This window comes from Aplidium turbinatum, chromosome 1 (assembly GCF_918807975.1).
Source record: "Aplidium turbinatum chromosome 1, kaAplTurb1.1, whole genome shotgun sequence".
Taxonomy (NCBI): domain Eukaryota; kingdom Metazoa; phylum Chordata; class Ascidiacea; order Aplousobranchia; family Polyclinidae; genus Aplidium; species Aplidium turbinatum.
The window spans coordinates 1-205,766 of NC_137472.1; the positions used below are offsets into that span (position 1 = coordinate 1).

General features: G+C 39.1%; 2 protein-coding genes across 2 annotated transcripts; both read right to left on the bottom strand.

Annotated features, from left to right (window-relative positions):
- Positions 1 to 20,615: 20,615 nt before the first annotated feature.
- On the bottom strand, positions 20,616 to 124,789 carry LOC145778122 (complement factor B-like). The gene is made up of 21 exons (XM_082589538.1): positions 124,772 to 124,789; positions 123,982 to 124,562; positions 113,942 to 114,045; positions 110,010 to 110,147; positions 109,233 to 109,454; positions 108,895 to 109,035; positions 96,673 to 96,849; positions 78,206 to 78,403; positions 42,548 to 42,754; positions 42,110 to 42,321; positions 40,223 to 40,364; positions 39,634 to 39,771; positions 39,446 to 39,516; positions 31,173 to 31,338; positions 30,856 to 31,001; positions 30,466 to 30,595; positions 30,075 to 30,202; positions 27,879 to 28,074; positions 27,225 to 27,378; positions 25,008 to 25,152; positions 20,616 to 21,368 (listed from the first exon to the last, which is right to left on the bottom strand). The coding sequence occupies exons 1-21, from the start codon at positions 124,787 to 124,789 to the stop codon at positions 21,183 to 21,185; spliced, it is 3,600 nt and encodes a 1,199-aa protein (XP_082445664.1). The 3' UTR covers positions 20,616 to 21,182.
- Positions 124,790 to 126,838: 2,049 nt separating this feature from the next.
- Positions 126,839 to 132,597, bottom strand: LOC145778184 (uncharacterized). Its single transcript, XM_082589626.1, has 2 exons — positions 127,178 to 132,597; positions 126,839 to 126,994 (listed from the first exon to the last, which is right to left on the bottom strand). Exon 1 carries the CDS (start codon positions 132,595 to 132,597, stop codon positions 128,386 to 128,388), a length of 4,212 nt encoding a protein of 1,403 aa, XP_082445752.1. The 3' UTR covers positions 126,839 to 126,994; positions 127,178 to 128,385.
- Positions 132,598 to 205,766: the final 73,169 nt, after the last annotated feature.

Consider the following 205,766-nt stretch of genomic DNA (forward strand, 5'->3'; position numbering starts at 1 on the left):
CCCTAACCCTAACCCTAACCCTAACCCTAACCCTAACCCTAACCCTAACCCTAACCCTAACCTACCCTAACCCTAACCCTAACCCTAACCCTAACCCTAACCCTAACCCTAACCCTAACCCTAACCCTAACCCTAACCCTAACCCTAACCCTAACCCTAACCCGAACCCTAACCCTAACCCTAACCCTAACCCTAACCCTAACCCTAACCCTAACCCTAACCCTAACCCTAACCCTAACCCTAACCCTAACCCTAACCCTAACCCTAACCCTAACCCTAACCCTAACCCTAACCCTAACCCTAACCCTAACCCTAACCCTAACCCTAACCCTAACCCTAACCCTAACCCTAACCCTAACCCTAACCCTAACCCTAACCCTAACCCTAACCCTAACCCTAACCCTAACCCTAACCCTAACCCTAACCCTAACCCTAACCCTAACCCTAACCCTAACCCTAACCCTAACCCTAACCCTAACCCTAACCCTAACCCTAACCCTAACCCTAACCCTAACCCTAACCCTAACCCTAACCCTAACCCTAACCCTAACCCTAACCCTAACCCTAACCCTAACCCTAACCCTAACCCTAACCCTAACCCTAACCCTAACCCTAACCCTAACCCTAACCCTAACCCTAACCCTAACCCTAACCCTAACCCTAACCCTAACCCTAACCCTAACCCTAACCCTAACCCTAACCCTAACCCTAACCCTAACCCTAACCCTAACCCTAACCCTAACCCTAACCCTAACCCTAACCCTAACCCTAACCCTAACCCTAACCCTAACCCTAACCCTAACCCTAACCCTAACCCTAACCCTAACCCTAACCCTAACCCTAACCCTAACCCTAACCCTAACCCTAACCCTAACCCTAACCCTAACCCTAACCCTAACCCTAACCCTAACCCTAACCCTAACCCTAACCCTAACCCTAACCCTAACCCTAACCCTAACCCTAACCCTAACCCTAACCCTAACCCTAACCCTAACCCTAACCCTAACCCTAACCCTAACCCTAACCCTAACCCTAACCCTAACCCTAACCCTAACCCTAACCCTAACCCTAACCCTAACCCTAACCCTAACCCTAACCCTAACCCTAACCCTAACCCTAACCCTAACCCTAACCCTAACCCTAACCCTAACCCTAACCCTAACCCTAACCCTAACCCTAACCCTAACCCTAACCCTAACCCTAACCCTAACCCTAACCCTAACCCTAACCCTAACCCTAACCCTAACCCTAACCCTAACCCTAACCCTAACCCTAACCCTAACCCTAACCCTAACCCTAACCCTAACCCTAACCCTAACCCTAACCCTAACCCTAACCCTAACCCTAACCCTAACCCTAACCCTAACCCTAACCCTAACCCTAACCCTAACCCTAACCCTAACCCTAACCCTAACCCTAACCCTAACCCTAACCCTAACCCTAACCCTAACCCTAACCCTAACCCTAACCCTAACCCTAACCCTAACCCTAACCCTAACCCTAACCCTAACCCTAACCCTAACCCTAACCCTAACCCTAACCCTAACCCTAACCCTAACCCTAACCCTAACCCTAACCCTAACCCTAACCCTAACCCTAACCCTAACCCTAACCCTAACCCTAACCCTAACCCTAACCCTAACCCTAACCCTAACCCTAACCCTAACCCTAACCCTAACCCTAACCCTAACCCTAACCCTAACCCTAACCCTAACCCTAACCCTAACCCTAACCCTAACCCTAACCCTAACCCTAACCCTAACCCTAACCCTAACCCTAACCCTAACCCTAACCCTAACCCTAACCCTAACCCTAACCCTAACCCTAACCCTAACCCTAACCCTAACCCTAACCCTAACCCTAACCCTAACCCTAACCCTAACCCTAACCCTAACCCTAACCCTAACCCTAACCCTAACCCTAACCCTAACCCTAACCCTAACCCTAACCCTAACCCTAACCCTAACCCTAACCCTAACCCTAACCCTAACCCTAACCCTAACCCTAACCCTAACCCTAACCCTAACCCTAACCCTAACCCTAACCCTAACCCTAACCCTAACCCTAACCCTAACCCTAACCCTAACCCTAACCCTAACCCTAACCCTAACCCTAACCCTAACCCTAACCCTAACCCTAACCCTAACCCTAACCCTAACCCTAACCCTAACCCTAACCCTAACCCTAACCCTAACCCTAACCCTAACCCTAACCCTAACCCTAACCCTAACCCTAACCCTAACCCTAACCCTAACCCTAACCCTAACCCTAACCCTAACCCTAACCCTAACCCTAACCCTAACCCTAACCCTAACCCTAACCCTAACCCTAACCCTAACCCTAACCCTAACCCTAACCCTAACCCTAACCCTAACCCTAACCCTAACCCTAACCCTAACCCTAACCCTAACCCTAACCCTAACCCTAACCCTAACCCTAACCCTAACCCTAACCCTAACCCTAACCCTAACCCTAACCCTAACCCTAACCCTAACCCTAACCCTAACCCTAACCCTAACCCTAACCCTAACCCTAACCCTAACCCTAACCCTAACCCTAACCCTAACCCTAACCCTAACCCTAACCCTAACCCTAACCCTAACCCTAACCCTAACCCTAACCCTAACCCTAACCCTAACCCTAACCCTAACCCTAACCCTAACCCTAACCCTAACCCTAACCCTAACCCTAACCCTAACCCTAACCCTAACCCTAACCCTAACCCTAACCCTAACCCTAACCCTAACCCTAACCCTAACCCTAACCCTAACCCTAACCCTAACCCTAACCCTAACCCTAACCCTAACCCTAACCCTAACCCTAACCCTAACCCTAACCCTAACCCTAACCCTAACCCTAACCCTAACCCTAACCCTAACCCTAACCCTAACCCTAACCCTAACCCTAACCCTAACCCTAACCCTAACCCTAACCCTAACCCTAACCCTAACCCTAACCCTAACCCTAACCCTAACCCTAACCCTAACCCTAACCCTAACCCTAACCCTAACCCTAACCCTAACCCTAACCCTAACCCTAACCCTAACCCTAACCCTAACCCTAACCCTAACCCTAACCCTAACCCTAACCCTAACCCTAACCCTAACCCTAACCCTAACCCTAACCCTAACCCTAACCCTAACCCTAACCCTAACCCTAACCCTAACCCTAACCCTAACCCTAACCCTAACCCTAACCCTAACCCTAACCCTAACCCTAACCCTAACCCTAACCCTAACCCTAACCCTAACCCTAACCCTAACCCTAACCCTAACCCTAACCCTAACCCTAACCCTAACCCTAACCCTAACCCTAACCCTAACCCTAACCCTAACCCTAACCCTAACCCTAACCCTAACCCTAACCCTAACCCTAACCCTAACCCTAACCCTAACCCTAACCCTAACCCTAACCCCTAACCCTAACCCTAACCCTAACCCTATCTGGAATTCGTCTCAAAGACGCGCGAAAAACACGAGACGTGACCATTTGGCCACGCCCTGATTATTGGTTTATAACTCAGCCGCTAAACATCGCACATTTGAAAAAATCGGCATGCACATAGTCAAATGCTTTTATTTTATATTTCAATTATTTGTTTTCAAAACAAATGTTTAGTTTGTGCATTCTGAAAATATATGTTGCAAAAAAGCTCTGAAAACGCAAGTTTTGCTGGCATTTAGTCATTTTATGCCCGATTTTGTTCGTTCAAATTTTAATTTTAATGATTTGTGAACATTCAACTACAATATTTTGAAACTAATTATTTTTTCCTGCAATAAATGCAGTATTTTTCATATTCATACTACATCAAGCGGTTTTGAGGTTATTGTGATGAATTGCTTCTCCGCAAGTGGTCATGGCTGCTTAGCATCGTAGTATCTCTCATGACAAATCAAGATGAATGAAAGCATAAAATAGTTGTAGCGATCCCAGCCAGCAAATCATTTTTTTTACATTGATTCAACGTTGGCAGATTGAATTTCTGGTTGAAATAACTCTAGTTTATGACATTCTTTTCCAACCAGCAAAATTGGTCCTTTTTACATTTATATAACGTCTGCAGACGTCAAATCATTGTTGAAAGTGGTTGATTTACTGGCTGGGTTAGAAGTATAGGTAACACGATTTCCAGTCAGCTGTTTTGTCAGGCGTTTCATTTCATAGAGTGTAGCTTTCACTTCAACCTGCCAAATGTTTTAGAATCAAAGGAAAAAAAACTTCTTTTTGATACTTTTCAATGTAGCTAAACGTTGAAACTATATAAAAGCCAACTTTTCTGCCTGGGCTGCCTGCTTTTTGCTAAAATTTCCAGATAGCAAAAGTCGTCATTTTTCAGACGTTGAATCAATCTAAAAATGATGGGATTTTCTCAATATCTCAATATGAATATGAGATATTGGCTACTTCTAAACTTCACTTATGCAGGCAGAGTCTGCAATTACTTGAATTTTTGCAAGTGTTACCTACAATAAATAATGCGATTAATTGAATACAATGCTCACACAACTCGGCCAAATCGTGAAAATGTCTAGTCAATTGGCGCTGACATAATGCTGGATGATGTATTATTGTTTATTGGATAATTTAGTAAATATGTGTAACTTTACCTGTTTGTTATTGTGAGACGAAACTGGGAAGAATGAAAATAGAAATGGATAAAATAAAAGTATTTTTATTCAATGCAAACGCGCTGCCGCGTGTCATTATCTAACTAAAATATCTCTCGCCGTTAGCCTACGTCGATTCACCGTTCTCTGACGTCACGTCCATTCGACAATAAACGATTTCTTTCATGCATTCTCAGTTGAAGTTGGCAGTTGCCCGCCTTTCCGTCTATTCAACGTTGCAAGATGTCGGATAAGTTCATATTTTCAGTTTTGTAAACGGAGATAAGATTTCATTGTGACATTGCTTTGTAAACTTATATTTCACATGAGACAACTTGACAAGTAAATACACAAGTTTTCACAATTTATGACGAGTTATAGCACATGGAAATGTAACGCTACAATTGATTTGCGAGGTACTGCATTGCGTTTTAGTTTATCAGTGACAGTGAGCCTGGTACAAGAAGCCTCGAATATATTAATTCAACTAAGCCGCATCACTTATAAACGTGGTGGAACGATCGTCCTTTTCACAAAAGCGTGATGTTCTGGTTTATCCTACACAAATGAGAAGCGTATTGCATTTCAAATCTTTACATGTCGACTTGGGAATAAATTTTTACAAGTATATTTGAGAAGCTTAGGGAACATTGACTCCTTTTCTGCTTTTGATAGTGTGTCTGACAGAAGGAAAGATTTGAAACCAAAATCATAATATGTTACAGCGCAGCTTCTACAGTAGCTAAATTTCAAATTATTCATAAAAGCGTTGTGGCCCAAACAGAGCAATCTAAAAACAGTCCACAGCGTTGAATATGTCACGAGAAAAGAGAATGCAATCAAAAGAAACAAGTCGATCACTTTCAATATTTATCTCATATTTTACATCAAATCTACTCCAAATGACAATTTTTTTATTTTAGAAGAAACAAAGCAAAAAGGGTCAATTGACCCCTTTGAAGTTCTAGGGCAGGGGTCGGCAAACTTTCTGTACTACTGGGCCAAATCTACAAACTTCCGGTAACGTGCGGGCCGCATAAATTTCAACCTATAAACAATCGCCACATTATCCTTAAAATCATGGCGCACCTGCATCTCCTATTCATGTGTCTATTGCACAATGAGACGTGTTTGTTTCCGTTTCATATTTATCATCAAATACGTATTAAAACGCATTGTTTAACCGTATCTGTCACTGGCGTAGACCTTATGGTCTGGCCCTCTGCTAATTCAGCAATTTCACGTAGAAGCAGTGACGCTAGAAACCTGAGATTTTTTGACCTTTACTTTTTTTTCTTGCCCTAATTTTTAATCCCGATTCTGTTGGTATCGGATAATTGTGAAGTTCACAATAAACCTTTTGTCACAGCCAGTTATAAAATGCAAGAAATTTCCTGATATTCAATAGCTTGATTGACAGTTTACTATTAGTGTGCGGTTTCATTTAGTGTCTGTCAGTCATAACACGACGGCGCTAAAATTCCATTCTCTACCCAGGCATCAAAATCCGTCATTTTTACATTGATTCAACGTCGATTTTGCTGTCTGGATAGAGTCTGTGGTCTTTGACGCGATATAAGTCATTCTTTGCTAGCAGACATCAATTAGGAAGGTAATTTATTATTTGCGCAAATTGCTTTGTAGTGCAAAAAGTGCATGGAATACTGTTTGCACAGAAACGGAAAAACAAAATTGATGAAATTCTGTGTTCTATGCAAGAGGACTTTCAAAATAAAATGTGAACTGGGAAATTTGACCAAGAAATGGCGAAAATAGGTCAAAAACCGAGTCTTTATTACCTTTTCTACCTAAAATACACAATCACGAATATATTTTGCGAAATAAATTGATTGAAGTGATAGATAAGGCTTTTGACCAACGGCATACTTTTTCCCGTTGTTATTTGATATAAGCCGACGGAGTAATTAGCAATAAGAGAGACGTAGACCTCATGGTCTCGGCCAGTAACTCTTGACGCCAAAAGGAAGCAGTGACAGATACAGTTAAATTTAATTATCATTTATCAATGTGAAGGATGATGTTGTTTCTGTGTCATGGCCAAGGTGTTTAAATCAACTGGCAACTTTGTTAGGGTATTTGATATTTGTAATACGCCATTCAAATGACTATCTAACAGGCGAGTGCGAAGTTTATTCTTTGCGTAATTCATTTTTGAAAAAAGCTGCTCACTAGGGTGGCTCGTTTTTGAACTTTTTTTTTAAATTCTCTCGGGGTAGTGGGGAAATGGTGCCAATGAGTGAGAAAACAATCATGACAAAATTTGAGATTTGTAAAAAATTGTCTTCAGCCTCCTCATGGGGCCCAAAAATCGAAAAATGGGGTCAAAAACGCAAATTTTTTTTTAAATATTTTTAGTTTGGGTAGATACAATATTGTTTAGATATGTCTACATAACCTATAAAAAAGAAATTGAAGTCATTTGAACTATTTCTTCAGCTTCCTCACAGCTTCTGAAAATTTTCATTTTGCTGAAAATTTGAATTTTTGTTTGTGGTTACATAACTACAAACTTCGTCAGTGACGTAAATTCAAATAAAAGACGTCACTTTTTCCTACCAAATTAACCCAATTTTATTAAAAAATGACGCAACAGCTCAGGGCAGGTCTATAAAGAGAAATACAATGACGTTTTATAGCTGGCAAAATGTCTAACGCAATTATGTATCATGTACCCACAAACAAAAATTCAAATTTTCAGCAAAATGAAAATTTTCAGAAGCTGTGAGGAAGCTGAAGGAATAGTTCAAATGACTCCAATTTTTTTTCTTAGGTTAATTAGATATATCTAAACAATATTGTATCTACCCAAACCAAAAATATTTAAAAAAAAATTGCGTTTTTGACCCCATTTTTCGATTTTTGGGCCCCATGAGGAGGCTGAAGACAATTTTTTACAAATCTCAAATTTTGTCATGAGCGTTTTCTCACTCATTGGCACCATTTCCCCACTACCCCGAGAGAATTTTAAAAAAAAGTTCAAAAACGAGCCACCCTACTGCTCACAGCAATATGTGCTTCCAAACATGCACATTACACGTTTTGCATTGTCATGCAGATGAGGATAGGTGGATTTCTGGACATATTCCTTATAAAAGTTGGCAATTGAAACTGAATCGTATTTGGCCTTCAATATGTTGGATGATTGAAGTTCAATTATTTCCATTTGCATCTCATGTGGCACAGTATTGACATCCATTGAATATGGAATGGCAAATAAATCGAATTTGTTTTTTTGATTTTTCAAATCGCAAAATCAAGATTCAAAGTTAGTTTTAGTGGAAACGATAAGTGATAGGCTATGTACTTATCAGGGTTGGAAGTTTTACAAAGGCCAAAATTGGGAAAATGAACGAAGTTGGAATTGATTAGTTGAGTTCAAGGCCTATGAGAGGGGGGTACGGAGGGTACGGCGTACCCTTGAGGGACCAAGACTGTGATTGTTGGGAAGCCCAAAATTGTGATTTTATAGTTTACGCTCAAAATTGTTTGGTTAAAACCATCCTAGACGACTAAATTCAAGCATAAAAGTTCTTATTCATTAGTCCTGGGGGGCCCGTAATGTAGAAAAATGGCCCGAAAAGGTAATTGAATGCATTGCAGGCAAATTAGGGGCCCAAAATGGTGTTTTAATGCTTTACGTACAAAACTATTTTGTTAAAAGTACCCTAAATAAAATCATAAAAGTTGGTTATCCTCTTGTCCGGAGGAAGGGAGGCATAGTGTAGCAAAAGCAGGGTTGAGAAAAACCCAGGCTTTTTTGAAAAACCCAACCCGCTAGATTTTTTTTTTAAAAGCCCGGGTATTTTTGGGCTTTTTGTGTTTTTCGTCGTCGTCATCGTGTGAGCGTCTGGGGCCGAGGGTCTATCATTTTACCACCCCAGATTCACGATGTTCCCGGACTACACTGGAAGGCTACTAGAGAGCAGCCAGTCTTTGGTTTCATCATCCATGACACGCAGACCTTCCACTCCGTTAGGTGGCTTGAAGATGGAACAGTCATTGATGATGTGGTCTGCGGTCTCTTCCTCGGCACCATTTCACAAGAGGAGGAAGAGGCCATTCGCCTTTGGTGCATGGTTGAGCGGAAAAGCCCGACGCCCGTACGGAGACGGCTGAGGCGCACCCATGCCTGTCCTGGTAGTGACAGGCCGATGGGGTGCGTGTCGGCGTCGGGGATGAACGAATAGAGTCTGGTGGCGCTTGACGTCCATTCACAATTCCATTTGTGGTCCGCCCAATTAGCCGCAGAGATGTCTTGTACATCAGCTTCGTTGATCAGAGGTTGAGCGGCTGGCAGAAATGGGTGTCTTGATTTCAGTCGACGGGGGTGTCCGCTTTCCGGAGAGCAAAGATGTTGTGCTGGAGAAGGTGGTTAGACTCAAGTGCCCGTCGACCGAGGGACAGAGTCGCTTCTTCGCGACGAAGCTCAGCAGGTTGGATGCCAGCGAGAATGGGGAGATTGTCCAATGGTGTGGGACGAAGGCATCCGGTCACTGTGCGCAGGGCGCTGTTTATGGCAGTGTCGATGTTATGGCAATGAGCACTGCGGCACCAGACAGGTGCACAGTACTCTGCTGAAGAGTAGACAAGGGCTACGGCTGCTATACGCAAAGTATCAGCCCTCGCTCCCCAGCTAGAGCCTGCCAGGCGCTTGAGTAGCGCAGCGCGAGATGTGAGTTTCTTGCGCAGTGACACCAAATGGTGGCGGTATGTGAGCGATCTGTCCAGTGTCACCCCAAGATATCTTGGTTCGGGGCAGAAGGACAGAGATTTTCCGTTGTTCTGGACGTGTAGCTCACGGTCAAAATCCCGATTGTGGAGGTGGAAAGCTGCTGCCACAGTTTTAGTTTCGCTGAGTTTCAGTCGCCAGTTCTGGAGATAAACTGAGAGAGTTTTCATGTCCTAGCTCAAAGTGTCTTCTAGATTTTCCCACGACTTTGTGGAGTGGAGAATTGCCAGGTCGTTAGCTTGCTCTTTTGGAAGGAGCGGGTCGATGATTGGTTTGACGCGGGCATAGATCAGTCTTTCGAGGATCTTGAAAGGAACACAGAGGAGGGATATCGGACGATAACTCTTTGGGTCTTCTGGTGGCTTGTGAGGCTTAGGGTTCGCAACAACTAAAGCTCTTCTCCAGATTTTTGGGATTGTGAGGTGGTGCAAGCAGGAAGAGAGGAACTAAAAGTAAGATTGTTCGAGGGCCGCAAAAAGTTTGTCCGCGGGCCGCATTTGGGCCGCGAACCGCAGTTTGCCGACCCCTGTTCTAGGGTTAAATCTCAATTTTATTGAATATTTATAGCACAAGAGTAATTGTAGCATGGTTTATAACATTCTTTAGGACAGGGTTTCCCAAACTTTTTTGGGCCACGGACCACTATTTGTGAATCTGTTTATTCGCGGACCCCCAATACAAAAGCAAAATAAATAAAACCGAATTTTGTTTATTTAAAAAACTGACAACATCAATGGGACGGATGGGATTGCATAAGTCATCAATTCTCGGAGTTATTTGTGAAAGGCAAACTCGTAAGTCAGGGTCCACAGAAAGTCTGGGCCTATTATTTTGTCTTCATGTTGGTAAGAGCTGAAAATGCTGTCTCACACATGTAGGTCGTGGCAAAAGGCAATAAAATTTTAGTTGCCTTTTGCGATAGCAATGGGTAGCTTATTCCTCCACAACACTCAACCAGAAAGATGCAATAGCTGTTCGATTGAAACTAAGCATTAAAGTTCAATCAGGTGATAATTCGGCTGAGTCTTCTTCTTCGCGTCCTGACTTGACAGATCAGTCTTTGTGACAACAAAAGAGTTTAAAATTCAGTCAAAATTATCATATGTCTCTTTTAAAAAGTACTTTTTAAAGTGTGCAGAAAGCAATTCCAATGTTGTGTAACGTCGGAGTGTAACAATCAATGTGCAAGGCCTCGAGTCGGGCTGCTTTGTATCTTGACCGAACGCGCTGTTTTAATTATAGAATTCTAGTGCGATGTGTTATTATCGGTTATGACCTGAAGTAACCTTTGATTGCGAATCTTTGTTATGTAACGTAGTTGTGGACCATTCTGTAAGATGCGAACCTCGAACATTCTGTTGTTTTCTCAATCACCAAATATCGTTTGTCATGATGTCACAAGGATGTTTACCAATGGATCTCTGATTGCAAAATCATTATTATGCAATGTATTTTCTAGAATCATTTTCCTACGTGACAATCTAGAAACTTCTGTTGTTTACGTTTTAATGCAGCTTGACAGAACAATGAGTCCGGTGATGTAACATTACGTAACCTTCTCGAGGTTACTAGACCAACAACCTTCTATAAATAGTGGAGTAATTTGTGTAATTGATTATTATGATGGGAGTTGTATTGTGATGAGTTGATTATTATGATGAGTTGGTGATGAGAGATCATTGTTGTAGTAGTAGCAGTTGTTAATAGACGCAAAGATTACACTGGTCAACAGCAAATTTTAATCGAGCTTGTGATTGATTGATTCTAGAAGCATTTTGTGTGCTGATTTCAAAAATGTCTTTATTTTTTTCCTAGCACATCATGTTTTCTAGATATTCCAATTTTAAAATTTTGAAGACATGCCACATTTACAGGCAAGTAAAGCAGTTTTTTTATTTGCAAATTAAGTGTGACGTCATAATAAAATAATGATAAGCCGTACAATTGATGAGCTGGAGCCGTACAATTTTACGGCTTTGTATATGAACATTGCATGAATCGATCAAGTAATAGAAGCTAACGATCGAACGAACGATCGTTGATGAAGTTGATGGCCCCCTGTGAACTATTTGAAGTTGATGGCCCCCTGTGCTTTTGTCATGATATTGAAGAACTTTTTCACAAATTGGGAGAAGTTCACAATCCTCATGAGTGGCGATTTTTCATCAATTCCTCGAAAAGAAGCCTGAAAGCTGTTCTTTTACATAACGGAAATGAAAAGCCATCCATTCCCATAGCACACTCGGTGCACCTAAAGGAATCTTATGAAAACATCGAAATTCTTAATGCTATTAATTACAGGGATTATGAGTGGAGATCTGAAAATAATTGGAATCTTAATGGGGATGCAAGAGAGATTTACAAAGTACTGTTGTTTCTTGTGTCTGTGGGATAGTCGCGCTACTACTGAGCACTACCAGAAAAAGGATTGGCCAACAAGAAGCTCCTACAATCCTGGAAGAGAAAGTGTCCAAAATGTCCCGCTAGTTAATCCTGACAAAATTCTTTTGCCGCCGTTACATATCAAACTCGGCTTGATGAAGAATGTTGTGAAAGCAATGGGCAAATCAAATTCAAACGGTTTTCTGTACCTCTGTAAGAAATTTCCAAAACTAAGTCATGCAAAGCTTAAAGAAGGAATATTTGTTGGTCCACAGATTCGAGAAGTTTTAAAAGATACTGACTTTGAAAAACACTCACTTCATCAGAATGTCGAACATGGCAATCCTTTAAATGGTTATGCTCTAACTTTTTGGGAAATTTCAAGGCTGCTTCCTTCAGAAAAGGTGTTGAAAGGTTGCTCTCAACTTACAATGACATGGGCTGCCGCATTTCCCTCAAGATTCATTTTCTTCATTCCCACCTGGACTTTTTCCCTGAGAACCTTGGTGCAGTGAATGATGAACAAGGTGAAAGGTTTCACCAAGATATCCAAAGCATGGAAGCACGCTATCAAGGGTTCTGGAACGAAAGGATGATGGGTGATTACTGCTGGATGCTGCATCGCGATGATCCAACGTACACCTAAACGAAAATCATATGCCCAGCGATTTTAATGCAGCAATGTCTAAGTGTCATTGCAACATTCTAAACACTATCTTTGGTATCATGCTGAGCGTTTTTCTTGTGTTTTTGTTTGTTGGTTATTTGATGTATGCAAGGTGTTGCAGCTGATCTTGTGTAGCTTGTTTGAAGCGCACATTCCGCGTCAACCATGACTGTTTGAAATATAATACAGGGAGCTTGAAAACATGACACTTCCGTATTGTGCTAGCTCAAGTATTTAGTACCTCAGACAAGGTTTAAGAGGCATTTTTTGCACTCTAGTGTCTATGCAATATGCATACATATGCAACTAAATAGTGTTGAATCTGTGAAAGCAATGCACAAATCTGAAACACTCTGCTCTCTGAAGCTAATCTAAATTTGAAAATTGTAGCGACAAAATCGGTATTTGAACGCAATTGACGTTTCTAGTCAAAAATTTTCAGACCAATAACTTTAAAACCTGATGTGCTAGAGCAAAACTAGCGCCAGATTTGAAATCAGCAGCAAATTGTGGTATAAGAAAAGTTACTCCCATTCTCGATTAAAATTTTTTTTCAAAGTTTCTTAACACTTTGCTCCTCAAAGGGAGGCCAGATTTGGCCCCCCCTCATATTTCCGTTGATTACTTGAAGCACAGTAACGCCATGCACTTAGTTTTTCTTGACTTTTCCTAAATTTTTCAGGCGGATCTGATGATACTAAATTTGATGCTAAAAGTTGTGTAGTTTTCTTGTAAATTCAAGATTTTGGTGAATTTTTGCTATTTCTGGCTAACTTCCAGCAAAGCGTGAAATGGATTACATTGCGGTAACAAGCCATAAGCTCATAATTGCTTCGTGCATCGATATGCGCGAGCAGAGAGAAACATCCTCTTGTTTTCCTTTGTTTGGTTTGACCTCAATAATACAAAGCGCGTTATTTCTTATGCTACAAAAGAAAATCCAGTGGTCACAAAGTTGTTAATTAGAAACAATAATAGCAAACGTTTTTTGCGTTATCAGCTTTACGAAGAATAGCAATCTACGATCAATGTAGGCCACAAACTATTCAAAACAGTTGTTTCAACCAGCAAATATCCATTGACGAATAAAAAGCGTTACAATAAGAAATCTTCCCTTAGGTAGTGAGTAGTGACATGAAAAACCTGGTTTCGAAATAAACGTTCTATGGAAATACTCTCATTGACAAAACTTGCAATTGAGGAAATGTATCACTGCAAATGCTTTTGGAAGAAGCTGAAGAAATGGCGTTTTTGCAAACAGTAATTGTGAGATATGCTCAAAATTATGAGATCACGTAGCAGCTTACTCGATGACTACATGTCCCTTCGCTGCTTTATGTCGCCTAGGCCTACTTGTTATGTGTTGCATTTTTGTTTCACAGTGCACTGTGTGTTGTTCCAAAGAGCGCAAAATAAAGATGATAATGCCTCGTCTTCACTACAAAATATTTTGTATTGTACACTAGGCAAAATGCTCGGCGTCACATAAGACAAACAACAAATCAGCTTTCTTGATCATTGATTCAACATCTGAATACGTTGCGCCAATGTATAAGAGACGGGCTATTGTGAAAACCCGCCATTTATAAACGATCCGATTGTTCCAAAAGTGGGATAAACTAATGAATCAAAGAATGAATAAACAATGCTGAGAAAACTAAATCCAAGTGACGAACAATACCGATGTCGTCATTTATTTTGGAAAAATGCTGCTTAACACTTTGCTCCTCAAAGGGAGGCCAGATTTGGCCCCCCCCTCATATTTCCTTTGATTATTTGAAGCACAGTAACGCCATGCACTTGGTTTTTCTTGACTTTTCCTAAAATTGCCAGGCGGATTTGATGATATTAAATTTAATGCTAAAAGTTGTGTAGTTTTCTTGTAAATTCAAGATTTTGGTGAATTTTTGCTATTTCTAGCTCACTTCCAGCAAAGCGTGAAATGGATTACATTGCGATAACAAGCCATAAGCTCATAATTGCTTCGTGCATCGATATGCGCGAGCAGAGAGAAACATCCTCTTGGTTTCCTTTGTTTGGTTTGACCTCAATAATACAAAGCGCGTTATTTCTTATGCCACAAAAGAAAAGCCAGTGATCACAAAGCTGTTAATTAGAAACAATAATAGCAAACGTTTTTTGCGTTATCAGCTCTACAAAGAAGAATAGCAATCCACGATCAATATAGTAGGCTATGTAGGCCACAAACTATTCAAAACAGTTGTTTCAAGCAGATAATATTCATTGACGAATAAAAAACGTTACAATAAGAAATCTTCTCTTGGGTAAATGCACGAAAACCTGGTTTCGAAATAAACGTTCTATGGAAATGCTCTCATTGACAAAACTTGCAATTGAGGAAATGTATCACTGCAAATGCTTTTGGGAGAGGCCGAAGAAATGGCGTTTTTGCAAGCAGTAATTGTGAGATACATTCAAAATTATGAGATAGGCTCCATTTACACGTAGCAGCTAACTCGATGGCTACAATATGTCCCTTCCCTGCTTTATGTCGCCTACTTGTTGTTTTGTCCTGCATTTTTGTTTCACAGTGCACTGTGTGTTGTTCTAAAGAGCGCAAAATGAAGATGATAATGCCTCATCTACATTACTAAATATTTTGTAATGTAGAAGAGGCATAAAGCTAGGCGTCACATCAGACAAACAACAAATCAGCTTTTTTCATCATTGATTCAACATCTGAATACGTTGCGCCAATGTATAAGAGGCCGGCTATTGTGAAGACCTGCCATTTATAAACGATCCGATTAGGCTATACCAAAAGTGGGACAAATTAGTGGATCAAAGAATGAATAAACAATGCTGAGAAAACTAAATCTAAGTGACGAACAATACCGATGTCTTCATTTATCTTTGAAAAATGCTTCCTAAACTTATCAACAAAAAATACCGTAAATAACGGCAAGGATCCCGAAAGCAGAATTTGCTCGACTTTGGCATGAATGTAGTCAGACATCTTCAGTAATAATTCCACACATACAATAACGGGCTCTCAACGGCTGTAAGATACATAATAATCAACCTGGTTCTGGGCGGTTTGTGTAACAGCTTAGGGGAAGACACTACTTGAAATGATGCACCACACAAAAGATTTTCAATGAAGACTGAGTCTAAAAACCGATGTGGATTGTGCTGCACAATGACTTCAAGTTTAGAACAGAAAAGGCACAAAAATGTCACGATAAAAATAAAGACCTTGTGGGAAATTTTCGAGAATCATAACACGATGCAAATACCATAAACGCGTAGTTTGCATGCTGCTCTAAGCTGGCCGGCAACCACAAAGGTAGACAATACAGGCAGTTTATAATTCGAACAGGGCAATAAACATTATAAATACGTAAACCGACAATTTTCTTTTACAAACGTTTTACGTCTAATGGTAAATTTTCCCCCAACAATTTTTTGTGAAGCGCTTGCAAACCACGGTTTTGTAAAATAATTCATCATTATTATTTTTTACTTCTCGGATATTGTAAAACGTCATCAGCAAAATCACAAAAAAAATTTCATTACTTCAATGTAGTAGGCCTAAGAATTTTTTATAGAATTGTAGCCACGTTGTTTCAACAAAGAAGCCATTTTTTGGCAATATAAAGTTATAAAAAATAATTTGCAATCCTGCAAATGTTTGGAAAGAATCTAGGAAGTCTTCTCACAATCTGGCACAAAATGATTATGTTTATTGTATCTCTGCAATATTTTTTACGACAAACTTTGAAGCTTCGTTATAATCATTTTTATCTTTGAATTCAAAAGTTAATTTTTTTTTGGCCAGAAACATAATCGCTGCCTTGCTGATGTTGTCGCATTTACGCGTACTTTTTGTGCTTCAAACAATGACGACCCAGTCAGCAATCCATTCCTTTTACATTGATTCAACATTTGTAAACGTTAAATTTATGTAGCTTTGCTGACTGTGGGTTATTTCACATTTCCTTTGTTTACGCATGTTCCTCAATTCGCTGTTGCATTGTTTCGACGCTGGCGGACTAAAAATGTTATTTCAAATTGATTGACACAATCTTCAATAAAAAGTTTAGCTTCGAACTTAGCTTTGTTGATGTAAATGCTGTATTGTTGGTGGATGTAATTTATGAGTCATGTTTATAAACACCCGTAAGCGAAATGACTTATGATGTAGCTTGCATGATATTTGTGATGCGACTTGACACAAATCCACTATTTCAAAAGCACCTAATTTGAACTTAAAAATTTCAGATAATTTCAACAACTTGTTCAATTGTCTTCTCTCTACTAAAAATATTCATACTACAAACTCAATTGTAGACCTAAAATACACAAACGAAGGTGTAAACAGCTATTCAAGCAGGCTAAGGTGTTACTTATGAGAAATTTGGTTCCATAAAACTAGAAGCTAGCCATGAGTTTGGGAATGCATTAGTTTAGGACGAAAATGTAAGACAACAAACGCAGTTTTGTTTTTTTTCAAATTCGTGTAACAATATTACTCTGATTGTAACTATTTTAGAATCAATGAGTAGCTTACAATAAGATTTGCTCGCAAGTCGTAAGTAAATCTTTATCAATGCAATGATTTGGCACACCGCACACACACTTCGTGCGTTCGATCGAGCTCATTGTTTTTCAGAACTTTGCATGAAATCGGATTAGCACGGTAATTAAATAGCGGCAAGATAAATCAAAATTGTCGTTTTTGGGTACCTTTGCAAAAATTGAAATATCAAGTTTAACATACAAAATTTTAAAATAATGACTTTTCAAACTTATAGACAAATGATTTTTTTTCACACCAGTGCAACTTTTGTTGAAATAGCATCAGCAGATAACACGTAACAGCTGATTGAATTTGATCCAAAAAAGGCCCCCCCTTGAGCAGTTAACTTCCAAAAAAACGTTGAAAAGCAAAGGGTTAAGCTTATCAACACCAAAAACGTAAATAACGGCAGGGATCCCGAAAGCAGAATTTGCTCGACTTTAGCATGAATTTAGTCAGACAGCCAATAAATCCACACATACAATAACGGGCTCTAATATTCATAATCAACCTGGTTCTGGGCGGTTTGTGTAACAGTTCAGGGGAAGACAGTACTTGAAATGATGCACCACACAAAAGATTTTCAATGAAGACTGAGTCTAAAAACCGGTGTGGATTGTGCTGCACAGTGACTTCAAGTTTAGGACAGAAAAGGCACAAAATATCAAGATAAAAACAAAGACCTTGTGGAAAATTTGCGGGAATCATAACACGATGCAAATACCATAAACGCGTAGTTTGCATACTGCTCTAAGCTGGCCGGCAACCACAAAAATAGACAACAAAGGCAGTTTATAACTCGATAACAGCGTAATAAACATTATAAATACGTAACCCGAGAGTTTTCTTTTACAAATGTTTTACGTCTAACAGTAAAGTCTCCGCGACAATTTTTGTAAAGCGTTTACAAACTACGGTTTTGCAAAATTATTCATTATTATTATTTTTACTTTTCGGATGTTGTAAAACGTCATCAGAAAAAATCACAAAAAAACATTTCATTACTTCAATGTAGTAGGCCTAAGAATTTTTTATACATTGTAGACACGTTTTATCAACCAAGAAGCCGTTTTTTTGGCAATATAAAGTTATACAAAATAATTTGCAATCCTGCAAATGTTTGGAAAGAATCTAGGAAGTCTTCTCACAATCTGGCACAAAATGATTATGTTTATTGTATCTCTGCAATATTTTTTACGACAAACTTTGAAGCTTCGTTATAATCATTTTTATCTTTGAAGTCAAAAGTTAATTTTTTTTGGCCAGAAACATAATCGCTGCCTTGCTGATGTTGTCGCCTTTACGCGCATTTTTTGTGTTTCAAACAATGACGACCCAGTCAGCAATCCAGTCTATTTACATTGATTCAACATTTGTAAACGCTAAATTTATGTAGCTTTGCTGACTGTGGGTTATTTCACATTTCCTTTGTTTACGCATGTTGATCAATTCGCTGTTGCATTGTTTTGACGCTGGCGGACTAAAAATGTATTTTCAAATTGATTGACACAATATAAATGCTGTATTGTTTGTGGATGTAATTTATGAGTTATGTTTATAAACACCGGTAAACGAAATGACTTATGATGTAGCCTGCATGATATTTGTGATGCGACTTGACACAAATCCACAATTTCAAAAGCACCTAATTTGAACTTAGAAATTTCAGATAATTTCAACAACTTGTTCAATTGTCTTCTCTCTACTAAAAATATTCATACTACAAACTCAATTGTAGACCTGAAATACACAAACGAAGATGTAAACAGCTATTCAAGCAGGCTAAGCTGTTACTTATGAGAAATTTGGTTCCATAAAACTAGAAGCTAGCCATGAGTTTGGGAATGCATTAGTGTAGGACAAAAATGTAAGACAACAAACGCAGTTTTGTTTTTTTTCAAATTCGTGTAACAATATTACTCTGATTGTGATGGCTATCCCTCGTTTTCGAGGATGATGGCCTTTGCAATAAAATAAAAGCTAACGGTGAGTTCATGGCTAATTAGTCCAATCTTGGCTTTAAAAGTTCGGTTACATTTGGTACATTTAAGATCCTTTGGGAGAGTTGGTTGTGGGTGTGATTGTCGTTCAAATTCGTGTAACAATATTACTCTGATTGTAACTATTTTAGAATCAGTGAGTAGCTTACAATAAGATTTGCTCGCAAGTCGTAAGTAAATCTTTATCAATGCAATGATTCGGCACACCGCACACACACTTCGTGCCTTCGATCGAGCTCATTGTTTTTCAGAACTTTGCATGAAATCGGATTAGCACGGTAATTAAATAGCGGCAAGATAAATCAAAATTGTCGTTTTTGGGTACCTTTGCAAAAATTGAAATATCAAGTTTAACATATAAAATTTAAAAATAATGATTTTTCAAACTTATAGACAAATGATTTTTTTTCACACCAGTGCAACTTCTGTTGAAATAGCACCAGCGGATAACACGTAACAGCTGATTGAATTTGATCCAAAAATGGCCGCCCCTTGAGCAGTTAACTTCCAAAAAAACGTTGAAAAGCAAAGGGTTAACCTGTGTTATTGTTGGTCGAGAGTTGAAGTATTGAATACGAGTAAAGCAAAGTTGATGCTAATATAATTTCTGATTGAAATTAGAATCGTATGAGAAGCTGTGAGTGGATCACGTTAAACTCGATCAAAAGCCGCAAGCGTTGGAATCTATTGCTGTTTACTGTTACTTTGATTAATTGCTGGAAGTGGTGAACCATTCGTTGGAGTCCTTCAAGCGTTTTCATATATATCATTTCATTAGTAGGACTATTCGATATTTAATTGACTGCTTTTCGGTTATACCCATTAAACAACGTCATTGAACCTTTCCAAGTCTTTTTCCTGGTAAGAGATAGAAAGAAATCGTGACACGGAAAAATCAACTTTGTATTAATTAAGGGTTTGTTGGTAATGTAATCACACAGAACAGGAAACATATATATATACACAACATTATCATTTATCCTTGTTTTCCATATGTTGAGTTTGTTTATGAATGCTGTTATTTTGTTTTGAGGAATATGATAATTTTTCGTAAACAACTTTTTAACTGCAACGAAGGTGCAACAAGTAAGATTTACGATATTGGATAGCAAAAGCTTTCGAAATCATTTAAGTTGTAAAGAACTGCGGCAATTATCTTTGACAGGGTACGTAGTGTACAACGTAGCCTATATGTGTAACTTTTTAATTTCTTGTCATATCGCCACGGACCACCTGTGCAGTCGTCGCGGACCACCAATGGTCCGCGGACTACAGTTTGGGTAGGGACGGTACATTACGGGACGCGCAACTCCGTTGTTCCTTCAACATTAGAAGGGTCAATTGCCAATTTGACACTTTTTTTACGCTTTACTGCTGGCTTGCTTTCAACTAAAAACCTTAAATTACTTTAAAACCAACTTCACTCTTCTTATATAACCCATAAAAAGTAAAATATTTTGTAAATTACAAAAAAACGTAACCCTTCTAGTGTTGCGGATAAGCCAAAAGCGGATGAAATTTCGCATCCCTATGATCTACAATCCCTAAGTTTGGGAAACCATGCTTTAGGATATATAAGATCTGACTCTTGTTCTAACCATTCTCTTTTGTATCAAACATGCCAATGGCTCCATGACCACGGATTTTATGCTTGGCAGCGTAGCTTGAAAAAGCATTATAACATTTTGCCATATCTCAAAAACTAGAACGAACCAACAAATATCAATGTGATATCAGTTCTGTAATTAGCCAAGTTCGAATTTATATTCTTCAAAACAAACCGGCTGCTGACCAGTGGGACCAGAGTAAAAACAATTTTGCTTGAAATACAGATTGTTTATTTTTATCGATGATTAGAAGTTTACAGCAAGAACATAGTGGTACAATGCTCAATGTACATAGCGCGAAGTTACAATCGTAAGTTTAGCAGAAATCGGGTATTTTCACTAAAGATTTACACAATAAAGAGTAAGCAATTTTTTTATGTGATGAACTAAAAACATTTCTCATACGAAAATGAGCAAAAAGAGGAATGCTACAAAGCTACAATATTACCAAAATTGCATTTATGTCTTAACAAAATTTCTTCGTGCAGTTGACTATTTCAAATGTTAAAAGTCATTGACGTAAATTTAAATGTTTACAATCTGCGGAAGAGGTGGCGAATTTATGACGTCACTTCATTGAAATTACATGCTAGCGTCAAAGAGCGAATTTATTCCTTTGTAGGTTTCTAGGCTTCTTCTGCTTCCAAAGTGGTTTTGATCCATGAAGATACGGCCATGACGTTGGTATAGTAGCCTGGTACCTGGGTTTCACGTCCATTGATCCTTAGAGACTGACCGCAACCCCAACCCCAACTGACTATCCCTATTTGGACCCAGCACGTCTTTTTTTCGTTCTCAGTGACGTAGGATATCTGCAAACAATCACTAACTTCAAGATAGAATTGTAAAACAAACAAAGTCATCAATACAAAGTGGCATCTTCAATATCCGAAAGATGTTATCTTCCTTTGATGAATTTACAGCGATAGGCATGCAGCTATGTTATATTGAGGGCAATAGATTCAATGTTTCTAAAGTATGCTTTACGTGCACAATAAAATACATAAAATCTATAGAGGTTGGTTGTTGATAATCTTATAGGATTTTTAAAAACAGGTCTGACGGTTCTAATGTTAAAGCATGTGATAGAAACAGATTGAATGTGAATTCCAACTGTGCTGTGGACAGAGTATTCTATTTTGCATTCCTTTGGTGGTAAGAAATCAGTTCAAGTTCAATTTCAGCTTTATTGTAGAAAGTGTAATACTTAAAATTTGTAGACCTTGGTGTTTTGATCGAGAAAAGGCAATTCAAAAGTTTTTCTGATGATGACTTTATGAGAAAAAAACTTTTACAGCCAATGTTAAAACTTAATTGGCAGCAAATATTTTGAGAAAATTGGTTCAAACGATTGGTGTCCTGTAGTAGGTCGCTGGGCACACGTGTTAGCAAAATCAAACAAAAGCGGCAATCAATTCCCACACACCAAGCGGTATTAAACAGCGATTATCTACGATTTCTACATTGTATAACAAAGTAGTTGTGTTTGTTTTTAGAACAATAACATATTTATCGTAATTTACTGAAATTTTTTGATAAATTTTTAGTTTTCTCTTTACGTTTTTACATGAAGCGCATCGTGACGTAAGCGAAGTAAGGATCTGGCAAGCCTGTTATTTAGGTTACGTGAGATATGAAAACTTGGAATTCGCTTGTGATCAGGAGTTAGTAGTCCAGGCCTGCTAGGCAATGAGAGGTAAACCGATTCGTTTTGGTTTTAAGATTCGGTGTGGTACCACGCCACTGGAGGTATCACGCCACTGGAGTACTTGGTTTGGTTTGATCCTTATCAAGGAAAGTCAGAGTCGGCGCGGCCTCAAGAAAATGATTTATGCCTTGGAGGAAACCTTATCAACAATTTTGCTCGTGTCCTCGCCACTTGCGGCAAAAAGTTTTTCCACTTGTGCTACGACAACTTTTTCAGTAGTGTGAAATTGGCTACGACGCTGAAGGACAAATTTGTGTAAGCAACAACTACAATTCGTGAAAACAGGACCGAAATATGTCCGCTGGTAGCTAAAGATGCTCTGAAAAAACAAGGAAGAGACAAGTTCGATTTTAGAACCAATACCGACAGCAGTGTGCTGGTTTGCAAATGGAATGACAAAATTGTGGTAAATCAACGCGGCTGGAGTGTACTCAACTTCTAAAGCCTGTCGATACTCATTCTCTGAAAAGAAGCATGTTCAAATTGAACAATATTGTTTGATCAAGCTCTATAACGAACCTATGGGAGGCGTTGACATAATGGAACAGAACATTTCGAACTATCGCATCGCAATGAGAGGTGACAAATAGTATTCGTGTTTGATTTCATAGATGCTCGATATTTTTGTCAATAATGCATAGCAACTGCAAAGAATTTGCAATAGCGGCAATTCAATGGATTTGCTTTTTTTTCAAAGATATATTGCCAGAGTATACTTGTAACAACATGGGAAGCCACCTCAACAAGGAAAGCGGAGCAGACCAAAAAAGGTTTCATCCAATGGACGTCACGATGCCTATGAGCATTGGGTGCTAGCCCAGGACAAGCAAATTCGATGCGCCTATTGGCATACAAAAGCTACTACAAGATACGAAAATAGTGATGTCGGTCTGCATGTCAAAATGCTTCAAACAATATCATATTTTGCAATGACTTGTTTCGGTGATGTGTTGCTTTGCTACTTTTCATCTTCGTATTTTGTGAACTTCCATTTCAATAAAATGCTTGATGACAAGACATGTCAGGACACTTCGCTTCAATGGTCCAGTGGCTCATGATACAACGCTTCAATGGTCCAGTGGCTCATGATAAAACACTTCAATTGTCTAGTGGCTCATGATACAACGCCCCAATGATCCAGTGGCTCATGATACAACACTTCAATTGTCTAGTGGCTCATGATACAACGCATCAATGGTCCAGTGGCTCATGATAAAACACTTCAACTGTCTAGTGGCTCATGATACAACGCCCCAATGATCCAGTGGCTCATGATACAACACTTCAATGGTCCAGTGGCTCATCGCCGTAGTCGTGTAAACAGCTGGGGTCGAAGGTCTATACTTTTACCACCCCAGATTCACGATGCTCCTGGACTACACTGGAAGATTATTAGAGAGCAGCCAGTCTTTGGTTGCATCATCCATGACACGCAGATTAGTAAACAGAGACACAACATCAAAACTCACCATGCGACTATTGGGTGGACACTTAAAATCTTTTAACTTTTCCATAAATTGATTAGTTGAATTAAGCATGTAGTTCTTAGGTATGTAGGGTTTTATAATTTTCTCTAAAAATTCAGCCAATTTGTATTCCGGAGTGCCAATCATGGAAACGACTGGTCTCGCGGGATTGCCTGGCTTGTGCACTTTTATTAATCCATATAACTTGCCAGGACAGCTTCCGGTTGGAATAAGAGATTTTACCACATCTTGATTAAATTCTTTTAAATATTTTCGAATGTAGTATTGAATTGATATCTCTTTAGAAATAACTGGGTGCACTTTTTTATTGTCGACAATTTTAATAAGTTTTGTATTGTCATTAACAATTTTATCCAGTTTTTCAAAATAATCTTCAGTGTTCAGTATTACTGTGCCTTTACCTTTGTCAAACTTGCATACCTTAATGTTCTAGTTTTTTGAGAGGTCACTCAAGGTACGGTGAAGCGCTTTGTTTCTTCGTGTAGAGCACACCCGGTTGGCATCAGACATAAAGCGTCGGACGAGAAACTTGACCTGGTCTTTTGTGTCGTCATCGATTGGTGTATCTGTTTTTGGTATGTTTGGTATGTCATAGACATACATTGGTATGTCAACCAGACATTTGTTGACAAGGGCTGGGGAGCACTTAAACCCAAACCTAACAACTAAAAGTGCAAGAGCACATCACCTCTTGTGAAACTTGCACTGACAATGTCTCGATCGACCAATTTAAAATCATCTCTCGAGAAAGGTTTGATTTTCAGACTAAGATCATGGAAGCCTTAAGAATCTAGCGTAACAATCTATCTCTCAACCGCCAGTTGTTCGTCTGTGGCTCATCGTTCCTTTTGTGTGTGTTCTAATTGTTTGTCCAATGCCTGTAGTATACACCTCACGTGATCTGTTTCACACCGCATAGTTTACTCGCAATCATTCTCGTATCATTTGTTCAGTTTGTGCTTTTAATCCAGAGTGTCGTTACAGTTACAGTGCATAGTCAAATTTATCATACAATTTTTCACTTTATGTATTGCAGATTCCTGATGAGGACACACGTACGTGTCGAAAACGTTTGAGTTTATTTTATTTTAATTATGTTATATTTTGTGTGAAATAAAGTATGCTAAACCCGCTAAAGTTAATATGTTTTATTTCTTGATGGTTCAACAAAGCAAATTCTCTACCAAGCTTTAGAACTAATGAATTAGATAACATAATAGAAACCACGTAGCAACGATTAAATTTATTTTCGTCACCTCTCTCACAAGTGGACCACCGCTATCTCCCTGGCATGAGTCAATATTTTGACCGACAATTCCACTGGTAGCGCACAGCATATTCCCAGTGTAAGGTATTCCATTACCACCCCATGGAATGTGCATATTTGTAAATGTTGCACAGCTGAAAGATTATACAGTGATTATATATCATAAATATGAAATGGAGAATGATCAAAAATCAACTTCACATCTGCCACATCTGCCAAACAGAGAAATTTAATAGTTTTATGTATGAATAAAGGTTATCGCCGTTGCCGTCGGCTCCAGCTCGTGGCTTTGAATGGTGCTGTCGCATGTGGCTTTGGAAGCCCAGTCTAAAATGGAAAAGACGTGGGCAATAGTCGCATTGTATGGAAAGTGGGGGACGTGGTAGTTTTAGATTTTATTTTCTAGTGTTTCGTTTTTCTTGGGCTTTTTGTATCCTGTTTTTTTCGAAAATTTCCCTGCCTTCATTGATTCGTTTTTCCCAGAATAATCTGTCACTAGCAAGTTGTTTCCATGAATCCAGATCAATGTTTGCATGGTTGAAAGAGACCTTCAGCTGATCGTTGTATTTCATTTTTGGTCATCCGGGGGTCTTTTCCCTGTCTCCAGTTAACCATATAGCATTGCTCGAGGAAGCCTCGTTGGGTCCATTCGCACGTAATGTCCTGTCCTGCGAAGATGGTGTTGCAATATGGTGGCTTCTAAACTGGGCAACCTAGAGCGATCAAGGATTATATCCTTGGTGAGACAATCTTCCTAACGAGTGCCTAGCATTTGCCGCAGTTTCCTCTGCTGGAAATGTTCAATACGTTTGATGTCACAGCGGTATAATGTCCAGATTTCACAGTCTTCCATAGACACAATGTGCTGCTTTTATGCAATGTTCAATACAGTTTGCACATGTTGGTGCTTTTTAAAGTACAAGGTAAGAGAAGTAGTCTACTTTACCTACAGGTCTTTCTTTGATGAGGTGGCGTTTGGTTGAGTATCCTAGTTTTATCAATTTTATCTTCCATTCCAAATCCTCATAAGAGTTGTGGTAGATGGCGGCTATCGTTCGGAGATCATCAAAAGTCCAAGCAGGCCTGGCATTGTCATCGGAAAACTGTAACTCATGAATTTTATGACCAGATGTTTTAGATTTTGCACGGAAGCGAGCAAGATTGAAGAGCTCCCCGTCCATGCGACAACCCATGTTGATGCCAGGGTAGGTTTGTGGGACCTCATTTCGCATTGCAGCCTCATACAGAGAAAAGCATGTAGGTTTGAGACCTCCTGTAACAAGGAATGGATTGAAGAGGGTGCTTTGGTAACAGATTCTGCCAAGCATACCATCATGGAGAGCACTGATCAGGGTAATAAAGTTGTCAGAGCATCCAAACCGAGCAAGAACAGACCACATAGCAGGTCGAGGAACTTTATCCAATGCCTTCTTCAGGTCTCAAAAGATAAATGAAAGTGGTTGTTGTTATTCTTGACACTTTTTTTGGAGTTGTCGAGCACAAAAGATCATATATACAGTGCCGCGAGAAGGTCTAAAGCCAGATTGAGACTCTGGGAGTACATCCTCAGCTAGCGTGATTAGACGATCAAGGAGAATGCGAGCAAAGATCTTGCTGACGATGCTGAGGAGTGAGACACCATGGTAGTTGTTGCAATCATCTCTATCTTCTTTCTTAAACACTCTAACTACATTCGCATCTCTAAAGTCGCTTGGGAGTATTTTTGTTTCCCATATCATAAGTATCAGCTGCATTTGGTGGTCCTTTACCTGAGGTCCTTCGTAACAAATAAACTCTATCGGAATGTTGTCTGGTCCCGGAACTTTGTTTTTCTTCATGTGTTTATAATAGCCTTATTGAGTTCATTCAGTGTGGGTGGTGTGGACATCCAATTGCTATACCAAGGTTATACTATCGCGCAAATGAACAAAAAAAAATCACAAAAGATTTATTAATGCAGTAGTTGTTCAGTTATAAAGTACAAGTAGTAGTTAGCTCATACACGTACGAACAATTAAGTAAACAAACTAAAATACAAAATATCATTGAAGGATTTACAGATTCAAAATATTCTTGCTACACCTAATTCAGATGGAGATGCAGCCGTTTAACACTTAAAAAAATATTTTTTATCTGTTGCCCGTTTCAATGGAGCGTGTGGTAGCCCCTTTATTTAGCTACTGGAGTTAACCAAATGTTAACTGACTGTTCATCATTTCTTATCCTGTGCAATCCTTGCTGCAAAGTGGGGCTGGGCTCCGGAGCTCTCAAATCACCAATCTGACGTTCCTCTGTATGTCCGAATCCTGTAGCCACCGCTAGGATCTTTTCCTCTTCACCTTTGCTCAGGAGGAATTCAGCTGAAGCACAAAAGTAAAGATTTCCAATGTTAGTGTTAAAAAAAGGCTTTTGCATTAAACTTTCTGTTTTATCTGTTGAAGAATGCTCCAAATGAAAATAAATTTTGAAATGAACAAACAATTTTATCAAGCAGTATAGATCAAGAATAAAACTTGTTGCGTTAAAATGTTCGCTTTGGCTCAAACATTCATCGACATATTTTGGTTACCACGGTGGGTGGTTGGATTGAGAAATTTTCAATTTAAAGATTTTTTTCATTTTAAAATAAAACAAAATGGAGCTAAATAAAAATAAAACAAAATATTTAAGAGAATTATGTCAAAATGACATGAAGGCTAGATCAAAATTAAATGAAAGAATTCTAAAATTTTGTTCGAACAGCCTTTGATGTAGCAATATTCAGCGTTCAATTTATTTGTTGTGTTTTTGTTAATTAGACGAGTAGTTACTTGTCTGTTGGAAGTAATCACTGCAAAATGTGTTGTAATATTTTACTCACTTTCGATAGCACATCGTTCTTCGAAGGTTTCAGTTCCTACCAGCTTCCCTTCATCAAGAAGATATCGCTCTACACAGTTCCCGGGAACACATGGCATACACACAGGCCTGATGTATTCTGTGTAGTTCACAAATCCAACACTAGGTGCTGGCTTAAATTGGACTCCAACCTGCTCGTATTCTTGACCAATTTTCATCTAAAGTGCAAAATACGTACATTATCAAACTTGAATACTCAGCAATGAAAAGAAAATCTGCAATACATAAAAGTAACAAGTTTATTGGAATTCAAAGAAATGAAGGAGTGTACCAGCAAATTTCACTCTGTGTGGAGCTACATGCACTTGAGAGGTTAACTGTTATTGTTTTATTCATTTATTGGAATTGTTTGGAAAATTATTATTGATTTATTTTAAATTTGATTTCATTTTGCATGTGTAGTTGTTACAGTATGTAGTTTATATTCGGAATTAGCAGCAAAAACGTTTTAACCCTTAGAAGTTTGGGCTCCTGGAGTCTTGCTCAGTTTGGGGTGGGGGGAGGTGTCGATTTTCCTTATGCTTTAGGAGTGATATCACTGTTATTTTTTAAGGCACGGTTTAAAAATTTGGGATTCATTTTGTAAAATTATTCACGCTAAGCATATCTGAAAATTAAAACTATGTGAATTTTACAACTGCTCATATACGTTGAAATGTTCACATTGTTACGGACAATCGTTTCCCAGATCAAACGTCACATAAAACCGTTAAGGTCTACTTAACCTGGCGTCTTACGTCATGGAGTATTGCTAAAAAATGAGCAGAGATTTCATCATTCGTTCCAACACCTGTAAACTATTTGATGATCATTTGTTACACTTGTAAACCATTACATAATCCGTTTTAACACTTGTGAAACCATTACATCATCCTTTTTAACACCTGTAGAATGGCTTGGCAATGCCTGTCCACTGTTGCATCACAGACCCAAGTTATATGCTTTTGAAATATCTCAATGAGTTTCGTAATTTTAGAATTATCGCTGGAAAGGTTGATCGAATATTAAAATTGTTTGCTTGTGCTCACCAACTAGACGACATTTCCGTCTTTTATCCCAGTAATCTGTATTGTGTTGACAAGTTTTAGCGCGTACGTGTTGCGCCCTCCTTTTGACAGCCTATGGCTTTTTTTTCCTTGAAATACAATTTGTGAAAGACGTTTTCAGAAGAGTATTTTTTCGGTGTCATCGCATACAGACGAAAGGATTCAGAGAAATTTATGTTACAACTTTCCCACGAAGATATTATAGTTTTCCGCTCTGACCAGAGTTGACTTATGACTTTTGGATTATTGGAGAAAATTTTGAACAATGGGATGTTAAGGATATAGGGGTTTAAAGATATAGATATAGGGTTTTAAAGATATATGATTTTAAAGATTAGGATATAGTGAAAAATTTTGAAGAAATTTGGGAAAATTTTTTACAATAGAATATGAAATATTTCAGAGGATGTGCTTAGAAATGCCTTATACCTCTCAATTTATAACCTTTATTCGCTCAAAATTTCAGTTCTTTAGAGGTGAATAAAATTTAGGAAAATTCAAAGAATCTCGTAGTCACAGCCTCAGTGGTTTTAGAGATAGAACTGTTGATACAAAAAAGTTGAATTAACAGCCCCCCCCCCAACCTTCAAGGAGTTAAGAATCATATGATCGGATTTCGGTTTAGTTGTTTGCATAGTTGCATAGTTGTGATCACAGAAAGATGCTTTTGTCGTAGAGATTTGCATGTTAACCGGTCCTCAACCCTTTGTAGTATGAGAGCTGGATTCCCTGTTATTGGATGGATGCAAGAAGCCATTGTTGTAGCATAGGAACAGGAAACCTTTGTTGTTGGATGGGCAAACAAAGTCCCTGTTAAATGGTGGCAATAGGAAGACCCTGTTATAGGATGGGAACAGAAAGTCTTTGTTGCAAGATGAGCACAAAAAATCTGGTTATAAGGTTGGCACAGGAAGCCTCTGTTGTAAGATGGGCACAAGAAACACTTGTTGTAAGATGGGCACAGGAAGCCTCTGTTGTAGGATGGGCACAAAAACGCTATGACGTGGGATAGATACGAGCAACATCTGTTGGAAACTATAGAACAAATCTAAAGGACTATAGAGTTGTACTTGACAGATGTTGATTTTGATTGATAAAAATATTATTCTTACCAAGGCAACATCCAAGTTAAATTCACTTGGTAGTCCAAAATCGTCGTGTTCAATGATCTTAGAACACGTGAAAACCTTGACTTTGGCTGACAGCAAGTCAATCCTTGCCAACGGAAGTTTGTGCATTCCTGAAAAATAAGCTGTGTTTGAGCTTTTTGTTGCATATAAAACTGTTTACAACTTTGTGAAATTATTTGTAAAAATCATTTGGAGCCATCGTATTGTTTATGAAGTACTGACTGCTGCACGTTCTGATTATTATTTTGGTATATGCACATTGTCATGAGCAATTCATTTTACGATGTACGTATTTACCTATTTCTATTACATGCAGCGACCTTATTATCTTTGTTTCAAGAATCTACCGCCCATAAGCTACAAACTTCCTTACCAAACGTTAACAAAAACTCTTCCTCCCAACCAGTTCCCCGGTTAATCCCGTCAAACAAATGAGCAGCTGTCAAAACCCATCTATTGTTGATGAGACTCCCACCGCCATAGAATGTATCTTTAGCGTATGACTGAAAAATAACTTTATTAAATAATGCCTGCACTCAGGGTAAGGCATGAATGAAAGTTTTTGTAACATCCATAGATGTCATGGCAGAGACATTAAGCATATATAGCTTCTTCATCATTGCATCACAGCATCATCATCATCATCACAGCATCATTGCGTCATTGCGTCATTGCACCATTGCGCCTTTGTTTCGCTACGTCATTGCATCATTTCATCATCACTACGTCATCACTGCATCATTGTATCTTCAACAATACATACCCTGAACACAATGTTATCCCTCAAAGAGATCGCCACTTGCCACGGCCATGATCGTGTAGTAGCCCGCGTACCTCCAATCACGCGGCCAATACGAGCTTGCTGCTTTACGCTTCCCACGTCTCCAGCTTGACCACACTCTCCGTAATCTTCAAGAATATAAATGATTTGGCATCAAGAAATAAATTTTAGTTATAATCTAATGTAAAATCTTCCTCAGAATATAATGCAATGTAGCCTAATACTCAATAACCATGAACTAAGAACAACTTAAATATCAAATAAATTAATTTTGGTAAGGAAACATAAGTCTGACTCACTTATTCTGGCATCTGTTACTCTATCCAACAGTTCTGAAATCAAGTAAAAGTTTGAGATAACGATGTAGTTTTCAAGCTTTCCTCCAGCCAACCCTAGGAGTTCCGAATATGCTTCGCCTCCAGTGACTTCGCTGGCACATTCTACGCATGAGGTGATGCTATAAAACTAGTAACAAAAAATTCAAGGAGATAGTTAATTAAATAAATTAGCATTGCCCAATTATTATCAACATTACCAGTTGGAGACCGATTCAAGGAAACAACATCAAATCAAAGAGTGTAGTTAAAAGCATTAGAAAACGTTACTGCTAACAATAATTGTTTATATATTGGAATGATTGGTTTTATCGGTGAATTGCATAGAGATAAAATGTCGGTTGAAAATGGACAAACGATGCCATTATGTTTTGGTTTGGTGGAAATGAAGATTGATGACGTTGTTTAAGTTGTTCAGGTAAATATTAAAAATTGTGTTTATTGAGAAAAGCAAAATTATATCTGCTGTTATGCAAATGAGTTCTTATTAATTTGTTTGAATGTACAAATATCTGATCAGCATTTTTGATGAATCTTCTTCCTTCATAATGTTTGAGTCTACCGTGCTGCTAGCCTATTTTGACTTTTTAACCATATCTTAATACGAGCTGTTTTCGTACGCGGAAAGTACGTCATGGACTATCTTAGCCCGGTGCTAATTAATTCCTAATAATGGAAGCTATGAAAATCACAGAGCCAAAATATTTTACAAGATAATAGCCATGTGTATTGTGCGTATAGAAATTAATTTTTTACCCAACAAATTTTTTTGAATAAATCGTTGAGATGAAAAAACATCAGAAAGTCGGTTTATATTCTAATTTCTCGAAAATAACTTTAAAATCGAAATTTTGAATTATAACATAGATTAATGCTAAACTAAACAAAAAATTACTTTTGCTCATAAATGTAAGGCATTTTTGGGCGTTTTTACATTTCAAAATAATTGCACTAACAGTAACAGAAATTATATATAACTAGCATTGCACGAAAATGTCTAGCCACTTGAGACGAAATGCTTATTGTGAAGGACAGGAAGGTAGAAAAATGACCAGTACAATTTTGTCATCCCATAAGTATTTAGAAGGGAATTAATACCAGAATAATAAAAAAAAATAACTTTAACCCTATCTGTAGCGAAACGGGGCTTTATAAGGGTGCCCCTCACAAGTAGTGAGATATTTCACAGAAGGAAATATGCTAGAAATTTGAAATTTCTCGACTTTTATTTTTTATTCTTTGCGAATTTTCTTAACATAAACTGATCATTTTTTTACCTTCCTGCCCTTAACGATAAGCATTTGCAATATAAATATTAGTGCAATTACTTGAAATGTAAAAACAACTAAAAATGACTTATATTTATGAGAAAAACTATATTTTTGTTTAGTTTAGCATTACTTTATGTTATAATTTAAAAATTTCAATTTTGAAGTTATTTTCGAGAAATTAGAATAAAAGCCAATTTTCTGACGTTTTTTCATCTCAAACGATTAAACTTCAATAAGTTTGTTGGTTAAAAATTTAATTGCTATATGCACAATACACATGGCTATTATCTTGTAAAATATTTTGATTCTGAGATTTTCATACTTCCCGTTATTACCGATTAATTAGCACTGGGCTGGGCTAGGCTAGATAGCTAGAGGCTAGAGGCTAGCCTAGATAGCCCGTGACGTGCTTTCCGCGTACGAAAACAGCTCGTATGTTTAAAACTAATTTTTTGTTATAAAAAATGAATACAAACCACCATATTCACAATTTCAACAATTAGGAATTTTTTTATTTATTTTCACAAACAACACCCGTTGTCTTGTGCGTGCGAATGTTCGTTGCAAACATGTTGGACGCAAACCACAGAGCTTTTTCCAGCTTTACCTCGTTTCGGCTTCTGGTATTGGCAGATATAGCAACTGCCAACAATCATAATATGATATGTCTGAGTGGTGTATTGAAAGGTTCGGACAAATAAAAACAGTGTAAAATGTGTACCTATGCTGATTTTCATGCAAACAATATGTAGGTAAAAGTGTACCTATGTCGCCTGTTAGCGTTGTAAAAATATAATGCAGGACTGATACCACTTTCAGATGCTAACATTATAATAATAACAGTAACACCCAAGGTATTTAGAGTTACGGCTAGCTATGTCACATTTTGTTAGCAATTTCTAAAAAGGCCGATTATGGTTTCTAGGTCTTTTCAAAAGTAAAAAAAAAACAAATGTAGTTTTGTTGAGGTAACTAAACGTTTGAGAAACATTATTACCATAGTTTATTTTTTTTATATATCACTTAAACTCTATGATACGTCATTAGTTTGATGAATTATAGAGCGCATCAATTTTTAGTGAAAAACAGAGAGAGACTGTTCACCAGGCATTTCGTAATAAGATTAATTTGCGTTCTTCTGGTGACTATTTACTAGGTTACCTCGTGATGTTAAAGATGATAACTAGCTTTTGTATTTCCGACGTTTCGTCAGTCAGCACGACTGACTTTTACAAGGTGGCTAAAACAGGTTAACACAACCTGTTCAGCAACGATGGCACAACACAAAAACATACTGATAAAATGAATAGAGTAAAGCAGCAAAAATCAGAATTAAAACACGCAACAAGATACCTAGAGGTTAAACTAAATGCAGTGAATGCCTAAAACCAGTAGGCTACTTTCCAACAGCGTAAATTTATCTATCTATTGGGTCACTGTCAAGAAACGTTGAAATTTTTAGTGGATTTACATTTACAGTAGGGGGAGTAACTGGCTTTTTTTCAAAATCTAACTTTAGCCTTGACTTTAGGATACAGCAGCAAATTTTAAGACGTCTGGAAAAAAAAAATTGAAGTTAAGGTCCAAAATTTTTGAAATTTCCCCTTAACCCTTAACATACCAAGCGGGGTCTTGTAGGGACCCCAGAGGTGAATTTTTTTATCTCCCGCCTTACCTATAGCAACAATTTTCTAATCTGTGTATGTGTCATAAATTTAAGCAAGTTCAGTATAGTGCAACAAAAATTAAAAAAAAATTTAAAACACATGCAAACAACAACATAACGTTACCTGGGGTCCTGATGGGACCCCCCTTGGTATATTAGGTTACAAATGCTGAATGTTATCCAGTTAACTTCACGCGTAAAATGTCCTTACATTTTGCCAGAGTTTGAGAATTTGATGACAAATCAACACGTGGTCAAAGAAAAGAAAATGCTAAACTGCAGCTTTTCTCGAAATTTGGGATGGATTTGTAGAAACTGCAAAAAAATCCATAAGCCATTTGAAGAAGTAACGGTAGATGAACAATTAGTCTCTTTCCAAGGGAAATGTCCATTGAGACAGTACATGAAATCAAAATCAGCAAGATAGGAAATTGAAGTGTGGGCAGCTGAAGACGTGAAAACCACTTACCTGTATAACCTTCAAGTCTATACTGGAAAACTTCCTGTGAGTGCACCAGAGAAAAATCAAGGACGTCTGGTTGTGTGTACTGTGTGACATGATGAAATCACTGTTTGCAACTGGAAGAAGTGCTACCACAGATTTTGTTTTTACATCAGTGCCAACTGCAGAATTTTTGCTCTAGAAAAATATCACCAAGACAGGAACACTGAGCAAAAAAGTCAGATATTCCTGCAGTTTTATGGAAGTTGCGAAAGGACGATACGTTGTATCGTCAAACTTTATCTTTTCAGATAAACTGTCAGTCGTAAGCTATGTGCCTAAAAAAAACAAGACGGTTTTTTTACTATCTTCTCAATATCTTGATGATTCACTGTCTAATGAAAATCACAAGAAACCCAACATTATACTTGAATATAACCGCACAAAAGGCGGAGTGGATGATGCAGACAAGTTGGTGAGCGAATGTTCTTGTGCCAGACGAATGTCAAGATGGCTTTTCCGACTTTTTACGAACGTGCTTGACATTGGAGCCCTGAACTCCTATATCACTTGGGTGTTCAAAAACAGAGACAGGAACAGTAGAAAATCTAATCAAAGATATTATTTCTTGACGGAGTTAGGCAAAGAATTGACAAAACCTAATGTCTTGCGCAGAGCATGTAATCCATCTGGTTTTCAGCTTCACATCGTTAGAGCTATTGAAGGTATGGGAGTTTCTGTAGCTCGAAACACTGAAGCTTCAAACATATTCTTAACGTCAAGGCAGCTAGTGAGACGTAAGAGAGGAAGATGTTTTCAATGTCTTTGAAACAACGATAGAAAAGTTAACATTATATGCTCCAAATGCCAACGTTTCGTTTACGAACAGCACCGAGTCACCAACACAACTGTGACAAGTGCAAAAGAATGTGAAGATGACAGTGAATGAACTGTGTGTTTATAAATATGATCCTTTGGCTAAGTAATTTGTAGAAACACATATATTATACTGTATGTGATGCTAAGACTAAAATTTTAGTTTTATAACACTTGGGGTAAAACAGGGGTTTGTTACAGTGTCATAAAAAGGGCATCTGCTTTACTTACAATTTCAGCAATCTTCCTTTGTTACATAAGCTGTATAAACTGTAATCTAAGTAAGGATAAAGAAAGTAGATTACAAGTTGGCTTGTGCTTTAGTGTGCCGGTACACTGATTGTATGTATTGTGAGAGAACGCAAAACTGGCTCAGCCAATTTGCCGTTTGTCATTTCCAAGGAAGAATGGCCTCTTTCATCCTCAAACCTGAACCCCCTAGGGCAGGGATGGCGAACCACTGACCCGCGGGTCACGAAGTGACCCATCACAGATTTTCAGTGACCCACTTGTCTTTTTTTAAATAATGAAATTTAAACAAATAGTTCAGCAAAGAATAAATGTTTCACTGAATATTTGTAATAAGGCCCCACCCTATTTTAATCTAGTACCGTACCGAATTTCCATATAGCAGTCTGACACAACTAAAGCCGTAGTAGTGCGTTATCAGTATCACGGCTGAATTACAGAAAGAATTTGCTGAACTAGGTACAGATATGGAGAAGATTGTATCTGTAACGACTGATGGAGCGCCCAGCATGATTGGGAAACATGTTGGATTTATTCAATTACTAAAACAAGAGTTAAAGCGCAGCTTTGTTAAATTTCACTGCATAATACATCAGGAAGCCCTTTGCGCCAAATCAATCAAATCTCTTCAAAAAGTTGTAAGTGTGGTAACAAAAATAGTCAACTATATTGCATCTCATGCTCTTAATAAACGCCAGTTTGCAAATTATTGAACGCGTGTGACAGTAAATTTAATGGCTTACTCTACAACAGTGTAAGGTGGTTAAGTTGTGGTAATGTTTTACAGCGATTTGTTGAATTGTTGGAAGAAGTAGCCTACAGCTTTTTTTAGCTGAAAAAAATCAAAAATATCCAGAGTTAAGCGAAAGTACGTAGTTGAATGATTTACATTTTTTCCCTGATTTCACAATGCATTACAATAAGTTATAAATACTAAATTGCAAGGCTGTGGAAATATTGTATTATCCATGTTTGGGCACATTAAAGCATTTGAGAAGAAACTCGCTATTTTTTCTGTAGACCGTGAACAAGGTCAGCTAAAATATTTTCCTCAGTTGTTGAAGTACTTTACCAGCACCAATTTAACTTATGAACAAAAGCAAACTGCACTCAACAAGTATGTTTTACTGACGAATGAGGCCAAAAATGTAATGTCAGAAAGGTTTACCCAGTTCCGAAAGCTTGATACTACATTGCAATTCATTCTTTTCCCGCATGCAATTCAATTTGAAAATCTTGAATTATCAAACTTCGAATGGCTTCGTCTTTACAACTTGGAAATTGAAATGATAGACTTTCAAAAAAGTGCAGTTTGGAAAACAAAATTTGTAGACTTAAATCATCTCCTACAAAAAATTGAAATGAAAACGGATATGGATGGTTGTGACTTTCCTGCTGTTGTAAACCATGTTGAAAATCTAATTCTTACAGAGTGGAACTCCCTGCCAAATTCGTTTGAAACTATGAAAAGATTTGCGGTAGCTCTGTTAACGTTGTTTGGTTCTTCATATTCGTGCGAATCTTTATTTTCGCACATGAATTTTATACAATCAAGCACACGGAATCGTCTCAGCTCAGATATGAGTGCTGCATGTGTGAAGCTAAAAACTACGGATTACCAACCAAGGATAATAAGACTTGCAAAGAAGATGCAGCAGCAAGCTTCGCACTAACATGTAGTTTCCCATTAACATGTAATTAAATGTATGACCCACTTTTGCTTTTTCAAGGATTAAGGTCTCTTTTATGACCCATGCACTAAAAAAGGTTCGCCATCCCTGCCCTAGGGCCTAGAATTTGGCATCTGCTTTTACCTGGAGAGCAGGGTTTCGACTAAACACCACCAAAGTTTGGAAGCGCTGAAGGCTAATCTGAAAAAAGAATGAGCCAAAATACCTCAAAGAGGTATTCATGACTCTTGCAGGTCCTTTTCGAAGCGTCTCCGACTTGTTATCGACGCAAATGGTGGACGCATTGAGTAAAACTTGTTTTTCCTAAATATTTATTTATTTGACCATAATATTATATGTTTATTACTAAATTATTATCTACCATTCGTTAAATACATTTGTTTGAAGTTGTAACGTTAATTATTGATGACCGTGTATATACTGTATACTTTAAGCAATAGAAACGATGGGGTCCTTGGAGGACCCCACCTTGGTAAACGACGTTGGTGAGCTAGGCTTGGTATGTTAAAGGTTAATCACGCACTATAGATTGAATGGTTTGCATTATGGTGTTGAAGTTTGTTTGAGTTCACAGCGCTCCGGCTGCATGCAGTGCTCAATTGGTGCCATAGTTGTGCATAAAGTTTTATCATTTTGTTTGTAGTGGTATCGAGCCAAAACAATTGCAGCAAGTTTTCCAAAATGTTAGTAACTTCAACAACCACTACAGCTCTTTTCTTTTGAAAACATCAAGAAAACAAAATCGGCCTTTTTGAAATTGCTCACAAAAAGGAGACACAGCTAACAGTAAGTCTCAAAACAATGTAACACTTCAATTTTAGCTGGAGATTGGATGCCGCTTTGAAATGGTATTTTGACAAGAATAACATAAATCTAACTTATGTCGATGTCAATGTGAAACTTTATTAGTATATTGATCTTTCCTCAGCAGACAAAATTAACAAACCTTTGAATGATTGAATTATTTATCCTCAGACTGAGAAAGCTGCTTGCAGAGCTTAATCCTGGCAGTTTCGCATATTTGTAGACTGTGTAGAGGCTTTGAATCATTGACGCAGGCCAGGTCACCAAGATTGACAGAGTGCCGGTTCCGATTGTTGAAATGTTGTTGCCGGGAAATTATTTCATTCATTAGATGTAGCTGAATTGAAAGCAACCTTTACGTGCGTTGCTCAAGCGCACTCCCCGAGAGTCGAACCAGCGCCGCTTGATCTTGAAGTTTCTGCGTTCCAGAAGTCACGCGCTAACCAACTGAGCTATCGGGGCGGACTTTTCTTGCATATTCACTTACAGAACTACAATCTACATTCAGCGCAACATGTACACTGTACAGTGTACAGGCATTGACTATGAAAGTATGACATATCAAAACCACAGCAGTAGAAGGGAGACAGACAAAATTTTGGACTTTAAAACATCACATACGGTGTGACAAAAATTGCTCTTACTGATGTAACAAAAGCAATCGTGCATGGAAATTTTATCAACAACAATGATCCTAGCTAATCATTTAAAAAACTTTCTTAAACAATACAACTAATAGGCCTGGAAATTTTACTCACTAACTTGTTTACTAGCCCCTGGAAGCCTGTTATTATATCTAACCTTGTTGGCTTGTTCATTTTATTTATATCCCACTGTTGGTGCTTGAAGTTTAATTGTATAAATAGTGATATTTCAAGAAAACCAAAAGAAAAAATATGTTTTTCATCAACAACAAAAAAAGCTGTACGAAAACACATGAATATAAATTTTGTTGAGAAAGATATTTGAATATTTACTGTATAGGCTTAGTTTGTGTGTGTTTGAGTAAAATTTAAAATTAATACAGTATTACAAATAACTGTGATGTGATGGATGAATTCCGAGTGCAAATTTGAAATCAGCGTAGTCAAATTTAGTAAACTCATCATCTCATGATTTGAAAAATGTAATAAAAAAGTTCCAAAATGTATGTCGCCTGGTGTATTCATACCAAATTATCACTACAGCTTGGACAGCGATCAACAAAAAAAACAAGAATATAAAGCAGAAACTTTTACCGTTGGTGGATTGTCACGGGCCCTTAGTCTGTCAACTTGAATCTGCGGTGGACCACCCTCGTTGTGTTGGCCTGAAATGGTAGAATCTTCAGTACAATGTTTCAAAACCACATAGCAGCTTGCAAATCAAAAGAAATCGTTGAATGGTATTCAAACTAACGTTTTGATAACTGTAAACAACAACATACCATCCGTTAATATAAATACGTGTCTTTCTTTTGAACTGCCATTTCTGTCTTGAGCATACGAGAATTCCAACTGGCTGGCTAGCACTCTTAGCACCTTTGCCGTGTGTGTTCCACTTCTTATGTCACCTTGAATGGATTCTGAGCATGGATGTGTAGGGTTAATGACACAATAGCAACAAGGTTATTGTATCTACTTATTCAGCTATTAAATAGGAAGATTATTTTACTTACCGATCCATAGAGTACAACAATCAATATAATAAATGAAACTAAGCCAGTAAACCACGTTTACACACACAAAAAGATGAGTAGTATACATATCATGCTATCATGACAGTCGTACAGACATGGTAGGAAAGAAGTCGATAAATTAACCCACAAAGAGATGTTTTACCGTAGAAATATTAAAAGCAACAAAAGTAGTTTCTAAGTCCAGATGGGAATCCACAAAACAAAGCTTTCTGCTAAGAAATTTCAAACATAAATGCGCTCAGTGTTATAAGCCAAACCAACAATTATTCAAAAATTTGGTGTTTAGGTAAATAAATAAGAAAGAGAAATGTTAGACCGAACTAGCGACCGAACTCACGTCTATCGACCCCGATGTTAATAATTTTCTCAATGAGCTCATCAACAGTAGGTTGCACGTCATGAGTGTCGACTATGATCATCGGTTCAGATGCAAACACCATCACTCCGTACTCAATGATACCCGACGCATTTGCTGACAACTGGGAGGAAAATCTTGTCAAATATATGAAACGTTTTCATTGCCATTTTTAAACAACATTTTGATTGATTTGATCTTCATCCTCGAACTGGGAAAGTTTCTTAGAGAACACAATCCTGGCAGTTTCACATACTTGTAGGGGCTTTGAACCACTGATGCAGCCCATCACCAAAATTGACAGAGTGAAGTTTCTCTTTGTTGTTTCGGAGATTTATACCATTCAATAGGTGCCGTTGAACGGAGAGCAGTCCTAAAATGCGTTGTACAAGCGCACAAACCGAGAGCCGAACCAGCGCCCCTTGATCTTGAGCAGGGAGCGCAACCACTGAGCTAACTGGGCGTAATTTTGTGTCATTTAACCCTGCTGTTTTCGTACGCGGAAAGTACGTCACGGGTTATCTTAGCCCGGTCCTAAATAATCGCTAATAACGGGAGGTATGAAAATCTCAGAACCAAAATATTTTACAAGGTAATAGCCATGTGTATTGTTAGTATAGAAATTAAATTTTTCCCAACATATTTATTGAAATAAAATGTTTGAGATGAAACAACATCAGAAAGCCTGCTTCAAAATTGATGTTCCGATCGCATATTTTTGAATTATAACATAAAGTAATGCTAAACTAAACAAGAAATTATTATTAGAACAAATGATTAGAACGAACGGATTAGAACGAATGTCCTAAAACGATATATTGGATAATTGGATCACAGAGTGGGAAAAAACTTTTCACGACAATTACCTGCTATAATGTAGGCAGTTTCATGAAAATGTCTAGCCACGTGAGACGAAATGCTAATTGTGAAAGGCAAGAAGATAGGAAAATTACCAGTGCAGGTTTACAAAATTTGAAAAAAAATAAAAACTAAAAGTCAAGAAATTTCACATTCCTAGCATATTTCCTTCTGTGAAATATATCACTACTGGAGTGGGGCGTCCTCATAAAACACCGTGTCACTGCAGATAGGGTTAAGCAAAACATGTTATCGCACTAAAATTAATCTTGTCTGGAACACCATTTTTACCATAACGAGATGTTCCCTTTCCACGTTCATCGTGAACTTATTCAACTAGTTGTTTATTATGAAGAAAAAAATACATCAGTTCACAGCATAGAATCATTTCTAAGCATTTATAGGACACTAATCAAAGTACAAGTAAGTTTAGTTTGGAAATATTCAAACTATCATTTTCGGACGCTTGTTCAAACATTAGCAGCAACACAAAACCCTATTGTTTTGTTGACTATATGTTGCAAAATATGTTTTCAAACACAACAAAATATTTCTGAAACTGCTTGCAACATTACATCAAAATGAATTCACACTGACTGAACGCGCATGATGGGGTTCGAATTTTATACACCGGAAGGAAGCCATTTCAGAAAAAAAAACACATTTTGGATGAAATCTTTTTATTCTGCAATTGTGGTTATATTGTAGGTGAGTGCAGAAGCTACCTAACATTGTAATAAAGTGATTTAGGGATTAATGATTTCTGTCAGGCTGCAATCGTTATTATAGTGTAAATAATGCATCTATGTTTCTTCACACGTCATAATTGCGCCTTCCAGACAAAGCGAATAGAGGAAAGCGAAATTAAAAGTGCCGTGAATAGCTGCAATCACAAAAACGACAATTGTCGTCTTACGCACAACAAGAGCGACTGTCCCGGACGACAATTGTCGTCATACGCACTTAACAGATTAATGAGAATAACGCTAAATGAACATTTTTTCTGCTCACCCTCTGAATAAGTTTAACGGCAAAGGTGAGAGAATTGTTAAGAGCTATGTCGCTGACGCTGTTGGAAAGATCAAAAAGGAAGTAGATTTCGTGATTGGCATCTGCTCCTGATCCGATGAACCGTCCAACCTTAGGGAGGGAGTTCTTGATGTTGTTGCTACTTTCCGCCAGTTTAGTTATCACAGATGTGTCGCTGTCTCTATAACGGGGATCTAAACACAGAACACTTTTATCGTGTCAACTTGACAATTTCCCTTTTTAAATAACATGAAGTAAGTTACATTAATCAAAGGTAAAGTACAAAGCGGACAAGTTAATCAAACGGCTAGTGCTGATTTGTTTGCACATGACAAAAGATATCTCAATATAACTACATGGGAAAATTGTTTAACTTTCTATAGTAAGCACTTATTTTGCAACTAACATTGATAATCTTACCAACACACTGTGGGGCACCGCCTCCACTCCATTGTCCAAAGTATAAGCATTCTTGTTGGGCCTCCCCAACCATGACCAAGTGACGGTCACATTGGAATCGGACAGTGTCGTTTACCATGAACCTTCTATAGCTTAACCTTCGTGGAATTGTCTGTCCACCAATTGGGACACCTGGAAAGTTGCATCTTGGCTCTTCATCTTGTCTTCCTGTCAAATGATCGAAAAATTAAGTTCAATATTATAGAAATCAAGTATGTTCAAGTGACAAGTAATAAAAAATCATGTTTCAGTTGCCATTCGTTCTGTTGAAAGTTTCAAACTAGCCTACTGTAAGTTCAGTGTCAAAAGGATGCTATGTAAATGTGGTTTTTAATGTTATTTAAGTTACTCATTTGCTCAACTAGGCATGAACGCTGCCCATCACAGTTTCCAATTGTACACAACTAGACATGAAAGCTGCCCATCACAGTTTCCAATTGTGCTCAACTAGGCATGAAAGCTGACCATCACAGTTTCCAATTGTGCTCAACTTGGCATGAAAGCTGCCCATCACGGTTACCAATTGTGCTCAACTAGACATGTAAGCTGCCCATCACAGTTTCCACATTGTGCTCAACTAGGCATGTAAGCTGCCCATCACAGTTTCCAATTGTGCTCAACTTGGCATGAAAGCTGCCCATCACGGTTACCAATTGTGCTCAACTAGACATGTAAGCTGCCCATCACAGTTTCCAAATGTGCACAACTAGGCATGAAAGCTGCCCATCACAGTTTCCAATAGTGCTCAACTAGGCATGAAAGCTTCCCATCACAGTTTCCAATTGTACACAACTAGACATGAAAGCTGACCATAACGGTTAGCAATTGTGCTCAAATACGCAAGAAAGCTGCCCATCACAGTTTCAAATTGTGATCAACTAGGCATGAAAGCTGCCAATTACAGTTTCCAATTGTGCTCAACTAGGCATGAAAGCTGCCCATCACAGTTTTCAATTGTGCTCAACTAGGCATGAAAGCTGCCCATCACACTTTTCAATTGTGCTCAACTAGGCATGAAAGCTGCCAATCACAGTTTCCCATTGTACACAACTAGACATGAAAGCTGCCCATCACAGTTTCCAATTGTACACAACTTGACATGAAAGCTGCCCATCACAGTTTCCCATTGTACACAACTAGACATGAAAGCTGCCCATCACGGTTAGCAATTGTGATCAACTACGCATGAAAGCTGCCCATCAAAGTTTCAAATTGTGATCAACTAGGCATGAAAGCTGACCATCACGGTTTCCAATTGTACACAACTTGACATGATAGCTCCCATCACAGTTTCAAATTGTGATCAACTAGGCATGAAAGCTTCCCATCACAGTTTCCAATTGTGCTCAACTAGGCATGAAAACTGCCCATCACGGTTTCCAATTGTGCACAACTAGGCATGAAAGCTGCCTATCACAGTTTCCAATTGTGCCCAACTAGGCATGAAAGCTGCCCATCACAGTTTCCAATTGTGCTCCACTAGGCATGAAAGCTGCCCATCACAGTTTCCAATTGTTCCCAACTACGCATGAAATCTGCCTATCACAGTTTCCAATAGTGCTCAACTAGTCATGAAAACTACCCATCACAGTTTCTAATTGTGCTCAACTAGACATGAAGGCTGCCCATCACAGTTTCCAATTGTGCTCAACTAAGCATGAAAGCTGCCCATCACAGTTTCCAATTGTGCTCAACTAGACATGAAAGCTGCCTATCACGGTTTCCAATTGTGCTCAACAAGGCATGAAAGCTGCCCATCACAGTTTCCAATTGTGCTCAACTAGTCATGAAAGCTGCCCATCACAGTTACACATTGTGCTCAACTAGGCATGAACGCTGCCCATCACGGTTTCCAATTGTTCTCAACTAGGCATGAAAGCTGCCCATCACAGTTACCAATTGTGCTCAACTAGGCATGAAAGCTGCCCATCACGGTTTCCAATTGTGCCCAACTACGCATGAAAGCTGCCCATTAGGGTAGGTCGTTTTTAAACTTTTTTAAAAATTCTTTCGGGGTAGTGGGGAAATGGTGCCAATGAATGAGAAAACGCTCATGACAAAATTTGAGATTCCTTAAAAATTGTCTTCAGCGTCCTCATGGGGCCCAAAAATCGAAAAATAGGATCAAAAACAAAATTTTTTTCTAAAATATTTTTAGTTTGGTTAGATACAATATTGTTTAGATATATCTAATTAGCCTAAGCAAATAAATTGAAGTCATTTGAACTATTCCTTCAGCTTCCTCACAGCTTCTGAAAATTTCCATTTTGCTGAAAATTTCGCATTTTTGTGGGTGGTAACATGATACATAATTGCGTTAGACATTTTGCCAGCTATGAAACGTCATTATATTTCTCTTTATAGTCCTGCCCTGAGCTGTTGCGTCATTTTTTAATGAAGTTGGGTTAATTTGGTAGGAAAAGGTGACGTCTTTTATTTGAATTTACGTCACTGACGAAGTTTGTAAATATGTAACCACAAACAAAAATGCGAAATTTTTAGCAAAATGAAAATTTTCAAAAGCTGTGAGGAGGCTGAAGGAATAGTTCAAATGACTCCAATTTTTTTTTAGGTTATTTACAGATACATCTAAACAATATTGTATCTACCCAAACTAAAAATATTTTTGAAAAATTTTTTGTCTTTGACCCCATTTTTCGATGTTTGGGCCCCATGAGGAGGCTGAAGACAATTTTTAAGGAATCTCAAATTTTGTCATGATTGTTTTCTCATTCATTGGCACCATTTCGCCACTACTTCGAGAAAATTAAAAAAAAAAAATTAAAAAACGAGCCACCCTACTGCCCATCACGGTTTCCAATTGTGCTTAACTTGACATGAAAGCTGCCCATCACAGTTTCCAATTGTGCTCAACTTGGCATGAAAGCTGCCCATCATAGTTTCCAATGGGCTCAACTAGGCATGAAAGCTGCCCATCGCAGTTTCCAATTGTGCTCAACTAGGCATGAAAGCTGCCCATCATAGTTTCCAATGGGCTCAATTTGACATGAAAGCTGCCCATCACAGTTTCCAATTGTGCTCAACTAGGCATGAAAGCTGCCCATCATAGTTTCCAATGGGCTCAACTAGGCATGAAAGCTGCCCATCGCAGTTTCCAATTGTGCTCAACTAGGCATGAAAGCTGCCCATCATAGTTTCCAATGGGCTCAATTTGACATGAAAGCTGCCCATCACAGTTTCCAATTGTGGTCAACTGGACATGAAAGCTTCCTATCACAGTTTTCAATTGTGGTCAACTGGACATGAAAGCTGCCCATCACGGTTACCAATTGTGCTCAGCTAGGCATGAAAGCTGCCCATCACAGTTTCCAATTGTGGTCAACTGGACATGAAAGCTTAACATCACAGTTTTCAATTGTGCTCAACTTGACATGAAAGCTGCCCATCACGGTTACCAATTGTGCTCAGCTAGGCATGAAAGCTGCCTATCACAGTTTCCAATTGTGCTTAACTTGACATGAAAGCTGCCCATCACAGTTTCTAATTGTACCCAACTAGGCAAGAAATCTTCCAATTACAGTTTCCGATTGTGCTCAACTAGACATGAAAGCTTCCCATCACAGATTCAATTTGTGCAGAACCAGACATGAAAGCTGCCCATCACAGTTTCCATTTGTGCAGAACCAGACATGAAAGCTGCCCATCACAGTTTCCATTTGTGCAGAACCAGACATGAAAGCTGCCCATCACGGTTTGCAGTTGTGCTCAACTATGCATGAAAGCTGCCCATCACGGTTTCTAATTGTGTTCAACTACGCATGAAATCTTCCAATTACAGATTCCGATTGTGCTCAACTAGACATGAAAGCTTCCCATCACAGTTTCCATTTGTGCAGAACCAGACATGAAAGCTGCCCATCACAGTTTCCAATTGTGCACAACCATGAAAGCTGCCCATCACAGTTACCAATTTTGCTCAACTAGGCATGAAAGCTGCACATCACAGTTACCAATTTTGCTCAACTATGCATGAAAGCTGCCTATCACAGTTTTCAATTGTGCTCAACTATGCATGAAAGCTTCCATCACAGTTTCCAATTGTGCTCAACTGGACATGAAAGCTGCCCATCACGGTTAGCAATTGTGCTCAACTATGCATGAAAGCTGCTTATCACAGTTTCCAATTGTGCTCAACTATAGCATGAAAGCTGCCAATCACAGTTTCCAATTATGCTCAACTAGACATGAAAGCTGCCCATCACAGTTTCTAATTGTGCCCAACTAGGCATGAAGTCTTCCCAATACATTTTCCGATCGTGCTCAACTAGACATGAAAGCTTAACATCACAGTTTCTGTTTGTGCACAACCAGACATGAAAGCTGCCCATCACGGTTTTCAGTTGTGCTCAACTATGCATGAAAGCTGCCCATCACGGTTTCTAATTGTGCTCAACTAAGCATGAAAGCTGCCCATCACAGTTTCCAATTGTGCTCAACTAAGCATGAAAGCTGCCCATCACGGTTTGCAGTTGTGCTCAACTGTGAATGAAAACTGCCCATCACAGTTTCCAATTGTGGTCAACTGGACATGAAAGCTGCCCATCACAGTTTCCAATTGTGCTCAACTACGCATGAAAGCTGCAAATCACGGTTTCCAATTGAGCACAACCATGAAAGCTGCCCATCACAGTTACCAATTGTGCTTAACTAGGCATGAAAGCTGCCCATCACAGTTTCCAATAGTGCTCAACTATGCATGAAAGCTGCCCATCACAGTTTCCAATTGTACACAACTTGACATGAAAGCTGACCATCACGGTTAGCAATTGTGCTCAACTACGCATGAAAGCTGCCCATCACAGTATCCAGTTGTACACAACTTGACATGATAGCTACCCATTACGGTTTCCAATTGTACACAACTACGCATGAAAGCTGCCTATCACGGTTTCCAATTTTGCTCAACTAGGCATGATAGCTACCCATCACGGTTTCCAATTGTACACAACTACGCATGAAAGCTGCCTATCACAGTTTCCAATTATGCTCAATTAGACATGAAAGCTTCCCATCACGGTTTCCAGTTGTGCACAACTACGCATGAAAGCTGCCTATCACAGTTTCCAATTATGCTCAACTAGGCATGAAAGCTGCCCATCACAGTTTCCAATTGTGCTCAACTACGCATGAAAGCTGCCTGTCACAGTTTCCAATTGTGCACAACCATGAAAACTTCCCATCACAGATTCCAATTGTGCTCAACTACGCATGAAAGCTGCCTGTCACAGTTTCCAATTGTGCACAACCATGAAAACTTCCCATCACAGATTCCAATTGTGCTCAACTAGGCATGAAAGCTTCTTCTTCATCGTGTGTCACACGGCCGTAGCCCAGAGCATCACGCAGGCTCTTGCTCTATCGTTGAACTCTGCCAAATCCTGTGCAGAGCACCTTGCTTTTAGGTCAGGGCATTCGAGTAGATGTTGCATCGTTTGCTCCTGTCCACATTTGCAACTTGTGCTCCCCATGGAATACCCCCAGTGTCTCATCAAGGTTTTACACCTGCCAATACCAGTTCTTAAGCGGTTGAGGCATCGCCAATACTTCCACGGTTCACGTTTTCCGGGAGGAAGGCTCTCCATGGGTATGAGCTCCATATTGGCCGTGGCATGAAAGCTGCCAATCACGGTTTCCAATTGTACACAACTACGCATGAAATCTGACCATCACATTTTCTAATTGTGCCCAACTAGGCATGAAATCTTCCAATTACAGTTTCAGATTGTGCTCAACTAGGCATGAAAGCTTCCCATCACAGTTTCCATTTGTGCAGAACCAGACATGAAAGCTGCCTATCACAGTTACCAATTGTGCTCAACTAGGCATGAAAGCTGCCCATCACAGTTTCCAATTGTGCACAACCATGAAAGCTGCCCATCATAGTTACCAATTTTGTTCAACTATGCATGAAAGCTGCCCATCACAGTTTCCAATTGTGCACAACCATGAAAGCTGCCCATCATAGTTACCAATTTTGCTCAACTAGGCATGAAAGCTGCCCATCACAGTTTCCAATTGTGCACAACCATGAAAACTACCAATCACAGTTACCAATAGTGCTCAACCAGACATGAAAGCTGCCCATCACGGTTTGCAATTGTACACAACTAGGCATGAAAGCTGCCCATCACAGTTACCAATTGTGCTTAACTTGACATGAAAGCTTCCCATCACGGTTTGCAGTTGTGCTCAACTACGCATGAAAGCTGCCTATCACAGTTTCCAATTGTGCTCAATTAGGCATGAAAGCTGCCCATCACAGTTTCCAATTGTACTCAATTACGCATGAAATCTGCCCATCACAGTTTCCAATTGTGCTCAACTACGCATGAAATCTGCCCATCACAGTTTCCAATTGTGCTCAACTAGTCATGAAAGCTGCTCATCATAGTTACCAATTTTGCTCAACTAGGCAAGAAAGCTGCCAATCACAGTTACCAATAGTGCTCAACTATGCATGAAAGCTGCCCATCACAGTTTTCAATTGTACACAACTGGACATAAAAGCTGCCCATCACAGTTTCCAATGGGCTCAACTAGACATGAACGCTTCCCATCACAGTTTCCAATTGTACACAACTTGACATGAAAGCTGCCCATCACAGTCTCCAATTGTGCACAACCATGCAAGCTGCTCATCACGGTTTCCAATGGGCACAACTAGGCATGAAAGTTGCCCATCACAGTTTCCAATTGTGCTCAACTGGACATGAAAGCTTCCCATCACGGTTTCCAATTGTGCGCAACTAGGCATGAAAGCTTCCCATCACAGTTTCCAATTGTGCTCAACTACGCATGAAATCTGCCCATCACAGTTTCCAATTGTGCTCAACTAGGCATGAAAGTTTCCCATCACGGTTACCAATTGTGCTCAACTAGTCATGAAAGCTGCCCATCATAGTTACCAATTGTGCTCAACTACGCATGAAAGCTGCCCATCACAGTTTCCAATTGTGCTCAACTAGGCATGAAAGCTTCCCATCACGGTTACCAATTGTGCTCAACTAGTCATGAAAGCTGCCCATCACGGTTTGCAGTTGTGCTCAACTACGCATGAAAGCTGCCTATCACGGTTTCCATTTGTGCACAACCAGACATGAAAGCTGCCCATCACGGTTTGCAATTGTACACAACTAGGCATGAAAGCTGCCCATCACAGTTACCAATTGTGCCTAACTTGACATGAAAGCTTCCAATCACGGTTTGCAGTTGTGCTCAACTACGCATGAAAGCTGCCTATCACAGTTTCCAATTGTGCTCAATTAGGCATGAAAGCTGCCCATCACAGTTTCCACTTGTGCTCAACTACGCATGAAATCTGCCCATCACAGTTGCCAATTGTGCTCAACTAGTCATAAAAGCTACCCATCATAGTTACCAATTGTGCTCAACTATGGCATGAAAGCTGCCCATCACAGTTACCAATTTTGCTCAACTAGGCAAGAAAGCTGCCAATCACAGTTACCAATAGTGCTCAACTATGCATGAAAGCTTCCCATCACGGTTTCCAATAGTGCTCAACTAGACATGAAAGCTTCCCATCACGGTTTCCAATTGTGCTCAACTGGACATGAAAGCTGCCCATCACGGTTAGCAATTGTACACAACTTGACATGAAAGCTTCCATCAAAGTTTCCAATTGTACACAACTGGACAAGAAAGCTGCCCATCACAGTTTCCAATTGTGCTCAACTGGACATGAAAGCTTCCCATCACGATTTCCAATTGTGCACAACTAGGCATGAAAGCTGCCCATCATAGTTACCAATTTTGCTCAACTATGTATGAAAGCTGCCCATCGCAGATTCCAATTGTGCACAACCATGAAAACTACCAATCACAGTTACCAATAGTGCTCAACTATGCATGAAAACTGCCCATCACAGTTTCCAATTGTACACAACTTGACATGAAAGCTGCCCATCACAGTTTCCAATGGGCTCAACTAGACATGAAAGCTGCCCATCACAGTTTCCAATTGTACACAACTTGACATGAAAGCTGCCCATCACAGTTTCCAATGGGCTCAACTAGACATGAAAGCTGCCCATCACAGTTTCCAATTGTGCACAACCATGAAAGCTGCCCATCACAGTTTCCAATTGTGCACAACCATGAAAGCTGCTCATCACGGTTTCCAATTGTACACAACTTGGCATGAAAGCTGCCCATCACAGTTTTCAATTGTGCTCAACTGGACATGAAAGCTTCCCATCACAGTTTCCAATTGTACACAACTTGACATGAAAGCTGCCCATCACAGTTTTCAATTGTACACAACTAGACATGAAAGCTGCCCATCGCGGTTTCCATTTGGGCACAACCAGACATGAAAGCTGCCCATCACGGTTTGCAATTGTACACAACTAGGCATGAAAGCTGCCCATCACGGTTTGCAATTGTGCTCAACAAGACATGAAAGCTGCCCATCACAGTTACCAATTGTGCTCCACTAGGCATGAAAGCTGCCCATCACAGTTTCCAATTGTGCTCAGCTATGCATGAAAGCTGTCCATCACAGTTTCCGATTGTAGTCGACTAGGCATGAAATCTTCCCATTACAGTTTCCAATGGGCTCAACTAGACATGAAATTGAAATATATTCATTGAAAATGTGTGTAAAGAGTTTTGACTTCACCCTATTTCAGCATATTAATTTTAAAGTGACTTGACGGATGGACCACCCGTGGTTTCTATAGGTAAACGCCTATTAACATTCACCATCAGATGGCCGACTTTAGATTCACAAGCTTAACCCTTTGCTTTTCAACGTTTTTTTGGAAGTTAACTGCTCAAGGGGGGCCGTTTTTGGATCAAATTCAATCAGCTGTTACGTGTTATCCGCTGGTGCTATTTCAACAAAATTTGCACTGGTGTGAAAAAAAATCATTAGTTTATAAGTTTGAAAAGTCATTATTTTTAAATTTTATATGTTAAATTTGATATTTCAATTTTTGCAAAGGTACCCAAAAACGACAATTTTGATTTATCGTGCCGCTATTTAATTACCGTGCTAATCCGATTTCATGCAAAGTTCTGAATAACAAAGAGCTCGATCGAAGGCACGAAGTGTGTGTGCGGTGTGCCGAATCATTACATTGATAAACATTTACGACTTGCGAGCATATCTTATTGTAAGCTACTCACTGATTCTAATATAGTTACAATCAGAGTAATATTGTTACACAAATTTGAAAAAAAAAAAAACTGCGTTTGTTGTCTTACATTTTTGTCCTAAACTAATGGTTTCCCAAACTCATGGCTATAGCTTCTAGTTTTATGGAACCAAATTTCTCATAAGTAACAGCTTAGCCTGCTTGAATAGCTGCTGTTTACATCTTTGTTTGTGTATTTTAGGTATACAATTGAGTTTGTGGTATGAATATTTTTAGTAGAGAGAAGACAATTGAACAAGTTGTTGAAATTATCTGAAATTTCTAAGTTCAAATTAGGTGCTTTTGAAATTGTGGATTTGTGTCAAGTCGCATCACAAATATCATGCAGGCTACATCATAAGTCATTTGGCTTACGGGTGTTTATAAACATGACTCATAAATTACATCTTCAAACAATACAGCATTTACATCAACAAAGCTAAGTTCGAAGCTAAACTTTTTATTGAAGATTTTGTCAATAAATTTGAAAATACATTTTTAGTCCGCCAGCGTCGAAACAATGCAACAGCGAATTGAGGAACATACGTAAACAAAGGAAATGTGAAATAACTCACAGTCAGCAAAGCTAGATAAATTTAACATTTACAAATGTTGAATCAATGTAAAAGGACTGGATTGCTGACTGGGTCGTATTTGTTTGAAACACAAAAAAATACGCGTAAAGGCGACAACATCAGCAAGGCAGCGATTATGTTTCTGGCCAAAAAAAAATTAATTTTTGACTTCAAAGATAAAAATGATTATAACGAAGCTTCAAAGTTTGTCGTAAAAAATATTGCAGAGATACAATAAACATAATCATTTTGTGCCAGATTGTGAGAAGACTTCCTAGATTCTTTCCAAACATTTGCATGATTGCAAATTATTTTCAATAACTTTATATTGGCAAAAAATGGCTTCTGTGTTGAAACAACGTGGCTACAATTCTATAAAAAAATCTTAGGCCTACTACATTGAAGTAATGAAATTTTTTTTTGTGATTTTGCTGATGACGTTTTACAATATCCGAGAAGTAAAAAATAATAATGATAAAATATTTTACAAAACCGTGGTTTGCAAGCGCTTCACAAAAAATTGTTTGGGGAAAATTTACCATTAGACGTTTAAACGTTTGTAAAAGAAAATTGTCGGTTTACGTATTTATAATGTTTATTGCGCTGTTCGAATTATAAACTACCTGTATTGTCTACCTTTGTGGTTGCCGGCCAGCTTAGAGCAGCATGCAAACTACGCGTTTATGGTATTTGCATCGTGTTATGATTTTCGAAAATTTCCCACAAGGTCTTTATTTTTATCGTGATATTTTTGTGCCTTTTCTGTCCTAAACTTGAAGTCATTGTGAAGCACAATCCACATCGGTTTTTAGACTCAGTCTTCATTGAAAATCTTTTGTGTGGTGCATCATTTCAAGTAGTTTCTTCCCCTAAGCTGTTACACAAACCGCCCAGAACCAGGTTGATTATTATTACAGCCGTTGAGAGCCCGTTATTGTATGTGTGGAATTATTACTGTAGATGTCTGACGAAATTCATGCCAAAGTCGAGCAAATTCTGCTTTCCGGATCCTTGCCGTTATTTACGGTATTTTTTGTTGATAAGTTTAGGCAGCATTTTTCAAAGATAAATGAAGACATCGGTATTGTTCGTCACTTAGATTTAGTTTTCTCAGCATTGTTTATTCATTCTTTGATCCACTAGTTTGTCTCACTTTTGGTATAATCGGATCGTTTATAAATGGCGGGTCTTCACAATAACGGCCTCTTATACGTTAGTGCAACGTATTCAGATGTTGAATCAATGATGAAAAAAGCTAATTTGTTGTTTGTCTGATGTGACGCCTAGCTTTATGCCTCTTCTACATTACAAAATATTTAGTAATGTAGATGAGGCATTATCATCTTTATTCTGCGCTCTTTGGAACAACACACAGTGCGCTGTGAAACAAAAATGCAGGACATAACAATGAGTAGGCAACATAAAGCCGGGAAGGGACATGTGGCCATCGAGTTAGCTGCTACGTGTAAATGGAGCCTATGTCATAATTTTGAGTGTATCTCACAATTATTGTTTGCAAAAACGCTATTTCTTCGGCTTCTCCCAAAAGCATTTGCAGTGATACATTTCCTCAATTGCAAGTTTTGTCAATGAGAGCATTTCCATAGAAGGTTATTTCGAAACCAGGTTTTCGTGCATTTACCCAAGAGAAGATTTCTTATTGTAACGTTTTTTTATTTGTCAAGGAATATTATCTGCTTGAACCAACTGTTTTGAATAGTTTGTGGCCTACATAGCCTACTATTTTGGACGTGGATTGCTATTCTTCTTTGTAGAGCTGATAACGCAAAAAACGTTTGCTATTATTGTTTCTAATTAACAGGTTTGTGATCACTGGCTTTTCTTTTGTGGCGTAAGAAATAACGCGCTTTGTATTATTGAGGTCAAACCAAACAAAGGAAAACAAGAGGATGTTTCTCTCTGCTCGCGCATATCGATGCACGAGGCAATTATGAGCTTATGACTTGTTATCGCAATGTAATCCATTTCACGCTTTGCTGGAAGTGAGCTAGAAATAGCAAAAATTCACCAAAATCTTGAATTTACAAGAAAACTACACAAGTTTTAGCATCAAATTTAATATCATCAGATCCGCCTGGCAATTTTAGGAAAAGTCAAGAAAAACCAAGTGCATGGCGTTACTGTGCTTCAAATAATCAAATGAAATATGAAGGGGGGCCAAATCTGGCCTCCCTTTGAGACGCAAAGTGTTAAACTTTATATGACTGGGTTGACAGTTGGCCCATGGGCAAAGTCACTTCCTATTAATTTATGCGCTCATGCATACAAAGACTGCAAGCAATATAACAAACAGTTACAAATTGAAGTGAGTAAAGTCACGTTTAGACTCAAATGTTGGCATTAACTGACGAGAAGCAATTCGGGCACCAATGAAGCCGTCTCGATATTTCGGTCCACAAACTGCTTTAGATGCGTGGGTAACCAGCTTGCACGAGCCTTTCAACAGCCTGCGTGTGACATGGAAGTTTGGGAAAAAATACAGTGGGAGTCACATCTATTATGATGAATTGCAGGAGCTCGGCATCCGTCATTGTTTTAATTACAGGAGGCTCCGTGATAGGAAGATCTGTCCAGTTAATCAATTCGAAGTATTTCACTGTATCAAAATTAAGCTTTGCGGGAACTTTAAATTTTTGTATTTTTCCGCTGGGTTTTGCAGCTCCAGCTTTCATCACTCCACGCAGGCCTAGTTCTCGAATATGTGGTCGATGGTAAGTTATCATAGCCAAAATTATATTATCCGGACGAGCAAAGTATTAGTTGCGGTGCATAACTGGGTGGATAATTTTCTTGTGCTTCTGACTAAGATATCGTGATGTGGTTATCATTTGGTGAATGTGTCATGCTCCATCTTTGCAAGATGAATGCGATTTTATTGTAAACCACATTGGAGCATAAACACGGATAATAAACATAACCAATGCTTGCAGTTTCTCATACGGATTGTTATCGCTGACATATAATCTAAGGGTTCTATTAATTAGCTGTAGTCAGCCATTGTGAGTGTGAGTGATTCAAGCATCCTGGGTTTCGCATCGCCAGATCAATGCTACATTCACCAGTGCAGTCAAACTGGTATACGCTGAATGGTGAAGATTGGTGAAGGGAAGCACCAAGTAATAACAAAACTAGGCCATCGCCCAGTAGGGTTACCCGTACTAGTCTAAGTGAACTGCCTTTTAATCTGTAAGAAGCGCATATAACTTTTATTAAACTTTGTGGAACCTGAAGTGCTAGCAAATTCCAATAATTGTATTATAAAGCTTCTTTTATATCTAGTATTCTTTAGAAGAATCAAATACTGCATCAGCTAATTGTTGGGATACATAACCAAGTATTTTAGCAATGGTGATAAAACGGTCAATTGTAGCCTATTTGTTTAAACACAAGTCGCTTATTATGACATCATCAAGCGCATAAGTGAGTCATAGAGTATTTATACTTTTGACCAATTTTGCGGGAGAGTTTCTCCAACCCGATATTAGGGAAATTAAAACCTTGCGGGGGGCGATCAAAAAAATTGTCAAAACCCAAAAAAAATTTGCATGTATGTTATTATGGGTATTTCGCACCTTTTTGACATACTAGCTTAGAAAAATAAAAATTTTGGATTTTTCGATCCACCCTACTGTCCATCATGGTTTCCACATAGTGCCCAACTAGACATGAAAGCTGCCCATCACAGTTTCCAGTTGTTCTCAACTAGACATGAAAACTGCCCATCACAGTTTCCACATTGTGCTCAACTAGACATGGAAACTGCCAATCATAATTTCCAAATTGTGCCCAACTAGGCATGAAAACTGCTCATCACAGTTTCCGCTTGTGCTCAACTAGGCATGAAAGCTGCCCATCACAGTTACCAATTGTGCTCAACTAGGCATGAAAGCTTCCCATCACAGTTTCCAATTGTGCTCAACTAGACATGTAAGCTGCCCATCACAGTTTCCAGTTGTGCTCAACTAGGCATGAAAGCTTCCCATCACAGTTTCCAATTGTGCTCAACTAGACATGTAAGCTGCCCATCACAGTTTCCAGTTGTGCTCAACTAGGCATGAAAACTGCTCATCACAGTTTCCAATTGTGCTCAACTAGGCATGAAAACTGCCCATCACAGTTTCCAATTGTGCTCAACTAGGCATGAAAACTGCTCATCACAGTTTCCAATTGTGCTCAACTAGGCATGAAAGCTGCCCATCACAGTTTCCAATTGTGCTCAACTAGGCATGAAAACTGCTCATCACAGTTTCCAATTGTGCTCAACTAGGCATGAAAACTGCTCATCACGGTTTGCAATTGTACACAACTAGGCATGAAAGCTGCCTATCACAGTTTCCAATTGTGCTCAACTAGGCATGAAAACTGCTCATCATAGTTTCCAATTGTGCTCAACTAGGCATGAAAGCTGTCCATCACGGTTTCCAATTGTGCTCAACTAGGCATGAAAACTGCTCATCACAGTTTCCAATTGTGCTCAACTAGGCATGAAAACTGCTCATCACGGTTTGCAATTGTACACAACTAGGCATGAAAGCTGCTCATCACAGTTTCCAATTGTACACAACTAGGCATGAAAGCTGCCCATCACAGTTTCTAATTGTACACAACTAGGCATGAAAGCTGCCTATCACAGTTTCCAATTGTGCTCAGCTATGCATGAAAGCTGCTCATCACAGTTTCCAATTGTGCTCAACTAGACATGAAAACTGCTCATCACGGTTTGCAATTGTACACAACTAGGCATGAAAGCTGCTCATCACAGTTTCCAATTGTGCTCAACTAGGCATGAAAGCTGCCCATCACAGTTTCCAATTGTGCTCAATAGGGTGGATCGATTTAGGTAGGTGAAAAACTTTTTTTTTCATTTTGCTTAACTTGGGGTTGGAATACTTGCCATTGGGTGTAGGCTATAGAACACTGTGTAAAAAGTTTATTTCAATCGAAAAAAATTTTGATCTGCCACCAGCTACTTGAAAATTTACTATTTTATTCTTCATTATAGTGGATCAATTTAGGGGGGTGTAAAACTTTTTCCTCATTTTGCTTAGCTTGGGTGGCCAAAACTTACCATTGGGTATATAGAACACTGTGCTAAAAGTATATTTCGATCGAACAAACTTTTTGATTTGCAACCAGGCCATTACTTATCGACTAAAAACGCAAAAATACATGCAAATGTATTTTAATTTGATGTTAGCATAGAGATCTATTGCAATGCAATGGAAATTATAATATGCATCAAGCTTCCTCGCTTTAGATGAAATAGTCATGTTTCGATTCGAACTTGGGCATTTCTTGTCGTGATTCAATGCGTGAGCGTATAAACCCATCTCGCGAATTAACTCGGCTCACCGCCGCTGAAGCTTCCGTCACCAACTTGATGCACCTTTCCACCACCTTCGTGTGACACAGAAATCGAGGAAATAAAAGTTCTGGATTGTCCTTAGATGCAATCATGTCTCGTAGTTTTTGGTCTCTCATATTTCTTGTCACAGAAGGCTCGGTGAGATCGAATGCCTGCCAGTCAACCATACCGTATCATTCGTTGACGTCAAACTTTAAGGGCGGAATGCAGAATCGTCGCATTGTTCTCTGTTCGCGATGTTTTGATCGAGCTTTCTGAATTCACTTAAGCCTCTCATCTGTGATCATGGCCAACTTAATGCCTTCTGAGTGTGCGAAGTATCCATTTCTCTGGAGAACAGTGTCGTGTATTTGCATGAGACATGTATTTGCACATCTGGTTGGACTAACAACTGGACCACATGAATTTTCAAGTCCTCTTGGAAAAGCTCTTGGTTCGTGTATGGAGCATCTTCCCAAAAAGTTCGAGAAGATTCTTCTTCTTGCGTTTGAGACCGCCGCAGATCACGTTGTTACATCCAGGTACGGCAGCCAATGGATTGTGTGTTCATCGAGCGTTGTGAGGTCCACACTGCATATATCTGTCCTGGGGTCGATATACAGGACATTGGTAGATAATGTGATATGCAGTCTGAGATTCTGAGGCACATGCACAAGGTGGTGAGTCGGTGAGGCCCCATTGAAGCATGTTGCTGTTGAAACGGCCCACCCCAGTCAGCAAGCGATTGAGCTTCACCCAATCATCCATTCCTTCAGAGGTAGTTCTGCTCTGGGTGGAGTGTTGGTATTGGGAGGGACTGTGAATTGGGTTGGTCTCGCAACTTCTCTCCATTCACTGTTCCACACTTCGCGCAGATATCTGCAACATGTCGGCAAAAGGGGCGTCGAGATTTCAAGCGCTGGGGCTTTTGAGGGTGCGAATTTAGGACAATCTGGTTGAGGAGGTGGTCATCCCTTGACAAAGCTTGTGAAACTAGATTGCGTCCGTGATTTTCCCTACGCAGTCCACCTGAGGCGATGCTGGATAGCACCGGCAAAAAGTCGGTTGGAGTTGGAAGCAGGCAACCAGTGATTATTCTCATGGTGGTGTTGAGGGCAATGTCAATTTTTCTAGTGCGTGCACTGCGGTACGAAGTGGGGGAAGCATAAGTGCTGTAAACAAGTGCAAGAGCACTTGTACAGAGTACAGATGTACTAGAACCCCAGAATGTTTCAGCTAAGCATCTCAGCAAGTTGTTGCGTGCTGATAGCTTGGCATGGAGGGCTTCAGTATGGTGTTTGTAGATTAATTGTCAGTCAAGATTCACTCCTAGGTGGGTGGGGCATGGGCTGTGTGGGAATGGGTTTCCGTTGAAACTGACAACTGGCTCGTAGATTCAATGTTGCAAAGGTGAAAAGGTGTGACAGTGATCTTTACCAGGCTCAGTTTCAGCATCCAAAGCTTCAGGCAGTCTGCGATTTGGGCCATGTCATCTGTAAGTGCTTCCTCTACCACATGCCAGTAATTGTCAGAATGGAGTAGTGCCAGATCATCAGCATAGCCGTACTGGCGTGACGTAGTCTCTGCCATGTCTCTGATGTACATGTTAAATATAGTAGAGATGATAAGCATGATCCTTGCAGAACACCGTTTTGCGGTTGAGCCGGCTGCACTTCCCATCACTCGTCTTCAGCAAAAAGGTCCGATTTGCCAGAATGTTGGGGAGAAATCGCACTACCTTTTTGTCTAGGATCATGCGGAGGAGCGTTAGAGTTAGCCCTTGGTGCCACACAGTATCATAGGCAGTAGTGAGGTCTACCAAGATTACTTCTGCTTTGTTGCCCTTCTCGAAACTTTTCTTTATAATATCCTCGATCTGCTAGATGAGTCGTACAGCGTCCGTGCTGAAATCCAGCTTGTTCTTTTGGTAGCTGGGAATCAACAACTGGCTCGAGTCTAGTTAGCAGGAACCGTACCAGGATCTTATATGGGACGCAGAGTAGTGATACGATAGCTCTTAGGATCATCAGCTGGCTTGATTGGTTTAACACTAGAATGGCCTAAAAAAAAGTATACCTCCAACAGCCGCTGGTGTCGAAATCGACACTTTTCACAAATTTTTTTTTTTTTTTAAATTAGCTGTAAGAGTTCGTTTTATTTTGCAGTGATAAAACTATCTGAAGCACTTATTACTTTTGTCACCTATTTGCGCTGTTCATTTGTTGGTTTTAGACGAAAATTATGACGTAGGCTACAAGGTTTTGATCAGTTCAAAGCTTGAATGTATCTGTATCTTGACTCTGTACGATGATCTAAAAATTCAACAGAGCGAAGACATAATTATCATAAAATTAGCACAAAGTTTTCTTATTTAAGAGAAAAACATCAAACAAACCAACAAATACTTTACGCAGTGCAGCCTTTGCACTCTGTAACTTTCCAGTCACCATTATCGCACTTCCCACTTTTTGACAGTGGCGCAAATGGTAACTGTAGTGTTTTTGCAATAATATCCAGCACATTTTCTGCATTTTCTAGATGGTTGTCCCTGCTCTTCTTCTCTCTGCAGTGTCGGCTTTCGTTTCAGCACATAAGCAGTTCTCAAGCTCTCAATCTAGAGTATAAAATCACGTCGGTTGATGTTGCTGCTGGAACGTTTTCTAAAAATAATCCATGAGTTCAAAGCTGCAATATCTAGCATATTTGACCAAACTGCAAAAGGCCATCTTTTGCTTGCTGCATGTGTGGTGTATTTTCTTGCCATTTGGTCAAACACATCAACTGATACTTTGTTCTCGCTATAAAAATGGATCACAGAGAGTTTTATTTTCTCTGTTGCATCGATACTGGGGCTGTCATGCATAGTGGAAAGAACACTTGCATTTTTTTGCACTGATAGTTTAAAAGCATGCAGCTGTTCGTTGAATTGTAGAAAAACTTACTGAAAAATCTTTCTCCTTCACCCTTGGTCATCTCCTTTGTCAGTCCTTTACTGTTAGCTCGAACAGTTCCAACAATGGTTATATTTCTTTCCTGTAGTAAACCAGCAAGATTCACTCTAGTAAAGAAGTTAACTGTTGTGACGTTGTACCCGCTTTGTCTGTGTAAGTTGGTGGTGATCTTGATCACTACATCCTCGGGGAGAAGCCATCCATTTCGTTGCTTTTTTTCAATAGTTCCGAGGTACGATAAGTACGGTACGGTATTGCATACGTATTTTGAATGCATCTCGGCTAATACCCAGAATTTCATGACAAACTTGTCTGGTTTGTTTGGCATGAACACGATAAAAGGACATCTGCTTTCCATTGGAAATAGCTGTTCATCGATTGGTAGGCTCCAATTCGGAATGTAATTGTTGATGCAATTAGCAACAAGTCCTTCCAGTGGCTCTCGAATATGAATAAACTTATCTATTGCAAATCGCTGCAAATCGCTCCTCTCCCGTACTTGTTACCTTGCCGTGGTGGGGAGGCTTGAGTACCTCAAGGATCCTGTGGGATATACCGACGGGGGCTCGTAGCCCCTGGCAGGTCTAACCATGTCGGACAGGTTACAGGTGAGAGGTCAGACAAAAAACAGTACAACAACAGCCGGGCAGACGGAGCCCTTCAGCCTTGGACGGCAGTTCGTCTAGGGAAAGGCAAACCCTGATTCAAAAACCTCCGCTGTCTTGCGGCTACATCCAGTCCTGGAAAAAGCTACGGGAGTCAACCCAGACAGAAAATCCGGAATGGAGTACGTGAGGCAGTCGACTGTCAAACTCTGACATCCTTCCGGCAACTCCTGCAGCCAAACCGTCGCCGAGTGTCACGCTTTGCGTTCCCTCGGACCACGCCGGAGAGGCAGAGAGGGGGGTCCTGTTGTGTTTTTAGGCAGCGCAAGACCTCCATACAGACGCCCAGGCCAGCACTCTGGAGAGGCCACTCCAGTCGCCCCCATCCCTGGGTGCGTAAAACCTACCATCATCTGAAAAGATGGAAGGATGCCTACTACTGCAAATCGCTGATAGATTTTTGTAGAAGGTATTTCTAAATTCATTAGGATGATCTAAAATCAAGCCGAGCGATAGCACACATCAAGTCGAGTGTTGGACAATTACCATGAGAAACGCTATGAGTAATTGGGAAAACTATTGATTTAGTTTTTTCATACAGAAATCTTTTGTACTTTACAAATCTTATAAAATTTGTATGAGGTGTCGATTTCGACACCTCGGCCGTTGGAGGTATATCCGCACATTGAAGATAACATAAAAAGATTTTTTAGAAAAATAATACTGATCTATAAAATTTAATCATAATTGGGAAGCTACAGAAAGTTTGAAAACGTTGCGATAACAATTAAGGCCCAAAATAGTGAACTAAATTTCTAAAAGTGTCGATTTCGACACCTCGGCCGTTCTAGTGTTAAATAGTGCCACTACAGTTGCTTTTCGCCAGGTTTTATGTATGCCCTGGAGGGTCAGGCAAGCAGAATAGAAGCTTTTCAATCAAGGCAAACATTTGGGATCACAGTGCCTTAAGAATTCTGGAGGGATATTATCGGGCCCTTGTGCTTTCCCACTTTTAACTTGTTTAATGACAGATGTAAGTTCTCTGGTGCTGAAGGAGGCTGACAAATGGCCATCAGCGCTTGGGGCGTTCCAGAGCTAGCTGCATTCCTGTTTCACTGCAAGGGGGTGTTTCTTATTTGCCACTTTACATTTGCCATTGGTATTGATAATCCATGACCTTGGATTTAAGCGAATTCAGAAAGCTCGATCAAGCCTGCACGAATAGAGAACAATGCGACGATTCTGTATTCCGCCCTTAAATTTTGGCGCCAACGAATACTACGATATGGTTGACTGCAGAGGTGGGCAGTAGCGCGCTACTTTTTTGGCCAAAATAGCGGTAGCGGCTGCAGTAGCGGCGCTATTTTTTTCCAAAGTAGCGGTAGCGGGAGAGACGCTACTTTTTTTCAGTCGCACTTCCGCTACCCGCTACTTTTTAATTTAAAATGAAAAAAATACTCGTTTTTTGGCAACGCTGGCGTGGTCAAGCAGCTATATAATCGGTTGTTGCAAAGTTTCGGTCTTTTGAAAATCTCGTTTTCTGGTGTGGAGCTACGATCCCGTGAAACGTCGGTGCAGAAGGAAACAACAAATGTGGACGCCTTTTTTCGGACTTGAGCAAGTCCTTGAGCTTCTCGAATACCGAGCTAAAACATCTGTTCATTAAATACAACACCCCCATTCCTTCCAGTGCTGCAATGGAGAGACTTTTCTCTCTTGGAAAAGATATGCTTAAGCCAAAGCGGGCAGAACTTAGTGACTCTCGTTTTGAAATGCTCGTGTTTTTGAAAGATGCGTAGGGGAAGGTCGGGTTAGTTGAGCCACTGGGTTAGTAAGACTGTTGATCCACCCCTTTCAATTCTTAAATGTGGTGAGGTAACCACATTTTATCACCACGTGATCTTAAAATTTCTCATCGCGTGGTCTCCCGTCTGGTGTGAGTTGACGATTGATATTATATGTGGTGCTGAAGTTAAAAAGTTGTGTTTTGACCTTGGAAAGTAGATTTTGAAAATAGAGGTATGTCCAATAATATTTTTTTATACTTAGTTACTGAGACAGTTTCATTTAATTTGTTTGGTAGCTTACCAACCAAGCTACGTTCTGAATAAAAAGCGGCATAGTGTGCCATGAAGTTTTGCTGTAGTTTTAAAATTTTCATAGAGGTATAATTAAGGTGTTAGTTGAGCTACTGCCTTTGGTGTTAGTTGAGCCAGTGTAAAAAGGGCGTTGTAATGCTTACGATACCTCCACAGTCCACACACCTTACATAGATTGCAGCCGTTGGATAAGTCTGTTTACGGTCCAATAAATCTCTTTGAACTACATAAAACTCAACCAAGGCACATAAACCTGGTCAAGCTTTAATGAAATGGTGTTATTTGGATGCCGTAGCAATACCTTCATTGTTTGATGTGTACATTTAGTTACGAGCGACTCTTGGAACAATTGATAACCTGTTTTTCGTATATTGATATTATTACTTTAAATAAAATCTAAGGCTTGGAAAAGAACCGTGGTTAAATGTGTGTTTTCAAAAATAATAAATGAGGCTCAACTAACCCCAGTCTGTGGCTCAACTAACACCCTGGTAAGGGTTAGTTTGACTGTCGTCGTTCGATAAGGCTTGTACTTCCTACAAATATTGTTTAATATACGCAGAAGGCAGAGCACTGCAAATGAAGAAATAAAAGCAACTCAATTAAAAAAAAATTGCAAAAAGTGGCTCAACTAACCCGACCTTCTCCTAACAATAAACTTTCCTTAGAATGTGTTTTCTATAACGACGTTAAAATGACAGTGTAAACCAGCGGTCGGCAACCTGCGGCTCTTTTATCTTTGCGCTCTGGCTCAGGTGATTCTTTTTTGTACTAGTTTGTGTCACAATTAAACCATTGTGGTGCAATAATCAAAAACCGAATAGTTGCGAAAAGGAGGCGCAACACTTTACCTTTGTAGCCAGTGTTGCCGATTGTAATACGTCATAAAAATTAAAAAAATTGCTACCATTTTGGTTGCGTTTCTGATTAGTTGTGTTTCCCAGTTAGTCATATTAAGAGTTGACAGCTGTTGGAATGGTAACTACAAATCAGTTCTACAGGGTGCGGCCGAATAACTCTAACAAAAGGCTTTCCTGTAAGCGTTAGGTTTTTGCTGTAAGCAGTCAATTAGATGGTGCGGCTCAGACAGAGGTGGGCACCCGCTACTTTTAAAGTAGCGCGCTACCCGCTACCGCTACTGGCTACTGGCTACTGGTACTGGTACTCGCTACCGCTACTGGCTACAAAGGTAAAGTGTTGCGCCTCCTTTTCGCAACTATTCGGTTTTTGATTATTGCACCACAATAGTTTAATTGTGACACAAACTAGTACACAAAAGTATCACCTGAGCCAAAATTAGTTGAGCCACTGGGTTAGTTGAGCCACTTTTTGCAAATTTTTTTTAATTGAGTTGCTTTTATTTCTTCATTCGCAGTGCTCTTCCTTCTGCGTATATTAAACAATTTTTGTAGGAAGTACAAGCCTTATCGAACGACGACAGTAAAACTAACCCTTATCAGGGTGTTAGTTGAGCCACAGACTGGGGTTAGTTGAGCCTCATTTATTATTTTTGAAAACACACATTTAACCACGGTTCCTTTCCAAGCCTTAAATTATATTTAAAGTAATAACACTGGTCTACAAATTTCAACTTTTTTTTTCAGGTTTGGGTTTTGACAACTGATTTTGGCTAATTTTGGGGCGCTGAATCCGAAAATGAACTCAGATTTTCTTTATCACATTAAGTTTTCTTTCTATCGTTGCCATTATTTTATGAAATTGACCAATTTTTACCCTTTTTAGTGCAGTAAAATGTCAAATATAATTATTTTCTGACAGCTATCAACTTTCAAACATAGAGATATTTTTACATTAAATTCGTAAATTGGTTCAGATTTCCTCTAAATTAAAAAAATTCCTGTTATGATAATCGTAATAGGACATAGTGGAGATTGGTAGCGTTGAGTTTTTCCATGCTGGCTTGAACTCCCTGTCTTGGCTTCTCAGGCGTTATCTGTGGGTCAGCTGCTATCTCTGTGCAGTGTGCAGATGGAATATCGTAGGAAGACAGCTGGTGGGAGTAGATTTGACTAAGTAATAAATTCTTGCTTAGTAAGGAAGATTTATTTAGAAGTTTCATAAAGCACATGTACATTGTACAGACCAACATCAGAGTTCAAGCTGAAAAGTGGTTTGTAGAAGGAAAAGGTATTTTCATACTTTATAAGTTTGAGTTCAAGTCGGTTAGAGTTTTTTGGTATAGAGGTGTTTCTGTGAAAAAACTTGCTCTTAGAAAACTACTAACAAAGAAAGGTTGTATTTGATCTCAAGCTATGTCTGCTTCCAGCAAAAGAAGAAAATGTTGTAATGATCCGGATATATTTTGTTACATTTGTGGATGCTTCATGTTGAAGTCTCAACAATGCAATATTACCACGTTTGTAAATAGGGCATATCCTGCTTACTTTAAAGTCAAGTTGGGGGACCAGGACAAAAGCTGGGCTCCTCATAAAGTGTGCAAGACCTGCGTTGAATGTCTGAGAAGTTGGTCGCAAGGAAAAGGTTCACAAATGAAATTTGGAATACCCATGATTTGGCGAGAGCAACGAAATCATGTTGACGATCGTTATTTTTGTCTTGTTAGTGTGAAAGGGTATAACAAAAAGAGTAAACATCGTTTGAAATATCCAAATCTGGATTCGGCATTGCGGCCAGTTCCTCACAGTGATGAAAAGCCACTGCCAGTATTTACATCACAAAGTGAAATTTTTCAACCAGCACCCGAGGATCTGTCAGACAAGCCTTCCCAGTTTAATCAGATGGAATTAAATGATTTAGTGAGAAATTTGTATTTGCCTAAGCAATCTGCGGAGTTATTGGCATCAAGGCTACAGGAAAGTAAACTTCTCAAAGCTGGTACTGTGCGCGATACGGTCTACTTGTTCACTTTTCTTTCTTCGGTCTCAGTTTTCAACGCCTTGCCAAATGAAGAAAAACAATAATTGTGCACTTTTGTTTTATTAATTCAGTTTCTTCTCTCTAGTGATAAGCAAAAAAAATAAATAACCGTCCTGTAACTCAACCAACTCAAAACTGCCCATTTTCTTCAACCTAGTCAAAAAAATGAAACGCGTAACTTACAAAAAATGTGAGATCATCTGAAGGCAAGCGCGAGACTAATTTGGTTTCTCGCGCGGGCTTGCGGTGGTCGAAGCCAAACGTCACACCAGCCCTCCCCCAGATGAACCATGTGATATTCTAAACAAAAATGGTGAATCGACAAAACATATGTGGTGTGCACAAAAAATAATGCAATATATAAGAAATCGATATTTGAGAATGATTTTTCAACAACACAGAGATCAAAGGAAGCTTCAGAGGGACGCTTTCGTGTGGATTCATATTCAAAGGTAAGGGAACAACAAACTGTGAAAAGGTCAATAATGGTTAACAATAGAACTCCTTATGAAAAACAACACAGGTAAACATTCTACTTTATGAAAGCGCAAAGAATGCTCACAAAAGTGTAAACTCAAAATTGCACAAAATGATGAACAACAATCGACTGACAATTTGGACATTGTCCATATGATTTTCTACAATCATCACACTTATATGGCTTTTCACCAGATGAACTTATGGCGCTTCAAATTAGTAACTTGTGAAAAGAACTTTTCCACATAAATCACACTTTATACGGCGTTTCACCAGTGTGACTTCTCTTGTGAATTTTCAACGTGGATTTACAATTGAAATTGTTGTCACAAAAGTTACATTGATAACATTTTTCATTGGTTGTTTGCAAATCATTTTCTTTGTATTTATTGCAACGCCTACAAATATTTACATCCGACTCTTGTTGAAACAAATATCAGATCCCTTGATGGCTTGATAACCATCTGAACCATCAAATTGCTTGACTTTGATTCATGTTAAAAGGTGGATTAAATAATTGATTTTAAGAGGATTTATTTAAAACAAACTAGTTGATTGAAGTAATATTTTCTTGGTTATAAATAGAATGAATAAAGATAGAATGTTTCGTTGTTATCGGGGTTTACCAGACAAATTGATCCACCAACTAAGAACGGCCATGCAACTTTCCTGCAGAAAGAGAAAATATTATTCAGGATAACATACAAATAGATTAAGGTTTGTATCTTGCCGGCGGTACAACCACGCGGCCAGCACGCGTTTGCACAAAAGTCTGCCAACTATCCTCTTCCAGAGAGCCTGGGATTGTTTGAGCATTGTTGCCGTCCTGCCCGTTGCTGACATTCCGTTCTGGTTCATCTGGTTCATCTGGTGGTTTATAAAAAACTTTCAGTCTGTCGACAGAAACTGATTTTTCTTTGCCGTTCATCGAAAGTATAAAATACTTTTCATTGCGCTTGAGTACTTCGTATGGTCCGCTGAATCGGGGACGTAGTGGGACCTGTTGGTGGTCGTTTCTAACTATAACATACTTGCAAGTCCAGAGGTTTTTGTCCACATATGAAGTTACTTCACTGTGAACGCGTGGAGGTGTAGGGCGGATGCTGGCGAAGTATTCTTTTAGTTTGCGAACGAATTGGTGAGTATCCACAATCTGATTCGGGGATTCCCTAAATTCTTGAGGCAACTTCAGTGTTTCACCATAAACAAGTTCTGCAGGTGAGCATTCTAATGCTTCCTTCAGAGTGGTACGTATCGTCAGTAGAACGAGAGGTAGATTTTGATGCCAGGTGTCTGGATTCTTTTGCATACGAAGGGCATCTTTCAGCCTTCTATGGACAATTTCGACGATTCCGTTGCTTTGAGGATGGAAGCTTGTTGACGTAATATGCTTTATTCCCAGGAATTTCATAGCGTCATGCCACAGTTGGCTGATAAACTGGCCGCCACGATCTGAGGTTATGGATGACGGCACCCCATAATATTGGATCCAACCATGTAGAAATGCTTCGACGGTTGATTCCGCTGTAATGTCTTTCATTGGTGTAGCTGTGTACCAACGAGTGAATCGATCGATGACCGTAAGCAAGTATCGGTGACCGTTGCTGGGTGGAAGTGGACCAACAATATCGATATGAATATTGGAAAATCTACGCGACGGTAAGGTAAATTGTTGAAGCTTTGCTTTATTATGTCTAATGATTTTTCCTTTTTGACATGCGGGGCATGTTTTAACCCAAAAGGCGATCTCTTTCTTCATGAGGTTCCATACAAATCGTTGTTGAATTAACGATCGAGTTGCGTTCACACCCGGATGTGATAAGTTATGAATCTTGTCGAAAACAAGTCTTTGAAAATCGAGAGGAATAATCGGTCTTACTTTTGGCATAGACGTATCGCAGATCAAGGCCACATCGCTGTTCTCAAGAGGAAATTCCTTCAGTTTCAGGTTGGACTTTTCTGGGTTGGTTAGCACTTCCCGAATATAGGGGTCTTGTGCTTGAGCTTTCGCAATTGCAACGTAGTCAATTCCTTCCTGTCTACACATAACATTGTTAATTTCGATACGTGACAGAGCATCTGCAGTAAAATTAGCTTCTCCTTTTATATGCTGGACATCATTCGTGAACTCCGCAATGAAACTCATTTGTCGTGCGCGCCTTGCAATTATGGGGTCAGATCTGGAGTAAAATGCAGCTACTAGTGGCTTGTGATCAGTGAATAAGGTAAACGTCTTACCTTCCACCAAGTGATAGAAGTGCTGGACGGATAAATAAGAAGCCAGAAGCTCCCTATCAAAAGTAGAGTACCTTTTTTGTGTGTCATCTAGTTTCCTGGAGAAGAAAGCAATTGGTTTCCAGGTTTCATCATGTTTTTGTTGTAGAACTCCACCTATGGCAACGTCACTTGCATCCACCTGAATACTTGTTGGCAAATTATTGTCAGGATACACTAGTAGTGCTGCATTTGCTAACAACTCTTTACTGTTTTCAAAACATTCTTTAGTTTCGTCAGACCAAGGAACAAGATCCTGGTTTTTGTTTTTGGGCTTCTTCAGCAGGTCGTATAACGGGGCTAAATATTTTGACAAATTCTCCACAAATCTGTGATAGTAGTTGATAAATCCAAGATATGAACGCAATTGCTTACATTTTTGAGGACGAGGATAATCTTTGACCACCTTTACACGCTCTTCTAAGGGAAGAATTCCGTCCGGTGTTACGATATGTCCAAGAAAGTTGAGACGTTGCAAACCGAATTCCGACTTTGATGGATTAATGGCTACTCCAAATCGGTCTAAGCGTTGGAAAAGTTCTTCAAGATGACGTTTGTGATCTACTGCAGAAGAGGAAAATATTATTAAATCGTCTATGTAAGCCATTACATTGGTTAAGCCTTGCAAAACATGATCGATGAATCGTTGAAATGTAGCACCCGAGTTTTTAAGACCAAAGGGCATGGACAAGTTTTCGAAAAGGCCGAACGGGGTTGTAACTGCAGTCATCGGAATAGATTCCTCCTCCAGCGGAATCTGATGGTATGCCTTAACCAGGTCGATCTTTGAAAATATTGTTGAGCCTTGTAACCTGTGAAACAAAGTTTGAATTTTTGGGACCGGATATTTGTCTTCTACTGTCATTTTGTTTAACTGTCTGTAATCACCACACATCCTGTAAGTAGACCCATTTTTGCTTGATTTAGGGACCATATGTAGAGGACTAGCAAAAGGTGAATCGGACCTTCGTATAATGCCGGCTTCCATCAGATCATCGATTTCCTTCTGAGCATGACGAAACTTCTCGGGAGTCAGAGGGCGTGGTCGAGCAGAACAGGGGTACCCACTAATCACTATTTTATGCTTAATTCTATGCTTCGGTGGGTCTTTGCGGTTTGGAGGTCTGGTTAGATCAGGGTACTTAGCCAAAATCTTCATAAAGTCGTTTTGTGGAACAAATGGTCGTGGAGCTTGAATGTTGCATATCATCTTTTCCACCAGATATCCGAAACACTGTTGCTCTTGATCTCTCAAGCATTTTCGATCGAAGTCCAGCGATAAGGAAAAGTGAGCCAAAAAATCCACGCCAATAATATTATGGGACACATCTGCAATCATAAAAATCCATTTAAATGGTTTAGTAGTACCGATCTCTATTGTCATGGAACGGTTCCCGTAGGTTGCGATGGGGGAACCATTGGCAGCCGCCAAAGTACGATCAGTGATTTTATGCTTCCGCTCAGTTTTACTCGGTTTCACCACTGAAATTTCAGCACCCGTGTCGATAAGAAATAGAGTTCCGGTACGTTGATCTCGAACATGAGGAAGTGGGCTTCTGTCTTGATTCTCCACATCCGCCACTATTGACGTGGATTCCATCCGTTTCCCTGGTTATATGCTCTTGGACGCCATTCGCATGGTGCTGTGCATCGGAATGCTCTATTGCCGAATCTCTGATGATAAAAACATAATTGATTAAGATTTTGCCTTTCTCGTGACTGAGGATGGTTGTGCTGGTTAAATCTAGGTGGGCGAAAATTGCTCGAGTCCGAATATCTATGATGAGGTGATTGGCATTCAGAGGTTGAAGGCTTATTAGAAGGTGAATGTTGGTTTAGAAGAGTTTCCATTTTCTCCTCCAAGTGACTAAGACGAGCTTGAAGGGTTCTTCGTTCGTTTTTAGCTATGGATTCGCTCAAAGCCGTATTTCCTGTAGAAGCGGAGGAAATATTATGAATTCCGGGTGATGGAGAGATTACAACCATTTTATCCGCGGCTTCCGCTAGCTGTTCCACGGAGGATTCAGTCATGGTGCACAACGAGAGGCGGATGCTTTCTGGCATGCGTAGTATGAACATTTCTTTTAGCATGCTAGGGGAGATATCTTTTCGCGCTAGAGTTGCCTTTAAGTGTATTAATAAGTCTGAAGGCCGTCTGTCACCCAAGTGTGTTGGATTGAATAATTCCGCCACCCTGCTACTCATTGATGGTTCAAACCTGTTTAATAAACGAGATTTAATGGAATCGTAGGTAGGCTCTTCAAACAGTAAATCCTGGATAACTAATAAAGGTTCCTCAGTTAGATGTGTTACTAATATATCTGTGCGGATATTTTCGTTTGTAATGTTCCAGAATTTTAGCCTGAGTTCCAATGCGGCAAACCAGATGGAAGGATGTTGTTTATTAAAATCTATGAAAATCTTTCTTCCTGATTGGTAATTCAAAGAGGGTGTTTGTTGTTGAGATGCTACTGGTTGAAATGGGTCAAATGTGAATGGATCAGTAGCGGGATTGTTTGATTTGAAGGGAATCTTTTGAGTCAAAGGGGGATGCGAAAATTTGTAATCTGGTAGGCCTACGAGTGGTAGGTTACCTGGTGTTGTCGATCTTGATGCTCCTTGTTTCTTGTCCATCTCGCTTCCCATTGTGGGGCTTCCCATTCCCATTGTGAGTTTTGCTCGTGACCTAGTGACCATCTGATGTGACGACGCCAGGGTTGCTGTTCCTTCCTTCCTGCCAGTATATCGTAATCGATCGCACTCCTGTTATAAACTGAACTGTCGGGGTCACCAATGTGCGCGATACGGTCTACTTGTTCACTTTTCTTTCTTCGGTCTCAGTTTTTAACGCCTTGCCAAATGAAGAAAAACAATAATTGTGCACTTTTGTTTTATTAATTCAGTTTCTTCTCTCTAGTGATAAGCAAAAAAAATAAATAACCGTCCTGTAACTCAACCAACTCAAAACTGCCCATTTTCTTCAACCTAGTCAAAAAAATGAAACGCGTAACTTACAAAAAATGTGAGATCATCTGAAGGCAAGCGCGAGACTAATTTGGTTTCTCGCGCGGGCTTGCGGTGGTCGAAGCCAAACGTCACAGTACAAGCGTGACATTTTATCGCAAACGAGAAGAAGAACTGCTTCCATATTTTGCTCCCCACAATGATTTCGTTTATTGCAACAATATAGAAGGGCTTCTTCTAGAAATGGGATTACCACAGTATGATGCAGACGAATGAAGACTTTCAATGATCATTTTTAAGCTTATAAGTTGGGGGACCAGTTCATATTTTATGAAAGCTCTTTTTTTGACTGTTTCTGAACTCGCCCTGCCCAAGTCCCTTTGAGTCAATCTTTATTTTGGCACTTTGCTATTTCTGTATGTGTCTTCAGAATTTCTATACTCCATTGGAATGTCTATGTGCATATTGTGTGAACTGTAGGCTGTAATTCAGATAATACCTTGTCACTGTCCTATCGACATGTTCGTCAGCATAATGTAGCGTTTGATGTTATTATGGTTGCTCTTTTGCATGCCTATTTATTATTCCAAGGCATGAAATTTTAATAAAAACAACGCAAATTTGTGTGAATATAATATAGAATGCTTGTTTACTAATTAAAGCTAGATTATTGCAGGTTAACAGTGTTTATTGCATCAGAATTCCTTGTTTTGACAACAGAGGGGGGGCAAAAATTGATTTTTTTCAAAAATTAGGGATATTTCATATCTCAAAAACGTGATGTGATAGAGAAAATCTGAGTTCATTTTCGGATCCAGCGCCCCAAAATTAGCTAAAATGAGTTGTCAAAACCCAAACCTGAAATTTTGTGTAGACCAGTGTAATATATCAATATACGAAAAACAGGTTATCAATTGTTCCAAGAGTCGCTCGTAACTATTAATGTACACATCAAATAATGAAGGTATTGCTACGGCATCCAAATAACGCCATTTCATTAAAGCTTGACCAGGTTTATGTGCCTTGGTTGAGTTTTATGTAGTTCAAAGAGATTTATTGGACCGTAAACAGACTTATCCAACGGCTGCAATCTATGTAAGGTGTGTGGAGGTATCGTAAGCATTACAACGCCCTTTTTACACTGGCTCAACTAACACCAAAGGCAGTAGCTCAACTAACACCTTAATTATACCTCTATGAAAATTTTAAAACTACAGCAAAACTTCATGGCACACTATGCCGCTTTTTATTCAGAACGTAGCTTGGTTGGTAAGCTACCAAACAAATTAAATGAAACTGTCTCAGTAACCAAGTATAAAAAAATATTATTGGACATAACTCTATTTTCAAAATCTACTTTCCAAGATCAAAACACAACTTTTTAACTTCAGCACCACATATAATATCAATCGTCAACTCACACCAGACGGGAGACCACGCAATGAGAAATTTTAAGATCACGTGGTGATAAAATGTGGTTACCTCACCACATTTAAGAATTGAAAGGGGTGGATCAACAGTCTTACTAACCCAGTGGCTCAAATAACCCGACCTTCCCCTACGCATCTTTCAAAAACACGAGCATTTCAAAATGAGAGTCACTAAGTTCTTCCCGCTTTGGCTTAAGCATATCTTTTCCAAGAGAGAAAAGTCTCTCCACTGCAGCACTGGAAGGAATGGGGGTGTTGTATTTAATGAACAGATGTTTTAGCTCGGTATTCGAGAAGCTCAAGGACTTGCTCAAGTCCGAAAAAAGGCGTCCACATTTGTTGTTTCCTTCTGCACCGACGTTTCACGGGATCGTAGCTCCACACCAGAAAACGAGATTTTCAAAAGACCGAAACTTTGCAACAACCGATTATATAGCTGCTTGACCACGCCAGCGTTGCCAAAAAACGAGTATTTTTTTCATTTTAAATTAAAAAGTAGCGGGTAGGGGAAGTGCGACTGAAAAAAAGTAGCGTCTCTCCCGCTACCGCTACTTTGAAAAAAAATAGCGCCGCTACTGCAGCCGCTACTCCAACTAAAAAGTAGCGCCGCTACCGCTACTTTGCCCAAACAAGTAGCGCGCTACTGCCTACCTCTGGGCTCAGAGCAGGTTTTAGTTTGACGGAAACGAGACCAAATGGCTCTTTCAATGCTAAAAGTTGCCGACCCGTGGGTAAACGAATGATAACATTTGTTTTCAAGGTTATTTTTGCGTCACTAGGGACTTGAAGAGTATTTCCTAATGTCATTTTAGACAAAAGTAGCGGAAGAAGTAGCGGTAGAGCGCGCTACTTTGGTCTGAGTAGCGATAACGGGTAGCGCGCTACTTTTATAAATTGGTAGCGGGTAGCGGTATCGCGCGCTATTTTGGTCCAAGTAGCGGTAGCGAGTAGCGCGCTACCTTAAAAGTAGCGGGTGCCCACCTCTGGTTGACTGGCAGGCTCTCAATCTCACCGAGCCTCCTGTAACAAGAAACATGGGGGACAAAGAACTGCAAGACAAGATTGCAGCTAAGAACACTCCAGAACTTTTATTCCCTCGATTTCTGTGTCACACACAGGTGGTGGAAAGGTGGCGGTGTGCCGAGTTAATTCGCGAGATGGGTTTATACGCTCACGCATTGAATCACGACAAGAAATGCCCAAGTTCGAATCGAAACATGACTATTTCATCTAAAGCGAGGAATTTTGATGCATATTATTATTTTCCATTGCATTGCAATAGATCTCTATGCTAACATCAAATTAAAATACATTTGCATGTATTTTTGCGTTTTTAGTCGATAAGTAATGGCCTGGTTGCAGATCAAAAATTTGTTCGATTGAAATACATTTTTAGTACAGTGTTCTATATACCCAATGGCAAGTTTTGGCTACCCAAGCTAAGCAAAATGAGGAAAAAGTTTTATACCCCCCTAAATTGATCCTCGTAGAAGGAAATAGTAAATTTTCAAGTAGCTGGTGGCAGATCAAGATGTCGTGAGATTACATTCTAACCGTGAGATTACATTCTAAGTCGTGAGATTACATTATAATCTGCAAGTTTTCCAACAACAAGCTAATAAAAATGTTATAAAAAATGTTTTCACTCCACCCGAAACTGGTCAACTGGGCAAGAAAGCTGCCCATCACAGTTTTCAATTGTGATCAACTTGGCATGAAAGCTGCCCATTGCAGTTTCCAATTGTGCTCAACTTGGCATGAAAGCTGCCCATTGCAGTTTCCAATTGTGCTCAACTTGGCATGAAAGCTTCTCATCACAGTTTCCAATTGTGCTCAACTAGGCATGAAAGCTGCCCATCACAGTTTCCAATTGTGCTCAACTGGACATGAAAGCTGCCCATCACGGTTTTCAATTGTGATCAACTTGGCATGAAAGCTGCCCATTAGGGTGGGTCGATTTCTCCATTCATCATATAAATTTGAACATAGGTGCCAGTTTACCTTCTAAACATTTCCTCAAAGTTTAAAATCGTTTTGTGCACAGCAACCCATTACCCCAACGACTCTCTGTTTTTATAACAGGGTTGCCAGATTGGGCGAAAAGTTGCGGTAATTTTTGTCATTTTATCTCATTTTTTGCCCAATCCAGCAATCCTGCGCAGTGAGCGAACTTCTAATAGTTGTGCGGTTTAACACGCCACACAAAAACTTTGTGAAACTGACTCTTTATCTTATTAATCCGATAATGATCCGAGTTTCAAGGAGAGTTTCTCAACAAGTAGTGCCTACAATACCATCCCAATCCCTTGTGTTGCAAGGGAAGCAGATCGAAAGATGGTTTTTGACAAAACAGTTGCTGCTATTGCCACTGCTACTTTGCAGGGTGTGGTAGGAAAAGACTTCTCCACATATATCATTATTGACCCACGGAAAGTGGGACATAGCCGAGTCAAGAGGCGTACTGGATTGAAACCAACCCAACATGTCGCCAATAATTTTATATCGCTCAATTTCGATGGGAGAAAGGATGAATAATATGTCTTTGATGACTACCACCACAGGAGAAAAATAAAAGAATACCATTACGTTTCACTGACACAACCTGGTGACATCTACATCTCTTATGTCACAACACCAAGTAGTCGTTCAATTGACATTTTATAATGTATGATCGACGAGAATATGAACATGGATGGAATTCTAATAACAGGTTGTGACGGGACAGCAGTGAACACTGGAAATAGTAATGGAGTAATCGCTAGAATAGAAGATCATATCCATTATACAGTTCAGTGGAATATATGTTGGCTTATGCTGCCCATCAATGAGTTACCATTGCAAAATCTATTTGGATTATTTGGAAAGACATCTGGTCCAGAAACATTCATTGGTGAAATTGGCGATATTCTGTGGTCAAACCATATAGCCTTGGAGATCGCATTGTTTGATAAAATCGAGAGTCCCCATTTGCCAAAATTGGACAATTCAAAGATCTAAGCACAGACCAGATGTACCGTTTGGAAATCTGCCACGCAATCAGTTCTGGGGAATGCTCTGAAACACTCTTACACAGAGATCCTGGAAAATATAATCATTCACAGGAGCAAATCGAATGTGCCGCTATTATGTTAGTCAAACCCATCCATTAGAGATTAGACTCTGTTAAGACATTGACACGATTCATTACAACTGTATATGGGCCTGTATGGATTGCACTAAGATGGCCACAGATATCAGCAATGCTCCAGCAGTACTTTTCCTAATGATACAACTCAGTCGTCGACTAGAGCCAGTAGAAGTGCAGTCTGTCATCGACAAATCGATCAAGCAAAATTGTTATTCAGCTCACCCCGAAAACTTGCTAGATGCTATGTTTCATGACAATAAACCTGCCATTCGTGAAGTAGCTGTTAGGCGAATTCTGAAAGTACGAAAGCTTTCATCTACAATAATATGAAGATTCCATCGCCCTGCTGATCAACTCAATCTTAATGCAATGGATTATACTGATGTGAACGATTGGACACAGATTAACGTTACTGAACCACCATTATTATCATCTAAGTCTAAGGACTAAGAGTGAGGATGAACTTTGGGATGCAATAAAGTCAGTCCCAACCCACAGACTCAAGCCGTTGAAAGAATGATTCGTGTAGTCGCTAAGGTCAGCTTCAAAACTCTCGGAAAGGAGAAAAGAAACTCTATGATTTACTCTATCTTAGATGCAAGGAAGCAGCGGCCTATATTTGAATCAAAGAAAGACTGTGTTGTTTATTTTAACATTCAGGTCAGGCCCGGATTTGGGGGGCAGAGGGTGCAGGTGCCCCGGGCCCCCTCTTGACTTTTGAAGGGCCTCCCGACGTGGAAAAATGTGATTTTGAGTTATTATTATTTTTTTCTTTCTACCTTTGAAGTCTCTGCAAAATGCTGTGCAGTGCTGGATTATGGCTACTGTAGACGTAGAGGTGGCTTTACGCGCCGAAGGCGCGAAAACATGTTTTGTGCGGGGGCCCCCTGATCTAAAAATGCCCCTGGCCCCTCATTAGCTAAATCTGGCCCTGATCTAGGTGTGGTTTTAACTCATTACATTTCAATTGTGTTTCGCTTTCACTGTAGCCTACCTATTGAATATAATTTACCGTGAAGTAGAAATTGTATTTTTCCATATTACCTGGGGTAAGTGGTTAGGAGCACACCATCACATTGAAATTTTAACACTTTATTTAGTATGGCAAGCCTCGCCTAAATACCGATTTATGCGACAATCCGACAATTTTATGTGAAAATCGACCCACCCTACTGCCCATTGCAGTTTCCAATTGTGCTCAACTTGGCATGAAAGCTGCCCATCACAGTTTCCAATTGTGCTCAACTAGGCATGAAAGCTGCCCATCACAGTTTCCAATTGTGCTCAACTTGACATGAAAGCTGCCCATCACGGTTTCCAATTGTGCTCAACTAGGCATGAAATCCGCTCATCACAGTTTTCGATTGTGCTCAACTGGACATGAAAACTGCCCTTCACAGTTTCCACTTGAATTATGATCAACTGGGCACGAAAGCTGCCCATCACGGTTTCCAATTGTGCTCAACTAGGCATGAAATCCGCTCATCACAGTTTTCGATTGTGCTCAACTAGGCATGAAAGCTGCCCATCACGACAATACAGATTTATACCGCTAGGACACCAGATGTCCATTTTTATGGCTAAGTAGCCTACAGGAAATTTTATTTTTGATGTAGAAATTTTCTGCCGTGGTGCGTTTAGTTTGAGAAACTTTCATCCCTTGAATATTTACACTTACGTTTTCGATCACAAACTGTATCCACACCACTCCACTTCCCGTTATTTAAGCAGGTTCTATTCCTGGCTCCGATGTGATTGTACCCTGGACGGCATTCAAACCGCAGCTTATCACCAACGTAGTAAGGTGGAGGGCGGAACTCTGATATGTAACCATCTTGATCGCTAATGGCGCTTTGCGGGTCCACGCACTGAACACCTGAAAAAATACAAAAATTTTTTCGTCCATCATCTGTAAATTGATAGTTCTGTTACACTGGTCAACACAACTTTTCTTGCATGGAGTTTTTCAAGGGATTTAGGGTAATTTGGGGGCGCTGAATCCGAATCTGATGTTAGTTTTTGCTCATCACATCACGTTTTGGAGATATGACAACTTTTTTAAATTGAAAGTTTTACCGATTTAAGTTATAAAATTTATATTGCTTTTAAGCACCCGCAGCCGAAATGGAATAATGTTTGCAATTGGAGGCAGCTGTTCCCTTAAGAATGCTTTTCCAAAACTATTTTTGTGATTGCACCCTTTTCGAACATTTTTGACTAATCTATATAGTATACAAACACTAAATAAATGAAATATAATTGAAAAAGTACAATTTGAAGCACTGTGCTCATCACAGGTAAGGCACCACCGAAAAGTTGATTTTTTCTTAATTATTTGTCTTTCTCACATAATTGACTTTGCAGATTTAAACTAAACACATGCAAGAAAAGGTAATGCTGTCACCTAAAAACCATTTTCATAGTGATGTAAAAACCCAAAGCATATCTTGGTACAATCAAACGCAGCCACGTTAACCCTTTGAAGGTTGGGGGGGGGCTGTCAATTCAACTTTTTTGTATCAACAGTTGTATCTCTAAAACCACTGAGGCTGCGACTATAAGATTTCTTGACTTTTCCTAACTTTCATTCACCTCTATTGAGCTGAAATTTTGAGCGAATAAAGATTATAAATTGAGAAATATAAGGCATTTCTCAGCACATCCTTTGAAATATTTCATACTCTATGTTCAAAATTTTTCTACCAGCTGGATAGAAGTAATTAATTTGGCCTCGTTAATCAAATGATTCGTTAATCAAATGATTTAAATTGAGATTAAGTAAAAAAAATTTAATCACAACATTGTAATACATGTTCTTCATTACTCTACCAAAAAATACCAAATAATCCAAACGTCATAAGTCACCTCAACACCTCAACCAATATGAGAAGTTCTATAATTCACATAGTTTTAATTTGCGGATATGCTCAGCGTGAATAGTTTTACAAAGTAAATCCCAAATTTTAAAACCGTGCCCTAAAAAATAACAGAGATATCACTCCTAAAGCATAAAAAGAATCGACAGCTCCCCCCAAACTGAGTAAGACTCCAAGAGCCCAACCTTCTAAGGGTTAAGACATCAAAATTGTTCTTTTTGTAGCTGATCTCTTATGAACTGAATCAGGGACATCTCTCATCAAACCCCAGCAGTAATCTGCCATCATGTTGCAGTTCCATCGACCTTGGTAAAGTTCTTCCATCACTTTGATGATGGAAACGCTCGCCCTGCTCCTCACTTAACGTCGCAAAGGTTCTCTGGAAACTCGCTCAGGTGGCTGTGCAAGTAGTGAACTTTAATGCTCATCCTACTCCCAAGTTCGTGCAGGCTGATGAGAAGCTCCTGCACCATTTCTCTGTAATTGTCAGCTTTCTTATTCCCAAGGAAGTTATGAACCACATTAGCAAATGCATTCCAAGCTCGAGTCTAGATGGTGGCCATGGTAGTCACGAAGTGATGGTTGTTCCAGACAATGGTTCACCTAATCAAACGTCATATAAAAACCGTTCAAGTCTACTGAATATTACGTCATGGAAGTTGCTGGAAAATGTGCCAAAATTGCACCATCGTTCATAGACTTGTGTCAAACCTGTTTGGACCTGTTTGGGCCTGTTTCAGTTTGAAACCTGTTTAAACATGAATACATTGGATTACTAGCTTTGGACACCTGTTTTGAATTGCGTGACAATGGTTTTCACTATTGCGTCACAGTACCGCATACGTGAATTTGAGATATTGATATCTATTCTGGTCATTCGTAAAATTGTTTGTTGGAAGTCGGTCGCACATTTAACTGTTGTGCCTATTGCTTGCTAGCTGGACAAAAGTTCCGTCTTTTATCCAATTAATCTGTTCTATAGTGACAGTTTTTAGAGGTGTACGCGTTGCACCCCCTCGTTTTCGGTCGCCGCGGGCTAATTTTTACAGAAATACACTTTTTGAAAAGAAGTTCAAGTGTGTGTTTCTTCGGTCATTATATGCAGACGAACGGATCCGGGAACTTTATGTTACAATTTTCCCACGAAGAGATTATGGTTTACCGCTGTGACCATAAAAAATAAAAGACGATTTTTGTTAGCTGGTAGGCCAAGAAGCACTTGAAGGCACAAAAAATAAAAGACGATTTTTGTTAGCTGGTAGGCCAAGAAGCACTTGAAGGCACAAAAAATAAAAGACGATTTTTGTTAGCTGGTAGGCCAAGAAGCAATTGAAGGCATAAAAAATAAAAGACGTGTTTGTTGTCAGCTAGTGCAGAAGAACTACTTAGAAGTACAAGAAATAATAAAAGAAGATTTTGTTGGTTGGTAGTCTACAGAAGCAAAGAAAATTGGAGACATTTCTTCTCGGTCGGTAGGCTACTGAAGAACTTTAAGCTAAAAAGTAAAGATATTTCTTCTCAGTTTGGTACTGAAGAAAAATAACTTTGACATTCATTGGCAAAAAAAAAGATTAAAGACAATCCATCTGTGCTTGAAGATTCAAGCGGACGAATCCAAGCAAGTTTTGTGGACTTTTGGACTTCATATACTCGTACAGCTACGGTATCGTGCATTTAAATTCTTTTTTGTATTTTTGCGGTCTTTGCAGTTAAGTTTTTTATAACTTAATTTTGTGTGTTTTTGTAACTTAATTTTTTAATTGTTAAATTTAGCCCTAACATTTAATATGTCTACACTCGGTGGCGACAGGGACTCGACCACCGTCGACTCGACTGAGTTTAAGCCTGATGATGTTCTTTGCGGTCGGGCAGACCATTCTGGGGAGGGACCCAGTAACGATGAGGCTAAGTCAGTTCGAGAGGCCCGGCATCTTAGACGGGATATTTTGACTCAAATTGGGGAACTTTCTGTAGCCCTAGGTTCTTTGAGTGATAAGCAGGAACTGTTAATTTTTAGATCTAACTTATCTACTTTAGAAGAGGAATTACGGCATTTCCATGCTCTTTTGAGTAAAATTTTTAACTCTGCAATCTTGGCAGAACTTCGTGATAGGGTAGACCCCGAATTTAACTTGTTAAAAAATAACTTCGAACAAAAAGAAAGTGAGTTCTCAGATAGGTTGGATGCTGACATACATCCTGAGGATAGTGCCTCAAATGTAAGCACTAGGATGTCTGAGAGCTCGTCTCGGATAGTGGCACAAATTAACTTACAGCTGAGACGAAAGGAGCTCCAGATCCGAGCTGAGGCCGAAGCGAGAGCTGCTGAGGCCGCCGCGAGAGCTGAGGCCATACGAGCTGAGGCCGCCGCGAAAGCTGAGGCGGAAGTGAGAGCTGTTGAGGCCGCCACGAGAGCTGAGGCCATACGAGCTGAGGCCAAAGCGAGAGCTGCTGAGTTCGCACTCAAAGACGCTCAGTTGAGGGCTGAACAACGTAAAGAGGTAATTTTAGCTGAATGTCGATCAGAGTTGGGCTCCCGGCGTAGTTCTAAGAAGGGCTCTTCTAGGCATTTCAGAAGTGAACATCAATCGCAGTTTAATTTACCTAACCTTTTCCAAACGCCTGTTCAATCTGTAAGTGGACCAGTACAATCCACATCTTTTCAAGCTGTTTCAGGAGGTCTCGGGGCCGCGGCTAAGGGTCTTCCGAAAGCTGTAGAGCCAAGGTCTGCGAATTACAACCGAACTCCTCCCCCAGAGCGTATAGGTCATGGGGCCGCCATTAGCAGTAATGCTTTGCCCCCTTCACAGTTTTCTGCGCCGCTAGTTTTTGATCGCCCAGCTACACGTAATTTGGGTGGTTGTGAGAAGCGTATCGCGTCTCCTGATTTTAACGTTTGTGAGGATCGTGATCGGGCTGTGCATGTGACTGAGACCACTCAGCCCCTTAAGGGATATAGCTTGTCTTCTCCCGCTAAATCGAGTTCTCAACAACAGGATTGCTTTTTTGAATACCAAAATAGTAGGACGTTCTTCGATAAGGCGGCCTTGATTGGTTACGATGGTAATAATATGCCATTTGTCTTCTTTAAAAATCGTGTTACGGCCTTGATGGCAGCTTCTCCCTTTAAGGGTACTCGTTTGACTTTGTTGCAAGCAGCTTGTGTTAGAACAGCTGCACAAACGATTGCTAATTTGGTTTCGGACACCCCTGGCTTGTCAGAGGAAGACAGGATAGAAATGTCGTTAGCTCGCTTGTCCCAGCGTTTTGGGGTTCGTGGAGGTCTTTTCGCCGAACAGGAAATTAGAAAGTATCGCTATGGTAGCAAATTGAATTCAATCTCTTCCAGTGATTTGAAAGAGTTTAAAGATGAATTGTCGCAGTGTTTGCTTTACGCACAAGCTTATGGTCAGCGTGATAAATTAGAAGGACGTTTTGTCTTGGATTTGGCTAAGCGACTCCCGTTTGACGCTAAGCAGCGTTATCTTGACTTTTTAGGTGATCAGTATGGTAGCACTGAGGAACCTACTTTTCAGAGTTTGTTTGATTTTGAAGTACGGGAGGAAACGCGCAAGTCCACTGATTTTAGCATTATGCTAATGGGCGATTCTGGTGAGTCGCAGCATTTTAAAAAGTTTGGCAAAGGAAAATTGCCTTCATGTCCGGTTAGGCAGACGTCTGTAAAACCCCATGATAATGTCATGTCAGGAAGTTCGCAGTACTCGACTGCTGTAGGCGCACCGCACGGTGGTGAGGCTAGACGTAAAGACCTGCCGGCATGTATTTGTTGTTCGTCACGTGGTCAAGTTGAATATCATTTTTTGTCTAATTGTAAAGAATTTTTGCGCTTGACATCTAAAGATCGGAGAGATGTCATTGTGAAAGCTGGCAAATGCCTGAATTGTTTGCGCCAGCATATGGTTAGGGACTGTAATCATGCAAATAACTGTCGTCAGTGTGGGCCTAACAACGATAGGAAACACTATTTTCTTCTGCATGATTTTTATGTGACGTCACGTGATTCTCTGGATTCGGTCGGTAAAGATGATGCTGGTGCCAGAGTTCCTGTCCGTAATGTTAAGATTGGAAATGTTAAAGCAGCCTTTAACCGCGTTACTGCTGCTCGTGTTTTGAATCCAATGACTGGCAAATCGAAGTTGGTGTATTGTCAGCATGATCCTGGTTCGCAGTTGACCTTTGTTTCGAGTGACTTGGTGTGCGAACTTGGCCTTAAACTGTATGATAAAGCGTCGTTCAAAATGAATACTCTGGCTGGTCAAAAACCTACTTGTGCTGATCTTGTTAAACTCAACATCCAGTCGTTAGAGACTGATGAACTGTTTTGTGATATAACCTCGGTGGTTAACCCAGCTTGGGCTGACGATGTTAAAACTTTACCCCATAAACAAGATTTAAGTGGTTTCCGTCATTTTCATGACGTGAATATGTTTCATTTGAATGATTGTAGTACTGTAGATGTACTGATTGGCAATGATAACGCTTATTTGATGTGGACAAAAGAAGAACGTGTTGGTGAAAATCGTAGTGAACCGCATGCTTTACTCACTCCTCTCGGTTGGTTGGCTTGTGGTGGTAAGTCACCCTTAGTTGAAAGCGTTGCTAAAGTGTGCAGAGTGCAGACGTCTTCAGAGTCGGATGTCATCTCTGGCTTTCAGCGTAAAATTGAGTCTTGTGATATGGAAATAGCAGACCTGAATAAAGTCATTCAGGATTTGACTTTGCAAAATGAAAAATGTGATTTGTCTCGCAATGATATTTTGGCTAGAGAACGTGTCGAACCGAATATTGAGTTGAAAGATGGTCGATTTGAGATACCTGTTCCGTTGAAGGAAGATATTGATCTACCTTACAATTTTGTGTTGGCGTCAGATAGAGTTGCTGCTTTAAGAAAGAAAGCTTTAAAACAACCTGAACTTCGTGATTTCCTTACTGACACCATGAAAGATCTTAAATCTAATGGCTATATTGAGCGTGCTGGTGAAGCAGGAAATGTCAAGGGATTTGAATGGTATTTACCATACTTTGTGACGTCACAATTAAAAAAGCGCATTGTTTACAATGGAAAGTCTGAATTTCGAGGAACTTGTGTTAATGATGTAATGTTTTCTGGTCCTGACTTGTTAAACCCTCTGGTAGATGTCTTGGCTAGATTTCGGCTTGGTAGATTTGGTCTCATGGCTGATGTGACTAAATGCTTCTTTCAAATGAAGTTACCTGAGTCGCAAAGGGATTTGTTTCGTATATTGTGGTTCGAAGATGATGACCTTGAAAATGGTAGGATGGTACCATTTCGTTTTTGTGTACACCCTTGGGGAATAAAGAGTAGCCCGTAGATCGCTTGCTTGGCTATAAAAAAAAATGATCGAGCAGAATCCCAGCAGTGCTGGTGAATTGACTCTCTGCAATATTGCAAATAATATGTACATGGATGATTTTATATTTTCGGCTGATAGCTTAGAGGAAGCTCAGCAAATCACTCATGAGTCAATTGCTTTGTTTGATAGCCGTGGGTTTAAACTTGGTAAGTGGAGTGCTAACAAGGAGTCTATGATTGTCTTGTCAAATTTGGATAATGAGATGCTTTCACCTTTGATTCGTGACATTGACTTTCAGACTGAAAATATGACTTTGCCATCAGCGAAGACATTGGGTTGTGTGTGGCAAACCGAGTCTGACGAGATGCGTATCGCATGTTCCTTAAAGCCCTTAGCTAAACACACGCGCCGAAGTATGCTCAGTCAGCTTGGACAAAATTTTGATCCGCTAGGCTTTGGAGCGCCATTTTTTCTAAAAGCACGCCTTATACTTCAGCAATTGGCGACAGACAAGTTTGATTGGGACACCGAGGTCCCTGATAGCTTTGTTAAAGAGTGGGAGTCGTGGCTTCGCTCTTTGGACCTGCTTAAGGATTTTTCGTTACCGAGATGGTATTTTGCAAACTCTGGTGTGTGCAGTCCGGATGATATTGTTTCATATCAATTGCATGGGTTTAGTGATGCTTCGAATCAAGCTTTGCTTTCTCTTCTGTTGTTTACTTACGTAGACTGGTTAACGGAGTTCCGAGTGTGTCTTTCGTTCTGGGTAAATCTACCATTGTTGTAAAAAATCAGTTTTCTTGGCCGATAGCTAGGAAAGAGCTTGTTGCCGCTTTGAATACAGCCAGACTCGTGAAGCAGGCCTACGAGGCATTGAAGATGCCAGACTGCCTTAAGTATTTTTGGTGTGATTCTCGTACTGTGTTGCAGTGGGTTAAAAACCCTGATTTACGTTTGAATAAGTTTATTACGCGTCGAGTTGAGCATATTTTATTGTTGTCTGGAGCCCAGGATTGGCGTTTTTGCCCTACCGATATGAACCCAGCTGATGTTGGCACAAGGCCAAATCTTATTACAAAGAAAGAATTTCGAGAGTTGTGGTTAAATGGTTCTAGTCTTCTCTACCAGTGTGAGGAAATTCCATCTGTAGAAAATGCCACTCCAGTACCTGTCTATAGCCTATATCTTCGTGACGAAGAGGAGTCGCTTGACGTTGGACAGGGTGGTCTTCACAGATTGATCGAGGCCGCACCTTCTTTGTATGTTATGAAAAAGAGAATCGCTTATTTGGTTGCTTTTGTTGAATTTTTGTGCTGTAAAACGAGAAAGCGTAGCTTTGTGAAGCCAAAACTGGACGCCTCTTATCTTAATAGAGCCCTAGACTTGACTGTGAAGTTTGTTCAGAAAAGCGTGTATGGCGATGTGGTACATTTAATGACCAAACGATCGCCGGATGCCCTTGAGGAAGTGATAAAGCGGGGTAGTGTTGGCGCTTCGCAACGTTAGAAGGAACGCTTGAAAGAATTGCGTTCACTTAAAAAGTACAGACCTTGTGTAGATGATGCTGGTGTAATCCGCATTGAAGGGCGCTTAAGTAATTCTCCCGAGATCTCTCTTGAAGCAAAGCATCCGATTGTTTTGCCTTCGAAACACCCCTTCACTAGGCTTGTTGTACTGTCGCATCATAATCGAAATGCGCACTGTGGAGTACAGCACACTTTGTTGTCTACGCGACAGAAGTTTTGGATCGCTAATGGTAATGCTTCCGTGAAGAGGTATCTTAATGATTGTGGTGTATGTGCGATTGAGAAAGCACGGCCTATAAGGCAGCTCATGTCTGATTTACCTTTGTCTCGCACAACTGCGCATAGGAAACCCTTTTTTGATTGCGGCTTAGACTATCTTGGACCTTTAACCTTTGTTGAAGGTAGAAGTCACAAAAAAGCTTGGGGACTCTTGTTCACATGTATGGCATCTCGAGCTATTCGTGTTGAGCTGGTTACGTCATTGTCACTGAGTGATTTTTTACTTGCCTTTACGAGGTTTACAGATTTACGTGGGCAGGTTAATGCTATCTATTCCGATAATGGAAGTACCTTTCAGGCAGCATCTAAGAAGTTACCCGAGTTGATAGAATCAGCTGAATTTCACAACGCTCTCAGACAGAGAGAGATAAACTGGGAATTTATACCTCCGTATGCTCCGGCGCAAGGTGGCGCCTGGGAGGCAATGGTAAAACAATTTAAAACTGCATTTTTTCACATTTTGGACTCTTCAATACGTAAGCCCAATTTTATTGAACTGCTAACGTACACAGGCAGTGCCGTTCGGATCGTGAACGAACGCCCTTTGGTACCTTTGAGTGACGACCCTAGGGATTTTACTGTAATCACCCCTGCCTCACTTTTGACCCCATACTTAGACCCATACTGTGCTGTTGGGCAACCACATGATCGTGACCAACTAAGAAGGGATTATCGGTTCAATTTGTCACTTTCTCAGCAGTTTTGGAGTAAATGGATCGATTTTTACTTGCCAGGTCTTCAGGGCCGGCAAAAATGGCTAAAAATGGCCGAGAATTTGGAGCCTGGTCAACTTGTAGTGGTAGGTTCTCTCCAAGACATTGGTAAACGTGGGAAGTATCAACTTGGGAGGGTGCATGAGGTAGTTCCACAAATTAGGAAAGGGAAGCCTGTGGTTCGTAGAGCTAAAGTTGCCGTCTGCAACTATGATGAGAGTACGGGGAAAGTGAAAGTAGACTACGTGTTGAGGGATATTTCGTGCCTCGCCCCCGTAAAGAACACCTAAGTGTTATGGTTTAAGCCTGGTTCTGTCTGCGGTGGTCGACTTTTGTCTGAGCCCGGAACCGGAACAGTCGGTTATTAGCGCAACCATTGTATATAGCGTCATTTTAGTGTGTACCTATGGTACCAATTTCATGTATCGTCGTGTATTATTCGTATTGCTGTTCATTCTTTGCATGCCCTTTGTAGTTACGTATTAACTTAAACGTGAGTGATCCAAACAATTTGTGTATCATGTGTTTTTATTCATTGGCTCACAATTGCCGTCAATTCTTTTTTAGTTATGCCATGTCAGACTGTCATAACTAGGGGCCGCAATGTTCCAGACAATGGTTCACCTAATCAAACGTCATATAAAAACCGTTTAAGTCTACTGAATATTACGTCTTGGAAGTTGCTGGAAAATGTGCCAAAATTGCACCATCGTTCATAGACTTGTGTCAAACCTGTTTGGACCTGTTTGGGCCTGTTTCAGTTTGAAACCTGTTTAAACATGAATACATTGGATTACTAGCTTTGGACACCTGTTTTGAATTGCGTGACAATGGTTTTCACTATTGCGTCACAGTACCGCATACGTGAATTTGAGATATTGATATCTATTCTGGTCATTCGTAAAATTGTTTGTTGGAAGTCGGTCGCACATTTAACTGTTGTGCCTATTGCTTGCTAGCTGGACAAAAGTTCCGTCTTTATCCAATTAATCTGTTCTGTAGTGACAGTTTTTAGAGGTGTACGCGTTGCACCCCCTCGTTTTCGGTAGCCGCGGGCTAATTTTTACAGAAATACACTTTTTGAAAAGAAGTTCCAGTGTGTGTTTCTTCGGTCATTATATGCAGACGAACGGATCCGGGAACTTTATGTTACAATTTTCCCACGAAGAGATTATGGTTTACCGCTGTGACCAATGGTCCTTGAGCAACGTTCTAATCTGAGGCACATCAAATATCCCTGCTTTTTTTTCTCATAACTAAGGCCAGGACATTTTGAGCATATGTAGCCAAAACAGTCCCCAGAACGATCAAGTGCTTTGACAAACTGCTTCATTAGTCCAAGTTTGATGTGTAATGGTGGTAGAGTGATCTTTTCCCGATCAACCAGCGGGTTGTTTATGATTTTATCTCCAGGTGTCAGCGCATTTCCTGGTGGCAATTCTCTTCTTACCCAATGTCCTTTCGCTGGCTCTACTATCCCAATATCATAAAAAGCAAGGATACTCTGTGTGACCTCCTTGCTTTTCCAATAGAAATATCACCATTTCAAGATCCACGCAGATCAACCACTGGTGATTGCAGTATTTCAATCTTTCTAGCACAGCCTTGATGTTTGCATAGTTCTCCTTCATGAAAACAGAGTGTCCTATAGGTAGGGATCCATACTTGCTCTCATTATGGAGCAAGTCACATTTTAGGCTTCTTTTCGAGCTATCAATAAAAAGTCTCCAGTCACTTGAATGATATGCAGGTAAACCCATGGAAAGAAGAAGCCCCTCAACATCTGCGCAGTGAACAAGTTGACCGTCCAAGTGGAAGTACTTTCTCAATTTGGTCTCTCTGTCCCGATAAAATGAAACGCTTGTACCGGTTTTGAGAAGATGTTTCTTCTGTAGCCTGGAAGCCAGCAGTTCAACAGATTGCTTTGGCAACTTTAAATCTCGGATAAGATTGTTTAATTCGGGCTGGTTAAATAGAGAAACTCGATCAGCATCCCATGCCTCATGTGCTTTATCTTCTTCTTCTCCATAAGAACTGGACGAAGGCGTGGAAGAAGTCAACTCATCCTCATCAGAGTCCAGGGGATCGGTGAAAATGGGTACGGGCATTTCGTCACTGTTGGGAACCGGTCGTATAGCAGATGGTATGCTGGAGTATTGCAAGTGATGCTTGTTTTTTCTATGAAATCCCTTGACGTCTACAAGGCAGAAGTTGCAGTCATCTACGTGGTTTTGCGGTTCTCTCCAAACCATTGGCACACCAAATTTGAGTTTAGCATTTGTTCCTTGAGACCAGGACCTCAGTGTATCGACACAAGTTGTGCAGACTTGATGAGGCGCCCAATTATTGTCCTGGTCACTAAGTGGTAGTCCGAAATAAGCAAGGCATACTCTTTTGATAAAAGTATTGATGTTACGTCTATGAGTTTCTAAAGTGAAGCCACATATATAACAGAAAATGTCAGGGTCATTCCAACACTTCCTTCGCTTGGAAGTCATAGACATGTTAACTAATGCAGCAGAAAGATGAACCAGGAAACAGTCTTCACAAACACTATTCTGCAATATGCTGAACCTGTAACACATTAACAAACAATCCTGATAGGAAACCTGTAGGAAACTAATGGTCTTACAGTCAAACGTATATTTAAAAATGGCAACATTTCCCCTACTACAGTAAAAGTTCGTCAACTTGAATTTCTTTAACACTTTCATGCCTGGGCTAGGGCATCTCATGCCTTACGAATTTTTAAACGCTGAAAACCATACGATAAAACTATTCTAAATAGCTGAAATTTCATGACTTTGTCACAAAGTTCATACGCATATTGGAGATGCTACTCAAAAATTTGTATCTCAAATACTTTTTAAAATACAACGTGGTTTATGACACCTTGTCAGAAACAACTTAGCAGTTTGCTCTTTTTAGGAGCAGAAATTTTCTCCTGTTGTTTCTTTATTCACTGGTGATACGCGCCGGCGCATAGCACGTGCCCAACTTGCAAAATTGAATCTTTTATAGAAACATCACCCTATTTGCATTGATTCAACGCCAGTAGACGTCAAATTATTATGAGCATCTACTTTCGTCTCTCGCCTTGCGTTAGCTTGTGCAGCTGTAACCGAAATGATCGCGCCGCTTTTACAAGACATACACAACATCAACAGACGTCGAACGTATGTAAGTAATCTACTCTACCGTAATATAATCTACCATATAATTTGTTTGCTCAAATATCAAGCAGCAAAAGGTCAACTCTGGTTTGCCGTTCTTGCCCTGACCTAATTCTCATCGTAGAGAAATAAGCACAGCTTGATATGTTCTATCGTGTTATTGCGAGTGCTAACAGCTTATAGATACTTTGCTTATGTCGATACAACGTTCAGCGGTGTTGCGATACAACCTAAGAAAATCATGAGTTTGTTTCAAATTGCATTCCTCTTGAATGAATGCTTTTTTGTTACGCAAAACTTTCGCAGGAAATATCGGCCGCTTTACAGCGGTTCACCATCGTCAGACGTTGAAACAGTACAAACATTTGATCTGTGAAAGTAATGCCTATCAGCGAAAATGGAAACACATAATGTCATCCAGGCACTGTTTATTGAAAATGAAGACATGCAGCTCGTCATTGCATTGAGAAAAACTGACTAATCAAAATTTTTCGAAGACAAGAAATTCCAGTCACAAAAAAAATATGACTTGTGCGAAATATTGTACAAAACAGACCGTATTGCAAGTGTAGTAAATTAGCATCGTCAAGTATAATGGTAATGAAATTGAACCGCACAGCTTTATAAGTAATATTTCGATCAATTAATAGATAGAAAAATACCCCGCTTTTGAATAAAACGGTGATGACCAAATCATCATCATCATCGGCCATGCCTGAATAAGGCGTCGGCTACCGTGAGTCTCCACAACGATCGATTGTCCATACTTTTAATTAGATTTTCAAAATTTTGGTTTGTCCACGTTGAAAGATTTTTGAAGATTTCCAAACGTGAACGCCCTGGTGTCTCTGACCAGGAAATTGCCCCATCATTGCTGAGTGTTCAATTCCGCGTTTGCGGTAGACATGCCCAATAAATGTCATTTGCCTTTTTTTGATAGTTGTGATGAGGACGCCAGGGGTGCACCCAGAGCGTCTCCACACTTCTTCGTTAGTGATTTTATCCATCCAGTTAATTCCCATCATTCTACGAATGAACCAAATTTCAGCACTGTTGATCTTCTTTACTATCTTCGGGCATACAGTCCAGGATTCACAGCCATATAGCAGAAATGACCAAATACTGTGATTAAAATATCTAATCTCATAATCAACGATAACATGATAAGAACAAATCTTATGATAGCCCGCTATTTCATTATGAAAACCACTGGTAATACCAAATTTGAGTTTGCTGTTAATCCATGGTTTCGTCCCAAAAATGTTAACATTGCATGGCGGAGTGACCCACGTGGAATAGGTACATCATCCGATCGTCTAGACATGTGTGGTTTGACTAATGACATGGCTAGCTGCCACCCCTCTACAAAACTTTCGTCTCCCTTGGCTTGTGAAAAGGACAACTCGCGGTTCAAGTAACTAATGGTCATCGCATTGACCCGCGCAACGTCTAAAATGTAAGAAAATGCAGACACAGTCCATTTTGCTGATTTCGGCTTGACGCTATAATATGCCATCTTCTGGTCGACGACATCAGTCCCACCCTTGGTAAAATCGTAGAGCTTGATTATTGCAGGTTTTTCCTTTCCGTCATCTTTGGTTACTCCAAGGATTGGCTGCATAGTTGATAAGACCAGAACATTGCGTTTACCGGTAGATTTTGGTTTGACTGCGTACGACGTAACGGTAATGTGGTTTCTCGACTCCTCCCAGTAAATTTTGGTACTGAAGGCTTCCCAATCAGTGAGAGATTTTAACTCGCTAACCCCTTTTCTATTGCTTTGCAATTTTCCAACTAAAGTTATGTTTTTGTTCCAAAGCCATTCTGCCTAATCAAGTGAAGTGTAAAAGCGATCAAGGGATATGTTTCGTCCTTGAAGCGAAGAAACTCTGTCCAAATTGTGTACCAACGTTTCCACATATTCCATAGTGAAAGTCAGATAGTGTGGTCCTGGTACACCTACTGGCTTACCCGCATAAGCTATGGCGGTATAGGTGAATGACATACGCGCACTATTTATGCTTCTAAGCAACAAATCATATTTAGCAGGCTTATTTTTTGCCTGAAGCTTATTACCTGAAGGACACACCAACGCGGGATGGAAACAAAGTCTCATCCAGTGAAAGGAAGTCTTCTGGTATTAAAATCTTTTCACAATTTCCAGTAAAATATTGGAAAAGTTCTCTGATTGCTGTAAATCGGTCACTTTGCCAGCGATTGGCCCTAGTGCTTTTATCATCAAAACGAATATTTGCAGACAGAAATTTGAATCGGTTCAACGACATTGTCGCACTAAATATAGGAAGTCCATATAAATGGGAAAAGCAATCTTAATTCGGTGAAATGTTCGCTTGAGTAGTCCTCTAATGTACCACAATCCAATGAATGCTTCTAGTTCCATGGCATCAGTTTGCTGAAAATCTGAAGCATGCCAAGATGTTCGTTGAGCCTCCGATATTCGCGATAGCCTCTCTCGTATACATGTGCTGGTGCTTGAAACAATGATGTAGTAAATCATCTCTGCTGTAAATAAGAAACGCCATGCATCATACGACGTCGTTGCATATTGATAATCGCGCTTTACTCCTGGTAAACTGTGCACCACATTAGCAGAGTTTTGTCTTCCTCTTATTGATGGTTGCTTGGTACTCCAAACAACTTTCAATCTACTTCTTTAGTCAACAACCACCAACATTCGCTCCTCTTCCTGGTCAGGCAATGTATGGTAATTTACCTCATCCAAGGCGCTATCTAATGATTTGACATCATGGCTCCTACGACGTTGGGACTGCCTATGTCTGACGGTCACGACCTCATCTTCGTTACTCTTGTCAGATGTTAGCGGACCACCTTCACCATCAGATAAAAGCAAATCAACATCACTATCCGAAAAATTTGCATCTCTTTCATCTTCGGTTGCTAATAAATTTGCCGTTTGCCTTGCATCATAATACACATTCGAAACCATAATTTTGAATTGTGGTATAAGGTACACACGGGCCACTTGCTGAAACAAAATGACTTCATTTTGCAAAAAAAAATAAATCCAATATAGGGTGTGAGAAGATTTTTTTCTTCAACTGTTTGTGTTTTGAGCAATTAAGAAGTTAAATTTAATAATACAATAATTGGAGGAAAGAGCAGACATTCGTTACAATTATTATTCAGACGCTATGCTATCCCTTGCTGGCAGAGTCAGCCATTTGCATTGATTCAACGTTGGCAGATGTTGAATCGTTGTTGAGTGACTGATTTTGATAGCCGAGGTGACTCAACTACTTTATCGCATTTTTCGCTTGATTTTGCCATTGTAAAAACATAGCTTCATTCTTACTTTTGACTGACGATGAAAACAGCAGTTATCGAAACGTTTGAATAATATGTTCGCTAATGTGTTAGCTTTGATATACATAGTCCGAATTTCCTCTAAATCCTACGGTTATGCTCCGAAGTTTATTACTTTACTTCTGGCCTTTTCAATATCAAATTAATTGGGCCATAAAACATATTTTTTTCATATAGCCTAATGATGTAACCTGACTTGTAATATCGCCATGGTATTATGTGCATTTCTACATTACTCCTGTACGCAACGTTGGTCTTTAGCATACTAACATATCGTAGATATCGTTTTATTTGGACAGTTGCTCATAGTACTCCCAGAGCTAAATATACTGCAAACGTGTTGCAGATAATCCATACCGCACCTTTAGAGTAATTCATCAGTACGATTTTACATAATTCAAGAGTTTGCCGCAATAATCAGGAATGCTTTGTGTCTTATTCAAAGTATTCTTCATCTCATAAATAACAAAGTGCCATGAGACATCAAAATGACGTAGAATAGCTGTAAAGTTTATAAGTTTTGCTCAAGAAATTAAAATGAGCCAGGATACTTTGTTTTCTGTCCGATATAAACTCATCTATATTTGTCTAAATAGGTTGAATGACAGTAAATTGGCATAATTTGACTGTTACAATCGATTACACAAATATGTGAAACGTATAATGATTTTTAGCAATGATGGGACCGCTTGAAGTACCTCTCATTCTTCATTGTAGGGACGCTATGAACTCATCACGAAAATCAATGACCTAGAATTCATTACACCGTGGTGCTGACAAAACACGTTATGTATGTAGCATGACAGGTGTTATATTATATTGTATCGACGCTCTACGAGATAAATACAAGTGAATATACTTGCAAGAATCTAGGGTACGATAAGGCGTTGTGAAATCAATAATCGAGCAATTTTGTTATGATTATGGGAATACAACATGCATCAAAAAGAATCAAATCAAAAATAATTAAATTTGGGCTTCAGCATCTTCTAAGAAACAAGCGTATTTACGACTTCGGCAATGTCGTCGAACAAGGGTAGAGCACATAAAAAGAAAAAATCGTTATGTTTGATTTGTAGTTTGTGCGATAGGCTACAATCAAAGTAAGCAACATATTGTTACAATAATGATCAAGCATTTTACGTTGATTCAACGTAGAAATGCATCGACGAAACATCAGGGACAGACTTTCTGTAACGGAATAAAACTTGTTTCTCGGCAGCCGATTTGTAGCACGAATTGACTGCGATAGACACGTGTTTCGCCCATGAGGCTGGGCTCATCAGTATCGCACCGTATTCTGCCACAAATTTATTCGACCACCGCATTGTTCGAACACACACAAGATCGTCGTAATCATCGAATTGTCATAGTTTGTTTGTTGGCCGGCCAAGCGTAACTAATCAGGCGACAATACGTCTTCACAGTTCAGTTGAGTTTTGTTTTTATTTCTGACCATCACAGCGAAAAAGAGGTCTAGAAAAAGGCAAATGACACGAGAGTGGGAAAAACGAAAGGTTTGTTTCTTTATTATAAAAATCAGGCAGCTTTCAAATTTGACCCGCGTTCATAAACACGTTTATTAACAAACTTTAATAATATGTATTACAAACATGTTAATATCATTCAACGCTCAAAGGCCTTGCGATTGTTTTTCCAGCGGTAAAAGATTCTAGTTCATAACTGAAAGAAGTTATAAGCGGTTAAACTTTAAGGCACTTTGTGCCCCTGCCCAGAAAAACATCGTCTCAAAAAGCCCAGATATGAAAGAGTTAATATGAAATCCTCCATATCTCGAACTAGATGACTCGTCCCTGCAAAGCACCTATGAAATACACAGTCTCGTGAGCTGTAAGTCTCGTCTCAAAAGCTGCAGTCACGCAAGTCTCTTCGGCGCCATAAAGGCTATTACGAATCTTTGTTAATGTTTCGTGAATTTGATATAAAAATAATATGCATTTGAAGCTGCTTTAGGGCGTGATTGTGTCCGGCCTCTAAGCTCCTTTAGTTTTTCGGCGGCCAAGCATGGCCTACCAGAATTTCTTCCATGCGTCCAAATTCTCGCGCCCGGCAGCCAAAATAAAAAATCCGTTAAAAATTCGTGCTTTTAAAAATCTCTTAATTGATATCGTGTTTTTGCGTTCACTCAGGTGAAAACAACGCAAACAAGGCCCTGAAACATATTTGCAGTTGTGTGTATGAATGCACTGGTTCCCAAGTAGATGTAGATAACGTACGAATGCAAGTGAAGAAAGAAGTTTCAAATATCAATGGAGTGAAGACTCAGACAGCAATCAGTCGTTTTTGTACATTGATTCAATGTCTACAGACTGATTTGCTGACTGGGTTTCGGTAATCTGTACTTGTTCAAAATTTACGTCGGCACTGTTTTACCGACGTATTTCACACTTTGTTTGATTATTTCGACATTTACCGTACCTCGGCAATTGCCGACGCCGCCATGGCTTAACATGGCCTGCAGGCGCGGTAGTTGTTTCGGAGGTAATTTAGCGTCAACGATTACTCGGCGGCCATGGCCGCGATGACGTCCGGAAGCTTAGTGGCCTGTGTGTGGTGTCAAACTCGTGAGTGAATGAGCAACTTTTAAGTAATTCATCAATGTACAACATGTAGATTGCAAAAAACGTGATGTGATGGAGGAAATCTGAGCTCAGATTCGGATTCAGCACCTCAAAATTACCCTAAATCGGTTCTCAAAGCCGATGCAAGAAAAAAAAAATTGTTGACCAGTGTTATAGTTAGTTAACTAACAGACCCCCGTGAAATCATTTGCAGCGCCACTGCTCACATAAAGCACTATAGCTGCCACTATTTCGTCCATCGTCTGTAAATCGATTGTTCTATTGACCGAATTCAACGTTTATTAAAAAACTTACGTTCGCATATCACTGCCCGGCCGTCCCATTTCCCCCCTGCAGTGCACTTCCTAGTCGGGGTTCCGGAGCTGATGTAAAATCCGTCATTGCAGGAATAATACACGACGCGATTGAATCCCGATCCGTCATAAACGATAGTCGCGTTTCCAGATGCTGGAGCTTCCCCACAATCGACATCTGTGTAAAATCCATGCTGCATTTATCTAATGTTGTATTTGGAATCTAGGCCAAGACCACTTAAACATTTCATTTCATGTTACACAACAAAGCAAGTAAAATTCATTATTTATCGTTACGATGGTCTGCGCTTCACTAGCGTTCTTCATGAAGGCTGTCCATTCAGCGGCACCTAGTGGATGACATAAAAACACCCACCCGTTGACAATTAAAAAGTTCAATCTGTTAATTTTGGTGACTCGGCCTGTGCCAATAGTTCAAAGCCCATTCAAGTACAAGAAACTATCAGAGGCTTTCACAGTTTAGCCCTATGCGGACTAAGCTAATTTTGTGAGGTAATGGCCTGACGTGTGGACTTATTCCATCCACACTTTCATTTGCTAATAACATTTGATATAAAAACGTTACGAGGTTGCTTTTTTCTCAAAGTTAAAGCAAAATTATTGACAAACTGGTTAAAATTTTAAGTGGACACACATACTCTACCAGTTATCTGCTATTGCTTTTTTGCTAAAAGTAGTCATTTTTTTTTAATTTTTCTGATGTCTCCGTCATAATCTCCTGAAATCGTTAATATCTTCGTAAAAGGCACACGGTCCAGTCATGCATGTAATCCGAAATGGTCAGTAGTCATGTAGGTCATGCAGTAAATCTTGGAAGGCACAAAACAATACAAATGTTTGCTAACTTGCTTGTACAAGATGATAAAGTTTTTCAGATGACCTGGCAATTTTAGGAGTAGGGTGTCAAAAACTGCTGATAACTAAAAAACTATACCACATAAAAATGTCATTTTATTACTAAAACAAAGATGAATAATTTTTAGGAAAAGTCATAAAACTTCAGCTAATTTGAGCCAGTAACTTTTAAGTAATTGATGAAAGTTTTAGGTATGGACGGAACCCATCCACCCGTTAGTCCGAATAGGGTTAAGGGTAACAATTTCACCAACAAACAAACAATAGAGTACACCAAAAAATTAATTAGACCCCCCAACCCTTTCAAGTCTGAATATCATCTACTGGAATTTTAAACCAATTTTTTGTGATTTATGTCGTTGATACTGCGTGTTATGCATATTGTTAACTTCAGCTGCATAAACTGGTAAAAATGGGGGAAAATGGGGCTGGGACCATATTGTCCCAATAGACTTTTTTACTGGGACACCAGTGTCCCAACAGTCTTCAATGCACTATCGAAGGAAAATGAAACACACGAAAAACGTCAAAAGAAAAAATAAGCATGCATGTTCATGGAGTTCAGTTACGGTAAATAAGCAGTTTCTAAAAGTTTAAGTGTGGCAGGGCTTGAAACAAGATTTGCAGTATGGCAGGTTGCACTCCATACACATGATTTTCGTGATCATCCATAAGGTGACGAACAATCTTCTAGAATCTTACTAACTTCGTCAGCAGTCAAAAAGTTATCGCAATTAGCTTTTATTATTATCACAATTAATTTTTTTTTGTAAATATTCGTGAATATATTTCCAGAACTGGAGCGATGATATTTGTTATTTCAGCCTGAACAGGTTTGATCATAAGTCTATTGGGACAAAAGCGTCCCGACAAAAAAGTCTGACGAGACATATATGTCCCAAAACCAAATAAACTATTTTATTTTTCCTACCGACTAATAGTGCCAAAACTCTCAGACATGTTGCAAAATCACTGAAACTAACTTTTTCAACAATATCTGATCATGAAATAGCACTGAACTACTAAAAACAGGCAATTTTGCTGCACTTAGCACTTGGCAACAAGCATGTTTACTGTTGCTACAACTACAGCATGTGAAATGACAACGCGCGGAAAACGTGAAGTCACGTGATGTCTGGCAACTCAGCTGGTCTAAAAGGACTGAAATCGAAATAGCACAGGGATTTGTATGGCGGAAATGTACCATTAGCCTACGTTGTCTCCTCCATGGGACACATATGTCCCACAAGACTTGAAAGGGTTAAGCCAAATGTTAACTAAGGTATGTAGTTTTTCTATTGAATTCTTACAACCGTTTGACTTGGAAATCGACGTTAGCTTCTATTAACAATGTTTTTTACTTTCTATTTGTACCATGTGTCCTATAGGATACCTTCCACTTTTTTTTCTGATTATTGCTGTGCAGAACTATTTGATTATTTTTTATGTTACTAAACCTTTCCTAAAACTTCACAATTTACGTCAACACTGAATGCTCTTGACATAAACTTATTTATTTCTAAATTATGTTTAGAGCACTTTTTACAAGTTGGTTTTGGCAACGCAAACAAATAAAAATAATAGCATACTGTAGTGATCAAAATCCATGAGGCTTTGCTCATAAAATCTTGCATGTCTCGCATCAATAGGCAGCTGTTTGCCGCAGGCGCCTCCTATCTGCTAAATGTCTTCACACAATTTTTCGTCACTCATTTGTGCTTTTTCCTATGCAATTAAGCGATATGTGATTTTGCCTCTACTCTGCCTTGCCGTTTCATTCTTGTGCGTTTCTTGTTTCGATTTTTGTGTATTTAGATCAGACCTTTAATTTCAATTTATGAAGAACATCAGTCAGCTTGTTACTTGAAAAAGGCTAACATGAGTAGGCTTATGGCCAAAAACTTTTGTAAGTGTGGGCACGGCCTACTAGAACACGGCCAAATATGTTGCTATTTGGGAAAAATTTCTAAGAGTCTTACTTGTTACAATCATAGCCATGACAAACCTGTACTTTTCCCAGGTACAGAAGTATGTAAAATAGGCAATATTTGCATCTAGACATCTCTTTGGCTTGTTTTGCCGGAGATTAGTGTCATTGGAGGTAGTGTCATTAAATAGTCGCTAGGTTTTTTTTGTATAGCAGGATCTTTCGCCAAAAGCCATATTTTAGCCTACTTGCAAAATTAAACTTGGCGAAAAACAAAACGAACTAAAATTTAAATTGACACATCAAATGAACCGCTTACAGCATAGAATCAACAAAAAATCCTTGATATTTTAAATGGAACATGCAATTTCACCAAACGATGCTACCTCTAGGGTACAGTAGGAAAGTCTTATATATTACACTATTATTGTGTAAAATGTGCTCAGCGTACATACTTAATCTCCGGCTAAACAAGCCAAACATATATCTAGGTGCAAATATTGTTTATTTTACTTACTTCTGGAAATGGGAGGATGACAGGTTTGTCATAGCTATGGTTGCAACAATTCAGACTCTTAAAAATTTCCTCAAATAGCAACATATTTGGCCGTGCTCTATAGTAGGTCATGGTGTGGGTTATTTTTATGATATTATGTTAACCGTATTTCCGTATACATACTAGATTCTCAAGGGATTCCTTTAGTTGGGGGACGTAAAGTGCCCGTGGTTTTTGAATGATTATTACGCCTTTGATATGCATGCTGTCAGACATTTTACTATTTGAAAGAAAATTTATCTGACTTTCCAAAAAAATTCAAACTTGTCTTCGCATAATGAAGACCGACTGACGGATATAATCAGTGACTAAGCATTGCAGCATTGTCAAGCTATAAAGAAATATTATTTATTATTCAATTTCAATTGGATTTGTAGCAAAATCTACCATTATTGCGTTGATTGAACGTTGCCAGACGTTGATTTGCTCTATACAATTTTGCAAGTTTCTTGTGCGTAATGCGTAGGCCTAATCGTTATCGCTCAAAGTAATGAATGGAAAATGTCTTGTCATCGAGCACTTTATTGAAATGAAAGTTCACAAAATACGAAGCTGAAAAGTAGCAAAGCAACACATTACTGAAACAAGTCATTGGGAAATATGATATTGCTTGAAGCATTTGACATGCAGACCGACATCACATTTTTCGTATTTTGTAGTAGGTATTTATTGTTGAACCATAGGCATACGAAGCCGAGCAACGTGATCAAGTTTAGCATCTTCAAGTTTATTACATTTACATAAACATAAAACTACGCAACAAATTAAGTATCGAACGTTTTCGACATCACAAGATGTCCTCTTCAGGAATAACATACATACAAATTAACTACATCTGAAAAAAATACAATGGTTAACTAAATCTATAAACAGAAAAAGACAAAAAACTGCACAGTACTTCTGACTAACTCAACGATATAGGCTCCACGAGAATCAAAGGTAACTGCATCAAAAGGTGTTAAACAGGTCACATGATATGGTAAAAAGGCAAGGTGCGAAAAAACTAATTTTAAAATACAGAGAGCAAGAAAGACGAGCCGCAAGCATACAATTGTCTGTTTAAAAGTGGATTGTGACGTTTTATGTACAGGGCTTCCAAGATCTTAGTTTGATACTCAGACCTGCCTCTAGACATGATCTCGAACTGCTTGATAGAAACGTTATTTTGGCATTCTGTACATGAAAAAATGTGATCTTTAATTGCGCTTTTCTGTATAGAATTCAAATTCAGGTGTTCCCCAGCTCTAGTCGATAAATGTCTTGTTGACATACCGATGTATGTCAGGCTTGCATCACGCAAACAACTGAATTTATAAACGACATTAGAACATAAAGCAAAGGGCGTAGGCGACTTCAGCTGAAAATATCTGCCTACTTTGAACGTTCTATAAACAGGGTAAATGTCACAATCAAATTTCTTTTTGACAATTTTAGCTAGATTTTTTGAAAATCTTACCGAATCTTTTCCCAAGAATGGTATATCAAAAAAGTTGCTAAAATCGTCTTCTTCGGGTTTATCTTTCGGTTTCGTATCCAAAAAAGTTTTTAATATTTTATCAAAAAAGTATGACGGGTATCCATTTAAATGTAGCATATTTTTCAACTTTTTAGTTTCATTGTGGAACAACAAGTCCGTCGAGCAAACCAAACGGGCACGAGATAAAAGACACAAGATTAATCCAGATTTCCACTTATTTGGGCAAAAAGCATTGTAATTTAAAAGTAGGCCAGTGTTGGCGGGTTTTCTCCAGATTTGTGTGTCAAACGAGTCATGATTTATTTTTACTTCAACGTCTAAAAAGGCAATAGTGTCATCAGATTTTTCAACAGTAAATGTGATGTTTTGATGTTGAGCATTTAAAAGGTTTAAAAACTGCGAACAAGACTGATCGTTGTCAAAAATTGCAAAAATATCGTCAACATAACGTACATACATTTTAGGGTAAAAATCACGGAACACTTCAAACATTTTCGTTTCTAAGTGCGCTAAAAAGAAGTTGGCCAAAGTCGGACCAAGTGGAGAACCCATGGTGACGCCATCAATCTGCTTAAACAAGCGATTATTAAACATAAACATACCTTCAGTGGCCAGATTTAACAATTTTATGAAATCCTTTTTCTCAATGAGTGGTCGATGCGGTTGGTTGTCATTAAAAATGTGATCAGCAATAATATTGATGGTTTCTCGAAGCGGCACGTTAGTAAATAGCGATGTCACATCGAAACTCACCATAACACTATTCGGAGGACATTTAAAATCCTTCAGTTTTTCCATAAATTGTTTCGTCGAATTTAGCATGTAAGTGTTGGGAATGTACGGCTTTATGATATTGTCCAGAAATTTTGCCGCTTCGAGAAACCATCAATATTATTGCTGATCACATTTTTAATGACAACCAACCGCATCGACCACTCATTGAGAAAAAGGATTTCATAAAATTGTTAAATCTGGCCACTGAAGGTATGTTTATGTTTAATAATCGCTTGTTTAAGCAGATTGATGGCGTCACCATGGGTTCTCCACTTGGTCCGACTTTGGCCAACTTCTTTTTAGCGCACTTAGAAACGAAAATGTTTGAAGTGTTCCGTGATTTTTACCCTAAAATGTATGTACGTTATGTTGACGATATTTTTGCAATTTTTGACAACGATCAGTCTTGTTCGCAGTTTTTAAACCTTTTAAATGCTCAACATCAAAACATCACATTTACTGTTGAAAAATCTGATGACACTATTGCCTTTTTAGACGTTGAAGTAAAAATAAATCATGACTCGTTTGACACACAAATCTGGAGAAAACCCGCCAACACTGGCCTACTTTTAAATTACAATGCTTTTTGCCCAAATAAGTGGAAATCTGGATTAATCTTGTGTCTTTTATCTCGTGCCCGTTTGGTTTGCTCGACGGACTTGTTGTTCCACAATGAAACTAAAAAGTTGAAAAATATGCTACATTTAAATGGATACCCGTCATACTTTTTTGATAAAATATTAAAAACTTTTTTGGATACGAAACCGAAAGATAAACCCGAAGAAGACGATTTTAGCAACTTTTTTGATATACCATTCTTGGGAAAAGATTCGGTAAGATTTTCAAAAAATCTAGCTAAAATTGTCAAAAAGAAATTTGATTGTGACATTTACCCTGTTTATAGAACGTTCAAAGTAGGCAGATATTTTCAGCTGAAGTCGCCTACGCCCTTTGCTTTATGTTCTAATGTCGTTTATAAATTCAGTTGTTTGCGTGATGCAAGCCTGACATACATCGGTATGTCAACAAGACATTTATCGACTAGAGCTGGGGAACACCTGAATTTGAATTCTATACAGAAAAGCGCAATTAAAGATCACATTTTTTCATGTACAGAATGCCAAAATAACGTTTCTATCAAGCAGTTCGAGATCATGTCTAGAGGCAGGTCTGAGTATCAAACTAAGATCTTGGAAGCCCTGTACATAAAACGTCACAATCCACTTTTAAACAGACAATTGTATGCTTGCGGCTCGTCTTTCTTGCTCTCTGTATTTTAAAATTAGTTTTTTCGCACCTTGCCTTTTTACCATATCATGTGACCTGTTTAACACCTTTTGATGCAGTTACCTTTGATTCTCGTGGAGCCTATATTGTTGAGTTTGAGCTAGTCAGAAGTACTGTGCAGTTTTTTGTCTTTTTCTGTTTATAGATTTAGTTAACCATTGTATTTTTTTCAGATGTAGTTAATTTGTATGTATGTTATTCCTGAAGAGGACATCTTGTGATGTCGAAAACGTTCGATACTTAATTTGTTGCGTAGTTTTATGTTTATGTACTGTAAATGTAATAAACTTGAAGATGCTAAACTTGATCACGTTGCTCGGCTTCGTATGCCTATGGTTCAACAAGACAAACTCTCTACCGAAGCTCTAGGTATTTATTGCATGGCAATAGAAGCATCGAGTGTGTTTGTCCTAGGCTAACACCCAATACTCATAGCCTAGGCATCATAACATACATCGGATAAAACATTTTGTGCTCTGCCCCGCTTTCCTTGTTGAAGTGGCTTTCCATGCTGTGACAATTATACTCTGGCAAGATATCTTCGAAAAGAAAAGCAAATCAATCGAATTGTCTTTATTGCAAATTCTTTGCAGTTGCCATGCATTGTTGACAGAAATATCGAGCATGTATGAAATCAAGCACGAATAACATTTTTACCTCTCATTGCGATGAGATAGTTTGAAATGTCCTGATCCATTATGTCAACGCCCCCCATGTTCGTTATAGAGCTTGATCAAACAAAGTTGTTCAATTTGTACACACTTCTTTTCAGAGGATGAATATCGAGAGGCTTTAGAAGTTGGGTAAACTCCAGCCGCATTCGAGGATAAATTTACCACACTGTTGTCGTTCCATTTGCAAACCAGCAAGCCGTTGTCGGTATCGGTTCTAAAATCGAACTTGCCTCTTCCTTGTTTTTTCAGAGCATCTTTAGCGATCAGCGGACATTTTTCGGTCCTATTTTTACGAATTGTACCTGATGCTTACAATAATTTGTCCTTCAGCGTCGTAGCCAATTTCCCACTACTGAAAACATTGTCGCAGCACAAGTGGAAAATTTTCTGCCGTAGCTGGCGAGGACATCAGCAAAATTGTTGACAAGGTTTCCTCCAAGGCCTAAACTACTTCTTACTTACCAGATCCATACTTACTTCGCTTACGTCACGATGCGCATGTAAAAACGTAAAGAAAAAACTAAAAATTTATCAAAAAATTTCAGTAAATTACAATAAATAATATGTAATTGTTCTAAAAACAAACACAACTACTTTGTTATACAGCGTAGAAATCGTAGGGAATCGCTGTTTAAAACCGCTTGATGCGTGGGAATTGATTGCCGCCTTTGCTTCATTTTGCTTACACGTGTGCCTAGCGACCTATATATAGGACAACAATCTTTTGAACCAATTTTCTCAAAAATTGCACTGCCAATGAAATTTAAACATTTGCTGTAAAATGACTGACGACGACGACACTCAAGTAAAGATGCTGACGACACTCATCCCGCATGTTAATAGCTGAATAGCCATCCTTAACATTCATCATGTGGAACTAGTCAGTGATGAGCTTCATGAAAATGATAGTGCCATCACTAATATCGAGTCTATTCTTCAACGTGGATAGGGCAGTCACAGTCTTCATGGAAAATCTGGCAAACAAAAGGAACACTTTGTCTCTGCAAAGGCTTGGGGTACACAGCTGTGTATGTGACCTTTGCTAAACGGATGCTGTTTTTACGATCTTCATTGTAAAGTGCTTCAATATTACGCCAGCGTGCAACATACGTTTTCTCCTCTTTCATGAAAGAGAATTCTTTATTGTGCTCAGTTATCCAGTTGTTTCTAATGTTTTTAAATAAGTGGACATAGTCAAAAACAAGAAAAACATCAGAGTTGGTTGCTTTGATAAAACTTTTGCCAGGTCCACCTAATTTTGTATAAACAGAAACATTTGTTTTACAATTGTCACATACACAGGAAATCGTAGTAGCCTACCTCCAGCGTTACCAACTGCCAACAAAGCTTCCAGGATCATTTCCTTAAGTTTATCAGAATTCAGTTTTGCGACAGGATGAATCATCATCATCATCATTGTCAGCCATTGTTGTTCCACTGTAGGATGAAGGCCTTCCCCATATCTTCATAATTTTGTCTGTCTTTGCACGTTTGTGTCCAGTGTTTGTCGAATTGGTAGAGTTCGTCTTGCCATCTTGTTTTCTGTTTCCCTCTTTTGCGTTTATTGCCAAGCGGTATCCAGTCAGTAGCTCTTCTTGTCAATCTGTTGTCAGTTGTTTGCATGATATGTCCTGCCCAATTCCACTTTAAACTTTTTATTGTTTGAATGATATCTTTGATTTGTGTTTGTTGTCGTATCCATTTGGCTGGTTTCCTGTCTTACCATGTAATGCCTAAGAGTACTTTTTCATGTGATCTTTGCGCAGTGCGTAGTTTGAGTGTTAGTGCTTTCGTTAAGTTCCATGTTTCTGCTCCGTGGGATGAATAAGCAGAATATATCTAGGGCTTCCGAAATGGCATACAACTTCAATCACCAGTGCATGAGTAGCATAAACTTCTTCTTCACCAGTTGTCAAGTTGTGACCACTTACGAACCATCAGGCTGTTCTTTTGCAGACAATCGGTTTTCGAAAAGTAAATTTTAGGTATTTCTATGCCATTTTTCTCCACACATTTGAGATGTAAAAATCCAAATTCTGAATTCACTTGTTGGAAATGAAGGAACTGGATGACAGAGCGTCCTTTAGCATCAGTTTTGGATATGTAAATATCATCATCATTGCGAATAACATGATGATCTTTTGAGAATCGCTTCATGATGACATTACAAAATGATGAAAAGCTCTCTATTCTATCCAGTGTTTCTGCTCGAAATTGTTCCTTTGCTGCTCGAGCCTCAGCTGAAACTTGTGTACTTCTCGGCACTGAGAAGACCTGCTTCAAGCATGATTGAACCACTCCAGGAAAGATCGAAGGTGGTCCATTCGGTCTTTTCCCCCCTTTGCTTTTATCCAATTACAATCAAAAAGATTAGTACAAGCATAGATCTGCTTCAGCTTTAGCAAACTGGAACGTTCATTTGGCATTGCATCAATCCATCGGTTTCGTTCTGCTTCTTCAGTTGGAAAGTTTGCAACTTTGGTATAAGGCTCACCCTTGTAATTACCACGACATTCATAAACATTACATGCTTTCGGCATCTTTTTATGCAGTAATTTCAAGTACATTAAATAAACATACTTTATAACAGGTTCTCGATCTTTTTGCCCATCGACATTTATTTTATAAATAACTAACATTCCAATCGACTACTAGGCTACATTCACAAGATCTCAATATTTGCAACTGGGCTACTTGAAATTCCCCAGCAGCGTGATCTACGGCTAGGCTAACCTACAACGGCAAGCAATCAAAAAGCACACCTGTATTTTCTAACCTCCGCTCAAACCAATTGCACTGCAATGAAGCTAAACTCAAAGTACAGTAAATAATAATGGACTGTTGCAAAACCCCACTTGCATTGTCATGTCACAATTAAATTTTGGCAAGCATTGCTTTCTCTTTATCTGCAATTGTTGTGGAAATTTTCAATAGATTCAGCAACAGTTAGCCATAGTAGCCTAAAGTAGCCTAGGTCATAGTCATTTATGCGCATAGTAGTCTTAAGATTTTGGCACCCAAGTTTGAAAACCCGAGATTGCGAGATATGAGTCCTTCTATTTAAGGTGTCTATGCTTCTAACCAATTGTTCACGAAATTATTGCCCAGCTATTTGTTCCCGTATTGTAACATAGATTGTGACGCAATCGTGACGTCATCATTGCGATGCACTGTCATGCTTGAGCGACAAACTCCCATTACATTTTTCTCTATTTTCTTAACTCGTGTTTTCGCTAAACGTGGTTTGGCTTTTTATACGATGTGCGAATCTATCGGACGGACGTATTAGTGTGCAGTGATTATTCCACATCACAATTGAACCAGTCTCTTGTTGACAATATATAATCTTCACTCAACACATTGTTGTAGGCCTACTTGAGTCGAACGTTAGAAAGAAGACCGGTAGCAGTTAAAGAAGGTTGAGTAGCAGAGAAGGTTGGGTAGCAGTTTGAGAAGCTAGCGGCATAGCTCATTTCTCTTGAACCTCATTTCTCGTAACATTCTAGAATGTAATCGCTCTAATCTAAAATCGATAAAAAATCTTTTTTCGCAAAACAAGCACCCCACAGACATATTTGGACCTTGTTGAGCAGTGATATGTAGACATCATCCCAGAAATGGCGTTGGACCATATTACATAATTTTATTTTGCATCCCAGGGAAGTTCTTGGACCGCAAAAGGTTAAAAATTTATTTTTGGTGGTAAAGCATCTTGAATATTAAGAATCAACTATGACAGCGCAAAAGCAAAAGTATTAAAAGAATCACAACAAAAATAACAACGACCGGTGTCCCATAGGACCGGTGTCCCATAGGACCGGTGTCCCATAGGACCGGTGTTCCATAGGACTGGTGTCCCATTGGACCGGTGTCCCATAGGTTGCATAGGACACCTTGACAATTTTAGCGATTTTAATTCTTAGTTTAGCCAATGGCCATGGAAAAATGTCTCACCAAATATTTCAAATGCTGATGTGAAATTATGATCAGACGGATGGAAGAATTGCATACAGTAATTTTTTTTTTACTTTAGCAAACCTATCCCAGATGGCTAGTGGGCGTGTCCGAAACCTTTGCGTATTGTTTTGTATTTGGCTCTCAGTAGACAACCACTTTTTATGAGTATTGCTTTCAAAGTTGAGGCCAAACTAAGAACGAACTGTATGCATTACAGGTTATCACAGCACATTGTACTTGGGAAAGGTGTGTGGGACCTTTGAACCGAAATTAGGTTTTTATAAAGGCAAAAAAATTTATTTCTCATGCAATTTTTAAAAAAATACCCAACAATTTAGATAACAATAATAATAAACATTACCATGAATATTTATTTTGTTCTTTTATTTTTGATAAATTGCCAAGGACTTTAGTATTAAAAAAATGGTTTAAACTTAAAGATCCAATTGGGGTGAATCTTTCAATCCACCCATATGGGATCTTTAAACCACTTTGCTGAATTGAAATTTGCAATAAATGAATACTGAAGATAGTTATATTTAATCTAAAATACAATGCAAGCAATATTTTAAACATCGCTTCTTGTGGCATCAAATCAAACGAAACTGGTAGAATTGGGTGTCAGAAAGTTTTTATCATACTGTTTCAGTTAGTAATTATAAAACTGCATGTCAAAGATAAAGTGAAAGCCATACCTGGATTGACACAAGATCTGCCACAGTATCCATCGCACTGACATGTGTTCCCAGGCGAACAATCTTTATCGGTCACACAAGTGTCTGTGCAAGTCAACTTGAAATCTCTTAACCGTCTGTTGTTGCGTCGTCGACAAGCTCCTGGTATACACAATTTTGTATTATGCTTTGAAATCTGTATCTTTTCTACTGAAAAAAAAACAACTTTAAAAATAACAATAGTAAGATACTGTATTTATTACAAAATAATATCGTCTGTGGATGGTCTAGTAAATAATGAAGCATTACAACATCATTTATCATTATTAATGCTGTAAAATCTAAAATGATTGAATCACTTGTACACAAACTGGATCCATTGTTAGTCCAGACTTTTCGTCCTGTACATCGATGCCCCACGTTTGGGTCGTGTAATCGGTATCCTGGTTGACAAACATACTTGGCTGTGTCGTCGAACCGGTACGGCAGGGAGGCAGGAAGATACTGGCCTCTACCGTTTTTTCGAGTGATTTCAATGTTTGCCATGTTTTCTATAGCAGGAGGCCTATGGCAAGGGTTATCTGAGCAAAGGTTTAAAAATAAGTTTGTAAAAAGATATCACGTACAAGTACACACTTAAATACTCACAAGTACTCATGATACTCACTTCATCAAAATAAAGCAGAAGTTATACATGTTCTGGACAACTGGTTGCTTTGCACTGTAGCACACTCTCGGTATGCTGTGGTTTGATGAAGTAATTCAAAATGCCTCGTCTTAAATGTTCAGACAATCGTTCGCAAACTGACGAAGAACCCCAGAAACAAGTGTATTTTGGAAAAGTCTTAATGGCTAGTGTGGGGGTACGCTAGCATGGTTATTGAAGCACAATGCTCGCTGTTCTATAGCGAGTAGTGAGGTAGTGCCTGACGTCAGGAAGATCGCTCCTTCTCAACTGATGAAGTACTATTCATAATTTCAACACCAGAGTAATACATTTCTTGACAAATTTTGGTCTTCGTGCTTAACTATAAATCAACCTGACTTGGATCATGTACGACCCAATGAGAGTTCAGGATATTGTAAGAAAATCATAAATATATCCTCAAATTGAAAAAAACATCGGCACAAATTACCTAGGCGTATGCATGACCATCCACACTCGTGAGCACATAAACACTGACGACCCTTTCCGCAACTTTTCTTCCCATCACAACTCCTGCGACATCTCCTCCCGACGGCATCCGCTTTCGCCCGGTCTCTTTTTGGACAAGCTGAACAAACCACATAAAAATATAATAATAACGTTGCCACAAAGATTCGCATGAAATTACAGCTTTGAATGATCCCGAACAAACGGAATTCATTTCATTCGTACATTTCTGAGATGGATGATGATGTATATCCTTGTAATGGAGAATGATGTACATTCTTACAATAGAAAATGATCTACATCCCTCGAATGAAGGATGATGTGCATCCTTGGAATAGATTATGATGTACATTCCTGGGATGGAAGATGATGTACATCCTTAGAATAGGTGAGTATGCACATCCCTAGGATGGATGATAATCTGCATCCCTGTGATGGAAGATGGTGTGCATGCCTGGAATGATAGATTGCGTACATCTTTGGGATGATGGATAATGTACATCTCTGGGATGAGTGCTTATCTACATGTTCAGGATTATGGATATTGTAAATCTCTATGATCATTCTATTGTAATAGATGAGGTACATCTCTAGGATGATGGATGCGATACATCTCTGATATGATAGATAACACTGCGCATAGCCGTACGAGCCAGGGGGGCAGGGGAGCAGCCGACTTCCTGTTGGTTCAAAAAGTTGCAAATTCGGGCAAAATCTTGAAATTATTAGGGCAAAAATTGCTATATGAAAAGCTAAAAAATTGCATGAATTAAGAAAAACTATAAATTAATATCTTTTACCTATCAAACTAAGTACAGCCTCTTATTTGTACAAAAAATGTGCCGCAAAGTTTTCATTTGGCACACCCGTATTGTTGTAGTGTATTGCATGGTAATCAAACTGTAGTACGAAATGCATTTAACCAACTGCATCATGCCAATTTGGGCAGCCACCAAAATATGTCTCTAATACTTTTGTGAAACTGCCCAAATCAAAACGCAAAATTTGCTATATAGCTAATTTTATTAATTTTCACAAATGCATAGTGTTGAGTTGGGCAGCTGAAAACATTATCTGATGAAACTGATTAGTCTGTTTATGCAACTGCCCAAATTAGCGTGAGGCAGTTTCCCCAAAATAAACAAATTCATTAATTTTTCCCATTTACATAACTGTATCGTTTTGATTTGGTCTACAAAATATATGAAATTATCTGATCATAGTCTACTGAAAAGTTTGGGTGTTCATCAGGACAATTATCGTTTCTAGCACTAGTTGCAATGTTCATCTGATGAAATTGAAAGTAAAATTAACAACAAACAATATGGTTTATTGCTTCACTGACGTTTCGCGCACCATGACAATGCGCATCCTCAGAGCGATAAACATACAAAATAAAATTTTACCGGGTTATATACTGCAGTGCGATTGAAGGCAAGAAAAAATAAAACACGCAATATTTTAAAAATTTGGCCAATGATGTGTGAGCGGTTACTTTCCACGTTAAATTACGTAAAAACTTCCAACAATAAACATAAAAATTCGAAGCAGTGACGACCAACGGAAAAAAGTGCGATTGAAGGCAAGAGAATTAGAACACAATGTTTTAAAGATTGGCTAATGATGTGTGGTTACTTTCCACGTTAAATTACGTAAAAAACTTCCAACAATAAACATAAATTCGAAGCGTAGAAAGCCACTAGAAATTCGAGACGAAATTAAATTACAAGAACGTTTCCAACTGTGTTTAAGTAGGCTTGAAGTCTGCATGTCGAGACAATAATGATTTATAAGGTTTTGGTAAAAGGTTTCCGTCGTTCCGGTTGAGTACACATGATTTGCATGAGGAAGAATTATCTGCCAAGATTATAAACAAAGAACCAATAGTTATAGATTTAATCCAGGAAGCAGAAAGTAACAATTCTATTGAAAATTGTGTGTCAATTGATCCGGTAGAAATTACAACTATAACAACTGTTACAATATCAGAAGGTCCTCACCAGCCGATTTTAAGTTTGTATGACAAAAAGAAATGCACTTGGTCTATATAGGTCTAATTTTAACCAGTAGCCTACCTTATATTTTTTATACAGAATATTTAAGTGGGGTTGTTTTTTATTTGTGGTGTGTAAAACAATATTTGTTACTCCTACCTACCATGCCAAAGTGCAGAAACATCAAGCAATGCACAAGCAAGGTATCTTCAAAGATGAATTCAGTTGTTCTGTCTTGATTACTTTGGTAAGAAATTCTAGCTAGCTGGTGATCTTATTATGTTAGTTATTCACTGTTATCATGCACCGCATACATTATATTTGGGCAATTTCTATAAAAGCGTGCAGATTTGGGCAAATTTACGTTCTGCCCCCCCAAATTGTTTGGTCTCGTACGGCTATGACACTGCGTCACAAAAAAATATGGCATGTCGGTAACTGAGATACCAATATCCATTCCAGACGTAGTTTTTGGGCGCTAATTCCGAATCTGAAAGCTGAATCTGAATCCCCCCAAAGAATCCCCTCAAAGTTGTTTGGTCTCGTACGGCTATAATGTACATATCTGAAATGATGGATAATGTACAGTACATCTCTAGGATGATGGATAAGGTACACCTCTGAGATGATGAATAATGTACATGTCTAGGATGATGGATAAGGTACACCTCTGAGATGATGAATAATGTACATGTCTAGGATGATGGATAAGGTACACCTCTGAGATGAAGGATAATGTACATCTCTGAGATGATGAATGATGTACATCTCTGAGATGATGAATGATGTACATATCTGAGATGATGGATAATCTACATCTCTGAGATGATGAATGATGTACATCTTTAGGATGATGGATAATGTACATCTCTGAGATGATGAATGATATACATCTCTGAGATGATGAATGATGTATATCTCTGAGATGATGGATAATCTACATCTCTGAGATGATGAATGATGTACATCTTTAGGATGATGGATAATGTACATCTCTGAGATGATGGATAATGTACATATCTGAGATGATGGATAATGTACATATCTGAGATGATGAATGATGTACATATCTGAGATGATGGATAATGTACATATCTGAGATGGTGGATAATGTACATACCTGAGATGGTGGATATGTACATCTCTGAGATGATGCATGATGTACATATCTGAGATGATGGATAACGTACATATCTGAGATGATGGATAATGTACATATCTGAGATGATGGATAATGTACATATCTGAGATGGTGGATAATGTACATATCTGAGATGGTGGATATGTACATCTCTGAGATGATGCATGATGTACATATCTGAGATGATGGATAACGTACATATCTGAGATGATGGATAATGTACATATCTGAGATGATGGATAATGTACATATCTGAGATGATGAATGATGTACATATCTGAGATGATGGATAATGTACATCTCTGAGATGATGAATGATGTACATATCTGAGATGATGGATAATGTACATATCTGAGATGGTGGATAATGTACATATCTGAGATGGTGGATAATGTACATCTCTGAGATGATGAATGATGTACATACCTGAGATGATGGATAATGTACATATTTGGAATGATGGATAAGGTACATCTCTAAGATGATTGGCAAAGTGCACTTTTAGAATGTAGGATGATATACATTCCTGTTATGAAGCATGATGCGCCTTTCAGGGGTGTAAGATAATGTAGGCTACAATTTTTTGGTAAAAAAAAATATAAATTCAGTTTGGAGCCTTCAACGGCCAAGACGTGATTGGAAAAACAGAAACCAAACCCCACTTCCTGACGCAAACATTATCATCCGTGACCATGGTGACAAGTTGTTTTTATGCAACCCGTTTGCTAACTTGTCACAAACGGTGAATTTAGATCGCATCACTATGATCCTCCACTTACCTTCCTTTTCGTTTCCTTTAGCAAAATTCCAATCACAAAGAAAACTCAGAATAAAAAAATAAAGCAGGAAGTTTAACTTTGCCATCATTGTCTTGGAGCAACAACTATACAAAACGAAAATGTTCAAATGTTAATGATTTAGTTCATGGTATCAAGCACAATAAAAAGCCAGCAGCTGTTAAAGCAGTAAGTAAGCAACACCGACTGTCTCTGTTGATATTTTATACATTTTTCATATCGTCAGACTAATAAAATAATGGCGTAACTCATTTTTTCTTGTTTTGAGATAATCGAAAAAAACTGTCTACACGGTTGTTTTTATCATATTTATTGTACAGTTAAACGAAAATAGCATGTCGATGCAAGTACAATGAGAATGTATACTTTGATTTGTTTCATTTTGCATCCCATAATGGGCTGGCATGACTTAGGCCATTTTCTGAATGCACAGACATGACTTAGGCCATTTGATATTTTGACTTTATCAATATAAGTTTTTTAACGGTGACATAATAACAGTGATAATACGACAAGAATTAACAGGAAAATCCCTAATAGCAAATCCAATCTAACGATAGGAGTTATATTTCATGCTAGACTGCATATTTCGCCCAAAAAAAGTTCACAGTTGGCAAGACAAGCTGAATAAATTATCAGTAATGAGGCAAATTATCAAAAAAGGAGTGGCACAATGTTGGCATAACATGTTTCATAGATTGGAGATCATTGTATTTCCTCAATTTGATTGGAAGATCGCTTGAAAAAATAGGAATCCATGTAGTGTCGTCTAAGTTTGTTTGTAACCGCTGTGGAAGATCCTCCCATTGTGCAGCCTCACATAATGGGACCTTGTACAATGACTTAATTTCCACTGCTTTCATGATTTCGGCCTCTAAGATCATGAACCTTGAGTTCTTCACCTTCTTTCCAGGCCTGATACTCAACAAGCATCATCCATCGATTTTCATAAAATTACTGTGTTGCATCCTCTGTACATTGTTGGGATGCGGTCTGATCTTGGCATTCTGGATGATAATTTCGTAATCGCTCGTCGTAAAAATGTTGTTTACCAATTTTCGCTCGATAGTACTATGTGCTTGCTATCGCACTCCATTTGAGTGAGACCAGCCACGAGGTCCTTCTGAGTAATAGTGATGTCATGCTTCCATGCAAGGGCACAGTAGGCACTAGAGACATTAGAGTTTCTATTTTGACATCCACACTAGGGTGGCTCGCTTTTGAACTTTTTTTTTTAATTCTCTCGGGGTAGTGGGGAAATGGTGCCAATGAGTGAGAAAACGCTTATGACAAAATTTGAGATTTGTAAAAAATTGTCTTCAGCCTCCTCATGGGGCCCAAAAATCGATAAATGGGGTCAAAAACGCAAATTTTTTTTTAAATATTTTTAGTTTGGGTAGATACAATATTGTTTAGATATATCTAATTAACCTAAGAAAAAAAATTGGCGTTATTTGAACTATTCCTTCAGCTTCCTCACAGCTTCTGAAAATTTCCATTTTGCTGAAAATTTCGCATTTTTGTGGGTGGTTACATGATACATAATTGCGTTAGACATTTTGCCAGCTATAAAACGTCATTGTATTTCTCTTTATAGTCCTGCCCTGAGCTGTTGCGTCATTTTTTAATGAAATTGGGTTAATTTGGTAGGAAAAAGTGACGTCTTTTATTTGAATTTACGTCACTGACGAAGTTTGTAGTTGTGTAACCACAAACAAAAATGCAAAATTTTCAGCAAAATAGAAATTTTCAGAAGCTGTGAGGAAGCTGAAGGAATAGTTCAAATGACTTCAATTTTTTTTTTATAGGTTAATTAGATATATCTAAACAATATTGTATCTACCCAAACTAAAAATATTTAAAAAAAATTTGCGTTTTTGACCCCATTTTTCGATTTTTGGGCCCCATGAGGAGGCTGAAGACAATTTTTTACAAATCTCAAATTTTGTCATGAGCGTTTTCTCACTCATTGGCACCATTTCCCCACTACCCCGAGAGAATTTTTAAAAAAAGTTCAAAAACGAGCCACCCTAATCCACACCCATTACTCCAAATAACTATCTCCTCCAGACCGGGGCTTCCACAAATTACTTATTCGAAATGATTAAACTGCAAGAAAGCGAATACTTCACAGCGAAAACCACTTTCTGTTTCATTCCAAATAGAGCAATAGGCATCTTTTGATTCAAGATTGAATAGTGTAAAATTGTGTACCTGCAGCTTGGTTTTATAATACGTACTGCTTGCCTTAGTTTTAGGACACAGAAGTATAGCCTGTAAATCCATTGTCCATATGGATTTTACTGTGCTTGCGGACGCTTTTGTCTTTGTCTTCTCATCTCAAGCTTCATTCTTCAACTTGATATGGTCATCGTATTGTTCATTGGTAATAATACTGTATTTGAATGAAACACACATGTCGCACTGACCCTTACTTGGTATGAACAGAGCACCCGGCAGCCCGTTGCAACCAGTTCCCCTGAAGCTGCACGTTTCGATGTTGTTGGGCCGCAGTGGACATGGAGCTGGCCAAGAGTGTGTGCGTAGCCCTCGCGTAGTTACGACCACCGTAAATAAGGCCTAAGTTGTTTCAATTTGGACCTGGACCAAACAAAGCCCAATGGCGATGATATCACGGTAACGGGGACAGGCGTGGTAGAGTTGGAAGCCTCCAGCCCGGTTTCACATATTGGCGGCGGATCTATGATGATCGTCTCCCAGTGCCTTTTTCCCACGTCTTTTCCATCATAGACTGGGCCTCCAAAGCCACATACGACATCACCATCCAAACTCAATTTGAAGATCAACCAATGCTCGGACACGAGCTGGAGCCGACGATGAAAACGGAGAAGTTCTCATTATGAAATACTTCCCTAAAATAGGCTGTGCTCAATGGTAGTATTCCTGATGATTCAGCAAGCTCTTTAGCTTGTGGATAAGAACTTCAGCTGCATGGAGACATGGGCCCAGGAATGAAACGAGCTGCCACATATCCCTCCCCAGTTTTCAGTTATACCAACACTCTCCATCCCTCCTGGAGCAGACCTCTCAAGATGGGTCATATTGAACTCATATCATATGAGATGGGTCATAATATGACTCATGGGTCATATTGAACAGGATCAGATGTGACGTTGGCTGCACTGGAGCTAATCTGTTTAGGTGGGGGTTGCATAATACGCCGATATGTGTCTGCGGAGCGGCAGAACAAACAATGCAACACATACTCCACGAATGTCCCATCTTACGGCCCCCAAGTGAAATCATTGGTATTCGACAACTGGACCCAACTACCGTATATCATGGCTGCACGATGAGGCATTGCCAATCTAAGCTACTACAAGTCAAACGAGAGAAGAAGAAGAAGCCAGCTCTTTGTATTGCCGATGAAGTTGGGTTATGGTATAGTTCCAAGGTACAAGAATTTCTTCTTTCTGTACATTGTGACCTTTCTACAATAATGGGAATCTACAGTAGGCAAGTCATCGAGAAATTTCGCCAAAAAGTGATTTTCCTCTTTTCCCACTTTGGCACATTTAAGCTACCTACATATAAAAGTCAATTCAAACGTTTTGAAGTCTATGTTTTCCTATGTTCTCCTTCTCCCATCTGTGAAACTCAAGAATGATGGCGAAGAACTCAGCAACGAGCTTATGAAGTCACTAAGTGTGATAATAAGATGAGATTAAATTAGGTACCGTATCCAACAATGGCTTGCTACAAAAACCTGCCATGGGTGCTAGAAGACTCCGAGAAACGGCGCATTGAGAAGATCTGACCTGTATCACAGTGTGAGGTAATAAGTCGCACTACCAGAGTGATAGGAAAATGAAGCTTCTCAAAGGAACAGAGAGAAAACAAATTGATTTAAGTAGGGTGGTTACTTGAAAATAGCCAAGATTACGATACATAGAATAGAAAAAACATAATTATTTTGTGTTGAATTAATCGTCTAGACTTGTGATAAAGTGGAAGCTCTATTTCTGTACAATTGAGATCGTCGTCTTCTGACCATCTGCTCTGTTGGAGGAAAGCTTTACTTCCAGCAAACGATTAAAAAGATCTGTAAAATGGCCTAAGTCATGCGTTTGAGTTAGGCCATTTGACATTTTTACGAAAATACCACTTTCCCGTTAACTTAGGTCTTAGAAAATTATGTGGCAGATGCGCTACATTTTAGGGACCTACAAAACACTAATATCTCAATTTCGTCAAAAAGTGAGTTACGCCATTATTTTATTAGTCTGACGATATGACATATGACTGACGTAGTTTGTCCTACGCAAGATTTTTCTATGACATATGACTGACGTAGTTTGGTCTACGCAGGAGTTTTCATATGACATATGACTGACGTAGTTTGGCCTACGCAAGATTTTTCATATGACATATGACTGACGTAGTTTGGCCTACGCAGGATGTATTGCAATCAATCAACATTAAAACTAGAAACATTTATTTACTTTTGATTACTGTTTTTAAAGTTTGAACATCTAAGCTCCAAGTTCTATTAATGTTTTGATTTTAACGACTCACAACATTTTTGTATCAACTGCATTTTTGGTTAAACACTGGAAAGGCTTAAACTGAGGGTCTCAAACTCAAATTTTCAAACTCAAACGTTCAATAAACAAAATAACACAGTAAGGACGCATTAAGAACGCCAAGTCGCAAAAAATAATGGTACGAAGAAAGAGATAAAAAACATTCCAAACGATAAAACAAAAATAAACAGAACGACTCGAATGTGGAGAGAAAAGTCGTGGAACCGACTCTCAAAAAGGGAGGAAAAATAAAATCCTTGAAGAAATTACGGCACAAGATGTGAATAGGCATTGTGTTTGTGATGTAACAATATGGATTTCTAGCTCGTAAAAAAATGGCTCGACAATAGCGCTTAGAAGTCATATGAAATTTGTTGAGCATTTTCAGATTATTTAAAGCAATTCTAGAGTGAATTTTATCTTATAGCCTATCAAGTGCATAGTGAATAAGAATGAATTTTGATTGTTCTTATTTATTTAATAGTTGAAAAATGCATTGCCAACGAACCAATACGTCCTCGCGGCAGCATTCCGCCGCGGGCCGGGCGCTTGAGACTCTTGGCTTAAACATTGATTAACCTTTGATATGCCAATTGGATAATCTAAATTGAAATGTTTGAACTTTAACGGAAGTTCAAGAAAGCTTCGCTATAAGAAATTAAGTTTTGCATCAAATTGATCAAATCTGACGTTGATGCTATCTCGGTTTACAAAAAAAGTTTTGAAACGTTCATAAACTTTGAAATCATAACATCTGGTTTCACTTCATTCTGACACTAATCGTGTATTGCGAAATTTAATCACAGTATGTTCACTGTTCAGTAGTAGATGGAAGACGAGACGTTGTCAGTTGCTAGACAAAAAGAAATAGGCGTAAAGTTCATTTTACCCTTCGCTTATGGCATGCGTATAGAGTGGTGACCATCTACAAAGTATAGGCAAAGATTGTAACCTGGCTGATCCCATACCACAATGTGGAATTACGTCACTTTCCGTATTTTAATCACGTAGAAGGAAAGCAAAGCAATAACTCTGTTCTCACAAATGAGGCGGAAGTAAGTGACATTGCTCATTATTGTTGACAATACCAGGGGAAGTTTTGCTACATCCACACCGAGAAAACGACCATTTTGTTTGCATTCGTGATCATCAAAAGCTAATAAGACCTTCCGTCGTGGAATTGCGATTTGGTAAACAAGAAGTTAAGAGCTTTTATCTCCAAGTTTTATTGAGTAATCGCACGCATTCTTCATCAAATTTACCCTTTACTACTTGCGCTGGTGTATTGTATACATTATCGGTACCAATTTCGCTCCCATGTCTGTTTCCGAAATAGTCTGGGCAGCAAACGCCGTCTATCCTTGATGCTGGCTTTGTTTTAGAATACACATGGAGGCCAGCATGCTTAGATTTGCAGTTCAAAGTTTTGCTTTGGTGTATTGTGCACAACGTGCGAGTACTTACGTAAGTATAATTATTTGCGCACTTGGACAATTATCTTGGTTTGGTTTGTTTGATTGTAGGGAGTAGGCTTATCCTGTTGTTTTGTGCAGAATATCTTAACCCCTTCAATCACCTTGCAACACTTATGATACAGTTTCTAAAGTTTACAGCTAATTGGCATTTTTGTTCAGGTATGAATCATTGTATACATACATCACAATGTACCATAATAATAATTTATTTCACACCAGTTGGGTGCAATATGTATCATATGTGATTTCTGCGTAATGCAAACTTTGTAGCATTTTCACAAAGAAATAAAAACTGACTTCTTCATCAATGCTTGGCTTTCCAAAGCAAACTACTTTTTTCTCCATTACAAAAAAAAACAAAAAAACAAAAAACAAACAGATTCATGGTTTTGCTTTCCACCAAGCATCACAATGCTTTAGTTGATTCCGAAATCAAAACGCCAGAAATTATTCGCTTCTGCAATTCTATCAGAGGAGAGTAGATACAGTTGACCGAATGTGTGACAATTATTCTGTGTCAAGAGCATGTAAATGGCCTTTGTGTATAGTTTTTCAACCCATAGCAGAGGTAAACGGAGACACTATATATAACGCGGAGATGAGATGTTTATCTTGCGACACCTTTGTCTGCAAAGAACATTCGAAGCTGATGTGTAAAGTGTGACACCTGTGCACAATCTTCTGATCAAAGTTGACCTGGTTTGTTTTAGATCTATTTGTTATTTTTTTGATTTGATATTCGATACAAATAAAGCTTTTTCTATCACTTCAAATAATTTTTTGCGACGTGGTGCCTAACATACAAGGCGAGTTGTTATGATTTTGAGAAAGACGCGAGTTGGGGTTAGAAGAAAATAAATAAAATTTGGAGGGTATAGTTTGATTTGTCGCAATATGGCCAAATGATGGCTACCCTCTACACACTGAAGGTTACTTTCAAGCAGCAACAACCTGCTAATGTGCGTGTTTGTTGTTTCTACTTGTCATTTTATGTGTCTCAAAGGTCAATTCTTTCATCACCTTAGACTGGTTCTGATATCATGGCTGCTTTACTCTGACGTGTCACTGAGCAGCCAGTCATGGATTCGTCTGTGTCACCTCGTTCTTCATTATTGGACTTTCGAAATTCAATAAACTTTTAACGTAACTGATGTGACGCCGGATTGGTCAGTCATCTTTCCTTTGATTAAAATTTTAAGTTGTTAGACAGCTTACTGAATTTTCTTTAAGTGTGTGCCATGGCCATGTGTGCTAAGTTTGACATTTTGTTTCATGAGCTGTGAGTGAAAAAAAAATATTGAATCGAATTCATCAAAAATAATAATCCTGCGTTTTCGTGCTTAGTCTGGCACCACTTCGGTTTCTGCACTGCGGCGTGTCTCTTCACTGCAGTTTAAGCAAAAATCCCCTCCTTATGTTCGTGAGGACCTGAACAAAAAGAATGAAAGGAAAACATAAAAAAAACATTGTAAAAACGCAAGTTTTATAGCATGGTCACTTCCTTCAATTGCTCAGCAAAAACGCTCTATCTGGTTGCCAACATCGTGAAGTTAAAGCAATAGAACTGGATCGACCGAACCAGCATCGTCACAATCGAACCAGCATCGTCACAATCGAACCAGCATCATCACAATTTAGTGCACATCCGATACAAACTTGTTTTTCATGAAGATCAAGAAACTTTCTAGAATTGCAAGATTCGCAATAACCATAGATTGCAATTGAGGCAATTGGCGGGGACATTCTTGTTAGAACAATACGTAGTAGAAGTTGCCACATCGACAAAATATTGTAAATAAGTTATTGCCACTTTCGCCATCCGATCAAAGATATCTGTAAAGTCTAAGCCTTCCATTGTTGCCCGAAATGAAGAAATTCTATCTTCATTGTAAAGTTCAAAAGTTGACTTGGATTAGACTCGATAAATGTTTATATATTTTTTTTTCATAAAATAATTTGAAGAATTTTGTTGTGACATGAAATTATGTTGAATTGACCTCAGTCAGTGCCATACTATGAATTTTGACTATGGCTGCCAAAATTAATTTAAAGTTGGTTGCAACATTTTCAATTTGCTCAGCTGCAGAGTTTAACTTTTGCATGTATATTGCTATTTGCACTGGTAAAGAGCACCGGAAATAGTGCAGAAAACCAACTGGAAAAATGTTTACCTAGAAAATAAATGTAATTTGCTACAATCAGTGTCGTGGTCTGTCCTTGGCTTTAAATTAATATCATTAAGTTTGATTGCACCGATTTCATTTGGTAAAAGCAATGCAAGCATCTAAAATAAAATACTTTTCAGTGAAACAAACCCAAGTGTTAATAGCTTGTAAACATTGAAACAACTTTGGTACATGGTCAAGTGCTTTCGACATTCAGATGCTCTAACATGAAATAGTTTCAATTCGAAACATAACCAAAACAAAGGAAATTTAAATGAAAATAAGAACAAATTACCGAAACATTTCTAAAACTTCGCGCAACCGCATAAATCTGACTGTTGACTCTGCAATGCAAAAAAAAAGTTTTTCAATGCTTCGATAATAATCCTCAGATTGTTGACGGTTGACTCGCCGAGATAAGTGGGTAGCACCTGTCACAATTCTAGTGTGAGTGATATAAGTGAGTGGCAGCTGTCATAAGTCTAGTGTGAGTGATATAAGTGAGTGGCACCTGTCATAATTCTAGTCTGAGTGATATAAGTAAGTGGCACCTGTCATAAGTCTAGTGTGAGTGATATATCTGTAACAAATCTAGACTAAATTGAAGACCTCACATCATGCGACAGTCGAACTGACTTCTTGCGCCGAGCATTTGCAAGACTGAACAAATTGGCAATTATATTTTAAGAACCACATGACGTCAGCAATACCGGAACTTCACTGGAGCTCCTCAGCGCTCGACGAGTGGTTAACATTTCATGTAATTAATTGCATCGGGATATCAGCGTTTCAAAGCGGATACAAACTAATATTTTGCGTTTAGCTGACGTTATCGGACATGATATCCAAGCATATTTATTCTCGAAGCATCAGCAGATCGACCAAGTTTTGCACAACTTGTTTCCTCAGTTCATGCAGTTTGTTCCATCACAATTACTTGAAATGTATCGAGCCTTAATGTTTATGCAAAAACGTAAGGTAGACGACAAGTGCAAAAAGCAATGAGCGAGGGACGGTTTATACAGTTAGCAACTTTAAATCATTCTAAACCTGAAGTGAAAGCAATTGTAAACAAATGAAGAATTTGTTAGCAAATTTTAACTTGTTTGAATTAAATTAGAAGAAGATTGTAAACTAAAAGATGTCACGGTCTTGTAAAAATATTGGAGAAATACTAACTTCAATACTTGCTGATTCTGCCTCGAGGCTGGTCGTAGAAGTTTTGTATGCCTATTATAACCGTGGTAAGAAGACCAAGCTAGCGGAGTGAGGCATTTTAACTCGCCCAGGCAACATGCTAGATTACAGCAGTTCACAACCGGGGGTAGCAATTTAAGAGAGTCCGTGAAGGTTTCCGAGTTTACAGCATGATTGACAACTTACGAAATTTAAAAATTGATTGTGCTTTATTTGTGTATTGCAGTGATTGTTAAATTTCAGGGTACGACACACAATCTCCTGGAGCGTCATTTGAAATTTCAAGGACATCGCACAAAGGTTCGGTTTCCTAACTGAAAAAAAAAAATATATATATATATATATATATAAATAAGTAAATTTTTGAGGTTATGTTGGCTATGTTCAACTCAATTGTTTCTTTTGATACAGCAGATTGTTGATCAATGTTTAAATTAAAAATAAAAGCATTAGTCAGCAGTCTAATAGGATCAGCACTTACAATTTTGCCATGAATGTGATTATAACGACTTAATATTGATTGCAAATAAAAAAAGGGGAAAAATTCTTTATAACGGTCCTAAAATTCCATTAATTTTTGATAAAATTTGTAGAAAAACATTAAATCAGCGTATAGATTACTGATTTGTGATCCTGTGTACCAACATATAGCTTTGTCAGTGTCGTCAATCGTCATAAGTGCGTCGCGAGTTTTTGTAAGTGCTGACAGTGCTGCGTCTTCGGCAAACAGCAGTTCTCTGATCAGCACTGTGCGAACCTTTGTCTTGGCTCTCAGTCGGGCCAAGTTGAACAGTTTTCCATCACTGCGGGTGTGTAGGTGGACACCTTGTGTGGAGTGACCGAATGCAAACTTCAGTAACAGAGAGAAGAAAATCCCAAACAAAGTCGGCGCAAGGACACATCCTTGTTTTACACCAGACCGAATTGCGAAGGGTTCAAAAGTCTCCCCGTCGTAACTGACCACACCCTGCATGTCCTTGTGGAAGGAGTTGATGATGCTAAGCAGCTGTGGGGGACAGCCAATCTTCTGCAGTAGCTGAAACAGGCCTCTCCTGCTGACAAGGTCAAAAGCCTTCGTCAGCTGGCCTGGGCGTCTGTATGGAGGTCTTGCGCTGCCCAAAAACACAACAGGACCCCCCTCTCTGCCTCTTCGGCGTGGTCCAAGGGAACGCAAAGCGTGGCACTCGGCGACGGTTTGGCTGCAGGAGTTGCCGGAAGGATGCTAGAGTTTGACAGTCGACCGCCTCACGTATTCCACTCCGGATTTTCCGTCTGGGTTGACTCCGTAGTCTTTTCCAGGACTGGATGTAGCCGCAAGACAGCGGAGGTTTTTGAATCAGGGTTTGCCTTCCCCTAGACGAACTGCCGTCTAAGGCTGACGGGCTCCGTCTGCCCGGCTGTTGTTGTACTGTTTTTTGTCTGACCTCTCACCTGTAATCTGTCCGACATGGTTAGACCTGCCAGGGGCTACGAGCCCCCATCGGTATAGCTCACAGGATCCTTGAGGTACTCAAGCCTCCCCACCACGGCAAGGTAACAAGTACGGGAGAGAGGAGCATTAATAGTTAATATGAAAGCACCAACAAATGTTTGTGCAATTGCAGAAAACAAATAACCTTCCTCAAAGACAATATAAAAACATCCTAGGCTACAGCAATAACATGAGCTCTTTGCCTCTTACAACATAATTGTAGTTTGTAGCACTTTCAATTTTCAAACACACACACATTTTTGGACCAGACAATCAGGGTTGCCATTCTCTATACATAAAAGAGAAGCTTGCCTCCAGTTTTTGGCTGGCGGCGCACGTCTGTTAGGCCTGTAATATAGTAAGCCATGGTTCAGGCACATAGCATAGAGATGGTTTCATGCTTGTTCTTACAAGGTTAATTGCTACCAAGTAAAATGGAGCTTTGAAAAAAGTTAGCTCATTTTAAATTGACATCTATGTCACTGTGCCATCATGACGTCAGCACCAGTGATGTCATTGACATAGCATTTATTCAGAGTATTTGTTTACATTGCTCTGAGAGTGACATGCTACTGTTGAGTGACAGATAAGGCCATTGAAAGAATAATTTACACCCATTAATGAGAAGCGGGGGCCCTATAAAAAGACACGTCTTAAAAAAAGGAAGAAATTTATAACTTTCAAGAACTTTTTTTGTTCTTCTCCCTTAAAAGTACTCCGGTTTGCAAAATGCTTAGGATACCGGATATAAACAAACCTCTGTAAACCCACCCAACAAAGAATCTCTATAAACCCATATTAATGCTACTCGCATAATATAATACTAGTGTTCGATCGTATTTCGCAGAAGTCATTAATTTCAAAATATGCAGAGAATTTCATCACTCTATCCTTGTCTCTGTAACCGAAGGTTGCTTGACCATGTTGTTGTTGTTTGGATCACACAGTTAGATCTTACTGTTGTCTCGGTCCTAATTTCTGAATACTGTTTCTTTGTACAGACTCAATCTTTGATTGCTTGTTTATTACTTCATGTTTTAACTTGTAACCTGGTACGATATCATCTGTAATTTTGCTCGCAGACCTCATTTTAATACCGTGCTTTGATGCCCGAATAATAGAGGTGAACCGCCATTTTGACATAGCAGTCGTCGAGACCAATCCACATATGTTTAGTTACGTTCCAACGTTCAGAGCTAGAGGCCGACCCGCTTTCTACTATTGTGCGAAAGAAGTGTAATTTTAATTTATTTGTTATATCTGATTCTCGCATAGAATTTAATGTAACATTTCTTCATGTATGTTAATTCCTGTAAGTGCTACACTAGTTAACAGTGTTGAACCTGAGGTAGTTTACCAGGTTACTTGTTTTCATTGTAAGTTTCGTGGCTCATTCTTTTTCTGCAGCACTAATCAATTCTCTATAACAGTTAAAATAGAGATATCAGTACTGCTTGACTGGACTAAATGAAAACATTTCACCTCAAGTTGCCACAACAAGTCAATTGACGAGTTGCAGTTGCCACTAAAATTCCCTCTTTACTTACGTGAAATTATCATCTGACAAACGCCAAAGCTAGATCGTTTCCTATAACTATTAACCTTTCATGGTTTGGCAATGCCACAGCTTGCTCAAACCTCTTACATTGCAGTCACTATTTGATTCCCAAACGCAATATTTTCTTGTAGTTATCACGTCTTGTTTGCTACACATTCTCAACATGAGCGTTGTTAGCTTAGCTTGAAAATTTTCCACTTGCATTTTCTATCGAAAGCGATTTTTCTTTTGCAAAGCTAACTTCAATTCATTCATTAGCAACAAAATGCCACAAATAACAGAATGCTGATTACTGTCATCTAAATAACAATGAATCTCACCTACATGGCAACTTGCAACGTTAGCTATTGTCTTTAACATTATTAACCACACCAACTAACCCACCAAACCAAGTAAAATCAACCTCAATTTGCAACATTAGCTTATATATTTGCGTTACAAATTGTGATATTCTCCTATATCACTAGGCTCGACCGCAAAGGCAATCCGACTGTTGTCGAATATAGATGGAAATGGTTTATTAAATTGGAGCGAAATAACAATGATACTTGACGTTTTTGCCAACAGTCTCTCAAACCACAATCCCGAGTGATCAGAACAGGAGTGTGATCAAAGAAGTCGTTTTCTGAAATAACATAAAAGCACAAATCACGCATTTGCCTAAAACTACAGTACAAGGCAATAATGATTAATGTGAGTTTCTTACATTGCTACATCCATCGTGAATATGCGTCGACCTTTAGCGCTTCACGGACAGATAGTGTGAATTAAATCAGCAATAAATTCCACATAATTAAAATGTCCATACCAATTTTTGCCAAGTAAGCCGGTGAATTGCGACAACAGCAACAGTCTGAAATTCTTTACACAGGATTCCAATGCGGTTACAATTCAGCTATAACAAATGAAATTAACGCGTTACGATACGTCGAAAATACGTAGATCATGCACAATAAAGCTGTGTCATTAAGTAAGCCCTTTTACAAGTGAACACAGCGCGTACAAAACTGATAGTGATAGATATGTTCAGCTTAGATACGTCAGACTATTAACACATACAGTAGTAAAGGCTAAATTTACAAATTAGCAATCAATTTGTACGGTACTCACATGAAGCAATCTCTTTAAAGCTGCTTGCCCGAATTCTACAAATCTCGACTTACTAAATAAGTCCGAACTGGCTGACAAAACAACCCAAGTTCACAGATGAACAGAACTTTTGCCCAACGTTGGCTACAAACTGTCTGATAATATTTCAGGCACAAGTGGGCTTATTTAAGATAAATTTTTACATGTTTTGAAATTCCCAAATTATAATAAAGAAGCAACAAATCGAACACAATATTTTCGATGAATCATGGAATGTTGTTTCCGTACGCGATAAACTAAGATCCCAAGGGGCGATGATTTCAATAAATTGTTACGTCACAATAAACTTGGAGCCACCGTGTTTTGCAAGGGCATACGAAATCACCAAAATGTTTTCCAAAATAAAGTGTTTTTTCTATATTGTTTTAAGCTAAGCAACTTTCCAGTACATCAATTGCGGTTGATCAATCGCCAGGAGAAAGCTACTATGCCGTCAAAGAAGGGCATTTATCAATATATTGCCTCTCGTAAACACGTGAACTTCAAAACTTATGCAGTGAAGAGAAAATATCTTACACTCCCTCCAAAAATAGGAAAAATATACAAGCCTATTTTTAATGTGAAACAAGATATTTTCGCAATTACAAAGGGCAAAAACTCTACGGCTGTAATACTGAAGCGAGGCATAAAACACAGATACGAAACATTATGTATCTACTCATTGTTGTCTCCACACCGCATGCAGGAACGGCAATGCGTAGATACCGCGAAAATACAATCCACAATTGACTTCCGGTACATCGGGTTCCCACAGCAACGGATCAGCAAAGCGTTCATAAAATCAGCAAAGCGTCTATTATTTGCCCTCAGATCCAGGCAATTGCTTCGTAGAAGCGCATGAAAATGCAGTTCTTGCACTGCTTTGATCTATACAGTATTTGTGTCGATAGCAGGATCATCTGAGACCTCGGCTGGCTTGCAGATAAGACACAGCTTTGCAATCGGCCTTCTCAGGATGCCGGTACCGACTCGAACATCTACTTGTCGCACTACTCCGTGCTTATCTGGATATGTATGAATGATTCTTCCCATAGTCCAACGTCGTCGTGGAAAATTATCGTCAACAATTAAGACGACGTCATTCGTCTCGAAGTTGCATTTTCGGTCTGGCCATTTTTGTCTCAAAGCGATTGTCGGTAAATACTCCTTTTTCCACCTTCGCCAGAACTCATCGGCTAGGAAATGAACTCTTCGCCATTGTCGTCGCGCATAGCAGTCTTTTTCGTTTGCCTTCACGGAAAGCATTGGAGGATCACTCTCCAAATTGTGTCGTAATAAATGATTTGGTGTCAGTGGTTGTTGATCCGTCGAATTGTAGTTCACTGGAACCAGCGGTCGTGAGTTCAGGATGTTTTCCACTTCAATCATGAAGGTGTTCAGCGTGTCGTCCGTCAGTGTGCCGAACTTGGAGAGCATAAAGTCGAGAATCCGTCGAACCGAGCGGATCATTCGTTCCCAGACGCCTCCGAAGTGAGACGCCCCTGGTGGATTGAAATTCCACCTCATGGCTTTTCGTCGAAAGTATTGTTCAATGCTGGGGTCCTGTAAAGATCTCAAACAATCCTTTAATACGCGATGTGCACCGACAAAATTGGTGCCATTATCACTAAACACTTCCTTAGGATTTCCCCGTCTGGCAGCAAACCGTCGAAAGGCATTGAGAAATGTGTCAGTAGACATGTCATAGGCAATCTTTAAGTGGACTGCCCTCATAGTTAAGCAAGTGAAAATGCATCCATACCTTTTTACCATGCTCCTTCCCTGCTTAACCATGAAGGGTCCGAAGTAGTCGATTCCGACAGAACTGAAAAGAGGCTCCTCAGAGCGTAGACAAACATCAGGTAGATCAGTCATCTTCTGTTCTCCTGTTGTCACATAGCTGCTAACGATCTTCCGCACAGCGGCGGAATCCTTGAAGAAGTAAAACCGCTCATGCAAAGACGTCCAAGTGTGTGCTATTCCTGCATGACCAACATCGAGATTCTGCTTCAAAATAAACGAAATTTTAGTTTGACTTGAACACGAAAGAATGATTGGATGTTTGACATTGCAAGGACTCGCTGTATTCTCCAAGCGTCCTTCTACACTCAAGGTGTCTGTAAAGTTATCATTAACAAAGTGCGGATACGAAATCGCGCCGTAATTTTGACTGGAAGCGTCGGAAAAGTAATGCAGTCGGTCTATGCTCACCCTACCTAACTGCAATGGCTTTAAACAATGTTGCAAAGTGGAACTCTGCAATTCAAAGAGTTGAGGGAACCGCTCCCTCCATTCGTCTACATCGGGCTGGTACAATGGCCCTTGCATCAATACATTGTCTAATGGCGTTCCTCTATGTTGGGCCACACAATCAGAAACAATTTGTTCTGCGTCTGACTTATTTTGGTCGAGCACTGGGTCATGAGAGAGGTACCGTGCCGCATCCGCGCGCTCATTATCACGGACCTTTCTGTCCTTCACTGAAGTAGGGAAATTTACGTCCCTGAAGATTATCGGAAAGTTCTGTACCTGATATTGGCTTATTAGATTAACCATTGCCTGCTTTGAGTTTGCCCGCTTGATTCCGGGTCCAATCACGCTCCATCCTAAAGGAGTCTTTAATGCACAGGGATCTCTTCTCCCTCCATACCTCGAATCCAGATGTCTATGAGCATATGGAACGTCAGTGCCTATTAGTAAGGAAACCTCTTCAGTATCCAGGTGAGGGAACTGGATACCCTTCAGGTGAGGCCATGCTTCTATATCTGAATCTGTTAAAGGACGATTGTTTCTGAACGCCAAATCGTCCAGCGACACCGCTTCTCTTATATCCAGCTCATCAGTGTCATCTAGTGGCCGAATTCTAAAATCTAATTTTCGACAATCGACCGATCTCGGCATTTGACCTACAGTTGTCAATTGTATTCTGTCTGGCTGACCTCTTAAACCCAATTTCTTGACCAGTGACGTGGTGCAAAACGTGGTGTCACTTCCGGTGTCTAGAAATGCGTTAACGGTCAAGCATTTATTCTCGTAATAAACCTTGACCGGGATAACGCAGAAAAAGAAATTATCCCTTTGCTCAGGCAGCGTTTCGCACTTAGCAATGGTGGCTGGCCTGCCATTATTGCTATTTTCTATGGTTTGATCATTGTTACTGGGACTTTGTGAAAAGTCAATCTGCTGCCTCGAGCCAGTAGGTCTCATTTCCTCGTGCAGCAGAGTGTTGTGGCGACGTCCACAACCCGTTACTGTGCAAGCCGGTGGTCTATCACAAGACCTGACAACGTGTTTGTCGCTAAAACAGTTGTAACACCTTCCTTTATGTCTGATGAAGTCCCTGCGATTAGAAATTGACTTTTTCAGAAATTCATTGCATCTACCTATTGGATGCGGTCCGTTGCAAAGGTAGCATGCCATCCTCGGCCGTGAAGCAACCGTCGCTTCAACGGCAGAACAAGAGCTCTTCTGGGTATATCGGGGGCTGGCAGGGACCCTTTGATCTCGTTTCACCGACCTGCATAGTAAACCTCCAAAAGCGTTTAATACTCTCGATTCTTCTTCCACAAACCCTACAAAGTCGTTAAATGTAGCTTGCCTCCCTGACTGCAGCATAATGTTAGCAGTGCGGCGCCTCCAGCCCTTCTGCGTTTCCATCGGCAACTTGGCAGCCAGCATCACCATGGTATCCACTGTGTTAAGGTCGCCCAAGTTTTCGAGCTTCCCTAGCACCAGTGAACACTGACGTAAGAGTTGGGAATAATCGCGCATGCCCAACGCGTCTTCGCTCTTTATATCAGGCCTTCCCGTAAGCCTTGTAACGAAAGACCTAGCGACAATATGGGGCACGCCATAATTGTCGTGCAGAAGTTTCCTCGCTTCTGCGTATCCTCCACTGGAGTCGATAATCGAACAATGCTCGATCAAGTGCTTGGCTTTACCTCGGCACTGCTGCAATAGTAGAGTCATTCGCATTCCATCGGTGTGAGCTCGACTCTCCAAGTGGGTCTCGAAATGACGAATAAAGGTCCAATACTCAATTGGCTCGCCTGAAAATGTCATGTGCTCTGGCTTAGGCATGCACATGCCCTCGCCAACAGCTTTCACGATGCAAGGCAAAATTTCAGAATCCGAGGGCTGAAAGCGAACAGTTTTATCTACTTCAGTCACCGCACGGTCAGGCTGGAATTCCGGCACCTTTCCTGTACCGAGATCCACCTGACCCACATGCATGCTGGCACCCCCTCTACCAGGTAGCGCAAGACCAGGCTGGCAGTCCGGCACCCTCGGTGTGCCAGAATCCACATGGTCCTCGCATAAGCTGGCTAGAGACGTGGACCGTCTGCATTCTTCAGACTGGTCCAAAACTTCTAACTGCGCTTTTGCTGTCTCGACAGCCAATTTGGCCTCGAATCGTTCCCTATCTGCTTGTAACTGAGATTCTTGGGCCCGCAGCTGAGATTCTTGTTGAGCTCGCAGCTGAGATTCTTGAGCTCGCAGCTGAGATTCTTGATCTCGCAATCTTTGCTCTTCTTCTATGCTTTTCAACTTAAGTTCGGCAAGCTTCTTGGCTAGCGCCGCCTCCGTTCTCTGCCTTTCACTGACAGACGTGCTACAGGAAGAGCGAGAGCGGCTAGATCTCTTTGATCGGCGACTATACACCACACTAGCCGCTGGCGTTTCTCGCAAAGCTGAACGTTCGACATGCGGCTCGGGTTCGGCGCTCAGTTCTGCTCGAGCAACGCTAATGTCTAATTTCCTTTGAATCCAAGCCTGCTTCATCGCCTCTAGTTCGCAAAAGTCATCATTTGCGTATTTAAAAGTTTTTAAGTGATCTTCCATCATTGGTAGCAGCCGGTCATAAACTCGCTGAAACGATTCTTCAGCGTTTTTAAATTCTACGACACTCTTAGCTTTTGCAGCTTTCTGGCATAAAACAAACCAAGAAGCTAACCTTTTGTCTTCTCGCGTTGCTTTGTCCAGAGAGAATTCCTCGACATGAGTTTCCGGCGAACCTGACGCTGAAACCGATGGAAGGTTCTGGGTTTCCTCAGAAGATGGATTTTCCTGCTCAATTGGAGTTTCTGTTGTTTGAGACATCTTTGCTTACTGCAGAAAGTTTCAATGTAAAAGATGAGAAGTAATCAACCGCAAATATTGGCACAAGTCTACGAAGGATAATAAAGTAGCAAAGGAATGGGAAGCCTAAAAATCACCTATCCAAGGACAGTTTCTTGATAAGCAATTTGCAAAACAGTGAACAGATAGTCAGCAACGACACTAGAAATAATTGCCTACTAATAGGCAAAAGAAACACGAAAACTAGTGCGCCGACTTTAGGGCACGAGAAACTAATTTGCCTACAGAGGGCAAGGGGAAATAAACAGCAAATCTGCCGACCTACGGCAAGAGAGTGAAACTAATTATTGCCTAACACAGGCAACAAGAAATAAAGAAAACTACTTTGCCGACCCACGGCGACAAATTGAAAACTAATATTGCCTACCACAGGCAATAAGACACAAAAACAAATACTGCCGACCCACGGCAAGAAATTGAAAACTAATATTGCCTACCAAAGGCAATAGGAATAACGAAAACAAATCTGCCGACCCACGGCAAGAAAATTGAAAACTAATGTGATATTCTCCTATATCACTAGGCTCGACCGCAAAGGCAATCCGACTGTTGTCGAATATAGATGGAAATGGTTTATTAAATTGGAGCGAAATAACAATGATACTTGACGTTTTTGCCAACAGTCTCTCAAACCACAATCCCGAGTGATCAGAACAGGAGTGTGATCAAAGAAGTCGTTTTCTGAAATAACATAAAAGCACAAATCACGCATTTGCCTAAAACTACAGTACAAGGCAATAATGATTAATGTGAGTTTCTTACATTGCTACATCCATCGTGAATATGCGTCGACCTTTAGCGCTTCACGGACAGATAGTGTGAATTAAATCAGCAATAAATTCCACATAATTAAAATGTCCATACCAATTTTTGCCAAGTAAGCCGGTGAATTGCGACAACAGCAACAGTCTGAAATTCTTTACACAGGATTCCAATGCGGTTACAATTCAGCTATAACAAATGAAATTAACGCGTTACGATACGTCGAAAATACGTAGATCATGCACAATAAAGCTGTGTCATTAAGTAAGCCCTTTTACAAGTGAACACAGCGCGTACAAAACTGATAGTGATAGATATGTTCAGCTTAGATACGTCAGACTATTAACACATACAGTAGTAAAGGCTAAATTTACAAATTAGCAATCAATTTGTACGGTACTCACATGAAGCAATCTCTTTAAAGCTGCTTGCCCGAATTCTACAAATCTCGACTTACTAAATAAGTCCGAACTGGCTGACAAAACAACCCAAGTTCACAGATGAACAGAACTTTTGCCCAACGTTGGCTACAAACTGTCTGATAATATTTCAGGCACAAGTGGGCTTATTTAAGATAAATTTTTACATGTTTTGAAATTCCCAAATTATAATAAAGAAGCAACAAATCGAACACAATATTTTCGATGAATCATGGAATGTTGTTTCCGTACGCGATAAACTAAGATCCCAAGGGGCGATGATTTCAATAAATTGTTACGTCACAATAAACTTGGAGCCACCGTGTTTTGCAAGGGCATATGAAATCACCAAAATGTTTTCCAAAATAAAGTGTTTTTTCTATATTGTTTTAAGCTAAGCAACTTTCCAGTACATCAATTGCGGTTGATCAATCGCCAGGGTAAAGCTACTATGCCGTCAAAGAAGGGCATTTATCAATATATTGCCTCTCGTAAACACGTGAACTTCAAAACTTATGCAGTGAAGAGAAAATATCTTACACAAATCTATTTTACCATAAATCAGATTTATAACTTTAACTAAAAAAACTTTTGACAAGTTTCTTGATCGTAAGATGATTTACTGTTGTATCCAACCCTTGAGTACATCATGATGACGTCATTTTGACACGTTGAATACGTCATTCATGTAAGAGCGCAATGTTGTTGTTTGGATCGGTTAAACTGTGTCCGTTGAGTAACATTATTTCCACCAAATTAGTTCTAACGCCATTTTGAAGTGCAACCCAATACATCTGGCATTCTTTGTTGGTTTGAACGTGGTTTAAATGCCACAATGCCACGTGTCGTACATACAACGTTCCATGAGTCACCGCCGCTCTCCATCACTGCGAACGAAAACAAGCTACACAACTTGAAATATAAATTACGAGAAAGCCGATGAACAGCTAAAAATGAACAAATGAAGATGAACAGCTGAACCAATGGTGATGTTCGAACTCACGATTTTGTATTTTGATTCAATATAACTAGACAAGTGATAACGTAATGCAAGACGTCACCATACAATATCGCATGTCATTTATTCTGTGAGCAATAATTTAATACGAAAGTTGCAAAACGATGCTTCCAAGGTTGATTAAGTTTTGGCAGGCCTATGAATTTGTTTACAGATTTTGAAAACAAAACTCACCCAGTTAGTAACACGACTCAGACAAACTCTCCCAGTTAGTAACACGACTCAAACAAAGCTGACCTTGTGCAACAGTTTCCATAGAACTCACCCAGTTAGTAACACGACTCGGACAAAGCTGACCTTGTGCAACAGTTTCCATAGAACTAACCCAGTTAGTAACACGACTCAGACAAAGCTGACCTTGTGCAACAGTTTCCATAAAACTCACCCAGTTAGTAACACGACTCAGACAAAGCTGACCTTGTGCAACAGTTTCCATAGAACTCACCCAGTTAGTAACACGACCCAGACAAAGCTGACCTTGTGCTACAGTTTCCATAAACGCATTTATGGAATAATCAAATAGTCCTTGACCTTGTTTTAAAAAACACTTCGGTTGAAAGAACTAAACTTTTATTTTTCAGATAGCCAATAGGACCTCAACATTGCATAAATATAATTTGTGCCATGTGGCAGTCGTTGGTTGTGTTGGTCGCCCTTGCTGTTGGTAAGTTTTCATAATACTGTTGCTTAGGGAGGGCCGTCAATGCACTTTTTTTGTCAAATCACTTAGCAACTCGGCTCAGATAGGAGGCTTCAGTCACAAACAAATAATGTGAAATTTTTTTTTAGATTGGGCCGCGGGAAAACGCCGCACAAAAAGTCAATATTACCCAAATAAAATAAAAAAACATTTTTTCTTAAAAAAAAAAAATTGTTAAATAATTAAAAAAATAGAAAATACACAAAACGACGAAAACAGTCAAAAACAATCACAGAACGTAATATTTTTTTGACTCAAAACGTGAACGTTGTGAGCGAGCAGCAGTTAGCCTCAGAATAAGCTCATGTCTGCTGTCATGGCCGATGACTTCATCGCTTACTTCGGTGACAAGTTTGATTGCGCGCTCAACTGCTTGTGTGCTGCACGGAAAACTGTCAATCGATATAGGAACATCGGTCTCGACAAAAAGTTCTGTGAGCTGTTGGATACTGAACTCGCGTAGATTGGTGGCTCAATGAGTTTCCACTCGCTCCACCGGAGCAACGAGTTTGTTGTCAAATCTGTGTGCGCAAAGTTTAGTTTAGGAATTTGGAAACGACGTATCCCACCTGTGTACTCGTCCTTTACTTTCTGGATCCGTTGAACTGCGAGCTTATGGCAGTGGACTGTAATCTAAATTGCGTTTTTCTTTGTATTCGTCTGGTTGAACGATTGTAATTTACTTGATGGATGATAATGTTCATGTGTTCTTGAATTTTGTACCAGTATAGTGTTGAAAATCGTGGCAGAACACCAGTTTAAGATTTAGGCTTGCAGGTTTTGATTTTAATTTTAATTTTATGTAACCATCTATTTAGAATAGAATTTTATGCATGTTGATAATATCGGAGTTTGCTTTATTTGTTGGTTTTACGTATTTTCAAATTTTCTTTTTTACATGTGATAGCTGAAGATGCTATTACTATAGCGAAATTGATTCTTTTTAATAAATAACACTAAGAGGTTAGATTGTTGTGCAAATGCCAGCATTTGATGAATGCAAAATAGCAGTACCATCTTACGCATTGGCTTAGATTCGTCATGCAGAAGGGCCAACACTACATTCTCCGGATGAGCAGCGAAGGCCTTTGTTTGTAGGCAACTGTGGATGATATTTATTGATTGGCCTGTCAGATAGCAATTCAGCTTAACCAACCGAAAAAAGGACTGAGCAGCAAAGTGAATCTTCTTGTTTCGCTTGATAGTAAAACACATGGGAGCGTAAACTTTCACGATGTACGTCGTCTTGTCTATCAGCGCCTCTGTTGGTTTTGGCTCCGAGATATAAAGTCGGCATATCCTTGAAACGAGAGTCACCCATCGTGAATGATCTTGTTTTCCTGGATCACGGAATCGAATGCTTTATGGAGGCAGACTTCCTTTGATGACCAACACGATATCGAGCAGATACTTTTGATCGCCGCTAACTTCCATCATCTCATCGACTTCCGTCAGGTTGGATTTTGCCTTCTCGTACTCGACGACTGCAAATTCTCCCATTTTGCACTTATCATTAGCGACGACACGGCTGATAAATCCTTTGAAGGTTTGCGGTCCTGATGGTTTCCCGTCAGGAGTTCGTTGAGGTGAAACTGGCAAATCGATTATTGCACCGTACTCCCGATATGTTTCTCAATGGTAGTAATGGCCCTGTGTGCTTACTTGTATTGACAGCAGTTCCGTCGCAGCCAACGAATCGAATGCCTTTCACGTCAGTTCCTTTGACTTCAAGAGCAGCCAACATCGTTTTGGCAATATTTTTCCAAGTTGAACGCCCTTGAATCGAAACGTGGTAGATATATTCAGATCATGGGTATTTTAGCATCACGTAGTGGTCTTCGATTGATTTTTGACGATAGCCAGTTATGCCATTCAATGTAAGGATTTTATCCTTTCTGTCGTCAAAATAAACTGTTGTCAAATCTAACTGTTGTGCCGAAGGAACTGGAAGCGAAGTGATTCGTCTCTAAACGGAGCCGTTTTCGTGCACGAACGAGCTTGCTTTTGTTGACTATCATCGTCGGATTTAAATCATCTTTTTGTGTCCAGTAATGTTGCGGTTGCGAGGGCAGCTGCTGCTAGACTCGGAATTCTATACCTTTCGGCCGCACGCGCAACTTTATGCGGATCGAAAGTGCATCGCTCCTGCTCTTGTTCGAGTTCTTCTCTGCCGATCGAGCACTCTGAAAGGAAGCGCCTTCTGGGAGTTTCTTCTGTATTGTCGTCATCCGAGTCGTGAGTACATTCTTCGCGTTCTTCCTCTCGTTTTTCCGCTTCTCTCTCGAAAGCAGTTGCTCTTTCCGCTTGTCCCTCTTCTCAGATTTCACCGCCTCCCAATCCAATGAAACCAATGCCAGCTCCGCGCATTGGTCCTTAATGAAATCAACCTCGCGTGAGTGCAGCAATTTGTCGTCAACGACGTCGAAAAGAGTGTGGAGGCAAAGACTGGCCTTCAATGAAGTTTTTCATTCAGCCGTCTTTCTTGCTGTGAGGATTTTATTCTTCATTTTAACCATGGCCCATTCCTTTAGAATTTTCTTGATCACTCCCTCACGCGTAATGATCGCCACTGTGGCGAAATCGTAGATAGCTCCATTTCCTTCTTGTAATCTCCCGTGTCCTCCTTCTTCATGATTTTCTTCTTTCAGTGGGGTGAAATTTCGGAGAGCGTCACCACTGGTGGGGGTAATATCCCAGAAATAGGGTGATTTACTGATTAATTGGACCGTGTTGTGCACAGGTCCGGATTTGGGGGGGGAGAGCGTGCAGTTGCCCCGGACCCCCTTTTTGAAGGGCCCTCCGACGGGAAAAAATGTGATTTTGTGTTATTCTAATTATTTTCTCTCAGCCTTTGAAATCTCTGCAAGATGTCTCCTTTTTCTTTCAAGGTTAATTTTTAGTCACAAGGTGGCGACTGAGCTTGGCGTAAAAGCATTAGCAACGGTGTGGGTGACTTTCAAGTTACCTTGTATAGTTTTACCATAGATATCTTACATATAGATATGCAACTCAGCAATCGTGGAATTAACGTCACGCTCGACTGACTTTATGGACACAATCAACAATCAAGGTTGCCAGCTTGGCTAGCGTATCTATGGTAGGCTATTATTGTACGGTTTGAGCTTGGCGAGTGGTGGCTTTTGAGCTCCTTTGGAATATCTTGTTTGGCGTATATTTCAAGTTTTCACAGAATAGCCTACTATGAAAAATCAAGACAATAATCTTTCTTCACGTAGGTTATGCAACTTCTGTTTCATGATCGTTGGAACTATCATTTAAGCTTATTTCCAGTGACTCATTAAAGCTTGTTGTAGGCAGTTTACAAACCTGAGATAGAGGGGCGCCGGAACAATTTTAGGACGAGAGTTTTAGAATGAGATATACAGATAATGCTGGGCAACTCGTTCGTTTTCCGCTATTAGCCATAAAAGTCGAAATGTGAGACAGATGCATAATTGCAATAGCTTGAACAAGAAACGAAAGGTAAATTTCACATGCATAGCATCACAATCTGCTGCAAAGTATAAAATGTGTCCACGGGATAATTTGTGTGAGCCTACTGTAGGCTATACGCCCTATAATTTGGCTAAAAGCGAATAGCAGAAGTTGTTAGCGTATATTGCAAAATTTGCAGTAGCTTACATGACCTTAATAGGGCACCATTGCCCCCATCCAGAGAAAATTTGAGGGCAGGGGGCATCCTCTCCACTGCTGAGACAGCTTCATTAGCATCACGGATCCAACCGCCAAACCAAAACAATTTTAATGTTTGGTACACACCATAACTAGGCTACCAAACGGTACCTCTAAATACCCATTGTCAGGCATTGTTGGGCATTGTCAGACATTGTCGGGCATTGTCGGGCAATGTCGGGCATTGTCGGTTTTTTGGGGGTTGTGAAGCATTTCTAGGGGTTGTCGAGCATTTTCAAGGGTTGTCAGGCATTGTAGAGTAGCTACTTTCAGTCATTGTAGAGTAGCTACTTTCAGGCATTGTTGGGAATTTCCAAGTATTGTTGATCATTATCAGTGGTTGACGGGTTTGTTAGGCATTATAGAACATTTTCAGGCATTGTCAAACATTTTCAGGGGTTGTCGAGCATTTTCAGGGCTTGTCAGGCATTGTAGAGTAGCTACTTTCAGGCATTGTCTATAATTTAAAGGCATTGTCTATAATTTAAAGGCATTGTCTATAATTTAAAGGCATTGTCTAGGATTTCCAAGCATTGTCGATTATTATCAGTGGTTGACGGGTTTGTTAGGCATTATAGAGCATTTTCAAGCATTGTCGAACATTTTCAGGGGTTGTCCAGCATTTTCAGAGATTGTCAGGCATTGTAGAGTAGCTACTTTCAGGCATTGTTGGGAATTTCCAAGCATTGTCTAGGATTTCCAGGCATTGTCGATCATTATCAGTGGTTGACAGGATTGTTAGTAATTATAGAACATTTTCAGGCATTGTCGAACATTTTCAGGGGTAGTCGAGCATTTGCAGGGGTTGTCAGGCATTGTAGAGTAGCTACTTTCAGGCATTGTTGATAATTTCCAGGCATTGTCTAGGATTTCCAGGCATTGTCGATTATTATCAGTGGTTGACAGGTTTGTTAGTCATTATAGAACATTTTCAGGCATTGTTTTACATTTTCAGGGGTTGTCAAGCATTGTAGAGTAGCTACTTTCAGGCATTGTCGATAATTTCCACCAATTGTCTAGGATTTCCAGGCATTGTCCATCATTATCAGTGATTGACAGGCTTGTTAGGCATTGTCGAACGTTTTCAGGGATTGTCGAAAATATTCAGGGGCTGTTGAGCATTTTCAGGGGTTGTCAGGCATTGTAGAGTAGCTACTTTCAGGCATTGTTGATAATTTCCAGGCATTGTCTAGGATTTCCACGCATTGTCGATCATTATCAGTGGTTGACAGGATTGTTAGACATTATAGAACATTTTCAGGCATTGTCGAAAATTTTCAGGGGTTATCGAGCATTTTCAGGGGTTGTCAGGCATTGCAGAGTAGATACTTTCAGGCATTGTCGGTAATTTCAAGGCATTGTCTAGGATTTCCAGACATTGTCGATGCTAGACAACCCCTGAAAATGTTCGACAATGCCTGACAAACCCGTCAACCACTAATAATGATCGACAATGTTTGGAAATCCTAGACAATGCCTGGAAATTCCCAACAATGCCTGAAAGTAGCTACTCTACAATGCCTGACAACCCCTGAAAATGCTCGACAAGCCCTGAAAATGTTCCATAATGACTAACAATCCTGTCAACCACTGATAATAATCGACAATGCCTGGAAATCCAAGACAATGCCTGGAAATTCCCAACAAATGTCTGAAAGTAGCTACTCTACAATGCCTGACAACCCCTGAAAATGCTCGACAATCCCTGAAAGTGTTCGACAATCCCTGAAAATGTTCCATAATGACTACCAAACCTGTCAAACACTGATATTGATCGACAATGCTTGGAAATCCTAGATAATGCCTTTAAATTATAGACAATGTCTTTAAATTATAGACAATGCCTGAAAGTAGCTACTCTAAAATGCCTGACAACCCCTGCAAATGCTCGACAACCCCTGAAAATGTTCGACAATGCCTGAAAATGTTCCATAATGACTACCAAACCTGTCAAACACTGATATTGATCGACAATGCCTGGAAATCCCAACAATGCCTGAAAGTAGCTACTCCACAATGCCTGACAACCCCTAAAAATGCTCGACGACCCCTAAATACGTTTGATAATGCCTGAAAATGTTCGACACTGCCTCACAAGCCTGTCAACCACTGATAATGATCGACAATGCTTGGAAATCCTGCACAATGCCTAGAAATTCCAACAATGCCTGAAAGTAGTTAGCCTACTCTACAATACCTGAAACCCCTGAAAATGTTCGACAACCCCTGAAAATGCTCCACGACCCCCCAAAAAGCCAACAATGGCCGACAATGACTGACAATGCCCGACAATGCCTGACAATGGGTATTTAGATGTACCCTCTGTGACTGTGATTTGTTTTCAATCGCCAGAATCTCCATAAAGCAGTTCATGCGGAACGAGAATGTGACGTCATCACAAGCAATCCATACGTCAACTTGAAAACAAAGAAAGTTTTATTTAAACAAAATCCAAAAAATATATTAAAAATAAAGTTGTTTTGCTGTGCCAAGTTTGAAGTCAATGCATACAGCCATAGCTACGCTGTTAGCCTTCAAACATTGTTACGCACCACTGAGTTGCATATCTATATGTAAGATATCTATGGTTTTACGCGCCTTCGGAGCAAACAACTTTTTTTCACGGGCTCCCCTATCTAAGAGTGCCCCAGGCCCTTATTAATTTAAACTCGCACATGGTTGTGCACCGTCTTCCTGACGTTCAATTAAAAAATGGTTTTCGATTCCGTCATTTACTCAACGAACCTCCTAAGAAACTTGAGTTGCTAAGCGATCTGTTTCCGACGGCCCTCCCTACTGTTGGTCTTATTTATGATAAGTGTGTTTGGTGCTTTCATGAATAATAAACAAAATGAATATCTTTTGCTGATGTCATAATTTATGCAATCTTTTTCAGTTTGTTGTTCTTTTAATTATTTTTTTTTATTTACGTTATTGTCCAAATTCTTTGTGAAAGAACAACAATAATGTCCAGAAAATAAAGCAAAAAGATAAGAAGTCTTCATGGACGAAATTAATTGATTAAATTTCCATAAAAATTTGCTCTACAGTGGGATTGTCTGACTGTCAGGACTGTCCTGATCGAGATCTGTCGCGGCTTGAAGACGGCAGAGAGTGCGAGAATAAATGCAGGACAACAGCCGATTGCAAAGGATCGCGCAAGAGATGTCGATGTGATGATATCTGTGGACTTTCTTGCTACAATCCAGGTTCGATAAATTTGCTTTATTAAATTACACAGATAAACAAAAGAACTTCTTTTGTTGGAACCTGGAATGTTATACCTGTTTTTGGCTATATTTGAAAAGTTGATTATAAAAATGTGATCATTTTTTCCGCATCAGCTCTAGGTTTTGAGTTATGATATAGCCAGAGATGGGAAAGATCACCAGTATTGAATAGGTGATCTTGAAGATCAAGATCATCAAACTATGCGATCTTGAAGATCAAGATCACTTTTTGTGTACTTGAAAAAAAAATGAAGTTTTTGATCAATGATGTTGCAAAAAATAATTACTACTGTATAAGCAACCTGGGTAGGCTAAAGGTATATAGTTGGTAGCCTATTGCTAACTTTTACAATTAACTACTCGATTGCTGGCCTAAGAATTGTAATAAGTTAGTGACTGTTGCTATTAGGCCTATGAATTGTTGACGTAGTTTGCGTAGAATCGCAACGTTACATCCAAGGCGAGATTAATTACAGTATAGTACTAAAAAAGTCGCAAAATTTGCAATGTAGTTTATACTTTTTATTTATAATAAACAAATGAATAAAAATAAACTTTGAACTGCATCATTTTTTACCAAGTTTTTGTCTGGTTCATGTGGGAGTTTTTATTTGTGTTACTAAGTAATTTGAATTTTCACTGTAGACTATTATGTCTATGTTTATTGCACTATTTACCCATCAGGCAACCTTGATACTGTTGTCTGCTATCAAAAAAGTTCAGAGGTTTGCGGTCAGACAAATCGCTCCATACTCAGACCCTAAGCAAGTCTTGGTCTGATTGATTTGCTGCAATAATCCACTTTACATGACTAAAGTCGGCTAGCGTCCAGACTTTTTAACACCGCCATTCTACACTTTTGAAACATCTAAAATATGGTCAAAGAAAGCAAACATTTCTTTAAAATTCACACATGGAAATTGTGAACAAAGTTAAATTATATTTTACTATACCTCAACATAAAGTGCACGGAAGTTGACTTCTTTATTATGACCAACACAAAAAACTTTTTTAATTTTGAAATGGCAACACTGACCAGATTAGATGGAGACTTTAAATCGTCTTTTGTTGGACACATATCATATTAACAGTGGCTTAATGTTAGTAGTTGCCACTAACTATTTTGTACAGTACGAGTTCTAAAAAATGCCTCTAGTACATCGTCAGACTAATAAAATAATGGCGTAACTCATTTTTTCTTGTTTTGAGATAATCGAAAAAAACTGTCTACACGGTTGTTTTTATCATATTTATTGTACAGTTAAACGAAAATAGCATGTCGACACAAGTACAATGAGCGTGTATACTTTGATTTGCTTCATTTTGCATCCCATAATGTGCTGGGATGACTTAGGCCATTTTCCGAGTGCACAGACATGACTTAGGCCATTTGATATTTTGACTTTATCAATATGAGTTTTTTAATGGTGACATAATAACAGTAATTAATATTACTAGAATTAACAGGAAATTCCCTAATAGCAACTCAAATCTAACGATAGGAGTTATATTTCATGCAAGACTGCATATTTCGCCTAAAAACAGTTCAGAGTTGGCAAGACAAGCTGAATAAATTATCAGTGATGAGGCAAATTATCAAAAAAGGAGTGGCACCCTGATGGCATAACATGTTTCATAGACTGGAGGTCATTGCATTTCCTCTATTTGATTGGAAGATGGCTTAAAAAAATAGGAATCCATGTACAGTAGTGTCGCCTAAGTTTGTTTGTGACCGCTGTGGCAGATCCTCCCACTGTGCAGCCTCACATAATGGGACCTTGTATAGTACCTTTCCACTTTTGTCACGATTCAGGCCTCTAAGACCATGAACCGTGAGATCTCCAGCTTTCTTTCCAAGCCTGATACTCAACAAGCATCATCCATCTATTTTCATAAAATTACTGTGTTGCATCCTCTGTACATTGTTGGGATGCGGTCCTAGCATTCCGGATGATAATTTTCGTATTCTCTCGTCGTAAATGTTGTTTACCAATTTTTGCTCGATAGTACTGTGCATGCTATCGCACTCCATTTGCGTGTGAACAGCCACGAGGTACTTCTTAGTAATAGTGATGCTATGCTTCCATGCAAGGGCACAGTAAGCACTAGCCGGCAGCAGTGGCCGAGTGGTTAGCGCGTTGGGCTCGCAGTCGAGAGCCTGCATGTTCGACTCCAGCCACCCACACTTGCTGTTGTTTCTCTGGGCAAGAAACTCTACGATAATTGCCTCTACCCAGTGATCGCTTTGGAGTAATGGGTAGTACCAAATTTAAGTCATAAGTAGAGTAGATAACCGGAAACAGACATTGCAGTCGGCTGCAGCGTGGGTCAGGTGTACGTCGGAAGGCGTACACCGATGCATAGCGCTCAAGTCCGCTTTCCCGCAATGCAGGATAAAGATAATAAAACAAAAAACAAAACTAGAAACACTGGAGTTTCTATTTTGATATCTACACCTATCACTCCAAATAACTGTCTCCTCCAGACCGGGGCTTCCAGAAATTACTCGTTCGAAATGATTAAACTGCAAGAAAGCGAATACTTCACTGCGTAAATCACCTTCTGGTTCATTCCAAATAGAGCATGAAGCATCTTTTGATACAAGATTGAATAGTGTAAAATTGTGTACCTGTAGCTTGGTTTTATAGTACATACTGCTTGTCTTAGTTTTGGGACACAGAAGTACAGCCTGTGAATCCATTGTCCATACGGATTTTACTGTTCTAGCGGACTCTTTGCATTTCTTCTTCTCATCTCAAGCTTCATTCTTCAACTTGACATGGTCATCGTATCGTTCATTGGTAATATTACTGTGTTTGAATGAAGCACACACGTCGCACTGATCCTTACGTGGTATGAACAGAGCACCCGGCAGCCCGTTGCAACCAGTTCCCCTAAAGCTGCACCTTTCAATCTTATTGGACCGCAGTGGACATGGAGCTGGCCAAGAGTGTGTGCGTAGCCCTCGCATAGTTATGGCCACCTTAAACAACCACACAAGCGAATGGCCTTTGTCTCAATTTGGACCTGGACCAAACAATGGCGATGATATCACTGGGAACGGGGCAGGCTTGGTAGAGTTGGAAGCCTCCAGCCTGGTTTCACACATTGGAGGCGGATCTATGATGATCGTCTCCCAGTGCCTTTTGCCCAGATCTTTTCCATCATAGATTGGGCCTCCCAACCCACATGCAACATTACCATCCAAAGCCAAATTCAATTTGAAAACAAACCAATGCTCGGACACGAGCTGAAGCCGACGATGAAAATGGAGAGGTTCTCATAATTAAATACACTAAAATAGGCTGTGCTCAATGATCGTATTCCTGATAATATCCCTGACGTATTCAGCAAGCTCTTTGTATTTCCGATGAAGTTGGATTATGGTAGTTCCAGGGTACAAGAATTTTTTCTTTTTGATGTTGTGACCTTTCTACAGTAATGGGAATCTACAGTAGGCAAGTCATTGAGAAATTTGGCCAAAAAGTGATTTTCTTATTTTCCCATTTTAGCACATTTACCTACACATAAAAGTCAATTCAAACGTGTTAAAATCTATGTTTACTTATGTTCTCCTTCTCCCATCAGTGAAACTCAAGAATGGTGGCAAAGAACCAGCAACGAGCTTATAAAGTTGCTAAGTGTGATATTAATCTGAGAATTAATTAAGTATCCAAGAATAGCTTTCTACAAAACCTGAAATGGGTGCAAGAGGACTCCGAGATACGGTGCATTGAAAAGATCTGACCTGTATCACAGTGTGAGGTGATAAGTGGCACTACCAGAGTGCTAGGAATACGAAGCTTCTCAAAGGAATACAAAGAAAACAAACTGATTTAAGTAGGGTTGTTACTTGGAAATGGCCAAGATTACGATACATAGAATAAAAGAAAACATAATTATTTTGTGCTAAATTAATCGTCTGGACTTGTGATGAAGTGGAAGCTCTATTTCTGTACAATTTAGATCGTCGTCTTCTGACCATCTGCTCTGTAGGAGGAAAGCTTTATTTCCAGCAAACGATTAAAGGGATTTGTAAAATGGCCTAAGTCATGCGTTTGAGTTAGGCCATTTGACATTTTTACGAAAATACCACTTTCTTGTTAACGTAGGTCTTAGAAAATTATGTGGCAGATGCTCTTCGAAACAGCAGGATTTTGTCTAGAATTGTTTTTTTTACGTATCTTAACACTTTGCTCCTCAAAGGGAGGCTAGATTTGCCCCCCCCCCCCCCCATATTTGCACTTGGTTTTTCTTGACTTTTCCTAAAATTGCCAGGCGGATCTGATGATACTAAATTTGATGCTAAACGTTTTGTAGTTTTCTTGTAAATTCAAGATTTTGGTGAATTTTTGCTAATTCTAGCTAACTTCCAGCAAAGCGTAAAATGGATTAGATTGCAATAACAAGCCATAAGCTCATAATTGCTTCTTGCATCAATATGCGCGAGCAGAGAGAAATATCCTCTTGTTTTCAATTGTTTGGCTTGACCTCAACAACACAAAGCGCGTTACTTCTTATGCTACAAAAGAAAAGCCAGTGATCACAAAGTTGTTGATTAGAAACAATAATAGCAAACGTTTTTTGCGTTATCAGCTCTACGAAAAATAGCAAACCGCGATCAAAATAGTAGGCTATGTAGGCCACAAACTATTCTAAACAGTTGTTTCAAGCAGCAATTGGCGAATAAAAAACGTTATAATAAGAAATATTCGTAATGACACGAAAAACCTAGTTTTGAAATAAACGTTCTATGGAAATGCTCTCATTGACAAAACTTGCAATTGAGGAAATGTATCACTGCAAATGCTTTTAGAAGAAGCTGAAAAAATGACGTTTTTGCAAACAGTAATTGTGAGATACTGTATACTCAAAATTAAGAGATCACGTAGCAGCTTACTCGATGACTACAAGTCTCTTAGCTGCTTAATGTCGCCTACTTGTAGTTATGTGTTGCATTTTTGTTTCACAGTGCACTGTGTGTTGTTCCAAAGAGCGCATAATAAAGATGATAATGCCTCGTCTTCACTACAAAACATTTTGTAATGTAGACGAGGCATAATGCTCGGCGTCGCATCAGACAAACAACAAATGAGCTTTCTTGATCATTGATTCAACATCTGAATACGTTGAGCCAATGTATAAGAGGCCGGCTATTGTGAAGACCCGCCATTTACAAACGATCCGATTATACCAAAAGTGGGATAAAATAATGGATCAAAGAATGAATAAACAATGTTGAGAAAACTAAATCTAAGTGACGAACAATACCGTCATCTTCATTTATCTTGGAAAAATCCTGCCTAAACTTATCAACAAAAAATACCGTAAATAACCGCGGGGATCCCGAAAGCAGAATTTGCTCGACTTTGGCATGAATTTCGTCAGACATATAATAATTCCACACATACAATAACGGCCACTCAACGGCTATAATATTCATAATCAACCTGGTTCTGGGTGGTTTGTGTAACAGTTCAGGGGAAGACACTACTTGAAATGATGCACCACACAAAAGATTTTCAATGAAGACTGAGTCTAAACAGCGATGTGGATTGTGGCGCACAGTGACATCAAGTTTAGGACGGAAAAGGCACAAAAATATCACGATCAAAACAAAAGACCTTGTGGGAAATTTGCGGGAATCATAACACGATGCAAATGACATAAACGCGTAGTTTGCATGCTGCTCTAAGTTGGCGGGCAACCACAAAGGTAGACAACAAAGGCAGATTATAACTCGATAACAGCGCAATAAACATTATAAATATGTAACCCGACAGTTTTTTTTACAAATGTTTTACGTCTAACAGTAAAGTCTCTGCAACAACTTTTGTCAAGCGTTTACACACCATGGTTATGTGAAATTATTCATCATTATTATTTTTACTTTTTGGATGTTGTGAAACGTCATCAGAAAAAATCACAAAAAAAACATTTCATTAGGCTACTTCATTGTAGTACGCCTAAGATTTTTTTGTAGAATTGTAGTCACGTTGTTTCAACCAAGAAGCCATTTTTCGGCAATATAAAGTTATATAAAATAATTTGCAATCATTTAAATGTTTCAAAAAAATCTAGGAAGTCTTCTCACAATCTGGCACAAAATGATTATGTTTATTGCATCTCTGCAATATATTTTACAACAAACTTTGAAGATTCGTTGTAATCATTTTTATCTTTGAAGTCAAAAGTTTTTTTTTTTTTGGCCAGAAACATAATCGCTGCCTTGCACTTGTATCGCTTTGTCGCCTTTACGCGTATTTTTTGTCTTTCAAATAATAACAACCCAGTCAGCAATTCAGTCGTTTTACATTGACTCAACATTTGTAAATGTTAAATTAAGGTAGGTTTGCTGACTGCGAGTTTATTTTACATTTCTTTTGTTTACCCATGTTCCTCAATTCGCTGTTGCATTGTTTCGACGCTGGCGGACTAAAAACGCATCTTCAATAAAAAGTGAGCTTCGAACTTAACTTTGTTGATGTAAATGCTGTATTTTTAGTTGATGTAATTCATGAGTCATGTTTATAAACACCGGTAAGCGAAATGACTTATGATGTAGCCTGCATGATATTTGTGATGCGATTTGACACAAATCTACAATTCCAAAAGCGCATAAATTGAACTTAGAAATTTTAGATAATTTCAACATCTTGTTCAATTGTCTTCTGTCTACTAAAATATTCATACTACAAACTCAATATTGTAGACCTAAAATACACAAACGAAGATGTAAACAGCTATTCAAGTAGGCTAAGGTGTTACTTATGAGAAGTTTGCTTCCATAAAACTAGAACATAGCCATGAGTTTCGGAAAGGATTAGTTTTGGACAAAAATATAAAACAACAAACGCAGTTTTGTTTGTTTTCAAATTCGTGTAACAATATTACTCTGATTGTAACTATTTTAGAATTAATGAGTAGCCTACAATAAGATTTGTTCGCAAGTCGTAAATCTTTATCAATGCAATGAGTCGGCACAATGCACACACACTTCGTGCGGCTGGTCAAGCTCTTTGTTCTACAGAACTTTGCATGAAATCGGATTAGCATGGTAATTGTACAGCGGCAAGATTGGGATGGGCGACAAATGGCTCCTCGTGCCCCATCCTGTGAGTACCATCTGCCTTCAACCAGATGAGAAACGAAATTTGTCAACAAAGAGCTTCCACCCGGACGGCACAGCTGCAAGGGGCAATTAAAAGAATCGTGAAGCTGATTGTGAGCTACACGTCCAGAACAACGGAAAATCTCTGTCCTTCTGCACCAAACCAAGATATCTTGGGGTGACACCAGACAGATCGCTCACATACCGCCACCATTTGGTGTCACTGCACAAGATACTCACATCTCGCTCTGCGCTACTCAAGCGCCTAGCAGGCTCTAGCTAGGGGGCGAGGGCTGACACTTTGCGTATAGCAGCCTTAGCCCTTGTCTATTCTTCAGCAGAGTACTGTGCACATGTTTGGTGCCGCAGTGCTCACTGCCATAACATTGACACAGCCATAAACAGCGCCCTGCGCACAGTGACCGGATGCCTGCGTCCCACACCATTGGACAATCTCCCCATTCTCGCTGGCATCCAACCTGCTGAGCTTCGTCGCGAAGAAGCCACTCTGTCCCTCGGTCGACGGGCACTGGAGCCTAACCATCTTCTCCACCACAAGATCTTTGCTCTCCCAAACGAGCACCCCTGTCGACTGAAATCAAGACACCCATTCGTGCCAGCCGCTCAACTTCTTATCAACGAAGCTGATGTACAAGACATCTCTGCGGCTGCTTGGGCGGACCATAAAGAGTTCTGAATGGAAGTCAACCGCCACCAGACTCTATTCGTTCATCCCCGACGCCGACACACGCCCCATCGGTCTAACACTACCAAAACAGGCATGGGTGCGCCTTAACCGTCTCCGTACGAGCGTCGGGTTTTTCTGCTCAACCATGCACCAATGGGAAATAGCCTCTTCCTCATCCTGTGAATGTGATGCCGAGGAACAGACCGCAGACCACATCATCAATGACTATACCATCTTCAAGCCACCTAACGGAGTGGAAGGTCTGCGAGTCATGGATGATGAAACCAAAGACTGGCTACTCTCTAGTAGCCTTCCAGTGTAGTCCGGGAACATCGTGAATCTGGGGTGGTAAAAGGATAGACCCTCGGCCCCAGACGCTCACACGACGACGACGAGCGGCAAGATAAATCCAAATTGTCGTTTTTGGATACCTTTGCAAAAGTTGAAATATCAAGTTTAACATATAAAATTTTAGAATAATGACATTTCAGACAAATGATTTTTTTTCACACCAGTGCAACTTCTTTTGAAATAACACCAGTGGATCACACGTAACAGCTGATTGAATTTGATCCAAAAATTTCCCCCCCCCTCCCTTGAGTAGTTAACTTCCAAAAAAACGTTGAAAAGTAAAGAGTTAACCCTTTGCTTTTCAACGTTTTTTTGGAAGTTAACTGCTCAAGGGGGGGCCGTTTTTGGATCAAATTCAATCAGCTGTTACGTGTTATCCGCTGATGCTATTTCAACAGAAGTTGCACTGGTGTGAAAGCAAATCATTTGTCTATAAGTTTGAAAAGTCATTATTTTAAAATTTTATTTGTTAAACTTGATATTTCAATTTTTGCAAAGGTACCCAAAAACGACAATTTTGATTTAACTTGCCGCTATTTAATTACCGTGCTAATCCGATTTCATGCAAACTTCTGAATAACAAAGAGCTCGATCGAACGCACGAAGTGTGTGTGCGGTGTGCCGAATCATTGCATTGATTAGAATTTACGACTTGCGAGCAAATCTTATTGTAAGCTACTCACTGATTCTAAAATAGTTACAATCAGAGTAACATTGTTACACAAATTTGAAAAAAAACAAAACTGCGTTTGTTGTCTTACATTTTTATCCTAAACTAATGCATTCCGAAACTCATGGCTAGCTTCTAGTTTTATGGAACCAAATTTCTCATAAGTAACACCTTATCCTGCTTGAATAGCTGTTTACATCTTCGTTTGTGTATTTTAGGTCTACAATTGAGTTTGTAGTATGAATATTTTTAGTAGAGAGAAGACAATTGAACAAGTTGTTGAAATTATCTGAAATTTCCAAGTTCAAATTAGGTGCTTTTGAAATTGTGGATTTGTGTCAAGTCGCAACACAAATATCATGCAGGCCACATCATAAGTCATTTGGCTTACGGGTGTTTATAAACATGACTCATAAATTACATCCACAAAAAATACAGCATTTACATCAACAAAGCTAAGCTCGAAGCTCACTTTTTATTGAAGATTGTGTCAATCAATTTGAAATAACATTTTTAGTCCGCCAGCGTCGAAACAATGCAACAGCGAATTGAGGAACATGCGTAAACAAAGGAAATGTGAAATAACCCACAGTCAGCAAATCTACATAAATTTAACGTTTACAAATGTTGAATCAATGTAAAAGGACTGGATTGCTGACTGGGTCCTTATTGTTTGAAGCACAAAAAATACGCGTAAAGGCGACAACATCAGCAAGGCAGCGGTTATGTTTCTGGCCAAAAAAAATTAACTTTTGACTTCAAAGATAAAATGATTACAACGAATCTTCAAAGTTTGTCGTAAAAAATATTGCAGAGATACAATAAACATAATCATTTTGTGCCAGATTGTGAGAAGACCTCCTAGATTCTTTCCAAACATTTGCAGGATTGCAAATTATTTTCTATAACTTTATATTGCCAAAAAATGGCTTCTTTGTTGAAACAACGTGACTACAATTCTATAAAAAGTTCTTAGGCCTACTACATTGAAGTAATGAAATTTTGTGATTTTGCTGATGACGTTTTACAACATCCGAGAAGTAAAAACTAATAATGATAAATTATTTTACAAAACCGTGGTTTGCAAGCGCTTTACAAAAAATTGTTGGGGGAAAATTTACTATTTGACGTAAAATGTTTGTAAAAGAAAATTGTCGGTTTACGTATTTATAATGTTTATTGCGCTGTTATCGAATTATAAACTGCCTGTTTTGTCTACCTTTGTGGTTGCCGGCCAGCTTAGAGCAGCATACAAACTACGCGTTTTTGGTATTTGCATCGTGTTATGATTCTCGAAAATTTCCCACAAGGTCTTTATTTTCATCGTGATATTTTTGTGCCTTTTCTGTCCTAAACTTGAAGTCATTGTGAAGCACAATCCACATCGGTTTTTAGACTCAGTCTTCATTGAAAATCTTTTGTGTGGTGCATCATTTCAAGTAGTGTCTTCCCCTAAGCTGTTACACAAACCGCCCAGAACCAGGTTGATTATTAATTATTATGTATCTTACAGCCGTTGAGAGCCCGTTATTGTATGTGTGAAATTATTACTGTAGATGTCTGACTAAATTCATGCCAAAGTCAAGCAAATTCTGCTTTCGGGATCTTTGCCGTTATTTACGGTACTTTTTGTTGATAAGTTTAGGCAGCACTTTTCCAAGATAAATGAAGACATCGGTATTGTTCGTCACTTAGATTTAGTTTTCTCAGCATTGTTTATTCATTCTTTGACCCACTAGTTTGTCTCACTTTTGGTATAATCGGATCGTTTATAAATGGCGGGTCTTCACAATAGCCGGCCTCTTATACTGTACATTGGCGCAACGTATTCAGATGTTGAATCAATGATCAAGAAAGCTGATTTGTTTTTTGTCTGATGTGACGCCTAACTTTATGCCTTGTCTACATTACAAAATATTTTGTAATGTAGATGAGGCATTATCATCTTTATTTTGCGCTCTTTGGAACAATACACAGTGCACGGTGAAACAAAAATGCAGGACATAAGAACAAGTAGGCGACATAAAGCAGGGAAGGGACGCCATCGAGTTAGCTGCTACGTGTAAATGGAGCCTATCTCATAATTTTGAGTGTATCTCACAATTAGTGTTTGAAAAAACGCTATTTCTCCGGCTTCTCCCAAAAGCATTTGCAGTCATACATTTCCGCAATTGCAATGATTATCAATGAGAGTATTTCCATAGAACGTTTATTTCAAAACCAGGTTTTCGTGCCTTTACCCAAGATTTCTTATTGTAACGTTTTTTATTCGTCAATGAATATTATCTGCTTGAAACAACTGTTTTGAATAATTTGTGGCCTCCATGGCCTACTATTTTGATCGTGGATTGCTATTCTTCTTTGTAGAGCTGATAACGCAAAAAACGTTTGCTATTATTGTTTCTAATTAACAGCTTTGTGATCACCGGCTTTTCTTTTGTAGCATAAGAAATAACGCGCTTTGTATTATTGAGGTCAAACCAAACAAAGGAAAACAAGAGGATGTTTCTCTCTGCTCGCGCATATCGATGCACGAAGCAATTATGAGCTTATGGCTTGTTATCGCAATGTAATCCATTTCACGCTTTGCTGGAAGTTAGCTAGAAATAGCAAAAATTCATTAAAATCTTGAATTTACAAGAAAACTACACAACTGTTAGCATCAAATTTAATATCATCAGATCCGCCTGGCAATTTTAGGAAAAGTCAAGAAAAACCAAGTGCATGGCGTTACTGTGCTTGAAATAATCAAAGGAAATATGAGGGGGGGGCCAAATCTGGCCTCCCTTTGAGGAGCAAAGTGTTAACAAGATTATAATGCTTTTAAATGTTTTTAAGTCATGTTATTAGAAAACTGCTGACAAAAAAATTCGCTTCTAGCCATCATTCTGAAATTCTCCTCTCTATCCTATTTCATCTGCATGTCTACCTTATCTGTTGGATTCAGTTTAACCACCATGGCCACCTGGAGATGTGGCCTGATTTGTCACATTTTGCAAATTTTGATTACAGCTACTGCTAGTGCTTGACTGACATTTTTTGAGATGTTTTTACTTTTTGTGGTTTCCTAATGACATAAAAATTTTTTGTTGCCTTGGGGAAGCAGTAGCAAATGAGAAAAAGTAAGTTGAAAAACGCAAAATCAGACTGTTATTGAAAATTAACAGTCTGACTAAAATCTTCGAAATCAAATTTTCTTTGTTTTTCAACATGAGAGGATGTTAAAACCTATTGTGTCATCTGGGGAAAAGAGTAAAGAAAGCGTAAAAATCTAATTTTTATAAGAATTTATTTAAACGTTCGCCCAAAGTTAGAAAAACCTGGAAATTTCTGCAAAATGTGACAAATCAGGCCGTATCTTTAGGTGGCCATGTAACCACGTAGATTAACTTGTCTTTGTTATGCTTCTGCTGTTGACGAACAATGGAAATCCTCAGGCTGACAACTGCTGCTCAAGATGCGTCTCATCAGCAAGTTGTTGTAATGATTGTTTGTCGACGCAAGGTGGTTGTTGAGAAAGCTCTATCAAAAAGACATCAAACAATGCGCTAATCTTGAAGTGAACTTTCAGAAGGTCTTTCCTTAAATTCCTTCACAATGCACGGCACTCCAGGCAAGAAAAGGCAACATTATTGAATGTACTGTTTTTTCTTGAAACTTACCTTATTCCCCCATTTCTTTTACCCATAAGCTAAATATGGAGAAGTTTGGCTCCAGGGCGTTTGGTTAACTTGTACACTGGTGGAAGACCAGCCAGCTTGACCTTATAGCTATAGCTCTGTCAGCCATGAATATTGACTACCTTGACCCTATGTCCATAGATAGACTACACAACATATTTGAGTTTCATAATCACAACTACGCGATTGCCATCACTAAATGTTCTAGCAGTTAATAGAAACCATCACTAATAGACACACATCAGGCCTACTCATGGACATAGGCTAACCACCGTAGAACAGATCCTGTCAATAATTTTTTTACGGAATCTAAAAATGAATTTTCTGTTGCCGCATGATGATCCAGAAGCATGGCTTATGCGTTGTTTGCTTTAAGTAAAGAGCGGCTGCGCAGGACTCCAAACTCACTCTCTCGTCTCAGGCCTCAGAATCCAATGGCAAGATATAATTAGGACAATTGGGTGAAACATGAGATGCAGAAAGACATACCAAGGAATCGTACATCACAGACAAAAATGGTCAAATCTAAACATTTGAGAAACTGCTTAACTTTCTAATACAAAATGAAAACTGAAAGATTTCACAGTAAAGCGGGTTTACTAGAGAAGTAAAATTAGTCGTTCACAGAAGAAGTACCCTAGCAGCACAACACGAGATGGTACACATTTTACATCGAACCAATAAAATTTAAGAGAGATGTGGGACCAATGACCCGTTTTGCACACTTTGGCCACATTTTTGCAAAGTTTGATTCTCAGAATCACTAAAATCTGTAAAAAAAGTTGTCAGCAAACCCATCTACAAACATGCGTCTGGGACCGTCTGGGACCACACATGTGGGACCGACGACCCATCCTTGTGGGACCATTGACCTACCTTCACAATCTTCGAAAACCACACGATGCTTTCAGGTTTTAAGTTTTGTTTTTGATTTTGCACAAAAATACAATGAAAACAATGCGAAGAATGAAATATCAAGTCTAGCATCAGAAAAGTGTTCATTTATGCACTATCAAAACAAAGTCACAATGCATCATTAAATGTCATGGCGGATAAATTTTCGTTTTACCGCATAACACCAGAAAGCCTTTCTGTAGCTGCTACCTGTGTATGTTAATCAAGAATGTACACAATTCCTGAGCGCTTCACAGACGCAGGGTCCTCAATATCAAGAGACACAAAAGCATTTTTATTTTAACGTTCCTCTTCAAAAAATAATTTTCAAAATCTCCATCCTCATCGGGACCATTCAGCAACAGGCCAGCAAACCTCTTACATCTTTCTTCACTGGAATAATCTTTCACTAGCACAAAGCAACCAGCTTCAATAATTCCATCACTCTGGTTTAACGACAGCGAATCAGCCTTCGCTTGCTCGACTTTGCGCTGGGTTGGAGCTTTACGCTTGGAGGCTTCGTTCTGCTGCGCTCGATCCTTTTAAGGTGTAGAGGTGAGGATTGATGATCGGACTTTCCTCCTCCCAGATCTCTTTGTGCCTAAAGCCACTCTTGGCAAAGGATTTATTTGCAGAAGAAGGCTTGAATCAGAAGAATGGTGGAACGCTGATGATGTTGAAGCCCCACATTTACTTGAAACTGACCGGATGATCTGGTCCCAAGGTTGACAGTTTCTTCATTCACCGATGAAGCATGATTTACCGTCAAATCAAATTCAGTTTCTTCGTCATTCTCCAAAAGAATATCCGTCACATTCGAAGCTAGAAAATCATCTTCAAACAATCATTCAATCATTTTATTTTTTTTCGTCATTATCGCGTCCGGGACGAAAATGATACAAACTACAAAAATCGATATAGACCTACCACCAAGTTAATGAACGGGAAAAGGTGGCAAAACCTTGAAAGTTTTAAAACGTGCCTGAATAGAAAATCATGTAGTAGGCTATATTTATGTAGTTAGCACAGCCACAAACCCAAAAAACAAATAGAAAAAAATAAAACAAAAACAGAGAGAAGCACACATGTAATAATGAATGACAGCCTAATGAAAAGTGTTGTGGATTGAATTTGCCAGTTCCAATATTGATGTGAATGAGCAGTCATAATAATAATAGGATGGAGAAAGAAAACCGGACATAAAAGAAACCCATCTTCAGGCAAAAGCCCGTTTCGATGTGGCCCAGGAGAGCAGGTGTTGATCTCTGTCTACGGTCTGACTGCACATCACACAGTAGCCTACGATGATTGAGGTTTGAAATGCATTTTAAGTTATTGTTTCTTGTCCTGGTGGGTGAAAGAATGGATGAACTGGTAGATGATGAAGTCCTGGTGGTGTTGATGAAGCTCTCATCCCCTTTTGCGACGGTGTCGTGTTGGTTATGGAGTGTTGCGTTTGCTGTTAATATCTACAAACATAAACTTCTTCATAAACTTCGACACTAGCATTTTGACCTCGTGTAACTCAAAAACTGCGCAAGATAGATCAATCAAATTTTCACATGATGCAGATAATATATCCGACAACACAGCATCGAAACTCTTTTGCAATTTGTTCAACAGCACAACTTAAAAAATCAAATAATTTGATGGTTGGTCATATTTTTTTATTTGACTTGAGAAATCGCTTCTTAATTAACTTATAATTGAGTGTGACGGGTTAATTCCATTGTGTACGATTTTAACCCTTTGCTTTTCAACCTTTTTTTGGAAGTTAACTGCTCAAGGGGGGGGCCGTTTTTGGATCAAATTCAATCAGTTGTTACGTGTTATCCGCTGGTGCTATTTCAACAGAAGTTGCACTGGTATGAAAAATAATCATTTGTCTATAAGTTTGAAAAATCATTATTTCAAAATTTATATGTTGAATTTGATATTTCAATTTTTTGCAAAGGTACCCAAAATCGACAATTTTGATTTATCTTGCCGCTGCTTAATTACCGTGCTAATCCGATTTCATGCAAAGTTCTGAATAACAAAGAGCACGATCAACCGCACGAAGTGTGTGTGCGGTGTGCCGAATCATTGCATTGATAAAGATTTACGACTTGCGAACAAATCTTATTGTAGGCTACTCATTGATTCTAAAATAGTTACAATCAGAGTAATATTGTTACACGAATTTGAAAAAAAAAAAATGCGTTTGTTGTTTTACATTTTTGTCCTAAACTAATGCTTTCCAAAACTCATGGCTAGCTTCTAGTTTTATGGAACCAAACTTCTCATAAGTAACACCTTAGCCTACTTGAATAGCTGTTTACATCTTCGTTTGTGTATTCTAGGTCTACAATTGAGTTTGTGGTATGAATATTTTTAGTAGACAGAAGACAATTGAACAAGTTGTTGAAATTATCTGAAATTTCTAAGTTCAAATTAGGTGCTTTTGAAATTGTGGATTTGTGTCAAGTCGCATCACAAATATCATGCAGGCTACATCATAAGTCATTTCGCTTACGGTTGTTTATAAACATGACTCATAAATTACATCCACAAAAAATACAGCATTTACATCAACAAAGCTAAGTTCGAAGCTCACTTTGTATTTGAAGATTGTGTCAATCAACTTGAAAATACATTTTTAGTCCGCCAGCGTCGAAACAATGCAACAGCGAATTGAGGAACATGCGTAAACAAAAGAAATGTGAAATAACCCACAGTCGGCAAATCTACATAAATTTAATGTTTACAAATGTTGAATCAATGTAAATAGACTGGATTGTTGAGTGACTGTGTCCTTATTGTTTGAAGCACAAAAAATACGCCTAAAGCCGACAACATCAGCAAGGCAGCGAATATGTTTCTGGCCAAAAAAAATTAACGTTTGACTTCAAAGATAAAAATGATTATAACGAAGCTTCAAAGTTTGTCGTAAAAAATATTGCAGAGATACAACAAACATAATCATTTTGTGCCAGATTGTGAGAAGACCTCCTAGATTCTTTCCAAACATTTGCATGATTGCAAATTATTTTCTATAACTTTATATTTCCAAAAAATGGCTTCTTTGTTGAAACAACGTGGCTACAATTCTATGTAATTCCATAGGCCTACTACATTGAAGTAATGAGATGTTTTATAGTGATTTTGCTGATGACGTTTTACAACATCCGAGAAGCAAAAAATAATAATGATGAATTATTTTACAAAACCGTGGTTTGCAAGTGCTTCACAAAAATTGTTGGGGAAAATTTACTATTAGACGTAAAACGTTTGTAAAAGAAAATTGTCGGTTTACGTGTTTATAATGTTTATTGCGCTGTTATCAAATTATAAACTGCCTGTATTGTCTACCTTTGTGGTTGCTGGCCAGCTTAGAGCAGCATGCAAACTACGCGTTTATGGCATTTGCATCGTGTTATGATTCTCGAAAATTTCCCACAAGGTCTTTATTTTCATCGTGATATTTTTGTGCCTTTTCTGTCCTAAACTTGAAGTCATTGTGCAGCACAATCCACATCTGTTTTTAGACTCAGTCTTCATTGAAAATCTTTTGTGTGGTGCATCATTTCAAGTAGTGTCTTCCCCTAAACTGTTACACAAACCGCCCAGAACCAGGTTGATTATGTATCTTACAGCCGTTGAGAGCCCGTTATTGTACTGTATGTGTGGAATTATATGCCAAAGTCGAGCAAATTCTGCTTTCGGGTCCTTGCCGTTATTTACGGTATTTTTTGTTGATAAGTTTAGGCAGCATTTTTCCAAGATAAATGAAGACATCGGTATTGTTCGTCACTTAGATTTAGTTTTCTCAGCATTATTTATTCATTCTTTGATCCACTAGTTTGTCTCGCTTTTGGTATAATCGGATCGTTTATAAATGGCGGGTCTTCACAATAGCCGGCCTCTTATACATTGGCGTAACGTATTCAGATGTTGAATCAATGATCAAGAAAGCTCATTCGTTGTTTGTCTGATGTGACGCCTAGCTTTATGCCTCGTCTACATTACAAAATATTTTGTAATGTATATTTTGTAATGTAAGACGATGCATTATCATCTTTATTTTGCGCTTTTTGGAACAACACACAGTGCACTGTGAAACAAAAATGCAAGACATAACAGCAAGTAGGCAACACAAAGCAGGGAAGGGACATGTAGCCATCGAGTTAGCTGCTACCTATAGCCTAAATGGAGCCTATCTCATAATTTTGAGTGTATCTCACAATTACTGTTTGCGAAAACGCTATTTCTTCGGCTTCTCCCAAAAGCATTTGCAGTCATACATTTCCTCAATTGCAAGTTTTGCCAATGAGAGCATTTCCATAGAAAGTTTATTTCGAAACCAGGTTTTTCGTGTCTTTAAACAAGGGAAGATTTCTTATTGTAACGTTTTTTATTCGTCAATGAATATTATCTGCTTGAAACAACTCTTTTGAATAGTTTGTGGCCTACATAGCCTACTATTTTGATCATGGATTGCTATTGTTCGTAGAGCTGATAACGCAAAAAAAAACGTTTGCTATTATTGGTTCTAATTAACCCTTAACATACCAAGCCTAGCTCACCAACGTCGTTTACCAAGGTGGGGTCCTCCAAGGACCCCATCGTTTCTATTGCTTAAAGTATACAGTATATACAAAGTCATCAATAATTAACGCTATAACTTCAAACAAATGTATTTAACGAATGGTAGATAATAATTGAGTAATAAACATATAATATTATTGTCAAATAATTAAATATTTAGGAAAAACAAGTTTTACTCAATGAGTCAGCCATTTGCGTCGATAACAAGTCGGAGATGCTTCGAAAAGGACCTGCAAGAGTTATGAATAACTTTTTGGGTATTTTGGCTCATTAGTTTTTCAGATTATCCTTCACTGCTTCCAAACTTTGGTGGTATTTAGTCGAAACCCTGCTCTCCAGGTAAGACCAGATGCCAAAGTCTAGGGGGTTCAGGTTTGTGGATGAAGGAGGCCATTCTTCCTTGGAAATGCAAAACGGAAAATTGGCTGCGCCAGTTTTGCGTTGTCTCACAATACATACAATCTGTATACCGGCACACCAAAGCACAAGCCAATTTGTAGTCTACTTTCTTCATCCTTGATTACAGTTTATACAGCTAATGTAACAAAGGAAGATTGCCGAAATTGTAAGTAAAGCAGATGCCATTTTTATGACACTGTAACAAACCCCTGTTGTTACCCCAAGTGTTATAAAAACTAAAATTTTAGTCTTAGCATCACATATAGTATAACACATGTGTATCTACAAATTACTTAGACAAAGGATCTTATTCATAAACGCACAGTTCATCCACTGTCATCTTCACATTCTTTTGCACTTGTCACAGTTGGGTGGTGACTCGGTGCTGTTCGCAAACGAAACGTTTGCATTTGGAGCATATAATGTTAACTTTTCTATCGTTGTTTCAAGGACATTGAAAACATCTTCCTCTCTTCCGTCACTGGCTGCCTTGACGTTGAGGATATATTTGAAGCTTCAGTGTTTCGACCTATAGAAACTCCCATAACTGCAATAGCTCTAACGATGTAAAGCTGAAAACCAGATGGATTACATGCTCTGCGCAAGACATTAGGTTTCGTTAATTCTTTGCCTAACTCCATCAAGAAATATAATCCTCGATTAGATTTTCTACTGTTCCAGTCTCTGTTTATGAACACCCAAGTGATATAGGAATTCAGGGCTCCAATGTCAAGCACGTTCATAAAAAGTCGGAAAGGCCATCTTGACATTCGTCTGGCACAAGAATATTCACTCACCAACTTGTCTGCATCATCCACTCCGCCTTTTGTGCGTTATATTCAAGTATCATGTTGGGTTTCTTGTGATCTTCATTAGACAGTGAATTATCAAGATGCTGAGAAGATAGTAAACGAACCGTCTTGTTTTTTTAGGCACATAGCTTACAACTGACAGTTTATCTGAAAAGATAAAGTTTGACGAAAACATATCGTCCCTTCGCAACTTCCATAACTGAAGGAATATCTGACTTTTTTGCTCAGTGTTCCTGTCTTGGTGATATTTTTCTGGAGCAAAAATTCTGCAGTTGGCACTGATATAAAAAAATATCTGTGGTAACACTTCTTCTAGTTGCAAACAGTGATTTCATCATGTCACACAGTACACACAACCAGACGTCCTTGATTTTTCTCAGGTGCACTCCGAGGAAGTTTTCCAGTATAGACTTGGAGATTCTACAGGCGAGTGGTTTTCACGTCTTCAGCTGCCCACACTTTAATTCCATATCTTGCTGGTTTTGACTTCATATACTCTCTCATTGGACATTTCCCTCGGAAAGAGACTAATTGTTCATCTACCGTTACTTCTTCAAATGGCTTATAGAGTTTTTTGCAGTTTTCTATAAATCCATTCAAATTTCGCGAAAAGCTGCAAGTTTAGCATTTTCTTTTCTTTGACTACGTGTTGATTTGTCATCAAATTCTCAATCTCTGGCAAAATGTAAGGACATTTTTCGCGTGAAGTTAACTGGTTAACATTCAGCATTTGTAACGTAATATACCAAGGGGGGTCCCATCAGGACCCCAGGTAACGTTATGCTGTTTTTTGCATATGTTTCAAATAATTTTTTAATTTTTGTTGCACTATACCGAACTTGATTAAATTTATGACACATACAAAGATGATGAGAAAAATTGTTGCTATAGGTAAGGCGGGAGATAAAAAAATTCACCTCTGGGGTCCCTACGAGACCCCGCTTGGTATGTTAAAGGTTAACAGCTTTGTGATCACTGGCTTTTCTTTTGTGGCATAAGAAATAACGCGCTTTGTATTATTGAGGTCAAACCAAACAAAGGAAAAGAAAAGGATTTTCTCTCTGCTCGCGCATATCGATGCACGAAGCAATTATGAGCTTATGGCTTGTCATCGCAATGTAATCCATTTCACGCTTTGCTGGAAGTTAGCTAGAAATAGCAAAAATTCACTAAAATCTTGAATTTACAAGAAAACTACACAACTTTTAGCATCAAATTTAATATCATCAGATCCGCCTGGCAATTTTAGGAAAAGTCAAGAAAAACCAAGTGCATGGCGTCACTGTGCTTCAAGTAATCAAAGGAAATATGAGGGGGGGCCAAATCTGGCCTCCCTTTGAGGAGCAAAGTGTTAATCTTTTCCGTGGAGACGTCGTCCACGCTTCAATGAAATCGTAATTGGTGTCCGACTTGCGTTTGCTTGTTGTTTTGCCGGAGGCATTGTAAAAATGTTTTGCTTTGTTTCAACATTTGCAGAGAATGAGACAAAATCACTGCAAAAAAAAAACTATTCCAAGTTCTTTTTGAGCCACATGTTTATGGTCTTCACCTTTTCAAACGTACTGTAATTAGTTGATATTAGAACTGATTCAAGCAAATTTTTTCACATTCACACTGTCGAATTTGGTTATGCATGATCAAGAAACACTTTGTATTTTACAGCACATCTCAGGAAGCCATTTATTCGTTTTTAACATTGTTTCAACGTCTAGAGACGTTGAGTCGATATAAAAAGTGTCCGATTTGCTGTCTGGGTAGCGGTTGAATACAGAAAAGTAAAGTAGCCTAATGGTGTAACGTGGTATTTGAACAACAACCTATCCACAGGTAGTGACGTGCCTCGATAGGAGCTCGTTCCATTTTAGGCCATCATGCACTCCAAAAACAAAAGGTGTCTAAAATTCCTGACTGATAAACTATGTCACGATGCATTCCAAAGTGAAATGTTTCAATGCTTACCAACAATGATCACTTTGAATGAAACAATTTTGCAAACAGTTGTAATAAAATGTAGTGGTAATAATCGATATATAAAGAGGTCGTTTGCATTTGCACATTGCCAAATGGAACTCCTGTTCTGCGTGACAAACTCAAAGCCGTGGCATAACGATACGAAAAATAGATACATTTAGCAAGATATCAAATCTTGCAAAAAAAAAAGCTTTTTCAGGCTGAGTGCTATTGTCGTACAAAAACAAAAAATCTCTAAAGTTTTGACTTTTTCCTTCGGCAAAATTGAAGGTTATTGATATTTTAAAAATGCACGTTTGTGTCTAAATGATTGAAATGTTTTTTTTCATGTTGTTAATTAGATTTGCAAAATAACGTTTTCTACATTTTTTTCTAATTTGTTGGACATGCATTTTGTGTCAAGTTATTTATTACGCATTAGAAGATTTCTTTCTGTTCAAATTTTGAAACGGTATTTTAGATGCAGTTTGCGGTTGATGGCATTACTGCAAAGGCCATTTTTTGTAATTGACACACATCCAAAAACAAAAGACGCATAACCTACTGCTGGCTGATAGACCACGTCACAATACATCATAATGATGTTTTTCCGAACCAAAGACCCAGAAAACCAACTTTGTTGTATGTTAGTTTAGACGTCTGCAGACGTTGAACCAATGACAAAAAGTGATTTGCTGATTTGAAACAAAGTGATTGCTGTTCCCAATGTGCAAACATTTTGATAAAAAGTAATGAAGCTTTGGCCACAGCTTTTTTGTCCATTTAGGCTACTATGGTCAATCAACTCACCTTGCAAATAACTTATCGAGTCGGCATTCCTGGGTAGGCTCACACTGAAGTTGTTTTGTGTGAAGTCTTGCTTGTAAAAAAATCGAGGTAAAAACACAAACATGAAGTAAGTTATATTTACAAAGGATTAAAACAATGAAAACTATTAATACTACAAAAAGTGCTCAATGCTAAGCAAAAAGGCAAAGCAGAGCAATATTCTTGAATGAACCATAGTTTTAAAAAAAATTAGTTTGAACAGGTTTCATCTGATAGAAACTATAATTGATAGCCTGTCATCGCGAAGGATCAAATAGCTGCGAAAATCACTTTGAGCAACTCTTTGTGGTGATTTTCATTATGCAAACCAAGGTGAACCTCAATATACATATTTTTACGCCAAACGATAAAAATCGTTCTTTCTTTTTTTCATGAGACAAGGAAAACGATCCGTATAAAAAAAAATTCAATTCAACATATTTCCCTTATTTTGTCAGATATGCATTTTGTGTAACAATGCTTTAGAAAAATTGCTGAGTATGGTGTAGCGTTTGAGATGCAGTCAGAGAATGCAACTCTATGGTTGAAGGCGTTATTACAAAAGTCAATCTTTTGTAATAACGGGTCAAGAACCCAATCCTTGCTTTCCGACAAAAAATCAAGAAACTTACCACATCAGTCTGTTTGTTTTACAGGGGCTCCGGACACTTCCTGAGAGTGGGGGGGTAATTTAAGCAGGGGCGGTACCGATTTTGTGACATCGACAGGGACTTATGGATTATCGCATCTCATATAGCCTACTTCTGGAAGCTCGCTCCCCAGACCCCGTTTACATTAGCCTACTGAAAGCTTCAGTTTCTTCTACAGCGTCTTAGGCCGGATGTTTCGCGCCGAAGGCGCAAAATTTTTGCCTTTCAGCACGATTTAAAATTAAAAAATTTTTTCAACGAATCTGAAATCACGAGCAAAAGTTTTTAACATTTGCCACATTTTTTTGGGGTTTTGAGACAATTTTGACTGGAAGAGGAGACGTACGCAATATCCCTCTCTGCATTCTTCCTTGGCTCAAGTCCTCCAAATTTTGCACTTCAGACGCTAAAAGGTTAGATTTAAAAGGCCAAAAGCGTTAAAGTCAAAGCTATAATTTATAAAACTTCATTTACAATTACATGAATACAGCACGACAACCTGTGCCATAAAATCCACAGTGAAATGAAACGTTTCAGCATCTATAGGGTTAGGCCCACATTCAACTATACATAGGCCTACAACAGAAAAAAAAGAAGCTAAAATGCATTAACTTTTACAAGAACTGAAAATAAGGAGACATCTTGATCGATACTACAGGAAGGCCTACCATCTGCGCCCTATAAGAAATAACGCTAAACAAAAATGCCATAACACCCAAGTAACGCCTTGTGCCAAAATTGCACAAAAACTACAAAGAAATAACATTATAAACGAACACCTTAACTCAAACAAAACACTGTGTGCACTCTGCTTCTATTCTAAGCAGAACAGTCAGAAGTCGCCAAAGACAAAAGACTTTAATTCTTTGTGCATTGTTAAAAAAAATTCTTTGCCGATTTCATCTACACTTAGTTCATCCAAATACACTTAATGGGCATGGCACATGGCAATGAAATTGAGTCTTGAAGCAGTCGTTGTGCTTCGGAGCGATGTTTGTAAGTGGCGCAGGGAGCGAAGCGATCTTTTAGCTTCTGCAGAAAAAGGGCCATTGACCAATAGCAATTTTACAAGTTTTTCCACACTGGCATAAAACCCTTTGACTATAATACGCTTAAGTCCCATTAACTTGTTTCGAACATCGCACACATACTTGATCGGCCCAAATTTCTGATGGAAGTGGCTTAAATCTTGGCCCAAAATTTTCACGTCGAAGCCATATCGTTCCAACGCTGTAACAGCACTGTCGTTGACTGTGCCAGATACTAAAACTTCAAGCATTTGGTGAGTTTTAATTTCTTGTCCATTGAAGCGGTGGGTGAGGCCTTGCACTATGCTGTCAATAGATGCATAGATCTGCCTTCTGCAATGAGAAGCGAGGTCATGGGAAGCACTTTGCTCACAACACTTTCTTGAAATTTGGACTTTACTTAACTGTTTGAAGGTTGGGGGGGGGGCTGTCAATTCAACTTTTTTGCATCAACAGTTGTATCTCTAAAACCACTGAGGCTGCGACTATGAGATTTCTTGACTTTTCCTAACTTTCATTCACCTCTATTGAGCTGAAATTTTGAGCGAATAAAGGTTATAAATTGAGAGATATAAGGCATTTCTCAGCACATCCTCTGAAATATTTCATATTCTATTGTTCAAAATTTTCCCACCAGCTGGATGAAAGTAATTAATTTGGCCCATGTCTCGTTAATCCTAACTGCTTCACAGCGTGAAGGAAATTGACAGTATGCGTGGACCTTTTGTTCTCACCACGGCTTATAAGCGACGTCGATACAGGAATAGCTTCAACTTTGATACGATGAGTTACCGTCGCTTGCGGTTGAAATTGCGTAAAATTAAACATAAGACTTGGTGCCAATGCATCTAGAGCGAGAATAGTTTTTCGCAGACAATTATGTCCTTTCAATCAATCAAAGCATAGGCTACAACGTTATTGCCTACTATAGAAGCTGCTCTGTAACATATTATGATTTTGGTTTCAAATCTTTCCTTTTGTCCGACACACTATCAAAAGCAGAAAAGGCGTCGATGTTCCCAAAGCTTCTCACATATACTTGTAAACATTTATTTCCAAGTCGACATGTAAAGATTTGAAATGCAATACGCTTCTCATTTGTGTAGGATAAACCAGAACATCACGCTTTTGTAAAAAGGACGATCGTTCCACCACGTTTATACGTGATGCAGCTTAGTTGAATCAATATATTCGAGGCTTCTTGTACCAGGTTCACTGTCACTGATAAACTAAACCGCGATGAAATATAAGTTTGCATAGCAATGTCACAATGAAATCTTATCTCCGTTTACCAAACTAAAGATATGAACTTATGCGACGTCTTGCAACGTTGAATCGACGGAAAGGCGGGTAACTGCCAAACTGAACTGAGAATGCATGAAAGAAATCGTTTATTATCGAATGGACGTGACGTCAGAAAACGATGAATCGACATAGGCTAGCGGCGAGAGATATTTTAGTTAGATAATGACACGCGGCAGCGCGTTTACATTGAATAAAAATACCTTTATTTTATCCATTTCTATTTCCATTCTTCCTAGTTTCGTCTCACAATAACAAACAAATGAAGTTACGCATATTTACTAAATTATTCAATAAACAATAATGCATCATCCAGCATTATGTCAGCGCTGATTGACTAGACATATTCACGAGTTGTGTGAGAATTGTATTCGATTAATCACATTATTTATTGTAGGTAACACCTGCAAAAGTAATTGCAGACTCTGCCTTCATAAGTGTAGTTTAGAAGTAGCCATCTCATATTGAGCCAATCCAATCAATGTAAAATAGAACGCTTTTACTTGATAGTGCGTGTGATATATAGGTTTTATCTAACAACTACTTTCAGTTACATTGAAAGTGAATGAGTAAGCATTATGCAGTCTGTGACAAGGACTGGAAATGTATAATCAGAAAATATAATATCATAAAGTATATTGCGTTATGTACATCTAGTAATTTTTATGAATATGGTATCATTTTGCAGGCAGGCGTTTTTATAGAGATACAAACTTATTCCATAGTTTGATTTATGGCACTTATCCAACTGTTTCATAATGCGAATAGCTGTTTTAGTTGAATTTAGAAAAAAATATAACTTATAACCGCAGACAGATGCAACTTTTTTCATGCTTTAGGCAATCGGCAGTAGCCTACGGTGAACTATAGTGGTACATAACATAACCCATATGCGGGGTAATCGCAAGGGTCAACCCAAGTAATGGAAAGGTTCTTTTTGAATTATGGTGATGGAATTCTTGTAATGCTATTGAACTTCATCTTTTTATGAAAAACTTATATTGTTTGCATTTGCAAAAAATATCAAACTTTTGGATTTTTTTTATCACTAAACTGTCCGTTAGTAGAATGTTTTTTTATTACCTTAGTTAGGCCTATTGGTAAGTCAGGAAAGTATTTGTTGATGTGACATATGAGGATATTGTAAGAGACCGAGTTATTTTGTAAATAGTATTTGATTTTTGGACACCATCAAAATTTTCTCACAATACACAAATGCGCATCGAGATATAGTGCTCACAGTTTGGAAAAGTTAGATTGTGATAATTACAACTTGCCTGAGTAGGCCTACAGCAAGGGACAATCAAAATAGATGAAACCGCATTCATGGTAATATAGACGTTTTGCAAACTGCTCTTTTCGTTTTCAATATAATAACAAGAATGACAGCTTATTTTCACTAAACATATAAACAAATATCAAAAATTATGAATGAACAGCGCATCTATATTTTTCGGTTTAGGTTCAACAATGCATTCTAGCCGTCAAAATGATGGAATATTTGGTAATTTTGTTGAGACATACCATTGCCCAATCGTTGAATTTACATCAGAGATAATTTTATTAGATAGATTATCAGTTTCATGCACATGGTTTCATTCAGCGTTATAATGTTGTTTTTCAAGCCACGTGGCGTTCATGGTCATAACGCAACATTGCAGAAACAGCCAATATTGATACCAGGTAGGCCTACTAATTATTACGCCGCTTTCGTCGAATCTACGTCGCTAAACGACGATATTGTGCAAACGCCTGTTGGATTTCCCTTCTACGTGTAGTTTATCATAAACGTGAGGCATTGCTCAAAAAGCTAATCTGAATCACCATAGATAACCATAGCATTCATATAGTTTCATCATCAGTAAATATGTAAAGTGCACTTCACAATTTTTAACAACGGTCTGACAATTTATTATATTGCAAAGTTTTGATTTATTCTCGATTTTTATAATTCTGTGTAACAGTTTTTTTCTAACTAGTTTCTATGGGACTAACAATTTGTTTCATTATACATTTTCTTTAGTATTTCAACGCCATTATTAAAAAATTTACGTCCTTTTCACTTTTAAATAAAACATGGCAAGGCAAGGATTCAGTGCTGAAGAAATATTGCAACATGTTTTACTGGATTCTGACGACGAAAGCCAGGCGGATGATTTGGAGGATTTATGGCACTCCGATTCAGATGAAGAAGCGGATTCTTCTCCGTCAACTTCCGCAACAGCGATTCCGATCGAGATTGACGACCAGTTACCTTCCATGGGCGATGTTCAACCGGAGTTTGCGCCATCAGGACGGATTATAACATCGAAAAGACTGGTGAACAGCATAGATTCCTATCTCGACATGAACAACTACGATGCTGTTGAGTTTTCCTGACACACTGAAGTCTTATACAACTTTTGTAGAAAAGCCAAAGAACAGACAAGAGGGCGGCGTCAGCATTACTTGGTCTAATGCGAGACCGGTGCACAATGGGAGAAGGGGCGGGCTAACATTATATCTGGCCCGATTGGTGTTAGAGGAGAAGCCAAAAAAGCCAAGACCCCTCGCAAGCATGGGAACTATTTTTTTCTTTAAACATTTTGAACATTATTGTTCAAGAAACAAATAGAAAAATTGCCACACTCATTTCTCAATTGCCAGAGAGAATTTTAGATGACAGGAGGTACTGCTATTTTGGCCCAACCAACAACAAGGAGATGCTGGCCTTTGTTGAATTGGAGTATTTTCGGGGGCTTTTAGGACAGGCTGGTCATTCCACGGATGTATTGTTCAATCAACTGCAAGGACATCCCGTGTTTAGTGCAACAATGAGCAAGAACCGCTTTAAATTTTTATTTTCGAACATTTCGTTCGACGACCAAAATACTAGGCCGCAACGTTGGAAGAATGACCGGTTGGCCGCATTTCGAGTCGTTTTCGAAATGTTTAACGAAAACTGCGGCAAACATGTCATTCCAGGTGACTACTTGTCGTTGGACAAAACACTATACCCCATGAGGACACAAATTGCCTTCAAGCAATATAATCCAAACAAGCCTGCGAAATATGGCCTTCTGTTCAAGTCGGTAAACGCCAGCAGATTCCCATACACATTTGCGGCATCGGTCTATTCAGGTAAACCGAAGGAAGAGCCATTTAATTTTTACGTTCGTGGAACAGAAGAACTGGTAAAAGGAATGGTGATGAGCCTGGAACAACACGGTGACCTTCAAGGTCGGAATATTTTGTATGACCGCTTTTACACCTCCATACCACTCGCGCAGTGGTTGCTTGACAGGGGTATAACGTCAGCTGGAACCCTCAACGCTATACGTAGAGGAATACCCCTGCAAGTGAAGCAAGTGAGTGGTAGGGAGAAATCTTCGTACGAAATTTATTGGCAGACGAGTGAGGCTGATCTCAGCCTACATTCTTATGTAGTAAAAACGAAGAATTCTGGCATGCGGAATGCGTTGATGTTGACGACCATGCAACCTCTATTGGGGATTACCAAGGATGACGGCAAAAAGAAGCCAGGCTTGTATAAGCTTTACGACTTCACAAAGGGTGGCACCGATATCATCGACCAAAGGATGGGTTGGTTCATTCACGTGCAAAGCGAAGTCCCCACGGTGGACAACTACTGCGTTTGCTTATTGAGAAGGTGCCAAAGCCACAAAAAATAAACTACCAAAAAACCGTGGCCAATGTCAATGCTGTGAAAAGCCTTTATGCCCTGCACATTCTATACGAGTATGTCAAGTTTGCTTTTGCGCAGAATAAACTATTTGAATGATTGCGGTTTTATAAACTTTGGCTTCAACCACAGCCTAAATAAAACGCGGAGCTCAATGAGAGATTTTCCTTTTTTCCTTTTATTAGACAGATAGCTATTTTTACGTTGATTCAACATATCAAGACGTTGAATACTTGTAAACATGTGCGGTTTTGCAATTAGATTGCTTATCAAAATCATCTATCCTTTTTTGTATAAAAAGTGGGTCATAAAACTAATCGTAATACTCGATGTAAAATTCAGCATTTTTATATGCTGAAACAGTATTGTATTCATATTTTATAAATCCATTTTCTATTTAGAAAATATCAATATAATGCGGTTTGAGCATAGCTGAATTTTAGCACGGATACAACGACTGATTTTATGACTTTTATACAAACAAGGACAGAAGAGAAGTAATCTAATTGCAAACCCGCGCATGTTTACATCGTCTTGCAATGTTGAATCCACGTCGAAATGATTGTATTAGCGTTGTATTCAATTTCTCGTATTATCGAACAGTAAATGTGCAGCCACTTGTAATTTCAATGTGCCTCATTGCATATTCTTAAATATTTCTGAATTTGTGTGTACATAACCTGACAGAACACAGGTTGCTTTACCATTGAATCAAGTTGAAAAACGTTGCTGCAAGAGCCTTGTGCCAATTGCTGCAGTCTGGTATTGCTGTAACCAAATCAAAATACTTATCAATATTTTGCTGCCAAACTGACATTTTTATCGCATAAACGCCCATTAGGCAAAAAAAAAAGGCAGCTAATTCTTTGTAAAGTATTTCTCCAGGTTCACAATGATTTGACGCATAATAAATACTACTTTGAATAAATCTAAATATTGTTTGGATTTTAGTGTGTGGCATATGAATCTTAGAGAGCTTATTGAATCCACAAGAAAATGACCCGAGGCATTACAGATTTTCCTTTTGATGAAAAGCGTTGTGACGTTCTGTTAATTAATGAACCGTAACTGTTTTATTTTGAATTTCTTTCTGACTTCTGTTTATGTAAAGCATCATCGACTTTATCGGGTAATCTTACTCCTAGTACTAGCCTTGTATGTAGTCGAGTTCACATTGAACTTACATTGAGAGACGCTGTTGCAACTACAATACATTGCATTTAAACCACTTTTTTTGTTGCATGATCTTCCATTCGTTTCGTGGATTACATAATAGTATTTGATAAACGCCACCCTGCTTCTTCAGCTGGTCTACATTTGTTAATAAAGCGTAAGAGTTGCTGTTCTTGGAACCGAGGTCACAAGATCATAATCCAAATTGGTGTGACACGCGTTCAGAAATCTCATTACTGCATGTAATTGATGAAGCATTGTTCTTTTAGTCAAGAAGCGAGCTTTATTTTGAGCGTGGAAAAAGTTATTATTTTGCATGAAAAATATAGATTCAAATTGAGATTATGTAAAAAAAATTTAATCACAACATGGCAATGCATGTTCTTCATTACTCTACCGAAAAATAATGTGTAAACTCACGCTACAATTGCTTTAATCGCAAAATAATCCAAAAGTCATAAGTCACCTCAACATTTCAACGTCTATGAGCAGTTCTAAAATCCACATAGGTTTAATTTTCGGATATGCTCAGCGTGAATAATTTTACAAAGTGAATCCCAAAGTTTGAAGCCGTACCTTAAAAAATAACAGAGATATCACTCCTAAAGCATAAGAAGAATCGACAGCCCCCCCCCCCCAAACTGAGCAAGACTCCAGGGAGCCCAACCTTGTAAGGGTTAAGCCTAAGCTATCTACTTGCTGCTGAAATTCCTTGTATAACTGCATAAATTGTTCTTCATTTCTAAGACTCTGGTAATTAACTTTTGAGTTTTCAACCAGCACCATCATGTCGCTGATGGTATAAGACTTGATCTGCAACAGGCCAGTTATCTTTTCAAGTGGTTTGAATAAAACTTGGCAAAACTGCAATGCAAAGTATGTGTTGCCTTGCAATAATTGGGAATAAAGGCCTAATGTTTTCGCATTGTTGAAATTTTGAAGTGTGTTTAGCAAGGCTTCGTAGTTTGACAACACTGAAGAAATGGCCGGTACACGTGTCAGCCATCTTGTTTGGCAAAAAGTGTGCAAGCGGCAAGCCATGGTGGGATTCCTCCTGTAGGGCGATTTTGAACTTGCCAGACTGATTTGCAAACTACTTAGCTCCTGAACAATTCCCATAGCATTATGCAGGTCTCTATTGTGTATTTGCGTTGTCTTGCGAGTCGGAGTTTCCAAGCAAACAACTAAAAAGTTGTGCAACAAAATAAAAAAATGAAAATAAAACACAAAAGTAGAAAAAATATAAAATTAAATTTTTATTTCTACATTAGTGGGGGGGTAATTTTGCATTAGTTACCCCCCCACTCCAATTGGTGGAGGGGTAATCACCCCCGTGTCCCCCCTCTAACGGAGCCCATGTTGTTTTATGAGATAAACAAAGTTTTGTCAAGAATTTTCCTACTGCTTCTTGTTATAAGTGAGAAACAAAATGCATTAGCCATAGAAAACAACGTAAAATTACACTTCTTTCAGCATAGCTTATCGGATGCTCTCGGATAATTTCAAAAAAACTCAGATGTAATATTAAAAGATTAATCAAAGCAACTCAAAACTCGAGTTTGCAAACAAAAGGCGGAATCATTACGGTTGAATGCTTTACAACAAAGCCAACTCATGAGATATCTGCGTCACAGACCACGCACGGCGGCGCTTAGTAATCCTATTAATCCCTATAATTTGAAAACAAAAGGGCTAGCTAGTATCTAGCTAAAATATCAGAGTATGTTATGAAAATCATATAATATCTTTAAAACTATAGACAATAGCAACGTCATTTAAAGTGGAATAAATACTTGAATAATTTTTAGGAAAAGTCAAGAAATTTCAAAGCTGTGGATCGCGTAGTTCTTTAATGATATTCCTTTGAAAAGTACCAAGTCCCCACCGACCACCCCCACAGGCAATAGGGTTAAACAAATACATTTTTATTTCACTCAAAGGGGCCACGGTCTTTTAGAGCCACAGTCTGGGTGGCCAAGACTCAGAAAATGTTGAGAACCACTGGTTTAGAGCAGGGATCCGCAAATAGTGAGTCGCGACCCAAATTTGGGTTGTAGTGGGCCTACAGTAGTCCCTGCTTATTAAGCCCACGGTAATAAAGCCTAGAAGACATTTTGAACCAGGACAAGAAAACTCTCAACTTATCTCCAGAACTGGCGGCCTGAAACTCACTGAAACTCAATGTGGCAGCAGCTTTCCACCAACACAATCGGGAAACTAATAGTGAGCTACATGTTCAGAACAATAGAAAACATCTGTCCTTCTGCCCCAAACCAAAATATCTTGTGATGACACCAGACAGATCGCTCACATACTGCCACCATTTGGTGTCACTGCGCTAGAAACTGACATCCCTCGCTGCGCTACTCAAGCGCTTAGGAGGTTCCAGCTGGGGGGCGAGGGCTGACACTTTGCGTATAGCAGCCCTCGCCTTTGTCTACACTTCAGCAGAGTACTGTGCACCTGTTTAGTGCCGAAGTGCTCATTGCCACAACATCGACACCGCCATAAACAGCGATCTGCGCACAGTGATCGGATGCCTGCGTCCCACACCATTGGACAATCTCCCCATTCTTGCTGACATCAAACCCGCTGCGCTTTGTCGCGAAGAAGCCACTCTGTCTCTCGGTCGACGGGCACTGAAGCATAACCATCTTCTCCACCACAAGATCTCTGCTCTCCCAAACGAGCACCCTGTCGACTGAAATCAAGACACCCATTCGTTCCAGCCGCTCAACTTCTGATCAACAAAGCTGATGAACAAGACATCTCTGCGGCTACTTGGGCGGACCATTAATGCAATTTTGAATGGAAGTTAAGCACCACCAGACTCTATTAGTTCATTTCCGACGCCGACACACGCCCCATCGGCCTGACACTACAAAGACAGGCATGGGTGCGCCTCAACCGTCTTCGTACGAGCGTCGGGTTTTTCTGCTCAACCATGCACCAATGGGAAATGGCCTCTTCCTCCTCCTGTGAATGTGGTTCCGAGGAACAGACCGCAGACCACATCATCAATGACTATACCATCTTCAAGCCACTTAACGGAGTGAAAGATCTGCGCGTCATGGATGATGAAACCAAAAACTGGCTACTCTCTAGCAGCCTTCCAGTGTAGTCCGGAACATCGTGAATCTGGGGTGGTAAAAGGATAGACCCTCGGCCCCAAAGGCTCACACGACGACGACGAAAGAAAGTTTGGAAGGCAATTATTAAAAAGAGGTTTGAAAGGCAGTTGTTAAAAGGAGGTTTGAATGCCGTAGTTTTGGCTATAGGTCATACGTATACAGGAAAATAATTACTGAACAATAGATGTTTGCAATTGCTTGCTGGAAGTGCTACAGGAAGCTCATTATCAGATCGAAATATTATCACTGGCTTAATAATACCACTGAGCAAGGATTAGCAGTCTTTATTGCGTAACTGCGTTTTTGGGAGCTTGTGTGTAAGCAAGTAGTCGTCGGGGTCAATTGACCCCTTTGGTATTTGACGTAAAACTGGACAAAAAAGCACTGTTTTTTCATCGAATTTTTTGCTACTGAATTGGAGTGTGTAATAACCAAAATAGGAAGAAGTCAAAAAATATCAACCTGCTATGTTATGGATTTTTTATTATTTAAGAAAAAACAAATCAAAAAGAGTTAATTGACCAAATTGGGAGTGCTAATGCACAATACGCCAATAGTCGTTGTTTTTATTTTTATTGTCCGATCATGTAAATTTTTTGTGTAATAGGCAAAAAACTTATAAAATATTAATACTTTTGTAAAAAACATAACAAATACCATTTTAATGAAACGATCAAGTGAAAATAGCCAGTGCAAAATAAACATTTCCATGCAGTAACACGGCGTTGTTTAATACAATGTAGACAGCATAGCTAGTCCTTCAGTTGGGAGGGCAAATTTCGAGTTTCTCATCCCGTAGTGTCAAGACATCCCTGACTTGATTGCTTGGACAGAAACGTAAACTTATTCGTTAATGTGTCAAATCAAATGATTTAACCGCTACGCCGTGATTTTTGTTAGTTAATGGAAAAAATTGCGGTAGGCTACCTGTAACAAGAAATTGATGAGAAATAGTTTTTTGAAAAAACCACGTTAAAAAGAGCATTTAGAACTACAAATGTATTAAAGTCGTATAAGAAATCGTATCTTCTGATTCAAATAAGCCATCGACCAGGTCTCTATGTTCAGTACCTTTCAAGAAACGCAATATTTGTCTTTCGCTAAAATTTTGAAAAATATGACGTCACTTCTAAGTCGCCAAACGATGTTGGATTTTAAATTTTTTTACAGAGTTATTTTTTCACTCAAATGCAAATTTGGAATTACTGACAGCACGTTCAGAGAAGGTGGGGTTTTTTTTGGGAAACCCTAATCAATATTGTTATCTTTTGCAGCCTTCCCTAAGCTGATATTATTCCAATACTTCTTTCAAAGCATTGTACAACTCTTCTTGTGTATAGAGAAATAAAACAAAGTAACTTCAGCGGGTTTAACATGATGTATTACATACACAAATATCATAATTAAAAATAAACTCTAACGTTTTCGACATGTACGTGTGTCCTCATCAGGAATTACATATTTGCAATTTACATAAAATGAAAATTGTAAGGTAAATTTGACTTTGCACTGAACTGTATACTAACGACACTCCACACTGAAAAGCACAAACTGAACGAGTGACACAGGAATGATGACAAGTAAATTATACGGTGGAAAACAGATAACATGAGATGTAAACTACAGACATTTGAAAAACAATTAGAACACACACAAGAGGAACGATGAGCCACAGGCGAATAACTGCTGGTTGAGAGACGGATTATTACGTTTGGTTCTTAAGTCTTCCATGATCTTATTCTGAAATTCAGATCTGCCTCGAGAGATGGTTTTAAATTGGTCGATCGAGACATTGTCAGTGCCCGTTTTACAAGAGGTGATGTGCTCTTTAGTTGTACTTTTGGTTGTTAAGTTGGGTTTAAGTGCTCCCCGGCTAGGGATGGTAGATCATAGGGATGCGAAACTTCATCCGCTTTTGGCTTATCCGCAACACTAGAAGGGTTACGTTTTTTTGTAATTTACAAAACATTTTACTTTTTATGGGTTATATAAGAAGAGTGAAGTTGGTTTTAAAGTAATTTAAGGTTTTCAGTTGAAAGCAAGCCAGCAGTAAAGCGTAAAAAAAATGTCAAATTGGCAATTGACCCTTCTAATGTTGGCGGAACAACGGAGTTGCGCGTCCCGTAATGTACCGTCCCTATCCCCGGCTCTTGTCAACAAATGTCTGGTTGACATACCAATGTATGTCTGGTTTGCATCAAGCAAACAACTAAATTTATACACAACATTTGAAGAAAGAGCAAATGGGGTAGGCGACTTCAGTTGAAAATATTGGTGCACTTTAAACGTTTTATATACAGGATGAATGTCACATGAAAATTTATTTTTTATAAGTTTAGCTAGGTTTTTTGCAAAGCTTGTTGAATCTTTTCCTAGAAAGGGTATACTAATGAAATAACTGAAATCTACTTCTTCAGGTGTGTCTTTTGGTTCATCAGCCATGAAGGTGTTTAAGATTTTATTGAAAAAGTGGAAAGGATATCCATGTAAATAAAACATGTTTTTCAATTTCTTGATTTCTTTCTGAAACAACTGATTATCAAAATACACCAAACGAGCACGAGACAACCGACAGAACATTAAACCAGATTTCCATTTGTTAAGGCATAGAGCGTTAGAATTTAAAAGCAAGCCAGTGTTGGTAGGTTTGCGCCAAATTGAGGTGTCAAAAGAATTGTGTTTAATTTCAATTTCAATATTTAAAAAGCGATGGTTGGTCACAGCGGTAAACCATAATCTCTTCGTGGGAAAATTGTAACATAAGATTCCCGAATCCGTTCGTCTGCATGCAATGACCCAAAAATAAACACTCTTTCGAAACGTCTTTTCAAAAGTGTATTCCTGTAAAATTAGCCCGCGGCTATCGAAATGACTGGTGCAATGCCTTACACCTCTAAAAAACTGTCACTACGATACAGATTACTTGGATAAAAGACGGAGAGTTTGTCCAGCTAGCAAGCACCAAATAAACCAGTTAAATGTGCGACCGACTTCCAACAAACAACTTCAAGAATGAATCAGAAAAATTTGTGATAACTCAAAGGCACGAGAGCAGTTCGTGACGCAATATTTCATGTCCAAACAGGTCTCAAACTGAAACAGATTTAAACCGGTCTGACACGAGTCTTACGGACGATGGTGCAATTTTGGCTCATGTTTTAGGAATTTCCATGACGTAATATTCAGTAGACCCGAACGGTTTCTACATGACGTTTGACCAGGCGAACAACCGTCTGTAACAATGGTATCATTAGATTTTTCAAGTGTAACTTCGATATTTTTATGCTGCGAGTTTAGGAGGTTTAAAAATTTTGAACACGATTCATCATCGTCAAAAATGACAAACCAGGCTCAAACCCTAACACTTAGGTGTTCTTTACGGGGGCGAGGCACGAAATATCCCTCAACACATAGTCTACTTTCACTTTCCCCGTACTCTCATCATAGTTGCAGACGGCAACTTTAGCTCTACGAACCACAGGCTTCCCTTTCCTAATTTGTGGAACTACCTCATGCACCCTCCCAAGTTGATACTTCCCACGTTTACCAATGTCCTGGAGAGAACCTACCACTACAAGTTGACCAGGCTCCAAATTCTCGGCCATTTTTAGCCATTTTTGCCGGCCCTGAAGACCTGGCAAGTAAAAATCGATCCATTTACTCCAAAACTGATGAGAAAGTGACAAATTGAACCGATAATCCCTTCTTAGTTGGTCACGATCATGCGGTTGCCCAACAGCACAGTATGGGTCTAAGTATGGGGTCAAAAGTGAGGCAGGGGTGATGACAGTAAAATCCCTAGGGTCGTCACTCAAAGGTACCAAAGGGCGTTCGTTCACGATCCGAACGGCACTGCCTGTGTACGTAAGCAGTTCAATAAATTTGGGCTTACGAATTGAAGAGTCCAAAATGTGAAAAAATGCAATTTTAAATTGTTTAACCATTGCCTCCCAGGCGCCACCTTGCGCCGGAGCATACGGAGGTATAAATTCCCAGTTTATCTCTCTCTGTCTCAGGGCGTTGTGAAATTCAGCTGATTCTATCAACTCGGGTAACTTCTTAGATGCTGCCTGAAAGGTACTTCCATTATCGGAATAGATAGCATTAACCTGCCCACGTAAATCTGTAAACCTTGTAAAGGCAAGTAAAAAATCCCTCAGCGACAATGACGTAACCAGCTCAACATGAATAGCGCGAGATGCCATACATGTGAACAAGAGTCCCCAAGCTTTTTTGTGACTTCTACCTTCAACAAAAGTTAAAGGTCCAAGATAGTCTAAGCCGCAATCAAAAAAAGGTTTCCTATGCGCAGTTGTGCGAGACAAAGGTAAATCAGACATGAGCTGCCTTATAGGCCGAGCTTTCTCAATCGCACATACACCACAATCATTAAGATACCTCTTCACGGAAGCATTACCATTAGCGATCCAAAACTTCTGTCGCGTAGACAACAAAGTGTGCTGTACTCCACAGTGCGCATTTCCATTATGATGCGACAGTACAACAAGCCTAGTGAAGGGGTGCTTCGAAGGCAAAACAATCGGATGCTTTGCTTCAAGAGAGATCTCGGAAGAATTACTTAAGCGCCCTTCAATGCGGATTACACCAGCGTCATCTACACAAGGTCTGTACTTTTTAAGTGAACGTAATTCTTTCAACCGTTCCTTCTCACGTTGCGAAGCGCCAACACTACCTCGCTTTATCACTTCCTCAAGGGCATCCGGCGATCGTTTGGTCATTAAATGTACCACATCGCCATACACGCTCTTCTGAACAAACTTCACAGCCAACTCTGAAGCACTGTTAAGATAAGATGCATCCAGTTTTGGCTTCACAAAGCTACGCTTTCTCGTTTTACAGCACAAAAATTCAACAAAAGCAACCAAATAAGCGATTCTCTTTTTCATAACATACAAAGAAGGTGCGGCCTCGATCAATCTGTGAAGACCACCCTGTCCAACGTCAAGCGACTCCTCTTCGTCACGAAGATATAGGCTATGGACAGGTACTGGAGTGGCATTTTCTACAGATGGAATTTCCTCACACTGGTAGAGAAGACTAGAACCATTTAACCACAACTCTCGAAATTCTTTCTTTGTAATAAGATTTGGCCTTGTGCCAACATCAGCTGGGTTCATATCGGTAGGGCAAAAACGCCAATCCTGGGCTCCAGACAACAATAAAATATGCTCAACTCGACGCGTAATAAACTTATTCAAACGTAAATCAGGGTTTTTAACCCACTGCAACACAGTACGAGAATCACACCAAAAATACTTAAGGCAGTCTGGCATCTTCAATGCCTCGTAGGCCTGCTTCACGAGTCTGGCTGTATTCAAAGCGGCAACAAGCTCTTTCCTAGCTATCGGCCAAGAAAACTGATTTTTTACAACAATGGTAGATTTACCCAGAACGAAAGACACACTCGGAACTCCGTTAACCAGTCTACGTAAGTAAACAACAGAAGAGAAAGCTTGATTCGAAGCATCACTAAACCCATGCAATTGATATGAAACAATATCATCCGGACTGCACACACCAGAGTTTGCAAAATACCATCTCGGTAACGAAAAATCCTTAAGCAGGTCCAAAGAGCGAAGCCACGACTCCCACTCTTTAACAAAGCTATCAGGGACCTCGGTGTCCCAATCAAACTTGTCTGTCGCCAATTGCTGAAGTATAAGGCGTGCTTTTAGAAAAAATGGCGCTCCAAAGCCTAGCGGATCAAAATTTTGTCCAAGCTGACTGAGCATACTTCGGCGCGTGTGTTTAGCTAAGGGCTTTAAGGAACATGCGATACGCATCTCGTCAGACTCGGTTTGCCACACACAACCCAATGTCTTCGCTGATGGCAAAGTCATATTTTCAGTCTGAAAGTCAATGTCACGAATCAAAGGTGAAAGCATCTCATTATCCAAATTTGACAAGACAATCATAGCCTCCTTGTTAGCACTCCACTTACCAAGTTTAAACCCACGGCTATCAAACAAAGCAATTGATTCATGAGTGATTTGCTGAGCTTCCTCTAAGCTATCAGCCGAAAATATAAAATCATCCATGTACATATTATTTGCAATATTGCAGAGAGTCAATTCACCAGCACTGCTGGGATTCTGCTCGATCATTTTCTTTATAGCCAAGCAAGCGATATACGGGCTACTCTTTATTCCCCAAGGGTGTACACAAAAACGAAATGGTACCATCCTACCATTTTCAAGGTCATCATCTTCAAACCACAATATACGAAACAAATCCCTTTGCGACTCAGGTAACTTTATTTGAAAGAAGCATTTAGTCACATCAGCCATGAGACCAAATCTACCAAGCCGAAATCTAGCCAAGACATCTACCAGAGGGTTTAACAAGTCAGGACCCGAAAACATTACATCATTAACACAAGTTCCTCGAAATTCAGCCTTGCCATCGTAAACAATGCGCTTTTTTAATTGTGACGTAACAAAGTATGGTAAATACCATTCAAATCCCTTGACATTTCCTGCTTCACCAGTACGCTCAATATAGCCATTTGATTTAAGATCTTTCATGGTGTCAGTAAGGAAATCACAAAGTTCAGGTTGTTTTAAAGCTTTCTTTCTTAAAGCAGCAGCTCTATCTGACGCCAACACAAAATTGTTAGGTAGATCAATATCTTCCTTCAACGGAACAGGTATCTCAAATCGACCATCTTTCAACTCAATATTCGGTTCAACAAGTTCTCTAGCCAACTTATCATTGCGAGACAATTCACAGGTTTCATTTTGCAACGTCAAATCCTGAATGACTTTATTCAGGTCTGCTATTTCCATATCACGAGACTCAATTTTACGCTGAAAGCCAGAGATGACATCCGACTCTGAAGACGTCTGCACTCTGCACACTTTAGCAACGCTTTCATCTAAGGGTGACTTACCACCACAAGCCAACCAACCGAGAGGAGTGAGCAAAGCATGTGGTTCACTACGATTTTCACCAACACGCTCTTTTTTTGCACACATCAAATAAGCGTTGTCGTTGCCAATCAGTACATCTACAGTACTACAATCATTCAAATGAAACATACTCACGTCATGAAAATGACGGAAACCATTTAAATCTTGTTTATGAGGTAAAGTTTTAACATCGTCAGCCCAAGCTGGGTTAACCACCGAAGTTATATCACAAAACAGTTCATCTGTCTCTAACGACTGGATGTTGAGTTTGACAAGGTCAGCACAAGTAGCTTTCTGACCAGCCAGGGTATCCATTTTAAACGACGCTTTATCGTACGGTTTAAGATCAAGTTCACACACCAAATCACTCGAAACAAATGTCAACTGCGAACCAGGATCATGCTGACAATACACCAACTTCGATTTGCCAGTCATTGGATTCAAAACACGAGCAGCAGTAACGCGGTTAAAGGCTGCTTTAACATTTCCAATCTTAACATTACGCACAGGGACTCTGGCACGAGCATCATCTTTACCGACTGAATCCAGAGAATCACGTGACGTCACATAAAAATCATGCAGAAGAAAATAGTGTTTCCTATCGCTGTTAGGCCCACACTTACGACAGTTATTTGCATGAACGCAATCCCTAACCATATGCTGGCGCAAACAATTCAAGCATTTGCCAGCTTTCACAATGACATCTCTCCGATCTTTAGGTGTCAAGCGCAAAAATTCTTTACAATTAGACAAAAAATGATATTCAACTTGACCACGTGACGAACAACAAATGCATGCCGGTAGGTTTTTACGTCTGGCTTCACCACCGCGCGGTGCGCCAACAACAGTCGAGTACTGCGAACTCCCTGACATCACATCATCGTAGGGTTTTACGGACGTCTGCCTAACCGGACATGAAGGCAATTTTCCTTTGCCAAACTTTTTAAATTGCTGCGACTCACCAGAATCGCCCATTAGCATAATGCTAAAATCAGTCGACTTACGCGTTTCCTCCCGTACTACAAATTCAAACAAACTCTGAAAAGTAGGCTCATCAGTGCCACCATACTGATCACCTAAAAAGTCAAGATAACGCTGTTTAGCGTCAAACGGGAGTCGCTTAGCCAAATCCAAAACAAAACGTCCTTCCAATTTGTCACGCTGACCATAAGCTTGTGCGTAAAGCAAACACTGCGATAATTCATCTTTAAACTCTTTCACATCACTGGAAGAGGTCGAAGTCAATTTGCTACCATAGCGAGACTTTCTAATTTCCGGTTCTGCAAAAAGACCTCCACGAACCCCAAAACGCTGGGACAAGCGAGCTAACGACATTTCTATCCTGTCTTCCTCTGACAAGCCAGGGGTGTCAGAAACCAAATTAGCAATCGTTTGCGCAGCTGTTCTAACACAAGCTGCTTGTAACAAAGTCAAACGAGTTCCCTTAAAGGGCGAAGCTGCCATCAAGGCCGTAACACGATTTTTAAAGAAGATAAATGGCATATTATTACCATCGTAACCAATCAAGGCCGCCTTATCGAAGAACGTCCTACTATTTTGGTATTCAAAAAAGCAATCCTGCTGTTGAGAACTCGATTTAGCGGGAGAAGACAAGCTATATCCCTTAAGGGGCTGAGTGGGCTCAGTCACATGCACAGCCCGATCACGATCCTCACACACGTTAAAATCAGGAGACGCGATACGCCTCTCACAACCACCCAAATTACGTGTAGCTGGGCGATCAAAACCTAGCGGCGCAGAAAACTGTGAAGGGGGCAAAGCATTACTACTAATGGCGGCCCCGTGACCTGTACGCTCTGGGGGAGGAGTTCGGTTGTAATTCACAGACCTTGGCTCTACAGCATTCGGAAGACCCTTAGCCGCGTCCCCGAGACCTCCTGAAACAGCTGGAAAACGTGTGGATTGCCCTGGTCCACTCACAGGTTGAACGGGCGTTTGGAAAAGGTTATGTAAATTAAACTGCGATTGATGTTCATTTCTGGAATGCCTAGAAGAGCCCTTCTTAGAGCTACGCCGTGAGCCCACCTCTGATCGATATTCAGCTAAAACTACCTCTTTACGTTGTTCAGCCCTCAACTGAGCGTCTTTGAGTGCGAACTCAGCAGCTCTCGCTTCGGCTCTCGCGGCGGCCTCAGCTGCTCTCGCTTCGGCCTCAGCTCTCGCGGCAGCCTCAGCTCGAATGGCCTCAGCTCTCGCGGCAGCCTCAGCAGCTCTCGCTTCGGCCTCAGCTCTCGCGGCAGCCTCAGCTCGAATGGCCTCAGCTCTCGCGGCAGCCTCAGCAGCTCTCGCTTCGGCCTCAGCTTGTATCTGGAGCTCCTCTCGGCTTAGCTGCAGGTTAATTTGTGCCACTATCCGAGACGAAGTCATAGACATCCTAGTGCTTACATTTGAGGCGCTATCCTCAGGATGTATGTCAGCATCCAACATATCTGAGAACTCACTTTCTTTTTGTTCAAAGTTATTTTTTAACGAGTTAAATTCGGGATCTACCCTATCACGAAGTTCTGCCAAGATTGCAGAGTTAAAGATTGTAGTCAAAAGAGCATGGAAATGCCGTAATTCCTCTTCTAAAGTAGATAACTTAGATCTAAAAATTAACAGTTCCTGCTTATCACTCAAAGAACCTAGGGCTACAGAAAGTTCCCCAATTTGAGTCAAAATATCCCGTCTAAGATTCCGGGCCTCTCGAACTGACTTAGCCTCATCGTTATTGGGTCCCTCCCCAGAATGGCCTGCCCGACCGCAAAGAACATCATCAGGCTTAAACTCAGTCGAGTCTACGGCGGTCGAGTCCTTGTCGCCACCGAGTGTAGACATATTAAATGTTGGGGCTAAATTAACAATTAAAAAAATTAAGTTACACAAACACACAAAATTATTAGGCTACAGTAGTTATAAAAAACTTAACTGCCAAGACCGTAAAAATACAAAAAAGAATTTAAATGCACGATACCGTAGCTGTACGGGTATGAAGTCCTAAAGTCCACAAAACTTGCTTAGATTCTTCCACTTGAATCTACAAGCACAGATGGATTGTCTTTTAATCTTCTTTCTTGCCAATGAATGTCAAAGTTATTTTTCTTCTGTACCAAACTGAGAAGAATTGTCTTTACTTTTCTTTGCTTCTGTAAGAGTGTAGACTACCAACCAACAAATCTTCTTTTATTATTTCTTGTACTTCTAAGTAGTTCTTCTGCACTAGCTGACAACAAACACGTCGTTTATTTTTATGCCTTCAAGTGCTTCTTGGCTTACCAGCTAACAAATTCGTTTTTTATTTTTCTTGCTTTAATTTCTTCTTGACCTACCAACTGACAAGAACTCGTCTTTTATTTTTTTTGCTTTAATTTCTTCTTGGCCTACCAGCTAACAAAAATCGTCTTTTATTTTTTTATGGTCACAGCGGTAAACCATAATCTCTTCGTGGGAAAATTGTAACATAAGATTCCCGAATCCGTTCGTCTGCATGCAATGACCCAAAAATAAACACTCTTTCGAAACGTCTTTTCAAAAGTGTATTCCTGTAAAATTAGCCCGCGGCTATCGAAATGACTGGTGCAATGCCTTACACCTCTAAAAAACTGTCACTACGATACAGATTACTTGGATAAAAGACGGAGAGTTTGTCCAGCTAGCAAGCACCAAATAAACCAGTTAAATGTGCGACCGACTTCCAACAAACAACTTCAAGAATGAATCAGAAAAATTTGTGATAACTCAAAGGCACGAGAGCAGTTCGTGACGCAATATTTCATGTCCAAACAGGTCTCAAACTGAAACAGGTTTAAACCGGTCTGACACGAGTCTTACGGACGATGGTGCAATTTTGGCTCATGTTTTAGGAATTTCCATGACGTAATATTCAGTAGACCCGAACGGTTTCTACATGACGTTTGACCAGGCGAACAACCGTCTGTAACAATGGTATCATTAGATTTTTCAAGTGTAACTTCGATATTTTTATGCTGCGAGTTTAGGAGGTTTAAAAATTTTGAACACGATTCATCATCGTCAAAAATGGCAAAAAATCATCGAAATAACGTAAATACAGTTTGGGATAAAAATCACGATAGAATTCAAATATTTTGCTTTCGATGTGTGCCAAGAAGAAGTTTGCCAGTGTTGTGGCCAATGGGGAACCCATAGTGACGCCATCTATCTGTTGAAACAAGCTATTGTTGTACAAGTACATGCCCTCTGTGGCTAAATGTAATAATTTTATGAAATATTTTTTCTCAATAGGCGGTCGATTAGGTTGGTTTTTATTAAAAATACAAAAAAAAAATATTAAAATTAATGACAATAAAAAAGTGCATCCAATTATTTCTAAAGAGAGGTCAATTCAATATTACATTCGAAAGTATCTAAAAGAATTTGATCAAAGTGTTGTAAAATCTCTTATTCCAACCGCAGCTGTCCTGGCAAATTATATGGATTAATAAAAGTGCACGCCAGGCAATCCTGCGAGACCAGTCGTTTTCATGATTGGCACTCCGGAATACAAACTGGGTAAATTTTTAGACAAAATTATAAAACCGTACATACCTAATAACTACATGCTTAATTCAACTAATCAATTTATGGAAAAGTTAAAAGATTTTAAGTGTACACCCAATAGTCGCATGGTGAGTTTTGATGTTGTTTCTATGTTTACCAACATGTCTCTAAAGAAATTATTACTATATTTGCTGACCGTATTTTTAATCAAAACCAACCTAATCGACCGCCAATTGAGAAAAAATATTTCAGAAAAAATATATAATATTTCAGAAAAAATATTCTGCCACTCGGCAGCAGTGGCCGAGTGGTTAGCGCGTTGGGCTTGCAGTCGAGAGCCTGCATGTTCGACTCCAGCCACCCGCACTTGCTGTTATTTCTCTGGGCAATAAACTTTACGACAATTGCCTCTACCCAGTGATCGATTTCGAGTAATGGGTAGTACCAAATTTAAGTTATAAGTGGAGTAGACAACCGGAAACAGACACTGCCGTCTGCTGCAGCGTGGGTCAGGTGTACGTCGGAAGGCGTACACCGATGCATAGCGCTCAAGTCCGCTTTCCCGCAATGCAAGATAAATATATGAAAAACAAACAAACGCTCTATGCCCTAACAAATGGAAATCTGGTTTAATCTTGTGTCTGCTATCTCGTGCTCGTTTGGTGTGTTCTGATAACACTGGTCGACAAGAAAATTTTACAAGCCAGACTAACAAACCTTTTCTAAGTAATTCAGGTGTGCTGAGCTCGAATCTGAAGTAAGAATTTTCCTATCACGTCAGGATTTCAAGATAATTACACTTTTGTTCGTTTTTTAGCAAAAAAATCAATTTTTCTGCAGGTAATTGTTTCCAACAAAAGTACATAATGACGTAATAAAAACCTTTGGTTTTTCGCTTTTATGACATCAAAATCTGTCATAATGGACAGCTGGTTATCATTTAGTTTTAAGTATTACATCAAGTGACTGTATCATTAGTTTTTGAGGTTGTTGCTGCGTTTGTGTTGCAGTTATGCGCAGCTAATGTATTTAGTTAAGCTTAGTATTGTGTTTGGAGGCATACTTTTACAATGTATCTTTTCAGGTTATTGTATACTTTTTACTAACGTAGTCAGCAATAGAGACTGCAAGAAGTATGAGTTCTCGTCCAAGCAGCTCAAGGCGGGCTTGCTTGAACCATCCAGACAAGTTTTGTTACATATGCGGAGAATACACTCCACTTTCCCACACTATGAAGCTCTCCACCAGAGTCAAGTTTGCGTACAAGCACTACTTTGAATGTCAAGTCGGTGACCAAGACAAGAGCTTTTGCTGCAATCGGTGCAGAACAGGCCTTCTGTTATGGCTTGATGGTAAAAAGAAGGCTATGCCTTTTGCTGTGCCAATGATATGGCGTGAGCAAAGTAACCATCACTCAGACTGTTACTTTTGCATGACTAACATCAAAGGATTTTCACGCAAAAACAAGTCTAAGATTGAATATCCAGTTTGCCCTCAAGCTCTTCTACCCGTTATCCATGGTACTGATATTGCTATTCCGCTTCCTCCAGTTAGAGATGAGGAGTTCTTATTTAGCGATGAACCGGTGAGTAGTGAGGAGAATACAGATGCGGAAATGAAGGCATCTTTGTTGGATGAAAAAAGACCACTCTTAATCAATCAGGATCGCTTGGACAACCTTGTGCGTGATCTGTCTTTGTCCAAAAAGAAAGTGGAACTTTTGGGGTCTAGATTACAACAGTGGAATTTGTTAGATTTGGGCACCATAATTTATTTTTTTCGTGAACGCAGCAAGAAACTTTCGCGCTTTTTTACAACTGAAGATGATATATGTTACTGTAAGAATGTAGATGGTTTGATGCAAGAGCTAGGGTGTGAACACGATCCTGTTGACTGGAGGCTATTCATTGATTCCAGCAAAACAAGTTTGAAAGCTGTGTTGTTGCACAATGGTAACAATCAGCCGTCTCTTCCTTTAGCACACAGCATTAGCAAGATAGAAACATATGAAGCAATGGAAGTAGGCCTACTTCTGAAACTGCTAAATTATTCTGCATATAAATGGAAAATCTGTGGAGATTTAAAAGTCATATCTCTTCTCTTAGGATTGCATTTTGGCTATACAAAGCACATGTGTTTATTATGCCTGTGGAACAGTCGCCAGGACAGCAATCACTATTCTGTAAAATTTGGCCTCCACGGGATAATCTCACAATGGGTAGATACAATGTGAAGCACAGATGTTTGATTGACCCTGAAATGATATACCTGCCTCCGTTTCATATCAAACTTGGCTTAAAGAAGAATTTTGTGAAAGCGATGGATTTAGACGGAGATAGATTTGCATATTTGAAAGAAAAATTTGGGGCCAACAAAAGCGGTGCCAAGCTGAAGGCTGGTATATTCATTGGACCATAAATCAGGCCGCTTTTACTCGATGGTGGCTTCAAAGAACGGCTAAACCCGTCTTGAGCTAGTAGCATGGGTAGCATTCCAGTCAGTACAGTAGTGAACAACTGCTTGGGAAACTTCAGGCATGAGAAGTTTAGTGACATCATTGACAACATGTTGAAAGCGTACAAAGAACTGGGAGAGAGCATGCCTTTGAAAATTCAGTTTCTGCACACTCATCTTGACTTTTTTCCACCTAATCTTGGAGACGTGAGTGATGAACACGGGGAGAGGTTCCACCAGGATATTGCAGTGATGGAATCCCGGTATCAAGGCCGATTCAATGCCAATATGATGGGTGATTACTGCTGGTTTTTACAGCGCTCATGCAAAAACCCATCCTACAAGAGAAAATCTAAGAGTCTGAAGCATTTCTAAATCTGTCGTTTTCCGTGTTGGATCATCTACATGCGCGTATATAGCCAGAAAAATGTTTTAGGAGACGAGATTTGATCTATTGCTTGTCACGATGACATAATCATCAATACTTAGAACGGATAACAGAATACTGACGCTTTGGATAGGTCTACTGTACTTGATGTGATGAGTTAAGACAATATGTCATTATTTCGACTTGGTAATGTATGAAACATTTACAGTAGGCTACTTACAATTCAAAGCTTTTTACAATTCGGCGGGACAATGTGCCTCTCTCCCCCTCCCTGGCTATGCCAATGATCACCTACTGAAGTTTACATTGCTGTTTACATTATTGTTGACTGCTTTTCATTGTTTATTGTTTACGTTCTTGTTGAATGGTCGATAACTGTTTTATCCTGATTGACTTTTTATGATTGTTTAAGCGCTCGACTTTTTGCTATATGCTGAAAATAACAAAATTTGGTTCATGTCGGTATCTCAGAAACGTGACGTGGTAGAGAAAATCTTACTTCATATTTGAAATCAGCGCCCCAAATTCAGCTAAGAACACTTGTTTTCATGTTTTGTACTAAAGAAAAAAAATTTTCTTTGTTCACCAGTGTAATCAGTTGTTTCAGAAAGAAATCAAGAAATTGAAAAACATGTTTTATTTAAATGGATATCCTTCCCAATTTTTCAATAAAATCTTAAACACCTTCATGGCTGATGAACCAAAAGACACACCTGAAAAAGTAGATTTTAGTTATTTCATTAGTATACCCTTTAGGAAAAGATTCAGCAAGCTTTGCAAAAAACCTAGCCAAACTAATAAAAAATAAATTTTCATGTGACATTCATCCTGTATATAAAACATTTAAAGTGCACCAATATTTTCAACTGAAGTCGCCTACCCTATTTGCTCTTTCTTCGAAGGTTGTGTATTAGGGTGGGCCGTTTTTGACTTTTTTTCGAAATTCAAAAACGGCTAGTCATAAAAAGTGGCACATGCATGAAAAAATTACGTGTGCAAAATTTCATCAGTTTGGGGGTGCATCTTCTGCCCCCGCAGGGGGGTCAAACTTTCAATTTTTTGGAAAAAAATGGGAAATTTCACTTTCCGTTTTAACATAATTTTTTTTATAATTTTTCTACTGGCTAGTTATAAATTGTAAGTGGGATGTACCCAGAACTTTCCTATGTAAAGGCATGTTCGAAGCTTAAGGTTTACTGCCCCCGCATCGACGACCAAAATGCTGAATTTTCACCAATTTGAGATGCTATTTTGTCATTGCTCAATAAACAAACTTGTCGCAAAAGGGCGAGATGGTGTTAACGCTGTACGCTCATTTATGTTCTGTCCATTAACTTTGCAGGATGATACGAATGAGGTACGAACATCAGTACATATTTATGATAAAGAGTTACAAAAAAAGAAGAATAACGTTTTGAAGTCAAATTCGAGAGGTGGGCCTAAATTTCAGCAAAATTTGGACCAAATGAAAGAATCTGCAAAGCAAAAATATTTGAAATCGTTTGTTGTAGCCTGAGTGTTCCAATTTTCAGCAATGTAGGCTACTTGCCGCAGGAAAATCGTGTCCCTTTTGCAGAACAACAGTTCCTTCTTGATCAAAGAACAACTAGCATAATGGTGATTGATAAACATGATAAATCGGCTACAAAATCTAATTTTAAACGTTTTCCGAGGAGAGTCGCAAGATCAGAACAATCCCGTTCTTTACGTGAAGACCCAGGAGCAGGCACAGGTAGCGCTTTGGTTAAAACACCTTTAACTTCTTATTCAAGCTCAGAAACTTTGTCATCCAATGAAGAACGCTGCGAAGATTTTGATTATCAACCCAGTTTTGCCTTGGAAAACCCCAGAAAAAGCAAGATTACTTTCAGTTTAGTAGTATTTGCTGAATCATGCGATCGTACTAGTATTTCCGATAGGTCTGCAGCACTTATTGCTTCATCAGTTCTACAAGATGCGGGAGTTGTAACAGATAGCGAATCTCAATCAGTCATAGATAAAAGCAAAGTGAGAAGAGCGAGGAAAAAAATGAGGTTTACAAATTAAATGGAAAGTAGGCCTATCATGAGCATAAATTTGCAAAGCATATATTTTGATGGCCGAAAAGATTAAACCATCAAACAAAATGAAATTGCTGGGCAACTTCGAAAACATTTCGCAGTTGAAGAGCACAATACTTTACTTGAAGAGCCAAGTTCTCGTTTCAATGGTCATTTTACTGTAGGCAACTGATCTAATGTGTCAATAGCTACCGGGATTCTTAAATATCTTGGATCCAATAAAATTAGCTACGATAATGTAATGGCAATTGGATGCGATGGAACCGCAATACACACAGATCAAAAAGGCGTCGTGATAAATCTCTTGGAAGATTATTTCCAAAAGCCACTTTAATGGTTAATATGCCTACTCCATAGTAATGAATTGCCTATTAGGCATCTTATAAAAGATATGGCAATACTAGCAGACCTGATAGCTTCACTGGGCCCATTATAAAGCAGCTAACCACTGTCACACAACCAGATGTTGTAAAATATAAAGCAGTTCCGGCACCAGAGATTGAAATTGATGAAAATGACCTCAGCACTGACCAAAAATATCTTCTACACATGCAATGCACAGAGCAGTGAAAAGTGGAAATATATCAATTCATTTCGCTTATAGGAGTCCAGGTATGATGAACCACTCAAAATGGTTGAACACAGCCAATAGAATTCTACGTTTATATGTTGCATCTAACGCGTCAGCTGTATTGGTGGAAGGTGTGGACTATATTATGAATGTTTAATTTCCAGTATGGTTTGCTATTATAAAGGAAAGCAATTTCACTAATGGCCAAAAACATTTCTTTAAAATTCTACACTCTGCTCAGAAGCTATCGAATAAAGCTCGCAATATCCTCGACAAAGTAATATAGAGGAATGTGTTTTATGCCCATCCTGAAAACATTTTGATTGCAATCATATGTTATACCAAAGAGTATGTAAGGGAACTAGGATGGAGAAGAATTTTCAATTTAAGAATATTATCACCTCACAGCACTCGTCAGCAAAAATTCATCCTGTCAATATTGCAGTTCAGTTCCGAACGTTACTTTGAGATGACTGGCAAATTATTCCAGTTACGGAACCCCCAGCGATGCGTGGTGTTGACATCAATGTGATAAAAGAGTACATCAAAACAAAGATGCCTTCACAACAGTTGTTTTCTACGTTTTCTCTGCCACACACAACAGATGCTCATCACCTGTGGTGAATAGCGTTGAAAGAGATGGGTAGCCTACATTAAAGCAATATTACAATCAAGGAAAAAAAATTCCTAGGTTCCAGTCGAAACAAGATTTTATGATTCATTAGACTTCAGCCAGAACTAAATTTGAGCAAAATTTGGGGAACTGGCTAAAAGACCTTGTTGTTTGTTGTATTTTTGACACAATTTCGTTTTTTTTTTTTTTTTTGTTAACACAAGTTCTTTTTTATCGTTACATTGCTGTCAAACAAAGTTTACTCTTGTATGTGGTTCTGTAGTAGCCTATCAAGTGAACGTTTAATGGTTTGTAAATGACAAATTTGTGTAAACAAGATCATGATAACAATTCACGTGGAACTGTACAGTACATTTCATTTACGGAACCTGCAGATCATATTGCTTTTATTCTGAAGTAAATTATAGGATTGCGTTTTATAGCTGCAACTGATCAAACGTAGCCTACTGTTGCTTTTAATTTAAGCAAGATTACGTCTCATAGTTTGTCAGTTCGTATCATCCTGCAAAGTTAGTGGACAGAACATAAATGAGCGTACAGCGTTAACACCATCTCGCCCTTTTGCGACAAGTTTGTTTATTGAGCAATGACAAAATAGCATCTCAAATTGGTGAAAATTCAGCATTTTGGTCGTCGATGCGGGGACAGTAAACCTTAAGGTTCGAACATGCCTTTACATAGGAAAGTTCTGGGTACATCCCACTTACAATTTATAACTAGCCAGTAGAAAAATTATAAAAAAAATTATGTTAAAACGGAAAGTGAAATTTCCCATTTTTTTCCAAAAAATTGAAAGTTTGACCCCCCTGCGGGGGCAGAAGATGCACCCCCAAACTGATGAAATTTTGCACACGTAATTTTTTCATGCATGTGCCACTTTTTATGACTAGCCGTTTTTGAATTTCGAAAAAAAGTCAAAAACGGCCCACCCTATTGTGTATAAATTTAGTTGTTTGCTTGATGCAAACCAGACATACATTGGTACGACAACCAGACATTTGTTGACAAGTGCCGGGGAGCAACTTTCCAAAAGGTACCATTAAAAAATCCCCTTTGAACTTTGTTTGGTAATTACAGAAGAAAAAAGAGCAATAGCAGTGGTGGAAATCAAACCCACGTCAATGTAATGACTACCACCGCCCTAACCCTCTGCGCCAAAGAAGCCGATGGCAAACCGATGACTTAATTCAGCTGGAATTTACGTTTTCTTTTGTTGCTCAAAAGAGATTTTTTAATGGTACCTTTTGGAAAGTTGCTGCCGGGGAGCACTTAAACCCAACTTAACAACCAAAAGTAGGCTACAATTAAAGAAAACATCGCCTCTTGTGAAACGGGCACTCAATGTCTCGATCGACCAATTTAAAATCATCTCTCGAGGCAGATCTGAATTTCAGAATAAGATCATGGAAGCCTTAAGAACCAAACGTAATAATCCGTCTCTCAACCGGCAGTTATTCGACTGTGGCTCATCGTTCCTGTTGTGTGAGTTCTAATTGTTTGTCAAATGCCTGTAGTTTACACCTCATGTGATTTGTTTTCCACCATATAACCATATAATTTACTTGTAATCATTCCTGTGTCACTCGTTCAGTTTGTGCTTTTCAGTCTGGAGTATCGTTAGTATACAGTTACAGTGCAAAGTCAAACTTACCTTACAATTTTCATTTTATATATATTGCAAATATGTAATTCCTGATTTCGACACGTACGTGTCGAAAACGTTAGAGTGTGTTTTTAATTATGATATTTGTGTACGTAATACATCATGTTAAACCCGCTGAAATTACTTTGTTTTATTTCTCTATGGTTCAACAAATCAAACTCTCTACCAAAGCTTTATCTTCTTGTGTAAACAAGGAATATTCATTTTTTGCACAGCTTAAAAGTAGGTATATTAAAACTAAAAACAAATAAAATAATGTTGAGGAACCTTTGACCTATCTGATGGCAAACATGGGTCAAAGGTCCCACATATTCTCCTTCTTGGCATTCATGCAATAGTTAAAAAACTGTTTCTAATTTTAATCTGAAACCATTGCAGTTCTATCACCCAATCCATGGTGCAAAGCCTAAACTAAAAAAAAGTATTTAAAATGTTTTCTTCCTATTCGAAAATAAAAACTGAATGCGCCCGAAAAAAAAAACTTACTTTTCCCCTCAAAAAACGACTTCTGCTTCTTAAAATCAAACTAGCAAGTCTGAGTTGACCAAAACACATGTGCTTGACAAAGAAGAAATCTCGGCACCATAACAACAAATAAGAGAACAAAACGTCCATAGGATGGAGAAATTGAACCATGGTCATTGGTCCCGCCTTGCTCATCGGTCCCACATCTCCCCTACTCACCCGGAACGATGGAAATCTGCTACCGAAAGCTTATAATTCTTATAATCGTGATGGGCAAGCTTCATATTAGCACATTTAGAAACGTAATTTAATTTCGTCGGGAGTAGCCTACTTTGTTTGTCTCAAGTGCTTTGGCCCAAATGTTTGAAAGTTTTATGTTATCCAACGTAGAAAGTGACTACTCTCACATCTCTTGGTCACTGTATGAAACAATAAACTTTATTTTTTTCTCTTGCCTTCAACCGCAATGCAGTATATAGTAAGGTTGTAAAGTTTATTTCTTATGTTATCAATCGCTCTGAGGGTGCACATTGTCAGTGTGCGCGAAACATAGCTGGAGCAATAAAGCTGCTTGAGTATTTCAGCTCTTACTTTCGCTATCATCAGATAAACGTTGCAACAAAATAGTATTTCTGGTGAACACCCAAACTTTTCAGTGTCGTTTGGATGATTATTTTGGGTGACTGCTCTAAAACAAATTTGACCACTGTTTGTATGAGGTGGTTTTTTTCAATATTCTCTGGCTGGTCACTTACTTTTCTTCTTTGTTTAAACCTTTCTTCCTTACCACTCCATGGTTGGAGGGACTCTGCTCTGTTTAGTTTATAATCGTGCACCACACTTCATACATGATAGCAATTATTTAACCCTATCTGTAGCGACACGGGGCTTTATGAGGACGCCCCACTCTAGCAGTGAAATATTTCACAGAAGGAAATATGGTAGAAATGTAAAATTTCTTGACTTTTAGTTTTTATTCTTTGGAAATTTTCTAAACCTAAACTGGTCATTTTTCTACCTTTCTGCCCTTCACAATAAGCATTTGGTCTCAGGTGGCTAGACATTTTCGTGTAATGCTAGTTATATATAATTATGTTAATGTTAGTGCAATATAAATGTTAGTGCAATTACTTTAACCCTATTCGGACTAAGCTATTTTTGTGAGGTAATGGCCTGACGTGTGGACTTACTCCAACCACACTTTCATTTGCTAATAACTTTTGATATAAAAACGTTATGAGGTTGCTTTTTTCGCAAAGTTAAAGCAAAATTATTGACAAACTGGTTAAAATTTTAAGTGGACACACATAGTCTACCAGTTTTTTGCTATTTCTTTTTTGCTAAAAGTAGTCATTTTTTTTTTAATTTTTCTGATGTCTCAGTCATAATCTCCTGAAATCGCTAATATCTTCGTTAAAGGCACATGGTCCAGTCATGCATGTAATCCGAAATGGTCAGTAGTCATGTAGGTCACGCAGTAAATCTTGGAAGGCACAAAACAATACAAATGTTTGCTAACTTGCTTGTACAAGATGATAAAGTTTTTCAGATGACCTGGAAATTTTAGGAGTAGGGTGTCAAAAACTGCTGATAAGTAAAAAACTATACCACATAAAAATGTCATTTTATTACTAAAACAAAGATGAATAATTTTTAGGAAAAGTCATAAAACTTCAGCTAATTTGAGCCAGTAACTTTTACGTAATCGATGAAAGTTTTAGGTATGAACGGAACCCGTCCACCCGTTAGTCCGAATAGGGTTAAAATGTAAAAACGCCTAAAAATAGCTTATATTTATGAGAAAAAGTAATACTGTATTTTGTTTACTTTAGCATTACTTTATGTTAAAGTTCAAAAACTTCAATTTTGAAGCTGTTTTCGGGAAATTATATTAAAAACCGACTTGCTGACGTTTTTTCATCTCAAGCAATTTATTTCAGTGAATTTTTTGGCAAAAATTTAATTTCCATACGCACAATACTCATGGCTATTATCTTGCAAAATATTTTGGTTCTGCAATTTTCATACTTCCCGTTATTAGTGATTAATTAGCACGGGGCTAAGATAGACCGTGACGTACTTTCCGCGTACGAAAACAGCTCGTATTAAGATAGGGTTAATACAAACCAACTACACTCCCGAAGTGTTGTAAAAAACTTGCATTTGTTTCCATAGGCGCCACCTGCCGGCCTGCGCTGACCGATATACCCAACGGTAGAGTGGAGGGAGGACGAATCATTGGTGACGTGGCCACGTATTCTTGTAATGAAGGATATTTCATGAGGGGGAACAACCAGAGACGTTGCACAGCCGATAGGAAGTGGTCGGGAAAGGAACCCGAATGTTACGGTAATCACAAACAGGTCTCATAACTATCAATGTATCTTGTATCGTCGTCGGCACCAGCTCGTGTCCGAGCATTGGTTTTCTCCTCAAGTCGAATTTGGCTTTGAATCAAGATGTCAGATGTGGCTTTGGATGCCCAATCTATAGTGGAAAAGACGTGGGCAAAAGTTACATGGCGTTCAACAACACAGGTAATTATAACAAAGTTATAAAGTTTATCCGAAAAAAATGTCCCCGAGATTCATTGAACATAATTACTTCGTACCAATTAATTGCAAGATTTTCCAGATTTTTTCCAAACATTTGCAGGATTGCAATTTGAATTTTTTTATTTTTTTTATTATTATTTTTATTGCCTAAAAATGGTTTCAATGATGAAACAACACGACTACGATTATATAAACAAATAAGGAAGTATTGGCCTACCCCATTGAAATAATGAGATACGATTGGTTTGTTGCGATTTTTTCGGACGATGTTTTGCAACATCTGAAAAATTAAAGGTAACGATGATGAATAATTTCACAAAACCGTGGTTTGTGAACGTTTCACAAAAATTTGTTGTTGAAAATTTACTTTTTAGACGTAAAACATCTGTGAATGAAAAACGTCGGTGTACGTGTTTATAGCGTTTATTATGCTGTTATCCATTTACCAATTACCTTTGTTGTATAGCTCAGTGCGTTTTTTTGTCGTAACTTGAAGCCACTATACAGCGTAATCCACATTGCTTTCTCGCTTCAGTCTTCATTGAAAATCTTTTGCTTTGTGCATCATTTTGAATAGTGTCTTCCCATGAACTATCACACATTCTGCCCAGAACCAAGTTGATTTTGTAAAAAACAGCTGTTGAGTGGCGGTTGTTCTATGTGTGGAATTATTAAGTATATGAATGAATTCATGGAAAAGTCGAGCAAATTCTACTTTCACGGGTTACGGCAGTTGTTTACATTTTCATGGCGGCATGTTTGAAAGATACTTTAAATTTTAAAAAGTGCAAATGAAGATGTCGGAATTGTCCATCAACACTTATTATTATTTATTATTATAATTTTTTTATTATTATTTTGCTCTTGACAATATCAAACTGAATATGCTTTAAAAGCGAAATCGATTTTTGATTAAAAAAATGATGCTGGTACACTGTTTGTTGTGTTGAGCAACATGACGAGACTAAAGATAAGAGACAGTCAACCGCTTTAAGTGGACAGTTTGCTGGGTGGTTCACTAAAAACAGAAACGTTTTATTAGTCAATTGTCCATCAACAGTCTCAGATATTCCATTCTTTTCAACATTATTTATTACTTTGATCTGTCAGTCTGTCCCACTTTTGGTACAAACGGATTGTTTATAAATGGAGGCAAATCAGCTTTTCGATACGCTGACGTAACGTGTTTAAACGTTGAATCAATGATAAAGTAATCTGATTTATTGTTTGTCTTATGTGACGCCAACCCTAAACCTTTTTTTTATTTTTCGCCCATTACAACAACATACAGTACACGGCAATCAATAACACAACAGGTAGGTAAGCAACAAAGGACTTGTAGTCATTGAGACAGCTGCTTCCTCTGTTAGTGACAGAAGTGTCCTTGTCTTTGCGACATAAGATTTCAAACTGCTATTTCTTTAGTTCCTCCAAAAGACTACTTTTTTTACTATGTGTCTTTACCGGAGGTAACATTTCGTATTGTAACGTTTTTTTATACGTCAATACATACTTTTTGTTTCTTCTTCTTGCTTATAGGCAGGAATTCAAGCAACATTTCTCAACTCCAGCAAACACTGCACAGTAGCAGTGTTGGGATCTATTAGATTCACATTTACTGGCAGAAATAACTACTTTGAATAGTTTTTATATGCTATTTTGATTAGCCTATGCCAGGGATGGCGAACCTTTTTTAATGCATGGGTCACAAAAGAGACTTTAATCCTTGAAAAAGCAAAAGTGGGTCATACATTTAATTACATGTTAATGCGAAACTTGCTGCTGCATCTTCTCTGCAAGTCTTATTATCCTTGGTTGGTAATCTGTAGTTTTTAGCTTCACACATGCAGCATTCGATCATATCTGAGCTGAGACGATTCCGTGTGCTTGATTGTATAAAATTCATGTGCGAAAATAAAGATTAGCACGAATATGAAGAACCAAACAACGTTAACAGAGCTACCACAATTTTTTTCATAGTTTCAAACGAATTTGGCAGGGAGTTCCACTCTGTAAGAATTATATTTTCAGCACGGTTTTCAACAGCAGGAAAGTCACAACCATCCACAGGGGCGCCGGAAGCGGGGGGGGGGGGGGGGGGCGAATGCCCCTCCTGCCCTCAATTTTTCTGCAGATGGAGGGGCAGGGGGGCCAAGGGTGCCTTTTTAAAGTCATGTAAGCTACTGCACATTTTGCAATATAACAATTTCTGCTATTCGCTTTTAGCCTAATTATAATCTTTCATTTTTGCCTCAAAATAATATTTACGGCACAAAATTTTGCAGCACAGTACAGGCCTTAAAACTCGTTTTTTTTTCGGCAGCCATCGTGGCCTACCGGGAGATCCTTCTCGGGGGCCAAATCTGCGTGCTTTGAGGCCAAAATACAAAATAAAAATAACGATAGCACAAGTAAATAGAATTAAACTTGCAACAATGCTAAAATGATCACTTAGCGTTGTTGAAGTCTTGGCCTGGGCGATGTCCTACAATAGAATCGTTGCACCACGCAATAACTGTTTTATCGGGATTGTAATCCAGTACTATTCAAACGAGTGTCTCCAATGTGGCTAATTTTAAAGAAGTTCGCCACTCCCCTAGAATTATTTTTAGCAACGAAAAACAACGTTCGACATGACTGTGTTGACGATGACGGCAAGATAATAAGTATTTCAATGATGTGAAGGACATTACTAAAAGAAGCATAATTTTTGCAAAATATGATCAAAAAATGTTTTCCCCTCGGATGTCAACTAACTTAGTTCTCCTTTTTAACAACTGTTCAATGTCCGACAACATCGAATCGACATAAAAACAATATTGCCAGCCGATGTAAGTTAGCACTTCGGATTAAGACTTTGTTAAAATAAACGTCGGGAATTACAAATAAGACTTACAACGCTGGCGATCGCAGATGAATATATTCCATCAATAACAAATATTCCTCCACAATACAACAGTGGCGATTAGGCTATGACGCGCTGACCTAATTTTGCGTCACTCTTTGATACTACATGTTTTCGACAGTTAATCCACAATCATTCTATTGCGAAATTAAATAATTGGCTAGAAGAGACCGGCGTCCAAACTTGGCCGATTGAGGAGGTAGCACCGGCGGTCATTCAAGCAGTACTTAGCGGCCATGGCCGCAGGCTGTTTTAACCTGTTAAGTGCGTATAACGACAATTGTCGTCCGAGACAGTCGCTCTTGCTGTGCGTAAGACGACAATTGTCGTTTTCGTGATCGCAGCTATTCATGGCACTTTTAATTTCGCTTTCCTCTATTCGCTTTGTCTGGAAGGCGCAATTATGACGTGTGAAGAAACATAGATGCATTGTTTACACTACAATAACGATTGCAGCCTGACGGAAATCTTTAATCCCTAAATCACTCTAATACAATATTAGGTCGCTTCTGCACTCGCCTACAATATAACCACAATTACAAGAATAAAAAGGTTTCATCCTAAATGTGTTTTTTTTTTTCTGAAATGGCTTCCTTCCTTCGAGCCACATCATGCGCGTTCAGTCAGTGTGAAGTCATTTTAATGTAGCCTAATGTTGCAAGCAGTTTCAGAAATATTTTGTTGTGTTCAAAAACATATTTTGTAACACATAGTCAACAAAAAATAGGGTTTTGTGTTGCTTCTAATGTTAGAACAAGCGTCAAAAAATGATAGTTTGAATATTTCCAAACTAAACTTACGTGTACTTTATTTAGTGTCTTATAAATGCTTAGAAATTGTTCTGTTCTGTGAACTGATTTTTTTTTTCTTCATAATAAACAACTAGTTGAATAATTTCACAATGGTGAAAGATATAATCACTTGAGTAATGCGATTACACCAGAAAACAATAGTCCAGCCGGAGACTTCTCCGCAATCGTAGATGAACGGTAAAGCAATAGACACAAAAGGAAATTGAACAAAAGCGTATTGTGCTGCGTCATGGGAGTTCCCCAATATCCTAGCAAGCAATAATGCGACGAAAAATACTGCGAGTGATCAAATTAAATACGCACAGTAAGGAGAGTTTCGAAAATTTAATTACGCACTTAACGGGTTAAGGCTTGACAGTAGGTTACATCATTATAACATAACATGGTGCCCTTCTTTGTATACCGCATTACCATTATTGCTATATTTTATCTTAAAACTTGAAATAAAATTGGCCTTTTAGTAAACAAAAGTGCCCTTTTTTCGTAATCTTGCCCCCCCCAGTTACAAATCGTTCCGGCGCCCCTGACCATCCATATCCGTTTTCATTTTAATTTTTTGTAGGAGATGATTTAAGTCTACAAATTTTGTTTTCCAAACTGCACTTTCTTGAAAGTCTATCATTTCCATTTCCAAGTTGTAAAGATGAAGCCTCGAAGTTTGATAATTCAAGATTTTCAAATTGAATTGCATGCGGGAAAAGAATGAACTGCACTGTGGTATCTAGCTTTCGGAACTGGGTAAACCTTTCTGACATTACATTTTTGGCCTCTTTCGTCAGTAAAACATACTTGTTGAGTGCAATTTGCTTTTTTTCATAAGTTAAATTGGTGCTAGTAAAGTGCTTCAACAACTGAGAAAAATAGTTCAGCTGACCTTGTTCAAGGTCTACAGAAGAACTAGCGAGTTTCTTCTCAAATGCTTTAATGTGCCCAATCATGGATAATACAATATTTTCACAGCCTTGTAATTTAGTATTTAACTTATTGTAATGCATTGTGAAATCAGCGAAATCATTCAACCACGTACTTTCGCTTAACTCTGGATATTTTTGATTTTTTTCAGCTAAAAAAAGTTGTACTTCTTCCAACAATTCAACAAAGCGCTGTAAAACATTACCACAACTTAACCACCTTACACTGTTGTACATGAGTAAGCCATTAAATTTACTGTCACACGCGTTCAATAAATTTGCAAACTGGCGTTTATTAAGAGCATGAGATGCAATATAGTTGACTATGTTTGTTACCACACTTACAACTTTTTGTGTGTCAGACTGCTATACGGCAATTCGGTACGGTAGCCTACTAGATTAAAATAGGGTGGGGCTTTATTACAAATATTTAGTGAAACATTTATTCTTTGCTGAAACATTTGTTTAAATTTCATTATTTAATAAAAAGACAAGTGGGTCATTGAAAATCTGTGATGGGTCACTTCGTGACCCACGGGTCAGTGGTTCGCCATCCCTGGCCAATGCTATAGTTGATTATCAGACAGCAAAAGCGCTCATTTGTACATTGATTCAACATCTGCAGACGATGAACCGTCTGCAGACGACAGACGAAGAACTGTTGTTGTCTGGAAAGCTAACAACACAAAAAGCATCTGATTGTTTCTACTGATTGGGAAAAGGTGATTTTTCTGGTGTCAGCACTACCTGACTAGTCACTGTAGAACAGCTAGCTAATACCGGTGTAGACTCCATACTAGCCATCGACTTTTCCAAAACTTGAGTTTCTCGACAGGTCAGTGTAGCAAGAATTGACAGCGATAAACACGTGTTTCGCTTATGAGGCTGGACTCACCAGCATCGCACCACTAATTCATTTCACATAGTTCTCAACCGCTGCTATTGTCGGTCAATTGATTGCTTGCTTGATTGCTTGTAATTAACAAATTTTTGCTCATTGGTTTTTATATCATCAAATTAGCCTTCCAATTTTGTGAAAAGTCAAGAAACATCAAGTCCGTAGCGTTACTGTGCTTCTAGTAATCAAGATAAGGGAGCGGGTAGATCTGGCCCCCCTTTGAGGAGCAAACTGTTGAAACTTGGAGTTATGACCAAAAAAATTGAAGCAATACCAAAAAACTAAGAGTAACATTGTTTTCAATAGTGGCTGCGGATAGCTATAAAGTTTAAAACGAAAAGGTTAATAAGAAGAGACTTGATAACCGGTTGAAAAAATGTGGTCAAAAGAGCCTTTCCTGTAGGTGGGAAATGTGTCAGTGCTTCTAGTGTTAGTGCTTCTAGTGTAAGAAGTGTAATGTTACGACTGAAAATGCTTTTACAAGACAAATTGTAATAGGTCTTCATGCTCACTATCACCTGTACAATTTCGCCTATAATACAAATCTAAACAGTACAGTCGCATCTGCTTCGGAGAATACAACAAAATAACAAAACATGCTTTTGAAAGTTTAAAAAGCCATGTTTTGTGATTGTTGCGTCGTATCATGTCCATGAGAATATATCAAACTCCTGATAGTATTTGCACAACGTTGTTGTTTGTTGGAACTGCAGTGAAAAAGGTTGAATGAAGTTTTGTCATTGTATACTCTATATGAAGTTAATGCAATTGAAACATCAAACAAAAGTGTAATGACAAGAATCAACTATCCGACCTCAGAGAATGTACAAATTTCTGACTGTTAAAATTTCAATCCTTTTGTGAAATCATGGCAAACATAGGTCTGGGTGCAATTGAAACTTTACAAACACTTTAAAATGCTCACAAAGTCATAATAATTTTGCAATAACACCAAATTTTTAGAATTTTTTTATGTATAAATTATAAATAATTTAGTATTGGTAACAAAAATAAAGAGGAATAACTTCGTGGTGCTATGTTTTCAATGAAAATTCTTGCTTTTAATCTAGAGGGATGCTTGAATCCAAGACCATCGAGTGACGCGTTTCCCGATGCCACGAAGAACGAGTACGCCGTGGGAGAAAGAATCAACTATCTTTGCAGATTTGGTGAGAATTTCTTTGTTATTGACATCATTTGTGCAACATATAAACGAATAAGACTTTTGTATAAAAGTGCAATCAGAAGGGTAATGGAAATTCCACCCCTGTACAATAAATTCCTTGCCCCCTCTTCTTGCCCTTCCTGCAAAAATGCAGCTAATGAGATGTTAATCAGGGAATATTGTTTTCGACTACAATTTCGTATCTCCTAGTGCAGTACAGTAGCTCGCCTAAAAAATGCATTCGTTTTCCTTGATCCAGCTAAATACCATATGTCACAATTGATCCACTCAGCTTCGTCGTTCGTATGAAGCAGAAAGTTTGTGGTCAGCCGAAAGGAAGGACTTGCAGCCAACTTTTCGTCAGATCGTCAAGCGTGCGGAAGCCTGTTATTTCATTGGGAGGGGAATAGATGGGCCACCCAAAGATGATGTGGCTGGTTGTTTTTTCCATCGCACTGCACTGACATGCTACAGAGCACCTTATACCCCAGCGTGTCAAGCAAGCATTGAAGCGGCCAACTCCCGTTCTTAATCGGATAAGTGTCACCCACTCTGGTCTTTAAAGCTCGGAACCAAGGGGGGGTGAGGAGGTAGGAGAGATATCAAATAAAACGAGGCGAGACTTTATTTTTGGTGGTGCTCAATTTCACAAACCAGGCATCTGACGTGCTGAAATCAGCGAGCTGGAGTTAGTAGCATGCCTTACAAAAGGGCGCCGTGATGGTAAACGTTGTATGATTGGGACATTGAGAGTGGATACGCGATCGTGTAGTATGTGGTTCAGATCAGCACAGACTTTATTTACTAATGAAGACACCAGCGCTTCTCTGCGTACATTAGTGGGTAGGATACCTGACAGCACTGGTATGTGTTGCTGTGGAGTACTGGTATTGCGTACATTCAGGAGAAGAACACAAAGGAGAGATGTTGGTCTAAAGCTCTTGCTGCCATCGCCAGGCTTTTTTGGTTTGAGAATAGCCATCACTGAAGCTTTACGCCATATTTTAGGGAATTTCAATTGATGAAAGCAAGCTATATAGAACTTAGCTAGCCATTCTAATACTCTGGTAGGGCAATGCTCGAGAAACTCAGGGGGCATCAAAAACAATTAAAGAGAAAACAAAACGTAGAAAAAAACAATTAAATTATCTGTGGCTGGCTACCATTGCCCTAGCTGAATGCTGCAGCATTAAACTTCCTAATAAGGAGACCTGATTACTAGAAAACAAAGATCTCAAACATCCGACAAATTGCAGGACTCTAGTAACTAGAGGCAGAGCACAGCACCACAGTCAAAGCATAAAAGACGCCATTTATGTAGACATCATCTATCCTATAGTGCAGGGGTCACCAACCTTTTTTGCATGCGGGCCACTTTGACACTAAGAAGAGCTGTGGCGGGCCGCACTAATAAAATTTTAGGTAGGTTGACTCTTATGCTAGA

Bases quoted from the DNA above. Each gene is read 5' to 3' on its own strand.
- LOC145778122 (XM_082589538.1), bottom strand. The intron at 114,046-123,981 runs GTACACAGGATC...CGTTTTGTATAG, and splicing joins ACTGACAAAGCTATATGTTG to TTGTTGCTCCAAGACAATGA. The intron at 31,002-31,172 runs GTGAGTCAGACT...ATATTCTTGAAG, and splicing joins AGTAACAGATGCCAGAATAA to ATTACGGAGAGTGTGGTCAA.
- LOC145778184 (XM_082589626.1), bottom strand. From the start codon at position 132,597: ATGTCTCAAACAACAGAAACTCCAATTGAGCAGGAAAATCCATCTTCT.